Genomic DNA, 288358 nt, shown 5'->3' on the forward strand with positions numbered 1-288358 from the left:
TTAAGTAAAATCACAGGAAACTACAGTATGTTTTCTTAAGCATCCTTTTCTGATTACACATGCAAGGCATAAATATTTTTTCTGATGCATACCATTGTGAGAAGATTTCCACAGTAAACAATAAAGCTACCATGTAAGCTTAACAGTATGGGAGGTAAATGTGTCTTTAAGGTGGGCACTTGGTAGCATGAAGAGGCAGAGGCTTCTATGAGGAGGAGATGGAGGTATCCGTCATCAGCAGAGTTCCAGACCTCAGCAGGAAAAATGATCAGGCCTCCCGCTTCCCAGGTCATTCGTCTGGAGGATAATTGGTCTCCTCTTTGCCATCTTTCACCTTGCATCTGTACACGCTCTCCATAAGGGGTGATATTTGTGTGCTTATGTGCGGTGTGTGTTTTTTGGCGGATGGTCCAGGGAAACAGTCCATTCATCAACCTCTATTAAGCGCCATCCTTGTGTGGGTCTAGCTGTGTGGCTCTCTCAAAGTGATGCATCCAAATCAAGGCCATGCTTTGTTAGCCAAAACATAATTTGTCAATTACCTACCCCGATCATACATCATCAGTGTTCTGCTGTAAACACTATAAGGTGTGCAACTGTGAAAGATAACCCTTTCCCCCTATGTCATCCAAGGTAAAAAAAAAAAAAAAAAAACGAGCCCATGCCATAATTTCCCCTGTAAGTCTTAAGTGTAAAAATAGCTCAATTAAGATAGTGGGTAGAATTCCAATGTCACATCTGCAGGGAGTCCAAAGGTTTCCAAATTTTCTTTATCGGTGTGCAACAATGTGCCGTTTGATGGCATATGTTAAATGTTGTATTGACTATTACTTAGGGCTAGTTTCAATCAGTTCTGCCTTAACCTGCGATAACTGACAACTGCATCGCAGGTGTTGGACTGTGTTGGATCTGTCAAATCAGAAAATGACTCCCGGTGTCATAACTATTGCGGACATTGCCATTGGATGCGCCGAGTCGCATTAGTAATAATCTGAAGCGGTCTTATCATAAATTCGAACACTGGAATGTGTGTTGTAATCTACACCTCTATCTAATCTAATCTAATATAAATGCTTTTTATTTAGTTTGAATGATTTTCAATTTGAGTGTCATTATTTCTAAATTGCCTACACTTTCTCGTTCTGAACTTCTAACAGTAGGACGGTGTGGCTTTGTGAAAACTACACGAGCAACCAATCACCGATTTCATAACTCTAAAGCAGTTACACCTCCGACACAGCTAAAACACCAGTTATGTGGTCGTCGGCTATCGCCAGTTAACGCTTGATCTGATTGAATCTAGGCCGTAAGCTTAGTCCCCTCGAAAGTTCTCTCTTGAACAAGATGGAGCCGACAGACACGGACACCCTGTTTCTCGCTCCTAGTCAACTTTGCATTATTTCTTTTTTTTTTTGTTATGTTTTACATGATTTGCTCAGAACATTTCTAGTACTATTACCTACAGCCCCAAATAACTTTTGGAAAGTAGATTGGTGGTCACTCACCAGAAATTCGACTTCCCGGACCTGGATCCTTTGTTTGAACTGCCCAAGACAGCCCCGTTCATCCCGGGTGATACTCCAAAACTTCGCTGCCAGAGAAGAGGGAGGAGTGGTGTCATTGTCAGACTCAGGAAGCTTGCACACCACCCATCGCTTCCAAGTATATTACTCGCTAACGTTATATGAGCTCAGGGTAAGGATCTCTATTGTCTCCACTCGCTTCAAGATTTCCAAAACTTTTCCCGTACCCAGCATATAGACAGAACCTAAAACAGGAAATGCCCGTGCTCAGGTCTGTTCAACGCTGGTCTGACCAATTGGATTCCGCTTCAAGATTGCTTCGATCACGTGGACTGGGATATGTTCCGCATAGCGTCGGACAACAACATTGATGAATATGCTGATTCGGTGAGCAAGTTTATTAGCAAGTGCATCAGTGACGTTGTACCCATAGCGACTATTAAAACTGTCCCCAACCAGAAACCGTGGATTGATGGCAGCATTCGCACAAAACTGAAAGCGCGAACCACGGCTTTTAATCAGGGCAAGGCAACCGGAAACATGACCGAATACAAACAGTGTAGCTTTTCCCTCCGCAAGGCAATCAAACAAGCTAGGGGTCAGTATAGAGACAAAGTAGAGTCGCAATTCAACGGCTCAGACACGAGAGGTATGTGGCAGGGACTACAGTCAATCACGGACTACAAAAGAAAAACCAGCCCCGTCGCGGACCACGATGTCTTGCTCCGAGACAAACTAAACAACTTATTTGCTCGCTTTGAGGACAATACAGTGCCACCGACACAACCCGCTACCAAAACCTGCGGGCTCTCCTTCACTGCAGCCAACGTGAGTAAAACAATTAAACGTGTTAGCACTCGCAAGGCTGCCGGCCCAGACAGCATCCCTAGCCACATCCTCAGAGCATGTTTACGGACATATTCAATCAATCCTTATCCCAGTCTGCTGTTCCCACATGCTTCAAGAGGGCCACCATTGTTCCTGTTCCCAAGAAAGCTAAGGTAACTGAGCTAAATGACTAATGCCCCGTAGCACTCACTTCCGTCATTATGAAGTGCTTTGAGAGACTAGTCAAGGACCATATCACCTCCACCCTACCTGACACCCTAGACTCACTCCAATTTGCTTACCGCCCCAATAGGTCCACAGACGACGCAATCGAAATCACACTGCCTAACCCATCTGGACAAGAGGAATACCTATGTAAGAATGCTGTTCGACTACAGCTCAGCATTTAACTACATAGTACACTCCAAAATCGTCATCAGACCCTGGGTCTCGACCCCGCCCTGTGCAACTGGGTCCAGGACTTCCTGATGGGCCACCCCCAGGTGGTGAGGGTAGGAAACAACATCTCCACCCCGCTGATCCTCAACACTGGGGCTCCACAAGGGTGCGTTCTCAGCCCTCTCCTGTACTCCCTGTTCACCCATGACTGCGTGGCCACTCACGCCTCCAACTAAATCATCAAGTTTGCAGACGACACTACAGTGGAAGGCTTGATTACCAACAACGATGAGATTTCCTACAGGGAGGAGGTGAGAGCCCTTGGAGTGTGGTGTCAGGAAAATAACCTCTCACTCAACGTCAACAAAACAAAGAAGATGATCGTGGACTTCAGGAAACAGCAGAGGGAACAGCCCCCTATCCACATCGACGGGACAGTCGTGGAGAAGGTGGAAAGTTTTAAGTTCCTCAGCCTACACATCACGGACAAACTGAAATGGTCCACCCACACAGACAGCGTGGCGAAGAAGGCACAGCAGCGCCTCTTCAACCTCAGGAGGCTGAAGAAATTCGGCTTGTCACTGAAAATCCTCACTAACTTTTACAGATGCACAATCGAGAGCATCCTGTCAGGCTGTACCACCGCCTGAGCAAGGCTCTCCAGAGGGTAGTGAGGTCTGCACAACGCATCACAGGGGACAAACTACCTGCCCTCCAGAACACCTACACCACCTGATGTCACAGGAAGGCCAAAAGATCATCAAGGACAACAACCACCCGAGCCACTACCTGTTCACCCCGCTATCATCCAGAAGGAGAGGTCAGTACAAAGTGGGGACCGAGAGACAGCTTCTATCTCAAGGACATCAGACTGTTAAACAGCCATCACTAACATTGAGTGGCTGCTGCCAACATACTGACTCATCTCTAGCCACTTTAATAATTAAAAGTTGGATGTAATAAATGTATCACTAGTCACTTTATACAATGCCACTTTGTATTATGTTTACATACCCTACATTACTCATCTCATATGTATATACTGTATCTACTGCATTTTGTCTATGCTGTTCGGCCATCGCTCATCCATATAGTTCTATGCACATATTCTTATTCATTCCTTAACACTTGTGTGTATAAGGTAGTTGTTGTGAAATTCTTAGATTACTTGTTAGATATTACTGCATGGTCGGAACTTGAAGCACAAGTACTTCGCTACACTCACATTAACATCTGCTAACCATATGTATGTGACAAATATAATTTGATCTGATTTTAGAAAGTGAAGGTAACTGAACAAAATTACTATTGCCCCGTAGCACTCACTTCTCCAATCATGAAGTGCTTTGATAGGCTAGTTAAGGACAATATCACCTCCATCTTACCTGACACACTAGACCCACTACAATTTGGATATCACCCTAACAGTTCCACGGACGGCGCAATTGCATTGCACTGCACACTGCCTATCATACCTGAACAAGAGGAATACCAAGGTAAGAATGCTGTTCATCAACTAGAGCTCAGTCTTCAAAACCATAGTGTCCTCCAAGCTCATCACTAAGCTCAGGGCCCTGGGTCTGAACCTCTCCCTGTGCAACTGGGTCCTGGTCTTCCTGACTGGCCGACCACAGGTGGTGAAAGTTGGCAACAACAACTCCGCCACGCTGATCCTGAAATCTGAAGTCCAACAAGGGTGCTGCTTAGACCCCTCCAGTGGCCGCACACATCTCCAACTCGATCAGTTTGTTGAATACACAACCGTTTAAGGCCTGATTAACAACAACTATGAGACAGCCTGCAGGGAGGAGGTGAGTGCCTTGGCAAAGTGGTGCCAGAAAAATAACCTCTCCCTCAATGTCAAAAAAACGAAGGAGCTGACGGGACGTAGTGGAAAGGGTCAAAAGCTTCAAGTTCCTCTGTGTGCACATTGATCCCTTCACACCGACAGTGCAGTGAAGAACCTCAGGAGGCTGAAGAAATTAGATTTGGCCACTAAGACCCTCACAAACTTCTACAGATGCACAATTGAGAACATCCTGTCGGGCTGTATCACCTCCTGGTATGGCAATTGCACCATTCGCAACCGCAGGGCTTTCCAGAGTGTGGCACAGTCAGTCCAACGCATCATCGGCGTCACACTGGGGCCAAGAAGATCCTCAAGGACTTCAGCCACCCGAGCCACGGCTTGTTCACCCCACTGCCATCTAAAAGGCGGAGACAGGACAGGTGTACCAAAACTCGGACAGAGAGGCAGCTTCTATACCCAGGTAACAAATAATGTTATGAAAAAATATGAACTGTATCGATCAAGTCACACTTTTTCTGAGATAACTGATTACTGATGTGCCTCCTGGCATTTGTGTTGTACACAGGTATTGCTCATAATGTCTGATTGCTTTGACACACATTGCCTACTGTATATGTGTCCTCTGAAAATAATTTCAGGAAACTATGCGTATGTCACATGGCACTAATTCACAGGAGACACATTTGAACGTTAACTAATTTTGATAAAAAATAAATGTTTTCTGCAGAAATGCCTTCTGGAACATGTGAACTTTCATGTGCCTTAATAATAACAAACGTGTATGCCATCTGTAAATACTAATACAATTGTTAAATTACGAGTCTAGTTGGTTTAGCCTTCTCGCTATGGTATGCTTCTGTAGCATGCTCCTGAATTGGCGATCAACAGTGTTGTTGAAAAAGTTACAGAAAAGGTTGACAGTTGTGAAATCAGTGGAATGCCCGGTGGAAGCAGAGTATGATAGCTAAGGAGATGGAGAAAGTCTGGTTTGATTGCAAATATGCAGAGGGAGACAAAGAACACAGAAAGCTGTTGTATAAAACACCTGTTTCTGGATTACATCTCCAAACTAAGGGCAACCATGGTATCCGTGACATGTAGGGATAAGAGTCAGATATTATGTTTCTAATTTTGTCAGAAAGTTGTTTTCATTGCAAGTTAAAGCATACTGTTAGCTAGCTAGCTAATGTTAGCTGGCTGCCTCACTAGCTAATGTTACGTGTATGATTTGTGTAGTAATATTATGTGTATCTCAGAAAGTAATTTGCATTGCTAGCTTAAACATAATGTTAGCTAACATTACATCTCGTTCATTAGCTTTAGCTACCTGCAGATTCATGCATGGTGTCTAGCTATGACAATCAGTTTGTATTTCTAACTAGTAGTATGGGTTGGGATTATTGCCGCATTCAAAACAACTGGGAACTCGGAAATCTAGCTAGCTAGCCACATGTCTAAACAAAAGATTCCACTTCACCAGATGTGTCTGGGGGTGATTACGGTCATCTGTTGTATTTCATGAACATGTCTAGACAATAGTGATCCATCCACTTAGTTAGATGTGGCTGGGTGTGGTTATAGCATTTATTTCACATGACAAGTGTGGCTGGCTAAGAATCATCTAATAATTATTTTAAAAATGTAATTTGACAATTTCTGTTTTTTTGTATTGCTATTATGCAAATATGCAAGTAACTATTTCACTGTACCGTTTACACCTTCTGTGTCCTGTGCATGTCACAAATCATATTTTATTTTATTTGATATAGTGTGTGTTTACCTGAGATGGTAATGTCAAGAACAACATGAACTGCACCAAAGTCAGATTAGGATATAGGCCAAGGACTAGATAAAGTGTATTGTTGCTCCTACCTTCAACACTTTTAGTCTTAATATTTGGTTGTTACTACACTACCATACTCACTCTGTTTAGCACATGGCCTCACGTGAATCCTTAAAGAGATTAGTGGGGCTAAGGCTTAAGAGGCTGTGGACGATGCTGAATGGGTGTAGACAAAGAAGAGCTCTTCAGTAGGTGTACCAAAACGTTCAAGGTCATTTCCTCTAAAGTGGGGTTAAAAGTTTATCAACTTACAAAGCAGAATTACTTTCCCATTGTCCCTCAACGGCAGTGTATGATATACTATATTTTTTATCGCTCTAAGTCTCTACTTTTATCCATTGAAAACACAATAAAAAAATGTGTAACATAGGACCGACTCAAGCCGGTCGGTCACAAATAAAAAATTGTGCATTGATCCTGATTGTGCAGAGATTCCTTTTCAATTAATTTCTTCCCCACCATCTGAGTTGTTTTCATTCAGATGTTGTAGCAATGCTAACGTAGCATGTGCATCCATCCGGGGGATTACATAATTATGCATCGTTCGTGTTCCCTCGTTCATCATCTCACCCATTATCCCCCTTTCTCCCCCATCATACTTTACTTAATTTATTTAATCTGTTGTATTATGTGTGAAATTATTTTTCGGTATAGTTTAGGTTCAGTTTCGAGGCAATTATCTGCTTGATTATCAACTGAGCACTGCACCTTCAATGTCAGGAGAAGGAGTAGAGCAGGCCCTACTGTCGGGAGTAGGAGGGGCTGCGGGGGAAAATGACGCGCCCTCCTAAAACTGGTTATAACTCCAGTTCTGTTTGTGATATTGTGATTCTAACACTGACAGTGTGTTATATAGACTAATTGAGGAAATTACTTAAAAAATGGCAGAGGTATAAAACGATTCAATTCATGAGCAGTCCAAATGACTGCCTTGGCGGTTTTAGGTGTCTATTAAATAGACACCACTAGACAGCCTCTGGCCAGTACCCTGCCCTCTACCTAGTACCCTACTCTGCCCCTTAGTCACTGTCAATAGCCAGCTCCCACCGTGTACTCTACCCTGCACCTTATGGATTGATAGCATGTGCACATAGTCATTGAAATTAATACCGGTAACTGTAATAATGTTTACATACTATTTATATACATATTTTCCACCATTATTTGCAAATACAATCATTAAAAATCCTACAATGTGATTTTCTGGATTTTTTTTCTCATTTTGTCTGTCATAGTTGAAGTGTACCTATGATGAAAATTACAGGCCTCTCATCTTTTTAAGTGGGAGAACTTGCACAATTGGTGGCTGACTATGTACTTTTTTGCCCCATTGTATCTACTGCCGTAGTACATTTTTGATTATTGTGTGCTTGTTTGACATTCACTGCATTTATTGATAGGAAATAGGAACATAAGCATTTCGCTACACCTCCCATAACACATGCTAAACTGTGAACGCAACCAATAACATTTTATTTCTCTCTCTTACACAAAGGATCATAAAATGGCCTTTTCACCTTGTCCCGTACTATTGACATATCTTAATTAAGGAATTCTACATATTATCATCACACATCCTTACATCTGGAGAATCCGCTGTATGGCGCGATACTGATGCTCCGTGTGAAGACGGTTCCTTTACATAATCATGTTCAACAGACATGCAAGTAGGTTTTGGCCTGGAGACCCTATGTAGACACTCTGTAAGATCATGGTGAATCTATTGCCTTAGGGATTTCCACATTCCCCTCTGACTTACCTAGACTAACATGTAGAATAAGATCACTTTAGAAGCTTTCCTGTCCCATTTCCCCTTGCGGCTAGAGATGTGGAGTGACAATGACTGAGGCGTTCACAAACAATGGAGGTCTCTCTCCCAGGCCCTGATAATTCCACTTGACACCTGACACAGAGCATGAGCTCCTACTGGAAGGTAGGCATTCTGGTCCGAAGGCAGAGAGGCTGATGATCACTATTGACACGATCAAATCCCAGGTGGGTATGTTATTGCTTCTTCTCTGCCCTTGACCAAGATGCAACCTATACCTTGCTTCGGTAAACACTTCAGGTTCATATGTAAAGACCATGAAGGTAGAATATCCCTGATAATATGTTTGCTCAGCAAAGAAAAACAGGAAATCAATTCAGACACGATAAAATGAAAATGTCGGTAAACAAGAGATATTCGATGAGACTGAAGGAGAAGGCGTAATTTTCCTTTGCAAGGTGGAATTTGGGAATATAACAGGGAAACTATAGTATTTAACTGATAATAGGGGCCCAGGGGTGGGAACTCATAACCATTATGAGACTGTAATTTCAAAGTTAATTTCACTTAGACTGCACTAAGAACATCCCATAAACGTGTATTGTTGGCTTCAGGGCGTTCTGAACTTTTTACAGTATTATTAACCACCAAGGCTGAGGTAATTTGATCAAGGGTCATTTTGTTATTCACCTCATTGTGTCCTCTGCCTGACCCTGAGAAGATGACAGAGATGGATAGGAGTGCCTTCACACAGCTAAATGTGTGTTAATAAACAAATAGCATCCCAGCATGTTAGGTTTCCCTAACAGTAAAGTAGCTGAGTTCCTCTAAGAGCAGGGTCTCTTTGTTCGGGGATACACCATTTTTTGGGGATCTATAACCATTAGGGGATTACAAAAGATCAAATCCTGTACCAGTGCATAAGGGCAGATCCTACCTATTCCATCTATCTGGGCTCATGTTCTTTGAAAGAGAGGTGCAGATCAAGTCCCAGTTTATCAGGAACCAAAAGCCCAATATCTTAGTTAGTGATGTCATGAGGAACCAAACGTAGGATTTCAGGAATGTATTATTTTTGTTGGAAATTTGAGAATTTCTCTCTGAAATTGTTGAAACAAACAGGGCTCTTCTGAAATGACTGCAATCAGAGAAATTGATTAGCTCCAATCAGGCACAGCTGCCTTCCGCTTTGAACGAGTCAAACACTTCCTCCCTTGCAAGTACCTTTTCACTAATCAGCCATTTGAAACCGATCCCCTCAACTTTTCTACAAAGATCTTTGGTTGTCATGGGAACCTTTCATTCTTTAACCCATCCAAAAATATGTATCTCCTCTTTCCCATAGTTGTTGTACCAACTTCCACTATATCAGGTCTGATCTCTAAATGATCCCCACATCCCATTCCCTGTGTGCAGGAAACAGTGAGAGGGTGAGCCTCATGAGGACCTGGGCCTATCTTACACAAATCAAAGTGTAGGCTTGATTCTGCTGCAGAGCGGCTGCGACAGCCAGCTCGCCTCAAGGGTGTGTTAGGAGAGAAACATTCTCCTCCTAGTCTTATCCCGACTACTTCTGCCTCAGCCTCAGATAGGGCCACCACATGAAATGTGTGCGAAGTCTCGAATCATCAAGCGATACATTTCCATCGCAACATAACTTAATATGACGTGTATCCCTACAGCAAAACATATCTAATGTGGCATAATCTAGCCTTACTGACTGCAGGAATTCACAATCCTATTTAGAATTTAGTGCATTTACCCCCTGAAATAATATCTTCCTTTAACCAAACTGTGAAAGGTCAAATTGAATTCTAGGATCTCTTGTACCAATGACAGCTGCAGTGAGTGAAATATCAGCGTGAAAAGTGCTAGAGATGCATTTTGTTTTCTTTTCGTGTGAAATAACTATTCCCTTCCTGTTCGCCAACCAAAATGGGAATGGCGGTATTAAAAGCTCAAAGGAATTGATTGTCAATCTCCTGCGAGTCGTATGGCAAATAACAGTTTATGGGAATTCTGCCCTTGGCGTGTTTTTAGGAAGTCTGTTTACGTCTGTCACTTCTTTCTCTTTTACTCGAGAGCTGCTGACCAACGGCTCTAAGCAACCTGCTACAGTCAGGGCTATTGGCCATCACTCCCTTGAGAAATTGTATTTGTTACTATGGCACTGACAGCAGCATACAGTATCTTGTCAAGCTACTGTCCCTACCACTGTTCATAGTGTACAGTCACATAGATAGTCAGACCTGTTGACCATCGCCCCACCCTTTGTAGATTTTTACAATGGCTCAGCCAGCGACATATTGTTATACTGTCTCTACCAATGTTGTTACTGTACTATAGATATTGGCAACAGAGAGACATAGATGGTTGTGAAAACAGCAGATGACATCAGCTCTGTAAAAACATCCAGATTACAGTTTCCATCAGGGTGTGAGAGTCTGCTGAGCAACTAAAAAGTAACATCACCAGATAGTCACAAGCATGATAATCAACACAGTACAACCGGATCTCCTGAAAGTCATCCTGCTGGGGCCATGTCCCCCATTTCAGTCACCTCATTACTCTCTGATAGAGATTTCTTAAATTTGCTGAGACATGAAATTCTCTCTTGTTTGTTATCTCAAGAAGTGCAACATCAGCAGACGGGTCTTCCAAAGAAATGTACTGGGAGGTGAAAAGCAATGGGAAAACAACATCCGCTGTTTACATTTAGATTTACTGCACTTCATAATTACAATAACCAAGGGGCTTTGCTTTGATATGCAATGGTTCAAAACAGCAAGCTGACTAATTTGCTTACAACAATATACTAAAAGCAGGTGTGTGTGTGTGTGTTTGTGAGACAGAAAGAGCTGGAGACGATATTGAATTTCAAATTGAATGTCAGCAGATCTAAAATCAAGTTAAGCAGATGATCTTAAGTATTCAGGAAGCTCAGAATCGGACCCTCTGAACCCTAGCACTAATCTGAACAGTCCAAATGAGCAATTTACAACATGAGTAGCTGCTACGTTTTAATACATTTAGATTATCTGAAAATAAATAAAGCGAAGCCGGTTCAGACGAGAACCCTGAGTGTGGTGGCATCAGCTGATCACATCAGCGGACATTGCACCAATTGGATTCACACTACTTACATGCGGTCTATTTAAGTTGACCAGTTCTACACATGCTTCCTCGATGCCGGATGTCTTGTAGACCATGCGCTAGTGTCTCTTGCTGCTATTGCCGTTGCTGCTGTTTTCTGATACCTCACCCTCCACCTGTCTGGGTTCTGTGTTTGTTCTTTCAGGGGATTTGGTATAGCATATCGTGCTCCCTGCCAGTAGTTATTTCATCATCTTTATATTGTGCTTCGCTCTGGCAGTGAGCTACGCTGAAGGAGCAGAGCCAAACGCCAAGACTTTCCATTGTAATCTTTGCTGATAAATGGTTAGATGTACATGTGGTGTTTCCTTTCTGAACTACTGTGATAGTCCAAGGCAAATACAGGACTGTACATCAGGTAGTCATACTATAGTAGCCTACTGTGATTGTGTTTAATCCATGATGACAAAAACATACAGAATACATGCATGTACTTTGATGTTCTTTTTATTTTAGACACAAACGTCTACAAATAGGCTGCTGCTTCAGTAAACAAGATGGCCCTACTACTTTGCTACTTCTGTCACAGTTTAAGACGAAGCAAAGATGAAAATGCAACGATTTTCCTGAGCATTAGGATTGACATCAAACACGATTTTCCACAGAAAAATGAGGCTGTTGCTTTGTTCTCACCTGAGTGCCTTTTTCAAATGATAAAAACCGCATGCCTCCTTGACATCCTTATTAGATTTGCCAGCGTTGTGTTTTGGCAAAGAAAGGTGGTCTGTTTTTGAAAGATAACTCATATATATATATATATATATATATATATATATATATATATATATATATACTGAAACTCTACTTAGAATGCTGAAACAGAGGCTTAGGTAATACAAAACAAGATGAGAAAAACACTATACACTGTATTAGTTGGGCAATGAATTAATTAAAGTCAATATGTTACTTGATTACCTCACTCCAAAAAATTTAAATAATAATTTTAAAAAATAATAATAAAAAAAATGTTTAGTAATAACGTTGTTAAAACATAGGTATATGAGCAACTTCGTGTGAAGTTATCAGATAGGCAACACTGTTTTACAATCGATCTGGTAATGCCATTTCTATCTGTGATGTTCAGTAGGCTAGGTTGTTACTCGTTGTTCTTCAGCCAAAAGCAATTTACTGCCATTTTGTCTGGCAAGTTCCGCAAACATGGTGCAATTAATGGTGAAATGTGTGACTAAAAGTTGAAAGCCGTCATTATAAGATCATCAAAAGCAAAACCAGGCACACCTCATCAGACTAATCAAAGTCACTGAGGCCCTGTGTTGGTTTCCCTTAGCGAGAGAGCCAAGCATTTAAACGGTAGCGTGGTTTAGTTATGTATTTTGGGAAGGGAGTAACATTTGTGAGAACAGTTTAAGCTTTCATGTTCCTTTTTTTAATATTTTAATTGGGCATCGCATACATCTGCATGTGTACTGTAGTTACCACTAAATTGTGATGCAATACATACTGTGCTGTTGGTGTGCGGCTGGAATTCAATCATTGAGCAATACATTTTTTGTGTCACCTGTATTGTAGGTATAAAACATGGCTGTCAGGTGCACTTAAAGATTGACAGGTATGTGGTCTATACTTTTCCCACATTTTGAAGTGTACTGTATTAGGCCTCTGATTTGAAAGCCCGCATTTTTCATCATTGTACATCAATCTACACGCTAATATACTGGCAAAATATTATATGAATCCCAATGGTCAGAGTTCTACCCCAGATGCATGACAAGCATTTCGCTACACCCGCAATAATGTCTGCTAAACACGTGTATGTGACCAATAAAGTTGGATTTGATGTCTCAACCTACTTACAGTATGACAAACTAAATTGAGGAACATGATGTCCTATTAGAATTGTGTGATCTATGAAATGCAAATGAACAATAGTACATTCCGTTGTACATTCTTAAACTTTAATATACTAGGTGATATGAGATATGTATAATTTCATCTCCAGATGGCCCAGTAATTTATGGCGTTAAAACATATGCAAATCATGCCTCACAAATGACTTCCCCATCTGTTATGTTTATGCCCATGTTTCCCCTTTGTGTTGAGCTTGTGACCATTTTCCACATACATTATACATTAGGAGATATGGCAACCCTTTGTTGTAACAGATGAGAAAAACAGATCACTGCTTATGATTAGCCATTCTTTGATCTGTTAAATCATGTTTTAACAGAAACTCTACAGAAGATAATCATAATTACAGAAAGTGGGGATAATTCCTAGTCAGGCATATCTTTGGGAATATGCTTTTCAAGAAAGTGTACGCTGTGGAAAGTGTATTCAATCACCTTACAATACCGGAAATTTGGTAAGTGAATTTCAGCGTCAACGTTTTTGTCTTCTCCTCCGACGATATTAGCATTTGCAAGATGAACCAGTTGAAAGACTACAGTGTGACAGCTAGTGTAATGTTTACCAGCACATTTGTACACACAGTAGTTTGAACATATCTATCTGAGTTCTCGAGAATGGAGAACAACTCACATACTAGACAGGAGCTGACAGCCTCTCTGTATACCCTCACCCTCACAAAAGGATAACTGGGACATTAGAGCAAAATACATCTAATACATCTTCTATCAGTGTTTCACCTAAAGGGATTGTGTTAGCAGCACCAGTAATACAGTAAGTCTTACCTTCGCTACAGCGTGGTAAAAACCTGTGAGATTTACATATCAAATTACTGCTTGACTCTAATGATAGGGCTTAGAATGGTAACAGAGCTGGCCTGTGTTCAAATGTAATAATACTGACTAGTAGACTGAGGCAGAGCATTGTGCATTGTATCAAAGGCTATTCAAACCCAGTTACCTCTCACCCCCCATCCTCTTTTACTCTTTTATCAGCAAGCTGTCAATAAGGCATCTCCAGAGTTGTGGTTCTGTTTAAGAGTCTGGATTAAGCCGAGCTTGTTTAAGGAATTAGCAGGCGTTTGACGAATAAAGCGCTAACGATTGCGATCAGAAGGGGGCCGACTCCAAACGCAGCCTGCTTTGCCTGGCAGCGCTTGATAATCTGCTTCGCTGGTTTCAAATCAGCTCCCTTTAATCTGACTTCATATAATCCTTTTTTTTTCTCCTGATCAAGTAAACGCTTAATTATAGGTAATGAATTCCATGCAGAGCTCGGGTAAACACGCCTATCAAACAAGATCATGCTGATGTTTCACAGAAGAGAGACACAGAAGTGAAAAAATAGAGAAATTAGGAAACCTAAACATTTTTCGGGAAGGGACGTTAACTTCATCTGATAACACATCCAAACAGGCCTAAAATATGGGAAATATATGAACATAGCAGCCCTTAGGGTGTTAACTTACACCTAAAAAGAGCACCTCTGCTCCCCAAAGAATAAGGAAGTCTGTCTCAAAGTTATGGCTCCTCCTCTTTTTAAGCTCCTTCAGTTTATCTCTTTATAACGCTAACTCAAATAACTAATTCAAGAAACCGGATTTTCTGTATTAGTTTGTCACCCAAACACACCGACATAAGCTACACATTGCATATCACTGCCCTAGGGTTCAAATGTATCGTGAGGTTTCTTGACTAACAACATCACACAGAGCAACAAAGTAATACTACATGCTTCGCTAAGCATTTCCATTACGTCGAAAGCATAAGTATTTACTGGCCATAAGTAATGCATAAATATTAGATAAGCCGAGTACAAAATGTTGTGAAACGAAAGCTATATTAATTCAGCTCACCAGGAGTCCAGCTGTTGGTTAAGTGAAGCTCTACAAATATACTTTGAATGGGGTGTAATTGTGTAAACATAGCCTGCCTGGTAGATTATTACGGCAATACAACCACCCTCTTCGAGACTGGAATAATACTTTGTACCTGGGTATAAATACAGTTGACTCGCATTACTTGATGTAGAGTGTAATGTCTGCGTCCAACTCACACTCTCAAACACGCAGCTCACTCTCCAGATCCCAATCACCTGAATTCTGTTCACCTGTTCACACACCTGTATGTCATTTAAACACACTATTTAGTTCAGTTCTTTGCACCCCATCATTGTGATGTATTGTTTGATTTGTTGCATGTTCGATTCTGAGCTTTGTTTAGTTCCATATTAGTCCTCCTGTGTATCATAGTTTTTGGTCATCCTCACTAACAACATTTTTTTTTGCCTATTCCCTGCCTGTACTCTTTGCTCATCAGATTTCTTGTCATCAACCTGATCTCCCAGACTACGTTATTAGCCTTTTTTCCTGCCTGTGCTGTTACCTTCTGGATTCCCCGTGTATGACCTTCTGCCTGTCCCTGGACCCTGCTACCTGCCCCTTCCTGTGGTTCTTTACTGAATAAACACCTGCTGCACCCTGTGCTTGAAACTAGCACTCTGTCTCCCATCATACTCATTGCATAGAGGGGTCTTTGGAAATAAAGTGGAGGATAGTTGAAATGTATACTATTATGTTGGTCAGTATATGTTTACTACATTTTCGATGGCAGTAACGTTTGTTATAATGTATATCTCACTGATAATATCCAATGGCCATAATTCTCAGATTGTGATTTTGATATAACTTCATCTGAACATCTTGAACATTTCAGACAGTTGAACTGGACATACAGTGCCTTGCGAAAGTATTCGGCCCCCTTGAACTTTGCGACCTTTTGCCACATTTCAGGCTTCAAACATAAAGATATAAAACTGTATTTTTTGTGAAGAATCAACAACAAGTGGGACACAATCATGAAGTGGAACAACATTTATTGGATTTTTCAAACTTTTTTAACAAATCAAAAACTGAAAAACTGGGCGTGCAAAATTATTCAGCCCCCTTAAGTTAATACTTTGTAGCGCCACCTTTTTGCTGCGATTACAGCTGTAAGTCGCTTGGGGTATGTCTCTATCAGTTTTGCACATCGAGAGACTGAAATGTTTTCCCATTCCTCCTTGCAAAACAGCTCGAGCTCAGTGAGGTTGGATGGAGAGCATTTGTGAACAGCAGTTTTCAGTTCTTTCCACAGATTCTCGATTGGATTTAGGTCTGGACTTTGACTTGGCCATTCTAACACCTGGATATGTTTATTTTTGAACCATTCCATTGTAGATTTTGCTTTATGTTTTGGATCATTGTCTTGTTGGAAGACAAATCTCCGTCCCAGTCTCAGGTCTTTTGCAGACTCCATCAGGTTTTCTTCCAGAATGGTCCTGTATTTGGCTCCATCCATCTTCCCATCAATTGTAACCATCTTCCCTGTCCCTGCTGAAGAAAAGCAGGCCCAAACCATGATGCTGCCACCACCATGTTTGACAGTGGGGATGGTGTGTTCAGCTGTGTTGCTTTTACGCCAAACATAACGTTTTGCATTGTTGCCAAAAAGTTCAGTTTTGGTTTCATCTGACCAGAGCACCTTCTTCCACATGTTTGGTGTGTCTCCCAGGTGGCTTGTGGCAAACTTTAAACAACACTTTTTATGGATATCTTTAAGAAATGGCTTTCTTCTTGCCACTCTTCCATAAAGGCCATATTTGTGCAATATATGACTGATTGTTGTCCTATGGACAGAGTCTCCCACCTCAGCTGTAGATCTCTGCAGTTCATCCAGAGTGATCATGGGCCTCTTGGCTGCATCTCTGATCAGTCTTCTCCTTGTATGAGCTGAAAGTTTAGAGGGACGGCCAGGTCTTGGTAGATTTGCAGTGGTCTGATACTCCTTCCATTTCAATATTATCGCTTGCACAGTGCTCCTTGGGATGTTTAAAGCTTGGGAAATATTTTCGTATCCAAATCCGGCTTTAAACTTCTTCACAACAGTATCTCGGACCTGCCTGGTGTGTTCCTTGTTCTTCATGATGCTCTCTGCGCTTTTAACGGACCTCTGAGACTATCACAGTGCAGGTGCATTTATACGGAGACTTGATTACACACAGGTGGATTGTATTTATCATCATTAGTCATTTAGGTCAACATTGGATCATTCAGAGATCCTCACTGAACTTCTGGAGAGAGTTTGCTGCACTGAAAGTAAAGGGGCTGAATAATTTTGCACTCCCAATTTTTCAGTTTTTGAATTGTTAAAAAAGTTAGAAATATCCAATACATGTCGTTCCACTTCATGATTGTGTCCCACTTGTTGTTGATTCTTCACAAAAAAATACAGTTTTATATCTTTATGTTTGAAGCCTGAAATGTGGCAAAAGGTCGCAAAGTTCAAGGGGGCCGAATACTTTCGCAAGGCACTGTAACTTTCTCCTCACACTTAAGTGATAATGCCTGAGAATCCGGTATTTGGAGGTATATATTGGCATAAGTGTTTTTAGGCCCGAGAAGAAGTCTCGGGCCTAACAACATATTCAAATAATGATTTACATATGTTCCTTAAAAACAATAATTGCCTAGCTGGGCTAATGAGACTGTGGATTGCTCAGTCAGGTGGAACAGAGTAAATAGGCATTTTAATGTCATAGATTTAGCCGGTGGTAACTTGTGGAATAGACATCGGCTGGAATGCGGTTTTAACCAATCAGCATTCAGGATTCGACCCACCCGTTGTATAATACTGTAATATTCCATCCATACAGTCTTAAAGGTGCAGTCTGCAGCTCAACCAAAACATAGCAGACACCCCGCTACTTGTTTTGTTAAACAGTGGAGGGATGGTGCTGGAGAAATGTAACCACTCAATGTTATTTAGACAGAGCAAAGGATGAAGGATAATCCATGAGATCAAAATTAAAGTTTTAACCATGTTTTGAGGCTTGATCTTTGAATCCGGAAATGAAAGGAACCTAATTATATACCCACACATTTTTTTTTTGCGGAATATGTCTTCTGGGCAATATGCTAAGTGCGCACACAATGGAAACATTGGTTTTAATAGCTTTTGTTAAACAAACATGCAAAGCCAATGGGAAATGATAATTCTTCTTTTTAAAATGCAACAGAGATATGTGCTGGGACTGTCTCCTGGGCTAACTAAATACATTTTTATATTAACTTTTTATTACGCAAACAAATCTTATCGTTACTACTGTAAGTATAGAGAGTGATGAATTGCTAATAGGTAGCCAAAGGCATGATGCTTGTACTGTGTATTTAATGTTAAGAGCATAAGAACCGATTCATTCTCATGAATTAAGAGTGATATGATACCAGTGCCGTAGGTAAGTGACATTTTAAGATTAAACTCAAACTAACCATTACTCATTCAGACGGTTACTTGTACAATTTAGTGTATTAGTAGTGGCAATAGTTATGGTAGACAGTAAACACAATCAAAGTAAGTAAGAAGTCAAATAATAATGCATGTTTGAATGAAAAGCAACTCATTCCTTTTTTTTCTTGCCCAAAGAGAGAAGGTGGTTGGATTCCCCAAATAATCCTGTGCTTAAAGTCAGTGTATTCCCCCAAAATACATTTCAATCCACTGAACAGTCTGGTGCATCCTGGAGGAAGAATGTTCAGGATAACCTTAAGAAAGCAACAGTGTCAACTTTTATCCAGACAACATGTGCTTGTAAGAATATTTCATGGTTGGATTATCACACCACCTCTCAGTTTGGGCATTGTTACAATATGTTTGTAATGGTGTGTGTGTGTGTGTTCACATTATAACCTTGAGCCACATGACTCCATCAGTTCATGAACCACCCTACACTTCCTCCATCAATCTCCACTGCTCAGAATGTTGTTTATCTGCGGATTTGCTGAGCTGTTTACGAAGTACTATGCTGTTTACTTTTGGTAGTCCATTGTCCCTCTCTGCCCAAGCTTGTCAGTTGGGCCTGGGCAATTTGTGCTTGGCATCTGTGAATAGGGTCCCCTAATGAGGTTGATATAATGGCCATTCATCCACTGGGGGCTCTTGATGTGCCACAGTTCAAATGTTAATCATCCAAGCTACTTTGGCAAATTGACAGTGCTCCATTCACGGCTCGCTCTGTGAATACACGCTCCACAAAAGCCAGGCTTGTGTGTCTTCTCTCCTCTCCTTTATGTGGACTACTAGAGTGAGGGAGTCCCTCTCTACCGCCCTATTCTACAGTCTTTGGCTTACCTCTCTATTTTTTTTTGTTGCATTAACTGAAAGTGCGGAGCTCTCATCCGCTGTGGCTTTACTCCGGGGATGGCACTGTGGCCTGGAGACTTGGCCCCATCCGGACTCTCTCCATCATCATGTCAGCTTTCACAGGAGTTTGGGCCTGCAGAACAAGAGACATTTGTCTGTGCTTACAATGCAACTAACCTCTCTGGCTTGGGCCATTTGATACAGTTTCAATGAGAAAAGTATATGATTGCACAAGTGTTTTCCTCTAAACTGAGTGGAGTAACCGAAAGAAACTGAACGAATGCATACTGTAATATGTAGAGGTGCAGCACAGAGCAAGAGCCCATAGATGGCAGACTTTTGTAGACTGACTGTTTTCCTCAGACAAACACAACCACTCTTTTTGTCCATAATTACAGCTTCTCTTCAAGTTGAGGCTATGGATTTGGCCCTATTGAACACACAGCAATCTATATTTATATAGCTCTTTACCAGCTGGAGGTCTCAATGATTCCATAGTGGCCACCTCACGGTTCACTGAAGTCAAGGTACTCCATCACTTTGTACATAACAATCATACAAATCCCAAGGATTACTGCAGTTTATAAACGCTGCTCTTTGCCAGGGTAGTAAAACTCTCAGTGGTCCTAATGACCAGTGGCAGCGTTGCATCCCACCTCTGCAGACAGTTGATGAATTGTAGCAACCCAAACATTTCCGACTGGCAATTCCAATGGGGGTCTTGAGGCAAATTACCTCTTTCCACTCTGAGACTTTCCCCAAAGCACGGAATTGAGTCCGACATTAGGCAGAAGTCAGAAGGATAATGTTGCAACAGAAAATCAATACAGTGCCACATGAATGGTATAGATTAATAGTTCCACTAACAAATATTTTTCGGGGGGAGGCCTATAAATAAAAAACTGTAGATTACATTTTGACTGACTTTACTGACTTTTGCATGATCATGTTCTCCCTGCAGTGATAACGATTCTGTCTGCTCTTTGCAGCAGCTCCATGCTGGAGGCGGTGGGATGCGATGCAGACATCTGTCGCCGACAGTGATGAAACAGGCATTTAACGCAAGTCGACAACCGCCACATGTACAGTAGAATCATCTCTCTCTCTCAAGGTGGGGAAGTGACACTGTCATCTTCTTAATCATGATATTCATTTCTGTTCTGTAGCAAGTAAAACACTCCATTACCTCTGTGCTCATCATAATAAATGAGATCAGAACTGGCGCGAGCAATAGCCTTTCGTTACTCTTGTGTCTAGTCTGTTGTGATGGCCTTACAGGTCAAGAGAGGTCACAGGCACAAGACCCAGTTGATTTGACCTAATTGTTACTACATTTTCTAGACATTTTGTGAATTGTAGTTGTGTACTGTACATCCATAAGGAGAACAGAAACCAGCTAAAACTGGATATTTTCAAGGTCTTGCAAAGTATTCTTTGCTACAAATGGTTGGTCAGAAAGGTTTGCTGACCAAATGAACATAGTCCACAAACCAACAATAACCTACATCCATAAGTTGTACACAAACATGCTAAAATTGGCTATTTTCAAGGTCTTGCAAATTATTATAAGCTACAAATGGTGTCAGAAAGGTTTGACTACGTGAAAGCCAGTCACCATGGTGAAATTAATGAATGCCCGGGTATGGAGAGGTTTTAATTGACCTTTTGTACGATAGCATTTGTTTTCCTAACCAGCCTTTAAAATTATAGTGTCAAAAACCAACGCTGATAACACGCTCTAATCACTGTGTTGTTTGCACCTTCCCCTTCATTGTGAATGTTATACTGCTGACATAACAGGAGAGGTTATCAATTGAATTATAAGACTTCAATCCGCATTATGTGGATGGAATACCTGGGGATACATTAGGTCTAAGAGTTGGGAGGAGTGAGAGTAATACAGGCTGGTATTTGCTATTTCTTTTTTTTAGACCAATGGGAATGAGGTGGTGAGCACAAATGATGCAGATTTGCTTTGAGGCATACACTTCCATCAAATTTGAACACAGACAATGAGTGATATGCGAAACAGAACGCCACATATTAAGACATGACTTCTGTAAAGTGTCAATACTGCAGCTAGTTTGCTAGCTAAGTGAACAAGTATTTCTCCAAATGCATCCAGACTGTGATTCGTCATACTGACCAGTCATATCCCTGGATTAGTTGCCATGAAAGAGGCAGGTGACTGAAATGTTTCACAGATACAGTACATTCCAGAACACCCCACAGATTTTCACCTGCTATCATTCTGATGATGAAGGCCTCATTTGCTTAACAGATACGTTTTTCAGCATGCAATGGGCCAAAGCAAATACAATTTATGCCAAAATCAACTTGCAGTGAATCCAAAAATTAGGATAATGTCCGGCATTTGAAAACTGTGCTTTTATGTGTCCATAAGCCATAATGTTACTCTATTAACCCAAAATGCATTTTAATTTTCTGCCAACTACGCCACATTATATCCAACAACATTATGAAATGTTTGTTTTCTCTATGTCCCAAATACTTTGCTGCTGCCTGAGACAAAACAATTACTGATAAAATGTCACCACAAATAGACTTACTGTTTTGCCAATTTCAGCCAGGCGTATTAATTTACTTTCGTCATGAAATATGCTTCCCATCACAAGAACTGTAAAAGAGAAATTGCAATATGCTGCATCGTACATTGGCTGCCCCAAGGTTTCTGATTTATATGACTAATTAGTGAGAAAAAAAAGTATTAATTGTTGATAGGAACAAACCTGGATTAGTAGACTTGTCACTAAATCACATACACGGTGTCACGTTCTGACCTTAGTTCTTTTGTTATGTCTTTGTTTTAGTATGGTCAGGGCGTGAGTTGGGTGGGTTGTCTGTTAGTTTTTCTATGATTTGTTATTTCTGTGTTTGGCCTGGTATGGTTCTCAATCAGAGGCAGCTGTCAATCGTTGTCCCTGATTGAGAACCATATTTAGGGAGCCTGTTTTCTATTGTTTCGTGGGTGATTGTTTTCTGTTGTGTGTCTGCACCAGCCAGAACTGTTTTCAGTTGTTTCTCTTTGTTATTTTTGTTATTTCCGTGTTCATTTTAATGAATATGGACACATAACACGCTGCACCTTGGTCCTCCTCTTCTCCTTCATACGACGACCGTTACAAGAACATGAACTCTTGTGCTGTTTCAATCACATTCATATGTTTCTAATATTGTTTTTCGCATTATCTCAGTCAAGCAATACAAAACAGACAGAATAGATTTTCCTATCCTCTTTAGCAGCCATCAATTAAATGATATTTAAATGTTCAGCAGCGGTATGAAATGTACAATTTTTCATAGGATCAAAATAACATAACATCATTTTCATATACCGTGCATTCACTGACCGAATTGAAGGAATGACTCATTGCTCAACAATGAAAGTAAAAACTATTCAAGCCCTGCGTGTGTGTTTTCAGTATCCTGTAGGCCTATCAAGTATGAGGTTTGAGTTTTAGCCAATCATTCATGAGCATCATGATTAATGTCTTGAGGTTGTAAATTATATTAATTTATACCTAGGGGGAAACCACACCAGACGGTCTCCCATGAGCATCAATTAACTTAGTATAATGCTTAAGGATAGCTATCGCACTCGTATAAAAAAGATACATGAATGGTCTGCAAACATTGGTTCATTTCCTGAAGCCTGTAGCCTGTAGGCCTGTAATATTATATCCCAATACATACCATAATACTATACCAATCCTGTCGAAATTAGATGATTTCAAGATAATGTTTCCCCCTCTCCTGAAGACCATGTTCATAAGATACAACTAGCTATAGATGCCAGGGAAGTTGCAATGCCTGCTCTGTGCATTGTGTCTTTCCTCTGATTCCCGTGTCCTTGAGGTTTTGTGTTTCATCCAGATACTTTGCTAACTTAATTGTGACTATTAGAGAACTTAATTAGACAGCATGAGCTTTTGTGAAATATAAACAGTGCCAGCCTATTAGCCTGCCAGTGGCTTCAGACAGGCGTGATCGAACATAGCGGTCCAATGTCCTTGTACCACCATTTTGTTTTTACATCTACTCCAAATTAACTTCAATAGGTAAGTTGTATGTTGTGGTGTCTGTGCAGTCTATAATGTATGTATGGGAGTGAAGGTAATGTTCGAGATGTACTTTTATTGTCAATAAAATTTAAACACATCTACATTAATGTCGATGCTACCATGATTCCGTATAGTCCTGAATGGATTGTGAATAATGATGAGTTTACAATAACAGGGGAGGTTAGCATTTTGGGGGCGGGTATTACATTTGTGCGTCTAACTTTCTCACTCATCATCAATCGGCAGACTTTTGGTCCACCTTAAATGGGTGGACCAAGTCATTGTATCATTTGAAATCAAGTTCTGAACTATAGAGCCGAAACAACAACAAAAAGTGTCACTGTCCTAATACTTTTGGAGCTCACTATAATACTGTAAGTATTTGCAGGAAATAAGACATTGAGATCATCCAGGAAACACTTGACAGCTAAGTAGAAACCGATAAAGAAGTGGTTATTTTTCTCTGCACGAAAACCCATCTATAAGTCAATCAAAATGGAATAGTTGTTTGTCCTCTATAGGCTTTGACTATTAACTACAGTACTAGAACTCACAAGTTAAATGATACTAGTAATCCACACCCACTATACAGCACCGTATTTAAAGGCAAAGATGACAGCTATAACCTAGCTAAGTTTGTTTTCCCATCTCCCACTGAAGCCAGTATAAACAAACTAGCTCGACGGCAGTGAAGAGATGAGTGAAAAATCAAGGAGAGCTTTATCAAAGTTTTTATTTCCCCCTGGGCGGCAAAACTTTTAAGGGAAGGAAATCTGTCGGGGGAGGAGGAGAGGGAGGGTGTACTCTTCATGCAACACCTCACCTGGGAGACTGACAAGAACCTGCTTTATGGCTCCGTAAATCCCTTCATGTACGACACTTGAGTTAATAGAAGTCTTCATCCCTGACCAACCTCATCAGGAGCTTACTGCCAAGGAAATGATCGGGCTAAAAATGGCCACACGGCACCAGGAGGGTTGAGGAAGAGAAGGGAGGAGAGAGGAGGGAGGGCCACTCGGCTAGGACAGGGGAATATCATTACAAGGTGAGATGAGATGGTGATATTATGAAAAGATCACTATACAGTTCAGAGACATAAAGGAGGCTTGAGGGGTAGGACAATGTAGTTGTCTGTGTTCTGTGGTTGACCTGTACATTCCTATCTTCAAATGTTATGACAACCAGAAGTATCATGTATACTGCAGGGTGTCATGCCCTATGTGCCATAAAGATAAGGGTACTAGAACTTCAGATTAAATGGTGTTTGTTGAATCTCAAAATATGCACTTCAAACCTCATTCTGTTGCTGTACTTTCACATTATTCATGAATTGATGTCAACATTTTTGTGAATTTGCATTACAAATGGGTTACCAGAGATATTTGACAAGGTATCAAGACAAATATTCAACACTGTACACGTGGTAATGTTCAAAGGAAACCTATGACTTTTACAGTCATGATATTTCTCGCCTGCCAGTGACGGCGCCTCACCAGTCACTTTCAGTCCACAAAGTTTGGAAAGTAACTCTCTAAATGAGCTTCTGGAATGATGCATTATGGGAAGGACAAGAGTAGTGCCAAAGCCATGCCGTCAGTGCCACTTACGAGGAGAGAAAGCTTGGAATAAACATATGGTGTATTCAATCTTGCTAAGCCTTGGAGGGAACGGCGATGAGCGATACAGGGAGAGGTTCCATTAAGGACCGGCTGGTTTGATTTGCGCCTGATTATTGCAGATAGATGCCCTCCCCCTCCATTTCTATTGTTTTCTCCCATGAGAAAGCAACACAAGTGTTCGCGTCCCGAGCTGCTGTCCTGTTAGAAAGCTCTTTTTCTGTCCAGTTGTTTTTCTGACTGTGGTAGATTGTGTCAAAACCCCTTAGATCAATGTATCTATGGGGGGTTGAATTGATAATTGTTTACATTTCTTCCTCATGAGCGAATACATACAGTCCAGTCACATATAAAACTGGTATTACGCTGTACATAATTGTAGGCCTATAATAATACAGTATATTATGTATATGTGCAATATTTTTTCTCAAATGTGAATAGATAAAGGGGTTTTGTGGAAGTATGTGCTTTCATACCTGAACAATGTTTACAGTGTATAATATCAGTATTTTCAATAAAGAATGCATTGTCAAGAATACAGAAATGTATGCATTTTCCTTTTTTTTTTCACACTAAAGCCTAGTTTATGTTATACTATGGTTGTCCGAAGACCAACCTCTATTTGCCCTCAATATCTGAAGAAAGGGAACTATACAGGAGTCTTGCCAAGTCCTAAAATACATGTCAGAGCCATTCACCCGGATTATAGACTACACACCATGCCAAGTTAATGTTCCAGCACTCCCCAAAGGGTAGATAAAAAGAGAAAGTAAGCCTCATCACATTCACATTGACTTGTAAAGGAGAGATATTTGTCACAAACATGGTGGAAAATTGAGGTGATATCTTGACGCCTATTCTGTCTCGTCATTTGGAAAAATATTTGATCTACACAGAGGTTGTTTTCTTTCAGAGCCAGCTGCCTCGCAATGTGTCAAGGAATTAGAAACGACACCTGTCACGTTTCCTTGCAAATAGGAAATAATTACCTTTTCCAGTTCTAAGCAGCTGTTGTTGCTCTCTTGTGAATGGCGTCAGAGTAACATGCTTGGACAAAGTCAAATGTGCTTCATGGAAATGTTTTCAGGTGACCGTTTTAGTCTGAATGGAAGTCTATCACAATGATTCTCTCCATGATCAGCTAGCATACTATGACACTTAAACAGAGTTTGTTATTGGAAGAGTTCCGAACATTACACAGAACTTGTAAAACTACCATGGTCCAAATCAAATACCTAAATTGTTATCTATGCTACGATGCCACTGGAAATAATCATAATACAACAACTATGAGGCAGGAGTGAGAGAAAGTATCTCGAGGAGATAGCATTGTTTTTTTTTAAGACATTCTGGGAATCGGAATGGCGGGCCTGAAATGTTACCATTCCCCTAAAGTGTGTAGAGCGTGTTCCAGCAAAATGAAACAGAATGTTCCCTCGAAATCCAGATAAATTATATCAATGGCCTATATGCTGGCATGCCAACCGGGTGGGAAGAGGGTGAATGCAAAGACAATAGTAGGGATATGAGAGAGTCTCATAATTCCCATTGTGGAGCCACAACTTTCTGTACACTTTTGAGTAATCTGTTGCGTATACACATCCTGACACAGACACTGCAGCTACTGTGTCACAGAAAAAATAAACTGCTTAGTAAAGCTCAAAAATGCATATCCAATTTATAATTGGTAAGTAACAGTTTCTTTTCCATTGGTTAGGTCAAACTTAAAGTCAACAGTTGTAATGCATTGTGCTGAGGCTATGCTGCATTGCAAGACTTGTCATCTAGGTAGCTATTATTGAGAGCAACAGGCATGAATGTAAAAGCTACAACTGACTAAATCAATCTCTTGAATTTGGCAATCATTTCTCGAATTTATTTGAGAGAAGGATTGTCAGCAATCCAACTCCTAGGTGTTTTGGTTGCCGTTTAGAGGGTTTTCATAAAATCAGATCCTCCTTTACGCAAAGAAATAAAAGAGGCATGATCTGAGGGATTGGTAATGCAACATAATTTGGCTGAGCATCAGTTGTAATATTTTACTTGTTTAATCAAACGGCAAGAAAGGGTAATGCACGCTACTAATTGGTTTGCATCATTTAATTTAATAATGAACAAGGAGAAAATAAAGAAACAAATGAGCTTTCCTATTCATTTATGCAATTAATTCTCATTCATATTGTATCTATCCGTGTGCAAGGCTCGATGGTAATATATTAACAGCGTGCACTATAAGCCCCTGTAAGACATGCATTGCAATCAAACCACATTAAAAATACATCTATTCTGAGTGCTAATACTTTTGAATGCTCAAAAAAATTGCTAAACCTCAAAGAGGTGCATGATGAAACCCCTAGCAGATTTTTCCTGTGCTCTTATCTGTGTTGGTTCCCCCCAGCCTTTCAATCCCACATCACATGAAGACCCGTCCCCTAATCTAGTGCATTTCACTGCAAACATGCATTGATCTGTCTGATCTTACTTCAGATACACGTATAAGGTTAATGAGGTGATTTACCACCAAACTTTACTTATTGGACAAAATGACGAAAACCAGGATGTAGCATTCACTCACATATCCACAAAGAATATACGAATCTATGGATTTGAAGCACATATAATAAACATAAATATATTCTTAACATGAAGCTTGAGCTTCATACGGGTAACATTAACCACAAACTAAACTGACAATGATTCTCCATGAATGTCTTATTTGGGTCACGTAGTCAGACGTAGGTCTCACCACGATTGGATAATCCCACCACATGGTCTTTCATTTGATCAAAATCATGCGTATGGCTATGGCATGTTTCACAACTCATACCAAATCTATAATGTTATTCATATGCTTACTGGTACAGTACATGGTTCATGTAGAGCTCCTTCGACAGTGTTTTAAAATATATATTTTTAATATCTGATCGCTGCCATTGATCAGATATAAAAGCAGTGGCATGACTCGCTTGTAAAAGATATGAGCCAGCTGTCTATTCTATACCGCAATGACACACTGGCTCTATCTATACCTCAAAGCTTATTAGACAATAAGCACAGGCTTCCATTGCCAATGATCTGACAATGCCTGTGATGCCTGTATGCACTAACCACAGTGCTTCACCCCAAGCCATCTCAGTAGTACAATATATAGCTGTCAGGATTCTTCCTCTTAAATTCGATAGGAAGGAGAAGGGACCCAGGCTGCAGCCGGAAGCCATGTTCCCTGGGGAGAAGGAGGGACATATGGTGTTAAGATGGAGCGACTTGTTATTCCTCTGTAAGGAGTCCCATAGGACCAGTTAAGTGGTAATGGCAGTATGGAACACATTGACAGTGTTGACTGTGTCGCATCTCCACAGGTAGTGCACAAAGCCTCAACCACGGCTGTCTGTGGGGGCATTGGGAGATTTCAACTTTGGCTACACAAAGTTACTGTTTCATTTTAAGAGGCTAACTTCCTTTAGGGAGAAATCAGCTTACTGTTATTTCAATTACTGGTTGGTAACTGGAAGAAAATGAACAAACCCTCAAAACAACAGTATTCTCCAAGACTATGTGGACACCGTAAAATTGTGTTGTGGCTCTAGCTAAAAGCATGTTCTCACCTACTTGAGGCTAATACGTGCTTAATCACTCTTAGTGCATCCTCCACTGGCAGGTCAACAAGCGTGTAGAAATCTGTGTTCTCATTAGAGTACGAAACATTGATTAAGATGAAAATTAAGATGCGAAACGGCATATCGAAATCTAACGGCCATGACACAGGGAACATCAGCAGTGATTAATGCACTGAATCTTTGATTTAGCCACCTTACCTGCCTTGCCTTTGCCATTCCTTTGCAGCTTTGCTAGTGGTACCCCATCGAGGACCCCAGAACCAAATCTTGCATGCCTTCAGAAAGTATTCACACACCTTGACTTTTTCCACATTTTGTTGTGTTACAGCCTGAATTTAAAATTGATCAAATGGATATGTTTTGTCACTGGCCTACACACAATACCCCAATAAATACAAAGTGGAATCATGTTTTTATACATTTTTACAAATTAATAAAAAATTAAAAGCTGAAATGCCAATAATTATTCATGCCCTTTGTTATGGCAAGCCTAAATCAATTCAGGAGTAAAAATGAATTTAACGTGGCCTCCCGAGTGGCGCAGTAGTCTAAAGCACTCCATCACAGTGTGAGCGTGCCACTAGAGATTCTGGGTTCGAGTCCAGGCTCTGTTGCAGCCAGCCGTGATCAGGAGACCCATGGGGCGGCCCACAATTGGCCCAGCATTGTTCCCGGTTAGGGGAGGGTTTCACCGGCAGGGATGTCCCTGTCCCATCGTGCACTAGCTACTCATGTGGCGGGCTGGGTGCAGTTCATTCTGACACGGTCACCAGGTGTACGGTGTTTCCTTCGACACATTGGTGTGGCTGGCTTCTGGGTTAAGTGGGCATTGTGTCAAGAAGAGGTGCTGTTTGGCTTGGTTGTTTTTCGGAGGACGCACTGCTCTCGACCTTCGCCTCTCCCAAGTCTGTACAGGAGTTGCAGTGGTGAGACAAGACTGCAACTACCAATTGGATACCAGGAGAAGAAATGGGATAAAAAATTAAACAAAACAAAAATATTTGCTAAACATGTCCCTTAATTAATTGTTTGGACACCCGGTGTGCAATGATTTTTGAAAGACTACCTCATCTCCGTACCCCCACACACAATTATCTGTAAGGTCCCTCAGTCGAGCAGTGAATTTCAAACACAGATTCAACCACAAAGACCAGGGATGTTTTCCAATTCTTCGCAAAGAAGGGCACATATTGGTAGATATAAGAATAAACAGACATTGAATATCCCTTTGAGTATGGTGAAGTTATTAATTACACTTTAGATGTTGTATCCATACACCCAGTCACTACAAAGATACAGGTGTCCTTCCTAACTCATTTGCAGGAGAGGAAGGAAACTGTTCAAGAAGGCTAATGGTGACTTTAAAACAGTTCCAGAGTTGAATGGCTGTGATGGGAGAAAACTGAGTATAGATCAACAACATTGCAGTTACTACACAATACTAACCTAATTGACAGCATGAAAAGAAGGACGACTGTACAAAATTGCATCATGTTTGCAACAAGGCACTAAAGTTATACTGCAACAAATGTGGCAAAGCAATTCACTTTTTGTCATGAATACAAAGTGTTATGCTTGGGGCAAATCCAATACAATGCTGAGTACCACTCTCCATATTTTAAAGCATAGTGGTGACTGCATCATGTTATGGGTATGCTTGTAATCGTTAAGGACTGGAGAGTTTTTCAGGATAAAAAAATAAACAGAATGGAGCTATGCACAGGCAAAATCCTAGAGGTAAACCTGGTTCAGTCAGCTTTCCACCAGATACTGGGAGATTAATTCACCTTTCAGCAGGACAATAACCTAAAACACAAGGCCAAATATACACTGGAGTTGCATACCAATTAAGAAGATTCTATTCTATTCTATTCTCTAGACCCATTCTAGAGTGACAGTTTTGACTTACAGTAAATCTACTTGAAAATCTATAGCAAGATCTGAAAATGGTTGTCTGTGTTTGAAGAATTGTGAAGAATTATGAAAATATCGGAATAATCGGCAAACGTTGCACAATCCAGCTGTGGAAAGCTCTTAGAGACTTGCCCAGAAAGACTCACAGCTGTATCGCTGCCAAAGTTACAGCGATACAAAGTATTGACTCAAGGGTGTGAATACTTACGGAAATTAGATATTTCTGTATTTAATTTTCAATAAAAGTGCAAGCATTTCTAAAAATATGTTTTCACTTTGTCATTGAGCGGCATTGTGTCTAAATCAATTTAACCCATTTTGAATTCAGGCTGTAGCACAACATAATGAGGAATAAGTCAAAGTATATCAATACTTTCTGAAGGCACTGTGCATTAGCTAGCTAGCATGGTAATGTGTTAGACAGCTCACTAGTATTCATGTTAACAATCTCGAGAGATTACATAATTTTGTTGATGGTAGAGGACACTCTCAGAGAACTGCACAGTGGAGTGTTTACTAGCTCTCCAACTGTCTGTGTGGTTTAATATGCCTCAGGGAAATACTGCACACTATCTAAAGGCAATCTATTATCATCGTGGGGAAGAGATGGATCGGAACTAGCATCTAGACAGGCTACCCGAGAGCTTGCCCTGGCGCTAACTAAGCCAACATCACATTCTTTAATAGGAGGAGATGGGTAGAAAACAAAATGGTGTTTCTGAGGCGGAACCATGGGCGTAATGCAGCAAGGGCTGCAGAGAGGAGGCAAGTGGCTGCTTCACTATTCTCTAGCCGGGCACTGGCGATTAGGATCAGCCCAGCTACAGGCAGCTCCCCACAGATATCAGCACAATATTGCAGGTTTAGTACAGCCTCTTAATCACACCAGGTGCAAAAACACATTATTTTCTGTCAGTCTCCCCCCCCCCCCCCCCTAACTCAGGAAGCCAGATCCTTGTCTGCCATTTGAATGTTATGCTCTCTGTATCTCCCTCTCCTCTTCCCTCCTTCTCCTCCTATGTCTTATTTTAAAAAAAAATCCCCTCAAGATCTTTCCAAATGCTGCCACACCAATAGGTTTTGTGTGTTTACTATGCTCTGCTTATTTCCATTTGTGTGTCTGGACATGCAATCTCCTGCACGTCATATCAACATTCTATCTGCTCCATCCTTCAAGAAAGCATGTTGCCAACAACAAATATTGCAAGCACTCTAGGCTTTCCAGTTTGAGGGCTGACATTTTCTGTAACACCTTGTCTTGAGCCTGTGCAGCTGTGATATGATTCTGTGGCGTTATACATTTTTCTTGGTCAAAGCAAACGGGGAACGCTTTATATTAACTCAGTCAGGAGCCATCCTTTAAATACAATGACATTATGTGTTTGTTTTTGTCCCTTTTACACTCTTATGATTTATTAAGTCACCTTCTAATTTTGCTGTGAGTTAACACTTGAAATGGATATACCTATGTAGGATCTTAATTTGATCACCCTGTTGCAGGACAACTTGATTTGGAGGTTTTAAAAAAGCGTCGGAAGTTTGTAATTTCCACATAGAAATTTCAGGCTTGATTTTCACTTACAAAAAATGTATCACCCCCTACAAAATATTTACATGAATTATAATCCACATAATAATTAACATTTCCTGTTGCTGCAGGATTATTTTCCTGTTGTAGCAAACTGTCTCAAATTAACATCCTACATCTGTAGCAACAAGGAAATGAGGCCCTCCAAACGACTCATTATTCTGACACTACTCCTGAAACAAAATAACAAACCTGCCAAAAACCAGGTTGTCACCACTACTGTATGTTGTTGATGCTCCTACTCAGACTATTTTTGCTTATAGAAAAATCAATGGAGCTTGAGTTGTCAAATCCACCCACCGTGTGTTGGAGGGGGAGCCAGGGGAGAGAGCGGCAGCAAAATCGATCCTGAGATATTGCCTTATTTAACACGTGCCATAAATAGCAGCATCACAATGTTAAGTATTGCTGAAGTTATCAGGAGGACAGGGAGAGGTCAGACAACGTGTAACATTCACTTTTCCCCCGACCTGATTTGTCAAACCTCATCTCATCGTTTTTGCTGCATCATTTAAGTTCTGTGGCCTGCTAATAATATTCACAGTGAAATATGTCTTGTATTGCTGTTTCGTACTTGAACAAATAAAATGAAAAAGGTTCAGTAGCTTTATCCGTGATACATGGGGAACATTATTGATGAACATCAATACTAAAACAAATGACTCTTATCTCGTCATAACCAGAGCGGATTCACTATCAAACACGGATATTGTCTCTTAGCACATTATGTTCCAGAGAAAGTTCTTTGTGATAACATAAATTGTATAATTGTATCTTGTTTTGAAAGAAACATACCACAGATACAGTATAGCCAAAATATACTGAAACACTGTATATATTCTGTATAGTACACTTTAGAAGAGGGAGGCACTAATGACTGAAAACAAAACATTAATCAAGGGACACTATTAGTTGGAACACAGAGACAGTTTACGTAGATGAGTCTATCCATAAGAGTAATACACCATTTTAAAGATGGACGCTAGTACTAAGTACATTCCAGTAAGTAAATAAAGTTGCAATCAACACGATTGATTGCCCATGCTGAAGGCCAGATGAGCTACACTGATGTTAGAGATGGTATAATGAAACTCAAGGGGATAGTGTGTGTGTGCTTTTATTAACTAACCTTGTGGGTACCAGGAGTACTCACAAGGATAGTAAAACAATGAACATTTGGTGGGGACATGTTGCTGGTCCCCGCAAGGAAAAATGACATTTTAGACTTAGGGGTTAGGTTTAGGGTTATACTTCGAACACACTGACAGTGTCATTGTGCATTATAGTACGCAGCATCATCTGGCTATGTATGCAACAAAAGTTCAACATTCACTTTCTGCTACCATTTCTGTCAAGCCGTCTACCCTCTGCAGCGCAATGCTGCAAGGCATTCATTGGAAATGAATGTAATTCTGGTGCACCAAAATGCAATGACGCTGTCGATGTGATTGAAGCATTAGGGTTAGTGTTAAGGTTAGGAGTTATAGTTAGGGTTAGGTTTAGGGTTAGGGTTAGGTATAGTTTTAGGGTTAGGGCTTTGGGGTTAAGGTTAGGGTTAGGGTTGGGGTTAGATTTAGGGTTAGGAGTTAAGGAAAATAGAACTTTGGATGGGAATAAATGATTTGGTCCCCACAAAGATAGCAATACAAATCTGTGTGTGTGTTACAATGATTTCTGAGCAGAGCTGGATGACTCGCCAGTTGTTTGTTAGAAACACAGTGTATTTCTACGGTAATGAAGGGGTTCTTGATCTTGGCAACTTGCCATCCAGCAGCCTCCACAGATGGCCTTCTCACGGAGGCTCAGCCTCACTACAGCCGCAGCCACCACCACCTCCCCACATCCCCCTGCCACATGAACCGTAATGGCACAACTACAGACGAAATGGTTAAAGTGAAAGTTGGCTGGTACTCTCTTCTTTAATTGTAACAGAAATGTAAAATTGTGTCCTTCAATTGAGGGATCAATTCACAAATCAGGCATTGCTATTAGTCGTAGAATACTCCTCAAAGTTCAAAAGGTTTCAAAAAGGTAATCTGTTTGGGAGTACTAACTACAGACGAATCAATTAGACCGGGCATTCTCGCAAACATGGAGAGGGTGAGCAGATGGATTTTAACTGGGAAACAGCTGCACCTGCGTCTCAGAGTTGCTGTCTGTCTCCACATAGGAAGGGACGCCAGGCTAAATCTACAGCAGGCCTGTTTGGTCAGGGAGTTACAAGCAGAGCAAGACGGGAAGACATAGAGAGGGAGCGAGGGCTAGAAGGAGTGGGAGAGAGAGAAAGAGAGAGACAGAGAGAAAGCACACCTCTTGTTGTCAGTCTTCCTGTTTCTCCAGGGGCAGCAACAGAGGCAAACAAAGAAAGCCTCGTAGGTTACAGGTGCCATGCTGCAAATGTCACCAAAATAGATTAGTGTCTAGTCATATCCAATAGAGAAGGAGAGAGGGATGAGAGGAAATTCAACCTTACAACCATGGTCAAAAAAAAAAGAAACATAGAAAATATAGTGAGGCAGACAAGACTATAATGAACAACAAGATCACGGATCAAAAGTCATCCATTCCAAATATCTCTCAACAAATGAAAGCAAAAGGTCAGTGTACTCATTTACATAAACACACTTGCATTGGACACCATCCATATCTTTTGCAATGGAGTATTATCTTAATTTGTTTGGATAATTGGTGTTTTTTAGAGAAAGCATAATACATTCACAGTGAAAGTCATTAGACAATCAAATAGACACTTACTATGAGGATTTAAATGCTGCCACACTTACATTTATCAAATTATTTTGTAGATACTTTTCAGTTAGAGAAGACTGTAGCTGCAATAGATGAGTCTCTTTTTGAGCAGCTGTTGCAGGTTATTGATGACCTCATTAGAATGCTGCCTGCGGCACAACGGGTGACTTTGAAGGACTTCCCATATGCAACGGCACAAACCGCCACTGCTGCTCTGCCACTCCGCCCCGTGCCAAACCCACTTTCCTAACGGCCATCTCAATTTGAACAGTCAAAGGAGAGAAACCATAACAGGGGAGAGAGTGTGTTGTGGTTCAAGACTCTTCCCCCAAGGACAAGCTTTGGTGTTTTGTCTACTCTAGCCTTGATCAAAATGGCTTTGCAAGTCCCTGGTATGCCTCAGAGTAACACTGCTAATCTGGAATTTCAACACATTTTGTTTGTTAATGTCTTGCCTCAGGCCCTGAACTATTTGAGTTAGGTGCACCGATTTAAAGGGTGTATTTTTACTCTATTTCGGTTCTTCCTAGTCATACGGGAAGGTGAGATATACGGTCTCATTTATGGATAGCTAGGAGCACTGTCACTTTAACTTGAATAATGGAGACACCAGCATGCATTAATGAAGCCTCATTGAGCAATAACGTACCGTAATTAAATATGACTTCTAATTCAGGCCATCCCACTGACACAGAGAGAACAGAAGACTACAAAAGTAGTAACGCATATTGAAACTCGTAAATTCATGTTTCGGCCAAGCATTAACATTTTGTACAGTAGCAACGAGCAGCTATTAAAACCAGCCTAGCACAACCAGAGTAAGCAATCGGAGGTCGTAGGATGTCGTAAACAGCGGGCCAATTATACAGAGCCGTACATGTTTTAAAAATGTGTTTAAGCACTACATTAAGTGTTTGGCTTTGTTTACAAGTGAATATTTTACAATGGTGTAGTATAGCCCCTCTCACGGATGTACTGGCTGATCATGGCAGATGCCCTCCTGCCAAAGTCATTTTATTCAGCCATATACCACCTGGTCTCTAAGACAAATCTTTTTTTCAAGCTAATAGGGACAGTGATTAGCTTATGAGAGTGTGAGGTCAGTAGGTCTAAAAATTACGAACACCGAATCTGCAATCGTACTCACTGGCAGGATCCAAATTACTCCAATTATGCTAATGTTTTCACCTGAAGGTGCGGTTTCGAGTGATAAAAGTCTCTGACATATGTCAGGTAAAGATCAGTTTAAATGAAGATGATTGACAATTTTTCAATATTCACACACTCTTCGAAGTACACCATGGATCCTTCCTTACTAGATGAAGCTAGATGAAAATGATATTCCTCTAACATTCAGGTTTTAAATCAGACTGCCACCAAGAGATCTCTTAGAAGTCTGAAACAGCTGTTTGACTGAAACACCAACACACTGAGTCAAACAAAGCCCCTCCACATTACCAGGACTCTGTGCCAAGCCCCCTCCAACTGTCACTTCCTTATTCAATATTAATGAGCAGCTTAAGCTACAAACCTCCTGTCCACAACCCAAGGAATCAAAAGCACAGTGCCAAGTTTTCTCAGAGCGGGAGATTGTGTGTCATTAGGAATATTGTTACCTCCGAGGTCCTGACTGAGAGCGATGGAGGAACCATGGAAAGGGGGGGGGGGGGGGGGGGTGGTACAGCAGGCCGGGAGTCCATTCGCGAGCTGCTCAATTTGGCCTTCACAGCCCATAAACTTCCCCCTAGCTGACCTCCCTCCAGACTCTTCCCTGCGGACTGGCCATATAAAGTGCACTAGATAAATAAATAAAGAGTGAGCAACCTCCGAATTATATCGCTAATGATTCTTTCCGTGTGACAGTCGCTGGGAAAGGGCAACATCAACCCTGCGTTGCATATACAGTTTGAACATGGCTATTTTCTGTATTTCCATACTGTTCGGACAATTTATAAGTACCATTACTCACAGGTGTGAATAAAACCAGCCCAATGTTGTTGCATGCGTTGTATGTAGGCTCTGTACACTCCAGTGTTTGCCAAGAGACCGCATATGTTACCTGCAATAGAAAAAGCCTTACATGTAGTGGTGACTCATATCTGAACACATCCTTCACAGCAATAAAGAGAAGGCACCACTGCTCCATCTACCTATAAAAGCAGGGGGTTAAGCCAAACTATTACACAACGCCATTGTCTTTGTTCTTTCGTTGTATTTTAGGCCGACCACTCGTTCTTATGCAAAGCACACATTTTAGGATTTGTTATATGAAAGAAGACTAGAGGATGCGCACTGCATGCTCCCCAAGTAGAGATGGCGATATAGAAAATCTGGCATGGGGTTTGATACAGACTTGCTAAACACCTCCTCATGAACTTTTTACCGCCTATGGAACAGGAGAGAGGACAGTCCAGGGCAGACTTCAAACAGCCTAGCTGTAGGCAGCAAGAAACCTTGGGATAAAAAAAACTGACAGTTTTTCCTCAGGTAAAAATGAACGAAAAGATCAGAAGTTGCTGTCTTTGCACAAGGAATGATAAGGAAAACAGACTGCATCTAAACTTGCCAAGCTGTGTAAGCACAATTTAGTTTTCACAGTTATGCAATGCAGTATTATAACTTTAGTTAGCACTGAAGCTAACACCACTAGTAGAATAACAATAGACAGCACAAATGCCATGCATAGAATGTGTATTACAGGGCCTCCCGGGTGGCACAGTGGTTAAGGGTGCTGTATCAAACCTCTCTGATGGCACAGCTGGCACTGCAGTACAGCACCCTTAACCACTGTGCCATCAGAGACTCTGGGTTCACGCCCAGGCTCTGTCGTAACCGGCCGTGACTGGGAGGTCCATGGGGCGATGCATAATTGGCCTAGCGTTGTTCGGGTTAGGGAGGGCTTGGTGCGGCTGGCTTCTGGGTTGGATGCGCGCTAAGATGTGTGTTAAGAAGCAGTGCAGCTTGGACGCATGACTTTCAACCTCTCTCTCGAGCCCGTACAGGAGTTGTAGTGATGAGACAAGATAGTAGCTACTAAAACAATTGGATTCCATGAAAAAGGGGTAAAATTCTGTAGCTCATTTGAAAGGAAAGGAAACACTTTTGAAGTTTGAGAAAGGAATGTAGGAGAATAACACAATAGAGCTGGTGAAAGATAATGCAAAGAAAATGCCAACCGTTCTTTTTTTTACCATCTTTGAAATGCAAGGGAAAGGCCATAATGTTTTATTCCAGCTCAGGTGCAGTTTAGATTCTGGCCACTAGATGGCAGCAGTATATGTGTCAAGAGTGTGCCAAGCGTGTGCAAAGCTGTCATCAAGGCAAAGGGTGGCTACTTTGAAGAATCTAAAATCTAAAATATATTTTGTTATAACACTTTTTTGGTTACTACATGATTCCATATGTGTTATTTCATAGTTTTTGATGTCTTCCTTCCTTTCTAGAATTTAGAAAAATTAAGAACTTGAATGAGTAGGTGTGTCCAAACTTTTGACTGTTACTGTACATACTTGGAAAATGGCATCGCCCATCATGAAGAAGTATTGGAGATGTGCTGTTGATAATGACATACAAATACACATACTTTCTAAAGCATTGCCATTTGTACTGAAGTACTCCAATGGCCTTTCAAGAGGAATTTAGCCATCCTCTAAAGTTTGTCAGGATAAAAACACTTCATAAAAATATTTAATCTGTTATTCTATAACATATTTTTTTTATTTTTTTTTATTTCACCTTTATTTAACCAGGTAGGCTAGTTGAGAACAAGTTCTCATTTGCAACTGCAACCTGGCCAAGATAAAGCATAGCAGTATGAGCAGACAACACAGAGTTACACATGGAGTAAACAATTAACAAGTCAATAACACAGTAGAAAAACAAAGGGGGGAGTCTATATACAATGTGTGCAAAAGGCATGAGGTAGGCGAATAATTACAATTTTGCAGATTAACACTGGAGTGATAAATGATCAGATGGTCATGTACAGGTAGAGATATTGGTGTGCAAAAGAGCAGAAAAATAAATAAATAAAAACAGTATGGGGATGAGGTAGGTGAAAATGGGTGGGCTATTTACCAATAGACTATGTACAGCTGCAGCGATCGGTTAGCTGCTCAGATAGCTGATGTTTGAAGTTGGTGAGGGAGATAAAAGTCTCCCTCACGATTTTTGCAATTCGTTCCAGTCACAGGCAGCAGAGTACTGGAACGAAAGGCGGCCAAATGAGGTGTTGGCTTTAGGGATGATCAGTGAGATACACCTGCTGGAGCGCGTGCTACGGATGGGTGTTGCCATCGTGACCAGTGAGCTGAGATAAGGCGGAGCTTTACCTAGCATGGACTTGTAGATGACCTGGAGCCAGTGGGTCTGGCGACGAATATGTAGCGAGGGCCAGCCGACTAGAGCATACAAGTCGCAGTGGTGGGTGGTATAAGGTGCTTTAGTGACAAAACGGATGGCACTGTGATAGACTGCATCCAGTTTGCTGAGTAGAGTGTTGGAAGCCATTTTGTAGATGACATCGCCGAAGTCGAGGATCGGTAGGATAGTCAGTTTTACTAGGGTAAGCTTGGCGGCGTGAGTGAAGGAGGCTTTGTTGCGGAATAGAAAGCCGACTCTTGATTTGATTTTCGATTGGAGATGTTTGATATGAGTCTGGAAGGAGAGTTTGCAGTCTAGCCAGACACCTAGGTACTTATAGATGTCCACATATTCTAGGTCGGAACCATCCAGGGTGGTGATGCTAGGCGGGGATGCGGGTGCAGGCAGCGATCGGTTGAAAAGCATGCATTTGGTTTTACTAGCGTTTAAGAGCAGTCGGAGGCCACGGAAGGAGTGTTGTATGGCATTGAAGCTTGTTTGGAGGTTAGATAGCACAGTGTCCAATGACGGGCCGAAAGTATATAGAATGGTGTCGTCTGCGTAGAGGTGGATCAGGGAATCGCCCGCAGCAAGAGCAACATCATTGATGTATACAGAGAAAAGAGTCGGCCCGAGAATTGAACCCTGTGGCACCCCCATAGAGACTGCCAGAGGACCGGACAGCATGCCCTCCGATTTGACACACTGAACTCTGTCTGCAAAGTAATTGGTGAACCAGGCAAGGCAGTCATCCGAAAAACCGAGGCTACTGAGTCTGCCGATAAGAATATGGTGATTGACAGAGTCGAAAGCCTTGGCAAGGTCGATGAAGACGGCTGCACAGTACTGTCTTTTATCAATGGCGGTTATGATATCGTTTAGTACCTTGAGTGTGGCTGAGGTGCACCCGTGACCGGCTCGGAAACCAGATTGCACAGCGGAGAAGGTACAGTGGGATTCGAGATGGTCAGTGACCTGTTTGTTGACTTGGCTTTCGAAGACCTTAGATAGGCAGGGCAGGATGGATATAGGTCTGTAACAGTTTGGGTCCAGGGTGTCTCCCCCTTTGAAGAGGGGGATAACTGCGGCAGCTTTCCAATCCTTGGGGATCTCAGACGATATGAAAGAGAGGTTGAGACAATGGTGGCGGATAGTTTCAGAAATAGAGGGTCCAGATTGTCAAGCCCAGCTGATTTGTACGGGTCCAGGTTTTGCAGCTCTTTCAGAACATCTGCTATCTGGATTTGGGTAAAGGAGAACCTGGAGAGGCTTGGGCGAGGAGCAGCGGGGGGGGGCGGGGCTGTTGGCCGAGGTTGAAGTAGCCAGGCGGAAGGCATGGCCAGCCGTTGAGAAATGCTCATTGAAGTTTTCGATAATCATGGATTTATCGGTGGTGACCGTGTTACCTAGCCTCAGTGCAGTGGGCAGCTGGGAGGAGGTGCTCTTGTTCTCCATTGACTTCACAGTGTCCCAGAACTTTATATAAAATGAGTCCATAAATATACACTGCTAAAAAAAATAAAGGGAACACTTAAACAACACAATGTAACTCCAAGTCAATCACACTTCTGTGAAATCAAACTGTCCACTTAGGAAGCAACACTGATTGACAATACATTTCACATGCTGTTGTGCAAATGGAATAGACAACAGGTGGAAATTATAGGCAATTGGCAAGACACCCCCAATAAAGGAGTGGTTCTGCAGGTGATAACCACAGACCACTTCTCAGTTCATATGCTTCCTGGCTGATGTTTTGGTCACTTTTGAATGCTGGCGGTGCTTTCACTCTAGTGGTAGCATGAGACGGAGTCTACAACCCACACAAGTGGCTCAGGTAGTGCAGCTCATCCAGGATGACACATCAATGCAAGCTGTGGCAAGAAGGTTTGCTGTGTCTGTCAGCGTAGTGTCCAGAGCATGAAGGCGCTACCAGTGTATTGATCATGCTGTTTAATCAGCTTCTTGATATTCAACACCTGTCAGGTGGATGGATTATCTTGGTAAAAGGGAAATACTCACTAACAGGGATGTAAACAAATTTGTGCACAGAATTTGAGAGAAATACGTTTTTTGTGCATATGGAACATTTCTGGGATTTTTGTTTAATCTCATGAAACATGGGACCAACATTTCACATGTTGCATTTATATTTTTGTTCAGTGTACATGGTTTTAAAGCAACTATAAATATGTTTATTCCATAGTCTACGTATGCACTGTATGTATGATTAAATAGTCAGCTGATTTGCTCAGTAAATTTGGTCTGAATCTGTGACCATCCTATTTGGCTCCTTGTACAGTATGTTTTAATATCTCTGACCCAGAAAGTCAGATTCTTATGAGCAGTTTAAGTGTTTGTTTGATCAGGGACATGCCCCTCCCCCACACACATTCTGAAATTGTATTTTTGTTCCCCCAAATTGTATAAGCTGTTTGGAGTGTTTATCCGGCTGGGTTATTATTTTTATTTTTTTATGGTGAAGTCCCCACCACTTCTAAAACCAAAGTTGCACCCCTGTGTTTGATCATCTAGTAAAAGTTTCAGTATATTTACCCTAAATCTATTACTATTTCCATTCTGCCCATTTTCACCAGATTTGACCACTTGATAATGGCCTTAAAAAAAACAAAATTGTACGTGACATCCGGGCCTTTGTGTATTACACCATCATTGTTTGATCTAGCATGGATGACAGCCTTTAACAACCAAACAAAAAAGCAAGCATTTTTTCTAGGTTTGCTGGTCTACTATATAGAGTTGAGAAAATACGCTTTCAAACTAGTTTCCTAGTTACCACAAATGTCCAGCCATTGCCGGCATTCACTTTCAAAATGTCTTCCTGCATTTTCTCGCTATTTGCCTGTTTAACCAGGAAGTGACTATGGGTGTGTCTACACAGTTGGGGATGTGGTCCACAACCATTAGTTGATGCAATGCAACGTCTGCAATGTACACGTATGTAGTCGGTCTGAAACAATACCACATGCATACATACAGTACATTCTAAGAAGACTGCCATATCATTTTTTCCCTCTCTGTTCTGACAAATCTGAAGTCTCAATTGTACCTTTGTTCTACAATAGGGAATTTGATTGAATGTGCCTACAACAACCTGTTACAAAAGGTTGTCCATTTCTCAATACAAATCATGGCACTTTCAAAGTCCCAGTCTCTGAATGGTTTGTGTGTGCCACTGAGCTATTCATTTTCTTCCAGACATCTCTGCAATTGGCATCTCCACTTAATTAAGTCCAAGAGGGTTCTCAGTTCTCAATGAAGGTGAAACAGTCACCTGTCGACATTATTTTAGGACCAAGCTCTGATACCAGCCTGTGTTGGCTATCTACAGTACATTGAAAGACGAAGACTACATAATAGACAATAATTTATTCTCATTCCAATAATCAACCATATGGTTTCTCCCAGTACACGAGCAATGCATATTGTGCCAGGCTCATTAGCGGAGAAGAATATGCATGATTATTCCCTCCATGGGACTCCTCCATTGGAGGACCATGGTGTACTGTAATTACACACGTAAATTATTGACCGTTACTAATATTATTGGGCTGGGCGGCTTAAGCCACCTTCTATTACACTCTAGTATTTTACTGGTTCTACAGTGGGATAGTTACAGTATGTGCACCAGCCTAGAAACTTCAAAGAAAAACTGTACGAATATACCAGCTTACTACAATCTCCTGATGATTTTTCTCTGAAATTCGCTGTTCACCTGTGGGCTAAGGTTAGATTTTATGCTTGTATGAAAAAAATGCATCATGTTTGGCCCTTTCATGATATATATCCTTCCAAACTGCATTTGCCAGTACAGGACTAAGTCAAGAACCTTTCATCCTTCATGGCTTTTTAAGTTTAACTTCTCAAGTTTATTTTTGTAATTCACTCCTCCTTGAACTATGTGTTCAACAAGTAAAGCACTAGCTACCTACAGTACATTCTTCAGATGCTAGCGCTGGGCAATCTTGTCTTTTAGCATTGCCCTTCAAGGTTACATTCTGATATTCCTGTAGGGAGCTTGGTTCTCTGTGCAGTCATAGTCCATGCTAAGGTTCGGTGCACACTGGCCCCTATCAAAGCAAAAAAATGCTGCTTTTAGATGGGTCTCTCGCACTATGGGCCCAGGGAGATGGTCACAGCCAGGGCTGTGGCAGCTCCACTCACCCTCAAACAGGTCGATGGTGCATGGCCACGGGGCTCCGGCAGCTCACCCCAGAGAGCCGGGCAGAACATGGAACACCCGTGGAACGGCCCAGTCAAGGTCATCGGGAGGAATGCTGAAGATCTGCCATTACGGAACACCACCACAAATACGCGTGAGCAACAGAGCACATCAATCTAACAGGAAAGCCAATGTACTGTGTATAGACATAAACTGTGCATTAAGCTTCATGTTGCACAGAGTATGATATTGTGTTTATTATATGTCTGTATTTCTCAACTTTACAAAGTATATACATGGCCCTCACATTTTATGAAAAGGAAACATAATGAGAAACATGGATGAAGTGATACACTTTAGTATAAAACACATTGTGGAGGGGATTAATATTTACTGTAATTTACTTCTACATTCGTAACACAAGTTAAAGAACAGTAGGAAGGACGTAAAAACCACTTCGGGTAAATATACACTGAGTAAAAAAGATTATTAATATTGAGTTGCACCCCCTTTTTCCCTCAGAACAGACTCAATTTGTGTTAGCATGGACTCTACAAGGTGTCGAAATCGTTCCATAGGGATGCTGGCCCATGTCGAATCCAATGCTTCCCACAGTTGTGTCAAGTTGGCTGGATGTCCTTTGGGTGGTGGACCATTGTTGATACACATGAGAAACTGTTGAGCGTGAAAAACCCAGCAGCATTGCAGTTCTTGACACACTCAAACCGGTGAGCCTGGCACCTACTACCATACCCGTTCAAAGGCACTTACATATTTTCTTTCCCATTCAGCCTCTGAATGGCACACAAACAATTGTCTTAAGGCTTAACAATCCTTCTCTAACCTGTCTTCCCCCCTTAATCTACACCGATTGAAGTGGCTTGAACAAGTGACATTAATAAGGGATCATAGCGTTCACCTGGATTCACCTTGTCAGTCTGTCATGGAAAGAGCAGGTGTTCCTAATGTTTTGTACACTCAGTGTATTATGTCTGACAGCAGAGCTAGCACATTTTAGGGTAGCATTAAAGAGTGACTTTGCATCACCTAAAACATATTGCCTCCTTGCATAAAAGCTATCACTGGCAAATATATTGACATAATTGGTATCCCTTTGAGTGGGGGGACTTAATTCATTACATTAATTAAATAACTAAATTAATAATCATACAACTTGACTAATGTTCTGCCCTTTTGAGCGATTGTTATCTGAATTAATGTTACATCACTCCCACAAAACTTCTATATTTAGCTACATCTTTTTTTCATCATTGTTTTTATGTGTTTCTCTGTCTGTTCCTTTCACTGCCTTGTTCTCTCCAATTCTCTCTCCATCCTATTGGCTTCTTTTTCTCTCTCACCTCTGTTCCGTCTCTCACTTTAGCTGACACATTTACTCAACTCTCTCTCCCCTCTTCTCCCACTCGCTTCTATTTCATTCATTGGCTTCCTTTGTTCCTATCTTATTACTCATAATGTCCTACTCTACTTTCACATGACACACATTTAACCACTTCAACATAAACACTCTTAAACACTTACACATTCACAATCATTTTTTATCTCCCCTTTGCATCGTTCTCAATTGTGGGCTTTATCCCCCATAACATGTTCATACTCTCCTTCTCGTACGGTCTGTTTTTTGTCTTCTTAATTTCACTCCATCCATCTTTTCTCCATCCTCCACCTCACTTGTTTCTTTCAACATCTCTCTCTTCATCTGTCCAGTTCCCCCACTGCCTCCCTCTATCCCTCCATCCCTCTCTCTTTTACATACTCCCGATTTCACGCATGAATCGCTCATGTCTCTTTTCATATCTCTCTTTTCATATGGCCAGTTCCCGCCATCCCTTCCTCTCACCCTCTTTTACATACTTCTGATTTCACTACCTCTCAGTCCAATCCTCCCTCCACCACCTCTCACATTTTCTCACATATCTCTCTTCATTCCCCCACTCGCTCCCTCTATCCATCCCTGCCTCCCTCTGTCTCTCTCTTTTTTACATACTCCTGATGCTCTCCTCCTGGCCCCTGCCTGTCCGCAGGGATTAATTGATTGTGAGAGATAATAAATCTTCCCATTAGGAGCAGGCCCCTGCCCATCGCTCATTATGCACCAGCTGCTCCTGAGCGCTGAGTCCTGGGGTTCCCCTGCTTCCTTTAACACCGACGTCTGGCATCTCCGCGGCAGCAAGGTTAATCTCTCTCTGTCGCAGTTCTGTCTGTCTGCTGGCTCGCTCCGTGATCAGATGCGAGCACACACGCACACACAGACACACAAAAGTCAGATGTTTTCAGTCTGTGGACTATTGCTAATTGTTTTGAGATACACTATATAAAGTATGTGGACACCCCATCAAATTAGTGGATTCGGCTATTTCAGCCACACACACCCGTTGCTGTAAGGTGTATACAATTGAGCACACAGCCATGCAATCTCCATAGAAAAAACATTGTCAGTAGAATGGCCCATACTGAAGAGCTCAGTGACTTTCAACGTGGCACCATCATAAGATGCCACCTTTCCAACACGTCAGGTCATCAAATTTCTGCACTGCTAGAGCTGCCTCGGTCAACTGCAAGTGCTGTTGTTGTGACGTGGAAATGTCTAGGAGCAACAACGTCTCAGCCGCAAAGTGGTAGGCCACACAATCTCACAGAACGGGGCCGCCAAGTGCTGAAGCGTGTAAAAATCATCTCTCCTCGGTTGCAACACTCACTACCAAGTTCCAAACTGCCTCTGGAAGCAATGTCAGCACAGGAACTGTTCGTTGGGAGCTTCATGAAATGAGTTTCCATGGCCGAGCAGCCGCACAGAAGCCTAAGATCCCCATCTGCAATGCCAAGCTTTGGCTGGAGTGGTGCAATTGGACTCTGGAGCAGTGGAAATGTGTTCTCTGGAGTGATGAATCATAATTCCCCATCTGGCAGTCAGACGGACGAATCTCGGTTTGGCGGATGCCAGGAGAACGCTACCTGCCCCAATGCATAGTGCCAACTTTAAGGTTTGGTGGAGGGGGAATAATGGTCCGGGGCTAGGTCCCTTCATTCCAGTGAAGGGAATGACATTCTAGATGATTCTGTGCTTCCAACTTTGTGGCCACAGTTGGAAGAAGAACCTTTTGCTATTTCAGCATGACAATGCGTTCGTGCAAAAAGCGAGGTCCATACAGAAATGGTTTGTTGAGATCAGTGTGGAAGAACTTGACTGGCCTGCACAGTGACCTGACCTCAACCCCATCGAACACTTTCAGGAATAATTGGATGGCCAACTGCGAGCCAGGCCTAATCACCCAACATCAGTGCCTGACCACACTAATGGCTCTTGTTGCTGAATGGTAGCAAGTCCCAGCAGCAATGTTCCAATTTCTATAGGAAAGCCTTCCAAGAATAATGGAGGCTGTTACAGCAGCAAAGGGGGGACCAACTCCATATTAATGCCCATGATTTTGGAATGAGATGTTCAACGAGCAGGTGTCCACATACTTTTGGTGATGTACTGTAGTGTGACGGGCCATGATTCAATGGACGGACTATGTATTATGTGCTTCCTTTCTTGAAATATTGCATTCTGTCACTTATTCTGTCACTTGTTCTGTCGGTTATACAACTGTTCTGCAGCCAAATGATGATGATGATGATGATTACTGGGATAGTATAAGGGATGATGGTTGGCAATCTCTATCAAGGCCTAGACAAAGACTGTTATACAAGAATGTTTCTCTGCTTGCTGTTCCTCATTAAATGTCACAGTAACAGACAATAGCAGAAGATACCTTTTCCAAGAATGCTTCTATGTTCTCATGTGTGGATGTATGCCATTGAGTAATACTCATGAAATAGACAAATGGCCGCTCGGTGTGTATCAGTAATTACCCCTGGAGTCTCAGATGCAGTCACTGCAGATGAACTCTCTTCAGAAGGCCTCTATCCATCTTTTTCACATAGCAGAAGTGCCCCCCACATTAGACAGCTCAGTCACTTACCACTCCAACATGCACTACTCTCTCCACTCTCCCTGCTTGATATGCATGTCACAATGGTAATCTTGTAAATAGCAGGTTTAAAAATGCACAAGTTTCTCTGTGGTGCCCTCCTGCCTTTCATGCCACTGTGCACTTATACTTCAGTGGTTCGGTATCAGACACCTCAGGTAAAGCATGACTTCAAAGGGATATTCCACCCTGGGTGAATGGATCCATACGGCAAATGGCAACAAAGTTCTCCTTGAGCCAGTTCTGCAGAGTGAGTTTGGATACACTGCAGTGTGAAAAGTTTACCTTTCCATACCGGGAAGGATACAAATGTGAAACAACCTGAGAATATAATGTACCAATCCACTAGTAGTGCAAAACAACCTGTTAATACATAGAATTCCAGAGTAGATGTTCAGACCTGCATTCAATCTGTGCTGTACATTGTTGCAATACATTGTCGTCTACCAATCAGAGAGACAGCTGGAGATTTTAACCTGAGAATATGTTGGGTAGACTACAATGTATAGCATTGCCTAGCAACAACGGATTCTCGGGTTTAGTTGTATGAATCTCGTGTCTATGAATAATAGGACTCAAACAAGAGTAATGTAGTTTTACATTTTTTATTTAAAACTTTAAAATCATATAACCCATACAGCAAACTGTACAATTGAATTATTCACAGTGTGTTAAAAAGAAAATAACGCAATAGCTTCTCTATGATTTTATATTTCCCCATGTTTTACTTGGTTATTCTAACAATAGTCTTCTCTTAACACATACAGTTATTAGGTAAACAGAAAATGTTACAAAACGTTACAAAAAACTATATTCATAGAAATTCTGCATGTCCACAAAGAAAACCCTGGTCGGCACCAACATATTAACCCTATTATTTGAAAGGTTTCCTGTCAAACGATAGAAGCAGACAATTCAGCTCAGCTCAGCTCACCTCAACTCAAAACAAAACATAAATAAATGCCTAGCGCTGTGACTGTTTGATTGCTTAATAAAGTGTAACTCATTCTAACTCATACCACATACTGCTGCACATATTATGTGTCATTTTATTTTGTTCATTATTTTTATCTTCGATTTCATAAAATGTTGTAAAATAACTGGATTCACATTTTGGTATAAAAAAGACAGTATGCTTAATAACTGGGACTGATTGAATTAGCTGAACTAAAATCTTGGTAGTAAATTCAAATAATTTTATTAAAATGGATCACTGATGTCCATTTTCACCACAATTATTTCGGAGAGTATGTGGATTGACAAAAAAAAGCATTAAAGTACCTTGTGTTTGCAGTCAAAGGGGAATTCAACTGGAAGCCAGTCTAACCTGTAGTGTAACAACCAGTCTTTGCCCAACTGCATCATGGGTTTCAAAAGAGAAGAAAAGAGCCAGCTAGATCATACAAAATCTATTCTAAATGAGTTTCCTCTACAGTTTTGGGGAATTCAATATTACAACGTCACATACACCTCATATCAATATATTAGGTGCGATAAAATAAGATTTACATATAATATTCTGCTCTTGATGATCCTAATCCAATATAATATATTATAATCCATTCCAATCGAATAAATTAATATGGAGGATGGGGAAGTGGGAGAGGGGTACAGGTTAACGTGGCATGTGAAACCAAATTTAAATTAAGAAATTGTGTTTGGCTGAGAACAAAAATGTATGTATTTACCTGTAAAAATGTAGCAAAATACATTGTCTCCTGCTCACCTTATCTACATGTACTCTACTTTGCAGACGGGAGTTGATTAACATTTATACAAAGAGTTTCTACCAAATCGATAATAAGTCACACAGATTTAAGTTTCCTTGAATCTTTACATTGTTAATGTTGAAAAAAAGGAACCCAAGATAGTTTGTCTTTTTTTGTAAACCTCACAGAGGTATGCTGTCCCTTCAGCTCCCTATTCCGGCAGCTCACATAGACTGCTAGCATCCTACAGCTCAATACTCATTGCAGATATACAGTTCATAGGCGTTACAGACGACATAAACACAGAAAAACCAAACTTCAGATCTTCCGTCTGTTTGTTCATCTCATCATCTGAGCATGATATTGACTAATTGAATGATATCTATCTCTAGTGCACAGTATGAAAATCATATGCAAAACCAAAGGGTCTTGTCAGCCACTCAGAGCTTTCCGTAACGGTAGCATAGCGTTCGGTAACGCTGCTACAAAGCTTTTAGATCGGGCCTGCAATAAGAATAAGCTAAATAATTGTCCCAAGGACATTCACTGTTGCCGTGGCCACAAAGTAAACACACATAGAAGGAAGAGTATGACGACAGCATTTGTTTCTTACTCATACGGTCTCTTGTCCATTGTCCTCCGACCAACACACTACTAAACCAAGTCATTTACAGTCACCTGCGATTACAGAACTAAAACCAAACAGCTTAAAACAGTGACTATGAAGTCTGTACATCTGTACTGTGCTCTCTGCATTTCTTTCACATCACTGACATTTTTAGATTAGAGTGTCTGTTTAGCAGTCAGAAGGGTTAGAAGGTAATTCATTGCAAGCAGCAAAAGCAATTCAATGGACGCTGTGCGATTATAACATGGCTATTTCTAAGGGGCCTTATTGTAGAGACATTTTGGCAAAATGGAAACCGATGGCTAATTGCCCTCTGAAAATACTATATTGCCATGGATATTTTTAAGACAACTAAAAGCCAATGTAGACACATTTCTCTGAACTGTTTATTAAGTGGACATGGGCAGAGATAACCAACTAGAGATAACCAACTAGCCAAGCTAGCTGGCTAACTAGCTAGCGGACTATAACCCTAACCATAACCCTTCAAACATGAATGGTATGATTGGGTTTAACATAACCATAAATATGTTATGCTTTTATGAGTAAATCAATTCAGTTTATACCCCTAAATCGTACAGTTGTTCAATGTGTAAATGTCGAAAAAAGTAATGAGACCAGGTAGTTATTTTAGAGGACAATATAGACTAGTAGTGCAACAAATAAATATAAGGGGGTTCGTGTCCGTTTATCATTGGGAGCCAAATAAGAGTAAACACTTCAAGTTATGTACTTGCATTTTGGTACATGAATATGTTGAAGCAAATCACTCCTCGTTCATTATCCCATGGGTATTGTATATTTGTTTTTTGGGGCATCTTATCAAACAAAGTCATTACATCTGATAGAAACACATTACCCTGTGTTGTAAAGAGGGAAAAGGCCCTGGTTATTCTTCTTTAACATAGTTTAATTGACAAATTCATCCAATGTTTAGTTTTATTTTACGGGCATATCTTTGGCAATTGGCTAGTTCTTCATTTTTTTTTTTTCACATACTAAATTATCTGAACGTCCACAAAACATATGTCTGAAAATAACGTGGTGAAGCACATACAAATAGGGCCCTACATTTTGTTTAGTCACAATAACAAAATGGCACCATGTGGAAACGTTATTCATTTAACAATAAATCAACGTCTCCCCATTAAAATCTCGGGATAGCTTCAGTGATATCTCTCTCTCTTTGAACAGTAATGTTTCGTCAATTAAAGATAATCTGCGAACCTAGTTCACTGAGTGACCAATGCTCTCTCTCACTATGGGATTTGCTCACTGTTCGGATTCCATTGCTGTCATCTGCATGTACTAAGGACATGTTTATTGTAGTGGAATTATAGAAGGCCGATGGTCCAAGCCATGCATTTATAAACGCCTCCCACAAAATAGACAGTGACTCAGAGAGCAAATCAAGAACCCAATGTTATGTCTGTACAAGGTTTGAGGTAACATAATTTTCTGCTGCCAAAGGACCTCCAGACAAGATAAAAAAGAATCGTCAGAACTTTAACTTTGAATGGTCGTGATGTGCTATGTGTGAGATAACTGATCTCCCATCAAAACCCCATTTCCCTTGTCCGTCTGTAGTTCTTTTATTGCCATGCTCAACGAAGCCAACTCTGTCTTTATGCCATATGTCCAATAAAAAGGTTGAATCTTTGTTGTCAATCAAGGATTCCTTGGATATCTTGTGATTCCTTGGTGAGTGTATATTTTGTGTTACGTACGTAAACATCGGACTTGAATACAGATTATTTGGAGATGGTTCTTCTCCTCCACCTCACTCTCTCTCTTTTTCTGTCTCTTTTGGAATACATGGGTGAACGTTGTCATACCTGTGTCGCCGATGCTGCCATTTTGATAGTACCATGTTTAGATAGTGTTCCATGTTTCGTTAGTGTCCCTATGTCGCTGTGGTTGATGGTGAATCTGGTGATCCCCTCGATTCCATTGTCCCAGGTTTCGGGACCAATCATGCCCTCCACATTGCTCAGGAGGCTCTTTCTCTGGGAGGCGCAAACTGTCACGGGAACACGGGGGTCATCCCAGTGTTGCAGCTCAAGTTGTCCTTTCCCGGGAGTCGTCGGTCGTTGAACGTGTGCATGTTGATCACTGCATCCGTCTTGACCATGACCGGGACCTGGTGGTGGTGCTTGTGTTTCACACGCGTCCCGCAGGTGAACGACTGTCTGATCTCGTCCACCATGGCACTGCAGAAAGACCTCTGGGCAAAAAGGGCGAGGATGAGGGGAGAGAAGGGGGGGAAAGGGATGGGGGGTAAATGCCTTAGCTTTAAATGGTTCTGACAGCATAGAGTGTCAACAAAATCAAGAGTGCAAAACACATTTGCCACAGAACATTCATGCATGTTGTTCCTCTCCCATCGCTGACAGCCATGTCAAACTGCAACCCCCACCACATGCAACCCACGCAATGTGCACTGTTCCTGCTCTGTCAGATAAATTGAACACAGAGCCGTATTCTTACCCCATTACCTATACAAGCATGCTTGACACAACCCACTTAGTTGCATAACTCCAATCTGCGATTTACAACTGCTGAGATTCATGGTATTCTGACATCTGCAATGACTAATAACTGATTAATTCGGCATGCTCCAATTTGCAATTATGCCTGTTAAAATTAAATAAATGTTCTATTTTATGGCCAAATAGCACAGGGATTATTTGAGGGAAAGCAAATTCCTTTAATAAAGGGAACTAAAATGGACAGAGTACAGCTTGGATTTTAAGGTTGTGTTCATATTGTTAGAAATAAGCACAGTTAGGCAAGTGAAGGATCAAAAATTAACCAATATATACTCTACGTCATGCAAACAATGTCATTAATAAAATAATCACATCAAGTACCTAAATTACTGATCAACAATCTTGAATCAGATTCATGGGGATAATATCTACCTGCTCACGTTTCGCCGTCTTCCTTAGCTTGTATATGAATTCGGCTATAGCCACAAAGACGGAGAGAACCAGGCCACACGCCAGCACTATAAAGATCCCTCCCAGGTTCGGAATGCCCATGGGGCCGGCTTTCTCACGGCGCTCTTCATCCAGACAGCTGCTGCCGCTCCACCACTTCTCCTTGAGCATGTGCAGACGGCCATCTTCCAGGATGCTCAGGATGGCGATGGTCACTTTGTCCCGGTATGGAGAGCCTGTAAGGCAAGCAACAGGTCTGCTTTAGACTGGTTGAAAGATAATATAAACCACTAGCTGGATCTCGTTGATGAGGCCACAGGGGTGTTTTCACAACATATGGCTCAAATGTAGTCATTGCATATTAATATACAGTACCAGTCAAAAGTTTGGACACACCTACTCATTCAAGGGTTTTTGTAGAAACATACTGAAGACATTAAAACTATGAAATAGCACATATGGAATCATGTAGTTACCAAAATAAAAATGTATTTTAGATTCTTCAAAGTAGCCACCCTTTGCCATGATGACAGCTTTGCACACCCTTGGCATTCTCTCAACCAGTTTCACATGGAATGCTTTTTCAACCGTCTTGAAGGAGCTCCCACATCCTGTCTCAGCCTCCAGCATTTATGCTGCAGTAGTTTGTGTCGGGGGGCTAGGGTCAGTTTGTTATATCTGGAGTACTTATCCTGTCCTATCCGGTGTCCTGTGTGAATTTAAGTATGCTCTCTCTAATTCTCTCTTTCTTTCTCTCTCTCGGAGGACCTGAGCCCTAGGACCATGCCTCAGGGCTACCTGACATGATGACTCCTTGCTGTCCCCAGTCCACCTCCAGTTTCAACTGTTCTGCCTGTGATTATTATTATTTGACCATGCTGGTCATTTATGAACATTTGAACATCTTGGCCATGTTCTGTTATAATCTCCACCCGGCACAGCCAGAAGAGGACTGGCCACCCCACATAGCCTGGTTCCTCTCTAGGTTTTTTCCTAGGTTTTGGCCTTTCTAGGGAGTTTTTCCTAGTCACCGTGCTTCTACACCTGCATTGCTTGCTGTTTGGGGTTTTAGGCTGTGTTTCTGTACAGCACTTTGAGATATCAGCTGATGTACGAAGGGCTAAATAAATACATTTGATTTGATTTGATGTTGAACACTTGTTGACTGTTTTTCCTTCACTCCATGGTCCAACTCATCTCAAATGGGTTGAGGTCGGGTGATTGTGGAGGCCAGCCCTTACTCAGACTGGAGGTGTTTTGGGTCATTGTCCTGTTGAAAAATAAATGATAGACCTCTGAGCGTAAACCAGATGGGATGGCGTTTCGCTGCAGAATGCTGTGGTAGTCATGCTGGTTAAGTGTGCCTTGAATTCTAAATAAATCACAGACTGTGTCACCAGCAAAGAACCCCAAAACCATCCCACCTCCTCCTCCATGCTTCACAGTGGGAACCACACATGTGGAGATTGTCTGGTCACCTACTCTGCGTCTCACAAAGACACGGTGGTTGGAACCAAAAATCTCAAATTTGGACTAATCAGACCAAAAAACTGATTTCTAATGTCCATTGCGTGTTTTTCTTGGGCCTTAGCAAGTATTCTTCTTATTGGTGTCCTTTAGTAGTGGTTTCTTTGAAGCAATTTGACCATGAATGCCTGATTCACTCAGTCTCCTCTGAACAGTTGATGTTGAGATGTGTCTGTTACTCTGTATACATCTGGCCCTTCTTTGGACACTGTGCTAACAAACCTCCAAACGAGCTTCAACTCCATTCAACACTCCTTCTGTGGCCTCCAACTGCTTTTAAATGCTATTAAAACTAAGTAAAACATAGCCAATCTGTAAATAGCACACCCGACTACCTCACCCCATATTATCACTTACCCTCTTGCTCTTTGCACCCCAGTATCTACTTGCATAACATCATCTACACATCTATCACTCCAGTATTAATGCTAAATTGTAATTATTTTCGCCTCTATGGCCTACGTATTGCCTACCTCCCAACTCTTTTACATTTGCATACAGTGTACATAGATTTTTTTCTATTTTTTTTTTATTTTGTGTTATTGACTGTAAGTTTGTTTATGTGAATCTCTGTGTTGTTTTTGTCGCACTGCTTTGCTTTATCTTGGCCAGGTCGCAGTTGTAAATGAGAACTTGTTCTCAACTGGCCTACCTGGTCAAATAAAGGTTAAATAAAAAAATTACAAATATTAACTTGTTAATGTGAAGCATTTATTTGGGCTGGAATCTCTGAGGCTGGTAACTCTGGGTCTTCCATTCCTGTGGCGGTCCTCATGAGAGCTAGTTTCATCATAGCGCTTTATGGTTCTTGCAACTACACTTGAAGAAACTTTCAAAGTTCTTGAAATGTTCCGTATTGACTGACCGTCATTTATCTTAGCTTATTTGAGCTGTTCTTGCCATAATATACCAAATAGGGCTATCTTCTGTATACCAAGCGCATTAACAAGGAAAGAAATTCCACAAATTAACTTAAGGCACAACTATTACTTGAAATGCATTACAGATGACTACCTCATGAAGCTGGTTGAGATAATGGCACGAGTGTGCAAAGATTTCATCAAGGCAAAGGATGGTTACTTTGAAGAATCTCAAATATATTTTGGTTACTACATGATTCCATATGTGTTATCTTATAGTTTTGATGTCTTAACTATTATTCTACTATGTAGAAAATAGTCAAAATAAAGAAAAACTCTGGAATGAGTAGGTGTGTCCAAACTTTGACTGGTTTAGTAAATCAATTCAAAGTTTATTGGTCGTGCACACAGTTTTGCAGATGTCTTCGCAGGTGCATCGAAATGCTTATGTTTCTAGCTTCAACAGTGCAGCAATATATTTTATTTTATTTATTTAACTAAGCAAGTCAGTTAAGAACAAACTCTTATTTACAATGAAGGCCTACCGGTGAACAGTGGGTTAACTGCCTTGTTCAGGGGCAGAATGACAGATTTTTACCTTGTCAGCTCGGGGATTTAACTTTTCGGTTACTGGCCCAACGTTCTAACCACCAGAGGGCTATCGCACCTGTCGCCCCAAATATCTAGAAATATCTAGCAATAATTGAACAATACACACACAGTCCAAAAATTACAAAAATACAAAGAGTAAAATACAATAGTAGCACGGTAGTAGTTAGTCGAAATGCTCTGCATCGAAAGCACAAATATAGGATGAATGTGTTATTTGTTTCTGTCCAGCTTGAAGGACCACCTCCTACCAGTGTATCAGTGGGGGATGGTGCTTGTTGCAGGAGGTATGGAGAGCTGGAGAGTATTCATACCATCAGGAAGCTATTATATCTATTAAGGTACAGATGTTGTTACATCTTACCCATGGGAGTGCCTATTCCATAGCCTTTGCTGTCAATGACGCCTCCAACCTGGGTGAGGTTGCAGTTCCGCTGGGTAATGTAATCGATTGTGGTGGACTCCATGAGCAAGGCATAGTCAGACTTCAGAACCCTCTGGATGCCGTCCTCAATGGACTTGACCAGCGACGTACTCTGTTTACTACTCATGAAGGCCCACATCTTCTCAAAAGTAGACACCTTTGATTTCTGTAAGGGGAAGAATTGAAAGTACAATCAATGTTGAATCTCAGATTGTGCATTACAGCTGGTCAAAGGGGCATTGAGTCTACACAGTTTTTTTTTTTTAATTAACATGTTTTCTACACCGTGTTGATCCCATTACACGATAGCCCTCTGGTGTTGAAAATACTCTGGCAATCTTCGAGCTGTTATTATCCTTTTCCCATAATTCTCCATTTCGAGAAGTATATAATTGTACGAATAAAGGAACGTATTGGAGCCTTGAGCTCCAAGAAAAGGAATAAACTGTGCAATGCCACTTTAACATTCACTCCTTTCAAGTCCTATATCTACTTTGACACTTATATACTTTCATACATCTATTGTTTATTTTTTAATATAAAAAGTGACTTGTGCCACTGGATATAATCATTTAGGAAGGGGAGGTAATGTCATCTATTTTCATCCACAGGAAATAGTGAAAAATGCTGGATTCATTTAGTTCCTCTCTATAAGCCTTGCGTTTGTCTATGTGATATTTCATTCTACTTGACAAGGGGTCAAATGTTATTCCATACCTAATTTCAGATAATTACTGACTCATCACCATAGTCATTTGAAAATATGAAGGATGTTAAAGCTCTTTTAGTTACTTAATTCCTGCATTGACGGTTAAAATGTGATTTTTATTTATTTAGACGTGCAGGTGACACACAGAGAACATCTGATTGTCAAGATAGCATAGTTCTACTGTAAGTGTTCCAGAGATTACAGTGCAAAGATTTACTTTGCCCTACAGTGCCCTTCCATGCAGTGTGGTTTGACATATCTACAGCTACTCCCCGACCTCTTCAGTATTTATCAGTTCCCTCATCCGCTTCAGTCGAGCTCGTTAGCCCTCCCAGTGATAACGAGAAGGAACCGAGGGCACTTGAGCTCTGCAACTGATGAGGTAATTATAGACACCTGTGTCTCCTCTGACTAATAACACTGCAATCATACCTGTCACTAATCAAAGTAAACACGCTTAAGGAGTAAAATCCACTTTTTACTGTTCCGAGAACTTACAGCAAGTTCTTGACTAATTGTCAATAATCTTTCATTTAGATAAGGTTCAAATAGATGTGTATAGCTCAGGGTAGACAGGCAGCCATTAGATACTAAAGGCCCTAATGAGGAGATGATGAGTAGGATAAGGTGTGTTTCAGTAGGGGCTGGAGCAAAAGCCTGAACACTCAATAGCTCTCCAGGAAGAGAGTTGGCCACCCCTGGTTTATACCATAGCCAGTAGTTCCAATGGTTAGGCAACTGATGACTCTAATTTGGTATAATCACAAATTCTAGTTACTCCATGGACCATGCCTAATCTCTCATTGAACTCCATGTTAATCAAGCCTCCTGGAATAGAATGGTTACTAATGTTCTCTTTCTCCTCCAGTGGATTTGTTGGTGGTCACTGGGAATCTTTATGCGGGTGAAAATTCTATTGGTGGATATTCTGATCGGGACATAGAGCAACTGAGACATATTGCTAACAGAGAGTAGAAAGAGAGAAATTATGAATAATAATATTTGTAACACACTTTTCACAATCCCAAAGTGCCAATAAGTATAATATTAATTTAATGTAATATGAATAAACCAATATAAAGGAAATAGGGATGATGGAAATATCAAATGAGAGAAGTCAACTAAAAATACATCCTCAATTATATTGTCAAGGCAGGGGAAACTACAAAGATACTCTCTTTAGCAGAGGCACACATATTACAGAGAATATTTGAAAGTGTAAAACTGGGACAATCACCCTGGGTAAAATGATCTGTTCTCGTTGCTATTGTGTGCCATAAACGTATGGACCTTCCCTTGTCCATAAAACATTTTCCATAGCACTGTGTCCAATATTTTCCTTTTCTTACACAGAAAAAGAGCAAACCCTTACATGTTATTCAGCACCACTGTGACAGCATCTGAGGCGAAACTCAAAATAATAAAATAAAGCTGAGAACCCTGCAGGGCAAAAGCTGAAACTTTGGAATAAAAAATCATTATGGAGGATCACATCAAACAGCGTGGAGAAGTGGAGAACTTGCTTTTGCAGCGGGAATTAAGATCTAACTGGAAATAAAAAAATAAAATAAAAATATATATATATATTTTGTGGAATATGATTATTTTATTTTATTGAGAAACATACTGTATATAAAAAAGTACGGATCCAGCATCTTGTCTCAGTTCTTCATAAACACGTTTTATGAGAATATAACTGTGTGTACTCAGCGTGCTTCAATCAATGGGGCTGTATTTAAACTGCTTAAAATGACTGGAGAATTGAAATGAAGAGATTTAATTATGTTCTTTTCAGATAATATTCCTGGCAGATTGTTTATTTAACACGAGTAATGAAATCAACATGAAACAAAAGCACAACTCAAAACCAAAGCAGACAGTCTTCTAAGATACATACCTTGAAGAAAGACATGGTGGCACCGTCTTTGACCACACCATACTCAATCTTGGTCTGCTTGGCGATGTCGTCGGCAGAGTCCACGGGCGACTCCATGCGCTCCACAGTGAGGAAGGCGGCCAGGTTGGCCGTGTAGGAGGAGATGATGATGAGGGTGAAGAACCACCAGATGCCTCCGATGATCCTGGTGGACAGGGCTTTGGGCATCAGCTCAGAGCCTGGATGGCAGACAGGGTGAGGGAGAACAACGGTCACCTTACAGATACACTATAGGTGATTGTTTAGTTCACATTTTGGCTTGAATTTTGCCTGCATGGTTCATATACATATTCTATGAAATATGAGGTCATTTCCAGACAATATTTCTTTCCATTTAGGGGACCCATTTTGACTCGAGAGTACCCCCAGAGGCGAAAGTTTATTATAGCCTTTATAAGGAAGACGTTTGACATCACATATGCATCTTCTTTATATAAGACTGTTACAGAATATAACAAACACAATGGTTATATGGTTGCTTTTTCACAGAAAAGGGATTCATGGAACATACACACTCTTGGTCTTACTCAAATTCTCAGATGGAAAACAACTAAAGGGGCATATCTAAGTACCTGGCAGCCTTCCTAAGTTTGGAAGGCTGCCATTATATTTTAATTTGACTACAATTGGCTGATTATGAAGGAAGAGGCTCAGCACAACCTTTTGGGGGGCGATCCCAAACTCTAATGCCAGATACAGTAGGATTCCTGGATCAACACAAACCCCCAGTCTGGGTTGAGAGTTCATTTAAAAATAATGGTCATGTTCCAGGCTGACAATATTCCAGTTGTGTTTCATGCGCCATTCAATGGTTGTGTGCAAGTTATCGACTGCAGAGTCAGGTATCTGATTGCTATATCATATGATGAGGTTAGTTGCAATTTTAAACACCTATACATGTATGGTGAGATATCATAATCAGGTCACAATCAGGTTTATTGTCCTACAAGAGGAAAATCCTAGCACAGCTCACACATGAATGCGTACCTGCCCATAGAGGGTAGCTACATATAATTGTTCATTATAGTGATAACCCCCGGGATAAAACTCCCCCAGAGGGGCGCAATGCGACACTTAATTGACCAGTATCTCCGAAATGACTGGAGGAGATCAAAGCAGTAATGGAGTGGGTGGTCTGGGCTGTAGATCTGGCATGCATCTGCAATATAGTCAGCCTGGAACGCGGCCTCTGATACCACCAAGCTTAACAGACAGAAATCTATTCTGGCGTTTTTGAAATAATAAACTGACACGTGTTAGCTTTTTCGCTGTGGGGTTTCATAAAGAAACCAGACACTAGGCCTGCGTCCAATTAAAATAATGTCACCAAGACAAAGAAGTCACATCTAAATGTGATCCTGCTCTTTCTTTGCCTTTGAAATGTTCCACCTCCTGTGCCACGTATGTTCTATACGCTTTCTTTTATTTGGGCTGTTGCATGCATTTTGAGATTACAATGTGTCTGTTTTGTATTCTTCTTTGCATGATTTTTAATTGTGTAGAGCAGTGTCTCACAAAGAATGCATGCATAACATACATCCATTTGTGACAACTTACATTTGACAGGTTGAAAATGTGTTATCAGTCTCAGGACATAAATGTTCAATTACTTAGGTTGGCCAGACTGCCTCCCACAGCATTTAGTATGACATTGTGAGGTCCTCCGTCAGATAAATTCCCATATATCTTTTTTACAATTGCTTTTTGACTCACGGCTAAAGATACTTTATTTTCTGTCCCTGTCGACGCCTAAAACAACCTCTCCACCAGAGGTTGTGTTCAGTGCCCTCCACTACTTTACTGAGAAGATTTATGAGGGCAATTTTGAAGAGTAACCACCCCACTGAGAGGAGGTAAAGTGGTCAGCTTTTTAACCTTCCTTACCCAATTTGATTGGATTTGTCCTTTGCGATTTGACAGCCTTTACACGGTGGCTAAACAAGGCCAGTACAGTAACGCTCCAAGGTAAGAACTATCACTTAAGAATAGGAGAACACCCAGCTCAGCAGTCAAACTGGTAAGGAACTGGAACTGGTAGCCCAATTGGATTCCAGGCCGTAAAATGCTGTTGTCAGCTGGAGTGCACGGCACCTAGAACACTCTAATAAATACAACAATAGTGCCGCCGAGGAAATAAAACCTTGTCAATGCATTATACATCTCCTTGAAGAAGAACTTCATGTCTTCTAAGCCAAAGAAGTACACATGTCCTTTCAGAGCAGAAGACAATGACGCAGTTCCAGTCAACAAAGCAACACAATCTCAGTGACTGCAGGGCTGCTGCAGCTAGAATGGCTCGGTGCTGACATCATAGCTTCAAGTAGTAATGTAATTTGAAAGGCCTTGCAAAACACGATGGCAAAAAAATTCCAATCTAAAGTATGTTACAGGATGGGGGATGTGACTCTAAATACTACACACTACGGCAAAATGGCAATGTTATTGAGAAAGGTATTAGGCTCAGGGATGCTGAATGAATGAAGGACATTCTATTTTTGTGCCAAAGAACCAGTTGGCAACCCATCCCTTTTGGGATTCGTTGACACAAACAAACATTACAATCATTTGCTGTGATCATTCTGTGATAATTATTGATGCTTGCAATATTGCATACAGTGGTAACATTTGCCGTGATCCACCTGTGTGAAATTCATGCGTTCACAGTACCCCTTATCAACCATAGTACAACATTCGACTTGCAAAAAGCATTCATAACTACTCATGGCTCCTTATAACAGCATTGACAAAAGCACACATGCTTAAGATAGATTCACAATGCATTACACAGAAGTGTCTGATAAAAAAAGGAAACTGCTTGCTCCATCGTCAGTTTGAAAAAGGACAATCAGAGCCTTTCTGGGAGTTATATTGTCTGTGGATTTAGAAGCACTGAGTACTATTAAATGCAATGCCCTGGCTTTCTCTCCATATTATTTTCCCCACAACCAAAGCTTCAACTTAACACCAGGGAGGCACCTCTTCCCGTGAGAATCATTACCTGCACTTAACATTCTCTCCTTAGCGGCCTCGTCACATAAAAACACGTTCTCTACGCCAGAGGCTGTTAGAGCTTGTTAATCTCTTTTTAAATACTGAATGTCATATAAACTAAAAATGTTTTCCAAGTTGAGAAACTCTCTTCTCCTTATCGGGATAAGATTACACAGATAAGGTCAAAACAATGCAATATTTTGTACAGCTTATGTTGCTTACACATTTTGCGTATCAATATAGCAACTTATATTCATGTTTCACCCGTTTTGCAACACCCATCAGACACTATGTTTGCCATGAGAAAAGCCTCACACGGCCCAGAGCGCACCTCGTTTGAAGCATGCAAGGTGTGCTGTTACACCTCTCCATGTTGTGTGTTCTTGTTTTGTAGGACACCTCACTCCCACAGACAAGCTGGCAGGATTTTGTTTTATTAGGCTGTTCTTCCTCTTCCAAACATGTCAATAAAATGGCTTCCTCCTCAGCGGCTGTTAGGTGAGTTTAGCAGCAGAGCATAAGGTGTCTGGTGTGTATAACAAAATGCACCCTTTGGATACATACTTGGACCATTTGTATCAGGGCAGAACACATAGCTCTTTCCAGCAAGGAATTAAATTCAGTATATTTCTCGACCTCCTTGGTTTTTCTTTTTTACGGTTTGAGTGTGAGCACCTGCTGAACTCCATGGTCCTTTTTTCTCTCACGCACCGGCACAGACCCTCAAACTTCTTTGCTACAGACAGGTAATCTGGCATTTTCCTGAAATGCCAGATGGCCAGTCCGCACCTGGCTACAGAACACATAGGTGCCAAAATTACTCAATACTAGACCGTAGATAAATGTGCGCAGGCAGCACATGGTGCTCCAGGGTGAAGACTGTTATTTCTGCATTGATAAATGACACGACCAATCGATTAGATCATATAAAGGTTTGTTATAAGGAACTGGATTTTAAAAAACGCATTTTGTGTTGGTATGTCTTCCAGAGAATCAATGTTTGACCTACTTTTTTAGTTAACTGCAAATGACGCAGGTTTTTTCTTTTTTTTTCACTTTCACTAAGTTGGATTGGGAAAAGGTAACATGTTTAAAGAGTAATTGTAACCTGTTAACGTAATTGTTCTAAGCGATTCCAGACCACATTAGCACTATGATCTTAAAGGGATAGTTCACCCAAATTACAAAGGTAGATATCTTTCTGGTTTTGTTAACCTTGCTACTGTCACCAAATGCATTTTTTCTTCACTTATGTCCAAAGACCAAAGCAAGTCAATATCCCAGATGAAATCATTTTCCGTGTTTGATGTCCCAAATCATTTTACAGTAACTGTATAGACTCTTAGACCATTTTGCTGTATCAAGTAAAATATCCTGTTGTATGGTATGTAATCTGGGGGAACAACATTAACCTGCTTAGAGGAGGACAGTATTCAAAGGAACAATATTCTTTACCAACACAGGTGGTTTAAGTTTTAAGTTCCAAGATCCAAGTGGTTGACCTACCATTCCAATGACAAAGGACTATCAATCCTGTTCAAAGATGAATCACCAACTTCCTGTTTTGCTCGTTCCTCTCCTCCCTCGCATATTGTACTGTTAGACTCCTAGCCTCCACTCACAATGCAAATAGTCAGAGATACCATGCAGCTACGCGGGAGAGCTGCCGAGGAGTACAGCATTTGTGCTTAATGGATTGTCGCATTTTCTCTCCTTACCGGCAGAGATCCACCGTCGAGCCTCCCTAATTTGTCTTGTTACATTGAGGTTAAACATTTTATTAGTAGCTCTTTTTTTTAATCCTCGGCTGACTTCATTATGTCAAAGCATTTATGGGGCTCCATTTGCTTATGAATGTCTTTAAGGGTGGACGAGGCGACCGCATTAGCGTGGTGTCGCCGTAATATCCTTCCCCTAACCTTCCTCAGATTTGTGTAAGCTTACACAGAAGGTGGGATAATTCAAATAGGTACTTTGGGGGTTGGGGAAAGACTAAAGTTAACTGTCTTTCTCTGGCATAAGAAAGATGCTGAGAATTGACATATTTTAATATTATGAAATTATGCATAAAGTACAATTACATTGCACTACTCCAGCATCATAAAAGGCCCAAGTGGCATTTTACAAAATGTAATTTGTACCGAGAGCTGAGCTGTGTGTCGGACATAGATTTCGACAATGGGTCTTTGGTACGAGCACTCGGGGAAACACAACAATATAAACATCAACCTTGTGGCCATAGCCAACGCCAGCGAGGAGTGACAGCTGGCATTTGTCAGACACGTTCTCCAACTTACCCTTTCGTCCCAAAACACAAACAGCTGTGTTATGGGGGAAACAAATGCTACCGTGTTTTCTGTCTTTACCTGCCACATTCTGACAGGTGTCTGACACCTACTTTCTCTCACCACTCCTGTTTCTATGAGCAGGCAGGGAGGTGACAACAGCTTTCTTTTGTAATGTACGTCTGAGCTCCAGTTGTTCCTGACGGGCAAGTGTCTTCTAAAACAGTCTCGAACATGGAAATGAGGTAGCTTGTCAGTTAAAGAGGTGGAGAGAGGGAGGGAGAGGGAGGGTGGCTGCGCAGAGGAAGGGAGTGGAGGGGGGACTGTTGCTTTTGACATGTGAAAGAGGGAACAAGCTAGGCTATACCATACCTTGCTGCATGAGGGAGCCCACACCGAACCAGAAGCTGTTAAGGAGGGTGAAGTTGTTCTCCACCACATCGGATCCGGGATTGCAGGGATGGGCGTCGTACCATTCGTACGGACTGAACCTACAGGGAGACAGGTGGAGAAGGATATCAGGAACAAAGGCTCCAGTGTACCACAATTTCGGCATAATAGTGTATTGTTACTGTGGGGCTCAGTTAACCCTGACGAGGCATGGGGAAAGAGATAATGTGCATTAGAATTCAATCCCTTTCTCACCAATATCAATATAGAAATAATGGGTACTCATGTAGCCCGCTATACAGAGAAAAATGAGTTCAAAGGAAAACTATGGCTCAAAACAGTTTAATAATCAATGATATAACTGTGTCCATACTGTAATATGGGGATGGGGGGTAATATAGGGACTTACACAGATCTGATATATTGCTCCCAAGTTTACATGTATTATGCATGGGTATACCTATCTTTGTTTCATTTCATACTCTTGGCCAGTAATCCTGTGGCTTTTGGGGTGAACCATAGTAATGCATCTCAAATTGGTTCTAATAAGATGGAACAGAAGCTGTGCTTAATAATACATTCTAGTTCTCTGCATCGAAGGCCTCTCTGCTGGGTATAGCACTCCTGATGTGTCCTTGAGCCGAGCACTTAACCTGAATTTCGCCTGACAAAACCACCCATGAAGCGTTAGCCTACAGTGTCCCTAAAGATCTGTGCAACTGTGGGCACAAATTACGGGGTGCAAAAGGAGACATATTTTCTTATGGCTTTTTACCCACTATACAAACAAAAGTCAAGCTGTAAAGATGTCCACTTTTATTGTTTTCAGTAACTTGACTGTTAGCGGGTGCATTTGACATAGCATTTGTCAGTTGTGTTGACGTGCTCTTATGTGTCCTTGACGATAGCTGTCTGTCAACCCTGTTCAAATCAAAAAGTTTGCCGTACCCTTATATATCTCTGTAGATATCTCGCTGTGCTCAAAGGTAGCTAACTGTACACAAAAAATACCACTTTCAGGACGACAGATATTGAAATGTCAATTTGGGATAGAACGAGGCATGCAACGCTGAAAATGTAGTAGTATAAAACCTGCGAAGCCCATGGTTCCACGTACTCTGCCATTTAGTGTAACATCTTCTCAAAGTGCTCCACACCATCAATCCTTTAATGTACATGAAACAGTCACTTTTAAAGGCAGCTGGAGAGATAAAACATGCTAAATGTCAGTGCTTTCCCTTCCTGAAATTAATTTTGAAAATGTTTTCAAATACGATCTGATTTATTCAGGGTGTTTTGCTGTCAGAGGAGAGGAGAAGAAAAGAAGGCTTAGATCCTTCGAAGCCAGATAGAAGCAGCATATTTTAAGAAGAGATGTTATCTACTGGCTTTCATGAACGTTAGTCAATGAGTGGAGAAAATAAGGTAACTCTTTATTTGGAAAGTCTATAGAGCATCTACAAATGGACTATCAGTAACATTTCAAACTTCATATCCACTAACCCTAGCACTAACCGTAATCTTAACCCTTACCCTTATTCTGAACTTAACCCTAACCGTAACCGTATCAATCAGTTGCTATCAACAGATAGTTTGTTGATAGTATGATGCTCTACAGATAGACTATCCGGATTATCCAAATAAAGTATGACCGAAAATGGTCCCGAAAATAGTCTATTCAAAAAGAAGAGAATAAATCAAGACCTTTAAGTTAATGTCAAATGCTAATAACATTTCTAAGTGAGAATCATATATATTTGGTGTCAATAAAGTGTCTTCCAAAAACATTTGTTCATTTAATGGAATACATAGCTCAGGAGACTGGTTTGCATCTCCGCGTTCCTCCATTTAATGGGGAAGGTGTTTAAAGATGGCGGCGTCCATACACTAAATACAAATGAGTTGTTTACCAAATTCGCTATATTGTACATTGCTCTATGTTACAATTATTTTGTATCGTCATTAGCACAGTATGTACAGTATACATGAACACAATTTAAGCAGACAATTTGAAAAACCAAAAAAAGTAGATTGTGCTGATTTATTGGCGCATTGAACCATGTCGCGCACCGTAGTTTGAAAACTCAATGGATAGTGGTAAAACCATGACGTCATATCTGAATTCCGAAATCTTTATGCACCTTCGCCATTAGTGTGTTTTTCATTCAATCTGGTCCTCTAAATAGTATGAATGAGAATCAGAAAGCAAACCCTCGCCTCTCCCTCATTCTAGACAGACATTGCAGAAGCACCTGAAGCGGTAACTCAAAGAAATTGAAACTTGGCCAGTGTGTTGCTATTTGAAAAGATAAGGATGACCGGGGGAAAAACTGCATTATTACACTCTTTCTAGAGCGTAAGTTCTTATCAACATTGGCATGGTATAGAAGTCGTATTTTTGTCATCTGTATTCCACTGACAATTTTTATCTTATGGAATTTCAAAAATACATTTTCCAGGTCCTGGACAGTGTAATGCAGCATTGAAGCTTGTGATGATTTATACCCCCCTAGTTACATCCTTAAAGTGATCCCAGGTTATAAGAGCACTGATAAGGCAAGTGCCAAATACCGGGCACTGCTCAATGTTTTCTCTCTTTCGTACTTAGAAAATTGTTGCTTGTGATTTATTTTCTGTTTTCATACTTCTGTAAGCACTCAAGTAGATTTCCCATATTGTTGACCTATGGTCATGGACTCCAAGATGGCTGTGGAAAAACATAAGGTTTAGCTCTTTCATAGTTCTCTTCTCGTGGGTGCCTGCTCAGTGACAAGGATGATGATTGTCCAGAAAAGCTTTTGACTTCAAATTTGTCTGAATTGTTTTAAACTATAGACTATCAGTACAGTATGAGTCTACCTAATATTGAACACATACATTTGCCTCTTTCGTCAAAGCGTTCTGGTTCTTCCAACATCTCAAGCACCCATACATCAAACTGCTATTTGAGCCTTCTTTTGGCTCTAAGCACTTCTGCTCGCTTTCTAGGCAGGTCTCCAAAGAATGATGCAACAGTCAGAGATGATTTTCTACTTGTACTTACAAAAATAGGGTGCTAAAATGAGCTTGTAAGCTTGTCTCAAGACATAATGGGAAAGGGTTGAGGAGCGCAGCTGGCTCCTCTCAGAACCCCAAGCCCCTTCAAAAGAACTTCCTCAAGCACCACTCCGCATTTGGAGGCACCAGGAAGTGGTGAGAAGCAGTGACAATGACGACAGAAGGCGAGCAGGATGCCTGCAAGTGGCACATGGGTTCTTTTCTTTCTCTCTTATGTAAATAATTCCATAGAAGGTCTCAGGAACACATTTGGAACACATAGGGAAATACTGAAAAAATCAGAGATACCCTGATCTCAATCAATGCTAATTTCAACTTTCAATGATTTGTGGGGAATGTGGAAAAGATAACAAGCACAGGTAAATGTTGAGACATTTTTATTTTCATTATCAAATTTCTTTCTCCAGGTATTCGGCAGGTATTTATTTTTATACATTTGAAAGACGAAAGTTGTTCGAAGAAGCATTACAACTGCAGATAAATTATACAGGAAATGCTTTGAATTGGAGAGTATAACTTCGCTGGTGGTTTGCTACTCTCATCTTTTTCTTCCACTGCTGGGCTCCACAGAGAGCCCACGCTGACATAACTGCCTTGATCACTACCCACCAGCTCACACAAAATGTAGGACTTGTACAAATTGAACATGGGCCTACCGCTGAGCCGAGACCTTCTCTTACCCCCAACTGATGGAATCACTTGAGACCATCATTGACTGACTCAGTTCTGCAGAGATTCAGATTGGCCAGCCTCAATTTGTGCACTATATCCTTCCAGATAAAACATTTACACATCGCTGCAACAATACACAGTTGGGGGCATTAAAACGTTAGGTTGCGCCTTGGTTTTGGCATGTTCAACATGGTGCTCCCCTAGTGAGAGACAGTGTTGTCACAAATAATTGTTTAACTAACTTTTTTGTGCCTGCAACTTAGCCCAACAAGTAGAATATACAAAAACATACCACTCAATAAAATTCAATGAACACAAACACACAGACAGGCAGAACATGAAGTAGCCAAGAAAAGTCTGGGACTCACCTGGCGATGACGAAGAGAACACAGCTTACGCCTAGGTAGGCCAGCAGGATGTAGACCCAGATGTCAGGGGTCATGGGGTTGAGGAAGGAGAAGAAACCGTTGTTGGTGGTGTTGGGCTTGCGGTACAGGATGCTGATGCCCATGCTCATGAAGGGCTTTGAGAAGTCCACGACCTTCTCACGCAGGTAGGTAATGGTAAGAGGGGCCACAGCCAAGTCGGCTCTCTGTAGGAGAGACAAGAGAAGGGACGATCAGTCAAACGATGAGACCCTTTCACTTGCTTTATTACCGTTGTTACCGCAAAGCCAAAAGACTGCTGAACAGTTAATTAAACGGCTACTCGGATTGTCTGCTTTCACCCCCTACCTACAGTACATGTACATAGCGTTTCAATCAATCACCTAACCAAACCGACATGTACATATTACCTCAATCAATCACCCAACTACCTCGTACTCCAGTACACTGACTCGGTACTGGTAATTCTTGTACGTAGCCTGTATATAGACTCATTATTGTTATTTTAGTGCTATTTTATTTGTATCTATTTGTTAATTTTCTTACTTTTTAACTGCATTATTGGGAAAGGACTCATAAGTAAGCTTTTCACCGTAAAGTCTACACTTGTTGCATTGATTTGATTTGAGCTTCTTTTGCTGGTACTTTCATATGTTCTTCAGGTATCTTTGAAAATCATAGATCTGCATGAACCATTGTTGTTACACCAAAAAGGTACATGAAACTTGAAAACCAGTTTGAGGAAAAATTAAGTACATTACATTGGTAGTTTCATAACAAGTATGAAGTCCTGTAACATATGACATAATTTCATAAAATCAAAGTTCTATTGAACTTCACATCAAAGTAATTTTGCAGAGATCACAGGTTGCCCCCTCCCTCCAATTATTCGCCAATCAATTTTTTACATAAGAAATGACGAACACCTGCTCTAATGAATCACAAGAAACAAGGGCCATTCCCACAAGCCTTCCCACCAGCTTCTCCCCATGCCTCCACTATCTGGAGCCTGGTGCCTTCTGACTAGGCTAATATAGCGCTCTGAGATTCTGCCCTGGCAGGGTCTGAAGGTGAACGTTGCGGCCCATGATTTTGCGTCTGGCTGCATATTCAGAAGGTTACCATTTACATTGCCTCCCCCACACCTCAAACACGTCAGGGTTGGACAGGAGATTAATGAAACCAGATGCTTGGTTCACGCTTGGATAGCTCCCTTCCGCGGAAACTAAGGAAACTCACAAAGGGGTTTGGGCCAATCTCTTTTTCTTCCTTTTTGAGTGGTGGCATAGCAACAAAGCTCAGTGTGGAAGCACCAGAACATCCCTGATGGAGATCAGTTAAATTAGGTATTGGTGTGTACATTGGAAAGTGTGGAGGATGTCTAGTCCTGCAGATCATATGAAGGTCGGAATTACCAGAACCCTGCTCCCTGTAAGCTCAGAAGCATTCCAAGAAAGTGCTCAAAAGTATTCCAAGAAACAAATGTAGTTGATTTGTACTACCCAACCCAACACTTTTATTCGGACAATGAATTGCCCCCCCCCCTCCAAATGTGTAATTTGTAATGTATGGACAAGGCTGACAATGCATTTCATCAACCCCCTTAATTTCTTAGCTTAGCTAACATTACAATGTAGAGCAATAACCTCTAAAATTAGAAATAAAAAAGCTTTTTGGTGTTAAGAAAGTAACTCATGGACATTTTTTTTGCTGTCGCGCCAACATAGTTCAGTCACTTCCCCCTTCCAAAAAAATGACTAATTACTATTCTAACATTCAGAGCAGTCAATGGGGGTCAGTATAAGAAAATAGTCGAACTCCGTGAGTGACCGTTTGGATTATACCTGTGCCTGTAGCTAACACTGTGGTGGCTAAACACAAGAAAGCCTAACAAAGAGAGACGGTGTGGGCACAGTCAATCTGTCATGTGGTGCAATCCACGGTGCCCTCATTAAACATTTACGTTTACAACACACACCCGCTTCTTCTGTTCTCTGCCGTCGACCTCAGCTTTTCAAGCTAGCTGCCACTCAACCGGAAGACCGAGCAGCAGGTGATCCCAGCCAATCTCAGCCATCCCTATGGTGCGCTAATATACACGCTGCACGGCTATTTTCTGCTTAGACACGTATTGCGGAGCACACGTGTGATAACCTAATAGTACCCTGCTGAGTGCCACATGGCTCTGTGTTATCTGTGGGCGCGCAGATGGTATTGTAAGCTTAGAGCTGTGCTACCTCCATACTGCCACACCTGATAACATTCTGTAGGATTCATACAATTACACCAACACTACCGGTCAAAGATTTAGAACACCTACTCATTCAAGATTTATTTTTTATTTTTACTATTTTCTACATTGTAGAATAATAGTGAAGACATCACAACTATGAAATAACACATATGGAATCATATAGTAACCAAAAACGTGTTAAACAAATGTATATTTTATATTTGAGATGCTTCAAATATCCACACTTTGCCTTGATGACAGCTTTTCAAACTCTTGGCATTCTCTCAACCAGCTTCACCTGGAGTTCACACATATTCTGAGCACTTGTTGGCTTCTTTTCCTTCACTCTGTGGTCCGACTCATCCCAAACCATCTCAATTTGGTTGAGGTCGGGGGACTGTGGAGGCCAGGCCCCACTAATCCCAAACCAGATGGGATGGCGTATCGCTGTATAATTCTGTGGTAGCCATGCTGGTTAAGTGTACCTTGAATTCTAAATAAATCACAGACAGTGTCACCAGAAATGTACCCCCCACACCATAGCACCTCCTCCTCCATGCTTTACGGTGGGAAATACACATGCAGAGATCATCCGTTCACTTACACCACATCTCATAAAGACACGGCGGGCACTTGGAACCAAAAATCTGAAATTTGGACTCCAGACCAAAAGACAAATTTCCACCGTTCTAATGTCTATTGCTCGTGTTTCTTGGCCCAAGCAAGTCTCTTCTTAAGTATTGGTTTCTTCGCAGCAATTCGACCATGATTCACACAGTCTCCCCTGAACAGTTGATGTTGCTTGAATTGAACTCTGTGAAGCATTTATTTGGACTGCAATTTCTGAGGCTGGTAACTCAAATGAACTTATCCTCTGCAGCAGAGGCAACTCTGGCAGACTAATATAATGTGATCCCTAAGACACATTTTTACTTACAGTCATTAGTGTCCGTTAGAATCTATGTTCCTTCTTCCTTTTTTAGTCGTAATAAAACAGGATATAATGAGGACTACATGAAATATGTCAATTATGCAATTTATAATTGTAATGGCTTATCAGATCATAAAAAAAAAGAAGATCCATTTTTACATGGCTAAAAGAGAAAGAATATAATATCTATTGTTTACGGGAAACTCATTCTACAAATATAGATGAGGTTGGGTGGAAAAAGGACTGGGAGGGAGAAATATATTTGTGTCATGGTCAAAGAATCTCAAAAGGGGTGATTATACTAATTAATAACCTGTTGTGACTAGGCGGCAGTATTTTCATTTTTGGAAAAATAACGTTCCCGTAGTAAACAGGATATTTTGTCAGGAGAAGATGCTAGAATATGCATATAATTGACAGCTTAGGATAGAAAACACTCTAAAGTTTCCAAAACTGTAAAAATATTGTCTGTGAGTATAACAGAACTGACATTGCAGGCGAAAGCCTGAGAAAAATCCAATCCGGAAGTGCCTCATGTTTTGAAAGCGCTGTGTTCCAATGCGTCCCTATTGAGCAGTGAATGGGCTATCAACCAGATTACTCTTTCTCCGTATTCCCAAAGGTGTCTACAGCATTGTGACGTAGTTTTCCGCATTTATGTTGAAGAATACCCGTAAGCGGCTACATTGCGCAAGTGGTCACCTGATGGCTCCCAGAGAGATTATCGCGTAAAATACAGAGGTAGCCATTATTCCAATCGGTCCTACTGAAAAACTAATTGTCCCGGCATATATATTATCGAATATATATTTAAAAAATGCTATTGGACCATCTTGCTAATTAATCTATATGGGCCAAATAATAATGATCCACACTTTTTTTAAAATATATATAATAATGTATTGAGCTCACAAGCAACAAAATAATCTATTATCGTAAAGGAAATCGTTCTATTAACTATCACACTTAAGGAGATTATGAAGATCATGGATACATTAAAATTAGTGGATATATGGAGATTGAAGAATCCTGACCTAGTAAAATATACATGGAGGCTTAATCAAGCTAGCCATCTTGATTACTTCCTATTCTTGCTCTTGCTGGCATCAAACATTTTCAAAAGTATTAATAGGAGACTGAATGCGATCTGACCACCATCTAATTGGCCTCCATGTAACTCTTACAGAATATCCACATGGCCTGGGATATTGGAAATGTAATCAAAGCCTATTGGAAGACAATTTGTCTTACACCCTTCAAAAGTGTCTTACACCCTTCAAAAGATTAGAATCTTGGTAATCAAACTATGTTTTCCAATTTAAAATAGCTATTACAGAGAACAAATCCCATGCTTTTGTTTGAGAAGAGCAATCAACAACGGAAACATTTTCCGCCATGACATTCACATCTGAAGGTAAAATTATGACTTACATTCTGATATCTTTCTCTTATTTCTCTTCCTGAGGGTCCCAGTAATCAAATGAAGTGCCATTTTCTTTGATAAAATCCATTTTTATAGCCTAAATCGAAACATTTTGTAAACCGTTTGTGCCGTGAATTCCATCTCTATCAGCAACATATTGTGACGAGGACTTCCAAAGGGTGTACTGTTTTTTTAAAATATTTATTTAAAATATATTTTGTAACTTTTTTGTGTGTGTGTGTGTGTGTTAGAATTGCTTTTTTATATGTTGTATATAGTTATTTGCACTGCTGTATTTAGTTATAGGTCATTTCACCAATTCGGCCACTTGGGTACATTTGGGCAACTTGTGTGGGACACCTGGGTGACTTCATGCTAAATGTCATGTAGCTCACCCATTCCTGAAGTTATCAGTCTGACACTTTGCACACCTACAGTTGCCCTCTTGTGTTATCCATCAAAAATGATCTCCAGCATCCTATCTGACTGTGTGGCTATTCTAGTACATGTGAAAGATGATACTACAACAATAAAAAACAGAAAACGTATGCTCTTTCTTTCTCTTTTCTTCCACCTGATCTACTGTGTTATATTATCCTACATTCAATTAACATTTCCACAAACGTCAGAATGTTTCCATTCAAATGATACCAAGAATATGCTTATCCTTGCCTCTGGGGCTGAGCTACAGGCAGTTAGATTAGGGTATGTCTTCAGGCGGAAATTGAGAACAAAGGGATGCAGCCATAACAGGTTTAGCCATAACAGGTTTAGTCTGAAATCCTGATCCCTGCACAGTCTCATTTGAAGATCTTGATCACTTTTCTAGCCTCTGGATTAAAACCGTATTATGACAAGTGTACCTTATTACGTATTGGATCATTAAAAAATACAGTGTTTACACTACCTTGTAGTTTACCAATAAAATGGGCGGATGGTGAAGTAGACAATGCTTTGTATTCAAATCTCAAAAAATATAAATGAACTTCCCACATTTAATTTCGATAGAATATTAGCAAAAATAGATCATTCTTTTGCAACCATGGAGAGGTAAATACTTGTCTATTTATGGAAAAATTACATTGATTAACTCTTTGGTCCTATCCCAGTTTACTAATGGCATTGCCTACTCCAGATGATTTGTTTTTCAAATCATACGAGCAAAAAATAATTCATTTTATTTGGAATTCTAAGCCAGACAAAATTAAACATGCCTATTTATATAATGAATATGAGTTTGGGGGGCTAAAATTATTAAATATTAAAGCATTAAACCTCACTAAAAGCTTCACTCATACATTAGTTATACTTAAACCCCAAATGGTTCTCCAGTAGATTATTAAGAAGAGCTCATCCTTTGTTCAAAAATTGCTTTTTTGCCTTCATACAGATTACAACTTCTCATTTCCGACTATTTGAAAATGAAATTTTGTTGACAGTATCACCCTTTCTTAAACAAGCCATACAAACCTGGTTGCAATTTCAGTTTTATCCTCCAGAAAAGATAGAACAAATATTACAACAAATGTTATGGTTTAACTAAAATATATTGATAAACAAAAAACATTCTTCATGGAATTTGTTTTACATTTTTATATTAGATTTATGTCACCTATGCAGTTATCGAAAATGTGTGGGAATATCTACTCAATCCAAATTTACAACCAACTGACTGCAGCACTACCATAAAATTTGGAGGCAGAAACTGGAAAATGGAGAAGGTAGGGAACTTGTTTGCCTGCCATATATTAAAGATACAACTTCGCTAAAAGGAACTGGCATAAATAGAAAAATATACCCGTTTCAGGACAAACATGCAGACAGCGGCACCATACAGGTTGCAAAATAAACAGCACATGGTTTAAGAACTGGTACAAAAAACTACACTAGACTCAACACTTAGTTTTTCAATTTAAATTATTAGATACATTTCTTGCCACCAACAGAATGCTATATATATTGGGCATACAACTATCTCAGTTCTTTAGATTTTATTGCGAAGAGACAGAATCAATAGATCACTTATTCTGGTATTGCCCCTATATAGCTTGTTTCTGATCACAGGTTCAGGAATGGTTAAAAAAATGTATGTATGATTAGAAAGATTCATAAATTTAGTTAAACATCACAGCACAATTAAAAAAATATATGGCACATGGAAACCAAACAAGGGCGGTTTATGGTGATAGGTGGGATGGGCTGAGAGTGGCTGAGGGTTGGGATTAAAGAGTTTGTTTGGTAATGTATCATTGTAATATAAATGATTTTTTAATTTTTTTTTATTTAACCAGTTAGGCCAGTTGAGAACAAGTTCTCATTTATAACTGCGACATGGCCAAGATAAAGCAAATCAGTGCGACACAAGCAACAACAGAGTTACACATGGAATAAACAAACGTACAACACAATAGAAAAATAAAGTCTATATGCATTGTGTGCAAATGGAGTGAGGAGGTAAGGCAATAAATAGGCCATAGTAGCGAAGTCATTACAATTCAGCAAATTAACACTGGAGTGATAGATATGCAGATGATGATGTGCAAAAGAGCAAAAAAGTAAATAAAAAAAATATGGGGATGAGGTAGGTAGATTGGATGGGCTTATTACAGATTGGCTGTGTACAGCTGCAGCGATCGGTTAGCTGCTCAGATAGCTAATGTTTAAAGTTAGTGAGGGAGATATAAGTCTCCAACTTCAGCGATTTTTGCAATTCGTTCCAGTTATTGGCAGCAGAAAATTGAAAGGAAAGGCGGCCAAACGAGGTGTTGGCTTTGGGGATGATGAGTGAGATATACCTAATGGAGCGCGTGCTACGGGTGGGTGTTGTTATCGTGACCAGTGAGCTGAGATAAGGCAGAGCTTTACCTAGCAAAGACTTATAGATGACCTGGAGCCAGTGGGTCTGGCAACAAATATGTAATGAGGGCCAGCCGACGAGAGCATACAGGTCGCAGTGGTGGGAGGTACAGTGCCTTGCGAAAGTATTCGGCCCCCTTGAACTTTGCGACCTTTTGCCACATTTCAGACTTCAAACATAAAGATATAAAACTGTATTTTTTTGTGAAGAATTAACAACAAGTGGGACACAATCATGAAGTGGAACGACATTTATTGGATATTTCAAACTTTTGTAACAAATCAAAAACTGAAAAATTGGGCGTGCAAAATTATTCAGCCCCCTTAAGTTAATACTTTGTAGCGCCAACTTTTGCTGCGATTACAGCTGTAAGTCCCTTGGGGTATGTCTCTATCAGTTTTGCACATCGAGAGACTGAAATTTTTTCCCATTCCTCCTTGCAAAACAGCTCGAGCTCAGTGAGGTTGGATGGAGAGCATTTGTGAACAGCAGTTTTCAGTTCTTTCCACAGATTCTCGATTGGATTCAGGTCTGGACTTTGACTTGGCCATTCTAACACCTGGATATGTTTATTTTTGAACCATTCCATTGTAGATTTTGCTTTGTGTTTTGGATCATTGTCTTGTTGGAAGACAAATCTCCGTCCCAGTCTCAGGTCTTTTGCAGACTCCATCAGGTTTTCTTCCAGAATGGTCCTGTATTTGGCTCCATCCATCTTCCCATCAATTTTAACCATCTTCCCTGTCCCTGCTGAAGAAAAGCAGGCCCAAACCATGATGCTGCCACCACCATGTTGGACAGTGGGGATGGTGTGTTCAGCTGTGTTGCTTTTACGCGAAACATAACGTTTTGCATTGTTGCCAAAAAGTTCAATTTTGGTTTCATCTGACCAGAGCACCTTCTTCCACATGTTTGGTGTGTCTCCCAGGTGGCTTGTGGCAAACTTTAAACGACACTTTTTAAGTAAATATCTTTAAGAAATGGCTTTCTTCTTGCCACTCTTCCATAAAGGCCAGATTTGTGCAATATACGACTGATTGTTGTCCTATGGACAGAGTCTCCCACCTCAGCTGTAGATCTCTTCAGTTCATCCAGAGTGATCATGGGCCTCTTGGCTGCATCTCTGATCAGTCTTCTCCTTGTATGAGCTGAAAGTTTAGAGGGACGGCCAGGTCTTGGTAGATTTGCAGTGGTCTGATACTCCTTCCATTTCAATATTATCGCTTGCACAGTGCTCCTTGGGATGTTTAAAGCTTGGGAAATCTTTTTGTATCCAAATCCGGCTTTAAACTTCTTCACAACAGTATCTCGGACCTGCCTGGTGTGTTCCTTGTTCTTCATGATGCTCTCTGCGCTTTTAACGGACCTCTGAGACTATCACAGTGCAGGTGCATTTATACGGAGACTTGATTACACACAGGTGGATTGTATTTATCATCATTAGTCATTTAGGTCAACATTGGATCATTCAGAGATCCTCACTAAACTTCTGGAGAGAGTTTGCTGCACTGAAAGTAAAGGGGCTGAATAATTTTGCACGGCCAATTTTTCAGTTTTTGATTTGTTAAAAATGTTTGATATATCCAATAAATGTCGTTCCACTTCATGATTGTGTCCCACTTGTTGTTGATTCTTCACAAAAAAATACAGTTTTATATCTTTATGTTTGAAGCCTGAAATGTGGCAAAAGGTCGCAAAGTTCATGGGGGCCGAATACTTTCGCAAGGCACTGTATATGGGGCTTTGGTGACAAAACGGATGACACTGTGATAGACTGCATCCAGTGTGCTAAGTAGAGTGTTAGAGGCTATTTTGTAAACGACATCGCCGAAGTCAAGGATCGGTAGGATAGTCAGTTTGGCGGCGTGAGTGAAGGAGGCTTTGTTGCGATTCTAGATTCTAGCCGATTCTAGATTTAATTTTGTATTGGAGATATTAAATGAGTCTGGAAGGAGGGTTTACAGTCTAGCCAGACACCCAGGTATTTGTAGTTGTCCACATATTCTATGTCAAAACCGTCCAGAGTAGTGATGCTAGTCGGGCGGGCGGGTGCGGGCAGGGATCGGTTAACAAGCATCCATTTAGATTTACTAGCGTTTAAGAGCAGTTGGAGGCCACGGAAGGAGTGTTGTATGGCATTGAAGCTTGATTGGAGGTTTGTTAACACAGTGACCAAAGAAGGGCCAGATGTATACAGAATGGTGTTGTCTGCGTAGAGGTGGATTAGGGAATCACCCGCAGCAAGAGCGACATCGTTGATATATACAGATATATACAGAGAAAGGAGTCAGCCCCAAAATTTAACCCTGTGGTACCCCCATAGAGACTGCCAGAGGTCCGGACAACAGGCCCTCCGATTTGACATACAACTCTATCTGAGAAGTAGTTGGTGAACCAGGCAAGGCAGTCATTTGAGAAACCAAGGCTGTTGAGGCTGTCGCTAAGAATACGTGAATGACAGAGTCGAAAGCCTTGGCCATGTTGATGAAGACGGCTGCACAGTACTGTCTTTTATCGATAGCGGTTATGATATCGTTTAGTACCTTGAGCTTGGCTGAGGTGCACCCGTGACCAGCTCGAAAACCGGATTGCACAGCGGAGAAGGTACGGTGGGATTCGAAATGGTCAGCGATCTGTTTATTAACCTCTCTGGGATATTTGGGACGCTAGCGTCCAACCTGGCCAAAAACCAGGAAAAATGCAGAGCGCCTAATTCAAATAAATTACCATAAAAATCTAACTTTCATTAAATCACACATGCAAGATAGCAAATTAAAGCTACACTTGTGAATCCAGCCAACATGTCAGATTTCAAAAAGGCTTTTCGGCAAAAGCAAACAATGCTATTATCTGAGTATAGCACCTCCGTAAACAAAGAGATACACCATATTTCAACCCTGCAGGCGCGACACAATACGCAGAAATAACAATATAATTCATGCCTTACCTTTGACGAGCTTCTTTTGTTGGCACTACAATCACAAATGGTCCTTTTGTTCGATATGTATCCAAAATGTCAATTTATTTGGCGCGTTTGATCCAGAAAAACACCGGTTCCAACGTGACTACAAAATATCTTAAAAGTTACCTGTAAACTTTGCCAAAACATTTCAAAATTATTTTGTAATACAACTTTAGGTATTTTCTTACGTAAATAATAGATAAAATTGAAGACGGGATGATCTGTGTTCAATACAGGAGGAAAACAAACTGTAGCTAGCTTTCTGGTCGCACGCCTCTATCTAACAGTACACTTCAAGTGACCCTCGTTCAAGATGGCCGTACTTTTTCATTACACAAAGGAATAACCTCAACCAATTTCTAAAGACTGTTGATATCCAGTGGAAGTGATAGGAACTGCAAGAAGGTCCCTTAGAAATCTGGATTCCCAATGAAACTATTGAAAAGAGAGTGACCTCAAAAAAAGAAACATTTGAATGGTTTGTCCTTGGGGTTTCGCCTGCTAAATAAGTTCTGTTATACTCACAGACATGATTCAAACATGATTCAAACAGAAACTTCAGAGTGTTTTCTACCCAAATGTACTAATAATGTGCATATCTTATCTTCTGGGGATGAGTAGCAGGCAGTTGAATTTGGGCATGCATTTCATCCGGATGCGAAAATACTGCCCCGTCACCAAGAAGTTAACCTGGCTTTCGAAGACTTTAGAAAGGCAGGGCAGGATGGATAGGTGTGTAACAGTTTGGGTCTAGAGTGTCACCCCCTTTGAAGAGGGGGATGACCGCGGAAACTTCAAGGATCTCGGACGATACGAAAGAGAGGTTGAACAGACTGGTAGTAGGGGTTGCAAGAATGAATTTTAGAAAGAGAGGGTCCAGATTGTCTATCCCAGCTGATTTGTACGGGTTCAGATTTTGCAGCTCTTTCAGAACATCTGCTATCTGGATTTGTGTGAAGTAGAAGCTGGGGAGGCTTGGCAAGTAGCTGCGGGAGTTGCAGAGCTGTTGGCTGGGATTGGGGGTACCATGTATGTAAAATGTATATGTAAAAGGTAAAATGTCAAATGTATGTAGCAAAAAAAGCTGTAAAAAAATGTAAAATGAAAAACTATGGATCTTTCATTCCTCTTGTCACAACACAACTGATTGGCTCAATTCATGAACTTCTTGGAACTCTGGGGGCGGTATTTTATTATTGGATAAAAAAACGTTCCCGTTTTAAGCGTGATATTTTGTCACGAAAAGATACTCGACTATGTATATAATTGACAGCTTTGGAAAGAAAACACCCTGATGTTTCCAAAACTGCAAAGATATTGTCTGTGAGTGCCACAGAACTGATGCTACAGGCGAAACCAAGATGAAATTTCAAACAGGAAGTGCCCCAGATTTTGAAGGCGTTGTGTTCCAATGACTCCTTATATGGCTGTGAATGGGCCACGAATGAGCTTAGACTTTCTGTCGTTTCCCCATAGTGTCGACAGCATTGTGACGTATTTGTAGGCATATCATTGGAAGATTGACCATTTTACACTACATCTACCAGGTGCTCGCTTGGTGCCCTCCGTCGCAATTATTGCGTAATCTCCAGCTGCGTGTATTTTTCAGTTTGCTTCCGAGGAGAAACCCAACTGCCACGAATGATTTATCATCGAATAGATATGTGAAAAACACCTTGAGGATTGATTCTAAACAATGTTTGCCATGTTTCTGTCGATATTATGGAGTTAATTTGGTAAAAGGTTTGGCGTTGTAGAGACTGCATTTTCAGATTTTTTTCTTAGCCAAACAGAGCTGTTGGCTGGGATTGGGGGTACCAACAAAACGGAGCGATTTCTCCTACACAAATAATATTTTTGGAAAAAATGAACATTTGCTATCTAACTGAGAGTCTCGTCATTGAAAACATCCGAAGTTCTTCAAAGGTAAATTATTTTATTTGAATGCTTTTCTTGTTTTAGTGAAAATGTTGCCTGCTGAATGCTAGGCTTAATGCTATGCTAGGCTATCAATACTCTTACACAAATGCTTGTGTAGCTATGGTTGAAAAGCATATTTTGAAAATCTGAGATGACAGTGTTGTTAACAAAAGGCTAAGCTTGTGAGTGAATATATTTCTTTCATTTCATTTGCGATTTTCATGAATAGTTAACGTTGCGTTATGGTAATGAGCTTGAGGCTATGATTACGCTCCCGGATATGGGTTTGCTCGACGCTAGAGGTTAAGAAGGAAAAAAATTCCACAAATTCACTTTTAAGGAGGCACACCTGGTAATTGAAATGCATTCCAGGTGACTACTTCAAGAAGCTGCTTGAGAGAATGCCAAGAGTGTGCAAAGCTGTCATCAAGGCAAAGGGTGGCAGTTTGAAGAATCTCAAATATAAAATATATATTTTGATTTCTTTAACACTTTTTTGGTTAGTACATGATTCCATATGTTATTTCATAGTTTTGATGTCTTCACTATTATACTACAATGTAGAAAATAGTAAAATAAAGAAAACCCCTTGAATGAGTAGGTGTTCTAAAATCTTTGACCGGTAGTTTAGATCAACACTCCCAGCAGAGATTAACTGTAACAAGATATAACAATCTGTGTTACTTGCAGTCCATTTGACATTTACTGGTTTTAACATTTGTGGGGTTTGATTATTTAGTCTTATAGGTGTATTGAATGATAATCTTGGACAGCGCCGGAGAACATATCGCCATATTTCCTGTACCTCTTAACTCGATTGTTTTACAAAGATTTGCATATGGTGCTCCAACTGCCTCATTGTCCACCACTATTTCAATTTGCATTTATGACTAGAGAAATGTTGTCCCTGGTAATTCCATCGTCTGACTACAGTACGTCCCCCTTGAATAGCAAAGGATTGTAGAGTGATAATGGCATTTGCATTACTATAACATCACCCTATCCTTCAAGTAGACTTCTATAGCACAAAACACTATCATGTAGCAGAATAATGTAGCTGTGGTTGTTGATGCAATTGAAAGTCATGCTGTCCGTCCGTCAAAATGACAGCTCTGACCACTATCCCGCCCTCAGTAGTCAAAAACTCCTCCGCGTACCACTGTAAAACCAATCAGGTCTGCGACCCTCAGATAGAGACAACACGTGTACGTGCCTAGAACTGCAAATAAAGCCCCTTTTCAATCCAATATCTTGCCAAGGTCCCAAGTCCAGTCTGCTATCTCTACATGTAGACAATGAGATGTGTGGATTGCTGTGGTGTGCATCGGTCTCGCCGTAACCTTCCTGTGTGTCTGACGGAGCAAGAGATTAATTGAAAAGAAACAAATGATGTGTTAAGCTCGCTAATAATACTGGCATCAACATCATGATTAATTGGATAATCTATTGTGACTAAATCAAGTTTAACATGACCTGTTGCATAATTTAACGCCTTTTGAACAATGCTCTTTGGCATTGTAGTGAGCTTTGACGACTCAGAGGAAAATAAAGGCCGCTATGCTACATGGGCACGGAAGGCTGTTTTGTGTTTAATTAGCCACAACACACACACTCTTTCTCATTCAATATGTATCCTATTTGTATTTACACACAACAGCCTATTAATCATGTATACATGTGTATGCATAGACAGAAATACTGTATATTCACCTGATGCACACAAAGTTGGACTTGTAGGTGAGACACAATGCAATACTTCTGTCTTGGTTTATTCAATAGTACAATCTCAGGGAATGTATAGAAAAACACTAACCCAGCTACATGCATGCATGTTTTTAGAAATCAGAAATCCTTCCTACACGTTGACAAAAGGTGACATCAGACATACCAACAAAGACTCTATTTTTGTCAAACCACATTTTGCTTCTTTGTTGACAGAGCTCGGTGACCTACAAAGATGAATGAAGGCTTACAACTGCTTTTAATAAACACACACGACTACTGCACCGTTGAGTAATGAAACTATGATTTACGTGAGATTGTGGGCTGGCAGGACGAATCAGCTGATAACAAACGCAGACAGCTTTGTTTTGCTTGTCGTCTTCCTTAAACCAATAAATGTATCTAACAACTGTAGGTGACCTGTTGGGTCACTAGTAAACGGCAGCATTGTAATGTTATGTGGTCATCCCAACACAACATGGGTTAATAAATATTTGTTTGCTGTCAGTGTCATCTGAGCTCATACCTCTATTTGCATAAAAGCATCCCAGAAACATATCCATGACTTCCATTGGATTGTCAGGTATTCGTAAATGGCTATAAGGGATTCAGGTGCAGGAGAGCAGATATTGGGTACCCAACGGAGCCTTTTATTTAGGTGAACCAAAAGCACACGGCAAAGTGAACACGAAATAACAATACGGGTTAACATAACCCAGCGCAACAGACTAACGTGCGCATAACATGAAACAGAAGAAACAATACCACACAAAGACACGGGGGAAACAGAGGGTTAAATACACAACACATAATGAGGGAAATGAGAACCAGGTGTGTGGGAAAACAAGACAAGACAAATGGAAAATGAATCGGGGATGGCTAGAAGACCGGCGACGTCGACCGCAGAGGACCGCCCGAACAAGGAGAGGCATCGACTTCGGTAGAAGTCGTGACATGGATGTCAAACCTGTCAGCACATTAGCCAATGACACATGGTGATTCTGGTATGGGATGAACAGAATGCAGGACCACAGCCATGATACCAATCCTTGGGATAAGGTTGTCAAATGAAATGTTATTGGTCACATACACGTGTTTAGCAGATGTTATTGCAGGTGTAGCGAAATGCTTGTGTTTCTAGCTCCAACAGTGCAGTAATATCTAACAGGTAATATTTAGCAATTTCACAACAATATGCACAATACACACAAATCTAAAGTAAAGGAATGGAATTATGAATATATGAATGATATTGTTGTTGGTGTTGTTGGTTTACTTGTATGGAAACCAATATCCATCCAAGCTTCTCATGGCAATCCCAGGACAGTTCTCTTGAGCTGACTCCAAAGTTTACTTTCCAGGTCTGCTGTTTCAAGATCAGCTTATCAGTATAGACAGGAGGAAGAAAAGCTCTGAGCCACAAAATAGAACCAGCTAAATAAATCCATATAGCAGTGTTGATACAGTGTAGGCCACTCAAATAAAGAGCAGTAGCACAGGGAGACAATCTATAGCACACTTACCCTTTACATACTGTGTAAGGAACATACTAGATCAAAACCTAGTCCTATATTACTGTATTCTATAACCGTGATGCAGATAATAGGTACACCTACAGTACGTAATATCTGAATGGAACATTGGTGTTCTTGATTCCTCTACTATCAGCTGATATTACTATCTTGGAAGCAATAGACCCAAATACAGTAGAACTGTAGAAAACATCATGTAGCATGCTCAGTTCTACCCAAGCCAAGATAAGTGTTCAGGAATTACTGAGACCTCTTCAGCCAACTATTTAACTGTGAGAAACTGCTGAGAGTGAACTCAAACCATATATCAAAACAAGTAAGACCACAGGGCTTGAATTCATCTGCATTGTACTAAGTATATGTTGCCCATAATACACTATAGGGGGAAAATGTGTTGGAGTGCACTGAGTACAGTACAAAGTACATTTCACAGCATGGGATATATGAATGGAGATATAGATACAGGTGCTCTGAAACTTGCTTTGTTGTTTTCAAATGTTCTCTACTGTCTAGACAACTTTGAAACCTGACTGAATCACACTGTGTGATCACGCTTTCCACAGCCGATGTGAGTAAGACCTTCAAACAGGTCAACATTCACAAGGCCGCTGGGCCAGACGGATTACCAGGAAGTGTACTCCGAGCATGCGCTGACCAATGTGTCTTCACTGACATTTTCAACCTCTCCCTGTCTGAGTCTGTAATACCAACACGTTTCAAGCAGACCACCATAGTCCCTGTTCCCAAGAACACTAAGGTAACCTGCCTAAATGACTACTGACCCGCCAAGTCTAGGTCCAAGAGGCTTCTAAACAGCTTCTACCCCCAAGCCATAAGACTCCTAAACAGCTAATCAAATGGCTACCCTGACAATTTGCCCCCCCCCCCCCACCCTACGCTACTACTACTCTCTGTTATCATCTATGCATAGCCACTTTAATAACCCTACCTGCATGTACATAATTCCCTCAACTACCTCGACACCGGTGCCCCCGCACGTTGACACATTACCACCAGTACCACTGTATATAGCCCCGCTATTGTTATTAACTGCGGCTCTTTAATTATTTGTTTTTCTTATCTCTTACATTTTTGTTGTGTATTTTCTTAAAATTGTATTGTTGGTTTAAGGGCTTGTAAGTAAGCATTTCACTGTAAGGTTGTATTCGGTGCATGTGACAAATAACATTTGATTTGATTGTTATCCTCAAAACAAAAGTGAAAGACTGAAATCCGTGTGTATATCCAGGCTACTCTCTAGATAGTGGCTATTGGTAACATTCAACTGTCAAATCAAATGAAATCAACGTTCATTGTCACATGCTTCGTAAACAACATGTGTAGACTAACAGTGAAATGCATTCTTGCAAGCCCTTTCAACAATGCAGAATACAATAATGATAGAAAAAAAGAGTAAGATACAATAACATATGGACATCTGTAGCCTATGTTTACTGTTCATTATGAAGAAAGCTTGTATTTATATAAGCAACATTTTCCTGCCTCAATCTCTTAGTTCCCCCTCAAGGTTACTGATATCAACCTGGATCTGATAAAAGCTGGATCTGGCTAAGGCAGAGATTAAGTGCTACGGCGCTAGCCCACCTTTCCTAACCCTTTCTGCACCTAGCCATTGACTCGAACCGTCCGACTCCCACCCTCTCCCTTCTCTAAATGCCACTCTAGCTATTACAGCTTTTCCAGCCGAGCACATCGTTGACCAGGGGGTCTGAGGACAGGGAGAGGGCGATGGGGAGGGACACTCTCAAAATGCCAGCGGGGCACTGTCCGCGTTGTCAATGTCAGTTATATTTTAACAGCCTTCGATGCTTTCATTTGATGCTTTCAAAACCAACATCAATATATTGCTATACGTTTACTCATCCTAGTACGTCTTAAATCTTTATATTTTTTGTTAAAAAAAACACATTAAGTTTGACTGTGATAAGTTTCAAATCAGATCCTAACAGACAAAAACAGGGTCCTAACATCTAATAATTTACAATGTTGAGCACTAGTTATAAGCAATAGTAAGACAGTAATAGTAACAGTCAGAAGGTAACTGGTAGTCCAACTCACGTGTTCCATCAGCTCCTTGATCATGCCGTTCCACTGGCCCTTGTCGTCCTGCGATCCGTACTTCCCATCAGGCACCAGGCGGATCTCGTAGGTGAAGCCCAGGATGCTGGCCAGCTCCTTGAGCAGGTCGATACAGAATCCCTCGAAACGGTCATTGCCCACCAGCGCCTTGTCAGACTTCTTAAGCATGACATATGGTTCCTCCTGCACAGACACAAAAAATCTAATGGAAACCAGCGTTGAGGTCAGCTTTTTCCATTTGTTCTTCAGCACACGCACTTAATTGAGGCAAAGTGATCTGAGCTGATAAGTCGTTGTTCCGTCTAACAGGGAATGACAGGGAGACTCCGGTCCAATGTCTGGTCAGCTACACTGTATGTTTAAATATGGACGAGTGCAATGTTTTTTCCACTTATACTTTTTCCACATTTTGTTACGTTACAGGCTTATACTAAAATGGATTAAATAAATACTTTTACTCCTCAATCTACACACAAAACCCCATCGTGGCAAAGCAAAAACAGTATTTTTTATTATTGAAAATGAATACCCTATTTACAAAAGTATTCAGACCCTTTGCTATGAGACACGAAATTGAGTTCAGGTACATCCTGTTTCCATTAATCATCCTTGATGTTTCTACAACTTGAATTGGAGTCCACCTGTGGTAAATTCAATTGATTGGACATTATTTGGAAAGGCACACACTGTCTTTATAAGGTCTCACAGTTGACAGTACAAAAGCAAAAACTAAGCCATGAGGTCGAAGGAATTGTCTGTAGAGTTCCCGAGACAGGACTGTGTCGAGGCACAGATCTGGGGACGGACACCAAAAAATGTCTTCAGCATTGAAGATCCCTACGAACACAGTGGCCTCCATCATTCTTAAATGGAAGAAGTCTGGATGCAGCAAGATTCCTAGTGCTGAGCAATCGGGGGAGAAGCGCCTTGGTCAGGGAGGTAACCAACAACCCGATGGTCACTCGATGGAGATGGGAGAATATTCCAGAAGGACAACCATCTTTGCAGTACTCCACCAATCAGGCCTTTGTGGTAGAGTTGCCAGACGGAAGCCACTCCTCAGTAAAAGGCACTTGACAGCCCGCTTGAGTTTGCCAAAAGGCACCTAAATACTCTCAGACCATGAGAAACAAGATTCTCTGGCCAAGATTGAACTCTTTGGCATAAATGCCAAGACAACACAGGAGTGGCTTCGGGACAAGTCTCTGAATGTCCTTGAGTGGGCCAGCCAGAGCCCGGACTTGAACCCGATCAAACATTTCTGGAGAGACCTGAAAATAGCTGTGCAGCGCTGCTACCATCCAACCTGAAAGAGCTTGAGATAATCTGCAGAGAAGAATGGGAGAAACTCTCCAAATACAGGTGTGCCAAACTTGTAGCATCATATCCTAGAAGACTCGAGGCTGTAGTCGCTGCCAAAGGTGATTCAACAAAGTACTGAATAAAGGATCTGAATACTTATGCAAATGTCACATTTCAGCTTTTCATTGCTAAAAAAAAATAAATGTTGCTCTGTCATTATGGGGTATTGTGTTTAGATTGATGAGGGGAAAAAAAACATTAAATCAATTTTAGAATGAGGCTGTAATGTAACAAAATGTGGAAAAAGTCAAGGGTTCTGAATACTTCCTGAAAACACTTTGTGTCGACAGGAAAATCTAACTGATTTAAGTGACGGCTATGCTGTGCAATCGGAGAAATGTACAGCATGCAATAGGAAGTCTCGTTGATTTACAATAGATGGTGAATCTAGGCACTCTAAAATAGTCTCTGCAGCCAGCTAAACTTCCCTGGCCGTTCCCGCTCCCACATCCCTGTCCACTGCCCCTTGTAGACATTGTATAGTACAGTGCAATGCAGTTTATGGTCACAGAGCCAGCGGTCTTTACTGCCCTGTAAAATTCTCCCTGGCTCCTCATAATATCAGGTTGAATAAAAGCTTGATTAGGAACAGAATGCTTCAATGAAATGAAACATTCCTGAAATGTTGTCTCCATCGTCACTGGTCTCAGAGTAACCAAGGTGATGCTTATTGCCTGCATGAACAATGGCTAAACTCTCAATGAAACGATGGCGGATGGCTCGATATTTCCCTTGATTTAGTGTCTCCCACTATCTGTCTGCAAAATAGAGCCCATACATATCCCACTGTGCATTTTTTAAAAACATGGTGGTCCACTTCCTCACGGGCTATTTATTTATTGCTTCCGATAGCCAGACATACAATTCATGAAGTCTGTTCATAAGCAGAGTAATTGATTCCCCAGTGATGGTGACCTCTGCTTTTGTATTCTCATCGGCCACGTCTTTGTGTGACACAAAGCTGCTAGAAAAGCCGTTAAAGAGGAGGAAATAACCAGTCATAACACGGTTTACCACTTGGTCGGAAAAACGCGTGCTTCACAGGGTGGGGTTAGCTATGCTTATGGTGACAAAGGGTGTGATCTACACTCCCCTTTAAAAGTGTGGGGTCACTTAGAAATGTCTTTGTTTTTGAAAGAAATGCACATATTTTGTCCATTAAAATAACATCAAATTGATCAGAAATACAGTGTAGACATTGTTCATGACTATTGTAGCTGGAAACGGCAGATTTTTTTATGGAATATCTACATAGGCTTACAGAGGCCCACTATCAGCTACCATCACTCTGTGTTCCAATGGCAAACCCACAAATGCTGATACTCAACTTGTCTAAAGAAGGACAGTTTTATTGCTTCTTTAATCAGAACAACAGTTTTCAGCTGTGCTAACATAATTGCAAAAGGGTTTTCTAATGATCAATTAGCCTTTTAAAATGATAAACTTGGATTAGCTAACACAATGTGCCATTGGAACAGAGGAGTGATGGTCGCTGATAATGGGCCTCTGTACGCCTATGTAGATATTCCATAAAAAGTCTGCCGTTTCCAGCTACAATAGTCAATTACAACATTAACAACGTCTACACTGTATTTCTGATCAGTTTGATGTTATTTTAAATGGACAAAAAATGTGCTTTTCTTTCAACAACAAAGACATCTCTAAGTGACCCCAAACTTTTGAACATTAGTGTATATAAAATAATGCTGTGACAAAATATGGAAATCACTGTTGTTTCAAATCGTGTTGTCTTGATGGTAAATGCCTTGGTGGAAGAATCAAAACACGTCTAACAGGTTTAACCCATCCTAGTCTGACACTTAACAGATGTCCTTTTCTACACCCAAAATACCATCTCAGGGACTGACAAATAAATGTAAAGTAAATCATTGGTTTCAATCCTAATATGTAACTAGTTGGCCATTTGCAATTAGGGACATTACCTTTCAATAAATGATAACCAAGGAATACTTGATTATAATGCATTTAGATAGAAAGCAAGAGCTTAGTGGAGAACTTTGTTCAAGTTGTCCAATTATCTTGATCAAAAAGTTTGCGTGTTGAGGGGGAAAGAAAAAAGTCATTACCATCTGTTTCTAGCCTTCCCAACTCTTTTAAATTCCCCAAGGTTTGGACTCAAATCAAAGTGTTTAAACCAGTTTCACACTCTCTAGCGCAGCATGGGTGTCCATAAGAGAACGGATAGGAGATATGCAGACACAGTTACAGGCAATGGAGTGAAAACAATTAATGTGAGGGCTGGGAAATGCATTAAATATCTTAATCTCTTCGTAGAATGCGAGAAGATATCACCATAAAACTGTCAGACGTCTTATTCGCGGATCGCTGAGATCAGTTTGATGCAATGTCATTAAGCTCAGAATGGATAAAAAACACAGACACTGATATTAGTGCTGCTGATGCTCTATTCTCAACGTCCTTTAACAATCTAAAAGTGTTGATTCCTAAAATACTCCTAAACCATCACACACTATCAAAAGATGCAGGTGATCCATGCAAGTGGCTGGTTTGGACCTAAACCCTACTCCTGGATTGAAAACCATGTCCAATGGGGAATTTCCATTGGAAATGTTTTTTAGTCCATGAATAGGCTTAATCTGGCTCAAAGAAACTGACCCTAAATCTTATTATTTTGTGTATATATTTTTGGCTGCAGCTTTAAACACCACCTGTTTTATGGTTCTATTTCTTGTCTTTGTGATTGAAGTTGCTACTCCCCATGGTTGGCACCAGAAGGCACTGATTATATCTCTTCTAAACCTCACTCGGTCATAATTACAGCCTTGCGCTCCAATCCAGACTTAATGAGAGTGTTTATCATTGTTGATAACTTGTGTGTCCGTCCAGAATAAGCTCGTGGGGATGTTCATTGTCAGCACCTCGGTGATAGCTCCACAAAGACCCTCTAACCTCCCAGTTCACAGGCTTATATATAGACAATAGAGGATCTGAAAATGAATGTGGAAAGCTGGAGAGAACACCTGTTTATTTCCTAACATGTAATTAGTGGATATTTTATAGACTGGTCCATTGTGGCTCCCTGTCTTGTTCTCTATGGGCACCTTGCACTGCAAGTGCCTCACATCCCCATGGTGATCTTAATGTGACATAATGATGATCGACACTACATCCTTTGACAATCCAAGCTGGATTCTGATTGGCGAGGTAAACTCAAGGTGGTGTTCAATGAATTCACTGTGATTCATTTGACAGATATCTCCCATTTCCTGGTCTGAGTGGTGGTAGCGGAGAGGGCCTCAATGCCAAACATGTTTTTTCAACCTTCTAACATGGACTTTGTTTAAAGGAGATGTTATTTTTCCAAATGTAAATTATACGTACATACAGTGCCTTGCAAAGTGTTCATCCCCCTTGGTGTTTATCCTTTTTTGTTGCATTACAACCTGGAATTTAAATGGATTTCATGTAATGGACATACACAAAATCGTTCAAATTGGTGAAGTGAAATTAAATGCAAAATTAAAACTTACTAATTCTAAAAAATGTCAAACGGAAAAGTGGTGCGTGCATATGTATTCACCCCCTTTGCTATGAAGCCCCTAAATAAGATCTGGTGCATCCAATTACGTTCAGAAATCACATAATTAGTTAAATAAAATCCACCTGTGTCCCATAATCTGTCACATGATCTCAGTATATATACACCTGTTCTGAAAGGCCCCAGAGTCTGCAGCACCACCAAGCAAGCGGCACCACGAAGACCAAGGAGCTCTCTAACCAGGTCAGGGACAAAGTTGTGGAGAAGTACAGGTCAGGGTTGGGTTATAAAATAATTTCAGAATATTTGAAGATCCCACGAAGCAATCATTAAATCCATTATGAAATTTTTTTAAGAATATGGCAACACAACAAACCTGCCAAGAGAGGCCTGAAAGGGAGACCAAAGATAACCCTGAAGGAGCTGCAAAGCTCCACAGCGGAGATTGGAGTATCTGTCCGTAGGACCACTTTAAACTGTACACTCCACAGTGCTGGGCATCACGGAAGGGTGGCCAGAAAAAAAGCCATTGCTTAAAGAAAAAAATAAGCAAACAGGTTTGGTGTTCACCAAAAGGCATGTGGGAGACTCCCCAAACATATGGAATAAGGTACTCTGGTCAGATAAAACTAAAATTGAGCTTTTTTTGCCATCAAGGAAAACATGTCTTCCTGCAAACACAACAACTCTCATCAACCGAAAAAAACATCCCCAAAGTGAAGCATTGTGGTGGAAGCATCATGCTGTGGGGATATTTTTCATCTGCAGGGACTGGGAAACTGGTCAGAATTGAAGGAATGATGGATGGCTCTAATAAGAGGGAAATTATTGAGGGAAACCTGTTTCAGTCTTCCAGAGATTTGAGACTGGGGCAGAGGTTCACCTTCCAGCAGGACAATGGCCTAAGCATAGTGCTAAAGCAACACTCCAGTGGTTTAAGGAGAAACATTTACATGTCTTGGAATGGTCTAGTCAAAGACCAGACCTCAATCCAATTGAGAATCTGTTGTATGACTTAAAGATTGCTGTACACCAGAGAACCTCATTCATTTTGAAGGAGCTGGAGCGTTTTGCCTTGAATAATAGGCCAAAATCCCAGTGGCTAGATGTGCCAAGCGTATATAGACATACCCCAAGAGACTTTCAGCTGTAATTGCTGCAAAAGGTGGCTCTACAAAGTATTGACTTTGGGGGGATGAATAGTTATGCACGCTTAAATTTTCAGTTTTTTTTGTCTTACTTCTTGTTTGTTTCACCCCCCAAAATATGTTGCATCTTTAAAGTGGTAGGCATGTTTTGTAAATCAAATTATACAATCCCCCGATCAATTTTAATTCCAGGTGTAAGTCAACAAAATAGGAAAAATGCCAAGGGGGTGAATACTTTAGCAAGCCACTGTAACTCACAAAGGAAAATTGGTTTCTCAGCCAATCCCTGTAAAAGATTGAATGATAAGACACTGATATATACAGTACCATCCCCTAAGGTAATGTTTTGAGTAGCTTGTCAAGCAGAAAAGCTCAAATCTTAAGAACCAAGAGAGAGACAGACATGCAGATAGACAGAGAGACAGGGTAGAGCGAGAGAGAGAGAGAGGCAGACATGGTTGAGAGAGAGAGAGAGGGAGAGAGAGCGAGGCAAGCAGGCAGGGTAGACACAGACAGACAGAGTAGAGAGAGAGAGAGGGCATCTTTCAGGGCAAGGCGTCTTTCACGAAGGGCTGATCAAAGTCAGCTGACCTACCAGGATGGTGGTTATGACCAGGGAACGGTTGGCCAGCGAGTCTGTGATGTTCAACCCTTTCCGCTTGGGGACCTCGGTGATGTTGAGACCTCCGGAAGCACTCCACTTCCCCACCTGCGGGAAGATGAAAAGCGTGTAAGAGTTCGACTTTACCTCTCTACTGCGGCAACTCGTGACCCTGACTTCCCACAAGCTCACCTTGCTGCATTAGAGCCCACCGGGACACATTTCCATTAGCTGATTGGCTGTGTCACCTCTGGACACACTATACACCATGAGGTTATTGGGAGAGTTTGTGCAAAGAAGAAGGTGGTGGTGGGATGTGGAGGCAGGCTCTAAATGAATTGACATTTTAGGAGAGAAATCAAATCGTTCTGTTGGGAATGATGAAATTATGATGCTATGTTTCACTTCATCCTGGTGTTATGGTTTGGAACATAAATAACATGCAACAATTTGAATTGTCTCAAATGTAATCGAAATTAAACAATGTAATTCAGTAGTAGTCTCTAAGATTAACACGAAAACATTGTGCTGTCTTCTGCAACTTTTCAGTATCAAAAGATGTAAGATTCTCCAAACTGTCACCTGTCACCCCCTCGGTTGGCCTTGTTCTAAAAATACCAGTACCTTGTGAATATCATAGCTTATGAATTGTTGAAATGAAGAGAGAGCACAGCCTTGTCGAACTCCTACAACAAACATTCTTTCCACTTGCAACTCTTCTCTGATAACAGACACACAATAGGTAATTGGAGCACTTCTCTGAATGCAGGAAAAGAGGATAGGTTGTTTGTTTCTGTGTAGTATGTGTGTGAGCAACGTGGCGAGATTGTGGGAGAGCAATACAATTTAATTTCTTGATTAATGTCTTCCATTTAGGCATCATAATCTCCTCCTTTCCCTGGTTAAAACACATACAGAAACCAGAGCATAAAAAAATTGCAAACTAGATGAGCATCCTAGCATGATTATCATATGGTTATTTCAGGTCTGCTATCTTTGCAGTTTTGTGCCTTTTAGGAATGTAGCAAAACACAAATCCTACAATTCATTTTGAAAAGAAAGCCCAGCATGGGGTTGTCGGCAATGGAAATGTAAAAGCTTGATAATGTTGGCAGAGAAGTTCTGCTCTGAGTAATCTCACGAAGATAAATACAAAAAGATCAGAGCAAATACAAGGAGTTGCACTCGAGTAGCGCCTTCCGGGCAAAAAAATCTCCTTCCATACTGTTGCGACGACTCTGGAAGATATCATTACCATAAAGTAGTCAGTCCTGTAGGCTGCCGGTAACGACCTAATTTTGCATGTCGACTTGCGCAGTCACTCGCTTTCCCTACTCTCCTCCTCGCCATCCTCCGCTCGTTCTCCTTCTGCGTCACTACCAAAGTGCCATTTAATATTCACAGGGCTGGCTGGCACTCGAGGTGGATCCGTTTAAAGGTACACAAACACGGTGCATCGCAGCCAGTGTGAAAAACACCTGATCAAGTCCTTCTGTCTGGTCCACTGAGGAGCGTATGCTCAAATTTAAAAAGCATATTAGTTACAGCTTGTGTGAAACAGCCCCCTCAAAAAGGACTAGGCAACTGAAGAGAAGAGCTGCTTTAAAAAAATATCAATGTCTTCCACTCTGCATGCCAGCAAAATCTTACTAATTGTGTCCAATTAACTCAATTCATTAAATGTGCACAGCCAATGAAGCGATTCAAAAGTTATTTACCGGTGCAACTACAGGAAGAAGAGAGCTTTCTGACTTTTTTTCTTCCCTCTTTTATATTCATGTCAGTGAATTTTCCACTCTGACTGGAAACCTCTCCTAATTCCAGTATGAGCTCAAACTCGGGCTAATATTCAATTAGGGCAGATTAGGCCAAAAAGTCTCGAACAGTTAGCTAAAGCCGATTCCACAGATATATCCACTGAGTATTGGGGGATATGTAACATGCTTGAGACCAGGGATGGAGAAAGACACACAGTAGGCCTATACAGCTATCCACACATAATTTTTGTGTCTTTCATGCTGGTTTTAGCACACGAGTCAGTCTCAGAGATGTGCAAACACAGCAGTAGACCCAGCACAGCAGAAGAATGAGATATACGGAAATAGTTTGGCGCATTGTGGTCGTTCCAGCCTGGAGCTGCAGTGATATTCTGAGCTGTCCTAGCTATTATACAGGCTCATACAGGCTCTGCCATACGGGAGCGCTTGAGGAAGTCATAATGGCACTTATCTCGAGTTTATGCTTCCATAACGTATGACAAACCCATATCACCACAAAGCAGTTATAGTCCGCAGGGTGCTACTCTGCCTTTTAAAATAACACAGGAAGTTATTATTCTCCTTCTTCATTACCAACTTCTGACTTCTTTTGGTGGGTAAAACAGTGAGGTTTATACACCTCATTAGCAAACAGCATTTTGGGCAACAACTTGAATTACCATTAGAGTCTTGCAATTAACACTTTGTCTTCCCTCATCCAATTTGCTTTATGATCCATTAACTTCTGCTTATTTTTGAACAGCCCATTGGCGTCCTTGTTAGGAAGTAAATTGTACTGTCAAATGGAGACCGTTGTGCATTATTCGTTCCATATTAAAAAAGAAAACTGGAACGGATATCAGATTTTCACTCTAGACGATTTAACAGGGGATATGCAAAACAAATGTTATGTCCTACGAGAGAAAGAGAGTATAGTGTATCGTGGAGGGTATAAATACATCTGTGTATGTGTAAAATCACCAGGGTGATTTTACACAAAATACACGTGTATTTTACATGTCCATTCATGTGCAATGTCCTCAGACTGAGTGAAAACGTGAACTATTACGTAACACTATACTTCTTTAAGGTGTGGTTAGTTTGATAGTTGAAGTCATTGTGGTCAGAATGAGGTGTGCTACCTTCTCCAGGCCCTCTTCTTTCAGGCTGATGATGTCCAGGTCAAAGTCTGTGCGGAGGCCACTGGTCCTGTTGAACGACAGCCTCCCCGTCAGGCCTTCCCAGTGAGACTGCAGAGAAACACACACAACCTCACATTAACACTCATTCATGAAAGCATGTGAATACATGCAAACACCATGGCGGAAAGGCACACACACACACACATACACACACACACACACACTCGGCTAAATTTCCTTTTTAATTACATTTGACGTCCCAACGCCTCAGACACATTTTACCCCAGACCACAGTGTTAATTAAAGACCATCTCCTTCGCTTGATTCCACACAAGGGAGAAAAAAAACACATAACTGCTCATCATTATGATCGACTGATATGCCTCCCCTCCCCCGACCAGAGCCCTCAACCTTTTTCTCCACGTGGTGTCTGTTGGCAATGATGGAGCTACTGATAGAGCTATGGAGCTAACACATTCCCCTCATTTATACTCCGGGCTCTGGCCTTGTGTAGTTCGGTACACTTATTGTGCACAGAAAGGCGCACCAGTTTCCCTTTTCAGTGTAAACAGGACACAATGACTCACTGTGAGTTTGCCATCTGTGAATAGGTTATGAATACAGGGAATTTAGCTGGAGAGATTACATTAACACAGCTTTGAGTAGTTCATTACTTTGAGACACTATTCATTAATAAGAGATTCACCCAGATAACATTGCTTTTGTCTGTAAGATGTGTGTGCCATGATTACACAACGTTCCTTTCCTCTCCAAATGTAATTGCATTTGTCAAGTGGATTCAGAGACCAACAGTACGGCATCCACGATATCCTAATATGGTTGCCGCACACAAGATCAAACATCAACATCAAATGAAAACAAAACGCTCAGCATCACCTCTTTGATGAAGTTCATAAAGCGCCCGCCGAACCTCCAAGGCTTGTGGCGGTGGCACTGCAGCGAGTTGACCGTCATCTGTGGTGCGTGCTGGTAGGAGACGGACACGATGTGGACCGCGTCGTACGTCAGAGCAGCATCTGTCTGGAATAAAGGGGGACATTATTTCAGCTGACGGGCTGTGGACAAGGGGAGTCCACTCCCTTAGCACCAGTAGCAGCAAAAGTGTTTGAGAAAAAGCTAACAAAGGGAAATCAAAGCGCTCAGATTTTTCTTATTTCCCAGATAGCATGCCCGAGAAAGTGAGCTCAATTCCTTTTGTAAATATGGATATGAAGCTTTCCAGGCAAGTAAGACGAAATTAAAGGCAGCCTACCTTGATGTTTGTATCTCATACGGAGTTCCGGGAGCAATTAAAAGTGCATACTACACAGAGCGAGTACACTCCGTTCCATAAAACCCCTCCTTCTCCATACAGAAATAATGAGACCTGTGAGAGTGCCGTGTGGGTGTATCCGAATCCCAGTCAAATTTTAGGACTAGATAAACAAACAACGAGGGATTGCAACAATATAAAATTCAATGTTGAATGTACCACGCGCATGTATAACTCTTTATCTCCCATTAGCGACGCTCGCTTATTAAGTTAGAGCGTAAAAGGAGGCTTTATTGGAATATCAGGGATGGGATTTGTGATTATTGGATTTAGACCATTGTGATGGGATTTGAGAATGATTATGAACTCCCATGAATACATTGAATGAAGCACTTCAGAATTTAGTAGACTGTGACCCTCCTGCTTCCAAGCGCTTCTTATCTGACATTATGATGATAATAGGACCCAATAGTATCACCATTATCATTATTATTAGCATCATTGGTGGTACATAGTAGTAATAGTGGTAATACGACAGATTGGACTATAATGTTCTATGCATGTTCTTCCGAAATGTTGTTAATGACATAAAATGTTGAGAGCAGGGCTGGTGAAAGACACACAGTATATAGATATCGATATGATGTCTTTCATGCTGATTTTTAGCATACTATCAGCCTCAGAGTTCCACAACAGAAGACCAAAAGCATACCGTCATGATCCCTTCCAGGAGACCCGAGTCGGGCTTGGGAGGTATCTGCCTCTCTTGGGACCACTTCTCAACGATGGACGCCACCTGAGGGTTGTCCACGTTGAGGATGCGGAAGCCGGTCATGTTGACGCCACAGAAACGGTAGGGCTCCAGGTCGATAGCCATGAGGTCCTTCAGAAAGAGAGGGATGAAACAAAGAGTAGATGATCTTGTTCAGCTTTGGACGGCTGGGATTGGGGCCTCATTGTTACTGCTAGAGAAGAGAGGATAGTAAATGGGAGATGTATTGAAGTGAAATATAGGACTGAGCTTTGAGCCGTCTGGAGGATAAGGGTCTGGTGTTTTGAGTGTAGTGTGTGCCTCAGTCAATGAAACCAAACACAAGGCGTTGGTGTCAGTCTCTCTCAGTGTGGTTAAAACCATTCACTAAGTCTCATTCACAGAGGCATTTTGGTATGGTAGGTAGGTTCACTTAAACTACTAGATGGGAAACCATGTCAAAAGGTTGACCTTAACATGGCATTACAAATTGACTTCCTCCAATGTAATTCAACCTGAACCTTCATGACTATACACAACCCCAACTGCAAGTATGAACGAAACCCTTTAATGCGAATTACCATGATACAGAGGGACCAGGTAAAACTGTGCTTTGAGACTTTTATTATGTCTCTAAGGTTTGTGTTAGCTGGTTGTTGTGCAGAAGTAAAACCTGAAGGCATGACCTTTTACTTTGTGTTCTGCCGCTGTGGCTTATCCTAAATATTCCCTGAGTAAATGAGGCAGACGACATTCATCGCCTGAAAGGGGAACCACTTCATCTGCTGGATCCAATTAATAATGCAGCTGCTACAGTCCCTCCGCAACCCATAAGCAAACACAGATTTCTCTGAGCAACTGTAATTTCTAGGGCAGCCATCCCGGCTCAAGTGTGAAGTCACATGTCGACACATATCGTGCTGGAATGTGCCACGGGGCCTCGGAAAAGACATTTGGAGGAACATAATAGATATTTCATTAGCACCCTGTGGGGTTAGTGCTGGGGGAACGGGAGCGTGTAAGACACACGCTGAAGACCGCTTGCCTCCAGATACAGAAAAAAAAAAAAAAAAATCTCTCTCCACAAGCAGTAGAATTCATATGGCACTAAATGTATTACCATGGAGGATCAAAAAAAAGTCCCGGTTGTACTAAATACCATTTGTGGGAAACCATTTTCTTCAGGTTATGTGCACCAGGTTTATTGCGAAACATACAAGTTCCCTAAAAAGAATGTTCTGACAAGAAGTTGTGATGTAAATGATCTTATAACTCAGGCACACATTCAAACAGCCATTAGAAGATTGTGAGTTGTTGAGGGCAATGTCAACTGTTGCGAAGTATAAAATATCCTAGAAAATACCAGCAGGTGATGGATTCGAACTAAACGTGCAACATTTATGAGAGTTGCATTAATCTTTGAATTCAGTTACTTGACTGGGAAAATTCTGAAATTCTGAAAACTACAGTTGTCAATCAACATTAGTCATACAGTGCCTTCAGAATGCTCCATTGACAATACACTAAAACAGGAAGTAAAGGAAGGTTCTCAGCACAGATTATTGGAGATAAAGGGCTGAAGCTATGACAGCCTCAATTCAGAGGACAAGGCTGCTGCTATATTACCCTACTACCATTCTGGTATTACCTGGTCACGCTCTAATAATTTGGTGTCCCCAGGATGATAAACATGAACATTATCAAGGGGAACATTGTTGCCCTATATGTATTCATCATTTCAGGTAGAATCTTTGAAATGACCAGCAAGTCATTTAAGAACAAATTGTTATTTACAATGACGACAGTGCCTTGTTCAGGGGTAGAAAAACAGATTTTTACCTCGTCAGCTCGGGGATTTGATCCAGCAACCTTCTGGTTACTAGCCCAAAGCTCTAACCACTAGGCTACCTGCCACCCCGAAATCCTTTGTTTTGAGAAATATTATGTACAGTATCTGCAATGCAGCACTCAAGTCAGGCAGCTGTTATTTAAAATAGATACTAAGCTAAAATGCATGTCTGTATATTTTATATCATATTTGAAGTACTCGACCGTCAATAACTCAACCAGTTTCTCTCACACAGACGTACACAGTGTGACAGACACAGCCTTGGGTACTATTAAAACGCTTGTTGGGATAGGCCTACACAAATGACGATGCATGGCAGAACGATGCCGTTGCCATGCTGCCGAGCATGAAAGATGACACGCATCACACCCAGCCCTGTATGTCATATTGTCTTATCAAAACAGACTGGCCAAGTCCATCATGCTAGGGCCTGTCTAGCCCCCATCCTCCTGATCCCCAGTGTGAGTGCGCGTTTGCGGGCGTGTGAGTGTGTGCGAGAGAGATAGAGACAGATAGCGAAAGAGAGAGAGAGAGAGAGAGACTTCTGCCCAATAGGAACACATACAGCACCATCACCATGGGGACCACTGTATTAATCCTGCCCTGTCCTTTTGTCACCAGACAGAAAGATTCAATCTGTGCTGCCCAGCCTTGTACTCTGCTGGGAGCAGTGAACAGACTGGGCACAGGACCCAATAACACACCCGAGGGAGGTTGTCGTCTCCTGGTAATGTGTTTCGGTATTGTGAGTTAGTGTTTCTGACGTCCTCCAAATTCAATATGGCAGTAGGGGATATTCAAGGTGGAACTAGGAATAGTTTGTTGATGAAAGGACACAGGATGTGCATATACAGTGTAACCCTTGATGAAAATGTCCTGAGCCAACGTCTTACTCGAATTGTGGTGTGACTCAAATGTTTTAAAAAAAAAGAAGGTAAACACCTGTGCTTATTTTGAACAAAATGACATCTAGCTAAAAGGGGCCATTAGACTACAGCACTCAAAAGGGTGGAAAGGACAAGGCTGCACTAACTGAAAAATGCTTGTGCATGTTCTACAATCAAAACACTAATGTGTTAGTGTTCATTCAATAGGTTCAATTTTGGGGCAGCAGAGCAGCCTAGTGGTTAGAGCGTTGGACTAGTAACCGGAAGGTTGTAAATTAAAATCCCCGAGCTGACAAGGTACACATCTTTCGTTCTGCCCCTGAACAGGCAGTTAACCCACTGTTCCTAGGCCGTCATTGAAAATAAGAATTTGTTCTTAACTGACTTGCCTAGTTAAATAAATCCATCATCTACTTCCAATATGTTGCCTTTGTGCTACCTTTTGAAAGACTTTAACAGCGATAGAAGTGTTTACAGGTGGCGGATTATTGAAGACTCCATTACGCTGCCAGTTAGTCAAACAAAATTGGTATTGTGTACCGGATCCAAACCCCCATCGGCAATTAAGCGGCATTCATCAAAACAATCTAATGGTGGGGAGATGGGGGGGAAAATGTGACTCAATTTGCATTAGCAAGCATTGTAAATTACCAGAGTGGTGAAGATGTAGTGGTAGTATTCTGTCATCATTCCCATTGTCTGGGCCTGTAGGGGGAGAGAGAGGGAGAGATGAGGAGGAGAGGAATGGAGAGACAAGACAATGAAGAAGGTCACTGTGTCACGCTGGGGTAATTTGCAATCAATATCCACAGTCAAAACAAACATTGGCAAGCAAACGGCGAACACCATTGAAGCTGTTCAGGAGCAATGGGAGAAAAGCCACAGGTCTTAATGAGTGTATTGACCATCGCTGTGTGTCGTCGTTGCCAAGTTTGTGATGCTGTTTTTGTTGCAATTATGGCGCCATTGGATAATAAAGTAAAGGCAAGTGTGATTCTAGCTGCCTGAGGGCTTTTTCGACACCATGCATTTAAAGGGTTTGCAATTGTTCTGATCATGTGACTCCTTCCCTGGAGAAAGGAGGCCTTCAATCAAAGAAGTGAGCAGTAATCTGTTCCTCCTATTTCACCACCCCCCCATCATAACCACCACTTGTTTCACTCAATCTACATTCAAATATTCTACGTTCCCATGGCGGCAGTATTTCCTGTTTAATTGTACCATCTGTTGTGAGGAATACCCAAGGTTATGCAAATAAGTTGCTGTGTTTTTTGGAAGTGGAAGTCTCTTCTCCATTTACCACACCTACCGACTACAAAGAAACACCATAAGATGTCAGAAGGGAAAAATGATTTCCAACACATGACAACTTTTTGATATAGGATCTCCGCTATTGTTGGATGAATACCTGCCTATGGAAAGTATAGCGCCCAAATGTTATTTTCATTAAATGGCTGGGAGTAGAGCGTATGATTTTTTTATACAGTGGGGCAAAAAAAGTATTTAGTTAGCCACCAATTGTGCAAGTTCTCCCACTTAAAAAGATGAGAGAGGCCTGTAATTTTCATCATAGGTACACTTCAACTATGACAGACAAAATGAGAAAAAAAAATCAGAAAATCACATTGTAGGATTTTTAATGAATTTATTTGGTAGAAAATAAGTATTTGGTCAATAACAAAAGTTTATCTCAATACTTTGTTATATACTCTTTGTTGGCAATGACAGAGGTCAAACGTTTTCTGTAAGTCTTCACAAGGTTTTCACACACTGTTGCTGGTATTTTGGCCCATTCCTCCATGCAGATCTCCTCTAGAGCAGTGATGTTTTGGGGCTGTTGCTGGGCAACACGGACTTTCAACTTCCTCCAAAGATTTTCTATGGGGTTGAGATCTGGAGACTGGCTAGGCCACTCCAGGACCTTGAAATACTTCTTACGAATCCACTCCTTCGTTGCCCGGGCTGTGTGTTTGGGATCATTGTCATGCTGAAAGACCCAGCCACGTTTCATCTTCAATGCCCTTGCTGATGGAAGGAGGTTTTCACTCAACATCTCACGATACATGGCCCCATTCATTCTTTCCTTTACACGGATCAGTCGTCCTGATCCCTTTGCAGAAAAACAGCCCCAAAGCATGATGTTTCCACCCCCATGCTTCACAGTAGTATTGGTGTTCTTTGGATGCAACTCAGCATTCTTTGTCCTCCAAACACGATGAGTTGAGTTTTTATCAAAAAGTTATATTTTGGTTTCATCAGACCATATGATATTCTCCCAATCTTCTTCTGGATCATCCAAATGCTCTCTAGCAAACTTCAGACGGGCCTGGACATGTACTGGCTTAAGCAGGGGGACACGTCTGGCTCTGCAGGATTTGAGTCCCTGGCGGCGTAGTGTGTTATTGATGGTAGGCTTTGTTACTTTGGTCCCAGCTCTCTTCAGGTCATTCACTAGGTCCCCCTGTGTGGTTCTGGGATTTTTGCTCACCGTTCTTGTGATCATTTTGACCCCACGGGGTGAGATCTTGCGTGGAGCCCCAGATCGAGGGAGATTATCAGTGGTCTTGTATGTCTTCCATTTCCTAATAATTGCTGCCACAGTTGATTTCTTCAAACCAAGCTGCTTACCTATTGCAGATTCAGTCTTCCCAGCCTGGTGCAGGTCTACCATTTTGTTTCTGGTGTCCTTTGACAGCTCTTTGGTCTTGGCCATAGTGGAGTTTGGAGTGTGACTGTTTGAGGTTGTGGACAGGTGTCTTTTATACTGATAACAAGTTCAAACAGGTGCCATTAATACAGGTAACGAGTGGAGGACACAGGAGCCTCTTAAAGAAGAAGTTACAGGTCTGTGAGATCCAGAAATCTTGCTTGTTTGTAGGTGACCAAATACTTATTTTCCACCATAATTTGCAAATAAATTCATTAAAAATCCTACAATGTGATTTTCTGGATTTTTGTTTTGTCATTTTGTCTGTCATAGTTGAAGTGTACCTATGATGAAAATTACAAGCCTCTCTCATCTTTTTAAGTGGGAGAACTTGCAAAACTCGTGGCTGACTAAATACCTTTTTGCCCCACTGTACATAACCTGCAATTTCAAAGTCACATTAAAATCTGTGTGTTTTGGGTCCCTCACCTGATTCTACTACATCCTCATCAACCTCATTTCATTGGCCTCCATCTGTCTCTCTTTCCCCCGGTGGCCGAGCCACTTAAAGAAACGTGACAAAAAGTACTACCAGGATGGAACCGTCGCTAAAGGGGTCAGCGCTTTTTAAGAGACACCTGGGATATAGCTCTGGGACAGGTCCAGACAGAAGGTCTGGTCCTGCCATGTTTTTCATTTATTTTCTCTACACCTGGAGGGGGTGATATGAACTGACGAGGGGAGGTTGTTTTAGATGAGAACACCAGACAGGCAGCAGAGTGCAGACAGACAGGTAGAGAGCAGGGCATTGTGGGGAGGCCAGGGACTATCAGCAAACTCCATATCAAAGTTCAAACGTAGGGTACTGCAGAAGTATTGGATTAGTGGTATACATGTCTATTTTTAAAGAGGACTTTATAAATACAAGACACATGTTTGATGCAACCTCCATTATCCTACTAAGAGTTGCTGAATATCTCTTCGTCCTCAGAAGAGTCATATCTAACAGAAGGGGTATGACGCATAAGGCCAGCAATCTTTTGAATATATTATTTTGTTTCAACCATCAACACATTTTTACCAAATGAAACGTAAACTGAACTACTTATGTCAAAATGCATTTGTATTACGTTCTTGGAAAGCCATTCATTGCCTCAAGAAGACATGTCTCCTCACCACATGCTGTAAATCTGTGATGGTCTATATTTTGCAGTTTATTGGTCTGAAATGCATCTGTAACCACTGTATGCAGATAACAGTGGAAGAGACATGAGCCAAGTTCAGCAATTTTCATCAGAAACCACAGTATGGGCTTCAATATCAATATTAATATCAACAAAGTGTTCCTGGTGTGTGAGTTAGAACATAAAATGACAGCATTTCATCTGTGGTGTAAAAGGCAATACATATCATGGCAACCAAAAGAAGCACAGAAAAACACATAATATTTACTTTGAAAAACAGATTTACATAACTCAATTTTGACACTTACAATACCGTTTTCCAAGAAAGCAGAACCATTTTTTCCTAAAACAATATTACCGCTTTATAATAAGCCCAATTCCAGAATGTATGTCAACGCAGAATATGAATTTGATATTGTCTATAGCTTCGATCAGTTAAATTATGTCAGCTCTGAACAGTGCCAGGCAGTGCCAGTGAGGCTCTCACCTGCTTAAGGATCTGTGCAGCCATTTCATGGCTGCAATCGAAAATAATGCGAAACTCCCGTCCTCTCTTCATCTCCTTGAGGAGAGGCCTGGTGTCCTCACCGTCAAGAGGGAGCTGGCGAATTTTTAGCCTGATGTTATACCTGGAGGGGGCCATTATCAGTTCCTGTAGTCTAATAAGACCTTTAGGAAACAAACATCAGAAAGCTAACAGCCACGCACAACATCATTTAACTGTCAACACACACATATCAAGAACAATTAACAAAATTAATATGTTGCTTCTTGTAAAGTGTCATTTAGTTGTTTGGTGGTTGATCTTACACATATCACATTTATCAGACAAAAGTATCACAATTCAAAAGTATATACTGTAGAGTATTACAAATCATAAGTTTCCGGAAAGCTTTGTATCGCTACGATTGGACTTAAGCTGATCTCAGTACTACGAAGCTTTCGAGAAACTCACCCCCCATTAGTTAGAAAACGTCATACTCCCACCTGTACTGTCATCGTATACGACCGTGGCTGTTTTCCACTTCAGGAACTGCACCAAATCCAAGATGCCGTAGCTGAGAGAAGAGTAATCCGGGTACAGGTTGGCATAAAATGTGTCCCTGTTGTCCATAGGGTGATGTTTCCATCGCACCTGGATGTGTGGCACTTCCAACGCATTGCAGATGGACTGGACGGCGTTTGAAGACGAGCTATGTGACGGCCCAAATATTGCCACTACACCTAAAGAGAGTTGGTCACAGGCTAGAATGGCAAGAACAGAGAGAGAGAGTTAACTCTAGGAAAGACAGCATATCATGTCATGACGTTCAACAAGTGAGATGAAAAATGTATTTGGTGAATTATCAACAACAACAAAAAATCTATGTGGATAATTTTGTCACCACAAAAAAAAATTGTTGTAGACTTATATGTCTACTAGAATAAATCCTGGTTTCAGAGTGCAGTTAATGAACTAACATCAAACAAAATACCACTATTAAAAATCTAAAACAGCCAAGTATATAATAATGCACTATGAGTTAAACTAATGAAACCCCTTGCCATAAAGACTTGCAATAAACCTTTAGGTTGATTTGTTATGGTCTGCTGTCATCCAATGGCCTTGCTTCCATCCATTCCACAGCGTGGCCATTGGCCGTAATCCCTGGGCAAACAAAGTGCATGTCACTCACCTTTTCTCGACGCTTCAAAACTGTCGTAGATATTAATCCTCTGTATGTCGTACGTTAACGTTGTGTTGGGCAATAAAGTCCTGTTTCTGTTGATGTTGTTCACTGCAAATTTAAAGGCAAGCTCCTCTGGGCTGACGAGCGGCACTGGTCCCTCTGTTTGTTCGAAAATCCCCCCTGAGAAAAAGGAGACAGTCACATTAGCTCAAGGCCAACTGGTCTGGAACACAGTTGTCTGAAACTACTGCCAAAATTCTTAAGGGGTTTTGCACTAAACACTGGCAGTGGACTAGATTGTGTACATTAGAGCCGGCATTAGATTTGCTCTGTAAACAGACAGAAAGCCACACTCCATTTCAGGGAATGCTGTGAATACCAACAGCAGCTTTGATATCTGCTGCAGTAATGGAAGAGAGTGGGGAGAGTGGAAAATGGCTCCAAAAGAACAGGAGCTCAGCTTCTTCTCTACTCCATTGTCCTTTTAGTTCACTTTAAAACAAAGGTGGATCAGATAACTTGGAGTAGGTACTAGACTACTCAGGTATAATAGAAAATGTTGAATTAATTCACTATTACTATCACTAAATTTAGCATGTTGTATTTGGGGCCCTTGGTATTGCCGTATTGTATCAGTTAGATATGAAGAGCATAAGTTTATGTGTAAAAAAAAAATCTAACTAAATACGATAAACTTTTTCTTCTTTTTATTTAAGAACACCAATTAGAGTACATCTCAAAACTTAAACAACATGAGTGTACATGTACAGTTGAAGTCAGAAGTTTACATACACCTCAGCCAAATACATTTAAATTCAGTTTTTCACAATTTCTGACATTTAATCCTAGTAAAAATTCCCTGTCTTTGATCAGTTAGGATCACCACTTTATTTTAAGCATGTGAAATGTCAGAATAATAGTAGAGAGAATGATTTAATTCAGCTTTTAGTTCTTTCATCACATTCCCAGTTGGTCAGAAATTGACATACACTCAATTAGTATTTGGTAGTATTGCCTTTGAATGGTTTAACTTGTGTTAAATGTTTCGGGTAGCTTTCCACAAGTTTCCCCAATAAGTGAATTTTGGCCCAATCTTCCTGACAGAGCTGGTGTAACTGAGTCAGGTTTGTAGGCCTCTTTGCTTGCACACACTTTTTCAGTTCTGCCCACCCATTTTCTATAGGATTGAAGTCAGGGCTTTGTGATGGCCACTCCAATACCTTGACTTTGTTGTCCTTAAGCCATTTTGCTAAAACTTTGTAAGTAGTCTTGGGGTCATTGTCCATTTGGAAGACTCATTTGCGACCAAGCTTTAACACTGATGTCTTGAGATGTTGCTTCAATATATCCACATAATTTTCCAACCTCGTGATGCCATCTATTTTGTGAAGTGCACCAGTCCCTCCTGCAGCAAAGCACCCCCACAACATGATGCTGCCACCCCCAGTGCTTCAGGGTTGGGATGGTGTTCTTCGGCTTGCAAACGTCCCCCTTTTTCCTCCAAACATAACGATGGTCATTATGGCCAAACAGTTCTATTTTTGTTTCATCAGACCAGATAATTTCTCCAAAAAGTACGATCTATGTCCCCATGTGCAGTTGCAAACCATAGTTTGGCTTTTTTATGGCGGTTTTGGAGCAATGGCATCTTCCAAAGTACATTCATCTCTAGGAGACAGAACGCATCTCCTTCCTGAGCGGTATGATGGCTGCGTGGTCCCATGGTGTTTATACTTCCATACTATTGTTTGTACAAATGAACATGGTACCTTCAGCCATTTGGAAATTGCTCCCAAGGATAACCGGATTTGTGGAGGTCGACAATTTTTTGGCTCTGATCGATACACCTTCCCATCAATATCTCAGTGTTTTCCCTGGAGAATCAGCACCTGTGGTCTACTGATACCTTCCAACAAGCCACTGCCAGTGGTCAACGGAATCACAGACCTCTGCTGCTACAGTGCCTTCAGAAAGTATTCACACCCCTTGTTGTTTTTCACGTTGTTGCGTTACAAAGTGGGAAAACAAAATCACTACTATATCATGATTAGATAAGTATTCAACACCCTGGGTGAAAAACTGTTAGAATAACATCAAATCAAATGACATTGTATTTGTCACATACACATGATTAGCAGATGTTAATGAGAGGGTAGCAAAATGCTTTTGCTTCTAGTTCCGTCCATGCAGTAATATCTAACAAGTAATCTAATCTAACAATTTCACAACATTACCTTATACACACACAAGTGTAAAGGAATGAATATGTACATAAAAATATGGATGAGCGATGGCCGAACGCCATAGGCAAGATACAGTAGATGCTATGGAGTACATTATATACATATGAGATGAGTAATGTAGGATATGTAAACATTATTAAAGTGGCGTTATTTAAAGTGGCTAGTGATACATTTATTACATAAATTTTTCATTATTAATGTGGCTAGAGATGAGTCAGTATGTTGGCAGCAGCCACTCAATGTTAGTGATGGCTGTTTAACAGTCTGATGGCCTTGGGTTTTTCAGTCTCTCGGTCCCTGCTTTGATGCACCTGTACTGACCTCGCCTTCTGGATGATAGCGGGGTGAACAGGCAGTGGCTCGGGTGGTTGTTGCCCTTGATGATCTTTATGGCCTTCCTGTGACATCGGGTGGTGTAGGTGTCCTGGAGGGCAGGTAGTTTGACCCTGTGATGCTTTGTGCAGACCTCACTACCCTCTGGAGAGCCTTACGGTTGTGGGCGGAGCAGTTGCAGTATCAGGCGGTGATACAGCCCGACAGGATGCTCTTGATTGTGCATCTGTAAAAGTTTGAGTGTTTTTGGTGACAAGCCGAATTTCTTCAGCCTTCTGAGGTTGAAGAGGCGCTGCTGCGCCTTCTTCACCATGCTGTCTGTGTGGGTGGACCATTTCAGTTTGTCTGTGATGTGTACGCCGAGGAACTTAAAACTTTCCACCTTCTCCACTACTGTCCCGTCGATGTGGATAGGAGGTTGCTCCTTCTGCTGTTAACTGAAGTCCACAATCCTCTCCTTTGTTTTGTTGACATTGAGTGTGAGGTTATTTTCCTGACACCACACTCCGAGGGCCCTCACCTCCTCCCTGTAGGCCGTCTCGTCGTTGTTGGAAATCAAGCCTACCACTGTAGTGTCATCTGCAAACTTGATGATTTGAGTTGGAGGCGTGCATGACCACGCAGTCATGGGTGAACAGGGAGCACAGGGGAGGGCTGAGAACGCACCCTTGTTAGGCCCCAGTGTTGAGGGTCAGCGGGGTGGAGATGTTGCCTACCCTCACCACCTGGGGGTGGCCCGTCAGGAAGTCCAGGACCCTTTGGCAGTGATAACAGCTGTGAGTCTTTCTGGGTAAGTCTCTAAGAGCTTTGCACAGCTGTATTGAAAAATATTTGCCCATTAATATTTGAAAAACTATTCAAGCTCTGTTGAGTTAGTTGTTGATCATAGCTAGAAAGCCGTTTTCAAGTCTTGCAATACATTTTCAAAACTGTAACTAGGCCACTCAGGAACATTCTTGGTAAGCAACTCCAGTGTATATTTGGCCTTGTTTTTTATGCAATTGTCCTGCTGAAAAGTAGGAATTTGTCTCCCATTGTCTGTTGTAAAGCAGACTGAACCAAGTTTTGCTCTAGGATTTTGCCTGTGCTTAGCTCTAATCCGTTTATTTGTATTATTTTTTAAAATCCCTAGTCGTTGCTGATGACAAGGATACCCATAACATGATGCAGCCACCACCATGCTTGAAAATATGAAGGGTGGTACCTGATGTGTTGTGTTGGATTTGCCCCAAACATAACGGTTTAAATTGAGGAGAAAGTTAATTTCTATTGCAAACAGGATACATATTTTGGATTATTATTCTGTACAGGCTTCCTTCATTTCACTCTGTATTTATGTTAGTATTGTGGAGTATCTACAATGTCGTTTATCCATTCTCAGTAACCTCCTATCACAGCCATTGAACTCTGTAACTCTTTTAAAATCACCATTGGTGAAATCCTTGGGCGGTTTCCTTCCTCTCCGGTAACTGAGTCAGGAAGGGTGCCTGTATTTTTGTAGTGACAGTGTCTATTAATACACCATTCAAAGTGTAATTAATAACTTTGTCATGCTCAAATGAATATTCAATGTATTTTCCCCCCATCTGCCAATAGATGCCCTGGTCTTTGTGGTTGAATCTGTGCTTGAAATTCACTGTTTGACTGAGGGACTTGTTGTGTTAGGTACAGAGATGGGGTAGTAATTTTAAAATCATGCTAAACATTATTATTGCACACAGAGTCCATGCAACATATGAATAAGCAAACTTTTACTTTTGAACTTATTTAGGTTTGCCATAACAAAAGGATTGAATACATATTGACTCAAGACAATTCAGCTTTTGAATTTGTAATTAAGTTGTACAATTTTGAAAAACATAATTCCACTTTGACATTATGGGGTATTGCGTGTAAATCAGTGACACAGTATCTCAATTGAATCCATTTTAAATTCAGGCAGTAACATCAAAATGTGGAGAAAGTCAAGGGGTGTGAATACTTTCTGAAGGTACTGTATTTGCAGTGGAAACGGAAGAAACCAAGCCCATTACGCTACCACAGGACAGCCTCAGAGTCACGTAACTTTGAGGCTGTCCTCATATGGACACCATACACTATTTATGACTGTGAAAGCCCCTTTGATTCCAAGGGGATGTGATTACTACATTAAGTAATTGCTGGAGTATATACTAATTTGACTGTTAAGAGGATAAAATGTGCATTGCTCGAAAGCACTTTTACAAATGTAATAAATAGGGAGACCTGCTCCTTGGGAAGAAATCCAGGGATAATTTGCATCATCCTTTTTCACAATCCTGCCATATGCACAATGCCTGGGCTTTAATGTGTTAGGAATTTCCAGACGCATCAAATAATGAGGAATAAGCAGCTCAGTTTTGATACCACAATATCCACACTAATAAACAAAGGGGCATATTATTATTGAACACAGAAAATAAGCACTCCCGGTTAAGCAATGTAATGCATTTTATGAGGGTAAACACAAATTGAGATGCAACTTTATATTTGGAATTTGTTCTTGTGAACCTGAGTCAATGGGCTTCAGATTAACATGTTGAGTCTTCTTAGTCTGCCTCACAAAGGCCCTTAATTCATCTCTTGAGTTGTAGCCTGATGCTAAATAACAGGCATCTAATTGCAGCTCCCTATTTTCATAATTTGTCTCTCATGAACATTTTGGAAAATCAGCTGCATTTAAAAGCTACAATAGTTCACTCTAAATAAAACAAATGAACAGCTGTGTGTGCGAAAAAGCACGAGCCTAAACTATGACCTTATAAAGAAAAGTTTGACATTACATAACCTTGCATAATGTAAAGCCATAGTACGTGTCCTGAACTCCTTCGTGAGGCGTATGTGTGCAATACCAGGAAATTCAATAAAACAAAGCACTAGACACAAGGTCAGACCCTAAAATAACATTTCACACCACAACACTGCATCAATTATAGCAAACACAGGTCCATTCTAGTTGTGTCCACTTTTGCTTCCGAGGCAAAACACTGTAACACTGTTGACCTGGTTTATGTATAATTATGATACCTGTTGGGGTGAGGGTAAACATAATAACATTGTTGTTATATTCCACTTAAGACTATAATTGACTTGTTTTGTGTTGTACAATTGACATTTGTGTTTGCCTCTTGTCAGTGCTGCTAAGCATGAAGCAAACCAAAATTCACAAATTTTCCCAAAATCCTGGTTGGGGGATTCCCAGAATCAGGAGGGAATAAGTAGGAAATCTAGACCCGTCTAACCAGGATTTCACAGATTTTATTGACTTTTCCCAGAATTTTGCAACCCTAGTCCTGAGGATTCCATCTGAGTATGTCTGATTTTTACCAAATCACAATGAAAAATAGATGGGAACATTCAGAGAAATGCTCATCTTAATCCTCTGTATATCACATCAATTTTATTTTATTTTACCTTTATTTAACCAGGTAGGCAAGTTGAGAACAAGTTCTCATTTACAATTGCGACCTGACCAAGATAAAGCAAAGCAGTTCGACACATACAACAACACAGAGTTACACATGGAGTAAAACAAACAGAGTCAATAATACAGTAGAAAAATAAGTCTATATACAATGTGAGCAAATGAGGTGAGATAAGGGAGGTAAAGGCAAAAAAAAGGCCATGGTGGCGAAGTAAATACAATATAGCAAGTAAAAAACTGGAGTGGAAGAAATTGCAAAGTAGAGAGAAATAATGGGGTGCAAAGGAGCAAAATAAATAAATACAGTAGGGGGAGAGGTAGTTGTTTGGGCTAAATTATAGATGGGCTATGTACAGGTGCGGTAATCTGTGAGCTGCTCTGGCAGCTGGTGCTTAAAGCTAGTGAAGGATATAAGTGTTTGCAGTTTCAAATATTTGTGTAGTTCGTTCCAGTCATTTGCAGCAGAGAACTGGAAGGAGAGGCGGCCAAAGGAAGAATTGGTTTTGGGGGTGACCAGTGAAATATACCTGCTGGAGCGCGTGCTACAGGTGGGTGCTGCTATGGTGACCAGTGAGCTGAGAAAAGGGGGGGCTTTACCTAGCAGGGTCTTGTAGATGACCTGGAGCCAGTGGGTTTGGCGACTAGTATGAAGCGAGGGCCAGCCAACGAGAGGTCGCAGTGGTGGGTAGTACATGTGGCTTTGGTGACAAATCGGATGGCACTGTGATAGACCGATAGAAATAACAAAGCTATGGTCTTAAACCTGTTTGTTGGTTACTGTAGATCTAATTAGTAGCTTGGCTAGAGCAAAAAAAATCTGCTTGGAGTAAAATTGGTAGAGGAAATAGCAGGTCCACACTGTACTGGTTTCTCTATAAACCCTCCTTCCAATATAGCCTACCACACATTGTGCTGATTCGCATTCACCATACTGCCAGACAGAACCATGCCAAGGCTAAACAATAACACAATATAATTTTGCTCTTGGATAAAGGTATGCTAGCCCATTGAATTTCTGACTGTAGCTCCTTTGTACTTTTTTTCTCTGGTAGGATTCCCAATCTGCCTGTGAATAGCGTCCCTGCTCCCTCGATCTGTGAAAGCACTTTGCGATACAATGAGAGAAAAGATGCAAGCAAACAATGACCGTCACAAAGCACCTGCAAAAAAACTGTAGGTTTGGATAATAGAACAGATTTCAGCTGTAATATGTTCCTCTTTAATGACATGTAACACACACCAACTCTCTCAATAGCCAGGTATTGGCTATGACATTTGGTTGGCAGTAACGGGATCTGAGAAGAAAGTGCAACTCATGCTGTTTAGAGAGCTGAAGCATCAGAAAGCTTGCAATGATTTCCAATTCACGGAATACATTGTTTAAGCGTACCCACAATTGCACATTTGATCTTCTTATCCAAATGAGAGTTCATTTTTAAATTCTTCTCACTGTCTTCACTGTCTGTACCCTGATTCTGCAAGAGCACTCAAATTAATGCTTTGTAATGGGGGACAGTTTCATAATACATTTAATTTGGCGCCATATAATCTTTAAGTCCATAATGAGAAAAGGGGTTTTAAATAAGATAGACCACCTTTTTTTGACTCGGTCTATATTGAATATACACCTAACTCTATCAAAGCCGAGAGACATGCTTATTTATTTGATTTTAAAAAATTGATTTATTGTCACATACACTAGATAGGTGCAGTGAAACGTGTTGTTTTACAATGTCAGCCATAGTACTACGGCGCACCTGGATAAAATGAGGGTTAAGGGCACATCGACAGATTTTTCACAATTTTAGCTCAGGTATTTGAACCAGCAACCTTTAAGTTACTGGCCCAACACTAACTGATAGTAATACTCTTGTAACCTTATAATGTTGTGATATCTCCTCCGTCACAGGCCTGTCAGGAAACGAACACATTTGTAAAATCTAATTTTATGCTCAAGTGGTTCGGCTTCTGCAATTTATCGCAGCTATCGCTTACTCCCTCTTCTCCTTCTCTTCTCCTCCTCTCTCGCCACCCTCTCTCACTTTCTCCCTCCCTCTCTTTCCCAGCTTAGCGTGGCTGTGTTTTGATCTCATTATCGTTCTCAAACATCCACACCGGATAATCTGTCAAGGTCAGGAGCCTGCACTCGGCTTTGCATAGGGCACCTCGGTCCGAATTATGAGGATGAGGGTCGTTCTCTCAGTAGGAACTGGACTGAAGAAAATTTGAAAGAGAGCAGCCCAGAGCAGTCAAAAACCTGATTTTACTGTGTTTTATATATATTTCCACACTATGAGGTTGGAATAACACTGTGAAATTGTGATAACAACCTTTTAGTGCATGGATCATCAACTAGATTTAGCCATGGGACAATTTTTTTCTGGAGAGGATGGTTGGTGGGCCGGAACACGATTACAAATAATTCGTAGACTGCAAAGTGACCGCAAGAAGCCCAAACAGATAAGTTTGACTAAAACATAATCACTTCAAACCTTGCTTACATTTAAATACGATCACAAGTCTCTCTATTATGCATGGGAATACTTGAGAACAGATTTCTTAAATTAAAATCACTTGGAGCTGATATATTTTTTACAGTCTCTTATGCGCAACATGCTCAGAAAACAACCCGCCACTTGGGGAACCCTGTTTTAGTATCAGAGCAGTTTGAAAAGTTTGGGAGTTTTTGCCTGCCTGGGGAGAACACAATGTGGTAAATGATGTAATAGACCAATAGAAATAGGGATCCAAACTTTTCTGCCAATTTTCCCCTCCCCACTCAGACCACTCCCAGACAGTCCCTGAAAAATGATTGCTTGAGAAATTGCCTTTTGCAAAAAAGTTATTTCTGTTTATTTTTGACCATTTTAATTGAAAACTATCAAAGTACGGTACTTAATTGTTATACAGAAATGATTTGCTACTGAAATTGGAACTTTACGAGACAGTACCTCCCTGTTTCACTCGTACAACGAGAAACGTGCAAATGTTTACAGTAATGAATATCACCCTAGGTTTTTTCCAAAGGCAAGGAGACAGGTCCTTCAGAACATTGCTTAAGGAAGTGGTAGCTGAAAGCACACAGTAAATGTGACTTGTTTCAGGAAACTAGGTGTATATCGCGCGTCACTACTTCACAGGAGAGCCATTTGAACATAAACATTTATTTTTTATCAAATTGCGTTTTTTGTCAGAAATGCCTTCTGGAACATGTGCACTTTCATGTGCCTTAATTAATAACTAACGTGTATGTCATCTGTAAATATGAATAAAATTGTTAAATTACAAGCCTTGTAGAAAAAGACAGGGACCTTCCCGCTGGACATGCCGAGTGATGAGTTCGCATTGGTCTGCCATGTAGCACACTTCTGTCTATAACGTGAGCTGCTCAGTATGTGTAGGTAATCATTTTCTAACGTTTTTGAATGATATCACGAAGAACTGCAAAAGTGTTTTTAATGCTCTCCACTTTCTGGAGGGCCAAGTTTTGAAATCAGTGGAATCAGTGGAAGCAGAGTATGATAGCTAAGGAGATGGAGAAATTCTGGTGTTTGATTACAAATATGCAGAGGGAGTCGAAAAAAGAACAAACAAAAGTCTGTTGTATTAAACACCTGTCTCCGGATTACATATTTAAACTAAGGGCAACCATGGCATCCGTAATAGAGAGGGAGAAGCATTCATCCATGTATACCGGTAAGAGAGATTAGTTAGCTACATTTTCAGATATTATACATTTCTAATTTTGTCAGAAAGTATTTTTCATTGCAAGTTAAAGTGTACTGTTAGCTAGCTAACTAACATTATCTGACTGGCTTGCTAGCTAACGTTACATGTATGAGCTATGTAGTAATATTATTTATATCTCAGAGTCATTTGCATTGCTAGTTATAGCCTAATGTTAGCTAGCTAGCTAACACTGAACCTAGTTGGTTAACTTCAGCTACCTGCAAATTCATGCATGGTAGTAACGTTATGAGTTGGGATTATGGTTCATTGTTTAGCAAGCTAGCTAGCTAATGTCTAAAGAAAAGACTCCAATATGCAAGTAACCATTTTACTGTACTGTTTACACCTTCTGTATGCTTTGCATGTGGCAAATAAACTTAGATTTTCTTTGATATAGTGTGTGTTTACCAGAGACGGTAATGTGAAAAACAACATGAAACAACACCAAAGTCAAATTAGGATAAATCGTTAGACCAACAAGACAGTGTCCATGTTCTAAAATTCTCCAGTAGAATGTCCTGCTTTCATTTCGTCACGTACAAAACAGTATGCTATTTTCTATAATTAGCTCGCCATTAACTTGTAAATAATGATCTTGTGAGTTTCTTGTGAATGTATATTCCTGTAATAATGAATAAAGTTAAGACATTGTCAGCTATATGATATGGTCATTATTAGAACTGGTTAGCCAGCTAACAAGCTAAAAATGAACATTGTTTAGAAATGTGCTTTTCATTGCCTGGTTTGCTAGATTGACAAATACTAAATTTGCTTTTGAACGGATGGGTTTATAGGTGTTAAAATTCTCCAGTTATGCTATTTATGACCACCATGCTGCTGATGTCATGCAGCCTGTTGTTTTTGTGTTTATAATTTTTCATAACGACAACGACAAGTTTGATGTCGGACGACAATAGAATGTTCATGATGTCACTGCGACAACTGTCTACAGACATATCGATAGACATTGTATAAACCAGCTTTATTCTTGAAATCCTTGTTTAGTACACTACCGTACTCAATCTGTTTAGCACATGGCCTCAGATAGTGGGGCTAAGGCTTAAGAGGGTGTGAACAATGTTGAGTGGGTGTAGACAATGTAGAGCTCTCCAGAAGGTGCACCAAAACATTCAAAGGCCTTTTTCTCAAAAGTGAGGTGACAAGTTTAACAACTTTCAAAGCAGAATTACTTTCCCATTGATTCTCAACTGTAGTGTATGCTATACCATGTTCTAGTTCTAAGTCTCTACTTTTATCCAATGTAGCTACATACTGTATGTCTGAATCGAGCCGGTCGGTCACAAATGTCTGAGGCCAGAACTTTATATGTCAGAACGTTAGAAATGTACATAATTGTTACCCAGGTTCATGCTTTTTCAATTTCAGTCAAAGGGAGTGTTTAGTATTTTTTTTATTTAGTCCAGGGGAGGGTCATGTAATTTGCAATCAATTAAATGTCATATTGCTCAGGGTTTGAGAATTGGTTATTTATTATAGTATATTTATGTGTGCCCAATGATTCCCCTCATCCCTGATTCTTTGCTGATTCTCTGGGGGGGCCCATCAAAGTTGCCCATCCCTGATATAATCGATCTATAACGACGCTTTAGTCCGCAAGAAACAAGCTTTAAAATGCCGGGGAAAGACACGATTTTTGGATCGTCTTTAAGACATTCAGAGGCTTCTCTACAGCGTTCTATAGCTGAGGAGGCAAAAAAAAAGTATTTGCTTTTCAAGTCATGTGTGATTCTGTCACTGTCAATTGATGTTCCACATTACAACAGGCTATTAAACGACATATGACATGTAAATCAGTCAGGAGCGAGCCAGGTAGCCTAAGAAGGAAAGAAAATGAATTACTTTGACTACATTATTATCACTTCAAGGCCTGCCATTCAAGAAATCAATTGTGAAGCATTTGTGACACGCTACAGGCTAGCACGAGCACTCAGCATTTCAATAACATGACTATAAAATGACATAAAAAAAACAATTACTTAGAATTATATAATAATGAAACAAAAAATGCCTTAGGATACACAGTCATTCTACAGTGTTTGGCCAGTCTTTGATTTGAGTCTCACGTGGTGAGTTATGCATGCCTAGTTTGTTAATTTAGCCTAGCAGATGTTCTTATATTCCAATGCCCTAATCACAGTCAACAGAAATCTATTTTGTTACAACAATATCATAAATAAAATATAATACATTTAGAAAATCATAGTTTCCCACATGAAAAAGTATATAGGTCTACCTGACTATACAGTGTGGAGTATTTGATACACTACCGATTTTGCAGGTTTCCCTACTTACAAAGCATGTAGAGGTCTGCAATTTTTATCGTAGGTACACTTCAACTGTGAGAGACGGAATCTAAAACAAAAATCTAGAAAATCACATTGTATGATTTTTAAGTAATTAATTTGCATTTTATTTTTTGATAAGTATTTGATCACCTACCAACCAGTAAGAATTCCAGCTCTCACAGACCTGTTAGTTTTCCTTTAAGAAGCCCTCCTGTTCTCCACTCATTACTTGTATTACCTGCACCTGTTTGAACTCATTACCTGTATAAAAGACACCTGTCCACACACTCAATCAAACAGACTCCAACCTCTCCACAATGGCCAAGACCAGAGAGCTGTGTAAAGACATCAGGGATAAAATTGTAGACCTGCACAAGGCTGGGATGGGCTATAGGACATTAGGCAAGCAATTTGGTGAGAAGGCAACAACTGTTGGCGCAATTATTAGAAAATGGAAGAAGTTCAAGATGACGGTCAATCACCCTTGGTCTGGGGCTCCATGCAAGATCTCACCTCGTGGGGCATCAATGATCATGAGGAAGGTGAGGGATCATCCCAGAACTACACGGCAGGACCTGGTCAATGACCTGAAGAGAGCTGGGACCACAGTCTCAAAGAAAACCATTAGTAACACACTACGCCATCATGGATTAAAATCCTGCAGCGCACGCAAGGTCCCCCTGCTCAAGCCAGCGCATGTCCAGGCCTGTCTGAAGTTTGCCAATGACCATCTGGATGATCCAGAGGAGGAATGGGAAAAGGTCATGTGGTCTGATGAGACAAAAATAGAGCTTTTTGGTCTAACCTCCACTCGCCGTGTTTGGAGGAAGAAGAAGGATGAGTACAACCCCAAGAACACCATCCAAACCGTGAAGCATGGAGGTGGAAACATTCTTCTTTGGGTATGGTTTTCTGCAAAGGGGACAGGACAACTGCACCGGATTGAGGGGAGGATGGATGGGGCCATGTATCGCGAGATCTTGGCCAACAACTTCCTTCCCACAGTAAGAGCATTGAAGATGGGTCGTGGCTGGGTCTTCCAGCATGACAACGACCCGAAACACACAGCCAGGGCAACTAAGGAGTGCCTCCGTAAGAAGCATCTCAAGGTCCTGGAGTGGCCTAGCCAGTCTCCAGACCTGAACCCAATAGAAAATATTTGGAGGGAGCTGAAGGTCCGTATTGCCCAGCAACAGCCCCGAAACCTGAAGGATCTGGAGAAGGTCTGTATGGAGGAGTGGGCCAAAAACTACAGGAAACGTATGATCTCTGTAATTGCAAACAAAGGTTTCTGTACCAAATATTAAGTTCTGCTTTTCTGATGTATCAAATACTTATGTCATGCAAAAAAATGCAAATTAATTACTTAAAAAATCATACAATGTGATTTTCTGGATTTTTGATTTAGATTCCGTCTCTCACAGTTGAAGTGTACCTATGATAAAAATTACAGACCTCTACTTGCTTTGTAAGTAGGAAAACCTGCAACATCGGCAGTGTATCAAATACTTGTTCTCCCCACTGTATGTGGCTGCTGTGTTAGACAACAAATGCATTTTTCTCAAATTTATTGATGATGAAATACTTCTGTTGAAACTGGTTATGTGGCGCTACGTTTTTACAGTTGATAGACACCTTTAGCAACTCTATCCTCTTTTTTAACAATAGCCTGTATAGAAATCAAAATGTCTCCAGTGCGTCAGCATGCACTCATTCATTTTAAAGCTCTATTGTGATGTTAAAAAAAGATTCTGCTTATTTCAGTCATGTAAAATTCTCGTAGAATTGATTGAAATTGTTTATAAAAGCCAATGTTTTCTCGGACTGCAAATAAGATGATAGATTAATGCAGTGGTTTGATTCTAATCCTTTCACAACCTTGTGGCTACTTTGCCATTTAATGCTTACAAAACAAAGAGCAGTTTCTAAAACTGCATATCTAAGACTCTGGTCTGTCGTAGGAGGGAGAGTAAACGATAGGCATATTCTCTTTTTTCTACTTTGTTTTAATTATTATTTTGAGTATATACATTTTCATTTCAGAGAGCTCAGATTTTCTCGAGGTATCCCTCATTATAAATAGTATACAGCCCCTTGCAACCAGGGCTCTGGGACAACCCAGAGGAGTGAGAGAGTATTGATTAATATAATGGTGTGTGTATAGAGTAGACACAGCTGCCTTTTTTATGGACCATAAATCCCTCTCTGCACAGCAGCCCAATGTGAAGCACACCTCTAATGGACAGTCTACCACCACCATGCAAGATACAAACACCCCCGTCTCCCCCTCTCCATTAAGTTCCATTGTTATCACTGAGGTAAATGTGTTCCAACAACCCCCCCCCCCCCCCTCCTCCCTGTCCATCCGTCCAATCAAAGACTGTGCCAGAACAAGGGACAATGGTAACTAAAGCCAGGTGGATGGGGGCCCAGAGCAGTGCCAGCTTTCCACCGTTCCACCCGCTACCCCCTTCACTCCCAACACCATACCCACCACCACCCTCTTTTGTCCACATACGTTGGCAGAGAAGAACCAGTACCCACAGCCTTGGCATCTTTTCACTGCAGGACACAAAGGTGGCTCGCAGCAGGAGAGAGCCACTCTCTCTGCATCTGCAGAGAGACAAAAACGTTTTCTGTTTCTAAATGATGCCATTGTTTTTTATGTGGAGAGAGAGAAAGAGAGAGACAAGCGAGAGATATGAGAAAGAGAGAGAGAGAGAGAGACGAGAGTCAGGGAGAGGAGGATGGCATCAAAGATTGAAATCTTTGTGCCCTAGCGGGTTCCTTCATAAGTGACATGAGCCGGGCGAGCATGGAGAACGAGCTCTGTAAACATCCCAGCTGCCACCACTGCAGCAGGTTGACATGCAACACTTTGCCCCACACGAAACACTGCGACACACTGCCAAACCATCATGTCTTCTCTTCCCAGTGCACATCACCTGCAAGCAGGCTCTGCACATCAAAATTACCCCTAAACACTCCCTGCAATGTCAACCTAGAGAAAACGCACACATAAAAACTGTCAAATTAAATACATCTACATGTCATAGCCTACACTAGGTCAGCACTTACATGAAAATGGACAATTATCACAAATACAGAGTAAATATAATCCTTTTTCACAAAACAATTGCTATGCATTTTGTTTCTTTGTATCCTCGCAATGTAAAGTGCCTGACTAGTAACTAAACGAACAGGGTCGGGGAAATAGCAGCTTAAAAGCTGACTGAGTGTGACGGGGAGGAGGTGTTGCGAAGATTAATAGCTTTCAACAACGGAACTGTGCAGCAGTATATTTTTATGTGCATAATTCTATACGACAGGCCAATTGGTAGCTTAGGGGCTTTGTGTCTTCATTTTCATTATTGGTACTTGAAAGGGGCTTTTAATTCCATGCGTCTCTCCAACCACTGCAAAATGAACCTCTAAAACATAGATCAGAAGGTTAGATATCTACTGCGGGTCACAACGACTTAGGCTGCTGTAATTGACATTGATTTTACAACTAAGGATGCAATTAATATTGAGGCTGTGTTTAGACCTGTGGATAATGCCACCTCAAATTCCATATGAAGGGAGTCAAGGGAACGGGTTGCCATTGTTTATGGACTCCACATGATTAGCTTAGGCAGTTTGATGTTTTTACGGCGTAACAAAATTAGAAAAGAAGATTCTGTTTCGTAGCTGTGTATAAAACTCTCTTGACAGAGCTATTATCTTCCCACAAACACTGAAATGAGTTTCTGTTGCCAAAAGATGGTAATAAAAGACCGAAAGGAAGTTTTGTTTTATGATCACTTGTCTTACTTTGAAACATTGAGACATTCTATAAATGTTTAAGTGCAAAACTGAAAAATAAAACATGGAGTATATGAAGTCTTTATTACTGCTTTACAACAGGTTTTTGTCAAAGGTGTTCAAATGTAGCCATGTGCAGCTCTACGGGGAGGAGAGGAAAGTTTTGTGCCACATCGTCGACGGGGGTTCGAGGAGACTAGGTTACCCTGTTTTCAAGGTGCTTGCGGACAGGGCTAAATATAAAACTGGCCCAGATATTATGGGCGAGGACCACACACCATGAAAAGTTAATGTAGACAAATGAGGGAGAGGTGCGGGGGAACATCGTTTGGGGACACCTCTGGCTAGTTTCTGGGACAGCTAGACACTAAAATGGAAATTAAGTACGCTCTGTCGGATCACCTTCACTTCCCCTGGAACAGAACCAATCACAAAATCTCAATTCAGGTTCAAGACTCTTTTTTCCATTCCTTTTTACTTCCTCTCCTCCCTTTCTGGTGTTATTGGGGAGCAAGATTATTCCCTCCAGTCATAAAAGACTCCTCTTCTAGTTTTTCTAAAGCCGGGGAACCTGGCGATAAGCCAAGGGACACTTGGTAGCAATGGTCTATAGCAATGGTCTGCTATATATAACATTTCCCTTCAATCATCTCAATTTGACATGCTTAACAAATATCAGCTACAGTAACTAAAACACCTTTAGCCAATTATACCCTCAATCAACAGTAGTTATTAGTCAATATAGTTGTTACTCTAATTATAGGGGCGCAATTGCTGTATGCCTGTTGTATGAGGGGTCTGTCCATACTGGATGATGCTGCATGGCACATGAAATAAAATGACTAGACAAATAACTACACCATATCATTTCCTCAATACCACAATCTAATTGGCAAGGAAATACCAGTGTTTATATGAATATGAAAACGGAAATGTGTAACACGAGACACGCCCTTGCCTCTGGGAAAACCGTAACGGTATGGCAAAAAGAAGAAACACTTATTCCAGACGTGTAGAACAATATGCACAGAGCTTACATTTTAGTCCCTTTTCAAACACGGCTTGACTATTGTCGGTTTATAATAAAAGCCTGGTGTTTTATCACAGCACACAACCATTATTCCTGAGCACTTTGCACCATCTTCTGAAAGCCGATTAGAGGAGCCGAGAAGGGGGCCAGCTCCATCGTTGCAAAGGCAGGATATTTACATTTCAGGGCCATGTGCAGCGCATTTTAATTTGGCTGCTGCGTTTGAACGTCCCGGCTTTCTCAGTAATTCTCAGTGATTCGCACATGAGCGGCTAATGGGTTCGTTAGCATCATTAGCATCCTCAGGGAGTATATCCTCATTACCTGATCTGGTCAACTCTGACAGGTGCATCGAGACTCATCTCATCACTAATCTTTTTTCACAGAGCCAAGCTCTCTCGCTCTCTCTCTCGCATTCGTGCTGTCAGGCTCAGTGAAATCGCAATCAAAGAAATACAAGTTGGGGGGAAACAAAGCACTAGCTCCAAAGACAACCCAGTTCAGATGGCATATGAGAATAATACTAATGAGATCAGTGCCCTTGACAAAAATATACGGTTCAACATTAAATGTCTAAATTATTCCAGTATTGCCTCTTGGGACATCGTTGGACGACAACCAAGAACACCATTAGGCCACTTTAAACAAATCCATTAGGCATGAGTTTCATTACACAATCGCAGATAAAGATCAAAGGCAATGCCTTCTGAAAAATAATTCTGGTTTTTATTTGTTTTGCCACATTAAATGCATCCGAGCATGGCACATTGTCAACCATTACTGTGCCCTTGACGTTATTAAAAATACTGCATTCATGAACATCACAGAAATGTTCTCAACGTTTTCTGAATGCACTATTTCAAAGCATGCTTATTTCACATTCATTTATTGATGAATGAAATGTTACTGATTCTTTACCCAAGTATTAACTCAACACTATTCCTAGCACCAGTATATTGTCCATATCAAGACAGACACGTGTCCATGGAAGTTGTCAGAGCATGAGTCTGTCTTAACATGGACACCATACTAGTGCTGGGGTTAGGACCAATGTTCCCTCTAAGCTGCGCGTGTGCGTGGGTGCGCAGCTCCCCTCGGACTGGCACACAGAAGAAATATCAGTCCGCGCAGAGAAGGACGAGATTGTAGAGTTTTCCCCTTTATTTAACACTATCAATTCTTCGCTCAACTGTGGGAATTGTGCTACAATCAACTCAATATTAGCCCATTTCAGTTATGGATCATTTCTAGTCAACAAAGCACTAGCTCCAAAGACACCCAGTTCAGATGGCATATGAGAATAATACTAATGAGATCAGTGCCCTTGACAAAAATATACGGTTCAACATTAAATATCTAAATTATTCCAGTATTGCCTCTTGGAATATTGTTGTACTAGCACTAGTATGGTGTCCATATTAAGACGGACTCACCCCCCCCCCCCCCCCCGCACATTGTTGACTAGAAATTATCTATAACTGAGCTAATAACTCACTAACTAGCAAAGAATATGAACAAAAGTGCACAGGTGGCTACATGCAGCTATCACTTTGCTATAAAAACGCATCAACTAGCGACCACTCATGCTATAAACACAGTCAAGTTCAAATTGAATGGCACAGATCCATATATGTCAATAAAATGTTATGGGATGCATTTCTCTCCATAGTTTTGATGGTAGGCCTACATTATGATCAAATAGCCACAGCAGCCTACTTGGCCACTGTTAAAACTGTAACTTAACGCAGGTACAGCCTCAGCGTTCACAGTAAATGCGCGCCGGAAGTTGCACAGAATTTTTACAATATTGAAGTTTGCGCCCGGCAGACCTATTAGGACACAGGTTCCATGAACATGTGACTGTCCTAATATGGACACCGTACATTAGCCCTAACTTCATTGTCCTTCCGAAAACCTAAACCCAATCTTACATTCCCATATTACAATTACTGTATATTAAAAAACATGAAGGCCCATATCATTGTCACCTGATTTGAAACCGCAACTCAAGCCCCAAGCTTCTGTCCAACTCTGTGTATACAAAAATCCTTTTGGGGGTGCTTATATTTGTCCTGTTAAACACAAGTGTGTTTCTTGCATATCCCAACTCCCCTTGCGAGGGGTCACAGCCAGGGTCCCCATTGTCCAGCACTCCTGGAGCAATTGGGGTTAAGTGCCTTGCTCACATCCATAGGTTATTTTTCCACCTTGTCAGGTCTGGGATTTGAACCAGCAGTCTTCTGGTTACCGACCCAACGCTCTAACCTCGAGGATAACTGGCACCCATACAACAATCTGTCCTTGATTGGAATTGCTGCTGGTGATGAGGAAGCATATAAACATGTGCAATGGTGCTGTTTGCGTACAGATCCCCATGTTCCAAATCCCAGACATTTAATACCACTTTAATACTACTGTCAACAATGCAATCATGAGCAATACATAAACAGAGTGAGCCAACAAACATCTCACTTTCATTTCATTGCTGAGTTTCCAATAATGTCCTCTGCACATTGTACACTTTCGGACACCCTCAGCATCAATTGACTCGAGGAGTTGTGAGTCGAGTACACCATACTTAAATGTATAACTTTCGCGTCCTCTATATGAATTGCTCTTCGATTCAGTTTCTTCTCACTGAATTGAACTGCAATGCAGCACCCAGCTGTACATGCTCCTTGACTCCTCTCCCACTTATAAATGCCATGAATCTCCCCACCGTTGGCCTTCGTTGTCTGACACGGGAACCAAAAATATATTGCTATTTGATAAAAGAGGATAACAGAAGATTTCAAGGGGAGAGTTGATTAGAATGATGTATGGCTTCGCAGGTGTACGTGGGTGTAAACATTAACTGCTCTCTCGTTTTCAACGACTTCACGCCATACGATTTTATCTCTCTGACTATCTGGAAACACTGCTTGTTAAAAAAAAAAAAAAGTATGTCAATTCCTCTTCTCTCTGAGGGACGGTCACAATCGTTGCACAGCAAAATAACAACACGGGGAGAATGAGATGAGTTGCACCGTGTGGATCTCTTTCATGAGCTGTAGGTGTTGCTGTGCTACAGTGGGGAGAGAGAGAAAGAGAAAAAGAGAGAGAGACGGGGGAGGGAGACTGTAGTACAATGATTTAGCTGTCTGATATAATAATTCCATTACAGCAGGCACTAGCCTACCCTGTCAAGACAGACCACGGAAAAGCTTATGGGGGGAAAGACATACATATGTATAAGAGGAGGCGCATTGATATGAAATTATCTTTGTGAAAACGTTAGCCATTCATAATTCATTGCCTAGCTTTTATGAATAACTTGAATTTCCACCACCTCCATTATTTAACGACCATTCTGCGATAGTAATGGTGGACTGGCACAGTACCCTTTATGTACCTTTTGAGTTATGATTGATGAAACACAGTAGTAGTAATATAGTGCTGCTGCCCATAGCTGTGTTCATTTTATCCATCTGTTTTGTATTCCTTGAGCAATAAAGGGGGGGTTGGCATACCATTACTATCAAACACATCTGTCTAAAGTTCTTTCACACGGGTTTGAAACTGCATGTACCGTTTGTATGATTTGACGACAACAACAAAATCCTATCTCGTTCATGTACATATACTCTGCCTTCTTTAACAACACTATCAACAAGGCAGGTCCTACAGGCCCTAGTTTTGTCGCACCTTGACTACTGGTCAGGTGCAACAAAAAATTACTTAGGAAAATTGCAATTGGCTCAGAGCAGGGCAGCACGGCTGGACCTTGGATGTACACAGAAAGCTAATGTCGCATGTCAATTAAAGTGGAGGAGAGATTGACTTCATCACCACTTGTATTTATGAGAGTTGTTGAATGCACCGAGCTGTCTGTCTAAACTACTGCCGCACAGCTCAGACACCCATGCATACCCCACAAGACATGCCACAAGAGGTCTCTTCACAGTCCCCAAGTCCAGAACAGACTATAGGAGGCACACAGTACTACATAGAGCCATGACTACATGGCACTCTATTCCACATCAAGTAACTGATGCAAGCAGTCAAATGTGATTTAGATAGATAAAACACCATATGGAACAGCGGGGACTGTGAAGCAACACAAACCTAGGCACAGGCACACATACATGCAGTATACACACACACATACACATGGATTTAGTACTGTAGATATGTGGTAATGGTGGAGTAGGGGCCTGAGGGCACACAGTGTGTTGTAAAATCTGCGTGGTATTGTAAGGTTTTAAAAATTCATTAATTTCTGCCTCGGCAGCAGCTAATGGGGGATCCATAACAAATACAAACACTGTCATCAAACCCCCCCATGTTACAAATGCTCTAGCATATATGTTCCGTGCACTGCATGTTAGGCTAATCTATACCGTCTGCCTGGCTATGGCACTTTTCCTCCGACATCTGAGGGCCATGAAAACAGAGACTGAGCTCAAATCTAAACAGCACACTGAACCTCACCTTCTTGTGAAGTCAAGTCTCTAATGTATTTATCGGCTTTCGCTAATTCTATTGATAGAAAGCTGAAAAAGAGAAGAAAATCCCCTCCGCTTATGTGACTTTTGGCTGTTTAGCATTTGTGCGAATACATGGCATCAGTGGCATTATAAGAGCAGATTATTTATTTTTGAATGAGAGGCAATTCAATATAGCCCAGCTCCACGGGGAAAGTGGGAAATGTGTTCCTGGTAGCAAAACAAGAGGCCGAGTGTGGCATTTGAGAAATCAGAAGGGAAGAAGAGAACAATCTTAGTGCTGAATTGAATAATAACAGCAGAAACGACGAGGCCCAAAACTCCAAAGCTTCAGCGCTGGCTGACAAGTTCATTACAACAGGAACCTGCGTGGCTTGTGGGTCTTTTTTACAAAAGGTGTTTACTATTAAAGTGTTGAACAATAACTGCACAGTCTGCAACTCTCTGCCCACTACTCCCCTATTGTGAGTGTATGTCAAATTGACCCCATAAAATGTAATCACTTTCTCCCACTCTCACAAAGGCTTTGCAGAAGTTGTCATACATCAAGCAAACAATGTTTAATTTACATGATTTAGCTATAGAGCATACAGAGTGCCCGAAACATGCAAAATGCATTTTGATGACTGGCTACTACTGTATTGTTGTAGCCAGTACTAAGCCTAAATATTTGATAAGGATATCTCAGGAGACCAGTGCGACTTTCCTTCTTCTTGTTTCCGATAATGAAATATCTCAGGTCAACACACCAACTAACATTCTAAAGACTATTACTAGGGGTGTGCAGGGGTTTTCCTCCCTTCATTATCTCAGCTGTCCACACATAGACCTCCCGGGAGGCCCTCTGTTCGGTGTGAGCCCAGCATTACCGAGGCCTCTGGGAGAAAAAGGCGTCATTGTTTTCCCTGCCGGTCTAACCCAGTTAAATGAACGCCGTCTGCCAGGAGGGCGTCTTTCAAATACACGTGGCCAACCGCTGGGTTGCTTGGGGGATCAAGAGACAAAGGGCGAGAGCACATTGAGAAAGAGACAGCGAGCGAGGGCGAGGAGAGAGTACGTACCAGGACTCCTTAAGGACTTTAAACTGCACTGGTTTAGCTAGTTTCTTAAATTACACGTTGATAGTCCTTGAAATGCTTTAGTAAGTCTATTGTGGCAAGGGCTTGTCATGGCAATCATGAGAATAGGACTCAAGAATGTATTTGCATGAAACTATCCCTTATGTCTACTCCACTCCACCGTAACATGATCTACAATGTTACGACTATAACACATCCATTAGGACCATCAACGGTCCATTGGAAAGTCTGTCCAAGTCCGTACATACACAGACATGGAACATTTTGCAAGTTCAACAGCACATATTGTTGAGAAAGACAGCATGGGTCACAATATCAAGTGTGCCACATTCCAGTGAGTGGAGAGTCAGACCTTGCTTGTCAGTCAAGACATGTCGTTATCCAAAGGACACTGCACTAAATCCTATTAGGTGTCTGGTGGAATCACAGGGACTCATAGCTCACGACTCATTACGTGTGACGCGTGCTGTTTCAGGCGGTGTCATTGCCTGTTAACAGACTTAATTAACAAGCTCGGTGACTAAGCAATCATAACTCGGTCCACTGCATGAAGCGACATTGCTTATTTATTATTTACCTAACCCGTATTCGACTGGGACAGTCATTTCAGTTGACTGATATGTAGTAATCATTGGGTGGAAGTTGTCCGCGTGATGTCACCAATCGATTGTGTGATATTTTTTCCTGGGATCACAGGTTAAGACCATACTAATCAATCCCCAAGTCTAATTTGTCATGGGAGATGAGCTGCTCAATTATTCATCTTGTAATATTTCCCATGCAAATTAAACCTTATTCATTGTGATAAGGAAGATGAAGTGATTACTTACCAAGTCATTTGGACATATTATTTACGTGTGCAGCAAGCTCATACCATACAAAATGACATTTTACAGGGTTTATCCACTGTACTGCTCCCACGTTACTGCTACTAAGGTAAAGCAGGGGAGTGTGGGATTGTTTCCTAACAGATAGATATAGCTGATTTAAAAATAATTTTAAAAATCCTACTTTGCTTTACTTTGCTTCCTGGCAAAAATATACTGTGGTAGAGTAGAAGTAATACTTTGGTTGTAAGGTCTTCCCCTGAACATGATATGCAATGAGGTGCTACTAAATTCAGATCTATTTGTCTTGATTAATTATCTTAATTGTATCTTGCAAGTATTATTAGATTTCATCACGTCACAACTCTGCCGTTTCACATGGGTTACAAGCAATTAAGCTTGTTCAGCAAGATTAAAACCCTCCTTCCCGTGACCCAAATGTACCCCACCGAACACCTGGTGTGAACTTATGATACCAGGTATTTACAGCCAACTTTCTTTGCCTTTGAGAGGGATATGCTCAAGTCAGCATTTTGTCACCACCTAACAAATAGGCCTACATCTTTAATTAGCCGTGTTGATTATGAGTTGTATCAATTGGAGAACTCTGTTAAGAGGTAACCTTGGCAAATACAAGCTAACCATGCTAATTTCACTGAGCCATTGTATTTTACTATCCAATAAAACATTTTTTTTTATTGTAAATTGACAGAGAAAGGCTAAAGGTCAGCGTATCTATTAAAAATGATTGATGAGTAGGATTAATGAGGTTATGGGCCCCAACAAATTAGTTTATCAAATAGACAGAGTAGCCTATTCATTCAGGTAGTCACTTACACTGTTCCAAGTGAGCTTCTATCTAAAACAGTTAAAAAATAAGCTACTACGGTGACATTGCAATATGTTTGTGAAGCAATTTCCTTCAGAAGTAACCTTATTGACCAAATTCAAAGAATTGACTACTTAAAGGCCCAGTTCAGTCAAAATTCTGTTTATGTACGTGTGTCATATTGTACAACAGCTAATGAAACTAACACTGTCAAAGTGATAGTTGCTGGTTGAAAATACAATCTTCACCTGGCATTGTAATCAGCATGTTTTGCATGGGAGGAGTTTTGGCTCGCCAGGTGACACCACCAGCTGGTATACTCCGAGTTGATATTCACGTAATAATAAGGAATTCCCATTGACCACGCCCACAAATTGGGGAAAACCTACATTATTTCCCATTGAACCCCATTGTAAAAAATACAAATTTGCTGTGGATTTTTCCTCTTTTTATATATAAGGATAAGATCAAAACATTAATATGTGACATGAAACATGAGAGCATGTTAGCAAACCCTAATCTCTAAAAGACCAAACCATGATACTGAGAACCCAAAATGGCCTGGGATCTAATAGACAGAGAATTGACATGCAGTACTGGAGCTTGGCACATCATTTAAATTCAGTTGGTCTACATACATAACTGTAAAAATTATAAGACACTAATATAACTCTGAAGACTGCGGTGAGGACTGATAAAATATTTTGTGCGGGAGGAACATGCACAACCTGCACCTGCTGTCTACCTGTCAAAAGGCTTCTCTATATCCCCGCTTCCCTCCTACGTTCTCCCTCCTGTCTCCCACAGTCAAGCTGATTCACAATCGCAGGCCCCCTATTGCGGTTTGTCAGATGCCAGCCTCAGACATTGCGCACCACTGCGTTAGAGTCTCTGGAGCTAACTGTCACTTATTTTTCTTGTTCTGCTCATGTGAAAGAGAGATACAGATAGAGATGGGGGGTGAGAGAGAGAGAGAGAGAGAGAGAGAGAGAGAGAGAGAATAAAAGAAAAAGGGTGAGAAAAAACACCCAGGGTAGAAAAGACGGCCAAAGCTGTCAGTCTCCACTAGAAATCTTTAAGATATACACGTTTGGAGGCTTGTAACATTAATGTATTTGGCGATGTGGCCATACTAGGGGGCTATGGGAGGGGAAGGGTCAAAGGAATCGCCCCAAGAGCTAGAATATCTATACAGCCTCACCCCCACCTCTGCCCTTCCTAGCTCCCTTTCACTCCCTTCATTCCACATCCCACCACCCAAGGTGCAGCTGATGTTGGGGCCTAGCTTTGTGCAGCCCAGCTGAGTTAATCTAGTCTTATCCGCACAAGCAGGCAAGTAGTGCTGGGCAATGAGTGCTTTTTGAGGTCGGTTATTTTTTAAATGTCACGGTTTTCACTTTTGATAATTTGTTAAAACATTAAAGCTGCAATATGTAACTTTTGGGCGACCCAACAAAATTCACATAGAAATATGAATTATAGATCTGTCATTCTCATTGAAAGAAAGTCAAAGAAGTAGTAGTGTATGCTATTTCTATGCTTCTTGCATAGAAATAGTTTGAAACTGGTGTACAAAAACTGTTGAAAATACAATATTTTTGGTTATGGAAAATATATTTCACAGCGGTTTAATCTCCACACTATACTTGCTTGTTTTGTCATAAACGGAAATTTTGAGAACAATTCAAATTTTTGCAAGCAGGAAGTGGCGGAGTGATTTCTGCATAGTGCACCTTTAAATGCATTATGAAATTACAACGTTTTTAAAGCTTTTTAAGGGAAATTCCAAAGCCAAAAATAGTGAACAATTGCCAAAACATTGGAAATATTCCATTGTATTCCATTGTATCTGTCAGGTCCACATTGGTTAGACATCAATAGAAAAATAGGAAGTTACTCTGAGATAAAATAATATTTCAGTAGTGTCTACTACTTAGTTTTTAATTTATGACTTTATTTTTTCATTCTTTAAAGTCATAATCTCATCTCGGCTTAGGCAGTAGCATTCAGCCAGCCAGACCACCTAATGTTACATATGTGCTCCCCATACTGTACTGTCTTTAGGCATACTATTTAGCTACCCTACCTAAGTATGCTGCAGAACTGTCTGACAAAATCATTTAGCTGGTTCTACAGTGTAGATAAGGCATACTTTCCCGAACTGTCTCTGTCCCTCCTAGTTGTGTTGTGTACATTCCTCTCATGTGGTCTATCTCTGTATCTAACCTAACGTAGCAGGCGTAAAAGTGTATCCGTCCAGAAATCTGTATATAATGACGAGATGCTTATGTCTCCGCCCTAACGACGGGAGTCGTTGTCCCAATGGTAGGAAGGCAGACGACAAGCTTAGGTCCAAAATAATCCCATAGTAACGTATTGAGCTTATTTTGGACAGATTTTGGAAAGAGCGAAACCTCTCTCTTCGCCTCTTCCTCTCTGATCCGTCTCTGAGCCCCCAAAAAACGGGGCAATGGATTATGGTAATTGTAGTTAATTACCATGTTTCTGCCCTGAACTAGGTTGAATATTTGCTTAATGAAAACCACAACTCCCTTAAACCCAGTAGCCCACATAGATCTGGACTTGATTTCTCTCGTGAATGATTTAATTTCTCTCTAGAGAAACTGTGCATTGGGCTTGCAAGAAAACTGAACTAAATGGAATTCAAGGAATTGAACCGACGTTGGTCATTAGTTTTATTCAGAAAGGAAATACCACGTGTACGTTTAACCATTTATTAGAAAAGATTACAATGCATAGTCTTGGCGTTTGGCTCTTTTCCTTCAGGGTAGCTCACTGCCAGAGCAAAGCATCATATAATAAGATGATGAAATAACTACTGGCAGTGAGCACGATATGCTATACCAAATCCCCTGAACACAGAACCCAGACAGGTGGAGGCTGAGGTGGTGGTGGGATATCAGAAAACAGCAAACATAGCGAGTAACAGCTAGTTAAAGCAGCAACGCAATGGCAGCAAAGAGACACCAGCACATGCGTGTGAGTGACATCCGGCATTGAGGAAGCATGTATAGAACTGTTCAACTTAAAAAGACTGCATGTAAGTAGAGTGAATCCAATTGGTGCACTATCTGCTGATGTGATAATTTGTTGCCACCACACTCAGGTTTCGCTTCTGAACTGGCTAAGCTTAATTAATAACAAAAAAAGCACTCAGCACTACAGGCAAGGCACACTGTGTTCTGAAAACAGAGCATACTACCACACACATACGTGTAAGGAAGCACACAAACAAACACACACACACACACACACACAAATGTATTTCAACAAGTAACATATCCACCATATCTATATACTGTACAGTGCCCTCTGTAATTATTGGGACACTAAAAATGTTTTTTTCTTTTGTATCTATACTTCAGAAGTTTGGATTTTACATCAAATAATGACTGAGGTTAAAGTGCAGACTGTCCAGCTTTGATTTGAGGGTAATCTCATCCTTATCGGGTGAACAGTTAAGAAATGACAGCACTTTTTGTACATCGTCCCCCCATTTTAGGGGAGCAAAAGTACTGGGACAAATTAATTTATATATTTCCATTAAAGTACTAAAAAGTTAAGTATTTGGTCCCATATTCATAGCACGCAAGGACTGCATCAAACTTGTGACTCTACACAATTATTTTGTTCCCAATATAAATTAATGGTAAATAATGTATTGTGTCATTTGAGTCATTTTATTGTAAATAAGAATAGAAAATGTTTTTAAACATTTTACATTAATGTGGATGCTACCATGGTTACAGATAATCCTGAATGAATAGTGAACAATGATGAATAGAAAAGTTATACAAATATCATACCACCATTTAAAATGCAAACCTCCCTTATTATTGCAATGGTGAGAGGTTAGCATGTCTTGGGGGTATGATATTTGCGCATCTGTAACTTTCTCACTCATCATTATTCACGATAATCTGAAACACAACCAAAACAAACAGCCAATTTCAGCCAACAAATTTGATGTAGGTCATGGTGTGTTATGAATATGGCACCATTTTTTTCTTTTTACTACATCAACATACATATACTGTTAGTGAATTTGTCCCAATACTTTTGCTCTCCTAAAATGGGGGACTATGTACAAAAAGTGATGTGATTTCTAAACAGGGTTCACCCGATATGAATGAAAAAACCCTCAAATTAAAGCTGTCAATCTGCACTTTAACCTCAATGTCATTGTTTGATTTCAAATCCAAACTTTTGGAGAATGTATCCACAATCTCAACCTAAACACCTAGAACAACAAAACAGAGCACATCAGAAAACGTATACCCTTAGGCAGAAATGTGTTCAGAACCGCTCTGAGATCTGTTGGTGTTTGGGCTCTTCCTCATTTCTTGGGTGGGAAAGCTATTGTTTACAGTCTTACTTTTTTCAGAGAACCGGCGGAGAGGGGAAAAACAGGAGGGATCAGCAGTCCTCCACCATGCACGGCCACGAGATGCCACCATCTCCTCTCTCCATCTGTCTGGTACGCTCTTCCGGGGGCTAATTATCCTAATCCCCGGAATCCGGGATGCAGTCTGGTGGCATGCGCTGCCGTGTCCCAAGACTCTAGCCGTTTTGCCTCCCGGTTAAATGTGGAAAATTAATTACCGCCTAGCCTGCTGCCAGTGGGAGAAGGAAGAAGAGAAGGAGGCGCAGAGGAGAGGAGGTGGGGGGAGGTGCAGGCAGGCCAGGTGTGGGAGCGTGGGGGTGGGGGCAGGAGCAATCTCCCTGGAGTTTAGCAGGGGTGAGGGCTGGGGTGAGGCATGAGGAGGGAAGTGGAGTGTTGTGCTGCATGCTGCAACCCCTGTGTTAGTGACTCCAAAACCCCATGGAACTCTAGAAATACTGCACTGACTGCACTGTCAGCCACTTGAGGAGGTTAAAATATGGCTTAATTTTAAATTTATTTTTTACCCCTTTTTCTCCCCAATTTCGTGGTATCCAATTGTTGTAGTAGCTACTATCTTGTCTCATTGCTACAGCTCCTGTACGGGCTCGGGAGAGACGAAGGTTGAATGTCATGCGTCCTCCGATACACAACCCAACCAGCCGTACTGCTTCTTAACACAGCGCGCATCCAACCGCACCAATGTGTCGGAGGCTACACCGTGCACCTGGCAACCTTGGCTAGCGCGCACTGCGCCCGGCCCGCCACAGGAGTCGCTGGTGCGCGATGAGACAAGGAGATCCCTACCGACCAATCCCTCCCTAACCCGGACGACGCTAGGCCAATTGTGCGTCGCCCCACGGACCTCCCGGTCGCGGCCGGTTACGACAGAGCCTGGGCGCGAACCCAGGGACTCTGCAGTACAGCGCCCTTAACCACTGCGCCACCCGGGAGGCTAAAATATGGCTTAATTTAAACAGTTAGCTCACAAACTCACTGGATTATTGAACATACTACTCATACATTTCACTGTGGAAATACAGAACTCAGCCACCCATACGTCCATTGTAATACACACATTATACACTGCCAGTATATACAGTACTCACACCCTTTGACTTTATCCACATTTTGTTGTGTTACAGGCTGAATTTAAAATGGATTCAGTTGAGATTTTGTGACACCGGCCTACACACAATGCAACATCATGTCAAAGTGGAATTATGTTTGTAAATGTTTTTACGAATTAATTAAAAATGAAAAGCTGAAATGTATTGAGCCAATAAGTATTCAACCCCCTTGTTATGGCAAGCCTAAATAAGTTTAGGTGTAAAAATGTGCTTAACAAGTCCCATGGACTCATTCTGCGTGCAATAATAGTGTTTAATTTTTGCATGACTACTATCTCGGTACCCAACACATACAATTATTGGTAACACTTTACTGATATTTCTTGATATTGGCGGGAACTGGAACGCGCTGTCGTACATGGCGATTCAGAGCATCCCAAACATGCTCAATTGATGACATGTCTGGTGAGTATGCAGGCCATGGAACAACTGGGACATGCTGAAACATGATGTGATGGCTGCGGATGAATGGCACGACAATGGGCCTCAGGATCTCGTCACGGTATATCTGTGCATTCAAATTGCCATTGATAAAATGCAATTGTGTTCGTTGTCTGTAGCGTATGCCTGCCCATACAATAACCCCACCGCCACCATGGGATACTCTGTTCACAACATTGACACCACTCGTCCACACAATGCCATACACGCTGTCTGCCATCTGCCCGGTACAGTTGTAACCGGGATTCCTCTGTGAAAAGCAGACTTCTTCAGCATGCCAGTGGCCATAGAAGGTGAGCATTTTCCCACTGAAGTCAATTATAACGTCGAACTGCAGTCAGGTCAAGACCTTGTTGGGTACGAAAACCTTGGTGCAAAACTTCTTTGGTCGTGCAAACCCACAGTTTCATCAGCTGTCCGGGTGGCTGGTCTCGGATGATCCCGCAGTTGAAAAAGCCAGATGTGGAAGTCCTGGGCTGGCGTGGTTATACATGGTCTGTGGTTATGAGCCAGGTTGGATGTACTGCCAAATTCTCTAAAACAACCGGTTGGATGCGGCTTATGGTAGAGAAATGAGCATTCAATACTCTGGCAACATCGCTGGAAGACATTCCTGTTGTCAACATTGACGCTCCCTCAAAACTTGAGACATCTGTGTTGTGTGACAAAATATATTTTGATATGTCACACCTGTCAGGTGGATGGATTATCTTTGCAAAGGGGAAATGCTCACTAACAGGGATGTAAACAAATTTGTGCACAGAATTTGAGAGAAATAAACTTGTTGTGCATATGGAACATTTGTGGGATTTTTTCTTTCAGTTCATGAAACACGGAAACAACACTTTACATGTTGCATTTCTATTTTTGTTCAGTGTAAAATAAAAGCTGTATGATAACAATCTCATGAAAGCATAGTGTGAAGAAATCTGTGTTCATTTCAATATCTTATTGTCACGTTCTGACTATAGTTCTATTATTTTATTCTTTGTTTTAGTATGGTCAGGGCGTGAGTTGGGGTGGGCAGTCTGTTGGTTTTTGTGTTCGGCCTAGTATGGTTCTCAATCAGAGGCAGGTGTCGTTAGTTGTCTCTGATTGAGAATCATACTTAGGTAGCCTGGGTTTCACTTTTGGTTTGTGGGTGTTTGTTTTCCGTGTGAGTGTTTGGTCCACATGGTACTGTTTCGGTTTTCGTTCGTTCACTTTATTGTTTTGTATTTCAGTGTTCAGTTCGTTTCATTGAAGATTACATCATGAACCCTTACCACGCTGCGCTTTGGTCCGATCCTTACTCCTCCTCAGACGAAGAGGACGATATCCGTTTCATCTCAGGTCACTGAAGTATTTGTTAGCAGAGGTATCAGCCTCTTAAACAGCCGCATCAAGTCATTCCAGTGTGCTGTATAGATTTCAAAACAACCCTAACCATCAGTCCCTCTAATAGATTGCCATGCAAAAAGGGAAGTACTACTTAGTCTTGTCAAATAAGAAACGCTCACTTCTGTTTTCCATTGCAAAACGTTTTCTGTTCCCTAAATGAACACCGCCTAGCCCACTATAAAAGCTGAGCCCACATCCTCCTTCTGTGGTACAGGCCTACATGTTGAGGCCTGTCGAATGCAACCATATCAAATGAGAAAGTAATAGAGGAGAACATTTTCCCAGCTACAGACGCAATTAACCCCTAGGTGAGGCGAGGCACCCTGTCACAAACCCTGTCTCAGGTCTGTCCAAAAACAAGGCAGTATGTCACTGCTGAGGATCCCACATATTACACTATGGCCCACATCTCACTTTGTCTGACCCAACACACTGTTGCACAAACAGGAATACCTCAGGATGCTTGAGAGCATAGCAATTCTTAAAAGTACCACATAAAGTATCCCCATGGGATGAGATAGCAGGAATAGGAAGAAAAGAATAACAGATTAGGGCCAGCCTATCAGTTCTGGACTAGTCCCCTCAGAAGAAATAACAGACTCAAGAAGTAATCATTAATTTGATTATAAATAACAAAAAGATGCATACAATATCATACAATACCAGTGTTGTAATACTATATTTGTAAGCAATCCGAGTAATGGATTTAGTGATGCTGGTGAGATGCATTCATAAATAAACAATCATTGCATGTATTTTCCTCTGATTATGTCCTTAAATGTCAAGAAAACTTGATGTATTACATAAAACTTTGTATAACATTGAAATTAAAAGTTATTGCATATTGTTACGCTCTTACACCCTTTAATAATCATAAAATGTTGTGGTAGACTGAGACTAAATGAAACACCATCAAGCAGAGTGGAGTGGGCAGTAGAAGGGAAAAAGCATTTGCAATTCAGGAGGTCAGACGCTCCAGACGCCCTGAAGTACAAATAAATAACATTTTGAAAACATAATAACAATGGATACAGCCCTCTGTGGAAAATATACAGTTGAAATTACATGCACATAGGTTGGAGTCATTAAAACACGTTTTTCAACCACTCCACAAATGTCTTGTTAACAAACTACAGTTTTGGCAAGTCGTTTAGGACATCTACACAATGACACAAGTCATTTTTCCCACAATTGTTAAAAGACAGATTATTTAATTTATAATTCTCTGTATCACAATTCCAGTGGGTCAGAAGTTTACATACACTAAGTTGACTGTGCCTTTAAACAGCTTGGAAAATTCCAGAAAATGTGGTCATGGCTTTAGAAGCTTCTGATAGGTGTGGTGGTGTACCTGTGGATGTATTTCAAGGCCTACCTTCAAACTCAGTGCCTCTTTGCTTGACATCATGGGAAAATCAAAAGAAATCAGCCAAGACCTCAGAAAAAAATTGTCGACCTCCACAAGTCTGGTTCATCCTTGGGAGCACTTGGTACACTTGAAGGTACCACGTTAATCTGTACAAACAATAGTACGCAAGTATAAACACCATGGGACCACGAAGCCGTCATACTGCTCAGGAAGGAGACACGTTCTGTCTCCTAGAGATGAACGTACTTTGGTGTGAAAAGTGCAAATCAATCCCAGAAGACAGCAAAGGACCTTGTGAAGATGTACAGTATATCCACAGTAAAACAAGTCCTATATCGTCATAACCTGAAAGGCCGCTCAACAAGGAAGAAGCCACTGCTTCAAAACCGCCATAAAAAAGCCAGACTACGGTTTGCAACTGCACATGGGGACAAAGATCGTACTTTTTGAAGAAATGTCCTCTGGTCTGATGAAACAAAAATAGGACATTTTGGGCATAATGACCATCGTTATGTTTGGAGGAAAAAGGGGGAGGCTTGCAAGCCAAAGAACACCATCCCAACCGTGAAGCACGGGGGTGGCAGCATCATGTTGTGGGGGTGCTTTGCTGCAGGAGGGACTGGTGCACTTCACAAAATAGATGGCATCATGAGGTAGGAAAATTATGTGGATTTATTGAAGCAACATCTCAAGACATCAGTCAGGAAGTTAAAGCTTGGTCACAAATGGGTCTTCCAAATGGACAATGACCCCAAGTATACTTCCAAAGTTGTGGCAAAATGCCTTAAGGACAACAAAGTCAAGCCCTGATCTCAATCCTATGGAAAATTTGTGGCCAGAACTGAAAAAGCATGTGCGAGCAAGGTGGCCTAGAAACTTGACTCAGTTACACCAGCTCTGTCAGGAGGAATGGGCCAAAATTCACCCAATTTATTGTTCGAAGCTTGTGGAAGGCTACCCCATATACTAATTGAGTGTATGTAAACTTCTGACCAAGTCGGAAAGTAATGAAAAAAATAAAGGCTGAAATAAATCATTCTTTCTACTATTATTCTGACCTTTCACATTCTTAAAATAAAGTGGTGATCCTAACTGACCTAACACAGGGAATTGTGAAACACTGTGTTTAAATGTATTTGGCTGAGGTGTATGTAAACTTCCGACTTCAACTCTATGTCTACAGTATGTGAATTAATCAATCCATAAAACCATCGCTGTGTCATTGTTGAATCTAGAGAGCCCTACTGCTCCTTCTACTGTAGCGTTTCCCATGTTTCCTCTGGCCTTGTGGTGAGAGAGATTGTCAGGAAGTACGTCTTCTTTGACGTAATGTGGAGCTGACCTGTGCTGCCACCTGTGCTGCCACCAGACATAATCAAAAAATCATGGAGCGAGGGAAAGGTGCTGCAATGTCAGTGGTATCATGCTTTCTTCATAAAGCACCAATAGCACAAGAACCAATCGTCATAGGACAAAGGGATAGAAATATTTGGATAGGGCCAATTCAATATCTCCCATAGACTTTGTCCAATGTCTATTTATTTAAAAACATTTTAGTAATTTAGCAAACACTCTTATCCAAAGCGATTTACAGTTTGTGCATTGACCTTAAGAGCTAGGTGGGACAACCACATATCCCAGGCAGAGTAAGTACACTTTTCCTCAATAAAGCTATCAGAAAAGGCAGAGCTGGAAGGGTGTGAGTCAAGTGTTGGTTAATTTGATTTATTTAGTCATTATGTAATCTCACCAAATTAAGATGACCCTAACAACTAGTGAAAATGGAAAATTGCATTTTAATATTATAGATAGAGGATACTTGAGTCCCTATTCGAAAACACTTTTAAAAAAGGGATTATTTCACAATGTGTAAAATCTAAATACTGGAGAAACCTCATAATTTCTTGGTAACTTTTTGATAAAACAGCATGACATTAGCTAGCAATCGACTGTAACTGTGGTTGCTAGCTAACTATACACAACTTTAGTGAGCTAGCTCACCATCTTGGCTGTTGGGTGAAACCATTCATTTATTTACAGTCAGTTAGCTACTCATGGCTCTCTCCTAGAACATTTTTATGTAGACTACCAGGCCCCATACTGCACTGCAAAACGGACCAACACAGTCAGCAGCAAATCTTGTCATTGCAAGACAGCAGCAGCACAGCAGTTCCATCTCATGCTGTAAAAGATGAGAGACATATTCCAACCTTGGAATAGTGTTAATTGCATTGTGCCATCTGGCGACCTTGGCAGCAGGTCGTGAGGACATTTGTGTATTCATAGCTCTCAGCACTCTGTTGGAATCTTAACGTGCCACTCTTGACTCTGGGAAATGCGAAGCCACCTTCACATATCCTCATTAGGATCCTTTTTCTGATCATTAGCGCCCTAAGTGCCTATAATTGATGCTCATCTCTCACACATGACTTTCCCATTATCCACCAACTTACCCTCACTTGTTAGCCTGACAATCCCTCGCTTCTACACCTTCCACCCACATTTGCTTTCAGACTGAAAGATTGATCCTCCCGTTATCATTGTTTGACAATTGAAAGGCGTGACCATATCGAAAATTAGGTTCTCGATGAACAGGTGTTCTTTTAGGGCCAGCCTATCAAGTTTGCTTTTGATATCATTTGGCCATAGTAAACTCCATGATGACTAACGCCAGCCTGTATCATTTTGGAAGAGAGTGAAATCAGAGGCAATTGATATTTTAGGGCACATCCTTATCGTGAGAGAATAGCTGAGCGAGTGACAGATAGAGCCTGGCACGTAATTGCAGTAGCCCCCTCCTCCCTGTGCGCTCCTCTCGTTAGCTCTTTCTCCATCTCTCACTTTGTCTACCCCTCTATCCCTCTCAACAATCGTTGTGCTTATGATCCATCTTCCTCACTATCCATCTCTGTCTCTGTCTACCCATCCCTCCATCAACATCCCTCTAACTGACAATACCGTAATCATGCTCCTCTATCATTTAACCATCTTTTTTTATAGTGTGGTGGTGACTGTGTCCACTCCTGGAGCTGGGAACTAAAAGGCAACAAAAACTCTCCTGAAAAATGGAGCAACGAACGTCTGTTGCCTTGAATCATTCAAATCATTCATGTTGCCATTTAGTTTAATTTACTATATTTTATACTCAAGTGTTTGTCGTTCCAGGCCCTGAGTGACACAATGGAAATACTCAACAGCCTCCAGCGCACATTTGTTGCAGAATGTAGAGCTCTGAACTTAGATCGCCTGCTCTATTTTTCAAGCTTTAATTGGAGAGAGGAGGGACAATGAGTCATAGTTCTGAGGAGTGTGTCCAATAGGAGGCTGACAATGGTCCAGAGCTTCAAAGAACCTTCCCACAAAAAAGCCCATCCTTCACTACCTTCGCTCAAAGACCAACATAATGGCCACTGGAAAGCTTGGAATCGATCGTCGATTCAGCTAGATCAAATCAAATCTTATTAGTCACATGCGCCGAATACAACAGTGCTCAACCCCTTTAGAATGAAGATCTGTGAAGTTATTTGGATTTTTACGAATTATCTTTGAAAGACAGGGTCCTGACAAAGGGACGTCTCTTTTTTTTGCTTAGTTTATCTGCTGTAAACTGAATGAGTAATCCATGTTCAGCAGGAGGACTAGTCATATTATAATCTCTACTCCATAGGAATACAAAAGGTGTCATTTATGTGTTGGATTAACTCCTCCTACTAGCATACATGTTCATTAAAATTACTGATAGATGCTAACAACAGCCAAAAAGGGTAATTCAAATTAAATGTTATTCGTCACATGCGCCGAATACAACAGGTGTAGAGCTTACAGTGAAATACTTACTTTCGAGCCCCTAACCGACAGTGCAGTTTCAAAAAATATGGATAAGAATAAGAGATAAAAGTAACAAGCAATTAAAGAGGAGCATTAAAAAAATAACATTATATACAGGGGGGGGGGGTACAGAGTCAATGTGCAGTGGCATCAGTTAGTTGAGGTAGAGTTAATTAAAGTGACTATGGATAGAGTACAACGGAGTGGCAGTGGTGTGGAGAGGGGGGGGGGGGAGCAATGTGAATAGTCTGGGTAGGCATTTGACTAGATGTTCAGGAGTCTTATGGCTTGGAGGTAGAAGCTGTTTAGAATCCACTTGGACCTAGACTTGGCGCTCCGGAACCGCTTGCCATGTGGTAGCAGAGAGAACAGTCTATGACTAGGGTGGCTGGAGTCTTTGACAATTTTCAGGGCCTTCCTCTGATACGGCCTGGCATAGAGGTCCTGGATGGCAGGAAGCTTGTCCCCAGTGATGTACTGGGCCATTCGCACTACCCAGCAGTTGCCATACCAGGCAGTGATAGTGCAGCTGTAGAACCTTTTGAGGATCTGAGGACCCATGCCAAATCTTTTCAGTCTCCTGAGGGGGAGTAGGTTTTGTCGTGCCCGCTTCACAACTGCCATGTAGTGCTTGAACCATGTTAGTTTGTTGGTGAGGTGGACAACAAGGAACTTGAAGCTCTCAACCTGCTCCACTGCAGCCCCGTTGATGAGAATGGGGTCGTGCTCGGTTTTCTTTTTCCTGTAGTCCACAATCATCTCCTTTGTCTTGATCACGTTGTGTGAGAGGTTGTTGTCCTGGCACCACACGGTCAGGTCTCTGACCTCCTCCCTATAGGCTGTCTCGTTGTTGTCGGTGACCAGGTCTACCACTGTTCTGTCATCAGCAAATGTAATGATGGTGTTGGAGTCGTGCCTGGCCGTGCAGTCATGAGTGAACAGGGAGTAAAGATGCAGTATAGACTAAAGATCCAGAATCTTATTTAGAAGACAAACCGTTAGACGCACAGCCTACATTACAGGGAAAATCCCCCAAAACTATATTTTGTTGATACAGTCCCAAAATGTTTCGCATGTCAGCTTTTGGGACTGTGTCAACAGTGGACTAATGAAACAAGTACCAAAATATAGTTTTAGAGTGGATTTTCCCTTTAACTCAAGGTTAAAATTCTTTCAACAATGCCACAACATCATGTGTACTACACACCCATATGTGTCTGCAAGCGTTTCTAGCTACTAGTGTTCGTCTGTTCAGAAATGACTTAATTACCATATTACCATCTGGAGACACAGGAGTTCTTCGGCATGAACATCGAAACACTGGCTTGACCCCCAGGCAACGCTAGCAGGATAACGATACGCTAATGTGTCCCATTATGCGCAATTCTCCAGGAGGGGATTCTCTTTGTTGAGCATCCTGCTGCCGGTGGAATTCAGATGGGTGCTGTATAATGATGCGGGCCTTTTCCCCGCTTCATAAAAGATACAAGGGTAGTCCTGCTGAGAGTCATTAGCAGGGCATTTACAGTCTGCTTCTTTTCTTATCCACACACTTTCTGCTAGCATGGCGCCAAAGTGCTTTGAAGAAGCCACAAGGACGTGCTGCTACACAGGAGCCATGAAAAGGAGGCCCAACTAGCCCCTGTAGCCGATGGATGTGAAGCGGACTCGCAAACAACTCAACAACTCACGGAAGGGCCATTAAGCTCTGGACATTTATTCTCGAAACCCCTCGTAAAATTACTATCATCCACAGCTAATGCTTTTAAAGAGGGGGAGCACTTTGAAAAGATCCCTTTGAAAAAAAAGGAGGGAAAAAAAGAACTAATGGCAGGCATTGGTTGAAGGGAGAAAATAGCGGTTTGGCCTGCATTTGCCAAGCATGAAGCATGAATTAGCACGGTGTGACACTGGTGGGCGGAGAGAATCGCACCACTCTCTGCCTCCCCTCTCTGGCCTCCCGATTACCATTCCGTCGACAAATTGAATCCGAGGCTGATTTGAATTCCGCGCCTGTATAACCTGTTATTTATTCATTGCTTTTCTCTCCCTTACATACCATTAAATCTAATAATTCGTTTTCAATACAGCGGCTGCCGCAACTGCGATCAGTCTACCGATTTCACGTTCCCCATGCAGCCTCTGGTTTCCTATAGAAGGAAAGAAAAAGCCAAGGAGACGCTGTCCCGTGGTTACGGCGCTTAACAAAAAAATGAGGGCAATAGGGGTTAGGTGATAAAAAATTAAATTCCATATTTGGACATTCCTTTTGATCTTCAGAGAGGTCGACCCAAATGCAAACGCCGGAGTATTGGTTAGCGCCCTTGTGCAGTTCCCCACTGCCGGGTAATTACTCCATTACAGTGATACAGCTCAAATCTGCCCACTGTTTACACTGTGCTTGCCCTCTCATATTAGGCTGTCTGCTATGCTTGACAAGAAAATGATGAAAGGTGGAGGCCCCAGACAGGGAGGGGGGATTAAATGGGGTTGCTGATGTTTGCCGCCACAGAACAGATCAAGTTTATATAATGGACCATTTGTCTCATATTCTTCACCTCCCTCTTCCCTGTAGGGTTGAAGACATGCAGAATACCCTTCAGTGTGTAGTGTGTGTGTGTGTGTGTGTGTGTGTGTGTGTGTGTGTGTGTGTGTGTGTGTGTGTGTGTGTGGTGTGTCCATGTGTATGTGTGTCTCTGCAGGTGGGTGTATGTCTAAGTGCCTCTGTGCATGTTTGGGAAGGAGCACAGTGAATCAAGTGTTTTTTTTTTTAAATACCAGAACAGATAGATGTAACCATGGCTTCCTTATAAGGCCCACATCAATGATTTGGATAGACAAGGTATGTTCCTTCCCAGTTAGTTTACAAGTTTAATTTATTTTCAAAAACATTCAGGATGAATGTGGTAACAAAAGCAGAGACATCTGCTACTCCAGATACACACTGTCATTGGGGATAAAGGGAAATGGGAACTGCCCAAAAGACTGAATCAAATTGTTGAAGAGGGACAAAATGGGCCTTCTCATTGGATGAAATATGGCTAATCAGGATCTGTTTTTACTGTAAATCAGCAGGAGAGATGAAGCAGAGAGACATTTAGAGAGAACATTGTTTGCAAAAGCATAACCACAAGAGAAGCCATTATCCGCTCCCTACGCTCTCAATGTCACAACGGAGTTTCAAACATTTCTAGAGAGTAGTCATGTATTACATGAGTCATGGAATTCACTTAAATATTCCAATCAACAAGAACTCAGGCAAAAAAAGACAATGTTCATGATCATGATGTGCAATATAACAAATAATAATGTGCAGTACAACAAATAACTGCAGCAACAAAAAGGGGGAAAAAAACTACAGCTTGGCAATTGAATGCTAATGTAGGTTTGAAATATTATCCATTAATGGGCTTCTACTGTGGACAACTGTGGCACTGAGATGTCCCCTCCTCCACATTCAGAGAAGAAAACAAGTGGCTGCCATCTCCTTGACCTCGAATGGGCCTTAATTGCAGCTCATCCAGCCTCTGGACATGTCAATCACAATTCTGGCTCCCAAATGGCACCCTATTACCTACATAGTGCACTACATTTAAGGAATGGGCTGCCATTTTGGATGCAAACGAGGTACACGTGTCGACAGCCAACCATGCTGATTTCCACGTGGCTTAAGTGTGACTAAGGATGTTCCTCATATACAAATGCAGGCTATGATATAATCAGTGTTCTTAAAAACGCATTGCTCGCAGGCACACAGGCAGGCACACAGAACTGCTTGTGAACTGAATTATATGCCTTGCTTTGAATGGTTCTCTCTACTGTAACTGTGTCCTGCAGGGAGGCGCTATCAGGAATGTGCGGAGGGAAGTGTATGGAAGTATATTATGAACAGAGTAGAAATGAACATTTTAATTGCAGCAGAAAGCTGCTTGCTGTAGCCTCTGTCACATACTGTAGTTCATATGACACATGTAAGGGTCAGAACACAAGATGGTAGAAGGCTTATAAGAGGTATAAATAGAAGGTAATATGTCTTCACTATTATTCTACAATGTAGAAAATAGTCAAAATAAAGAAAAACTCTTGAATGAGTAAGGTGTTCTAAATCTTTTGACCGGTACTGTATGTGTGTCGGGGAGAGAAGGAGAGAGAGAGAGGGCATGTACAGGTATGTGTGTGTTGGGGGAGAGAACGAGGGCACGTGCGTGTGGGGGTGAGAGAGCGAGAGAGAGCGAAGAAGAGAGAGGGAGAGACATGCCACCACAAGCATCACCACCATATCTATGCCCAATGTGGGAACAAATGAATTACTGCTATTCAAAGTCCCTAGCTTATCTTCCGAAAAAGCATGCCACACACACACACACACACACACACACACATTCACATACACACCCGCGTGCTGCAGTAGCATTAGCTAGCATGTTATTTCCCTCTGATTACAACACTCTTCAGGGGCCCTTGACAAAGCCAATATTTTCTCTCAAGCTTCCCCGTCTTTGACGAACATTCTTTGCTGAACAAATGTGTAATGTTACTACAAGACAATCTTCTGCGACAGCCTTCCACTTCTTATGGAAATGAGGTTCAGAAAATGATTGTGGATTTATTTTCCAATACTATTCTACCGTAGCAGACCACATGTCTATTACCGGCACAGGGGAGACAGTGAAACCTATACCATTCAAGTGATGTGACACTATAATCTTTGTCAAAGGAGCACTGAGAAAAGAGTAGGGTTACTACGAAATGTCTGGTAAACATATAGTAGGAGCTCGGTGTTGGGAATGGCTTAAACTGACTGACATTTTAATGGCGGCGGAACAACATAGCTAGATATAGAAGATTATACAGTGGTGTAGCTGGATGGAGACTGGCATCCAACCAAATGACTTGGAAAACATGAATTTCCCCTTGAAAGAAGCAAAAGGAAATATAGGATGTGGATAGCTACAAACATGGGGTTCGGGGGAAGTGGTTTTATCCACAATATGACTGTGTGTTGTCTGAATAAAGAGACATATTTCCAACTGGACATGAATGAGCCTGTGGTCACAGTCCCCCACTTCTCTTCGAAAATGGGATAAAGGCTGGAAGCCAGCTAAATGCAATTGCACACATCAAGAGGGTCACAGTGAATTTGTCATCTTTTTGCAGTTGAAATACCATTACAGGTCTAGACAGAGGAACATCAGAACAGACATAAAAAATACAAAATGTCCGCTTCAATGGACAATAAAGCTTTTTTGGATTACCAAAAACCCTATAAGAGACACAGTAGCACGGTGTCATCTTGTGTGTTCCTGTCTTGGTTGAGTGAAAGCAGCTGCTGGATTGAGTGACTGGAGGTTGTCCCAGCTACCCGGTGAGTGGACAAGCCTGGACATGCTTGTGTGGCCAAGATGTGCCTGCTGGGCCCTTGACTAGAGGCAGAAGGATGGACAACAGGAGGGCAGAGACGGTTTGCCAGGTAGCAACTGTGCTTGTGTGTTCGTTCGACAGCATGTACAGCAGCAGTCTGTACATGTACAGTGTGTGGCCTACATGTGTTACTAGACTCAGTGTTGTGGAATAGATATGATTCAGGCTAGTCTAGAACATTCTTCGGGAGAGTTACACAGATGCTCAAATGTGTTGGGTTTGTCCTAGGTTGCCGTTGAAGTAGTGTGAAGTGGGTGGATTTCCAGTCGTTTTGTGTCTAACACCAACAGCCAGCCAAATTGCAACGGTCATAAAAGATTGTCTGAATTAATAGAGTCTGCGATTAAATAAATTGCAGTCCTTCAATAGTTGATATAAATGAGAGACATAAGACCCAATAACCTGAGCTGGAACTCTCATTTCAGAATCATTTTAATTTCAATCATGTCTCATGACAAAATTATTATGAATGCCATTACAGATATTCTATTAGAACTGCCTTGCTAGAAAAAGTCATTACATGAGTCCCATTTTCAGCTGGCGGCACCGGTGACAGTGAGAGAAGCCACCCTCTGACATCCATTGCTCAAGTTCAGACACCCGACGGAGAACAACTAATTCATCCCTGCTCTCTGTTCGCACAATAAAACGCTGTGTTACATAACAGCATATCTCTGAGAGATTTCACCCACAGACACCAAAACTCTCAGCCTTTAATGCTTCTCTGTAATGTGTCTTTCAAGCTTCAGAAAGAGGACTACAAACCACAGAGGAGGGATACATTTTGACATTCGTGGGGACAATATATGAGCTGGCGCACACCCAGAAATATTAGTTTGTGTGGTGCTGACAAATGGTGAATAAACTATCAAAACAAAGAAAGTCGCACACTCGATATATAAACTACCAGCAGGAAGAAGGCACAGTGATGCCGAAGCGTTGGTAAATACCCATTAAATTGCTTGGAGTTTATATATGGAGTGTGCGACTTTCTTTGTTCTGATAGTTTATAATATAGAATGTCTTGTCATAGTGCGTCACTCAAGGACACCCTGACAGTATCCTCCTATGCTGTTTGGACCCAACCATACAATGGTTAGATCGTCCAGACAGGCTGACTGGCCGTCCCTCCACCACCATCCCAAGTATTTAAGTGCGTGAAACATTTTCAAATGTGCAAATGAAAAAGTCATGCACTGTGCATTCTCCCACCTGATAGCATGTTAGCCCTGGACGATGAGGCAGAACGGCAGGCTGATTTCTGAAGCACCCTGCAATCAATGGTCCCTGACAGGGCTGAGTGAGGCTGAGCGGGGCTGTTCAGCCAGCGTGGCACACTGCTCCATAGCTAATCAACCCCCAAGGAGGGATTACGTCTGTGGGGAGATCTCTCAAACCCTCCTCTCAGACCATCCATCACCACCCAGGGAGGCAATCACCAGCCCATTTCCATGTGCAGTTTTTTCTTCCCTCTAACAATTCATACAAATCAAGGTGTACAGATGACTGGCAAGCCATGGGTAAGAAGGGAGGGAGGGAGGAATTCAAGATTATTTGACAAAAAAGTGTGTGCCGCTATTGGTGTCAAAGTTGTCTGGAATGGTCCCTATGATCACAATACGGTCAGATCAGATTCAGGCCCATGCACTGGACAACCCCCAAATGAGCATAAGACGATTGGAAACATGGGAAATGATTGAACGATCATCAATTCCCTCACAACCGGCAGCATGTAAGACCCTGTAATTGGTCATAAAAATGTAAATGTAAGGTCGATAATCCAGTGAGAAAAGGAAGATGGGTTATTCGTAAGAGGGCAGGAGAGGGAAAGGCCATTGTCCCCAATGTCGGGATAACAACAATGAGCACATGCTGAACAGTATTGCATCTCCAGTTTGACATGAATTGGAAAAGAGAGTGAATGAAACCCCAAACAAAAGCTTATTTTTTTCCTCCTAAAGGAACAAGAGTTTAAATGAGCGGTTGTTTCACCGCTCAAAGAATAAAATGAGGGAGGAAGGGAGGAGGAGGAGGAGGAGGGAGGCTGTTAAGAGGGGAAAAGGAGCCCTTTCCGATCATGTTCATGTCGAACATGAAACGAAGGATAAATGAATTAATAAATGAACAAAAGTCTGACATCCTGACAGTTTGATAGAGCCCAGTCTTTACAGTTGAACACTGTAGAGTTAGTCGGCAAAAGGCCATCATTGCAGGTAATTCTTCTCTGGTCTTTTCTTGTAACGTTTGACAGCGGCTAGAGCAGCTCCCCGCTCTAATAGGTTCCACTTGGAACACACACAAAGTCACACACACACACACAGACACATTCGCAAATACACACAGTCACTCACAGCCACACATACACTGTCCTGGTTCTGTTATCTCCAGAGTGCTTGCTCTGTCTATTGGCGGAGAACATGCATGCTCTGATCTCTCTGCTCAGCTCGTGCCGTCATTAACGGCTGCAGACAGAGGCTCACAAAGACCCGTTGATTGTACCCTTGCCTCCAAGAGTGTCCCGAATAGGAATAAAGCTTTTTTCAATCACCCTTACGATCCCATGTGGTTTAATCAGTGATTTTGGTGTGAGCAAAACCAACTATTCAAGTAACAATGAGCAACTGTGAATAGTCTTTTGAATCATGGTTATTTGATTCAGACTGGATCAAGCAATGAATTCTATACATAGAGTATAATGTACAGGCCTACCATGTATATTTCCAGTAACTTTATCATTACTGCCATGTTCAATTACCTAAAAAATGCATCCTTCCTTCCTACTTTCCTTGAAGTAATAACAAATTTGACATAATGTGGATTGGTGGAAGCTTTGTTTTGAAACCCTTACTTTTACCTGTCCAATCTGGTCAGATCAGTGATTACTTCAATGAGTACATTTACATGCACATGAATCATTTGATGGCAGTAGGCCGAGTATGGCATTAGTCATGTAAACACCTTACTCTGCTTATCTTAATTGGTCATAATCGAAGTAAGCATACGCTGATTTAAACAACTGGATTTCTGAGCAATCTTTTGAATTATTGGGACATGTAAACACCTTAATCGGAGTTCCAGTGGTGTGTTTGATCTGTGCATGTCCAACACCAGCAGTGCAAGCCTCCCTCTTTTGCGTGAGTGAAGAGAGTTCGGAAAAACAAAGTACGCATCATAGAAATACAGATAACTGCCAAATTAATGGAAACACTTGAGTAAATGAGGGATACAGTATAGAGGTCGAACGATTATGATTTTTCAATGCCAATACCGATACCGATTATTGGAGGACCAAAAAAAGCTGAAAACGAAACTAACTAAATAATGCAAAAACAGTGTTGGAGAAGAAAGTAAAAGTGCAATATGTGCCATGTAAAAAAGCTAACGTTTAAGTTCCTATAAATATACTTGTGTATTTGTTTTAACCTGTCTAGGACTGTAACCCCATTCCGCTAGCGGAACCCCTCGCCAACAGCCAATGAAATTGCAGGGCGCCAAATACAAATCAACAGAAATCTCATAAATCTAATTTTTCAAACATACAAGTATTAGGCACCATTTTAAAGATACAATTCTGATTAGTCCAGCCACAGTGTCTGATTTAAAAAATGCTTTACAGCGAAAGCTCCACAAACGATTATGTTAGGTCACCACCAACTCACAGAAAAACCCATCCATTTTTCCAGCCAAAGAGAGGAATCACTAACCTTTGATGATCTTCATCAGATGACACTCATAGGACTTCATGTTACACAATAGATGTATGTTTTGTTCGGTAAAGTTCATATTTATATCCAAAAATCTTATTCTACATTGGCGTGTTACGTTCAGTAGTTCCAAAACATGCAGTGATATTGCAGAGAGCCACATGAATTCAGAGAAATACTCATAATAAATGTTGATGAAAATACAACTATTATACATGGAGCTTTAGATACACTTCTCCTTAATGCAACCACTGTATCAGATTTCAAAAACACTTTACGGAAAAAGCATAATCTGAGAACGGCGCTTAGAGCCCAAACCAGCCAGAGAAATATCCCCCATGTTGGGTAGTCAACATTATTCATAAATAGCATTATAAATATTCACTTACCTTTGATGATTTTCATCAGAATGCACTCCCAGGAATCGCAGTTCCACAATAAATGCTTGTTTTGTTTGATAATGTCCATCATTTATGTCCAATAGCTTCTTTTGTTATGGCGTTTGGTAAACAAATCCAAAAGCGCGATCTGGTCCATTCGGACGAAACTTTCAAAAAGTTATATTACAGGTCGAAGAAACTTGCCAAACTAAGGATGTTTTTATCATAAAAGTTCAATAATGTTCTAACTGGAGAATTCCATTGTCTGTAGAAAAGCCATGGAACGAGAGCTACCTCCCAAGTGAAAGCGCGTGACGGTTGACATCTAGTGGAAGCCTTAAGAAGTGCAAAATAACCCATATCCCACTGTGTATTCGATAGAGGTGAGTTCAAAAACTACAAACCTCAGATTTCCCACTTCCTGTTTGGATTTCTCTCAGGTTTTTGCCTGCCATATGAGTTCTGTTATACTCACAGACATCATTCAAACAGTTTTAGAAACTTCAGAGTGTTTTCTATCCAATACTAATAATAATATGCATATATTAGCATCTGGGACTGAGTAGGAGGCAGTTCACTCTGGGCATGCTATTCATCCAAAAGTGAAAATGCTGCCTCCTATCCCAAACAAGTTAACAAAATACCAAATTATGGAATTTCTCGTGGAAGAATGGTGTCGTATCCCTCCAATAGAGTTCCAGACACTTGTAGAATCTATGCCAAGGCGCACTGAAGCTGGTCTGGCTCGTGGTGGTGCAACGCTCTATTAAAACACTTTATGTTGGTGTTTCCTTTATTTTGGCAGTTACCTGTAGTTTTCACGTATTAACTTTATATGTCCGAACACAGGAAAAAATAACATGGTCGGTATGGTAGAACGTTTATTTGGACTGCCAATTTTCTGAATTTATCAAAGTCCCATCAGATTTCAGATGTGTCCATGTAAAAAGGATTATTAAGGAAATTGTTCTTCTTGCAAAGCTTGTACACGTTTTAATAGAACTATCTCTGAGTATTCACAATAATCGTATTATTGTGTGCATGTAAACAAACCCAATGAAGGGAAGAAGTAAGGATTCATTTGAAATGTATTCAAACATGACTTACGTTGCAGGTTTCTCTCTACAGAATGCCTATGTCTACTTCAGGAATGGGCCTGTGCACATTTAAAGTAGTTTCTCCTTGAAACAGACAGGAGATCCATACGTGGACAGTGCAGAGAGAGCAAGTGCAGGGCATTAAACAAGCATTCCTTGTTGGACGCCACCTGCATGCCAATCATTTTAAGTGTGGCCTTTCTCTGTTGGTCATATATTACAGTACAACAAGCAGACTGGTAATGTTGAGGGCTTCTTGTTTTCATGGGAGATACTGTACTTTGCAAAATGCCATACAATGTATAGTAGGTACAAGTATAATTTGGTTGAGTGAGATAAGCAATGTGAAAGGAAGTTACATAACTAATATTTCATTTAAATATTTTGACATATATAATGACACCATGTTGGGATTATATGGAAATGTTTTCATGTATCCAGGATGTAAGGGTGTACAATACCAATCCCATGAAAAAACAGAGGGTTTTTTGTATTATCTCCAAAGGCAGCCTTACCCTCTCCTCAACCATAATGTTTGACATTTAGAATAGATCACTTTAGACATTCAGGGTATTGCTGTTTCTAAGCCACAATGGTCCCCTACATTTCCGTAATATATTTCACCGTCTAGACATTGCATTGTCGTAGAGGGCGGTTTCTAAGCTGCTATTTCCTGTGTTTATCTCCAATCGTAGAGGTCACTGATGCACCTCTCACCTCAATGTTCTTGGGCCTTAGCAGAATGACTCAGCAGTGCCTTTGACATTTCTCCATATTTCCCCTATTGCCAGTGTAATGTGCTCACTTGTGGACAGAGCTGCACATTTGCTATCCCTGGCTGACGTCATGTTTTAGATGGTAGCAGGATGGCCAAAGGGATGATAGTATGAAAGGATTCCATTTTGTATATGAAGACTATAATCTTGAAGATTATATGAAAAGTTGGTGAAGGGAATATATATATCACGAAGAACACAGAGGAAATACAAACAATGAGAACATTGCCATGGCAACATGACAACATCTCTGTCCTGTTATAGAATATTCTGCTAGGCTGAATCATATATATATATACTGTATAGAAAATACATAGAACAATGATTCATTTGATGTAAAATGATTAGCATAAACAAACCATGGACAAATATGATAAACATTGTTTACTTCCGACTTCAGAGTAATTAATACATTGCAGATGTCTCGTTACATTTGCATGTGATTGTTGTGACATCCTTCAGCTGATTCTTTTCACCTAAGCAAATAATAGTCGCTGATTAAAGACTTGTTGCTCATGCACATTTTATAATCTCAAGTTTACCCTTGATGTCGTGCACTTAGTTTACCTCATTAATTAACCAGTTTCAAAATTGCTCTTTGTTTAATGCAGAATATAGACCAGATTTATCACTCTCTGTATATTGTGTGTAATATCAGGTTGAAGTTAAACAGTTAAGGGTTTTTGTTCGTGAGATTGTCTTTTCTCTTCTTGACTGACTCCTGTTCTGCTGGACTTGTAGCCAGCGATTCAGTACTCATTTTCATCACATCTTCGAGCAATATGCAAACCACACTACTAGTGATCAAATGAACAGTGACAGATTTTAGTACCAATGTCTATAAGCATTACGAATGCATGTATAACCTTTGTACTGTATATAGACTGAGCCATGATATGAACACTAAAATGCATTATACACAGATGGTTCATAGACAGTGTTACTGCACAATAAGGTTCATGTAACTAATCAAAGACCGATTGTGGAGTCAAAACCCATGTCATGACAAAGAAGACTGTGGTTAACCAAAAAAGACTGGCAAGTTAGAACAGAATCATAACACAGCAGAACCAAACTGAGCGCTACTATGAGTAACTGGAAACGGTTTAATAAGTGAACGAATCAGTCGGTATAAAAATACTGAGGCGAAAGTTGAGAGTGAAAAAAATCATATTTGAGGAAAGCACAGCAGCAAAACTCCTCATTAAATCTCTCTTTGATAGAGAATTGATTGGAGAATAAGCATGCTGATTAGACCAATCAAACACTTCATTCTTGATTTTTTTTATATGGCCGCCGTCATCAAATCACGTCGCAAATTGGCAACATAAGCTGCGGTTACTATGACAGCCATCCCAGGCCTTCTAAGATTCTCGCTCACTTCACAAAGAACATCTGTAGTGGTAACCTGAGGGAAGGGTACTGTTCTGAACACTGGATTGAATGCCCTTCTGCTAATGCTATGATTCATGCAAGCATCGCTAACAGCTTAGCTGATCTGCACCGACAATCCCAAGTCGCCCACTAACTTCCACTCCCCAATTCAATTCCTCTCCCATCCCTCCGTGTTAATGATAATCTCCATCTCGAGTCCCATCTATCTTCGTCTGGGCACATGCAGAAGGGCAGCCCTTAAGTGATTCACAGCATACACTCTGTGGTTAACCATAGTGCACCCTGGGGACAGTCGGACGGTAGACGGTTAAACATTCCCTTATACGGAGGAGGATGCCCAGGTTGTCTTATATAGCACACAGAGAGACCAGAGAGAGATCTTCAGGTGCTTTCACGGTGTTAACTAAATTCACAGTAGCTTCCAACCTCCAATCTATCAGTCAATGGAGGAAGTGAGCGAGTGCAGTAAATGCGGAAGCTCGAGAGGTATCTCTCCTGATATAGTTGCCGACTGTCGCCGCCGGGGAAAAAGGTGTGAGGCGGAATTGTCTTAAAGGGATCTCTGTTTCCCCAGAGTGATAGCCATACACTTGCAATGGTTTGGCCCAGGGAGGTTTGTCTTATCTGCTCCCCCTCACCAAGGGGGGAATGGAGGATGAGTCCTTCCCAGCACACTCGCCACTGTTGATTGGTAGCATGCACACACAGACGCTAGCACATATGTAACCGACCAGCTCGATTCGGTCCTATGTATCAACATTTGAAATGATGTATCATACACTACAGTTGAGGAACAATGGGAAAGTAATTCTGCTTTGAAAGTTGATACATTTGTAACCTCAAAATGGAAAATGGCCCTGGAGAGCTCTTCGTTGTCTACACCCATTCAGCATCGTTCACACCCTCTTAAGCATTAGCCCCACCCATCTCTTTAAGTATTCACATATGAGGCCATGTACAAAACAACCAAACACTAAAGGTTGGTTTATACTATGGGTGTGTTCGTAAACTCAATCTGGAGTCCCAGAGTGCGCTCAGAATGCTTTCTGGGCGTTCGTAAACTCAGAGCATTGTTAGATTGTCTGTTCATAAATTCAGAGTGTTTTGCTCTCGAGTGTTCAGAGCGCACACTGGACACTCTGGCCGATGAGTAGAGTTGATCCAAGCGTTCTGACCTCACAACAGCAGTCAAGCACCCAAGCTAACTGTCTAATGTTGGCTAGCTTGCTAGCTACTTCCAGACACAAATGAGAGAACTGCTCACTCTGACCATTTTACTTGTTCTAGCAGAGCTGGTTAGGCTGTTTTTATCAATCAAATGTATGTATAAAGCCCTTTTTACATCAGCCGATGTCACAAACTGCTATAAGGAAACCCAGCCTAAAACCCCAAACAGCAAGCAATGCAAATGTAGAAGCACGGTGGCTAGGAAAAACTCCCTAGAAAGGCCAGAACCTAGGAAGAAACCTAGAGAGGAACCAGGCTCTGAGGTGTGGCCAGTCCTCTTCTGGCTGTGCCGGGTGGAGATTAAAACAGAACATGGCCAAGATGTTCAAACGTTCATAGATGACCAGCAGGGTCAGATAATAATAATCACAGTGGTTGTAGAGGGTGCAACAGGTCAACACCTCAGGAGTAAATGTCAGTTGGCTTTTCAAAGCCGATCATTCAGAGTTAGAGACAGCAGGTGTGGTAGAGAGAGAGTCCAGAGCATTGGTGACCAACTATGCTACTGACAACAATTGAATTAAGCTTTTTTGCCAACATTTACTGACACCGGCCATATTCAACGAATGTTTGTAAATTCGTCAGTTATTCTGCGCTCTTGCACACTCACATGGGATTTCTCTGAAATCGGAGTAGATAGCCAGAGCGAATTTATCAGCTACATCTAATCGACAGTTGTTGCAGTGACATCATGAACATTCTATTGAATTGGGTGCTTGCATAGAGAAGTATTTTGTTTTGACATGCTAAACAATGAATCCTAATCCCAACTCATAATGTTACTACCCTGGATGAATCTGTAGGTAGCTAACCAAACAGGTTCAATGTTAACTAGCTAGCTAACATTAGGCTATAACTAGCAACGCAAATGGCTCTGAGATGCGAATAATATTACTAAACAGATCATACACGTAACGTTAGCTAGCGAGCCAGCCAGCTAACATTAGCTAGATAGCTAAGAGTACGCTTGAACTTGAAATTAAAATGACTTTCTGACTTAATTAAAAACGTGTAAAATCGTGTAATATCTCATATCCGCATGGATGGACGCTTCTCCTCCCTCTCTGTCACGGAGGCCATGGTTGCCCTTAGTTTGAAGACGTAATCCGGAAACAGCTGTATTATACAACAGACTGTCACACTCTGACCTTAGAGATCCTGTTTATGTCTCTATTTTGGTTTGGTCAGGGTGTGAGTTGGGGTGGGTATTCTATACTCTATTTTTTGTATTTCTATGTTTTGGCTGGGTAGTGATCTCAATCAAGGACAGCCGTCTTTCGTTGTCTCTGGTTGAGAACCATACTTAGGTAGCCCTTTTTTCCACCTGTCTTTGTGGGAAGTTTACTTTGTTTAGGGCACATAGCCTTTAGCTTCATGGCTTGTTTTTGTAGTGTTTATTGTTTTGTTCGGCGTCATTTTCCAAATAAAGAGAAAATGTATGCAGTCCGGGGCCCGCAGCGAGCGAGGGTGCCCAGTCCGGGGCCCGCTATGAGGGTGCCCAGTCCGGGGCCCGCTACGAGGGTCCCCGCACCAGAGGTGCCACCAAAGTGGGATGCGCCAGTGGTGGAGCGGGGTCTGCGTCCCGCCCCTGAGCCGCCACCGCGGATAGATTCCCACCCAGACCCTCCCCTATAGGTTTAGGTTTTGCGGCCGGAGTCCGCACCTTTGCGGGTGGGTACTGCCACACCCTGACCTTAGAGATCCTGTTTATGTCTCTATTTTGGTTTGGTCAGGTTGTGAGTTGGGGTGGGTATTCTATACTCTATGTTTTGGCCGGGTAGGGTTCTCAATCAGGGACAGCTGTCTATCGTTGTCTCTGATTGAGAACCATACTTAGGTAGCCCTTTTTCCACCTGTCTTTGTGGGAAGTTGACTTTGTTTAGGGCACATAGCCTTTAGCTTCACGGTTTGTTTTTGTAGGGTTTATTGTTGTGTTCGGCGTCATTTTCCAAATAAAGAGAAAATGTATGCTCACCACGCTGCACCTTGGTCCTCTTCTTTTAACGGCCGTGACACAGACTTTTATGTGTTCTCTTTTCGACTCCCTCTGCATATTTGCAATCAAATGCCAGAATTTTATCCACCTCCTTAGCTATCATGCTCTATTTCCAGAAAGTGGAGAGCAACACTTTTGCAGATCTATTACATGATATCTTTAAAAAAAAGCTGCTTTAGAAGGGATTACCTACACATACTTTATTAACTAGATCATGTTATAGACAGAAGCGTGCTACAACTCATCTCTCGGCATGTCCAGACCATCCATAATCTCAGCCAATCATGGCTGGTGGGAAGGTTCCTGCCTTTTTCCTTGGCTAAACCAACTAGGCCTGTTATTTAACAATGTTATTTGTATTTACAGATGGCATACAAGTTTGTTATTTTGTAATTAAAGCACATGAATGCTCACGTGTTCCAGAAGGCATTTGATTAAAACAGTTTACGTTCAAATGACTTTGAAGTAGCGACACACGCCTAGTTTCCTGAAACAAGTCACATATACACACATTTACACTACTCTACACACACATTACACCCACCCCCCACCCCCCCCCCCCCCCCCCTCCAGCCATTAAACCTCACACACAATGCAGGGAAGGAATCACACGACTAGACCTGACATTTGCAGCACACCCATCACAATAAGGTGCCTGATTAAAAGGGCAGAATGAAATCATACTCTGTACATTGCACTAAGTCCAAGCTAAATAGGATTTAAACCCGTGCAGGCCACATATACTTTCGGTGTCAAATCCTGATTACTATAAAGAGGAGAAGAAAAGGTCTCGCTGTTGTAATGTCTGTGTAACAAGGGGTGTCTTAGAGCTGCATAGTTACACAAGTATACACAGTCCGTTGACAGATAAGGCAGTATTGCTATAGAGAAGGCAGGGGAAACTGCTCCGTTGAATGTCTATTTGAAATGAAGGCTCTGTTTTTATCTTGCTTGGATCAAAAGGTTCAAGCTAATTAACAAACTATATAAGAGTCTCCCAAGCTGCGTCACACACCTCTCTCTCTCTCTCTCTCTCTCTCACTCTCACTCTCACTCTCACTCACTCTCACTCACTCACTCACTCACTCACTCACTCACTCACTCACTCACTCACTCACTCACTCACTCACTGCAGCGTGGAGGGAGAAATAATGGGAGACCATAGCTGTGTGTGTTGTCTGTGTGTATCCGTGTGTAGGATGGGAATGGAAGGGGGACACCTAGTCAGTTGCACAACTGAATGCATTCACCCAAAATGTGGACTTTCGCATTTAACTCAACCCCCTGGATCAGAGAGGTGCGGGGGAATGCCTTAATCGATGTTGATGTGGCTTAAGTGTCTTGCTCAAGGGCAGAATGGCAGATCTTTCCACCTTGCCAGCTTGGGGATTCAGATCAGCGACCTTTCGGTTACTGGCCAAACACTCTACCTGTCACCCCTCTGTGAACACATCTTGGTGTGTGCATGTTGTGCTTGGGCGCATTCATGGGTGCACATTTACAAATCCAAAGAGAAATTGCTCCCCGCGCTGAAATGTAACAAATACCTGCCAAATGTTCCACCAACAAGATCAGTTCCAATTAACCATGCTATAGAGCTCCATGACCCACAAAATAAAATGGCTGGTGATCAAGGTTTCCTGTCTGTTTTAATTTGATTTGACTTTTCCAGCAGAACCCAGAGGAGGCTGAGAGAGGGAGTCAAACTGAAAGGACAAGGGCACGTAATAAAGACGAATGGCTAAAGCAGGAAATTTGATTCATTGCCTCGGTACAGCAACATTTACAACCCCCCCCCAAAAAACATTGACAAGCCATGAATTTTAAAACACTGTCAAATCCAGGAAGGCACACATCCGGCTGCTATAATGACATTTAGTCCCAGAAGGCTGCTGGGGAGAGACAGGGAGATGGTTAACTGACTTTATCAGGTGGCCATTTGCCTGACTTCCACATGCGTGCAAGCAGTTTTTGGTTATGTTCAATTCAATACATTACCTCAATTCTTCATACCGAATACAGAAGAATAATCTAGAAAAACATCAACAGTAAATACTGAAACTCGACTCAATAAAACTCCAGCCCAAACTCAAGTTTTTGGCAAATTTCTTCAGAACTAGACGGAAGCATTGATGTGAGGGTTATCAGAAGCATATGCTTGCCGCAGATCTTTCACTGTGGAGCGCACACTTTGTAGTATGATATGAAAACACCATCTGGTGTGGGAACACAGCTAGGCTAGCTGTGTAGCTAAAAGGCCCTACTGTGTCATAGGGTTACCTTACTGTTAGGGATATCCGTTACATTAATCCTCAATGGATTTTAGATTTAATAATCATTACCTAGCATGCATAATACAACAGCTCTACTAATGTACACGGCAGGTGTACACTTTCTTGACACAACGTTTGTTGCTAAGTATAGCATATAATCATCTTGGTGTTGACACGTTGTGTCTCTATGACCTCTTGTTGACCTCGTCAACCTTTTCATAATGCATTATATTAAACCTTTCCTATTATTGTCTTTCATTAGAATCTCATTAGATTATGTCAAAATAGTGAAATTTAACCATTGTAGTTATATGTCACTTACGGTGACATATGTCTGGATTCATAACACATTAATATGAAAATTCCTAACAATAGCCCTATATTTCAGTATATTGCCTGGAGTGTTTGCTTGTTTGTAGGGTAACATTTTGTCTCCTATGGAGCAGAAACAGTGTGTCCTGCTGACAGCGGAGAACTGGAAACAACACATTCTGAGACAGGGCCCTCTCCTGAACAAAATGAACATCTGCCGTTTCTCATCAGCTATATTGAAGCTAATGACGGCCCGCAAGTGTGCTGACAGCGAATGGAATTGGATTGTGTACAAGAGCCCCTGTGAGACCAGACATATGTTCTGGAGTGTGTTTGTGGATGGAGTTTTTGTGAGCGTGCGTTTATGTATGTTAGTTGAAGTGTCACTATGGATGTAGTAGTTGAGAGAGTGAGAAAGAGAGAGTGAGAGCGAAAGAGAGAGCGAGAGAGGGAGTAGCCTGCTGGCATGAGTTATTAAGTGAAGACGTTGTGTATATTGTGCCTGTGTGTACGAGTGGGCAAGTGAAGTGTGTTTGTACAGGTTGAATAACTGTTGTATCCTTCTTCCCTTTCAATCTCCTCCTCTGTCTCTGCGTCACTAACAGTGATCACTGCATTACACACATCAAAGGAGCCCACTCTCGCTGGATACAATTGTACTGTGACCTCTCCCAGTCTTTGTTCGTATGCACCACAACAACTCCCAGGCTGCTAGTCTAGCTCTCTGCCAAGAGGATTCTCCCTGCTTGCCTCCTATTCTGTCTAGAGACAGATTTACATGAAAATGAAATATTTGTTTTCCACTCTGGCAATTGACGGCCATCTTAACTTCACACAACTGTTGATGTGTTCACCACTCGCTGTTGCCTTTCTTTATCCAGCACAACTATTTCTCTCTCTCTCTCTTCTTTCTGTTGTCGGAACTTTGCAGGTGAATTCTTTTGCACACGGCCTTGAGTTCAACTTTTGTATAAATAGAAGCGAAGTATTATACCACGGCCCTTCTTGCAGCCTCTTGAAATATTTGCGAGTCATTTAAAATGAGAAGTTTGCGTGAACCCCGGTGAGGAGGATCTAGGTAAGTGTGTGTTTGTCTGTGTGTGTATGTGAGAGAGAGTGTGTGAACGGAGAGCGCTCTCCTTCTCGCCTGCATTCTGGAGAGGCTAATCACATGAAGAACATTTTCTGGTTGGGAGGGATAAAGACCAGCCTCTGAAGTGACTCATCGTGTTTGGAGAATTTCAACCGAGCAGCAGCTAGCGAACGCAGCTCTAATTCTCCTCACAGAAGTGTGGCTTTGGAACAGTCACAATGCATACAGCAGAAAATACATCTTGAGACTTCTCGACTGTTATTTCACACAGAAAATGTATTTTGGTAGTGTTTTCCCCAAAGCATAAATTGCATTTGGGGAGACAAAATGACAACGCAGACACCGGCTGTTTGAGGAGAGGCAAAAGGGAGCAAAATAAATGAAAGCGATGTCATATCATGAGGAAGATTGATTAACTGGCCATGATAAAGTATTAGGTAGATAAAGTAATTGAATATTCAATACATCCCTGTCTGGCAGTGAAAAGCAGCATTAAGAAATAAAAGAGACGAGAGACTACAAATTAGTTTAATCAATCTTCTGCCTCCAACAAAAATTAAACAAGCATAACTATAAGTATCTATTAAATGGCGTGTGGGCGGGCTGGTTTGTAATTTCATTGTTTCTCAGCATAAGCATTGGCTGCTCTATGACAGTGAGGCATGAGAGTGAGCCATCCATTATATATATAATCATTGTTCTAAGCTGTTGAAAAATCCATATTTTCCGTTACCGGCTGTTCAGGTATTTATATAGTTGCATTGCATCACATAGCTTTCAGTAACTTCCCTCTAACTGTCATAAATTTTGTCATTTTAAAATGGGTGCTATAGCCTACCCCATGTCAAATGAAGCATACTCAAAGCTCAGTGGTTGGCTGAATTTGTGACATAACCATTGGCATCCATTGAAGTTGACATCATTTAAAGACAAAGTGCAGGATCTTAAGCACAACAACATGTTCTACGAATTGGACTCATCACATATCATACAAATTGCTAGTATTTATATATATATACTGTATATTATTATTCATTAAAACATTTTCATGACGTAACATCAAACAAAATGGATGACGTAGTATACAATTGGACGCAATTAGTACGCAAGAAATGGGGACACGTTCTGGCTCATGAGCACCACATTCAAAGCTACTGGTTGAAATTACACGATTGTTCGAGAGAATCACTTTAACAGAAGACACACAAAATGAACAACTATAGCTTTGGATGTAAAGCTTTAGACCCTAAGTCAGACAGGATGCTATAGAGAAATCTGGAGGTGAAAGAAACACACACTTGCTTAGGCAACGTACTGGCTAGAGAAATGAAAGGAGAGCCGCAAACTCTAAGAGCTCAGATGCAATAATTGAATAACCTATTAACCAACGTTTCGACAGACAAGCTGTCTTCATCTGGGTATAATGACAAACACTGCGGGTCACTCGTTTATATAGAGTCAAAAGGACACACACGGGTGTCTGTAATCATGGCCGGGTGTGGCCTGATATCATTGGTTAATTCTCAGATATAAACAGAACATACCAAAAACACTAACGATTGGCATATTGCCAGCAGCATACCACCCTGCATACCCCTGCTGGCTTGCTTCTGAAGCTAAGCAGGGTTGGTCCTGGTCAATTCCTGGATGGGAGACCAGATGCTGCTGGGAGTGGTGTTGAAGGGCCAGTAGGAGGCACTCTTTCCTCTGGTCTAAAAAAATATCCCAATTCCCCAGGGAAGTGATTGGGGACACTGCCCTGTGTAGGGTGCTGTCTTTCGGATGGGACATTAAACAGGTGTCCTGACTCTCTGAGGTCATCAAAGATCCCATGGCACTTATTGTAAGAGTAGGGGTGTTAATAATCCCCAGTTTACAAATGGCTCATTAATCCTGTAACTATTCCCCAGGTCGTTGCTGCAAATGAGAACGTGTTCTCAGTCAATGTACCTGGTAAAATAAAGGATAAATAAATAAAATCATAGCTACATAAGCCTACAATAAAATCACAAGAACGGCTTCAGATCAAAGTCTACGTTGAGACCAAAAGAAGCAAGAGTCTTTAAATTAGAGATCCAGGCATCCTCTTATTTAATCAATTATCGAGATCACCCCCTCTCCTAGGGAGGGTGACATGTTCGATGCCGATATAATGTAGGGACGATATTGAATGGTTCGCTCCAAAAAGTGGGCCGCAACTGGGTAAGTCGAGTTTTTGCATCCAATGGTGCTACGATGCTCAGAGAGTCGTACTTTCAATTTGCGCTTTGTTTTACCCACATAATTTTTACCACAAGGAGAAGTAATTAAAATATAAATACCTGCCTTAGTGGAGCAAGTGATAACACCTTTGATTGGGATCTACGCTTGTAGTTTCCATCTGGTAGAGGCGCAAATAGACGTTGTGCAGGGATATTTTGGGGTGGTAAATCAGAGTTTACCAATTGATCTCTGAGAATCTCTCACGAGAATTCGACCAAAGGAGGGTCAGAATGTGCCAATGTTTGTGAACGATTCCCTTAATTTGTTCAGAGCACTTTGAGTAGCGGGTAGTAAGAATGCAAGAATGCTTCTTTTTGCGAGACTGTCCTTGAAAGAGATCATGTCTCGATTTGTTTAGAATTTTCTCAATGGCATGCTGTTGGTGTAGTCTCTGACAAAGCACAAGCAAATGCCTGAATTCGTGACTTTTATACAGTGTTGCACCGTTTAACATGGTCCTTGTTTCCACGTATGACTGAGAGAATACATTTATTCATGAGCACCGGTAGACACAATCAGCGTCTGAGCTTCATTGACTATAAGCTAAAACCAGACCTCATTGTCAACCAGGGTAGCCTCGCAAAAATATACTAAAATCAATCTATCCTATACATTATCTATATATCATAGTTATGATGGTATGAGTGTTTAGCAAAGACAAGAAAAAGAAGAGAAGAGGGAGAACACTGAAGGTTAGGAGGAATACAATAGGCCTAGATACAGTAGAAAGAGGCTTTTCTTCCCTCAGACGTTTACAGGCCTGCAGAAGGAGTGTGATTGACCATCTGGCCCTCAGTATGGAGCTATGCACTGTAAAAGCACTCAAATCAATGGAAACAACTCCACCTTGGATGCCCACCATTACACAGATGGTGTACTTGGAGAGAACTGCTTAGGCTACCTAACGAAGAGCAGACACTGCACAGACAGAACACCCCACGCAACTGGCCCGCCACCACCACCCACTTCCAGTGAATGTTGCTTGCTTGATTGGCATTGTAACGTATTGTTCAACGTTGGCCGGCAACCATGAACTACAACAGGGCCCTCTGGTGGTCTGTTGATAAATGGCTTTAACCCAGAGTGTGAGTGCGTGAATAGTATACTCATACACAAGCACAACACACACTCACACACATACTCACGGATACACTCTCTTTACGTCACACATAATGTACATGCACACAGCGGAGTCATTTCAGCTAAACTGAGGGTATGGCAAGCTAAATTGACTCCAGACATTATCACATTGTTGCTGTAGTTTCACTCACCTCAGTCAATAGGGGACCTCTACAGGATCGGTGGGTCCCCCACGGGAAGGTTGAGCTAACATAGGCTAATGTGATTAGCATGAGGTTGCAAGTAACAAGAACATTTCCCAGGACATAGACATAATAATACATTATGGCCTTTCTCTTGCAAAATCAAAGATGATTTTCTTTGTATTATCTTTTACCATATCTAATGTGTTCTATTCTCCTACATTATTTTCACATTTCCACAAACAAAAGTGTTTCATTTCAAATGGTATCAAGAATATGCATTTCCTTGCTTCAGGTCCTGAACTACAGGCAGTTAGATTTGGGTATGTCATTTTAGGTGAAAATTTAAAAAAATGGGGCGGATCCTTATTAATAACACTCTACAAACACGTTATGCAAGAATTCACTGGTACGCACCGGGATTAAAACTCTAGTTTAGTTTCTTGTCAAGTCAAACAGCATTTACCTAGCCAAAGCCATCTACTGCAGCTATCTTTACACACTGTTCTCCCTGCAGCTTCATTGATGCGCTCTCCATAACTCCAGCCAGCCAGGCTATCACATGGTCCTAAAGTCAACCCACTCATATCACTAAACTGCATTTGGCTTTTAATCAGGGTTGGAATAATTTTAGTAGCCTATTTTTAATTGTTGATGTGGAGCTAGGGTATGGCGACTGCCAATTGACACCCCGCATGCACGTGTAGTCTAGGCCTAGGATAACATATACCATACATGATGCATGCGATGATGCCCATAGACCAGGGCTGCCCAACCCTCTTCCTGGAGATCTACTGTCCTGTAGGTTTTCAGTCCAACCCTAATTTAACAGTTCTGAGTCAGCTAGTTAAGGCCTTGTTGAGCAGCTAATTAGTAGAATCAGGTGTGTTAAATTAGGGTTGGACTGGAAACCCACAGGACGGTACATCTCCAGGAAGAGGGTTGGGCAGTCCTGCCACAGACAAACATACCGTAGATTAAGTGCATACAGATATACAAACCCATTAAAAAGGCACTCAGAAATGAACATAGAAATTCAGATTTACACAGAGACACAGTGTTATTGACATAGATGTCACTATATTATTAACGTATAAAATATGCCTAAGAAGCAGGGTAGCCTAGTGGTTAGAGCGTTGGACTAGTAACCGGAAGGTTGTAAGTTCAAACCCCCGAGCTGACAATGTCGTTCTGCCCCTGAACAGGCAGTTAACCCACTGTTCCTAGGCCGTCATTGAAAATAAGAATTTGTTCTTAACTGACTTGCCTGGTTAAATAAAGGTAAAAAAAATAATAATAAAAATTTAAAAAAACACTCTCGCAGACACATTTCCATGCATTTCATTTTTCTGTTCTAAAGCATTTGTATGTTTTTGTTCATGTGGACATCAACTCAAATTCAGCCCCTTTTCCTGGCACATCCTTCTCATCTGCCTTTTGTCAAAAGACTAACTCACAGATACAGAAAGAACTGCACCTGGACTAGAATAAATAATATTTGTTTTTAAAGACAATAGTGCAGCTGTAGCACATTTCTAGGTAAATCTGTCTCAGCTCTGTGGCATTTCAACAACAAGACCTGTCACAGGCTATTTTCAGACTCCATTGTATGTGCTGCGCTACTAGAAAAAAAGGTTATTTTGACAAAAATTCTTCAATTTGCATCACTAAAACAAAGCAGACTCTACACAGCATCTAAGAAATCACAACTCTCCACAACAATGTCATAGCTGTTCACAATGGTGCAGTCAATCATCAAGACTTGACCAACAAGAATAAGTGATGACAAACCACATCTGTAATACTCAATACAACGCATAGTTTTCTAGTGAGGCATCATGGTTTTGTTTGCTCTCAATATTTTTCTAATAATTTGTATAGGAAAAAATACATATAGGTAACTCATTTCAACTACCAGAAGTCAACATGTATTTTTCAAAATATTTGATTATTTAGAATGGGGACTGTATGGCCTATATGGCTGTCTTAGTGGTTAAAAACTAGACTGATGTAGCCTAATAACTATGTAATAACATGTATTTTACTGTAAGACATATGCCTGCCCGTTCTTTAAAAACAAATGGATTGGATTTGGGATAAATAGATTATACCTCACAATTTGTAAAACTTAAAACTATATTTTATATTCTTATATGTTTGTTCACTATTTTACATAATGACTTGTTAGGTTACCTGTTAAGACAAAATACACACATTTGTCCTGGGCCCTATCATATTGCTCTCCATCGTTTACATTGAGCCTTGTAAAGCTACGTTAATTTCGGCTAATGCCATTTTGAGTAATTGTCCTGCGTGGCACCGAGCCACTTGTCAAAAACGATTTGCCTTGGGACAAAAACATATTGATCTTCATTCTGTCCCTCTCTCCTCGCCGCACAAAACGTTTCATCACATCTCCGCGCTCAGAATGAGAATTCTCACATTGTGTTTTACTTGGAGTGATTCCAAAAGACTGGGGCAGCATCACGCGCTCACTTGTGTCATCACATTAACCGTAAAGCAAAGGGGAAAGATAGTGAATAAAGGCTCTAGAGATCTACGCAGGAGTTGCTTACAAACTTCCTTCATTCCATAGGCCTACAGTACGCGTCATGCGGCTGCCCAAGGCAGGCGACACATGTGCCATCTCAGCACATGGGGCACCTTAATATATGTTGTTGTTCCCTATTTGCCCTCTTAAGTACAAATAATATGTTTTGGGTTGTGCATACTTATATTGTATTTCTATGCAAACATTTTCTACTTTTTCAAGCATTTTTAAGCATGTCAACCTTCTCCAAAATGAATAACTGACGTGAGATGAAGACTAGTCATATGTATTGATATAGGATGTATTTATAACGCATCAACAATATCAATTGCCACATGATAACCACATAGGTAACATATAATAGACTATAAGATAATAATGGCATTGAAAAACAAACAAGCATGGGTAGGGGTCATTTTTACTCCTATCGACTACAATGTGGTTGCATCGAAGCCTCCTGACATGAAGTCACAATAGTTGCACATAATTTAATCCAATGTATCACTGTCGTATAAAGTACTGTGGGCTATAGTCTCTGTAATATTGTTTTACATGCACACAGTCATCTGATAGCATACCCTTGAAAAGAGCGTAAACATGTATATTTTATAGATGACGGGCAAGACCGTTACTCCAAAAACCACAGATGCTGCACAAGCACAGATAGACACCCTCACTTTCCTAAATAGATATGATTTCCACTCTAAGAACGATACTGATTATTTACATATAGCCGGTCCATATTACACGTAAATAGACACTTAATAAAGCTTACCTATTCGAATGACATGAGGCATCCCACAAGAGTACTGAATCCAAAAGAGACATAGAATGGCCGATGTCCAGTATTCCAAAATCGAACTCCGGGCAGACAACCAAGTGTTTCGCATGATTGTAAAGTCGTGGGGTCCACTTTTTAAGATTCCAAAGACGCTTCAGTGTTGCTCATCAAATTTGAATTCGACGGAGTCATATGTGGGTTTCTGTGTCTGCGACAAATGGGCGCTCATTGTACTTGGTGCTACACTCTCCCAGTTTTTTCACTCTCAATACTTTGGACGGCTTTTCAAGATTATACCCCAGTTCCAGACACAGGCGGATCAGTGTTACACCTGCGAATGCTGGCTGCTACAATTAGCCTGAACGAGTCTGTATCTCTTCCCCTCCTACGGTTGATGCTATTTGTCTGCTGGCTGGAGAACAACCGGGCTGGATTCCCGTACAAATGTGGAAGGGAACTGCGCCTGCGGTACTTTTGGTCGCCTCCAACGATGCTCTGACCGGTGTTAGCCACAAGAAGCCTTGAAAACCTGTTTCTTTATAAGTTTCTTCAGAATTCATGCAAGCTCATTACATATTTCAAATATATAAAATATCAGTGCTGATTTGAAATATTAAATGCGTCAAAAATGTTGATATAGCCAAATAGCAGTATTTATCATGATGATAATTGTCTAAATGGTAATTACTGTTCATATAGAAAAAGTATTCGAAATGTTTAAGAAAAGCTTCTTCATGATCCAGTATTCGTTGCTGTCTGTTTTTCTCATAGCGCAATGAAGAAATGGCCTATATTGAGCTTCAAGTTTTAGAAAAATCAATAACAAAAAATCCGTGGACGACCAGAATGGCTTTTTAAAATTGAATGCTTGTTCAACTCACAACCTGCGAGTGGTTGGACAGATTCACTGGTGATTATGTTTTTTGGTACTGAGCGCCACCAGCCTTATTCAATAGTGCCACTAGAGGCACTTGAATCATTAAGCAAAGGTCACAGTTATGTCCATGAAACATTTGACAAGTGAGATTATACCACTAGATTATTACATTTTCAATTATAATTTATTCCTACTTATTTTACATCTATGTGTTGATGATGCACTTTTTTGGTTGGATTAATGCTCCCTGAAAATCAATTAAAATGTTCAGTATAAATAACTTCCCCGCCTGTGTCAAAAAGAATCAATTGCTTCACATACATATTCTGCCTATTCTACCTAAACAATTACAATGACACACACTACGAAAGTTTCCCCTTTTAATCTAACAGTGTGTAGTATACCCGTCCCAATGAGTCATTTGGAAAGCATAGCCTACTTTATAGTTGTCTCTAAGGTAAAAAGTGCAGCCATGTCCTCACTCCTTTCGGGCCTAATCAGCATGTTGAAAGACAAAGAAAACCTGTAAACAAATGTAGCAGGAAACGATTGAACGGGTTGAATTGTGTATGTACATGTTGGAAGATAATAGTCTGGCAGTGGGGTGTGGGCCATTGACAAAGAAGACTGCTCATCGCGGTTATTCGGAGCGCTCTGTCTGCGTCAATGAGTACATTAAACTCACGTAACTGCTTAGTGCCTTTCCGTCTGTCCATTTGTCATGCTTTATGTGGAGCCGTCCGTCGCAAGACGGTGGGTGAAACATGATTGCGATCGCATAGAGAGTGTGCCACCGCCTGCAGTGCACAGCCCCCTCTCTCCGCCACGTTCTTTCTGCTGTAGGTACAGTAGTGACTGTGTGGAAGTATCAAGCCACATCACACGTCTATTCATCTACTCGATGACACACAGTACTGTATTACTTACTGCCATGAAGCATTCCAGTGAAAATGTAAATTAATATATCAGTTTGTCCCCTTGTGAGAAATTGAATTTATATTTTAATGAAGGAAAGGCTGAGAGTGAAATGTTGGTATCTCTAGACAGAGTTAGAGACTCAATCTCTGCACTTGATTTTTATATTGAAATATAAAGGGATTTAAAATAGTCTGTTGAAGATGCTCAGTCTGAAGATGGCAAAATAGCGATCTAGTCTTAATGAGCTTATGAATGCACTGATGGGAGAATGGCTTGGCCCATTGGTTTTATATTCCTATTTTGGGGGGGAAACAAACTGATTGTATCAGAGGGCATGCGAGCTAAAATAACCATAACTGACTCTGCCACTGCATATTCATGTCTTGAGGAGCAGATCTATGGCCCCTTGGCACAATACAAGGACTATCAATGTGAGTTATGTGGCCCTGCTCTCACATTATCAAGATTAATTGACTGCTGCTCTTTCAAATACAAAATGTACACAGCTTCAGCAAACAAGACATTCTGGGGGTCTGGGGGTGCCCTCTATAGCGAGGCTTGTGGCAGTGCTCTCCATCAACCAGACTGATCTATGGATCTGATCGATGACAATGGTCAATGGTCAGACAGGTGTGTGCCATCACCAAGACATGGTGGGATACTATGGGAAGCTACGGGCTACTATGGGACACACGCAAGCTATCACATAGATAGACCTGGGTTCAAATACAATTTGAAATCATGTCAATTACTTGAGCTGTACTTGATTGAGCTTGCCTGTTGCAATGAAACCAATACAAAAGTCTCAAAAGTGAAAACCCCACCCATCTGGCACTCCAGGCACCCTAAAGCAAACCTTCAAAGTATTTGAAAGACTTCAAATATTTGAACCCAGGTCTGTTATCACAATCACCCAGCACTCCTCCCCTGACAAGATGTAAGTCCTTCTCTGTAACAAAAAGAGGTGAATATAATGCTAAATAAATATTGCCAGATGGTTTGTTGAATATAACAGGGGTAATGAGGGGAAATTTAAACGACAGCGGATGCTCATATTTTTCCATGCTGGGTTAATAACTACTTCTCTGATGGCACCCCTAGATTCATTCTCTCTCTCTTTCTATGAGGTGTTATCAATATTAAGGAAAGAGGCATGACTAAATCCTGTGATTAACATGAATGGCCTGCTGGAAAACATAATACAACACTGGAAAAGGTAAAAGGGTTGTAAAGGGTGGTAAAACATTAAAACAGTAGTAAATATTGCTTTACAAAGTCGTTTTGGGAATATTTTATTTGGCAGTATACGCTAGATAACAGGGGCGCTGTTTTGAAGCAACCATGGCTCCAGCTTCGCACTTTGTAAAAAATATTTTTGAAGCTATAGAAATGCATTTATTAATGTCTACATTTGTTTTTGTCAATCTTATTCTGTTAGACAGCTTAATGCATATCTTTAAATTATATTATGTAAGCTAAACATAAACATTTAAAAAGACAAAATATTAAAAAAAATATATGTTCCTTAAAGTAAAATTTTTTGAAAGTTCTAATGTTGTTGTCCCCACTACAACAAAAAAGTAATTAAATACATGGAATTTTGTCCGTGAAACATTTAATTGAAATACTGTAAAATTCCATTCATTCCTATGGAGTACACTGCTTCTTCTGTGGAGTGCCAATATGGCAGGCTTCAAACTCTCTCATTGGCCAATACATACAATTGAAGTCAGAGTTTTACATACACCTGAGCCCGAAACATTTAAACTCAGTTTTTCCCAATTCCTGACATTTAATCCAAGTAAAAATGTCCTGTTTTAGGTCAGTTAGGATCACCACTTTATTTTAAGAATGTGAAATGTCAGAATAATAGTAGAGATAATTATTTATTTCAGCTTTTATTTCCTTCATCACATTCTCAGTGGGTCAGAAGTTTACATACACTCAATTAGTATTTGGTAGCATTGCCTTTAAATTGTTTAACTTGGGTCAAACATTTTGGGTAGCCTTCCACAAGCTTCCCACAATAAGTTGGGTGAATTCTGGCCCATTCCTCCTGACAGCTGGTGTAACTGAGTCAGGTTTGTAGGCCTCCTTGCTCGCACATGCTTTTTCAGTTCTGCCCACATATTTTCTATAGGATTGGGGTCAGGGCTTTGTGATGGCGACTCCAATACATTGACTTTGTTGTCCTTAAGCTATTGTGCCACAACTTTGGAAGTTAACTTGGGGTCATTGTCCATTTGGAAGAACCATTTGCGACCAAGCTTTAACTTCCTGACTGATGTCTTGAGATCTTGCTTCAATATATCCACATTAGTTTCCATCCTCACGATTCCATCTATTTTGTGAAGTGCACCAGTCCCTCCTGCAGCAAGGCACACACACAACATGATGCTGCCACCCCTGTGCTTCACGGTTCTGATGGTGTTTTTCGGCTTGCAAGCCTTCCCTTTTTCCTCCAAACATAACGATGATCATTATGCCCAAAATGTCCCATTGTTGTTTCATCAGACCAGAGGACATTTCTCCAAAAAGTGTGATCTTTGTCCCCATGTGCTGATGCAAACCGTAGTCTGGCATTTTTATGGCGGTTTTGGAGCAGTGGCTTCTTCCTTGCTGAGCGGCCTTTCAAGTTATGTCGATATAGGAATCGTTTTACTGTGGATATAGACACTTTTGTACGTGTTTCCTCCAGCATCTTCACAAGGTCTTTTGCTGTTGTTCTGGGATTGACTTTCACTTTTCGCACCAAAGTACGTTCATCTCTAGGTGACAGAACGCGTCTCTTTCCTGAACGGTATTATGGCTGCGTGGTCCCATGGTGTTTATACTTTCATACTTTTGTTTGTACAGATGAATGTGGTACCTTTAGGTGTTTGGAAATTGCTCCCAAGGACGAACCAGACTTGTGGAGGTCTACAATTTGTCCTCTGAGGTCTTGGCTGATTTTCCCATGATGTCAAACAAAGAAGCACTGAGTTTGAAGGTAGGCCTTGAAATACATCCATACCTCCAATTGACTCAAATGATGTCAATTAGCCTATCAGAAGCTTCTAAAGACATGACATACTTTTCTGGAATTTTCCAAGCTGTTTAAAAGCACAGTCAACTTAGTGTATGTTAACTTCTGACCCACTGGAATTGTGATACAGTGAATTATAAGTGAAATAATCTGTCTGTAAACAATTGTTGGAAAAATGACTTGTGTCATGCACAAAGTAGATGTCCTAACCGACTTTCCAAAACTATATTCTGTTAACAAGACATTTGTGGAGTGGTTGAAAAACAAGTTTTAATGACTCCAACCTAAGTGTATGTAAACGTCTGACTTCAACCTGTAGCATCAACAATCCAGAGTTTATATACATCAAAGTTTATGTATGAGGGTTTGAGGTTTTGGTCAGAATCTGTATGAACACTACTGTTGTGGTGTTACTGGGCAGCCTATGTAGTCTACCTTATATGACCAAAAATCATTACACATCGGCCAAGCAGTAAATTAAAAGATAATTCAACCTGACACCTGTTAAGTCACACGCTCAGATATGACGACAGTTTGAGTGTGCTTCTGTCCTGTTTTTTTCCCCTGTGAAATGATTGCCTTCGCATTTACAAGCTAGCAGACTTTGCGATCAATTACTTGTCAGGACAGTCAGTCATAGCTAATGGTTCAGAAAACACCAAGTCCCCATTGTAAAACTAGAAACATCGACAAGTGTTGCACTTAGTTGACTGGATTGATCAGCACATTTTGTTTATTTTTGAGTGACGGTAACAGAATAGAAAGACACGATCAATGTTTCTCCCAAGGCGCCTTTCAGTGGCTACTTATAACCCAGGCCTGGGATTGGCTAGGACAAGATGTTCAATCCACAGTGTTAGATTGTTCATAATTATTTTGAGAAATTGCTGTGCTGCTATTGAGCTGCAAAAATGAATCATGTGAAACATTTGTTCTCATTGATTTTCATTCTCTCTTTAAGAAGATTGTAAAAGGCATCACCACCAGGCAGAAGATAATGTTGGAGATCGAACATCTCCCTACAACAAAAAGGTGAATAGGAACCCGGCTTTCAGAAATACTACAGTCTAATATGGTTATGAATTTGGTGTCAGGTTTTTCGAGCGTCTCCTTTGAAAGAAACCACTTCTTTGATGACAAACTTTGAATGGTGTTGTGAAGTGGTTTAAAACACAATCTTTTGATTGGTTTCATCAAATGCAACAAAATCTACTTTCCAGACTGTAAATGGAAATTGTTTGGGCCCAAAGAAAATTGAAATGAGATTCAAACTGAAATAAAAGGGTGGTAAAACACTAGTGAATATTGGTTTACAAAGTCATTTTGGGAATATTTTATTTGGTAGTCTTCACTTGGATGTATACCTGGTATAACCAATGATTTATATATACACTAGATGACTGACAGGGGGTGCTGTTTTGAAGCAACTGTGCCTCCATCCTGGCACTTTGTAAAAAAATATTTTGGCATTTATTAATGTGAGATTCAAACAAAAAAATGTAAAGAATATAAAAAAAGTTATGGGCTGCAAATTCAAAAGTATGTTTAGCCTGACTGATATGCTCATTTCTTTGCACACTGTTTGGCAATGTAGTGTAGCGAACTTAACTCAACACCTGGCAACTTTGTCAAGAGGTTCGAATTTCTTGCCGTAACGGCTAAGGTCTTGGGTTGATAGTCACTGGACCCTGGATTCTAAGGGATATATGCTGCATTATGGACGCACTTTCAGACAGTGTTACTTCTATATCTTTCTATACATCTTGATAAAGGCCTTGTCTCCTCTCTGAACTTATTTGCCAATGCATGTTGAGAAGGAGGTAAGGAGAGAGAATGTGAGGAATATAGAATAAAAATCATTGAGAAAGTGCCCATAGTGTCTCCCTCCAGACCTTTTCAATAATTCCCCACCCTATGCCTGTCATGGTCAAAAATAGCATTTTAAAGTCTACATTGTTTAGTATGGTCACGCTGAACCACGACTATTTGTACTTCACCTCCCTAACACACACTGTAAGCCTGTCAACGCTGTGGGTTTGTGTCGACTCTATCACCCTGCCATAACGTCCTTGCCGCTTTAGTGGGCAGACAGATATTTAAATGTCGATTTACTCTCTTCAACTTTACTAGAGCAATATTGCCCTACTGCTTTGCTCACTGTTGATAGATTGAAAGCTGGCCGTGGCCTCGTAGCGTATGATTCAAGGCAACGTGCCATCTGCAGATGAGGTTATGAGGAATTGGCCAAATTCTGGCTCTGATCACAACGTTTATATACTGTGGGCTCAGGCCCGTTCTGGCTCGGAGCTGGAGAATGAGCTGAAGATCTATGTGCTGCGCCTGACATGTGTTGTGCTGTGGTGGGAGGGCAGACAATCACTGGCCTGATCATTCATCCAGACAGTCTGGGAGATGGGAAATGAATGCTGCGAGGGTTTCAATCCGAAAGGTTATAGATGAGAATCCCGATTTCAGCATGATATCCAAACATACCAGCTGCATAGCTTCAAGACATGATGACGCCATGTTTGCTGTGCAAGAGCTGACACCAGTGACCTACAAAATCATTGATTAGTTTCTCAAATTATGTATTTCAACCACTGGTTTCCTCACAGTGATTACATTACATGAAATGTAATGTCAGGTCATTGGTAAAATAGCAGCATGTGTGCCACATAAGGACCTATGGTCGGATTGCATGAAAGGACACTTGAGAGGGACGATTGGCGACCTTGTTGAGATTAATCAAGGAGCGATTACTTATCTCAGAGAACTCCCCTGACTGAAATTTACTTGACCCTGGACTGCAGCGATGTGCTTCAGAGAGGGAGCAAATGTCCACAGAGGTCAGAGATCAAACGTTGTCCTGACCTACACTCGGCGTTGCAATTTGAAAAAATGTAATGCACTGTTTGACCTATGCTGATAAAAATTGCATTTGCATACTTAATTAGCATGTGGATCTCAAGACCTCCTTCATCATCAGCATTGTCTTCCAGCACACTCCGCAATCCCCACAGCAGTCGGTGAAGTGGCACTTTTTTGCCAACTCAATTCTTGTAATCCAACTCCCACCAAACACTTAGGATGAAGGACACATTTCAACCTCTGGGAATGGAGGTTTGCTGCATACGTGTAGCAACATCAGTTACAGAGATGCTGCTACATGTATGAAGCATTATGTATCCCTCTTTGCTGAAGTCAAATTCAACTCCACTACCTACACATATGTCTCTCGCCTGCATGTTATGGAGCTAATGAAAATAATTCATATCCATAAGTGTTGACAGGGCTCGACATTGAAGCAAATGGCTAATACATATAGCTAATGACTTTTCACTTTGATCATTACATATGGTACATGCCACCAGTAGAACACATATTCAGAACAATGTGTTGATTATCTCGATGGGTTTCATACTATGAGATGTTTGGACTGTATCATAAACATGCTTAGCTAGCTAATACACTTCCAGTCAAAAAACCTAATGCTTTGTTTGGGGAGGTTATCTGTAATCCGATAATTCACCACTCAGTGTCTGTCAGTGACAGAAAGGGAAACACAGCGATGAAAGCGACTGTCCGATTAACTGCTACATCGGCTAATATCGCTCCGGCAGTTTAACAGGCCAGGCTTTGTTGTTGTTTACACTGTGTTTGCCCATCATTAGGCTGGCAATGCTCGTTGCTGCCTACTCCTTTAATTTTAATTACATTTGATATACAGTAAAGGCTCCACGCGTGGCCCCCAGCCAGGATTTTGAAATAAGACTCAATTAACCTGAATGACCCTGTATAACACAAACAATGAGAAATTAATTGTATGCCATATCCATCGCTGACAGGTTTAGTGGGCTCAAAAAGTACCTTATAAATGGTTTAGAATGCAATTCCACTTTGTTTTCGTTTGTGGCTTCCAAATCAACGGGCCATTAAAATTCTCTCCACCAATGAAAAATAGGATTCAAAACTAAAACAGGTGTCAGGACTGGGGTAGGAAGGGAGGTTTTTGAGAGGGGAGCAGATATTGAGAAAGGATGTTTTATGAAAGCTGGATAGCATCAGCAAAATGGGATATTTTCGGACTGGACGAGTTGTATTGATAGACTCTCATGGCCTTATTGTCAGAATCTATATACACGTGAGGGAACTGCAATTTTCTTCAAGATAAATATAGAGATGGGGGAGGGTTGTTTGAAGATGGATATTGGATCAGTACGGTACAAGACAGAATATACATCATATTTTATTTCTACTTTCACGAAATGGATGAGGTATTTCTGAGTTCAGATGTGTGTGGTACATAAGTTTTTCCAGAGGTGGCTTCAGGCAAGATAGTGCCTTCAGAAAGTATTCACACCCCTTGACTTTTTCCATATTTTTGTGGTGTTACAGCCTGAATTTAAAATGGATTAAATAGAGATTTGTTTTGTCATTGGCCTACACATAATACACCACCATGTCAAAAAGGAATTGTGTTTCTGGAAATGTTTACAGATTAATTAAAAATGATAACAGTCTTGAGTCAATAAGTATTCAACCCCTTTGTTCTGGCAAGCTTATATAAGTTCAGGAGTAAAATAATAATAATAATAATGTTTAACATGATTTCTGAATGACTACTTCAACTCTGTACCACACACATACAATTATCTGTAAGGTCCCTCAGTCGAACAGTTAATTTCAAAGACAGATTCAACCACAAAGAACAGGGAGGTTTTCCAATTCCAAGATGGGTAAAAATAAAATAATATGCAGACATTGAATATCCCTTTAAGCAGTTATTAATTACACTTTGGATGATGTATCAATATGCTAAGTCACTACAAATACATAACTAATTTGCTGGAGAGGAAGGAAACCTCTCAAGGATTTCACCATGAAGCCAATGGTGACTTTAAAACAGTTGCAGAGTTTAATGGCTGTGATAGGAGAAAACTGAGGATGGATCAACAAATTGTAGTACTCCACAATAATAACTTAATTGACAGAGTGAAAATAAGGAAGACCATATGGAAAAAGGTTCCAAAACATGCATCCTGTTTGCAACAAGGCACTAAAGTATCACTGCAAAAAATGTGGCAAAGAAATTAACTTTTTGTCCTGAATACAAAGTGTTTTGTTTGTGGAAAATCCAATACAACACATTACTGAGTACCACTCTCCATATAGTGATGGCTGCATCATGTTATGGGGATGTTTGTAATCGTTAAGTAATGTCACGCATGCTCCCGCTCCCCCTCCCTGGTGCTCGAAGGCGCCAGGCTCCCCAGCATCACGCACTCCTGCCACCATCATTATGCACACCTGCCTTCCCCCCGTCACACGCATCAGCGATTATTGGACTCACCTGGACTCAATCACCTCTGTCATTAGCTCCCCTATATCTGTCTGGTTTCCCGCTCTGTTCCCTGCTTCTGCATTATTTGTCGTTTGTCGTTGTTTACCCGTGTGCTGACGCTGTTCCTGTTTTGTTACCTGTCTGTTCCGGAATAAATGTTGACTCCCCGTACCTGCTTCTCATCTCCAGTGTCGGTCCTAACAAGTAATGGGGATTTTGTTTAGGAAAAACAAGAAACGTAATGGAGCTAAGAACAGGCAAAATCGTGGTTCAGTCTGCTTTCCACCAGACACCGGGAGATTAATTCAACATTCAGCAGAACAATAACCTAAACACGAGTCCAAATCTACATGGGAGTTGCTTACCAAGAAGACAGTAAATGTTCCTGAGTCGCCAAGTTATAGTTTTGACTTAAATCTTCTTGAAGACCTATGGCAAGACCTGAAAATGGTTGACAGAGCTTGAAGAATTTTGAAAAGAATAATGGGAAAATGTTGCACAATCCAGGTGTGGAAAGCTCTTAGAGACTTACCCAGAAAGACGCACAGCTGTAATTGCTGCCAAAGGTGCTTCTACAAAGTATTGACTCAGGGGTGTGAATACTTAGGCCTGCATACTTATGTAAATGCGATATTCCTGTATACATTTACAAAACCTTCAAAAAACATGTTTTCACTTTGTTATTAAGTACTATAGTGTGTAGATTGGTGAGAAAAAAATATAAATCTAATCAATTTTGAATTCAGCCTGTAAGACAACAAAATGTGAAATAAGTCAAGGGGTATGAATACCTTCTGAAGGCACTATATGTTTACCTGACCCTAGAGACGTGGGTTAATACGACAAGACTTCAATCAGCGCACAGCTGAGAGAGCATTTGTAATGTAGTGGTTTAAGGTCACACAGGGTTTACACTTTAAAATCAACATACTACTGTTGTGCAATAGCTACAATGATGTGTGCTTATGCAAAATTTTCTCTGTGTGTTTATGGATGTATGTTTCATGTGTGAGTGTGCATTTATGTGTGTTTGCATGTACTGTGTGTGTGTTGGGGGGGGGGGGGTGAGAATGTGTGTACGCGAACATGACATATTCGTGTGTGTGTGTGTGATTGTGTCTGTGCATACGTGCGTGAAACAATACAACCCTTCTGAATAGGGCCGCGCTAATTTAAAATGTTTTTGAATTTAAACAATACAGTGATCCCCTGACTTTCATGTTATCACATTGGCAGTTATGAGTAATTGCACCCTGCAGCATTCCCTACCCCTGGACCACTTTTAATTATGTTACAAAGCGTACTGTTCTTCTGAATTAATGTCAGCACTAGAGTCTTGCATTATTGGACTCACTTGTGTATTTACAGGGCTTTTTCTTTTGAATGATGAAAATATGTCTGTAAATATGTCTGTTTTTGTTGGTTTGTTGTAACCTAGGGGCATGCACTGTGGTAGGGGTATTTGCAGATTTCAGGGTAGGATTAGTGAATTGTAATAAATAATGCAATATTTGGAAGAGTTATGAATTGTAGATTAAAGTGTGTATTTATTTTTGGTGGAGAGAGGCCACTTTTGTCAACAATGTTAGGCTACCCCACTCTACAGACCAGACTTGGGTTCAAATACTATTTGAAATAATTTAAAATACTTTATGTGCTTGATTGAGCTTGCCTGACTTAATGGACCAATAAATTAAATAAAGAATGATAGTAAAAAGCTTAAATAAAAATGTGATTTATCATTCATTGAATCAGGTGGCTCATTCTTTACAAAACCCACTGATATTGGCAATTACTTGAATAGTTTTTTCATTGGCAAGATTTGCAAATTTAGGCATGACATACCAGCAATAAATGCTGACACTACACATCCAAGTATAACTGATCAAATTATGAAAGATAAGCAATGTAATTTTGAATTCCGTAAAGTGAGTGTTGAAGAGGTGAAAAAAATGTGTTGTCTATTAACAATGACAAGCCACCGGGGTCTGACAACTTGGATGGAAAATTACTGAGGATATTAAAGGACGATATTGTCACTCCTATTTGCCATATCTTCAATCTAAGTATAGTAGAAAGTGTGCGCCCTCAGTCTTGGAGGGATGCAAAAGTCATTCCGCTACCCAAGAATAGTAAAGCCCCCTTTCCTGGCTCAATTAGCCGACCAATCAGCCTGTTTCAAACACATACTACACTTTTGAAGAAAACTGTGTTTGACCATATACAATGCTATTGTACTGTAAAAAAAATTGACAGACTATCAGCACGCTTATAGGGAAGGACATTCAACAAGCACGGCACTTACAGAAATTGATGATAAAAACATTGTGGGAGCTGTTTTGTTAGTCTGCAGATTTGTTATGGCTTTACACCCCTTGCTGTATTGTGGAAAAAGAGGGTGTTCTTTAACGGAAGCCTGTCCAACACAATCCCAGTAGAATCAAGAATTCCCCAGGGCAGCTGTCTAGGCCCCTTACTTTTTTCAATCTTTACTAGTGACATGACACTGGCCTTGAGTAAAGCCAGAGTCTCTATGTCTGCGGATGACAACACTATACATGTCAGTTACAACAGCGAGTCAAATCACTGCAATAATTAACAATGAGCTGCAGTTAGTTTCAGAATGGGTGGCAAGGAATAAGTTAGTCCTAAATATTTTAAAAACTAAAAGCATTGTATTTGGGACAAATCATTAACTAAACCCTAAATCTCCACTAAATCTTGTAATAAATAATATGGAAAGTTGAGGTGAGTAAACTGCTTGGAGTAACCCAGGATTGTAAACTGTCATGGTCAAAACATGTTGATACAACAGTATGTAAGATGGGAAGAAGTCAGACTTTTCACAACAATATCAACAAGGCAGGTCCTACAGGCTCTAGTTTTGTTGTACCAGGCCTACTGTTCAGTCGTGTTGTCAGGTGCCACAAAGAGGGACCTCAGATAACTACAAATCTGTCACACCCTGGCCATAGAGAGGATTTTATTCTCTATTTTGGGTAGGCCAGGGTGTGACTAGTAAGCTTCACGGTCGTTTCCTTGTTTTGTTGGCGACATTTACATAAATAACGGAAAATGTACGGTCACCACGCTGCACCTTGGTCCGGTCATTTCCATGACGACCGCCATGACAGAACTACCCACCACCAAAGGTCTAAGCAGCGTGGCCAGGAGAGGCAGCCCCCCCCCCCCCAAAAAAAAAAGTTGGCGGGTGCACACGGGACGGTCGGCGGAGCCGAGGTTGGAACCAGAGCAAGTCGGGGAGAAGAAGGTGAACTTGGAGGGGAGTGAAGACAGTTGAGGAGAGAGTTCGGAGAGAGCTGTTGTGTTGGTGCATGAGGCACGACATTCGCCCTACGGAGCATGTGCTCAGTTTAATGTCACCTGAGTCAGCTCTCCATACTCATCCTGAGGTGCGTGCTAGCCATCTGGTGAAGACTGTGCCAGCCCCACGCACCAGGCCTCCTGTGCGCCTCCCCAGCCCTGCACGTCTTGTGCCAGCTCTACGCTCCAGACCTCCAGTGCGCCTCCACAGCCCGGTGAGTCCTGTGCCGGGTCTGCGCACTGTGTCTCCGGTGTGTCCTATGCCTGCGCTCCGCACGTGCCGGGCAAGGTCTAAGCACCAGATCTCCAGTGCTCCCCCACAGCCCGGTTCGACCTGTGCCTGCACTCTGGAGGTGCCGGGCTAAAGTGGGCATTCAGCCTGGAAGAGTGATGCCAAGGATACGCTCAAGATCTCCAGTGCTCCCCCACAGCCCGGTTCATCCTGTGCCTCCTCCAAGGACCAGGCCTCCAGTGGTCTCCCCAGCCTGGTGAGTCCTGTGCCTGCTCCACGGGCCAGTCCGGGGCCTGCGGCGAGGGTCCCCAGTCCGGGGCCGTCAGCGAGGGTCCCCAGTCCGGGGCCGGCAGCGAGGGTCCCCAGTCCGGGACAGGCAGCGAGGGTCCCCAGTCCGGGGCCGGCAGCGAGGGTCTCCGCACCAGAGGCGCCACCAAAGTGGTCTACGTCCCGCAGGGGGTCTACGTCCCGCACCAGAGCCGCCGCCGTAAGGGATGCCCACCCGGACCCTCCCCTTTAAAGTCAGATTTTGCTTCCGGAGTCCGCACCTTTGGGGGGATAGGCCAGGGTGTGACTATGGTGGGCATTCTAGTTTCTTTATTTCTATGTTTTCGCCGGGTATGGTTCTCAATCAGGGACAGCTGTCTATCATTGTCTCTGATTGGGAATCATACTTAGGCAGCCTTTTTTCCTTTGTTTTGTTGGCGACATTTACATAAATAAAGTAAAATGTACGCTCACCACGTTGCACCTTGGTCCGGTCATTTCCACGACGACGGCCGTGACAAAATCTCTAATAGCTCAAAGTGGAGGAGAGATTGACTTCATCAATACTTGTTTTTCTAAGAAGTGTTGACATGCTGAATGCACCAAGGTGTCGGTTCAAACTACTAGCAGACAGCTTGGTCACCCATGCATACCCCACATATAATGAATTGTATATAACTGCCTTAACTTCACTAGGTTAGGCGGCAACATTAAGAATTTTGGATGAAAAGCGTGCCCAAATTAAACGACCTGCTACTCAGGCCCAGAAGCTAGGATATGCATATAATTGGTAGATTTGGATAGAAAACACTCTGAGGTTTCCAAAACTGTTACAATAATGTCTGTGTGTATAACAAAACAGATATGGCAGGCGAAAACCTGAGGAAAATCCATCCAGGAAGTACTATTATTTTGAAATGGCTGTTTTCCATTGAAAGCCTATCCACCATACAAAGACTTAGGACCTGTTCACGATCTCTATGGCTTCTTCTACATGTGGCCAGTCTTTAGGCATTGTTTCAGGCTTTTATTCTGAAAAATGAGGGCGATACAGCACTTTCAATGAGTGGACAGTGGAAATTTCCAGACATGAGTCCAGCGTGTGATCGGGAGTGCGCCTTTCTTGTTTCTCCTTTTCTATTGACAAAGCTTTTGTCTGGTTGGAATATTATTGGTTATTTATGACAAAAACAACCTAAGGATTGATTTTAAACATCGTTTGACATGTTTCTACGAACTTTTATTGTACTTTTTTGACTTTTCGCCTGGATGTTGTGAGTGCGCAATGTGCCTTTGGATTACTGAACTAAACGCACCAACAAAAGGTTTTTGGACATAAAGAGGGACATTATCGAACAAAACAAACATTTATTGTCTAACATGGAGACCTGGGAGTGCCACCAGATGAAGATCATCTAAGGTAAGTGATTCATTTTAATGCTATTTCTGACTTTTGTGACACCTCTCCTTGGTTGGAAAATGGCTGTATGGTTTTCTGTGACTAGGCTCTGACCTAACATAATCACATGGTGTGTTTAATAAGACGTTAATCTTTAATCCTATGTATAAAACGTGTATTTTTCATTAATGTTTATGATAAGTATTTCTGTAATTTGATGTGGCTCTCTGAAATTTCACCGGATGTTTGTTTGAGACAATGATTACTGTACATAACGCGTCAATTTCAACATAAAGATTAACTTTTTCGAACAAAACACACATTTATTGTGTAACATGAAGTCCTGTGAGTGCCATCTGATGAAGATCATCAAAGGTTAGTGGTTAATTGAATCGATATTTCTGACTTTTGTGAGCCCTCTCCTTGGCTGGAAAATTGCTGTTTGGTTTTCTGTGAATAGGCGCTGACCTAACATAATCGCATGGTGTGCTTTCACAGTAAAGCCTTTTTGAAATCGGGACACTGTGTTTGGATTTACAAGAAGTTTATCTTTAAAATGGTGTATAATACTTGTATGTTTGAGAAATTTTAACTATGGGATTTCTGTTGTTTTGAATTTGGCGCCCTGCAATTTCACTGGCTGTTGTCGAGGTGGGACGCTACCGTCCCACTGGTACCAGAGAGGTTAAATACACACTCACACACACAAAGCACACATACACATGCATATTAACGCCACACACACTCTCACAGACACTCTTTCACACTCTTCACATACACTGCTGCTACTCTATCCTGATTGCCTAAGTCACGTTTACCCCTACCTGCACGTACATTACCTCAAATACCTCGTACCCCTGCACATTGACAGGAGCTACACAAAACTTTAAGACATCACTGGCATCTTGGGACCTTACTGTATACTCCATCTCAGTAGCTTTGGGAAATACACAAGGCAAGAGTCAGTGAGTGGGTCAAGTAGGCTTGAGGAGACCTGCAGGTTGGCAATACTAACTCTATATGTTGTACCCTACAGTGGTGGCCAGGCTGTCCTGCAATGTCCTGGTTGTAACATCCGGCTTTACAAATACATCTCTTGATCACTTCCAACCAGCCACATTTTTACTACACTGAACAAAAATATAAACGCAACATGTGAAGTGTTGGTCCCATGTTTCATGAGCTGAAATAAAATATCCTAGGAATGTTCCATACACACAAAAAGCTAACTTATCTCAAATTTTGTGCACGAGTTTGTTTACATTCCTTTTAGTGAGCATTTTGTATTTGTAAATATTAGGGATCCCCATTAGCTGCTGCAAAGGCAGCAGCTACTCTCCCTGGGGCCCAAACACATTTAGGAATTTACATGACATAGAAAACAAAGTTTAAAACAGTGCATCATTTAACATTATTACACCACTATGTCATGACTGTCTTGATCAAGTCAGGTTACAGGAGACCACAACCCTACAGATTATCTCTCAACCCCAACAGAGGAGGAGAGATCTGTGGGTCTGAAGACGTGGGGGGTTTTATGGCCCCTCACGCCCCTGGTAAATCTCAGGCCACAGACAGTCTGCCCTTGACCAGCACAAAAACATTATGTGGTGTTCTGCATTAGCATCGAATAGTCCCCATGATATGCAACTTTTCAGGGAAGTTAGGAACAAATATACACAGGCAGTTAGAAAAGCTAAGGCAAGCTTTTTCAAACAGAAATTTGCATCCTGTAGTACTAACTCAAAAAAGTTCTGGGACACTGTAAAGTCCATGGAGAATAAGAGCACCTCCTCCCAGCTGCCCACTGCTCTGAGGCTAGGAAACATTGTCACCACCGATAAATCCGCTATAATTGAGAATTTCAATTCTCTACAGCTGGTCATGCTTTCCACACCTAGCCTCCATCTCCCATCAAATCGTGGTATCTAAAGGGTTTCATTCCTATGCTGTGAGCTCTGAGCTACAGAGCTGTCTGTGCTCAGAAGACCCCTTCCAGAGAAAGGGGTGAGGTAACAGACTCCTAAGCCACAAAGGACACTGACACCGGGAGGACGAGCAGGGAGGTGCACAGGAGAAGTGCATCATCGAACAGCGGAACGGTCCACGCAGAGAATCCCCGGAGATCACCCCCCATGTAATTACATCATTATAGTCGGACCCATAAGAGCGGCAGTTTGAGGCAAGGCTAGGGTTAGAATAGAATAGCTGACAAATTCACCCAAATGTATATTTCTCTTGTGTATTTCGTTTTCTCTCTCTTTTGAAATTCCCATTGTGGGTAACACGCGCCATAGTGTGTTGGCCCGTTATACTAAGTTCTAATCAATAGCCTATAATGTGTTTTGTCTATGTGTATCTTTTATCATCATTTTAGCTTTTTAGTAAATAAATATTCAATTAAGATTGGTGTCGTACGAATTCATTAGAGGGACCCGGGTCCGTGCAGATTCAAGGGCTATATGATGTTCAGATTATGAGACAGATAGAGGCAACTGGTTAATTAGCGACTGTTGTGAAATCGACACTCAAAAAAACTAGTTTTCCCATGGTGCCCCAGGTTAATGAGTTAATAATTGCTTGATTCAGTTAATCACGTAATTAGAAACTTGTAATCATTCGAAGAGCAACAGTCGTCACACTAACTAATACAACGTCACGGAAAGTATTCAGACCCCTTGACTTTTTCCACATTTTGTTACTTTACAGACTTATTTTACAATGGATGAAGAAAAATATCTCATCCATCTACACACAATACGAAATAATGACAAAGCAAAAACAGTTTTTTATATTTTTTATATCTATTTTTAAGTTTTACACAAAATGCACATCAATGTAAGTACAACGATTTGAACATATCCCGACCACCCTCCGCAAAAACTGTTTTTGAAATTTTTTGCAAATATTTAAGAAAGAAATATCACATTTACGTAAGACCCTTTACTCAGAACTTTGTTGAAGCACCTTTGACAGCGATTACAGCCTCAAGTCTTCTTGGGAATGATACTACACCTTGGCACACCTGTATTTGGGGAGTTTCTCCCATTCTTCTCTGCAGATCCTCTCAAGCTCTGTCAGGCTGTATGGGGAGCGTCGGCTGCACAGCTATTTTCAGGTCTCTCCAGAGATCTTCAATCGGGTTCATGTCCGGGCCAATCAAAAACATTCAGAGACTTGTCCCAAAGCCACTCCTGTGTTGTCTTGGCTGTGTGCTTAGGTTCATTGTCTTGTTGGAAGGTGAACCTTCACCCCAGTCTAACGTCCTGAGTGCCCTGGAGCAGATTTTCATATAGGACCTCTATGTACTTTGCTCCGTTCATCTTTCCCTCAACCTGAATAGTTTCCCAGTCCCCGCCTCTGAAAAACATCCCCACAGCATGATGCTGCCATCACCATGCTTCACCATAGGGATGGTGCCAGGTTTCCTCCAAACGTTTCCTCCAGTGTCCAGTCTTGGTTTCATCAGACCAGAGAATCTTGTTTCTCATTGTCTGAGCGTCCTTTAGATTTCTTTTGGCAAACTTCAAGCGGGCTGTCATTTGCCTTTTAGTGAGGAGTGGCTTCTGTCTGGCCAATCTACCATAAAGGCCGTATTGATAGAGTGCTGAAGAGATGGTTGTCCTTCTGGAAGGTTCTCCCATCTCCACAAAGGAACTCTGAAGCTCTGTCAGATTGACCATTGGGTTCTTCAAGATCCTTCTCCCCCGATTGCTCAGTTTGGCCAGGAGTGTCACGGGTGTTGTTGGAAGTAGACCAAAGTGCAGCGTGGTGAGCGTACATTTGATTTATTTTTAAATGTCGCCAACAAAACAACAAACAAAAGAAAGAAACAACAGCGAAGCTTACAGGGCTAAGTGCCACAAACAAAGTTAACTACCCACACTGAAAGGAGGGAAAAAAGGGCTACCCAAGTATGATTCCCAATCAGAGACAACGATAGACAGCTGTCCCTGATTGAGAACCATACCCGGCCAAAACATAGAAATAAAGAAACCTAGAAAACAAAAAATAGAATGCCCACCCCACATCACACCCTGACCTAACCAAATAGAGAAATAAAATGTCTCTCTAAGGTCAGGGCGTGACAAGGAGGCCAGCTCTAGGAAGAGTCTTGGTGGTTCCAAACTTCTTCCATTTAAGAATGATGAAGGCCACTGTGTTCTTGGGGACCTTCAATGCTGCAGACATTTTTTAGTAACCTTCCCTCGATCTGTGCCTCGACACAATCCTGTCTCGGAGCTCTACGGACAATTCCTTCAACCTCATGGCTTGGTTTTTGCTCTAACATGCACTGTCAACTGTGGGACCTTATATAGACAGGTGTGTGTCCAGTCAATTGAATTTTGCACAAGTGGACTCCAATCATGTTGTAGAAACATCTCAAGGATGATCAATGGAAACAGGATGCACCAGAGCTCAATCTCGAGTCTCATAGCAAAGGGTCTGAATACTTATGTAAATACATTTTAAAAAAGAAAAATGTAATACATTAGCAAAAAATGTTTTTTCACTTTGTCATTATGGGGTATTGTGTGTAGATTGATGATAAAACAATTAGAATAAAGCTGTAATGTAACAAAATGTGGAAAAGGTCAAGGGGTCTGAATACTTTTTTGAATAACAGAGTGGAAATTTAAACAACAGCGGATGCTCATATTATTCCATTCTGGGTTAATAACTACTTCTCTGATGGCACCCCCTGATTCTCTCTCTATGAGATGTTATCAATAATTAGGAAAGAGGAATTACTCAATTCTGTGCTAAACATGAATGGCCTGCTGGCAAACGTAATACAACATTGGAAAATGTAAAAGGGTGGTAAAACATTAACACTAGTGAATATTGGTTTACAAAGTCATTTTGGGAATCTTTTTTCACTTGGATGTATACCTGGTATAACCAATGATTTATATATACACTAGATGACTGAAAGGGGAGCTGTTTTGAAGCAACCGTGCCTCCATCTGGGCACTTTTTAGAAAATATTTAGGAAGTTCCTTAAAGTATAATTTTTTTGAAAGTTCCAATGTTACTGTCCCCACCACAACAAAAAGTACTTAAATACATGGAATTTTGTCCTTGAAACATTTAATTGAAATACTGTAGAATTCCATTCATTCCTATGGAGGGCCAATATGGCAGATCGGTGGCTTCAAACCATCTTGTTGGCCAATACATAGCATCAGCAATCCAAAGTTTATAGACATAAAATATATAGGGTCTGAATACTTTCCAAATGCACTGCATGTACAATACAAAATGTATAATACCACCATACAACAATATTACAATGTACGTGTCTGTAGAGTGTGTGCATATGTGTGCGTCTCTACACAGTCCCGCTATTCCATGAGGTGTATTTGTACCTTTTTTGTTGTTTATCTGATTCTACTGCTTTCATCAGTTACCTGATGCGGAATAGAGTTCCATGTAGTCATGGCACTATGTAGTACTGTGCGCCTTCCATAGCTTGTCACCACAAAACAAGATAATCCCTCCACCTGACTGGTGTGACATATCAATAAACTGATCATCTTCATGGGCAAAACTTGGCCTTGTCTCAGAGTAGTATGTTGTTGGTTGAAGATATCCCTCTAGTGGTGTGGGAGGCTGTGCTTTGGCAACGTGGGTGGGTTTATATCCTGCATGGTTGGCCGTGTCTGGGGGTATGGTCAGACGGGGCCACAGTGTCTCCCGACCCCTCCTGTCTCAGCCTCCAGTAATTATGCTGCAATATTTTATGTGTTGAGGGGCTAGGGTCAGTCTGTTATATCTGGAGTATTTCTCCTGTCTTATCCGGTGTCCTGTGTGAATGTAAGTATGCTCCCTCATTCTCACTCTCTCTCTCTCTCTCTTTCTCTCTTTCTTTCTTTCTCTTCTCTCGGAGGACCTGAGCCCTAGGACCATGCCTCAGGACTACCTGGACCGATGACTCCTTGCTGTCCCCAGTCCACCTGGTCGTGCTGCTGCTCCAGTTTCAATTGTTCTGCCTGTGGCTATGGAACCCTGACCTGTTCACCGGATGTGCTACCTTGTCCGGGACCTGCATTTTTTCACTCTCTTTCTCTACCGCACCTGCTGTCTGGAACTCTGAATGATCGGCTATGAAAAACCAACTGACATTTACTCCTGAGGTGCTGACCTATTGCACCCTCTACATCCACTGTGATTATTATTATTTGAACCTGCTGGTCATCTATGAACGTTTGAACATCTTGGCCATGTACTGCTATAATCTCCACCTGGCACAGCCAGAAAAGGACTGCCCACCCCTCAGAGCCTGGTTCCTCTCTAGGTTTCTTCCTAGGTTCTGGCCTTTCTAGGGAGTTTTTCCTAGCCGCCGTGCTGGGGACAATCAAATGCCACTCTAAAATGTGCAGTTTTGTCACAAAACACATGCCACAGATGGCTAAAGTCTTGAGGGAGCGTGCAATTGGCATGCTAACTGCAGGAATGTCCACCAGAGTTGCTGTTCATTTCTCAACTACACTGCTCAAAAAAATAAAGGGAACACTTAAACAACACATTGTAACTCCAAGTCAATCACACTTCTGTGAAATCAAACTGTCCACTTAGGAAGCAACACTGAATGACAATAAATTTCACATGCTGTTGTGCAAATGGAATAGACAACAGGTGGAAATTATAGGCAATTAGCAAGACACCCCCAATAAAGGAGTGGTTCTGCAGGTGGTGACCACAGACCACTTCTCAGTTCCTATGCTTCCTGGCTGATGTTTTGGTCACTTTTGAATGCTGGCGGTGCTTTCACTCTAGTGGTAGCATGAGACGCAGTCTACAACCCACACAAGTGGCTCAGGTAGTGCAGCTCATCCAGGATGGCACATCAATGCGAGCTGTGGCAAGAAGGTTTGCTGTGTCTGTCAGCGTAGTGTCCAGAGCATGGAGGCGCTACCAGGAGACAGGCCAGTACATCAGGAGACGTGGAGGAGGCCGTAGGAGGGCAACAACTCAGCAGCAGGACCGCTACCTCCACCTTTGTGCAAGGAGGAGCAGGAGGAGCACTGCCAGAGCCCTGCAAAATTACCTCCAGCAGGCCACACATGTGCATGTGTCTGCTCAAACGGTCAGAAACAGACTCCATGAGGGTGGTATGAGGGCCCGACGTCCACAGGTGGGGGTTGTGCTTACAGCCCAATACCGTGCAGGACGTTTGGCACTTGCCAGAGAACACCAAGATTGACAAATTCGCCACTGGCGCCCTGTGCTCTTCACAGATGAAAGCAGGTTCACACTGAGCACGTGACAGACGTGACAGTCTGGAGACGCCGTGGAGAACGTTCTGCTGCCTGCAACATCCTCCAGCATGACCGGTTTCGGCGGTGGGTCAGTCATGGTGTGGGGTGGCATTTCTTTGGGGGGCCGCACAGCCCTCCATGTGCTCGCCAGACGTAGCCTGACTGCCATTAGGTACCGAGATGAGATCCTCAGACCCCTTGTGAGACAAGCTGGTGCGGTTGGCCCTGGGTTCCTCCTAATGCAAGATAATGCTAGACCTCATGTGGCTGGAGTGTGTCAGCAGTTCCTGCCAGAGGAAGGCATTGATGCTATGGACTGGCCCGCCCGTTCCCCAGACCTGAATCCAATTGAGCACATCTGGACATCATGTCTCGCTCCATCCACCAACGCCACGTTGCACCACAGACTGTCCAGGAGTTGGCGGATGCTTTAGTCCAGATCTGGGAGGAGATCCCTCAGGAGACCATCCACCACCTCATCAGGCCCAGGCGTTGTAGGGAGGTCATACAGGCACGTGGAGGCCACACACACTACTGAGCCTCATTTTGACTTGTTTTAAGGACATTACATCAAAGTTGGATCTGCCTGTAGTGTGGTTTTCCACTTTAATTTTGAGTGTGACTCCAAATCCAGACCTCCATGGGTTGATAAATTTGATTTCCGTTGATAATTTTTGTGTGATTTTGTTGTCAGCACATTCAACTATGTAAAGAAAAAAGTATTTAATAAGAATATTTCATTAATTCAGATCTAGGATGTGTTATTTTAGTGTTTTTGAGCAGTGTATAAGCCGCTTCCAACGTTGTTTTAGAGAATTTGGCAGTACATACAATTGGCCTCACGTATGGTGTCATGTGGGAGAGCGGTTTGCTGATTTCAACGTTGTGAACAGAGTGCCCCATGGTATGGGCATGTATAAGCTACGGACAATGAACACAATTGCATTTTATTGATGGCAATTTGAATGCACAGAGATACCGTGACTAGAGCCTGAGGCCCATTGTCGTACCATTCATCTGCCGTCATCACCTCATGTTTCAGCATGATAATGCATGACCCCTGTCGCAAGGATCTGTACACAATTCCTGGAAGCTGAAAATGTCCCAGCTCTTCCATGCATTGCACACTCACTAGACATGACACCCATTGAGAATTTTTGCAATGCTCTGGATCGACGTGTACGTCAGCGCGTTCCAATTTCAGCCAATATCCAGCAACTTTGCACAGCCATTAAAGAGGAGTGGGACAACATTCCACAAGCCACAATCAACAGCCTAATCAAATCTATGCGAGGAAGACGTGTCGGGATGCAAGAGGCAAATGGTGGTCACACCAGATACTGACTGGTTTTCTGATCCACACACCTACTTTAAAAAAAAGTTATCTGTATTCATGTGAAATCCATAGATTAGGGCCTAATGAATTTATTTAAATGAATTGATTTCCTTATATGAATTGTAACTCGAAATTCTTTGACATTTTGCATGTTGAGTTTATATTTTTGTTTTAACTCCATATTGTAATATTTAACTCCACTTTTTAACTCCATATTGTTGGGAAAGGGCTTGTAAGTAAGCATTTCACAGTAAAGTCTACGGCCGTTGTATTCGGCACGGGACAAAATACTATTTGATTTGATTTGAATGAGCAAGAAAATATCAAAAGCGTACCGGTCATTGATACAGGACTTGAAACAACACTCAGAGAGCGTCTCCTGTGTCACTGATCAATATACTTTCCTTTGTACAAAGTACTGTACATTCAGTGAACAGTTTTAAACTCTATTGCAAACTATTCTCGCTGCATTGGTATCCTCATAATATCAGGTATAGCTCCTCAGAAACATTACATTGTGCAATTGTTATTCTTTGAACAGCAACATGCCAAGCTGATTATTCACTATCTGCCAATGAATGACATGCACCGTTCTCCTGACAGAGGCTACAGAGCTTGAATTAGTCTGTGATTTGATGAAAGAGCAGTAACCATTTAGTCATTTCTATTTCACACTACAGATCCAGCTCAGCCTGAACATCCATTTAATTCTGAATCTCATGTACTAAAATGCAATGGGCTGGGATGAAGTTTCAAATAAACCTTTAGAATGGAGACACATTATTTCCAAACATTAAAATTGGTGAAAGCATATGAGCATGAGAACTCCTCTGAAATGTGTTTGCAGTTGAGTTTCTCTGTGTCCGTCTGTATAATAACACAATGATTAAAAATAGATGCCTTCCTGTGCTTCAGTATTTATCACTGATTTAATGCTTGACTGAATCGTTCTAAGTCAAAAATACAGTGGGAAATCAGTAGCACCCTCATTGAAATTATCACAGTCTGCGAGATGATAAATAGGTAAGTCAGAAAACCTGCTCTTTCATTCAATGCATACAGCAGCAGCCACTGCACTGGTTTAATCAAAGATCTGGCACAGAGATAATCAGTAGAAGTGAACCTTGCCTGGGTGACATTAATTAACATATATTGAGTTACAGGAGTCAGTCTCACTGAGACGGTATCAGATGAATCGCCGTTTCTGATGTTATCTGGAGGAGGCTGAAACACATCAGAGGGGATATGTGCACCTTTATCAACCCATTTGTAACACTTCAACATGCCTAGATTTGGACGTTTGATTTTTTTTTTTGTCCAATTGAGAGCCAGCAAACAATTTCAAGCTGATTTTCAAGATAATTTTATTGAAATTGCACCGGATGCAAATGTCAATGTTGAATATGATGGTATCCAAGTTTAATCAAATTGATTCTAATTTTTTTGCTGACAGAGAGAGGGAAAACATTTGATGACATGTAAATATATACATGATTTGGAGAGAATTTTTTTTTTGATTGCTCCTAATTAAACAATTTGGCACTTTTAAATTTGACTTCTGTAAACTACCCATCAATGTGTTACAACTTAATTTCCATGTATCTAAACCATTTCCCCTCCATGTGTACTAGGTTGAGCATTAGGTATTAAATTTCATGACTCAAAAACCCCAGCTTTCTTTAAATTTGAATGTTAAAGCTTTGGGGGAATATCCTGACCATACCAACAGACCTGCAAGTACCTTCAGTTTTACCTCATTGATGTGTCTTGTACTGTAGTTGCAGGCTCATATGCACATGTGTAATGGCCTGGGTGTAGCTGGTGCAGAGGAGTCAGGCGCAGGACAGCAGAGATGAGTAACACAAGTAACTTTACTCAAATATTCCAATAACATGTCGTAACACCGAGCCCACGATAACGGACCGGACATACATAAAACAATCATGCACAAAAACCATGGGGAAAACAGAGGGTTAAATAATGAACATGTAATTGGGGAATTGAAACCAGGTCTGTAAAAGAAAGACAAAACAAATGGAAAATGAAAAGTGGATCGGCGATGGCTAGTAGGCCGGTGACTTCGACCGCCGAAAGCCGCCCGAACAAGGAGAGGGACCGACTTCGGTGGAAGTCGTGACAGTATGTTTCTAGCACCGGGGATCAATGGGATGTACTGACAATACTGATGAAAGGAAGCATTCAAATCAATCGGGAATCTTGCTATAAGGACTTCATAGAACAATTGGTATTGTAACGTCAGGAGAGTGATGGGTGTGGAGTCAGGCGCAGAGAGCAGAAGTTTCACGAGAAAAAATGCTTTAATGTCCACAGTAAACAGAAACAGGTACAAAAATGGGTGAAGCCAAAACACAGGTGCAACACAACCCAAAGACCACTGTTACATAAACCGGACAGCGAAAACCCCAAATGAACAATACACCTCCAACAAGCCCGTACAAACACAAGCGGGCTAAACGAACTTAAATAATACCCACCCCAAAACCCCAACAAGGAACAGGTGAAAACAATTAGACAAAAACAAAAGAAAAGGTAAAAGGGATCGTGGCAGCTAGTAGACCGGCGTCAACGACTGCCGAGCGCCACCCGAACAGGAAGGGGAGCCACCTTCGGTGATATTCGTGTTTTCCTGAAACATATTGTATGTCGCATTTGTGTTTTTCTCTTCATAAAAAACCTCAGAATGATTTTGATTTCATTCTTACTTATATTTCTGTTGAAAAGTTAATTGTGAACCATCAAATCAAATCAGATTTTATTTGCCACATGCATGAAATGCTTACTTTCAAGCGCTTACAACAATGCAGTTCAATTGTAACTCTTAGGCATTAATGAAACTATGTCGTTCATATGTTTTTCGGCATCCCGTAGTGCAACTGGCCCTAAAGAGGGGATCAATAGTAAAGACTTCCAGATGTTAAAATCCTACCATCTTTTACAGTGGTGAGTTTAGGATGTCAATCTTGGTAGGGCAAACAAATGTGTTTTGGGGCGATGCACGCCAGCAAAGCCCCGACACAACACAATACTAAACAATACATTAATTGCACTATAATGGCGACAAACGGTGCCCACAAACTGTTAGGACCTACATAAACCTGTCCCAACAGCAGTCCCAACATCTTACCATTACTACTTTGGCTATCAGCGGAGCCTTGTCTGGCAGCGAAACAGTTCATTCAGCCTCATTTACTGCCTTTAAAAAAAACATAGCTGATATGGCTGACATGCTTAAACAAATGGGGTTTCTACTGACATTTGAGATGTACAAACTACGGCATAAGGGGAAGACAAGCGAATATGAGGCAATTCATAATTTAGATTAAGACGGACGAAGTCAATATAACTACTTGTTCAGCACTTTTGAAATGTACAGCGACAGAATTCAGAACATGGGCCTTCTTACAGTGTTTTCCCTGTACACCAAGTAAGAACTGTAGGATAAATAAAGGGGGCATATATGCAGAAAATGAAAGCTCTTACAATATTCGATGATTACATTTCTCTTAAATAGGTTATAGGCTACATGTGCCTTGTCAGAACAGTAGGCAAAATTAAGAGGGGAAAATAGCCCAAATAATTAGGGTGAGGCACATGGGCTACTAACAGCTTACAACACAACATACACTTAGTATTACTTACTTAGCTACAGTATACATATCTTCCTGGCATATTACATAATTTATGCAGCAGCATATAATACATTTCTGGACTCACCTTGTTATGCTGTGCTCACTTGAACAGGAAGGTGGCGCGACGGTCCTTCGAGAGCAAATTATTTTCAAGTCAACTAGGAACTCTAAAAATATAAGGTTGACTCATGATGACGTCAGTGATCTTCAGGTCGTAGCTCTAGAAAGAGGCCGGAGTTCCCGACTTACAACTCCGAGTTGAATGACCGTTCAAAACGTATTTTTCCAGACGGAGCTTGTTTATTTCCAAAGTCAGATTTCGGAGGTAACAGTTGTTTTGAGCGTGACAGATATCATGCTGGATTGACAGCATGGCCAATGTTGAATGTTTATCATTTTAAACTTGGAAAACAGAACCTTAAACCGAGAATTGGGACCTCACAGCCACTCCACTGAATTGCTTTGCAATGCTTGCAGTTAGCCACTGATTCCTTCCAAACCACTCATTGTTGAATTTGCGATATCCAACTTGCTGTGTAATGTTTATGTCCAATGACCACCGATATAATGTATCTATAATTTATCTTTGTTTGACAAGGATTAAAAAGGATTTGCAAGTAGCTTGTTTTATTTGTGGCCAATGACTCTGAGCCTTCTTGGATGGGCACTTCTAATGTAGCTCTATGGCAGCACACAAGGGGCTTGAATTTTCAGTGGCTTAGTGTCCCCGTGAGTGACAGAACACTGAGCCAATCACGGCGCAACTCGAGAATGCCAAAGTCACAGCATGTGAGTATTCTACTACTGATGAATGAAGTCATGCATCAGAGCATCATGCATTGCCCCAACCCACCAGAGACTGGCCTTAAAAACTTAAAGCTTGAGCTGAGAAAGTAGCCCTTTAAGCGTTTCACCACCTTTGGTTGCAAAGGTCTAATTAGCCATTTTGTTTGTTCTGTCAGGGATGGCAGACCTCTACAAGACAAGGCCATTTCAGAGCTAACCCCACCATTACCGGTGTCAAGCCCAACTGTGCTGCTGGTTCTCTCTCTGACTGTTTGCTTGTTTTCCCCATGGGCCCCCTTCTAAGAGAAGAATACAGCAATTATCCGTCGACTGCATGGTGAAAGGTGAAGGGATTTGTATTTACCAGCCACTGAGCGGTTAATGACCAGACAATATGCTCGAATTGTAAGGATTAGAGAGTAGGGATTTGTATAGAGTCAATGGAATTTCAAACACCGTTTTCCAAGACAAACTACCATGGCAATTGTAGATAGACTATGCTATGAGAGCGGGAAATGCATGAGTACAATATATTAATATATTGGCAAACTTTTCTATGTGGTTGGAATATTCTTGCTGTATATAAGATTGAACTAATCTCTATTAATGTACCTCTTGGGATGCCCACAAAACAATATTATGTTAGGGTTTACCCCTATGATCTTTTATAACATATTATCTTTGCCAAATACAGTATACTGTACGTAGCAACCCCCACTCTAACTGTTCTAGTTTGTCAAAGCGTTCCGTACATATGACTCATCGATATGTATCTACAGTTAGAAAGTTTCACCCAAACCGAATGAACTCTCTTCAACCCAAGACTCTATCCGTGTGTTATCTCAACCAACTGTCATCATAGTGAATGGTGGGACATGTTGACTGAGACAGAGAGAGGAAAACACAACAATTACAGTCAGACCGTGGAAAACGGACTGTTGCTGAGGATTAAAAACAATAACAATTTGGGTTTGGTGAACAGAGGAGTGAAACAGGGGCGAGGAGAAAACATTTGAACAAACACTTGAGTGGTGAGAAGAGCGCTGATGTGTACAGAAGTCTGAACTTCAGAAAGGTTACATACTGTATCTGCATAGATTATGAAAACAGAGTCACCGAAAGTGACATATATAACTAACATGTCAGCTGAAGTGATACATAACTACAATGGTTAAATATTTAATATTTAATGACATTTTAATGAGGCCGTTGAAAAAATACTAATATATATATATATATTTGCTTTTTAGCTATCACTTTAGCAGCAGACATATCCGTTTTAATTTCACTGTCTTTGGGCGATTTGTTTGTCCTTGGTTGTGACAAATCAGAGGGATGTTGGCTCCAGTAGGAGGTCTGTTCTCACAGCATTAATGAGTATAACAACATCAAGTCTAATATCTTACGCTAGACTTCCATACAGCTCTTTTTTACGTTACATGATGTGTGCTTTGCATTCAAGGGGACGCATCCACCCGATACTAAGGAGAACCGTTTTTGATTGCCAGCCCTATTATATTAATTGTCAGAAATCTTTGTCTTCGACATGCTCCACTGACAGGCTGATGATCCCAGCAATCACCTATAGCTATAATCGAATACAGGTGCAGCACTGGTAATTACACTGAGCACAGTGTGTGTGTGTGTGTATATGTGTGTGTGTGTGTGTGTGTGTGTGTGTGTGTGTGTGTGTGTGTGTGTGTGTGTGTGTGCGCTTGCGTGCATGCGTGCGTGCGTGCATGCGTGCGTGCGTGCGAGCATGGTGAGGAAAGAGAAAGTATTCCCTAACATCTACAAAACGTTTCTATCATACTCAAATCAAATTAAATTTAACTTGTCACATGCGCCGAGTACAACAGATATATAGACCTTACACTGAAATGCTTACTTACAAGCCCTTAACCAACAATGCAGTTTTAAGAAAAATACCTTAAAAAAGCAACAAATAATTAGAGCAGCAGTAAAATAACAATAGTGAATAGTGTACCAATACAGAGTCTATGTGCGGGGGCACCAGTTAGTTGAGGTAATTGAGGTCATATGTACATGTAGGTAGAGTTATTAAAGTGACTATGCATAGATAATAACAGAGAGTAGCAGCAGTGTAAAAGAAGGGGGGGGGGGATTTGATTAGATGTTCAGGAGTCTTATAGCTTGGGGGTAGAAGCTGTTTATAAGCCTCTTGGACCTAGACTTGGCGCTCCGGTACCGCTTGCCGTGCAGTAGCAGAGAGAACAGTCTAAGACAAGGGTGGCTGGAGTCTTTGACCATTTTCAGGGTCGTCCTCTGACACCGGCTGGTATAGAGGTCCTGGAGGGCAGGAAGATTTGCCCCGGTGATGTATTGGGCCGTACGCACTACCCTCTGTAGTGCCTTGCGGTCGGAGGACAAGTAGTTGCCGTACCAGGCAGTGATGCAACCCTTCAGGATGCTCTTTGATGGTGCAGCTGTAGAACATTTTGAGGATCTGAGGACCCATGCCAAATCTTTTCAGTCTCCTGAGGGGGAATAGGTTTTGTGGTGCCGTCTTCACGACTGTCTTTGTGTGCTTGGACCATATTAGTTTGTTGGTGATGTTTGTTGGTGACGCCAAGGAACTTGAAGCTCTCAACCTGTTCCACTACAGCCCTGTCTATGAGAATGGGGGCATGCTCGGTCCTCCTTTTCCTGTAGTCCACAATCATCTCCTTTGTCTTGATCATGTTAAGGGAACGTTTGTTGTCCTGGCACCACACAGTCATGTCTCTGACCTCTTCCCTATAGGCTGTCTTGTCGCTGTCGGGGATCAGGCCTACCACTGTTGTGTCATCTGCAAACTTAATGATGGAGTCGTACCTGGCCATGCAGTCATGAGTGAACAGAGGGTACAGGAGGGACTGAGCACACACCACTGAGGATCCCCCGTGTTGAGGATCAGCGTGGCAGATATGTTGTTACCTATCCTCACCACCTGGGGGCGGCCTGTCAGGAAATCCAGGATCCAGTTGCAGAGGGAGGTGTTTAGTCCCAGGGTTCTTAGCTTAGTGATGAGCTTTGAGGGCACTATGGTGTTGAACGCTGAGCTGTAGTCAATGAATAGCATTCTCACATAAGCTCTTTTCTTACTCCATACTCATTCATATTAGGCTTTTGTGTGGGGTTCAATGTTACTGATTATGTTATTTATTTCATGTTCAACACTAGACTGATAGACTGGCCAAAGACTTCAGAACCATGGAGAGCAACAACACCAAGCATCTGCCTCCAATAACCACATTTCCCCATATAATTTCAGTACCATTACCTGAAAGCTGATTCACCTCAATGGGATCGACAGCACTAGCGAGAGCAATCATTTAAGAATTACGCATCTTTTTTTAGATGGAGTAGTTGAGGTAGAGTATCCATGTGAAGCCCACAAAAGCCTAATGAGTGTGGAGTGAAAAAGGAGCTTACTTTTATTTGCAGCAAAAAGACATGAAATCATAAAAGGTGACAATGCCATGGTCCACTGCTCATGTAATTGAAACAATCAATTGCAATTTCATAAACACAAATGTGTAGAAACCGAAGAAAGGCGCAGCTTACTTTGGTTGAGCGATCAAAGCGGCACGCCTATCAATCTCACAGCCTCTCCCTCGGGCCACTCATTGTTCTCTTATTGAACGCTATAGGAAAACATTGCACCGAGTAAGGTTTTATGTGGCCTAAGGGTGGAAGGGTTTGGTTTCTAAGCTCTTGATGTAGGATCAGTTCATCTTTATCCTATCCCAAACCCCTTTTGAAAGGGAAAGCTCAAAACTGCTCCCGATCATAGTGGTGACAAGGCGATTTCTCTTGCTTGGTGTGACACTTTGTCTGAGACTATGGTCTTTTAAAATTGAGCTGGGACAGAGGGACCTAGTACATTTTTAGCAAGAATACGGTAATGGGAAGCCATTTCATTGACAATTTCCATGTTCTAAATCTGAAAGGCACATTACTTTTGAATATTAAAGGGAAAGGGAAAATCGTTTGGAAACGTATGTCTAAATTGTATTCAAAGTAAACCTGGCCCTTTTGACAGTTATATAACCACCAACAGGTTGCCATGAATATAAAAAAAGGGGAGTATTGGAGAGAAATTCAGGATAAACTTACATGTTGCGTATGAACCCAGAAATGTTTCAATGAACCCTTTAGGAAAATGCTTACAGTCTGACTGTTGTTTATCTTCGGAGGTAAGGGTTTGACTCTGTTGTTTGAAATGGTGGAGACCTTAGAAATTCAATAACATCCACAGTGGTGATCGTAGCATGTAAATATTGGTGGAGCAAAAAAAAGTGGGATGCATGCCAGCAAAGCCCAGCACTAAACAATACATTCATTGACAAACGGTGACAAACGGTGCCCACATAAAGCTGTCCCAACAGCAGTCCCAACATCTTACCACTGCTACTGCACCTGGCTATCATTGGAACAGTTCATTCAGCCTCATTTACTGCCTTTAAAAAAACCATATTTGACTTGCTTAAACAAATGTGGTCTCTAATGACAATTGAGATTTACAAACTATGGCATAAGGGGACAACAAGCGAATAAGAGGCAATCTGTAATTTCGAATCAGACATTAATGAGCGAGCTAGGACGGACGTTGTCAAAATGTATTTTACCTTTATTTAACTAGGCAAGTCAGTTAAGAACAAATTCTTATTTTCAATGACGGCCTAGGAACAGTGGGTTAACTGCCTGTTCAGGGGCAGAACAACCTGATTTGTACCTTGACAGCTCAGGGGTTTGAGCTTGCAACCTTCTAGTTACTAGTCCAACGCTCTAACCACTAGGTTACCCTGCCACCCCAATATAACTACACTGCTCAAAAAAATAAAGGGAACACTAAAATAACACATCCTAGATCTGAATGAAATATTCTTATTAAACACTTTTTTCTTTACATAGTTGAATGTGCTGACTACAAAATCACCCAAAAATTATCAATGGAAATCAAATTTATCAACCCATGGAGGTCTGGATTTGGAGTCAAAATTAGTGGAAAACCACACTACAGGCTTATCCGACTTTGATGTAATATCCTTAAAACAAGTCAAAATGAAGCTCAGTAGTGTGTGTGGCCTCCATGTGCCTGTATGACCTCCCTACAACGCCTGGGCATGCTCCTGATGAGGTGGCGGATGGTCTCCTGAGGGATCTCCTCCCCGACCTGGACTAAAGCATCCGCCAACTCCTGGACAGTCTGTGGTGCAACATGGCGTTGGTGGATGGAGCGAGACATGATGAGCACAGGGCGCCAGTGGCGAATTTGCCAATCTTGGTGTTCTCTGGCAAATGCCAAACGTCCTTCATGGTGTTGGGTTGTAAGCACAACACCCACCTGTGGACGTCGGGCCCTCATACCACCCCCATGGAGTCTGTTTCTGACCGTTTGAGCAGACACATGCACATTTGTGGCCTGCTCGAGGTCATTTTGCAGGGCTCTGGCAGTGCTCCTCCTGCTCCTCCTTGCACAAAGGTGGAGGTAGCGGTACTGCTGCTGGGTTGTTGCCCTCCTACGGCCTCCTCTACATCTCCCGATGTACTGGCCTGTTTCCTGGTAGCGCCTCCATGCTCTGGACACTACGCTGACAGACACAGCAAACCTTCTTGCCACAGCTCGCATTGATGTCCCATCCTGGATGAGCTGCACTACCTGAGCCACTTGTGTGGGTTGTAGACTCCGTCTCATGCTACCACTAGAGTGAAAGCACCGCCAGCATTCAAAAGTGACCAAAACATCAGCCAGGAAGCATAGGAACTGAGAAGTGGTCTGTGGTTATCACCTGCAGAACCACTCCTTTATTGGGGGTGTCTTGCTAATTGCCTATAATTTCCACCTGTTGTCTATTCCATTTTCACAACAGCATGTGACATTTATTGTCAATCAGTGTTGCTTCCTAAGTGGACAGTTTAATGTCACAGAAGTGTGATTGACTTGGACTTACATTGTGTTGTTTAAGTGTTCCCTTTATTTTTTTGAGCAGTTTATTTTTTTAGCACTCTTGAAATGTACAGCGACAGAATTCTGAACATGGGCCGTTCTTACAATGTTCTCCCTGTACACCAAGTCAGAACCGTAGGATAAATAAGGGGGCATATAAGCAGACTATGAAAGCTCTTACAATATTCAATGTTTACGTTTCTCTAAAATAGGTTATAGGCTACATGAGCACCAACAAGTCAGAACAGTAGACAAATTAAGAGGGGAAAATAGTCCAAATTATTAGGGTGAGGCACATGGGCTACTAACAGCTTACTACACAACATACACTTAGTATTACTTTCATAGCTACAGTATACAGTGCCTTGCGAAAGTATTCGGCCCCCTTGAACTTTGCGACCTTTTGCCACATTTCAGGCTTCAAACATAAAGATATAAAACTGTATTTTTTTGTGAAAAATCAACAACAAGTGGGACACAATCATGAATTGGAACGACATTTATTGGATATTTCAAACTTTTTTAACAAATCAAAAACTGAAAAATTGGGCGTGCAAAATTATTCAGCCCCCTTAAGTTAATACTTTGTAGCGCCACCTTTTGCTGCGATTACAGCTGTAAGTCGCTTGGGGTATGTCTATCAGTTTTGCACATCGAGAGACTGAATTTTTTTCCCATTCCTCCTTGCAAAACAGTTTGAGCTCAGTGAGGTTGGATGGAGAGCATTTGTGAACAGCAGTTTTCAGTTCTTTCCACAGATTCTCGATTGGATTCAGGTCTGGACTTTGACTTGGCCATTCTAACACCTGGATATGTTTATTTTTGAACCATTCCATTGTAGATTTTGCTTTATGTTTTGGATCATTGTCTTGTTGGAAGACAAATCTCCGTCCCAGTCTCAGGTCTTTTGCAGACTCCATCAGGTTTTCTTCCAGAATGGTCCTGTATTTGGCTCCATCCATCTTCCCATCAATTTTAACCATCTTCCCTGTCCCTGCTGAAGAAAAGCAGGTCCAAACCATGATGCTGCCACCACCATGTTTGACAGTGTGGATGGTGTGTTCAGGGTGATGAGCTGTGTTGCTTTTACGCCAAACATAACATTTTGCATTGTTGCCAAAAAGTTCAATTTTGGTTTCATCTGACCAGAGCACCTTCTTCCACATGTTTGGTGTGTCTCCCAGGTGGCTTGTGGCAAACTTTAAAAAACACTTTTTATGGATATCTTTAAGAAATGGCTTTCTTCTTGCCACTCTTCCATAAAGGCCAGATTTGTGCAATATACGACTGCTTGTTGTCCTATGGACAGTCTCCCACCTCAGCTGTAGATCTCTGCAGTTCATCCAGAGTGATCATGGGCCTCTTGGCTGCATCTCTGATCAGTCTTCTCCTTGTATGAGCTAAAGGTTTAGAGGGATGGCCAGGTCTTGGTAGATTTGCAGTGGTCTGATACTCCTTCCATTTCAATATTATTGCTTGCACAGTGCTCCTTGGGATGTTTAAAGCTTGGGAAATCTTTTTGTATCCAAATCCGGCTTTAAACTTCTTCACAACAGTATCTCGGACCTGCCTGGTGTGTTCCTTGTTCTTCATGATGCTCTCTGCGCTTTCAACGGACCTCTGAGACTATCAGAGTGCAGGTGCATTTATACGGAGACTTGATTACACACAGGTGGATTGTATTTATCATCATTAGTCATTTAGGTCAACATTGGATCATTCAGAGATCCTCACTGAACTTCTGGAGAGAGTTTGCTGCACTGAAAGTAAAGGGGCTGAATAATTTTGCACGCCCAATTTTTCAGTTTTTGATTTGTTAAAAAAGTTTGAAATATCCAATAAATGTCGTTCCACTTCATGATTGTGTCCCACTTGTTGTTGATTCTTCACAAAAAAATACAGTTTTATATCTTTATGTTTGAAGCCTGAAATGTGGCAAAAGGTCGCAAAGTTCAAGGGGGCCGAATACTTTCGCAAGGCACTGTACATATCTCCCTGGCATATTACATCATTTAAGACGCAGCATACAAGACATTTTTGGACTCACCTTGTTGTGCTGTGCTCACTTGAACAGGAGGTGGCGCGGCGGTCCTTCGTGAGCAAATTTCATCATCAAAGTCTGGCATTCTCAGGATTTAGGGTGCATTAAAAACAATTGGGAACTCTATAAAAACAAGGTTGAATCATGATGACCTCATTGATCTTCAGGTCATAGCTCTAGAAAGAGGCCGGATTTACAATTCTAAGTTGGAAGACCGTTCAAAACGTATTTTCCTAGTCGGTGCTAATTTATTCCTGACTTCCCAGTTGTCTTGAACTCACTGAAGTCAGATTTCTGAGTTAACAGTTGTTTTGAGCGTGGCACAAATCATGCTTCATTGACATCATGGCCAGATTTGGGACCACACAGCCACTCCACTGAAAAGCAGGCTAGTGATGGCTTTGCGATGCTTGCAGTTGCAGCCACTGTCACTGATTCCTTACAAACCCCTCATTGTTGAATTTGCGATTTCCAACTTGTTGTGTAATGTTTATGTCCAATGGCCGATGAGCTACAGTACATTTTTTTTTCATTATTTTTCTTCGTTTGACAGGATTTATAAAGGATTTGACAGTAGATTGTCGACTTGATGATGACTGCTAGCTAAGATTTTGAAAGTATGATGTTGACATGATCAGTCCAATCAAAGCGACTGTACATATAACGTGATTTGACATAATTTTATCTGTGGTCAATGACCTTGAGCCTTCTTGGATGGGCACTTCTAATTTAACTCTATGGCCGCACCCAAAGGGATAGAATGTTGTAGCTCTACTCTTAGACTTGGCAGTGACGTAGTAGTCCCCATGAGTGACAGAACACTGAGCCAATCACAGTGCAACGCTACGTATTTTCTGCTGGCTTGCCACACCACTACAGAAAGCACTGAGCTAGGCTGAAACACCTGTATTTTAGTGCTGCCTTACTCAATAAAACAAAAAAGAGACCGTGTTTGTATGCGGCTTTATTAACTCAATTATATATTTTATTTGTACATTGTTTGCAAACTGATATGTGACACATATTAATACCATATTTCTTTGCTAAAAATGTGCTTCTGCCCCACCTGCCCTCAATGACGGGTCGCCACTGAACATCCATAATATGCGGTCACTTACTGACCGAAATGGCTCTCGTCTGTATGTGGACAACCCTCTAGTTTCACATTTCTACAGATGATTCCAGGAATTCTGAATAAATTGACTCTCTCTTAGCTTTCCCCCCCCCCCACCCCACCTTCTCTCAATTTCTCTCTCCCCCTCTCTGTTTTGTTCTCTGCGTCACTGTTGGTAAATTAGATGGGAACAGGTAATGAGCAAATTTCATGCCAGGAGCATGTGTAACGATGATAATTAATGTCCATTGTCTTTTGGATCAGCCAAATATTAGACGTCAGGCGGAATTATCTGCCTGTATCAAATCACCTTAATCAACATTTTGGGCCACCTGCTAATCACGATAATGCATTCTCTCTCCCTAAATTGGTTGGATCACATGCATGAATTTGGAACTCATGGAATGAGTAAATGGAAGGTGAAGTGGAACGTTTCAACAAGGGGGAAAGACAACATTTCCTTTCACAAAAAGTATTTCATACTTTACTTTTGTGTAACCTTGAAAAATATACTTTTATTGTTAAATAACTTGCAATGTCTACTGTTTTCTGTGGAGGTTTAAGCCGTCTGAGCTGTAACTTGACGTTGGGGTTGATCACGAAAAAGGTGATGAGGATTTTCGCGCACAGCCTTTGAACTCTTGCCACTTTTCCTTGCCAGCAAAATCCTCCCAGCATCCGGTTGTGTGACAGCATTGTCAGACAGCATATGCCTCATGTCTGTTTGAAGGGGACCCCGCCCTGCCAGTCCAATCCTCCAAACCTGCGTGACTCAACCGGCTTATGACGAAACCAGGCAATTGCAACTGCTTTAGGCCCCTGATAAAAGAAGCAATAAGTCAGCCAGAGAATCCGCCACAGTGCTATACAACGGCCAAGAAGATTTACACTGTATTTGTGTAACATCATGGTTATCATGGAGGTGGTATGAGAAATTGATGTATGGTGCAGTGAAGATAACAGCGCTGCATGTGCCGCCACCATCTTATTTGTCTATTCTTTTTACCATCAGAAACTGTGTCTGGAGTCTAGAGGGAGTACATTCAGAGCCAGGTCATTCTGAAATGTGTGTCAGACACATCGGATAAAGAAGGGCTTTACAATGGTTATTGGTAAGATGGGAGTAATCATGGAGGATTGTGAGATACAGCAGCCTTATTTTTGAGCTATTGATTTCTGTTCTGCCGATGGCAATGCTAAAACAGCGAAGGAGGCATTTTTAGGCACCTAATCTTTTTTTGTTAAAAATAAATAAAAGTCTACTCCAGTCGTAACCACTTGCGTGGTTTAAATGGATTCTTTGGATTACTGTAAACAAGATGTACAGTGCCTTGCAAAAGTATTCATCCACCTTGGCGTTTTTCCTATTTTGTTACAACATTACAACCTGGAATTTAAATGGATTTATATTTGGATTTCATGTAATGGACATACACAAAATAGTCCAAAATGGTGAAGTGAAATGAAAAAAGCAACTTTGTTTAAAAATAAATAAATGGGTAGGTGGTGCGTGTGTATGTTATGAAGCCCCTAAATAAGGTCTGGTGCAACCAATTACCTTCAGAAGTCACATAATTAGTTAAATAAAGTCCACCTGTGTACAATCTAAGTGTCCAATGATCTCGGTATATATACACACCTGTTCTGAAAGGCCCCAGACTCCGCAACACCACTAAGCAAGGGGCACCACCAAGCATGCGACACCATGAAGACCAAGGAGCTCTCCAACCAGATCAGGGACAAAGTTGTGGAGAAGTACAGATCAGGGTTGGGTTAGAAAAGAATATCGGAAACTTTGAAAATCCCAAAGAGCACCATTAAATCCATTATTAGAAAATGGAAAGAATATAGCACCACAACAAACCTGCCAAGAGAAGGCTGCCTACCAAAACTCACGGACCAGGCAAGGAGGGAATTAATCAGAGAGGCAACAAGAAGTCCAAAGATAACCATGAAGGAGCTGCAAAGCTCCACAGCAGAGATTGGAGCATCTGTCCATAGGACCACTTTAATCTGCACACTCCACAGAGCTGGGCTTTACAGAAGAGTGGCCAGAAAAAAGCCATTGCTTAAAGAAAATTAAACAAACACATTTGGTGTTCACCAAAAGGCATATGGGAGACTCCACAAACATATGGAAGAAGGTACTCTGGTCAGGTAAGACTAAAATTGAGCTTTTTGACCATCAAGGAAAACGCTATATCTGGCGCAACCCCAACACCTCTCATCATCCCCACAGTGAAGCATGGTGGTGGCAGCATTATGCTGTGGGGATGTTTTTCATCGGCAGGGACTGGGAAACTAGTCAGAATTGAAGGAATGATGAATGGCACTAAATACAGGGAAATTCTTGAGGGAAACCTGTTTCAGTCTTCCAGAGATTTGAGACTGGGGCGGAGTTTTTTTGGGGTGGGGGAATAGTTATGCATGCTCAAGTTCTGTTTTTTTGTCTTCTTGTTTGAAAATATATTTTACATCTTCAAAGTGGTATGCATGTTGTGTATATCAAATGGTACAATCCCCCCAAAAAATCTATTTTAATTCCAGGTTGTAAGGCGACAAAATAGGAAAAATGCCAAGGGAGGTGAATACTTTCGCAAACTACTGTACATGAACATACTGTACATTACTTTGCATTAGCTATCTTTAAATCATGGTGTTCATCACTACCCAACGGCTGTTTTCTTTGTCAGGTCCGGTTTACATGTTGTACATACTCATTCTGACAAGCATAAATTACCCAGCCTTGTCAAATCTTAGGCTTCCGGCATGGAGAGCTGGGAAACACACTGAGAAGCTTCCCAGCTTTCCCTTCTCCCTCCCTGATCCCCCACATCTTCTGGATCGGTGAGCACATATAACCCCACACCCTCCTCGCCTCTGCCGAATCCCTATCCTCTTCCCCATCCCAGCCCATGTGATTGCTGGAGGAAACCATGCATGTGCCTCCCTGAGCCTCTCTACTATGGTGCCAAACCTACCCTCCGCCACTCATTGGAAATGCAAATCCTCGGGAAATCTACAGCAGTCTTGGGAGAGCTCAGCAAAGGGAAAAATGAGTTGGCAAACTAAGGGTTTCTGCCAACCGCAAAGAGATCTGGATATATTTTGATGACTTGTGCATCTTTGTCAAAATGGTGGTTTCATATACATTGAAGGGTCTGTCAAAACATTAACCGCAGTGTGATAGTAGCAGCCAGTGCTGTATTCCGTCAGTAATCTGATGTCGATTTATTTGTACATTTGGACCAGCACCAAAGCCATCATATTTTTAACAATTTAATGGGAGGTCCTCCAATTTAGTGATATCCAGGCTACCCCAAGAACCAGTCAGCAAAAGGTTGCATTTAATAGTCCACAACAAAATAACTCTGCAACGATATTCTAATTAAATCAAAAGTCTTAATACCACAGCTGTAACAATGAAAAGGAAATCAGTCTACTATGACACCACCATGTGACTATATTAATCAGTCCCCTGTGAGATCTACTGTAAGTCAGAGGTTAGATCTCATCCACGGTTCTAAATATGCCCTGCCCAGACTGATTTTCCTCAGAGGCCATAAATGAGGGCTATGGGAAGGTTATGAACTGAAGGAGCGGCCATTACTTCTAAACCATGAAGCATCTGTTGACATACAATGCTAATCACAGGGAGTTCATCCTTAAGCCCAGTGAAGAGGTCTGTGAGCCGCATGCAGCGAGCCAGCCACTACTCCCATCAATGTCACGACACAACTGAAAAGAGTCACGACCAGTTAGAGCACCTCGTTTTTAGGTCTGCGGTCTGTGCACTGTGCAGGGCTGTGGGAAACAGTGAATCACTGAGAGAGCTTTGCCTTTTGTCTAACTCTCTTTCTGACCATTGAGTTCCACTGAGAGGAAGAACACTCTTGATATTAACTATTTCAGAGAGGCTATGGTGAATTGCAAGTTAGTCCAATTTCAAACCGTTCAGGGCGATGACTTCATGTATAAGCCAATTAAAAGGTGCAGTAGAGACACTTGTCTAAATCCCGATGTCCTTGCTCTTACTTCAGCCTCAATGTTCCATCAAAATGGATCATATGATTGTTCAAATTTGTCTTTGGACAATTTTTTGATACACACACAGCAAAGTGGCACCTTGTGTATCATTCTCCATGACCATGTAGTCTCCTTGGTTCCCCATTGATGTCAAACAAGGCTCATGTGCTGAAGTAGTACGCAGTACTGAATACACCTCAAGAGTTCTGCAAACCAAGTCTGACAGTTGCTTTCTATACGGTACAGCAAGGACCAATTCTCATGACTGTTTCACTAATGTCAGTGAACGTGAAACCAGAATAGTAATGGAAGAAGAGGCAGCAAAGTGCCATTGACGTTGTTGGGAGGAGTTTGTGATGTAACAGACAGACAAAAGAGCAGAGTCGACTAGTAGTTCTGGGAGTTTGACGAACAGACAGACTGATAAGAACGCAGCATGACTCATTTGTCATGCTGCTGGGGAAAAAAACATTAAGGGACTGCACACAGCTCAACAGGTCGCGTCTTTTAATTGCAGTGTTTGGTCATGTTTCATCCACTTCAAATCGGTTATGTCTTCATGGTCAGAAGTGAATTTTGTGCATTTAACATTATCATGAGTGAGTGGAACAATAAGCTGGAGTCAAATGTGTTTACTTCTCATTTGGAGGTGATGAAAAATACAATGCAGTCCCTAAAACAGGTGTTCTCTCGCCTTCCATGTTTTAATAGCTTGTGTTCATTAAATATGCAATGCTGTAATGAAAAACAAGCTTGGTATTTCATTTTCGGTTGAAATAAGCCAATTTGAATTATTGGATCGATTTTGAACAGTGCAACGCTACACTGCCTTTTCATGCAGCTGTGCCATTGTTAATTAAAATCCCTCGACAAATGATTCAAACTTTAGAAAAATACTTTTGGTAATAGAATTAGATTTTTCTGTCCCACTCATAGATATCGCTTTATGTACACAGAAAATGCTTACAGTGGACCAATGGACCAAGCAAACCCTAGTTAATTAGGCCTACTAAATTGTACTTTGTCATGGCCGCTCTGGGACTGAAAAAAGTAAAAGGTGGAACTGCAAACATGGGAGGGAATTGTAAAGCAACGTGGCACATTTTTGTGACAACTTTAGCCTGTAGTGCTGGCTGCTCCAATGCTCTTTTTTCAAAGGACTCCTCTTTACCTCTCTTCATGCACTCTCCCTTTACATCCGAAGCCAATCTTTCCACCATTAAGCTGACAGATTTACTGTTGTGATTTAATCCAATCCATCGGAAAGGGCACAAGATATACACCAGTGTTGGGACTAAGGTCTGCATCATTCTCCGAAAGCTCGGTCAACAAAAACAATTATACAAATGACCTTTGAACGCATTTCCTTAGTTCCTTCATTAGGTTAAGTGGTTCCCGTTTGAGTTAGTACAGTAAGAGAATGCCCACTTGCCTTTCTGTGACTTGACGTCTTAAAAAAATTGACTTTAGGGGGGACAATGACAATGACGTAGAGCGTAAACACGTGAAATCACGCTAAAGCACGTGCCTGACTTGTCCTTCTCCTTTTACCACAGCCATTCTCTCAATATTTCGCCATTGCAGCAATGTCAGGGGACATTTACTTCTTTTCTCTTGTTGTAAGACACCAGAGGGGAATGATAGAATAAGGAGGAGAGTGTGGTGGAGTGAGAGTGGGGTTACGGGGGAAAGTGGTTAGTGAATAGACTGTCACTGCTGGGAAAGAGAGAGGGAACAAAATGAGAGAATACAGGTACATCTCCCCAAGGCCTATAATCCTGAGATTACTGTTTGCTCTGGGGCCATGTCTGACTTCACTCCGGCCCGCCTGCGCTTCACTTCTAATCTCCCCGGCCCCAGCTGTCCACCAATTGATTTTAAGATTCTCTAAATCAATTACTCCTCCTGTCCAAGATCTCATTGCCTGTGAGATATACTCACAAATGCATAGGGCCTGTGCACGAATACACACACACACAAAATAAGTCCACACACACACACAGACATAGGCTTCAGTGCACGCACACGGGAACACACACGCACACACACACATCAGTGCACTAACACATACACACAAAGAGTATACACCTCATACTCTGAATTATTGTCTGCCTGAATGTCAGTGTAACAGTGTACTGCAAAGCCCCACAGAGTAACTGCAGGTCTCTGTCTGACCCCGCAATTGGATGGATGTCCTCTGACACCCTTTAGGACCACCATCATCTACATACCTCTGTCTTACTCAACATTCAAACATTACATCACACTCACCTGTTCCATTGCTGTAATCCCTAAAGATGGCACAATAAAACGGTCATAACATTATTGTCATGTGAGACATTCCATGAGTCTCTTCATTGAAAAATCTAATAAATTACCATACTTCTGGCCTCAGCCTCATAAGATTTACCCTCTCTCCTGTATATTCTGTATTCTGTATGTTTTTTATTTTATCTTACAAAATGTTCAATATTCTCCAGTTATTTCTAGTTGAGATGCCCTTCCTCTGTGAGATGTCGAACCCAACACTTGCATTCCACAAACCTATTGAATTATGGATATGGTCAGGGAATAGCGAGCTACAGTATGTGTGTGAGAGGGAAAGAGCGAGCAAGTCCCTTAAATTGACCGTATTATTTATTCATACATTTTTTATTGAGTCATGGGTATTAATAAACAAGCCCACAAATGTATAACTATTAAACTGAGGAAAGAGAAATTGACACGTTGTGGTGCCAAGTAACTTTTCAAGATGAACCTGCCTGCCTCACAGTAAGTAATTATATCGCTCCTAAAAGCTATGGAGGATGGAGAGAGAAAACTCACTGAAAGCTGGTGCTCCATTTTTTCTTTCATTCCTTTTTTCCCAACAATGTTTGTTAGTACCGTCAAGCTGATTCCAGCTGCAGAAATAATTGCAGTTTATTGCCAATTAAACTAATGAGTTCCAAAATACCCCCAAGTGTTCTGTTTGACAAAACTGGAGATGTGCATATAAAAGTAGAGGGAGAATTCTTAGCAATTCTTCCCCAAAATCAGGAACTGTGATAGGAATGTCACTTTAAACGTTGTTCCAAATTGGATCTCTTTGGAGCTGAGGTACTCCTGGGCCGTCAAGGGTTTTTATAAGAAAGAGGTACAGGGAAATAGTGGAAGAATTCCGGAATATTCCCGGAATGTCAAATTAGAGGCCCTTTAAACAGGGATCTCTTTGGACTTGGGATGCTCCTGGGCTGTCTAGTTGTTTTTTCTTAAGGCCCTGTACGAATTTCCAACCAAAAGAGAGAAGTAGTTCTGTTTGACAGATGTCGTCTCTAGGCCTGGCCCACGGCCTGTCTCTTAGGGGAGCATCATTAATAATGTACCGGGCGTTTGCTAAACCTGTCTGGCAAATGTGCATAAATTGAGCCCGAGGTGCACCGTTGCTGAACAGTCTGCTGTTAGTTTTATTTAGGGAGTAAATCACAACAGCTGTACATTTATTATGATAAAGAAGTGATTGAGATACAACCATGTGAAAATAAAAACATTTGATGTACAGGAGCTTTCAGTACTAAGCACATAGTCCATTCGATGTTTATGCCTTATGTCCATGACTGGATGTCGACATGATAGCTGAATAAAAGCATCTACTCTGAATCTTCTCAGATTTGTATGACTCAATTTTCCAATGTATGTGCTTTAAAGAACGGGGTTAATCTTCCAGTTTTTTCACCCACTGCTATATTCCAGAAAAAAAGAGTGACAGTGCATGCGGCTGAAAACAAATACAGGATAGATCCTTTGTGCATGTATATCATCACATTCTCAGCGATGTTCCCATTAAACATTGAGCGCTACATCTAGTCTGCGATTCTCCTCGCATTGTACTCTGGCGCCATGCATTATTTATCAATAGCATGTCAATAGAATTTTTTTTACTCTAAGATATACGGGATTTCTGAGCCCTGATGGGAACACCGTGGCTCAGCATGTGTGATTCACTGTTTCTCCAACAAGTATTCCATTATTTGGACTTCCTTCCCTTTTACATTATACCACAGAACCAGAAGAACAAGCCTTGGTCTCAGAAGCAGAGCAGGGCCCGAAATGGAGAGGGATGGCAGCTGAAGTAGCCTCCATGTATAAGGGTCTGCCATACACTTGTCAACATAACGTCTTTCAACCTCAGTTGAAGGGAAGGGATCCGTGAAGGGTTGAACCAGATTGGTGGATGAGATGTGGGTGAGGAAAGAGCAAGTGGATGTCAGAAATCTTTCACTTTATCTGCAAGCTGTAAGAGCTCTGTAGCAATGATGGCTAGCGCATGGTGTACTGTAAACACTCATTGGTAGCTCATGGTAATACTGAGAAACATTGACAAGGTCTTCATGCGGTTGTTACCGGAAAAAAATAAGTTTTTAGCACTTTAGTCTGAGTGTTAAGAATGTAGTTCTTCATCGAAACATTTATTAGCAACATCCTTCAGCCTTTTAGATTGTTGTTAGATACTTGGACCTCGATCACTAGCTTTGGAACAGAAACTGCTATTTCAACATTGGTAAGGAAGGTTAAAGTAATATAACCTTGAATCTCACAACTGAGTTACAGTATTTAGAGACATCTCACTGAATCGACTGAGCTTTCATCAAAAACATTTGCTCCCAGAGTGTGAAGAAAAGGGAGCTAAATGTCACAGCCCACGAGATACCAAGATACCTTCCACTATCACTGTTGACTTTTTCCTCATGTGGAACCGGTGGTCACGCAAAGACATTATCACCTGTTTCAGGCCTGCAGTCTGTTGTATTTGCTGTCCTGCGTGTGTAAGGGCCAAGGACCGGTGTCCTGGCATGGAGGCACGTGGCAGTATCCTTGTTGGTGCCCCGATTTCTGGCGTCATCCAGAGGCCTCTGTGGCACTGAGGTTATTAAAAACATAGCCCCCTTCGTCTGTCAGGTCTGCATGAGTGGCTGGCCTTGTGTTGCTTTGAAGATGCCTGCCTGGAATTCCATCCTATAAATGTGATTTGAGATTTTTTTTTAAACTAATCCCGCTATCAGCATGTCTGTCAACTACGACAATCCCTTCTGCCTTTGCTGATAAGACCATTTCGCACCACGGTCTCTGAATTCACAAGGCATAGCTGATTTCAGATAATGCTCTAAAAAGTGAAATACGATACAATTAGAAACAATGTCATGAAAGATTACATTTGGTTCGATGTTTGGCCTGAATAGAATTTCCAGTCACATAGCAATCTGAAGATAGGATACAAGGACTGCCACTATGTTTAGAACTGGAGCTATTTTTTCTTCTAATTTTCTTGTGCTTGCTACTTACAGTGGGGAGAACAAGTGTCACGTTCTGACCATCGTTCGTGTGTGTTTTCCTTGTTTTAGTGTTGGTCAGGACGTGAGCTGGGTGGGCATTCTATGTTGGATGTCTTGTTTGTCTATTTCTATGTCTGGCCTGATATGGTTCTCAATGAGAGGCAGGTGTTAGTCATTGTCTCTGATTGGGAACCATATTTAGGTAGCCTGGGTTTCACTGTGTGTTTGTGGGTGATTGTCCTTGTTCCTGTCTGTCCTTGCGCTCGGTGTCTCCGGTTCGCCTGCATAGCCCAGTGCGGGCTATTCCACCTCGCCGCACTGGCAGGGCGACCGGGAGCATTCAACCAGGTAAGGTTGGGCAGGCTCAGTGCTCAAGAGCTCCAGTGCGCCTGCACGGTCCGGTCAATCCAGTACCACCTCCACGCATCAGCCCTCCGGTGGCAGCTCCCCGCACCAGGCTTCCTGTGCGTGTTCTCGACCCAGTACCACCAGTGCCAGCACCACGCATCAGGCCTACAGTGCGCCTCGCCTGTCAGCGCTGCCAGAGCCTTCCTCCTCTCCAGCGCTGCCGGAGTCTCCAGTCTGCATAGAGCTGCCAGTCTGCAAGGACCTGCCAGTCTGCAAGGAGCTGCCAGTCTGCAAGGAGCCGCCAGAGCTGCCAGTCTGCAAGGAGCCGCCAGAGCTGCCAGTCTGTATGGAGCAGCCAGAGCTGCCAGTCTGTATGGAGCAGCCAGAGCTGCCAGTCTGTATGGAGCAGCCAGGGCCGCCAGTCAGCATGGAGCAGCCAGAGCCGCCAGTCAGCATGGAGCCGCCAGAGCCGCCAGTCAGCATGGAGCAGCCAGAGCCGCCAGTCAGCATGGAGCAGCCAGAGCCGCCAGTCAGCATGAGCAGCCAGAGCCGCCAGTCAGCATGGAGCAGCCAGAGCCGCCAGTCAGCATGGAGCAGCCAGAGCTGCCAGTCAGCATGGAGCAGCCAGGGCTGCCAGTCAGCATGGAGCAGCCAGAGCTGCCAGTCAGCATGGAGCAGCCAGAGCTGCCAGTCAGCCAGGATCTTCCAGATCCGCCAGTCAGCCAGGATCTGCTATTCAGCCAGGATCCGCCATTCAGCCAGGATCCGCCATTCAGCCAGGGTCTTCCAGAACTGCCAGTCAGCCAGGATCTGCCAGTCAGCCGGGATCTGTCAGAACTGCCAGTCAGCCAGGATCTGCCAGAACTGCCAGCCAGCCGGCATCTGCCAGAGCCAACTACCTGCCTGGGCTTCCTCTCAGTGCTGAGCTTCCTCTCAGTGCTGAGCTACCCCTCAGTCCCGAGCTACCCCTCAGTCCCGAGCTACCCCTCTGTCCCGAGCTACCCCTCTGTCCCGAGCTACCCCTCTGTCCCGAGCTACCCCTCTGTCCCGAGCTACCCCTCTGTCCCGAGCTACCTCTGTCCCGAGCTGTCCCTCTGTCCCGAGCTGCCCCTCTGTCCCGATCTGCAATTAAGGAGGGTCGCCTATCTAGGGACGCTAAGGAGGTGGACTAAGACTATTATGGAGTGGGGTCCACGTCCAGCGCCAGAGCCGCCACCGCGGACAGATGCCCACCCACACCCTCCCCTATAGGTTTAGGTTGTGCATCCGGAGTCCGCACCTTGGAGGGGGGGTACAGTCACGTTCTGACCATCGTTTGTGTGTGTTTTCCTTGTTTTAGTGTTGGTCAGGACGTGAGCTGGGTGGGTATTCTATGTTGGATGTCTTGTTTGTCTATTTCTATGTCTGGCCTGATATGGTTCTCAATGAGAGGCAGGTGTTAGTCATTGTCTCTGATTGGGAACCATATTTAGGTAGCCTGGGTTTCACTGTGTGTTTGTGGGTGATTGTCCTTGTTCCTGTCTGTGTTACTTTGCACCAGTATTAGGCTGTTTCGGTTTTCGTGTTACGTTTATTGTTTTGTGTTTACTTTGTTTCATTAAACATGGATCGCAATAGCCACGCCACATTTTGGTCTGACTCTCCTTCACCTAAAGAAAACCGTTACAAGAAGTATTTGATACACTGCCGATTTTGCAGGTTTTCCTACTTACAAAGCAAGTAGAGGTCTGTAATTTTTATCATAGGTACACTTCAACTGTGAGAGACGGAATCTAAAACCAGAAAATCCAGAAAATCACATTGTATGATTTGTAATAATTAATTTGCATTTTATTGCATGACATAAGTATTTGATACATCAGAAAAGCAGAACTTAATATTTGGTATATGCTTGCAATTACAGAGATCATGTTTGCTGTAGTTCTTGACCAGGTTTGCACACACTGCAGCAGGGATTTTGGCCCACTCCTCCATACAAACATTCTCCAGATCCTTCAGGTTTCGGGGCTGTCGCTGGGCAATACGGACTTTCAGCTCCAAAGATTTTCTATTGGGTTCGGGTCTGGAGACTGGCTAGGCCACTCCAGGACCTTGAGATGCTTCTTACGGAGCCAATCATTAGTTGCCCTGGCTGTGTGTTTCGGGTTGTTGTCAAGCTGGAAGACCCAGCCACGACCCATCTTCAATGCTCTTTCTGAGGGAAGGAGGTTGTTGGTCAAGATCTCACGATACATGGCCCCATCCATCCTCCCATCAATACGGTGCAGTCGTCCTGTCCCCTTTGCAGAAAAGCATCCCCAAAGAATGACGTTTCCACCTCCATGCTTCACGGTTGGGATGGTGTTCTTGGGATTGTACTCATCCTTCTTCTGCCTCCAAACACGGCGAGTGGAGATTAGACCAAAAAGCTCTATTTTTTTCTCATCAGACCACATGACCTTCTCCCATTCCTCCTCTGGATCATCCAGATGGTCATTGGCAAATTTCAAACTGGCCAGGACATGCGCTGGCCTGAGCAGGGGGACCTTGCGTGCACTGCAGGATTTTAATCCATGATGGCGTAGTGTGTTACTAATGGTTTTCTTTGAGACTGTGGTCCCAGCTCTCTTCAGGTCATTGACCAGGTCCTGCCGTGTAGTTCTGGGATGATCCCTCACTTTCCTCATGATCATTGATGCCCCACGAGGTGAGATCTTGCATGGAGCCCCAGACCGAGGGTGATTGACCGTCATCTTGAACTTCTTCCATTTTCTAATAATTGCGCCAACAGTTATTGCCTTCTCACCAAGCTGCTTGCATATTGTCCTGTAGCCCATCCCTGCCTTGTGCAGGTCTACAATTTTATCCCTGATGTCCTTACACAGATTTCTGGTATTGACCATTGTGGAGAGGTTGGAGTCTGTTTGATTGAGTGTGTGGACAGGTGTCTTTTATACAGGTAACGAGTTCAAACAGGTGTACTTAATACAGGTAATGAGTGGAGAACAGGAGGGCTTCTTAAAGAAAAACTAACAGGTCTGTGAGAGCCGGAATTGTTACTGGTTGGTAGGTGATCAAATACTTATGTCATGCAATAAAATGCAAAAATATGCAAATTAATTACTTAAATCATACAATGTGATTTTCAGGATTTTTGTTTTAGATTCCGTTTCTTACAGTTGAATTGTACCTATGATAAAAATGAGACCTCTACATGCTTTGTAAGTAGGATAACCTGAAAAATCGGCAGTGTATCAAATACTTGTTCTCCCCACTGTATACAGTGCCTTGCGAAGGTATTCTGCCCCCTTGAACTTTGCGACCTTTTGCCACATTTCAGGCTTCAAACATAAAGATATAAAACTGTATTTTTTTGTGAAGAATCAACAACAAGTGGGACACAATCATGAAGTGGAACGACATTTATCGGGTATTTCAAACTTTTTTAACAAATCAAAAACTGAAAAATTGGGCGTGCAAAATTATTCAGCCCCCTTAAGTTAATACTTTGTAGCGCCACCTTTTGCTGCGATTACAGCTGTAAGTCACTTGGGGTATGTCTCTATCAGTTTTGCACATCGAGAGACTGACGTTTTTTCCCATTCCTCCTTGCAAAACTTTGTGAACAGCAGTTTTCAGTTCTTTCCACAGATTCTCGATTGGATTCAGGTCTGGACTTTGACTTGGCCATTCTAACACGTGGATATGTTTATTTTTGAACCATTCCATTGTAGATTTTGCTTTATGTTTTGGATCATTGTCTTGTTGGAAGACAAATCTCCGTCCCAGTCTCAGGTCTTTTGCAGACTCCATCAGGTTTTCTTCCAGAATGGTCCTGTATTTGGCTCCATCCATCTTCCCATCAATTTTAACCATCTTCCCTGTCCCTGCTGAAGAAAAGCAGGCCCAAACCATGATTCTGCCACCACCATGTTTGACAGTGGGGATGGTGTGTTGCTTTTACGCCAAACATAACGTTTTGCATTGTTGCCAAAAAGTTCCATTTTGGTTTCATCTGACCAGAGCACCTTCTTCCACATGTTTGGTGTGTCTCCCAGGTGGCTTGTTGCAAACTTTAATCAACACTTTTTATGGCTATCTTTAAGAAATGGCTTTCTTCTTGCCACTCTTCCATAAAGGCCAGATTTGTGCAATATACGACTGATTGTTGTCCTATGGACAGAGTCTCCCACCTCAGCTGTAGATCTCTGCAGTTCATCCAGAGTGATCATGGGCCTCTTGGCTGCATCTCTGATCAGTCTTCTCCTTGTATGAGCTGAAAGTTTAGAGGGACGGACAGGTCTTGGTAGATTTGCAGTGGTCTGATACTCCTTCCATTTCAATATTATCGCTTGCACAGTGCTCCTTGGGATGTTTAAAGCTTGGGAAATATTTTTGTATCCAAATCCGGCTTTAAACTTCTTCACAACAGTATCTCGGACCTGCCTGGTGTGTTCCTTGTTCTTCATGATGCTCTCTGCGCTTTTAACGGACCTCTGGGACTATCACAGTGCAGGTGCATTTATACGGAGACTTGATTACACACAGGTGGATTGTATTTATCATCATTAGTCATTTAGGTCAACATTGGATCATTCAGAGATCCTCACTGAACTTCTGGAGAGAGTTTGCTGCACTGAAAGTAAAGGGGCTGAATAATTTTGCACGCCCAATTTTTCAGTTTTTGATTTGTTAAAAAAGTTTGAAATATCCAATAAATGTCGTTCCACTTCATGATTGTGTCCCACTTGTTGTTGATTCTTCACCAAAAAATACAGTTTTATGTCTTTATGTTTGAAGCCTGAAATATGGCAAAAGGTCGCAAAGTTCAAGGGGGACAGAATACTTTCGCAAGGCACTGTACCTTGGAGTTGAGCTTCAGTAGAACTGAGATGCTGAAAATAAGAGCTTGTATCAGTGCAAACCGCCAAAAGGCAAAGCAAGGCTTTGATTGTTGTTCAACATTCTTTATGTCCAATTCATTTTCCAGTCAATGTGATATTTGAGGTATTGTATTTACTTGGGTGTGGTCAACTACATAACATTTGGTGGAAGCGGTGAGAATACCGAATGTATCTATATATATATATATATATATATATATATATATATATATATATATATATATATATATATATATATATATATATATATATATATATATATATACACACACACACACTGTATATACATGGAATATTGTTTAAGCATCTAATTTAAAAGCATATATTTTATAACTTAACACTTTCAAACCTCAAAATATTTGATATCACATATAGAGTGAAGGTGATGCAGTAATACACATACCGTGTTAGCTCAATCTTTTATATTCTGTTAGAGCTCAGATGTGAAACAAACCATTGTCATTACAAAACAGCATGGATATCAAAATATCTGTGTCTGTGAGCCAGCATAGTTTCTGAATTATTAATATTCAACAGCATCGAGCGCAGACATTTAAAAAAAGCAGATAATCAAATGAGAAATGAGATTAATAATGAATGAATTTGTCCTAGATTTGTGTGCTCTCAAACCAGTCTGTGGCCAAACAACGTGTTGGAAACACTGAAAGTTTTTGATTTCATCACCATCGTGTGTTGTTGAGTACTAGGGGATGCTGAACAATCATTCACATGCAAACGCACATTAATCATTTAAAGTGTCAAATTTGAGTGCACTGACTGACTGGGGACCATATGCTTATTCCCTAGGTATCTGATACAGCTCTAAACATTTATATCCTACCCACTCTGAATAACACATTATACACAACTCATACATCATTCATGAATTGAGATATTACGTTTTGAGATGTATTTATAATAAGTAAAATAAGGACAGGTTTTGGGAGTTACCTGTCATTCCTAGCCATGGTGGAGCTGCAGCAGAGTTTAAACGCCTGCTCTGGATTATCCAGAGTTCAATGCCTACAGTAATTGGTGTTTGACTTAAACATACACTCCTCTACACCCCCACATCCCATGAGGCAACCCACAGTTCTATCATTGCGGTGGTGGACTTCGACATTCTACCAGGAACAGAAGCAGTAATGGCCCATTATTTTACAGATCTGTGCACACTGCACTGTTTACCTGAGGCTGCTAATGTTAGAGAGCAGAGGAGACAATGGTGGAGGAGGTTCCCTGCTTGTCTCTGGGAATTCAGTGTAGGATATTCAGTGTCAAAGAGCTAACCTTTAATTCAGTGTAGAATATTCAGCGTTAAAGAGCTAGGTTTGAATTAAGTGTAGGATATTCAGTGTACAAAAAGCAAACACTGACTTCAGTGTAGGGTGTTCAGTGTTACATTTCACATATTTAGCACACACTCTGAGAGCGACATAAAGTATACATTTTGTTACTGGTCCCCTGTGGGAATCGTACCCACAACCCCAGCGTTACACGCGTCATGCTCTACCCCAGTGTTCAAATAGAGCTCGTTAGAGCAAACACTGAATTCAGTGATACTGTGTTACCAGTGGTTCTGCTCAGTTAGAGAGACCCTGCTGACTTACGTGGGATGTTAATATGGAGGTTCCTCCTCATTATGATAAACATGAACCACACAGGCACTGAGCACTGAAGTCAATGTAATTAATTGCCAGCAAAAAAAGTTTTAACAACTGGTAAAATTAGCCACTTGCAATGCGTTTCAGATATTGTGCAAAAGCCACTTGGCTTTATAGGTGGGGTAATAACTATGGGGCTCTGGGAAAGTGACAGCAAAAGTTGCATCATTCGCATACTACGCAAAGAACATCAAGTCATAATTTCAAAAATAACTAATTTGATGATTGTAATACACTTGCATCTCCTCCTTGGAGACCTGAAAAGAGCAGCTATGAGAGAGAGAGAGAACAGTCAGCAACTGGCTGAAAGTGGGCTTTTATCATTTAGTCAATTGAAATGCAAAAAGGGAAAGCTGATGGATGCACACCAAACTCTCCTCTAATTTGCATTGAAAAGGCCTGTAGGGTGAGAGTGAAGGCGGAGGGTTGCTTGTTTCATGGCACAGAACTGTCCCCCTTGGGCCAGCTCCCACCCCCACATGTTAGAGTACATGTTCAATGGATTTCAAGGCAAATGTGAGTCCAACAGTTGCCTGTTCTACAGTGATGAGGAGAGAAGCAGGGTACCTAATACATGAGACCTATTGGGACTTGGTATGGATTCAAGAGATGTGTAATGTAATTAACCTATACTGTTTGAATATAGTATTAGCCCCACAGACGATATCCAAGAGTCTGGTTTTCACATGGCTACCCAAGCTATTTCAGCTATAACAAAAAGGTACTTGATAATTGATGTATTTTAATTTGAACATAGTACATTTATTCAATTCATACAGCTTACAGGGACAGGAACTGTACCAGGGCTTTGAAAACAGATTACGGAAGTAATAATTAACCGGACCAGAAACATATTTTGATGTTTCTTTGATGAAACAAAACATAAAAAAACGGTATGGTATCCATTTTCAGAGGGATCAAAAACCATTGTTTCAGTAGTTGACTGGAGAGAAGGATTGAGCAGATGATGATGTAGTGTTTGTGTTGTATGCACAATAACCATATTCCCCCGCCAGAGAGCTGTCACGACTCCTGCCGAAGTTGGTGCCTCTCCTTGTTCGGGTGGCGTTCGCAGGCGAAGTCACTGGCTTTCTAGCTGCCACCGATCTACGTTTCTTTTTCCATTCGTTTTGTCTTGACTGTACACACCTGGTTTCCATTACGTTATAATTTATTCCCTATTTAAAAATCTGGTTCCTACATGGTTTTGTGCATGTTTGTTATTTGTTAAGTGGTCGCTCTTTTGTGTCGAGCTGGAATATTTTCCCTGTATGGAATTAGTTTGTGATTTATTCGAGTAACGCTAAGGCAGCACTGTCCCGGATGTATGACACAGAGGAGTGGTCCACAGATCCCACTCCCATTCTTCTGGCTTCTTGCCTGGTGGCACCGGTGGTATGGGAGGTGGATGCGGACATCGAGCGAGCTTTACGTACAGAACCCACTCCCACCCAGTGTCCAGTTGGGCGTCTGTATGTTCCGTCTGATGTCCGCAATCGTTTGATCTGTTGGGCCCACACGTCACCCTCCTCTGGTCATCCTGGCATCGGTCGGACAGTGCGCTGTCTTAGTGGGAAGTACTGGTGCCCCACTTTGGCTAAGTACGTGAGGATTTATGTTTCCTCCTGCGTGGTGTGCGCCCAGAGCAAGGCCCCTAGACAACTGCCCAGAAGGAAATTACAACCCCTACCCATTCCACAACGGCCGTGGTCACACCTATCGGTGGATTTCCTGACGGATCTTCCTCCGTCACAGGGAAACACCACAATCCTGGTCGTCTCCTTCCTTTGCCCAGTCTCCCTACTGCTCTACAGACTGTGGAGGCCGTGTTCACCCATGTCTTCCGGCACTACAGGGTGCCTGAAAATATAGTTTGGGGTCCCCAGTTCACGTCTAGGGTCTGGAGGGCGTTTATGGAACGCCTGCGGGTCCCGGTCAGCCTCACCTCAGATTTTCACCCCGAGAGTAACAGGCAGGTGGAGAGAGTTAACCAGGATGTGGGTATGTTTCTGCGAGCGCCGACCTCCACCGAAGTGAGGCCCCGGTGTATGCACCGGAGGACCGGGTCTGGCATTCGACCCGAAACCTCCCCCTTCGCCTGCCCTGCCGGAAGCTGGGTCCGCGGTTTGTGGGGCCATTTAAATTCCTGAGGAGACTGAACGAGGTTTGTTATAGGTTACAGCTCCCCCTGATTACTGTATTAACCCCTCGTTCCATGTGTCTCTCCTCAGGCCGGTGGTGGCTGGTCCACTCCAGCAGTCTGAGGTGCGGGAGATTCCTCCGCCCCCTCTGGACATTGAGGGGGCCCCGGCATATACTGTGCGAGCCATCATGGACTCAAGGCGTCGGGCGAGAGGCCTTCAGTACCTCATGGAGTGGGAGGGGTACTGTCCGGAGGAGAGATGCTGGGTGCCGGTGGAGGACTTCCTGGACCCTTCCTTACTGCAGGAATTTCACCATCTCCACCCAGATCGTCCTGCACCTTGTCCTCCGGGTTGTCCCCAAGGCCGGTGTCGGGGCGCTGCTGGAGCCGCGGGTCAAGGGGGGAGAGTGGGCGGGGAGAGCACTTGAGTGGGCCAACGCCATATGGGGGAGAGAAGGCACAGCGTTGGTCCACTATCAGGATTTCACCCGTTTTGTTTACACCCTATCCTACAGACCAGGTTCCCAGAATGCTAAGGCAGACGCACTGTCCCGGATGTATGACAGAGGAGCAGTCCATGGATCCCACTCCCATACTTCCGGCTTCTTGCCTGGGGGCACCAGTGGTATGGAAGGTCCTGCGCCTGACTCCGTCCTACCCGCTGCACACTGACACTTGACAAGAGCATACTTACATTGGCTTCTTAACTTCACAGTCGTGAGATCTTTTCACAATGTCACATCCTTCTCCACTATCGCCTTCGAAGAAATCAGAATGCACAATTAATCCTTCCATCAATCAGCTAATATGTAGACTTTGTTGTTAAATTAGTAGTACCAAAATGAAAGTTTGCATGATGAGCCTTTGTTTAAAACCTGTTGAGACTCTAAGGGCAGTATTTTCATTTTTGGAAAAAAAACATTCCCGTTTTAAACGGGATATTTTGTCAGGACAAGATGCTAGAATATGCATATAATTGAAAGCTTTGGATAGAAAACACTCTAACGTTTCCAAAACTGTAAAGATATTGTCTGTGAGTATAACAGAACTGATGTTGCAGGCGAGAGCCTGAGAAAAAAACAATCCGGAAGTGCCCAAGTTTTTGAAAGCGCTGCGTGCCAATGAGTCCCCATTCAGCTGTGAATGTGCTATGAACCAGCTTACGCTTTCTACGTATTCCCCAAGGTGTTTACATGATTATGACGTATTTTTACGCATTTATATTGAAGAATACCCGTAGGGGGCTACATTGCGCAAGTTGTCACATGATGCTCCCGGCGTAAAGTACAGAGGTAGCCATTATTCCAATCGCTTCTACTGAGAAATCAATTGTCCCGGTGGATACTACGAATAGATATTTGAAAAACATCTTGAGGACTGATTCTAAACAACATTTGCCATGTTTCTGTCGATATTATGGAGCTAATTTGGAATATTTTTCGGGGTTGTCGTGACCAATTTCGTGACCAATTTCCAGTCAATTTCTCAGCCAAATGTGAAGAACAAACGGAGCTATTTCGCCTACAAAAATAATATTTTGGGAAAAAACGAACTTTGGCTATCTACCTGGGAGTCTCGTGAGTGAAAACATCCGAAGTTCATCAAAGGTAAACGATTTAATTTGATTGCTTTTCTGATTTTCGTGACAAGGTTGCCTGCTGCTAGCAAGGCATAATGCTATGCTAGGCTATCGATAAACTTACACAAATGCTTGTCTAGCTTTGGCTGTAAAGCATATTTTGAAAATCTGAGATGACAGGGTGATTAACAAAAGGCTAAACTGTGTTCCAATAAATTTCACTTCTGATTTTCATGAATAGGAATATTTTCTAGGAAGATTTATGTCCGTTGCGTTATGCTAATTAGTGTCAGATGATAACAACGGTCCCGTTCACGGGATGGGGTGTCACTAGAGGTTAAGGAGGAGCAAACTTTCCTCCCTGTCACAAATAATCTACAGTGGCTTGCGAAAGTTTTCACCCCACTTAACATTTTTCCTATTTTGTTGCCTTACAACCTGGAATTAAAATATATTTTGGGGGGGTTTGTATCATTTGATTTACATAACATGCCTACCACTTCGAAGATGCAAAATATTTTTGGGGGTGAAACAAACAAGAAATAGGACCAAAAAAAATGAAAACTTGAGCGTGCATAACTAGTCACCCCCCCAAAGTCAATAATTTGTAGAGCCACCTTTTGCAGCAATTACAGCTGCACGTCTCTTGGGGTGTCTCTATAGCAGTGGCACATCTAGCCACTGGGAGTTTTGCCCATTCTTCAAGGCAAAACTGCTCCAGCTCCTTCAAGTTGGATGAGTTCTGCTGGTGTACAGCAATCTTTGAGTCATACCACCAATTCTCAATTGGATTGAGGTCTGGGCCTTGACTAGGCCATTCCAAGACATTTAAATGTTTCCCCTTAAACCACTTGAGTGTTGCTTTAGAGGTATGCTTAGGTCATTGTCCTTCTGGAAGGTGAACCTCCGTCCCAGTCTCAAATCTCTGGAAGACTGAAACAGGTTTCCCTTAAGAATTTCCCTGTATTTAGTGCCAGCCACCATTCCTTCAATTCTGACCAGTTTCCCAGCCCCTGCCCATGAAAAACATCCCCACAGCATGATGCTGCCACCACCATGCTTCACTGTGGGTATGCTATTGTCCGGGTGATGAGAGATGTTGGGTTTGTGCCAGATATAGCGTTTTCCTTGATGGCCAAAAAGCTCAATTTTAGTATTGTCTGACCAGAGTACCTTCTTCCATATGATTGGGGAGTCTCCCACATGCCTTTTGGCAAACACAAAACATGTTTAATTATTATTTTCTTTAAGCAATGGCTTTTTTCTGGCCACTCTTCTGTAAAGCCCAGCTCTGTGGAGTGTGCAGCTTAAAGTGGTCCTGTGGACAGATACTCCAATCTCTGCTGTGGAGCTTTGCAGCTCCTTCAGGGTTGTCTTTGGTCTCTTTGTTGCCTCTCTGATTAATGCCCTCCTTGCCTTTTGGTGGGCAGCCCTGTCTTGGCAGGTTTGTTGTGGTGCCATATTCTTCCATTTTTTTATAATAGATTTAATGATGCTCCATGGGATGTTAAAAGTTTTTGATATTTTTTTATAACCCATCCCTGATCTGTACTTCTCCACAACTTTGTCCCTGACCTGTTTAGAGTGCTCCTTGGTCTTCGTGGTGCCACTTACTTGGTGGTGCCCCTTGCTTATTGGTGTTGCAGACTCTGGGGCCTTTCAGAACAGGTTTATATATATTGAGATCATGTGACAGATCATGTGACACTTAGATTGTACACAGGTGGACTTTATTTAACTAATTATATGAATTCGGAAGGTAATTGGTTGTACCAGATTGTACCAGAATGCATATGCACGCACCACTTTTTCATTTTAAATTTTCTTGAATTTCACTTCCCCAATTTGGACAATTTTGTGTACGTCCATTACATGAAATCCAAATAAAAATCCATTTAAATTACAGGTTGTAATGCAACAAAATGGGAAAAATGCCAAGGGGGATGAATACTTTTGCAAAACACTGTATTCTGCAGAGTTAGCTGCAGAGCTTTTGTTAAAGCCACCATAACAAATGCAACAATGTGCAATACATGTCAGATCTGCAAACATAATTCAAATTTTATAGCCACAAAATGACCTGTAATAACGACTGCCCCATTGTCCAATGGGATCACCGACACTAACACTTTTCTACAGAACACCAAACGCACACCTGATGGTCCTTTGACCCTCAACAACCTTACTAACTATGAAGAAGTTTGTGTCTTGGGGTGGGCGGGAGGTGTGTGTGTGGGAGGAGGGGTGTATTGGATCGGTGAGGGTGGAGGGAGTCAGGTGGGGGGTCAACATGCTGACCGGCACTTTCCCCGACTGTCAAAGTCAATCAGCGTCTGGGAAGTTAATGGAGAACACAAAACCTATTTAAAAGCTACATTTAACACTTGGCTGATTCCATTACATTGTGTAATTTCCAGGTGTCACATTTCCCCTCCACACGTCGGTCTTAATGCTCTCCCAAGCAGCCGCTGATTAGTCAGCCTCTGCTGGCTCCCCAAATCCTCTATCCTCCTAGGCCTCCTATCTTCTCACATCCTCCTGGAAGGCAGTCAGAGAGACCGAGCAACACTTTCTTAGTTCCTACACTTTAGTCGGTTTTGACCTCCTGGGCTGGGTGAAATACTGGATACCGGACATTTGCCCTTTGTACAAAATCCATAAAGGTTACTGGTGAGCAATATTGTAGTCAATTCCTTATGTTCGGTTCTAATTATCAGAATAAGAACTCGACGGACACTATGAAAGCTTAAACCAAGTTTATTCATCCCAGAGGATCGAACAACTGTACTGACCAGAAACATGGTTCCACCAGTGGTGGTTTACATAACCCACTTTGGGTGGAGTCTCCTCCTTCTCGCTAAACAATGTATCTTTATTACTAGGCAGGAAACAAAGTGATACGGGCAATAAACTGTTCCTGCTCCCTTAACGTGACCTGACCTCGACCCCCTTCATCACTAATCCACGGCTCTCTCCGCTTATCAGTACTGCCACATGTGATCGTTTTCCCTCCACTCAGCACATTCCAAGCTTAATTGCATCCACCATAACCCTTCATCCTACAGATAACCAATCCTGGTGTAAACCCTTGACTATGGCACCCCTCATATTTCTATTATAACTAATGATTATTGATGTTTCAAGTTCAGCAATCCAAACCCATCACTTATCAATTCAGGAAGGATGAATTGAAATTCTTAAATTCCAATTTTAACTTTCCTCAATTCTCACTAACCCCCTTGAGTACATGTCTAAGCCCCCCACAGAAATCTAAATAGCATGATAAAAAAATCCCCATAAAAATCTGTCTGTTTAAGCTTTTTGCATGGGCTGTGTCTCAAACAGCATCTATCTCAAAGCCATCAGACTGTTAAATAGCCATCACTAGCACATTAGAGGCTGCTGCATATGTACATAGACTTGAAATCACTGGCCAGTTAAACACTAGTCACTTTAATAATGTTTACATTTTTTTTATTACTCATCTCTATATACTGTACTGTGTTCTATTATATTCTACTGTATCATAGCCTATGCCACTCTGACATTGCTTGTCCATATATTTATATATTCTTAATTCCATTCCTTTATATAGATTTGTGTGTATTGGGTATATGTTGTGAAATTGTTGTTAGATATTACTTGTTAGATAATACTACACTGTCGGAGCTAGAAACACAAGCATTTTGATACACCTGCAATAACATCAGCTAAATACGTGTATGTGACCCAAAAAAATCTATTTGAATACACCGCATCCGCCAATGACAGCATTTCCCATCTGCAGTGAAAGGTGGCCGAGCTACAGCGGTGTTTGTCAGACCATGAGACACCCTGAAAACCTGTCTTCTCATGAAAACGTTGATCTTGAATAACATCAACCCTAAACGTCTGAAAACGTCTCTTGCAAACACGATGGTGTTCTCCGCCTCACAAGACTCTTCTGAAGGTAGCCTGATGCCAGTTTAAAAAATGTATGGAAATATACTGTCAAGGCTTCTAGGAGTAGCAGGTGGAGGAGTCAGGCGCAGAGAGCAGAGTTAGTTCAACCGTGGGTCTTTATTCCAGGAACTGATTAACGGTCACGCCAACCACAAGGGCTCATAAATAACCAAGTCCAACAAACAGGACCGTCCGGAAAAAGGAGTCCACATAAATCCACACACATGAACAGGAAAAAAAAGCCCGCACAAAAGCAGGCGGGCATATCGGGTTTAAATAGCCCAAAACAAAACCCAAACAAGAAACAGGTGAAACTAATCAGACAAAACTAACTGAAACAGAAAAGGGGATCAGTGGCAGCTAGTAGGCCGGTGACGACGACCACCGAGCTCCGCCTGCACAGGATGAGGAACCCTCTTCTGCGAGATTCGTGACATTTACAGTTGAAGTCAGAAGTTTACATACACCTTAGCCAAATACATTTAAACTCAGTTTTTCACAATTCCTGACATTTAATCCTAGTAAAAATTCCCTGTCTTAGGTCAGTTAGGATCACCACTTTATTTTAAGAATGTGAAATGTCAGAATAATAGTAGAGAGAATTATTTATTTAATATTTTATTTCTTTCATCACATTCCCAGTGGGTCAGAAGTTTGCATACACTCAATTAGTATTTGGTAGCATTGCTTTTAAATTGTTTAACTTTTGTCAAACATGTTGGGCAGGCTTCCACAAGATCCCACAATAATTTGGGTGAATTTTGGCCCATTCCTCCTGACAGAGCTGGTGTAACTGAGTCAGGTTTGTAGGCCTCCTTGCTCGCACAAGCTTTTTTAATTCTGCCCGCACATTTTCTCTAGGATTGAGGTCAGGACTTTGTGATGGCCACTCCAATACCTTTACTTTGTTGTCCTTAAGCCATTTTGCCACAACTTTGGAAGTATGCTTGGGGTCATTGTCCATTTGGAAGACCCATTTGCAACCAAGCTTTAACTTCCTGACTGATGTCTTGAGATGTTGCTTCAATATATCCACATAATTTTATTTCCTCATGATGCCTTCTTGTGGAGGATAAATCAGAATTAGTTGGGTAACATAGATAAATAAGATGTTTTATTTACATAATATGCTTATGTGAGATACTTGTCATTAGAATGTCTCCCTTTGGACTATACTGTTGGCAGTTGCACTTTTCCCTTCTCAGCTAAGGAAAAGTCACTTGGGGCCCAGAGAGGGGAGAGGTCAAGCTTGTCTTTTACATGTCTGGTAATATGTAGAATATATGTTTGTTTCATCAGACCATAGGACATTTTTCCAAAAAGTACGACCTTTGTCCCCATTGTGACTGCACTGAATTTGTCTGAACCATCTCAGTTCTTCTCATTCCAATAGGGTGCTTCCCCTTTAATTCCCAATTAAATAGCCAGCATCAGCTACGCAAACGTGGGGTTGTGATGGAGACGTGAATGAGGATGATCAACTGGAACTGGTCAACCCACAGTTCCTACGCTTCTTTACTCCGTTTGTTTTGTTGTATTTAAAAGTGTGCTTTGTAGCCTAATCGCAAGTTTAGCCAGGATTGGAGGCACTCATTGCTTCCTTTGGACTACACATCTCAGTTGTTCTTTGTGGCCTTTCTCCGCTGGAGATCTATTGGCTGATTGGATTGTCTGACTGACCGACTGACTACAACCTTTTTTGTATAAGGTATTTCATTTGTTTTGGTGTGATGAATACCGTGATGATTTATGTGGTCAGTTGTAGATGAAGACTTATTGAGATTTGATACTCTTTATGGTTGTGTGGTAAAAGAGTTGATATTTTGATTGTATGATTGATACTGGGTTTACGCTACACTTTTATGAATGGACAAACATTGCGTGACTAAGGTCACTTGAGTTCCCTGAACTCCTTTACAGGGCTGGACTCTTTTAGGACCGAAGTACAGGACTTTTATGCAGGAACCAGAGCTCATTATTTGTTATATTATATTGTGTGTGTGATCATTTATGTTGGTAATACAACCCAAAGAATAGTTGTTTTGAAGTTATTTCCAATGTTTTAATGGTTTATGAAAAGTGTATGTCCACCCTGACTTTTACATGAGTCCTTTTATATTGGTGTATACTTGACAGACCAGACGGGACTCCTTCCCTCCCAAACCAAAAGGAGAAATCAATATTTTCTCTGGTAGGCACAACCTACCTGGCACCCCTATAAACAATAACCTCAAGTCAAAACCGTTATATTAAAAATGGCACCCCAGATGGGACGTCTCAACATTGAAAAATAACCAAAGTAAATTAAAACAATGGATGTGTGGAATTAAAACAATGGATTTTCCCCAAGAAAATGTGCTCATCCATATCATACCTGTCAATGGGAATACACAGGGTCATTCTGACCATTGAGCTGACAATTCAAATCATAATGTGAATGGAGATATTGGAGTTTATTTGGGCCAGAGCCCTGGGAAATCTGAATGCTCGGTCTGGACCACTGGCCACAGGAGGTCTAACCAGTTACTCACTTATTAACATGGAGCTGTGTGGAAGTACTGAGCTAGCCCTCCCTCTGACACCCAACCTTCCTCCATTGTCTGGTTTATTTCCAGGAGGTTGTAGCCTTACAATTTCAAGGTGACATCCTTGATATTCGTCGGACTCAACAACATCTCCAAACTCTAATCCAACTTAAATTAAAATGTCTGAGTGAAGAGCAACAACAGAGTGCAAGGGAATTCAGAGTCTCACTGAGCACTCTAACTCACACGCTGACAGAGCTCAGTGAGAGTAGAAGACTGGAAATTACTGGTGCCATGGACAGGCAGTTTGACTACCAACGAAACAAACTCACTGTCACTCTTCAGTGGCGCCTGCAACATCACCACACTGAGGTCCTCAAGGACGTTAATTCAGTTTTTTCTCCTCTGGTTAACACTGTAGACCACTTGCAGACAGAGCTCTCTAATTGTGTTAAAATGTTGGATGACGTGTATGTTGACATGGCCTCCATTAGGCACAACTCCTTGCACAGAGCGTCTCTGGTGTCCACTTCTGTTCAGACCACTGAGGGCCAAGCTGCAACCCCTTGCAGGATGGAACAGCCAAGAGAAAGCCATGCTGCAGCCACCCCTTGCATGTTGCAATGCACGATGCATCCTGGTGTTCATTTTCATGGTCTGAAAACTCCCTCACCCTCTACTTCCTCAATCACTCCTAGCTCTTTTGTTCATGGTGATTTGAGTAGATGTCAAGTGGGGGCGATGCCCATTAAATTGCTTTCTTGCCCTCAATCCCCTGGCTGACGAAGAACTCCTTGCCACATTAAGGAATGTGTTGCATGGGACAGCTCGAGACTGGTGGGATGTAGCACGTCTCACCACTACCTCCTGGGCTGACTTTGAGGCCAAGTTTTCCTCTGCATTTCTGTCTGAGGACTACACCGATGAACTGGTAGACAGAGTCAGGAATCGAGTGCAAAGAGAGAAAGAGAGTATCTGTGACTTTTTATACGGTTACCACTCCCTATGCAGAAGGTGGAAACCTGGCATTGAGGAGGAAGAGGTCATTAAGTTGATCTTGAAGAACATCAACCCTATACTAGCCAGTCAACTCCAAAAAAGAGTCACCAGTGTCGATAGACTGGTTTGACTGGGACAGCAGTTTAGAGAAGGACAGAGAATACCAACAGCAATATGAACAGAGGAAGAAACAGACACCCAAACAGTTACCCAAGCCAGACCATCAACAACAGCCAGAGTCTACAACCAAGACCCCTCCCATGTTCTGTTGGAGATTTAGCCAAAAGGGACATTCTTCAGACACATGTCCAAGTCAGTATCAAGTAAACCCTTCCAAAAACCACAAATCACAACAGGACAACACACCTAACAGCCTTCACAGGAATGACCATACTACTCCGGGTGCTTTGACCAGAGCTGAAACCCCAGAGTCACTGCCTTCAACCCCCCCGTCGACACCCCCTTCCTTTTCTAGTTAATACCGCACCAGCTGGTGTTACCCCTGTTCATAGGCTCATGAAAATCCATCCTGGACACCGAGTCATCCTACACACTGCTCAATGAGAAACTGTGGAAGGAGGTTAAAGGTCCACTATACAACTTGAAGCCATGGACAGAAGGTCCACTCTCTCTGGCTGATGGTGAGGCTAAACAACCACTTGGATGGAATAAGGTGGAGTTCCGCATGTGTAACTGCTCCTATATGATTCCTTCAGTTTTTCTACATACCAAGAACCTTGCTTTTCCTGTCGTTTTGGGAATTAATTTAATTCCCCTCATTGGTGGCGATTGATATCGCACACAATTGCTACTGGTTTCCACACAATCAGGAGCGAAAAGCATTTCTTCCAATCAGAAGCTATGATGTTACATGATTGGGGTCCAAATGTGACATTCTTCTCTGCCGTTGCTCCGGCACCACTAACCCTTGATAATGCTTCTGATGATCTCCTTTTACAGGCTGTGAGAAGAGCTCAGCTGGAACAGCAAGAAGGGTTAAGGCTGTTGGAACAGCTGCAGAATATTTCTGATGTATGTAGTTCAAAGCTGGGACACACAGGGCTCCTCAAGCACAAGATATTCCTTACACAGGAAATGCCGATCAAGCAGAAGCCATATCGTTTGTCCCCAGCGAAGCTAATCATCCAAAAGGGACTCATTAATGATATGTTGACACAAGATGTCCTCGTCCAAAGAAAAGGCTGGTGGTCTTAGATTTTGTGTTGACTATAGGAAGACCAACAATGTTTCCCAGACTGATGCCTATCCTCTTCCCACCATCCAAGAGATCCTGGAGTCACTGGCTGGTGCTGTTGTGTTCACTACCCTTAACCTCAATAGTGGCTGTTGAGATGGACCAGGAAAGCAAGGACAAGACTGCTTTTGTCTGCGCTGAGGGCTTGTTTTCCTTTAAGGTGATGCCTTTTGTATTAAAAAATGCACCTGAGAGTTTCAAAAGACTCCTGGAGTTTGCATTAGGTGAGCTCAAAGGGAAGATCTGTTTCGTCTACCTGGACGATATAATTATCTACTCCCAGACCAGAGAACAACACTTTCTAGAACTTCAAGCAGTTTTGGACCAGCTTAGAGAAGCTAGTCTGACATTGAACATTAAGAAGAGCAACTTCTGCCAAGCTTCCTTGAAGTTCCTTGGCTATAATGTGTCTTTTGACAGATCCTGAAAAGACCAAGGCTGTACAAGACTTCCCTGTGCCAACAACACTCAAGGCCCTTCAACAGTTCCTTGGGATGGCTGGATGGTACCATCGGTTTGTGTCGAACTTCTCCCAGGTGGCAGAACCTCAACACGTTGAAGCAAAAATGAGCTAAATCCCGATGGACGGCAGAGTACCAGACCTCCTTTGAATCCCTGAAATGACACTATGTCACACCTCCCATTTTGAGTCATTCCAATTTTGACTGCCCTTTTGTTGGTTACACTGATGCAAGTGATATTGGACTTGGTGCTGTCCTAGTCCAACAGACTGGACTTGGCACTGAAGAAGTGCTAGCATTCGACAGTCAGACATTGAATGGAGCAGAATGGAACTACTCCACAACCGAACCAGAGTGACCTTGCATTTGTCTGGGCTTTGGAAAAGTGGAGGTACTACCTGGAGGGAAGACACTTCACTGGGGTCACTCACCATTCCTCCCTTGTGTGGGTGTTCAAGACCAACAAACCAAGTACCAGACTCATCAGATGGGCTCTACAGTTGCAAGAGTTCCCCTTTTTTTAGTAGAATACAGGAAAGGAAAATAATATCCTGTTCCAGACGCCTTATCCAGAGCTCCTGCTGGTGGTAATGGTGGCCCTCATTTTGCATGTGCTAATGTCCTGTGTAGCAGTTGAGACGGACCCAAAACTGACTTTCCATCTCTGATGAGGATATGGAAGGCCCAACAAGATGATCAAGAAATACAAGCTTTGTACCAGACTATCCTGGAAGATGGAGAAAAGATTGTCAATCCTACCACCAAGCTGACCATCATTGAAGACAAAGTCTACCGAGTTGTATAACAACTCACAGAAACTAACCAAATGTACATATCTGAACCTTAACGCCTTCAACTGCTGCAACATTTCCATGAAGACACTGTAGCTGGTCATTTGGACAGATTCAAGACCTACAAGCGGTTGCAAGCATTACTGTACTGACCACATCTGAGCATGGATGTGAAGTCACACATTCGAAACTGTCAGGTTTGTCAAATGTACAAACCAGAATGTAGAAAGCCTGCTGGCAGTTGCAGCAAATGGTGGTTACCAGACCTTGGGAAATGTTAGGAGTGAATTTGATGGGCCCATTTCCTAGAAGCTCCATTCAGAATGTGTACATGCTTGTTTTTGTTGATTACTATTCCAAGTGGGTGGAGCTCTTTGCCCAGCGTCAAGCCACAGCGAGGACTGTCTGTAATATCCTCACGAAAGAGATCCTGACTCGCTAGGGAATACCTGATTACATCCTGTCTGACCCAGGTTCCCAATTCATCTCTGATCTCTTTGAGGAGACCTGCCAAAGATGGAACCTTAGACAGAAGTTGACCACGGCCTATCACCCACAGACCAACCTCACTGAGAGAGTTAATCGAACCTTGAAGACAATGGTTGCTTCCTATGTAGGGACCCAGCACAAACACTGGGACAAGCACCTTCACAAGTTTTGTGCTGAATTCTGCTGTGCAAGAGTCCAGTGGAGTCATACCTGCAGAGCTGAACCTGAGTTGTCCCCTCCGAGGACCCTTGGAAATGGTGCAACAGCCCCAGCAGGTTACTCCAGACTCTGCATGCTATGACCAGGTAGTCCATCTCCATGACTTGAGAACTCTTGTCTCATAGAACATGATCCAGGCTCGACTCAAGCAGAAGAGAAATTATGATAAGAAGAGACGAGACATGCAGTTCCAGGTCAGTGATCGGGTGTGGCTTCGCTCTCATCCTTGCTCAAAAGCTCAAAAACAATTATTCTCGGCCAAGCTCGCTCCAAAATGGCAAGGCCCAAGTAGGATTGTGGAGCAGATGTGCCCTCTGAACTACTGAGTGGTGAAAGAGATATGCCCATGTCTTACACCTTAAGGATTGTTACTCTTCGGCTGAGCAATTGGAGGAGATTGAGTGCCGCAAGGTCCTGGATATCTTTGAAGAGGAAAGTGATGAGACTTTTCTCTGAATTTCAGACCCAGAAGTCTCACACATTAAGGCCTGTTACCCCTCAGCTGAGGAGCGTGAGTGCCACAAAGTCATGAATATTTTTGCAGAGGAAAGTGATTAGTAGACTTTTCTGGGTTTCCAAGACCAAAATGTGCCACCCAGGGCAATGGCCGGCTTTTTCCAGGGGAGGGGGTGTGTGACAGCACTGAATTTGTATGAACCGTCTCAGTGTTTCTACTTCCAATAGGGCGCCTCCCCTTTAATTCCCAATTAAATAGCCAGCATCAGCTACGCAAAAGAGGGGTTGTGATGGAGATGTGAATGTGTTCAACCCTCAGTCCCGACGCTTCTTTACTCTGTTTGTTTTGTAGCCTAATTGCAAGTATACCCCGGATCGGATCCACTCATTGCTTCCTTTGGACTACACATATACGTTGTTCTTCGTGGCCTTTCTCCGCTGGAGATCTGTTGGTGGATTGGATTGTCTGCCTGACCGACTGACGACAACCTTTTTGTACGGTATACGGTATTTAATTTGTTTTGGTGTGATGTATACCATGACGATTTATTTGGTCAGTGGTAGTTGAAGACTTATTGAGATTTGATACTCTTTATGGTTGTGTGGTAAAATAGTTGATATTTTGATTATATGATTGAGTCTGTTTACGCTACACTGAATGGACAATCATGCGTGACTAAGGTCACTTGAGTTCCCTGAACTCCTTCACCGGGCTGGACTCTTTTTTTGAGAGTCCGGTAAAGGAACAGGACTTTTCTGGAGGAACCAGAGCTCATTATTTGTTATATTGTGTGTGTGATCATTTATGTTGGTAATATAACCCATGCAAAATAGTAGTTGTTTTGAAGATATTTCCAATGTTTTAAGGGTTTATGAAAAGTGTATGTCCATCCTAACTTTTACATGAGTCCTTTGTATTTGTGTAGACTTGACGGACCAGACGGGACTCATTCCCTCCAACCTAAGAGTATGTAAACATTCCCGACTTCAACGGAAGTAGTTTAGTGCCTAAAAAAAGGGGTTAAATATGGGTCTTTTAAAAAATCTATATAGTTTCTTGATATTTTTTGTATTACTTATATATATATATATATGAGAGACACTTTAACATTATGTTTTCGAATGACATCCCCAAGATGTAAAATATATAGTGAAAACAATAGTGGTCCTAAAACGGAGCCTTGAGGAACACCGACATTTACAGTTGATTTGTCAGAGAACAAACCATTCACAGAGACAAACTGATATCTTTCCGACAGATAAGATCTATACCAGGCCAGAACTTGGTCCGTGTAGACCAATTTGGGTTTCCAATCTCTCCAAAAGAATGTGGTGATCGATGGTATCAAAAGCAGCACTAAGGTCTAGGAGCACGAGGACAGATGCAGAGCCCCGGTCTGACGCCATTCAAAGGTAATTTACCACCTTCACACGTGCAGTTTCAGTGCTATGACAGGGTCTAAAACCAGAGTGAAGCATTTTGTATACATTGTTTGTCTTCAGGAAGGCAGTGAGTTGCTGCGCAACAGCTTTTTCAATTATTTTTGAGAGGAATGGAAGATTCGATATTGGCAGATAGTTTTTAATATTTTCTGGGTCAAGGTTTGGCTTTTTCAAGAGAGGCTTTATTACTGCCACTTTTAGTGAGTTTGGTACACATCCGGTGGATAGAGAGCCGTTCATTATGTTCAACATAGGAGGGTCAAGCACAGGAAGCAGCTCTTTCAGTAGTTTAGTTGGAATAGGGTCCAGTATGCAGCTTGAAGGTTTAGAGGCCATGATTATTTTCATCATTGTGTCAAGAGATATAGTACTAAAACACTTGAGTGTCTTTCTTGATCCTTGGTCTTGGCAGAGTTGTGCAGACTCAGGACAACTGAGCTTTGGAGGAATACGCAGATTTAAAGAGGAGTCCGTAATTTGCTTTCTAATGAGCATGATCTTTTCCTCAAAGAAGTTCAAGAATGTATTACTGCTGAAGTGAAAGCCATCCTCTCTTGGGGAATGCTGGTTTTTAGCTAGCTTTGCGACAGTATCAAAAATAAATATTGGATTGTTCATTTTTCCCTCAATTAAATTGGAAAAATAGGATGATCGAGCAGCAGTGAGGGTTCTTCGATACTGCATGGTACTGTCTTTCTAAGCTAGTCGGAAGACTTCCAGTTTGGTGTGGTGCCATATCCGTTCCAATTTTCTGGAAGTTTGCTTCTGAGCTCGGGTATTTTCAGAATACCAGGGAGCTAGTTTCTTATGACAAATGTTTTTAGGGGTGCAACTGCATCTAGGGTATTGCGCAAGGTTAAATTGAGTTCCTCGGTTAGGTGGTTAACTGATTTTTGTCCTCTGACGTCCTTGGGTAGGCAGAGGGAGTCTAGAAGAGCATCAAGGAATCTTTGGGTTGTCTGAAAATTTATAGCACAACTTTTGATGATCCTTGGTTGGGGTCTGAGCAGATTATTTGTTGCGATTGCAAACGCAATAAAATGGTGGTCCGATAGTCCAGGATTATGAGGAAAAACATTAAGATCCACAACATTTATTCCATGGGACAAAACTAGGTCCAGAGTATGACTGTGACAGTGAGTAGGTCCAGAGACATGTTGGACAAAATCCACTGAGTCGATGATGGCTCCGAAAGCCTTTTGGAGTGGGTCTGTGGACTTTTCCATGTGAATATTATCTGCTATGACTACAAGATCCGATAGGAATTCAGGGAACTCAGTGAGGAATGATGTATATGGCCCAGGAGGCCTGTAAACAGTAGCTATAAAAAGTGATTGAGTAGGCTGCATAGATTTCATGACTAGAAGCTCAAAAGATGAAAACGCCATATTTTTTTTGTAAATTGAAATTTACTATCGTAAATGTTAGCAACACCTCAGCCTTTGCGGGATGCACGGGGGATATGGCCACTAGTGTAACCCGGAGGTGAGGCCTCATTTAACACAGTAAATTCATCAGGCTTAAGCCATGTTTCAGTCAGGCCAATCACATCAAGATTATGATCAGTGATTCATTCATTGACTATAACTGCCTTTGAAGTGAGGGATCTAACATTAAGTAGCCCTATTTTGAGATGTGAGGTATCATGATCTCTTTCAATAATGGCAGGAATGGAGGAGGTCTTTATCCTAGTGAGATTGCTAAGGCGAACACCGCCATGTTTAATTTTGCCCAACCTAGGTCGAGGCACAGACACGGTCTCAATGGGGATAGCTGAGCGGACTACACTGACTGTGCTAGTGGCAGACTCCACTAAGCTGGCAGGCTGGCTAACAGCCTGCTGCCTGGCCTGCACCCTATTTCATTGTGGAGCTAGAGGAGTTAGAGCCCTGTCTATGTTGGTAGATAAGATGAGAGCACCCCTCCAGCTAGACAGGTTACAACAAAACTTTTGATTGATTTTTTAAAATTGTTTTTCCATGTATGAATCTGTTATTCAATGTGTTTGTGTGTTTGTGTAAAGCCAAATTCCTTAAGGACTAACCAGGTTTCCATTCAACCTTTTAATGGGAGTATAGTACATGTTGGATAAAAAATGTCACGACAGGCCTGATGGAAACAGCACAATTGTCTGTAAACTTTCCAAGTGTCGACATTGCAAAATGGACTAGATAAGGTGGGATCTTTTTGTGTCTGTAAAGTCACCTGATGATTAGTTGTGTGGTCCTCCCACTATAACTTGGGAAAACATTCAGTTTATTAGGCTACAGATTGAATAAATCATGATGAACTTCACAGGCTGGTGAAAGTGCAAGGTGATGATGTCACGTTCATTATAAGGATCGGACCAAGGAGCAGCGTGGTATGCGTACATTCTTATTTATTTAAAGAATGAACACTGAACAAACTAATAAAATAACAAACGAACCGTGAAGCTATACAAACGAGTGCTGACAGGCAACTACACAGACAATTTCCCACAACAGAAAGTGGGAAACAGGGCTGCCTAAATATGATCCCCAATCAGAGACAACGATAAACAGCTGTCTCTGATTGGGAACCATATCAGGCCAACAAAGAAATGCAAAACCCCTAGACCTACAACAACCCTAGACATACAAAACTCTAGACATACACCACTAGAGTACCCACCCTAGTCACACCTTGACCTAACCAAAATATATAGAAAACAGAGATATCTAAGGTCAGGGCGTGACTGACGAGCTTGATACAGCAGTACTTTCCAATAGAGTCTTATTCTGGTAAAATTATGATTTGTTTCTTGGCTCCTGTTTGACAAATAAAAATAATCTTGCATAATAATCTCATCATGAAGGTAGCCTACCCACACTGTATCTGCAAACTGTTGGCTCGAGCGCACGTGACAAGACCAGAGTGGGCACATTTTCTATATAACGCAACATTTGTAGTAACAAAACTATCAGTAGATTTGGAAACCTACTTAACTTGTATTCTTTATTTGGTATATTTAACAGCTAAAGTTATTTTTATGTGCACTATTTGTAATTAAGGATCCCCCTCTTCCTGGGTTCAAGCAACATTAAGGCAGTTATATACAGTTTAAAATATTACATTACATAAAATTTCATAGCACAAGCACTATGTCGTCATGCACAGCCTTTTATATGCAAAAAGTCAAATTGATGTAATCACATCTCTGGTGGGAAAATGCGCAATGTTTTTACACAGATTTTAGAAAAATGTTCATGAAAATGTCGGTAATTGGATGGAAACCTAACTTATGAGGCAAAAAATTGGAAGTGGAATTTGAATTTGAATATATTCATGGGGAAACACACATCCATGCATTTTTCCTGAACTTCGGAAGCAAATGAATTCAAATACATGTCCTAAAGTAATTAGTGAAATGTGTGTTCTTGATTCTGAGGCTGTCCAATACGGACACCATATATACAAGAATATATGATACACGGCTTACAATGCGTAGCCGGTCTTTTCAGCACCACCAAAGAATCTAAAACTGTCAGGGCCATGGACAGCACCCAGCAAAGCTATCTGTGGTATGTCTGATGTAGCATGCAGGTCTTAATATGCATACCGTACTGAAAGGTAACGCTAAGGCAATTCGTCTGAAAGCCAGTACATCCATTGAACATACTCAATGTTGGAGGCGAATCCACAATATTGGAATGGTGTCAACACCCCTCACAGTGCAACATTGACCCACTGCTTCAGGGGGAATTTGCACAGTGATTTCTTAAGTTCTCAATACAGCATGTGTACGTGATTCAGTAAATTGTTTTTCTTTTGCAAGCTTGCATTCCACAGTGAAGGTTGGGCTAACTTTTCACTCGCTTGTTTCACACTAGTTTTGAAGAAATAGCAACCTCCAAAGCAAATGGACATTGAATGCAAACTACTGTGATCTACCTTGGCAAATAATTATCCACCATACGAAAGGTTACAACTACTTATGAGTTGTTATGACAGTTCATAGCAAGTTTTAAAGTGCACCATAATGTAAGTGTATCATAAGGCCTTATACAGTTGAAGTCGGAAGTTTATTAAAACTTGTCGGAGTCATTAAAACGTGTTTTTCAACCACTTCACAGATTTCTTGTTAACAAGTCGGCAAGTCGGTAAGTCGGTTAGGGTATCTACTTTGTGCATGACACAAGTAATTTTTCCAACAATTGTTTCCAGACTTATAATTCACTGTATCACAATTCCAGTGGGTCAGAAGTTTACATACACTAAGTTGACTGTGCCTTTAAACAGCTTGGAAAATTCCAGAAAATTATCTTATGTCTTTAGAAGCTTCTGATAGGCTAATTGACATCATTTGAATCAATTGGAGGTGTACCTGTGGATGTATTTCAAGGCCTACCTTGAAACTCAGTGCATCTTTGTTTGACATCATGGGAAAATCGAAAGAAATCAGCCAATACCTCAGGAAAAAAATTATAGACCTCCACAAGTCTGGTTCATCCTTGGGAGCAATTTCCAAACACCTGAAGGTACCATATTCATCTGTACAAACAAAAGTACACAAGTATAAACACCATGGGACCACGCAGCCGTAATACTGCTCAAGAAAGATAGGTGTTCTGTCTCCTAGAGATGAACGTACTTTGGTGCGAAAAGTGCAAATCAATCTCAGAACAAGAGCAAAGGACCTTATGAAGATGCTGGAGGAAACAGGTATAAAATGATCTATATCCACAGTAAAATTAGTCCTATATGGACATAACTTGAAAGGCCGCTCAGCAAGGAAGAAGCCACTGCTCCATAACCGCCATAAAAAAAGGAAGACTAAAGTTTGCAACTGCACATAGGGACAAAGATCGTGCTTTTTGGAGAAATGTCCTCTGGTCTGATGAAACAAAAATAGAGCTATTCGGCCATAATGACCATCATTATGTTTGTGGGGAAAAGCGGGAAGCTTGCAAGCCAAAGAACACCATCCCAACCGTGAAGCACAGGGGTGGGGGTGCTTTGCTGCAGGAGGGACTAGTGCACTTCACAAAATAGATGGCATCATGAGGTAGGAAAATTATGTGGATATATTGAAGCAACATCTCAAGACATCAGTCAGGAAGTTAAAGGTTGGTCGCAAATGGGTCTTCCAAATGGACAATGACCCCAAGCATACTTCCAAAGTTGTGGTAAAAAGGCTTAAGGACAACAAAGTCTAGGTATTAGAGTGGCCATCACAAAAGCCCTGACCTCAATCCCATAGAAAATTTGTGGGCAGAACTGAAAAAGCTTGTGCGAGCAGGGAGGCCTACAAACCTGACTCAGTTACACCAGCTCTGTCAGGAGGAATGGGCCAAAATTCACCCAACCTATTGTGGGAAGCTTGTGGAAGGCTACCCAAAACGTTTGACCCAGGTTAAAACATTTAAAGGCAATACTACCAAATACTAATTGAGTGTAAAAACTTCTGACCCACTGTGAATGTATTGAAATAAATAAAAGTTGAAATAAATCATTCTCTGTACTATTATTCTGACATTTCACAAAAAAATAAAGTGGTGATCCCAGCTGACCTAAAACAGGGAATTTTTACTCTGAATAAATGTCAGCAATTATGAAAAACTGAGTTTAAATGTAGTTGGCTAAGGTGTATGTAAACTTCCGACTTCAACTGTACATGTACTCAGAAGGTATTACATGTGTTTGCCTATAGCACACAGCTAAGTGTTACCATCATTTCCATAGTGTTGGAGGGGCCTTGTTTAAGGCTTCCTCTGACCAGCTGTATGGAACCAATCAAATAATTCAACCACTTAACAATCAGCCATGGATTCCCAGTGAGGGAGATAGTGGTCAAGATAACCTCCAACAGTTTGTCAAAGGAGACGTTGATGTTTAATCAGGGGGGAGGACATTGACTTGTGGTCATCCTCTGACCCAGGAAATCAATGTCGGTTGAAGATGCAATCAAGCGCTTCATTTGATTTGTGACCCGAGGTGCCTCTGTTCACCAGGTCTTGTGGCACATGAGGGAAAAGCCAACCCCAAAAGTTTGTCCCTGTAGACTACCAACCCCTTTGAGAATAGGAAGGGTTGTCATTTTATGCAATCATGCCGAGTTCATCGTCGATGGAGTGTAAGCACTCCCTCGTCATATAAAGGTCACTGGCCTTTTACGGTGCGTTATGTATCGGAGACAGTCGGCTTAATGTAACATCTTACTAGCCAGTCTTTTTATGTACTCAATGTTAGATCAATGCGATCAAACAGTCTCTCTTTATGAAGAAATGTAGGCATATGGATGGATGAAGCGAGGGTTTTTAAAATGCAATGGACTCGGCCACCAAAGTCCTAACAGTCCTCACAATTACATGTGATCGCCTGAAGTTAAGAGATCTATCAATTTTCCAATACGTAGAAGTTAAAAATAAGGGTATAATAGATTCCAGGGCAGTTGATCATTTCTTATTGAGCAAACATGGCCCACAATGCAATATCTAATGTTATCAGAATAAATACACATTGATCCTGGAACAGCTGGTACAGAGATGGAAAGATACAGAAATTACAATAAATAAATGGCTGTGATGCAGGGTTGGTTACACAAAATTAAAATCACTCTATATTACTACAACTATTACCAATGACTTCTTAATAACAACACTGCTTCATGATATGTGGCTCTGTCTCTTCCTGACAATAAAGGCTGGAAAGGAGGAGATGAATAGGTACAGAAATGACAGTAAGTAAACGACTGGGATACTTTGCATAAAACCTAGAATCCCTCTACCTCAACTTATGCTACCATTGTCAATGACTTCCTATAACAACACAGCCTATTGTGTGGAGCGTTCTCTTCTCTTGCTGACAATAAAAGGCTGGATAATAGAAAAGCAATAGTAGGGAAACACCGGGGGGCGTCGCCTGCTTTTACTGCTACTGATCTCCCCCAGTGCAAATTGCAGGTCAAGCAGGTTGATTTGCGGGTTTAACCCTCCCCCCACCCCGAAGTGACTGCTGAATCGGCCACTGTCGGGAGAGTATATTAAAAGCACCCAAAGGGCCACTAATGATTCTCTCTCCATCAATGTGCGGCTTGCCCAGGAAAAGTCCTGTGCCTTAATGAACGATTACGAAGCTAATGATCAATTCATGTGTATGTTAATAAAGAAATTAAACCCGGTCACTTTAAATGTAACCGTAGGGCTCGAGACCATAATTGTTAAGCACTATTGACAGATCAAGTGTTTTATCAAAAAAATGACAGAACAGAATAACAAAGACGCAGGACGTCGTCTATCTTGTCTGACTGGGGGTCAGATGCAGTACGGTGTGCGCCAGACAACATCCCTCATGTCTATTATAGCGCAGTGCTATTTTCTGTCCTGCTGACCAACTTGGGGCAATCCGTCAGGAATTCATCATTTATCAATCTCTGATATATACCCTCTGGCAGAAGAGAGCCGGATTAAGGTTGACGCCTCGGGCTTTGCCCAGAGAGAAGAGGCCTGTGGGGACTCCACAGGCTGCCTGCGCAGATCTGGCAGCACTGGACCCCTTCCACAAAACTTGAGTCACGGAGTATAATAAATGATTACTACAATATTTCCTGATCCTCATCTGCTTCTGTAAACACACTCTCTCTAACGGAAGCGCATCAACCTGCTAACCACGCCGAAAGCATCTGGGAATGTCACAAATGTAGAGAGGAGTAGGCAGGAGGCAGTCAAAGGTTTAGAACGACTGATTTTATTAAAGCACTACATATAAACTCCGCAAAAAATAGAAACGTCCCTTTTTCAGGACCCTGTCTTTCAAAGATAATTCGTAAAAATCCAAATAGCTTCACATATCTACATTGTAAAGGGTTTAAACACCCTTTCCCATGCTTGTTCAATGAACCATAAACAATTAATGAACATGCACCTGTGGAACGGTCGTTAAGACACTAACAGCTTACAGACGGTAGGCAATGGTTTTGGTTAGGGCAGGGTGTGGGTTAGGTCAGGGTGTGACTAGGGTGGGTACTCTAGGGGTTTTGTATGTCTATGTGTAGTTGCCTGTCAGCACTATATTGTATAGCTTCACATTTCGTTTGTTATTTTGTTAGTTTGTTCTGTGTTCATTCTTTTATAAAGAGAATGTACGCATACTATGCTGCGCCTTGGTCTCCTTCATACGACGAACGTGACAGATGTTGGCCCACAGTTGTGTAAGTTGGCTGGATGTACTCTGGGTTGTTCTTGATACACACAGGAAACTATTGAGCATGAAAAACCCAGAATAATTGTAGTTCTTGACACATACCGGTGCGCCTGGCACCTACTACCATACCCCGTTCAAAGGCACTGAAATATTATGCCTTGTTCATTCACCCTCTGAATGGCACACGTTAACAATCCATGTCTCAATTGTCTCAAGCCTTAAAAATAATGATTTAACCTGTCTTCTCCTCGTCATCTACACTGATTGAAGCGGATTTAAAAAGTGACATCAATAAGGGATCCTAGCTTTCACCTGGTCAGTCTATGTCATGGAAAGAGCAGGTGTTCTTAATGGTTTTGTACACATCTCCCATTTATTTATTTACATGTACGTGGTCTTGTTTGAGACCAGGCAAGGAGCTATACAGTGTATACTGAACACTGAATGTATGAATAAATTAAACTACAAATTGGCAGATTGCCTGGCCAATAACATAATGGAAAGGCCCCCTGATTGTACATGATTATTTCCTTCATTTACAAGTTACAGATTTACAGTAACGTCAGTCCATTCTAAACCTTTTTAACAAGGAGTAAATAGTTCTTATATAACCGCTGCATAAATACCAGACCTGGGTAATATGCAGTGTGTTGTGTCATTGTTTTTGTTATCTTTTCCGTACACATTCAGTTTTTCATAATTTGCACAATCAACTAATTGAATTAGAAAAAATGTAAGTGTTAAAGAACAAATGCAGCTGTTTTATATCAATATCAAATAATTTCTGGGTAACAATTAAGTACCTTAAGGTAATAGTTTTCCATTCAATTTGGCAAAAATAGCTTTTAAACAAAAAAACTATTTCTCTAACAAGAATTTTGCCAGGACTGTCTGGGAGTGGTCTGAGTGGGGAGGGGAAAATTGAAGACTGAGGGGGGTTATTGGTCTATTAACCAATTTACCAGCTGCTGATGTCACCGGGCAAGACCATGTAAACCTGCTGATTAAAAATACTGTGTTAGATTTTATTTTCTACCATCAGGAAATAACACAATAACACAAATGTTTTCACACTTGTACAGTGTTAGTTAGATGTTGTAGAATATGATACAAAACAAATGAAAAACTGAATTTCTACTGCACTGGGCCTTTAAGGTAATAAAGCAGGCTTATAGAAAAGGAACGAGGAGAATAAAACAAGCGCTACAGGCACAAATGTCAAGGAGGGAATTTCAGATATTTTTCTTGACCCAGAAAATTTGGTTTGCCATGCGAGGCATGAATAACAGAAAAATTGTGGAACATGGAAAAATCTGACTTATCATAATTACAGCATAAGTAAATCATGGCAAAGGTGACATGCTGTGCACACAGGTTAGAGAAATGAGATTTGCAAAAGCCTATGTTCTCTGTATTGCAAAAAATAACCATCTCCACATCGACAGAACATTTTTTTGCATGGAATAAGCCCCGGCACACCCTTCACCCCACCTCTGAACTGCATATTAAACACTGAATTCTGCTTTTTAATGAGCCAAAATGACAAAGGCAGGCTATTTCAATTTTCCATTATGTGTTTTTGAGGTTTGAACACCTTTCACAAACACCCTTCACCTCCAATGTCAACCCCACATCCCTTTTCCTGTCTTCTTCTCTCTAACATGCTTCCTGTCTTTCTCACAAGCCTGCTGCCAGTGGCTTTGAGTGCCTACTATACAGACACCATGGCCACAAGACCACTCACACTTACAGAACCTGCATGAGAAGATAACGCAAGAGTCTTTCCCTGGCAAGGCTGGCTGCAGAATAGCGTTTTTTTTTTTGCTCTTTAAATGTACCTCTTATATGGCTTCAGCCACAGGATGAAGCAAGGAGCCGGACAAAGATTTTATTTGCTACAATTAATTTGTCAGCAGCGAGGGTTGAGACCTAAAAAATAAGATGCTGTGTTTGGGAAGCCATTTATCTTTATGAGCCACGTCGTAGAGGGTGGGACATGGTGGGAGGATGCCTGTGCTGCTCCACTGCCTTGCTAGATTAATCTAGCCTGGGCTAAAGCAAGGAAATCATGTTCTGATGCCGATTGGCTTATTTTTAGGCAGTTACGAAACAAGTGTTATTTTCTTCTCAGGAAGGCCAAGTCTGATTATTTTATTTCTGTTACCACTGATAACCTGAATGACCCTAGAAAGTTTTGGAAGGCCATTAAGTCTATGTCTGGTAACAGTAATGTTAACGAATTACCGTCATGTGTTTGAAGACTCTGTTGCTATATATGACAAAACTGAAATGCTGAAATGTTTCAATGAGCACTTTGTATCACCTGGTAGACTGTTTGATTCAGTGCCCTCTGTCTCTGTACAACCCAGTGTGGATGAACCAGTGAGAGCTGGTCAAACTTTTAGCTTTTTGCCATTCTCAGTGCAGGTGGTACATAAATCCCTGAAATCCTTAGATCAGAGAAAGCCTGCATGTCCTGATCTTTTGTATCCCTGCTTTTTAAATCTAGCAGCTGAGGTCATAGCTGAACCATTTACATCTCTGTTCAATCTAACCCTGGAACGTAACAAAATTCTAAAGATCTGGAAATCAGCATTTGTCCTACCACTTTTAAAAGGGGGAGATCCAACTCTTTTAAATAATTATAGGCCAATTTCAAAGCTGTCACCCCTGGTGAAAATACTTGAAACCCTTGTAAGTGAACAGCTAAAAGAGTTTTTATTTTACTAACTCTATTTTATCAATGTACCAATCGGGCTTCAGGAAGAAGCATAGCACAATTATAGCAGCCATGAAGGTTTTAAATGATATCACTGAAGACATTGACAAAAAACAGCACTGTGTCTCACCTTTTATTGTTCTCTCTAAGGCTTTTGATACAGTTGATCATGCTATACTAAGTCAGAGATTGTCGAGTGTAGATCTTTCGGAGCAAGCAGTTTTCTAACTATCTGTCTGATAGAACTCAGTGCACTCAATTTGATTGGCTTATGTCTGTTAAATTGTCTGTCTTGAATGGTGTGCCCCAAGGCTCTGTACTTGGTCTTCTCTTATTCACAATTTATATAAATGATTTAGACAAAAAATTCTAAAATGCACAACTTCATTTTTATGCTGATGATACTATTATTTACTGTTGTGCCTCGTCTCTTACAAAAGCTATCCAGAACATGCAAACTGCTTTTTATACTGTTCAACATACCTTGTGTCAATTGAAGCTTATCCTCAATACTGAGTAAACGAATGCTGTTTTCAAATGCAAGAAATAGACCTCTGAACCTTTCACCTATTACTACCTGTCAGGGCAAGGAGATTGAGGTTGTAACCTCATATAAATATCTTGGAATTTTAATTGATGACGGCCTCTCTTTTAAATTGCATATTCAACAACTTACAAAAAAATTGAAGCTGAAATTGGGATTTTATTTTAGGAATAAGGCCTGTTTTTCTTTTGAGAAGGAAGGAGGCTAGTATCAGCTACGTTTATGCCTTTACTAGACTATGGGGATATTTTATATATGAATGCTTCCGCTCAGTGTTTGAGATCAATTGACACTCTTTACCATGGCACTTTGAGATTTATTTTAAACCCTTACGCACCACTGCACTTTGTATACCGGGGTTGGCTGGCCTTCTCTAGTCACTCGTAGGCTCAGTCACTGGTATACTTTTATTCATAAAGCCATGTTGGGTTTACTACCTTTTTATTTGTGCATTTTTATTGTTCAGAAATGTGGTGGGTACTCTCTTCGTTCGCTGGACTTTTTCCTGCTAACTGTTCCAAATGTCTGAACTGAATTTGGTAAAAGTGCTTTTATGTACTCTGCGCCATCGTCTTGGAACACCTTACAAAATACTTTTAAACTGGAAGAACTTGTCCCAATTGGTGTTTTTAAATCACTGATGAAGGTTTTTGAGGCTGATTCCCTGACCTGTCAATGTTTTTAATTTGCTGTTTTATACTCTTGTGAATTCAATGGTTTTTACTAGATTACTTGTAGTTTTTCATGTTGTCTGTCTGTAAAAAAAAATTGCAATGACTTGGTGCTGCCTATCTTGGCCAGGGCGCTCTTGAAAAAGTGATTTTAATCTCAATGGGCCCTTCCTGGTTAAATAAAGGTTAAAAAAGAAAAAAAGAAAAAAAAGAAAAAAAAAGCTTAGTATTGGCTGTGGATGGGAACCGATAATGGGGAGGACTATTGTAGAGGACTATTAGGGGCATAATTTTAGATGAAGCACTTTCCCCATAGGTGATTCACGGATCATCTTTAAGAGCACACTGTGAAATGTTATTTTCATAACACAGATGCGTCACGACGTCCTGTACCAAGAGGAAAATGTATTATGTTTTTTAGACTAATGTGTTTACACGTTGTCTCCAATTGATTTTGTTTGCAATCGTGGCAATTCATATGGTAATCAGATTTTCTCTAATTGGATGGAGGCAGGTATGCTACAGCCATTAAAAGGTTTCAGACCATATCAGACTGAGACCTACACTACTCTCATGAGATTTCAGATATACTGTTGCGAAAAAAAGATTACAGTCCAGTATAAATAACTGCAGGATGCTGCAATGCTGCATCCAAAATACCACAGTTGACTGCAGTTACTGCATTTTAATTGCATGTTTTTTTTGTAAGGCTAACTTTGAAAACCTGAGAAGGGATTTGCTTGGTCAATCAGCAAGTCACGTTCAGATTTCAGGCCGTTTGGAAATCACGGCTCCACCCCTGCTCCATCCAAACGGTTCAGTGTTTTTTTTCTGTCCCTAAATGACAGAACGCTCAATGCTCGCTGGCTGGGATTGTACAGTGAAGCTCTGTCCTCTCATCAACCAGCACTTCAGTTCAAGCAATCATCCATGCCCTTACCTACGTTTCCCTCCTATCCGTCTCCACGGCAACCACCTCTGCTTGATCAGGCTTCTATTCACAGAGTGACACTCCAATGACCACTTCATGGATCAATGAAACGCACCCATCTGGATAAGAAAATATAGGAGACGTTGAAATAATGATGACACAGTTGATGTTCGGGTCTGTTTCAAGTCCAGAAAGGTTTCAATTGAAGCCTGAAGTGAAGTTGATGCAAAAAGCCCCGTAGAAATGGGTCAATATGAATGATGAAGATTTGACTGTTTACCAGAGTGGGAAAATCCAGGTCCTTGATTCCAGTGGAAGGGTAAAGGTCAAAGCAGTTTGGCCCTTCCCCAATATGCTTATCGGGAAACACACTGCAAATGGAATTGGCTTTTTTTGTAATGGTTTTTGATTGTATGGGGTGTTTTATGGTTTGTGCGAGTATTGGTGGAGCGATAGGCCAAGGACTCATATCCATTCACACATCTGCAACAACAAAAATCGAAATGATCATATTCGGGCCACTGACAGTCTTCGCGCAGCATATTCAGTACTAGAGCAGTCCCTATGGAGTTATGTGTTGAGTCTTGGGGCCAAGAAGGGAGTGTCAATACACGGTGTCCAAATTAGGACAGCCACAAAGGCCCTCAGGCTTTTGCTGTCCAATGCAATCGTCCCTTCATTGTCAAAGAGAGAATGCAACATCCAACCAACCCTTAGGCGTACAGCTGGGTGGCTGGCCTACCAACAGTGACCCTGTGTAGCTAGTAGCTATCATTGAGAGTTCCCTGACCTCCACAAATTAAACCAGGGCTAAATCCATAATGTTATGACTGATCCATAATTGTTTGGCTTTCCGTTATGTAGCTGCCAATGTGCAGCTAAAATATTTGGACAAATGAACATGGTTACATTTAAGCCCTTTTAACTGCAGTGCCATTCAGCTGTCCATTTGATCACATTTGGCATGCAAGCTGTTACTGTTTTTCTTAAGCATTGTTGGTTAAGGGCTTGTAAGTAAGCATTTCCCTGTAAGCTCTACACCTGTTGTATACGGCGCACGTGACGAATAACATTTGATTTGAATAACCCTTTTTGGCTGCTGTTACCATTAATCAGTCATTTTAATGAACTTGTATACTAGTAGGATGAGTAAAACCGACACATAAATGACACCTTTTGGATTCCTATGGAGGAGAGATTAGAATATGACTAGTACTGCTGCTGAACATGGATAAACTCATCAAAAAAAGAAACATCCCTTTTTCAGGACCCTGTCTTTCAAAGATAATTCGTGAAAATCCAAATAACTTCACATATCTACATTGTAAAGCGGTTAAACACTGTTTCCCATGCTTGTTCAATGAACCATAAACAATAAATGAACATGCGCCTGTGGAACGGTCGTTAAGATACTAACAGCTTACAGACGGTAGGCAATTAAGGTCACAGTTATGAAAACTTAGGACACTAAAGAGGCCTTTCTACTGCATCTGAAAAACACCAAAAGAAAGATGCCCAAGGTCCCTGCTCATCTGCGTAAACGTGTCTTAGGCTTGCTGCAAGGAGGCATGTGTGCAGATGTGCAGATGTGCAGATGTGGCCAGGGCAATAAATTGCAATGTCTGTACTGTGAGATGCCTAAGTCAGCGCTACAGGGAGACAGGACGGACATTTGATCTCCTCGCAGTGGCAGACCACGTGTAACAACACCTGCACAGGATCGGTACATCCAAACATCACATCTGCGGGACAGGTACAGGATGGCAACAACTGCCCGAGTTACACCAGGAATGCACAATCCCTACGTCAGTGCTCAGACTGTCCGCAATAGGCTGAGAGAGGCTGGACTGAGGGCTTGTAGGCCTGTTGAAAGGCAGGTCCTCACCAGACATCACCGGCAACAACGTCAAGAGCCCGGATCTCAATCCTATTGAGCACGTCTGGGACCTGTTGGATCAGAGGGTGAGGGTGAGGGCTAGGGCCATTCCCCCCAGAAATGTCCGGGAACTTGCAGGTGCCTTGGTGGAAGAGTGGGGTAACATCTAACAGCAAGAACTGGAAAATCTGGTGCAGTCCATGAGGAGATGCACTGCCGTACTTAATGCAACTGGTGGCCACACCAGATACTGACTGTTACTTTTGATTTTCCCTCCTTCAAAATGCATACAAAAGGAATCCCAAATGTTACCAATAAACTTATCCAAAGAAGTCAATCAACATTTATAATCAACCCTTAGGTACACAAATACGCAAATATACTATAAAATGTAAGACGGGGAATCGTTATTGTCTTTACCGGAGAAAAATATCAAAGAACGCGATCTCAGTCACATGCTTGGAAAAACTACAGCCAAATGGGAGCCTCCTAGAAAAACTACAATTTCTGGCTCATTTTTCCAAAAACCATCCTGAAACTCATTCTAAAGACTGTTGACATCTAGTGGAAGTCATAGGAACTGCAATCGGGCATGATTTTGCCCTATTATAAAAGTGCCCCCTATACCAAAGAAGTTAAGTTTGCTGAAAATGAACGCAGTTGACAGTGAGAGGACATTTCTTTTTTTGTTGAGTTTATATGCTTTGCTGTTGTCACTGGCATTGTAAGGAGCCCTCATTTGTTGAGTGTTACCTTGTTGATGCTAGCTCAAGGCAGTGGGGTTTCTGGAGATACTGTATGATGGAAGAGATTGTTGTAGACTGATGTGCTAATGAAAACCTGAGACTGACATAAACACTAACGTGTAATAGCGGTGTAGTCTGCTTTACTGTCGTTGTATAAATAAATACAAATTAAACAGGGCTACCCTAGCTCACTTTCAACAGAAGCGTCCCACCACTGCATTATCAGTCTTGACTAGATGACAGACAGATTGTATTTTGTTTTAAAGGAGCAATGACATGTACATTTTTGACTGACTTTACTTGGAAATAAGCCAAAAATAAGTATACACAAACAAATAATAGTTGTGAAATATTGAAAATGCAAGAGCCTAAATTCTCATTCTATATACTCAAGGGTAATAGGCCAATGCGAAATGCAGAATGGATTAAGAAAGTAACTCGTTTTCATCTCGTTGCAGGTCATTATCTCAAAGAGAATAAGGCATTAAGACATTCTCTCTACGACAAACAAAGTCTGACGAATTTCCATGGTAAACAAAAGTCCAATGGCTGTCTTGCGTGAGAGACTGATGTAAACGCTAACTTGTAACATCGACGAAGTGTGCTTTACTGTCGTTGTTTGTTGATTCCATGTTATTTCCCTTAGTGTTGCATATATTAAAACTGCATGCTACGTGCATCAACCGCTCAGGGAAATGACTACTGTGAGGAGTACTAAAAATAACAGAGCTACCCTAATGACCATACATAAAAGATGACCGTCCAATCAAAAATATTGAAATATTGTACAGTATGTTTTAAGTCTGGTTCCACTACCCTACATGCTACTGTGAACATGGCCCCCTTAGACCTAAATACACAGGACAAAAACACACAACAGGATAGGTCTGTGCTGGAGCAGAAACATTGTTCTTACAACAGAGGTAGCTACTGTAGAGTAATAGCGCATGACAGGACCCTTTCCTGATCTGCCTGCGGGCATTGAGTCATGTGTGGTTTTAGTCAAGCTGGCCCTCGCAGGATCTCTCCATTCGAAAGCATATTCTGTCAGCAACCTTCCTCCCACTACATCCTTCTCATGTCACCTTTCAATCCTCTACCTCATCTGATCCGCTCGCCCCTAAGCCAAGACCAGAACTGACAGTGGCCGCTCAGGCTAAGGCCTCGGGCCTTCGTAACGCATCCTCTGCACGCTGGCAGAATGGGCCATCCAACTCCATCCACCCGATCACATGTGACAGTATGAGGACCGCAGACTTTCGGAAAGGCCGTTTGTGCATAAACAGGCAGTGACAGCAACACTGACAAACAATACATACCGCTGCAGAAAGCCAAGCTATTTTTATCAGCCCATACCTAACCAGGTGATAGACGGAGGACAAATCAAATCAAATCAAATTTTATTTGTCACATACACATGGTTAGCAGATGTTAATGCGAGTGTAGCGAAATGCTTGTGCTTCTAGTTCCGACAATGCAGTACTAACAAGTAATCTAACTAACAATTCCAAAACTACTGTCTTGTACACAGTGTAGGGGGATAAAGAATATGTACATAAGGATATATGAATGAGTGATGGTACAGAGCAGCATAGGCAAGATACAGTAGATGGTATCGGGTACAGTATGTACAAATGAGATGAGTATGTAAACAAAGTGGCATAGTATAGTATAAAGTGGCTAGTGATACATGTATTACATAAGGATACCGTCGATGATATAGAGTACAGTATATACGTATGCATATGAGATGAATAATGTAGGGTAAGTAACATTTATATAAGGTAGCATTGTTTAAAGTGGCTAGTGATATATTTACATCATTTCCCATCAATTCCCATTATTAAAGTGGCTGGAGTTGAGTCAGTGTCAGCAGACTCCGACCAAAGGAAGTAGCAGCATCAAAAAATAAAGAAATTAAGGAACATATGGGAAAAAAATATTCTGACATCACAACAAGTGAATAACACCTTTCTGTTTTAATTTAAAGCCAACATCTTATCTAGTTCCACTGCTCTCTGCAGCACCACTGTCATAAACCAGTGATAAAAAGTTAATGAAAGTCGGACTTCCAGGCATAAAGCCGGAGACACAATTTAGCGGATAATGCCAAGGAGCCTTTTATGAAGGGACATTGTCCCATTCAGGGGAGAACAATGACTGCAATCTTTCACATGGCTGTCCAGTATTATAGGCCCGCTCAGGAGGCTAGAGAGAGGCCAGCCAAAGTTCTGCCAGGAATGCGAAGCCGAAATGAACCAAATATGAACATGAGCACTGAAACAAGGTAGCTATAGGAGACAGGATTACACTGTCACAGTAACTGACTTTCAACAGAAGCTTCCCAACGCTGCAGTATCAGTCTTGATTAGATAACAGACAAATTGTAATTTGTTTTAAAGGAGCAATGACATGTCAACATCACTGCCTTTTTGACTGACACAAGTACTTGGAAATAAGCCAAAAATGCACATATACTGTATAAACAATTCATAGTTTCTAAATATTGATAAATCAAGAGCCGAAATTCTCATTCTATATACTCGAGGGTAATAGGCCAACGCAAAACTCGGAATGGATTAAGAAATGTTGCAGGTCATTATCTCAAAGAGAATAAGGCATTAAGACATTCTCTCTACGACAAACAAAGTCTGACGAATTTCCATGGTAAACAAAAGTCCAATGGCTGTCTTGCGCGAGAGAGATTATTTTCGCATTTCTGTTCAATGCATAAAAGGCTCAAGTAGCTTAATATTTCCAACTCAAAACAAATGAATTATTTAGCAACAAATGATGTGCTACTTTGAGGAAATAAACAAGACATTAAGACAACAAAAATATAAAGTACTTAATAGTTTTGCTGAAGTACATGGTCTCACTTTATTAAATACTCTTTCATTAACTTTTCATGTTAAATGGAGCAATACTACTGAGAGAGAAAATTCATAAAGAAAATGATGCATTTTGGTCACATTAATCCTTTAGATTAGAGTATGTTCTCCAAATGCTATGTGGTCATAGAGCATTTAATTTGAATTGGCATCAAATGTGTAATTACTAGATAAGTTAAAGGGATCTGTACTTTATAGAAGGCATCAGCATAGCATCCATACCACTGCTGGCTTGCTTCTGAAGCCACGCAGGGTTGGTCCTGGTCAGTCCCTGGATGGGAGACTAGTTGCTGCTAGAAGTGGTGTTGGAGGGCCAGTAGGAGGCACCCTTTTCTCTGGTAAAAAAAAAAATGCCCCAGGGCAGTGATTGGCGACATTGCCCTGTGCTGTCTTTTGGATGGGACGTTAAACGGGTGTCCTGACACTCTGTGGTCACTAAAGAGCCCATGGCACTTATCGTAAGAGTAGGGGTGTTAACCCTAGTGTCCTGGCTAAATTCCCAATCTGGCCTTCATACCATCATGGCCACCTAATCATCCCCAGTTTACAATTGGCTCATACTATTCCCCTGTAAATGAGAATGTGTTCTCAGTCAACTTACCTTGTAAAGTAAAAAAAATAGTACAATGCAGATTTGCTTCAGAATCAACCAAATCATATGAATGCTAATTAAGTTAATTGAATCCTGCTCAGTGGACATTGTTTTGAGAGCTCTGCAATTTCCTGTAGTTCACTCAGATGTAATATAATCTGCCTAGTTACTGTCCGTTTCTATTTTCAGCATATCTGCTCAGCCAATCACCATTATACTTAATGAAAAAATGGGAATTCATGGCAACCTATGATTTGAGACTTAATGAATTGACCTTTGACCCCTGGCTTGCTGCAGTCTCTTATCATGATTGGTCGATCCTCAGGTTGGGTTGGAAATTAATTTCTCAGAAATAATTCAGTTGTATTTTGAGCTGCACAGGAAACATTGTGTAATATCAATATGATTATTGATTTCCATGCCTAATTATTTAGCAAATCTATTGACTCAAAAAAGTACCACATACAGTAATGTAAGACAAATCCATTGCTTTATCACCAACCTTGCATGGTAAAAAGGCCATAAACAAATATAAGTAGATCATGATTTTCATGCATGGAAGAAGAGCAGACTGTCCTAACTCATCTAGACAACTAGGCTCAAATTAGAAATTGCCAGTATTCCAGCTCTGCATATCAAGTTCTGTGTATTTGTGGGTTGCACACACGCACACGCACAGTTGCCAGGCATCCAACCATATGAAGAATGATGATCAGGGCTAATGACATGAGAGACGGTGTAACCACAGTGATAAACACAGCAGCTTGTGTCTTGTAGGGAAAATGAGAGGATGCAATGATGCATGATAGCAGTAGCAGGGAAGACTACATCACAATATCATCTAACTTTTGCACAAAAGTGTGTGTCCTCTGCTGAAGACACACACCCACACACATGCACCCGCACAGGTTATCCATCCATGAATTAATGCAAGTTGTTTCTGCCATGCAACCAACCTTACATTACTACAACTTATTGACTCCTTGTGAAATGGACAGTAGAAAGCTGCTCCTCTACAGCAGGCTGACAAATTGTGATTTATGGTGAGTAAAACTGCTCACGTGGGCATCCTAGCCCATCCATTTATCACGGTGTAACTGTAATCAACGTTTATCTGGTTCAGATTACGTCTGCGCAGCATCCCATTTCGGCTGTACTAAGTGCCCATGTTGAATTCAAAATACCATCGAATATTGCCTCTATCAGTCCCTCATGGTTCTGTATGCAGGCTTACAGTAAGTTAGTGGAAATGTTTCTTAATTCTATAATCATAATTATTACTATAAAATTATATCTAGCCATACAGTATCTATCCATATATATATATATATATATATATATATATATATATATATATATATATATATATATATATACAGTAGCCACGTGTACTGCTGGATACTACTCCTACTTAAGTTTTAGCCTTGAAATCTGGACTGAACGTTCCACTCAAGAAAGAAATGTCACTGCTGTCTATATTGCTTTCCATTATGAGCCAAACACGAAGTGAAAAAGGAAACCTGGGGGAGGTAATGATAAAAAAAAAGAAACCTGAGGACTTTGTTTGATGTGATTAGATCTTATCTCATGGCCAATGAGTCATTTATCGTGCTGCAGCTGCGCTCGAATGAGTACTGGCCATGGATGAGGGCTGGCCTCCCTGTCTGTCCAGCCTCTGTGTTTATCAGTCACACACACATGCCTATGCTTGTACATACTCTCACACGCACATACACACACATACAAACACATTCACACATCACTCGCACACACACGTACGGACACACACACACACACACAGTGCAGTGGACACACACATGCTTACATACGCTTACAGTTCACAACCTGGATGCATACCCTGCCTGTGTGAGCACAATAGAAAAACAAATAGTATATTCCCCTTACTTTAGACCGAGTGTATGGATTGAAACGGCAGAAACTTCTTTAAACAAGCCAAGAGCTTCATATACCATACCCATTGTTATGCTAAGATGCATGGATTGGGGTGGCGGGAGGAGTTCCAGATGTGTGAGTGATCATGAATGACAAAGGGATCTGTGTCAAAAAACGGGTGAGAGTGCAGCGGTGACGGTTGGCGGTGGTGCCGTCGAGCGTCGGCGGGTTCCTCTGTAACCGCGTCGCTCCTCCGAGAAGCCTGTCATCCGATACAGAGCCCTGCGTAAGCACCCTTGGCCCCGTCAGAAGACCCCTAATAAGGAGAAGGTCTTATGAATTATAGATCCCTGTATAGTACCCCTCCACGAGCAACACAGCGCTCCTTTATGATACATATTCCCTTTAAATCCAAAGGCTTTGCTCTCTCTCTCTCTCAGTCTCGACTTTCTGAGCACAGCTCTAGCTCTCCGAGGCACGGAGCAATGGATGCCCCAGAATGAGAAACCAATTAGGGGCTGCAAGGTTCCCTCAACCCATTTTCCTTCCCTCCTTCCTTTTACCTTCCTACCCCACATACTAGGCTATTCCATGATCCTTTAACTTCTCTCTGCTGGTTGGTGCTAAATCCCTCCTCAAGCTTGTGCTCCATTCTAGATTGAGGCTATACCAGGGCTATCCACTGTGTGTCTTGGGTTCTAGGTGAGGCTACCTCCTGCTCTTCCTGCTCCCATACCCAATAATCAGACCCCATGGATGGGCTCTTCTGACAGACAGATTGGCAACCCACTGCCTGCTATTACTCTGTGTTCAATCATGCCTCTAGATTGCTAACTGTGTGAATTCCATTTAAATGCATTAGCATGAGCTAGCTGACATGTGGCAGTCAGTGAGGTTTTGATGGGATTACCCTGATGCCTGATGGTCAGTCTATTCCATTGCCTCATTGTGCATTCAGGAAGCATCACCATCCACAAATCAAGGACAGACCAGGGTCTGTACTGAATAATCTGTGTCCTAAATGGCATCATATTTCCTATATGTAGTGCACTACTTTTGACCAGGGTCCATAGGGAAGTATTGCACTACGTAGTGAATAAGGTGACTTTCGGGACACAGCCAAGAAAGCAGGCTACATATAAGAGTATCACCTGTCTAATGGTAATAGATATTGACAGGGATACCCCCTGGCATACATGTTTGATAACATTCACAGTCCAATGCTGTTTCAACTGTATTCAGCCCGTGTGTCAATAGCATCAACAGATTGTCTGTAGACTGTATGAATACACTTTAACAAGAGAGTGATGTAGATACAGTATATGGTCATTGGGACAGTTTGGGTTGCTTCACTGATGTCCTATCCCAAGGAATTCAGGCTGGGCAGGGGGAAATCTTTGCCAAAATACATTTTCTGTAGTTTGTCAGGGAGCTAAATGATTCCGGACCAGCCACCCATGGAATTCACTACGCTAATCTGTACTTTTAAAGCAGACACTCACTCAACACCTACGGAATAACTTTTAAAAATTAAGAATTGGACATTGAAGAGGCCCACTTGACTCAAAAAGAGCAGACCAGAGAAGATCTTTCCAAAAAATGAAAGACTTAATATAGCAGTTGCTTTTGTTACATTCCCCTGGCTATTTGAATAGGGATTTGATTTAAAAAAAAGACTGGAATTCAGTATCAGTTGTGGGCCCACAAATGAGAGTGCAGTGAGATCTGGTATTCATAGACAAACCTACTGTACCTTCAGGCTGTACCTCACTTATATATCAGCACACAGAGAGTATCCATTCCATATTTCTCGTGCTGCACTCTCTCTCTCTCTCTCTCTCTCTTGCTCTCTCTCCCTCACCCTCTCTCTCACCGGCAGGTCACAGGGCTGAGAGATAAGCAGGGCTACATTGAAATATTCAAAGGCAGTCGATGCCTAGCCCAGCGTATTAATGCCGGGTCAGTCTCCAGGTCTTCAGGGGTATGGATGAAGATGGATGAGGATGCTGATGATGGTGGATGAGGTGATGGTATAGGCTCAGTGCTATCAGTAGCTTGTCTGTTCCCTGACAGGCAGAGCCCTCTCCTGGCCATTCTGGCTCCCTGTCGCTCAGTTTCTCTGGTAATGACAGAAGGGCTGGACAATTTTTTGTTGGGTGTGCAGGTTGAAATTGGCATACAAAAAAAGTCATGTTTTGTATGTACACTGCTGTTCAGAAGTTTGGGGTCACTTCGAAATGTCCTTGTTTTTGAAAGAAAAGCAAATTTTTTGTCCATTAAAATAACATCAAATTGATCAGAAATACAGTGTAGACATTGTTAATGTTGTAAATAACTATTGTAACTAGAAACGGCTGATTAAAAGAAAAATGGAATATCTACATAGTGTGGCAGCTCTGTGGCAGCTTCATTAAATAGCACCCGCAAAACACCAGTCTCAACGTCAACAGTGAAGAGGCGACTCTGGGATGCTGGCCTTCTAGGCAGAGTTCCTCTATCCAGTGTCTGTGTTCTTTTGCCCATCTTAATCTTTTGTTTTTATTGGCTAGTCTGAGATATGGATTTTTCTTTGCAATTTTGCGCTGCTCTTTGCGCTGCTCTGTGAAGGGAGCGTTGTATGAGATCTTCAGTTTCTTGGCAATTTCTCACATGGAATAGCCTTCATTTCTCAGAACAATAGACTGACGAGTTTCAGAAGAAAGGTATTTGTTTCTGGCCATTTTGATCCTGTAATCGAGCCCACAAATGCTGATGCTCCAGTCTAAAGAAGGACAACAGCTGTGCTAACATAATTGCAAAATGGTTTTCTAATGATCAATTAGCCTTTCAAAATGATAAACTTGGATTAGCTAACACAACGTGCCATTGGAACACAGGAGTGATGGTTGCTGACAATGGGCCTATGTATGCCTACGTAGATATTTCCAGCTACAATGGTCATTTACAACATTAACAATGTCTATACCGTATTTCTGATCAATTCGATGTTATTTTAATGGACAAAACATTGTGCTTTTCTTTCAAAAACAAGGACAAGTGACCCCAAACTTTTGAACGGTGTATATACAGAGCCTTCGGAAAGTGTTCAGACCACTTTTGCCACATTTTTTTATGTTACAGCCTTGTTCTAACATGGATACATTTTCCCTCATCAATCGGCACACAATACCCCATAATGACAAAGCAAAAACTGTTTTTTAGACATTTTTGCAAATGTATTAAAAATATAAGCAGGAAATATTAAATTTACGTAAGTATTCAGACCCTTAACTCAGTACTTTGTTGAAGCACCTTTGGCAGTGATTACAGCCTTGAGACTTTTTGGGTCCTGTTGTCAGGAGAACATTCGCCCCAGGTCCTGAGCACTCCGGAGCAGGTTTTCAGCAAGGATCTCTCTGTACTTGCTCCGTTCATCTTTCCCTCGATCCTGACTAGTCTCCTAGTCCCTGCCACTGAAAAACATCCCCCCCAGCATGACGCTGCCACCACCAGGTTTCTCCCAGAGGTGACACTTGGCATTCAGGCCAACGAGTACAATCTTGGTTTCATCAGACCAGAGAATCTTGTTTCTTGTGATCTGAGATTCTTTGTGTGCCTTTTGGAAAACTCCAAGTGGGCTGTCATGTGCCTTTTACTGAGGAGTGGCTTCCATCTGGCCACTCTACCATAAAGGCATCATTGGTGGAGTGCTGCAGAGATAGTTGTCCTTCTGGAAGGTTCTCCCATCTCCACAGAGGAACTCTGAAGCTCTGTCAGAGTGATCATCGGGTTGACCTCGCTGACCAAGGCCCTTCTTCCCCAATTGCTCAGTTTGGACGGGCGGCAAGCTCAATTATATCTCGGAGCTCTACGAACAATTCCTTCGACCTCATGGCTTGGTTTTTGCTCTGACATGCACTGTCAACTGTGGGACCTTATATAGACAGGTGTGTGCCTTTCCAAATCATGTCCACTCAATTGATTTTACCACAGGTGGACTCCAGTCAAGTTTAAGAAACATCTCAAGGATGATCAATGGAAGTATATGAAAGTATTCAGACCCTTTGCCATGAGACTTGAAATTGAGCTCAGGTGCATCCTGTTTCCATTGATGATCCTTGATATGTTTCTACAACTTGACTGGAGTCCACCTGTGGTAAAATCAATTGAGTGGACATGATTTGCATTTACATGATTTGCATTTACACAATGCATTTACTGTTGGATGATTACATGGTTACTAGCAGTGGGCATTATAATAAGAGATAGCAATCTAGTGTTTTGAGTTTCCATTTCCTCAGGTGTTAAACCCCAAATGAATTAAAACCCCAAATGCTTAATATAAGCACTCCATCACTCTCCTTCTTGGTCAAACAGCCCTTACACAGCCTGGAGGTGTATTGGGTCATTGTCCTGTTGAAAAACAAATGATAGTCCCACTAAGCGCAAATCAAATGGGATGGTGTATCCCTGCAGAATGTTGTGGTAACTCTAATGAACTTATCGTCTGCAGCAGAGGTAACTCTGGGTCTTCCTTTCCTGTGGCGGTGCTCATGAGAGCCAGCTTCATCATAGCGCTTGATGGTTTTTTGAATCAACTGGGCTTCTACCAAATACGGCTATCTTCGGTATACCACCACTACCTTGTCACCACACAACTGATTGGCTCCAATACATTACGAAGGAAAGAAATTCCGAAATTACAAGGCACACCTGTTAATTGAAATACATTCCAGGTGACTACCTCATAAAACTGTTTGAGAGAATGCCACGAGTGTTCATAGCTGCATAACAAGGCAAAGGGTGGCTACTTTGAAGAATCTCATCTTAACACTTTTTTGGTTACTACATGATTCCATATGTGTTATTTCACAGTTTTGATGTCGTCACTATTATTCTACAATGTAGAAAATAGTAAAAACTGTGACTCCTTTCAGGAAACGAGGCGTATGTCAAGGGTCACTACTTCACAGGACAGCCGTTTAAATGTAAAACTTTGTTTTTTAAACAAAATGCATTTTTTGGCAGAAATGCTTTCTAGAACATGTCAACTTTCATGTGCTTTAATGACAAACTTGTATACCATCTGTAAATACAAATAAAATTGTTAAATTACGAGCCTAGTCGGTTTAGCCACATAAAAAGACAGCAACCTTCCCGCTAGCCATGATTGGCTGAGATAATGAGTGCGCTGGACATGCTGAGATGAGTTCAGATTGGTCTGCCATATAGCACACTTCTGTCCATTTGAGCTGGTTAGTATGTGTAGGTAATCCTGTCTAACGCAACTTTTTTTTACGTATCAGGTAGTAAAACTGCATGAGTGTTGTTCTCCACTTTCTGGAGGACCGAGTTTTGAAATCAGTTTCCACAGATTTTTTGGCTTACAGTATGATAGCTAAGGAGATGGAGAAAACACCTGTCTCTGGATTACATCTTCAAACTAAGGGCAACCATGGCATCCCTGACAGGGAGACGCATCCATCCATTATGTATACGGGTAAGATAGTCTAGCTAGCTACATTTTCAGATATTACAAGTTTCTAATTTTGACAGAAAGAGGTTTCATTTCAAGTTAAAGTGTACTGTTAGCTAGCTAATGTTAGCTGGCTGGCTCGCTTGCTAACATTACGTGTATGATCTTATTATTCGTATCTCAGAGCCCTTTGCATTGCTAGTTGAACATGGTTGGTTAGCTACCTGCAGATTCATGCAGGGTAGTAACGTCTTGAGTTGGGATTACTTTTCATGGTTTAGCTAGCTACATGTCTTAACAAAAGGAAGGGCCAGAAGTATACAGAATGGTGTCGTCTGCGTAGAGGTGGATCAGGGAATCGCCCGCAGCAAGAGCAACATCATTGATATACACAGAGAAAAGAGTCGGCCCGTGAATCGAACCCTGTGGCACCCCCAAAGAGACTGCCAGAGGTCCGGACAACATGCCCTGCGATTTGACACACTGAACTCTGTCTGCAAAGTAGTTGGTGAACCAGGCGAGGCAGTCATTAGAAAAACCAAGGCTATTGAGTCTGTTGATAAGAATACTGTGATTGACAGAGTCGAAAGCCTTGGCCAGGTTGATGAAGACGGCTGCACAGTACTGTCTTTTATCAATGGCGGTTATGATATCGTTTAGTACCTTGAGCGTGGCTGAGGTGCACCCGTGACTGGCTTGGAAGCCGGATTGCACAGCAGAGAAGGTACGGTGGGATTCTAAATGGTCAGTGATCTGTTTATTAACTTGGCTTTCGAAGACTTTAGATATGCAGGGAAGAATGGATATAGGTCTGTACAGTTTGGGTCTCGGGTTTCACACCCTTTGAAGAGGGGGATGACTGCGGCAGCTTTCCAATCTTTAGCAATCTCGGACGATACGAAAGAGAGGTTGAACAGGCTGGTAATAGGGGTTGCAACAATGGCGGCGGATAGTTTTAGAAAGAGAGGATCCAGATTGTCTAGCCCAGCTGATTTGTACTGGTCCAGGTTTTGCAGCTCTTTTAGAACATCTGCGATCTGGATTTGGGTGAAGGAGAAGCTGGGGAGGCTTGGGCGAGTAGCTGCGGGGGAGGCGGAGCTGTTGGCCGAGGTTGGAGTAGCCAGGAGGAAGGCATGGCCAGCCATTGAGAAAGTCTTATTGAAATGTTCGATTATCATGGATTTATCAGTGGTGACCGTGTTACCTAGCCTCAGTGCAGTGGGCAGCTGGGAGGAGGTGCTCTTGTTCTCCATGGACTTTACAGTGTCCGAAAACTTTTTGGAGTTAGAGCTACAGGATGCGAATTTCTGCTTGAAAAAGCTAGCCTTTGCTTTTCTGACTGACTGCGTGTATTAGTTCCTGACTTCCCTGAACTGTTGCATATCTTGGGGACTTTTCGATGCTATTGCAGTCTGCCACTGGATGTTTTTGTGCTGGTCAAGGGCAGTCAGGTCTGGAGTGAACCAAGGGCTATATCTGTTTTTGGTTCTTCATTTTTTAAATTGGGCATGCTTATCTAAGATGGTGAGGAAATTACTTTTAAAGAATGACCAGGCATCCTCGACTGACGGGATGAGGTCAATATCCTTCCAGGATACCTGGGCCAGGTCGATTAGAAAGGCCTGCTTGCAGAAGTGTTTTAGGGAGCGTTTAACAGTGATGAGGGGTGGTCAACCCATAGCGGATACAGGCAATGAGGCAGTGATCGCTGAGATCCTGATTGAAAACAGCTGAGGTGTATTTGGAGGGCAAGTTGGGCAGGATAATGTCTATGAGGGTGCCCATGTTTACGGTTTTAGGGTTGTACCTGGTGGGTTCCTTGATGATTTGTGTGAGATTGAGGGCATCTAGCTTAGATTGTAGGACTGCCGGGGTGTTAAGCATATCCCAGTTTAGGTCACCTAACAGAAGGAACACTGAAGCTAGATGGGGGGCGATCAATTCACAAATGGTGTCCAGGGCACAGCTGGGAGCGGAGGTGGGTCGATAGCAGGCGACAACAGTGAGAGACTTATTTCTGGAGAGGTTAATTTTTAAAACCTGGAAAGTATGACAGAAGTTTGTATATCAATCAAATATTTAACATTTCTTAAATGTTCATGTTTGTTCAGAACATAACTGTAGCCATCAGGGCAATTATTCTGTTCTCTAGGTTACGAATGGCAACGTTTATTGGCTTCCACTGCAATTACATCATATGTGTCCTCGATTGCAACGGCAGCATAGTGAGCATATATCCTTTTTCCTAGAAGAGCGTGGAACATTCCCTGTTTGTCATTTTCTTTGAAAGACAAGCTTTTACAATAGGCAGCTACTGTAACTTTTGAGAGCGTTGCAGCAACAGTGTGCATAACACATTAAAATATAAGTACTGTATATCTAAAAAGAGGCCTCTGAGCATTAGAAGGAACTGTGCCACTTTTAACTTTGCTCTGGCAAATGGGGAACTGGTGATTCCAGAAGTCCTTTGTTTTCTTGATGGCTGAAACCCTCCGCTGCTTCAGCTCTGAGGAGAGTGAGACTTCACAGGGTCCTCTTGAAGCCATAACATCAACCATACTGAGACTCAGAGAGAAAAGTATGATGAAGTTGCCCTGGGAATTCGCTTGTTTTTTGGGAATAATAAGTAGAAAGCGCGAAAAAAATCCAGGGTTGTTTTAGAAAAACTCTCCTCTGAGAACCTTTAGCATGCTGCTCCGCCTGCCATTTTGGGAGACACTCCTTGGGGGAGGGCTATTCATGTGAAGAACATACTCTGTGAAAACTTTGCCGCCATTGGGATGGAAAACAAGAACAGGGTGATCTTCCTCTTAAGCCTTCTGGCATTTCCGATAACTCTGACTGGCGATGAATTTAGAAACAGAACCCCCCAAAAAAGCTGTAGTTACGCAATCAGTGCTGGTCATAATTTTTGTCTTCAGTGAGACACCTGAATTGAACAACAGAAACAATGCCGAAAACCGAGTAGACAAAAATATACAGCCATTTCCTAAGGGAACAGAAAACTGTATGTTGATGCGGTATATAAAAAGCAATGAATAAGTTTTAAAAAAAATGTTAGCAGGCCCAAGACATCCTGTAACCCACAACCTATACTCACAATAGATCCATCTGGACAGTTAAATATTTATGGCAGGTTTTTCAGGGCTCTACTTATAGAGGTCCACTGAGTGCACAACTCAAGGTCACCGCAGTCACTCTGGTGAGTCACAGACAACCTGGGAGAGGGATATGACGAGGTAATGGGGTCAGGAGCTGAGTGGAACCGTTTTGAATGTCAAACTGAAGGGGAAGGCATCAGAGGCTTGCCTAGGCAACAGAACAGCTCTGCAGAATCAACCTATGAGGCCTGGATAGTTAGCTATTTCTCTCTCTCTCTAGCTCGCTTTTTCTCTCCCTCTCTTGCTCTCTTTCTCTGCAGAACCTAGGAGGCCTAGAGAGTTTGCTACCTCTCTCTCAGGTTCAATCTCTCTGACTCGTTTTCTCTGTCTCCCTCTCTCTGCAGCAGAACCAAGGGAGAGTTTGCTATCTCTCTCTCTCTCGCTCACTTTGCCCTCTCTCGCTTTCTCCCTCTACTCTCTCTCCCTCTCTCAGCAGAACCTATTGGCCTGGAGTTTGCAACCTCTATCTCTCTCTCTCTCTCCTCTGCATTCCTTGCACAGACACACACAACCCAAAGAAAGTCTGATGTATCTCTACGCACCCTTAAACCTTTAGTCAATTCTGCAAACTTCCTGGAGAATTGGTGTGCAAATAGCTTTAGTGGATAGCATCACTTATCTATTATCTACTATCCAACACAAAGACCATCTCTAATTAATAAGCTAACGAAAGATGCCTGCAGTGTGAGGCATTTGTTAATGATCAGGTTAATATTGCAACTGGGAAGGATGTGAACTTAAAGTGGATCTCATTAGCATCGCTCAAAGTGCTTTTCTTGGCAAACCATTTGGGACATATTGTACTTTTGCCTGTACATGTTGCCTTGGGTTTTCTTAAATACTGCATGTAAATGCGTTTCAGACTTTGGTAGGCTAGTGTGTGTTCCTGAGTGTGTGTGTGTGTCCACATGCATGTGTATGCACATACATGCATCCATTTCTCCACAAGCTGAAATCCGTAGCTACGCAGCACTCCACCACAAGAAATGACAACTGCAAGACCATTGGCATACAACACAGAACAATAAGTGTATGAGGCTTTTCCCAACAGTACAACAAAGCCATCTAGACCTCTAAAATCCATAGAAATGCTTGTTTCAGATGGTGAAGGACATTACTGATGCACTCACCCTGAAATATACTGGAGGATGACCTGAGAAATATGTGAACAAGTAGGAGCGAGATAAAAATCTGAGCTACGTAGATAGAGAGAGAGAGAGAGAGGACAATCAGCAACTGACTAAATGTGGGCTTTTATAATTAATTCATTTGAAATGCAAAAAGGGTCCTAGACCTGTATCTACCATGCTCTGTCTGTTCGATCACCTTGAGCACCACAGCCCCCCCTTCCTACCAGTTCCCAAAGGAGATGATAATGATCATGATTGCTGCTACCCCCTTCACGCCTCCCAAAAAATAATCCCCCCTCCTTCCCTGCCACTGCTCTTGTCTCTCCGGTCCTGATCACTCAGTCATACCACTGATTGCTAATATTTAATGACTTCTGCACTGTACTGAAGTAGGACGTTTTTTTGGAGACGTGAGAAATTGCTACAGTGACTTCAATTTAGCAAGAATTGATGGGCTGATTAGCCGGTTCTGAAGTCATTGTATGCTTGCCTACGTCCCAAATGGCAACCTATTCCCTATGGACCCTGGTCAAAAGTAGTGCACTACATAGGGTACAGGGTGCCATTTAGGATACAGTCATTGTGTTGTGTAACAATCACCAGCTATTTTATCGTGAGCCCTCGACATCCTGATCACACGCCAGGAAGTAAAGAATGGTTAGGGGGTGGGGGAGGGGGGCTTAATCAGCTTAATTCAACTCCATCAGACATTCTCCTAGGTATTCGGTGAAATCCACAGTGTATGGAAGTCTAGGGACGAGTGGCAGAGCGTGTTGAGAGAGAGAATGACAAAAGAGAAGAGCGTTTGGTGGATAGAGATGAAGAGAACGAGTGTCAGAAAGGAGGACTGAGAGCTGATGTTGTCAAAGATACACAGAACATGTTAGAGCAGCCATTTCTGAAATTATGATAGCAAGATCATCACCAAGGGAAGGTTTGTCCCTTTTTAAGTGACTGAGTGAATGAATGACGTAGACTCATCATCACCTATAGCTGGTGTCCTAGTTGCTACATCCAGTTTTGGAATGATCAATTAACGACACATACCCATTGATTCTTGAAGAATATAACTTACTGTATAAATGCCATGAGCTTAACTGTCATACACCCATCATAACCCAAAATATAAGCTTGTTTTACAATGGAATAGTAAACAAACACTGTAAAGCCTAAAAACATGGTTAAAACTATCATTTTGATAACATGGATGGTCAGTGATTGCATCCATGGCTTTGTTTATGAATGTGAGAGTGGTTCAATTTCACCCAGCTTTTTACATAAACAGAGCCTGGTTGACAACTTTGTTATTGTTCAATTGAAGAGTTAGAAGCTTAAGAGATCCCTACAATGTTCTCTGCTGCTTAGCAAATTACCTACTTTACATTAGTCACATAATAGAGTCACCCAAAGCATGACAGCTATCATGTCGGTGTAGAGGTTATATTATGTGAAGGTTCAACGGACCCATCATTTTAAGAACCCCGCTAACCATTTCACACCGGTTACACTCTTTTGACCTCCTCCTTTTCCGCAGCAACTAGTATCCAGGTCAACAGCATCAATGTAACAGTGTTGCTTCCATCCCTCTCCTCACCCCAACCTGTCCTTCTGCCCCTGAACAAGGCAGTTAACCCACTGTTCCTAGGCCATCATTGAAAATGAGAATTTGTTCTTAACTGACTTGCCAAGTAAAATCAAGATAATACAAAAAAAACCTGGGCATGAACCAGGAACCCTCTGCAGACAAAGACAACAGTCAGCCTCGAAGCACCATTACCCATCGCTCCACAAAAGCCATGGGAAACAATTACTTCAAGCTCTTAGAGCGAGTGATGTCACCAATTGAAATGCTATTAGCGCACACCCCGCTAACTAGCTAGCCATTTCACACCGGTTACATGAGGCAGGAAATACAGGGAAACGCCAACGCTAACCATTATTATTTAAGCCAAAGACTTACTTACTATGTCTTTCAAAAGACTACACAGCTGTCAAGGGTAGAGTAGAGAAATAGTGATTCATATTTAATATCGACAAAGTGACAATTCAAAAGCAAAATAGTTACAGAAGAGCACCACTTCCATGCTGATAGCGGTGGTAAATTACCTTCACACCTGTCATTCGTACTACTCATAAAACAGGTATCAAAAGACTGGAGGATCCCCCGTGATGACATTTGGAAAGTTGATTTACGCCCCCTTTGATATTTCAAACGAGACCAGGTTTAAGCATGTCATCTTTGAACATTCACCGAGTTCATGCAGGATGTCAGAAATCAGACAGTCACTTTAAAGGGGTTGGAATACACTTAGCTTTCATCTAGGGCATTTTTTTGTTGTACGTAAATCCGACACAGCCCAGGCTTGCAAGCTGCCAGAAACTCAAACGTTTGAGGACATTTCTACAATATCTCTTTTATGCTGTGTGTGTAACCATCAGTCTCTCGATCCATAAAACACCACAGGTGTCATTTAAAATACCAATTACCAGTGCACATATCCCCTTATAAAACTGATAGGCCTATGGCAAATCTGATGGCAAATTGAATACATGGTCTCAAACTCTCTCTCATCTTTCTTCTAGAAAGAGTATAATACAGATAATACGTCACTCTAAAGAGTATTGCTCATTCACTATGGATGAATATGGATATGAATGAATATCTCTTCGTCCTCAGCACCTCACACTATTGGCCTGTCCATCACTATGCAGAGAAAAGACGAATCGGCGAGAAATGGAGAATAACACATCACCAGATATGCCTGGAAGGCCCTTGCCAAAGCCACAGTACTCATAATGAAATATTAATCTGCGGTTCTCCACTAATGATAATGCACTACCAAGCATGAGCTGGTTAGAGTGAGCCAGGCAATTCCCCCATCGCAAAGCTGTTAGAGAGGATAACCCCACTAATACGACTCCACAAATGAGATTTGTATCTGCAAATCACAAAGTGGATAAAGTCTGCTGGTCCACTCGTGCTTATTAATTCTTTACATCCCCAAATCCCTCAGATTGTTGCACTCTGGACCCTTCGTCTCTGTATTACATATCATTTGAGCAAATTAATGAGAAAGGTATAAGGCACGAGTCTGTACAAGGAACTAGACTTGTCTGTCTGTTTGTGCTACGGTCTCTCCCTCTTCCCACCAACCTTTTTTCCAACCCCTCTCACACACATGCGCACGCACGCACACACACACACACACACACACACACACACACACACACTTCGCCTCTCTGTAAGTCCTAAGACAAAATGGTAACTGATTAGAAGTGAGTGCCCATACAAAAGAGCTGTCCTTATGCAAAGCTCTTGAATGAATTCTAGCTGCATTGCGGTTACACTGCCATGAAGTCAATATGTCTCTTCAGATTCCATCCTCCCAAGCATGCACACAAAGGTATCCACTCCTATGACACTTGCCTTTTGAAATACAAGAAATCAAATCTACGGAGGCAGTCCTATTGATTGACAGAAAGTTCAAAAGGAACGTTTTTTTTCTTCATTTGGCATCAAAAGGAACGTGGCAGTGTCTGTACACACAATCCAAGTCTCTTTCATTTTAAATTCATTTCAGTCTGGGGAAACATTTTATGTTTAAAATATTAAGAAAAGCCTCAACTCAGTGGGAGATGGTATCGGAGCAAATGCAATAGAATCACAGATCCTATCCTTGGAGAAAGCCTTAATGTTGACAGTGATTTAAAACACAGAGGCACCTAGCAGAGTGGAATCCTCTTATCCACTAAGAGAAAGCTAAAAAATCAACTCAGATGTTGCTTCCATCCATAAGCGATAGCGAACAGGATAGAAAACATCATTTTTGGGTGTGTTTAATTAATGGTATTTAAAATGACCTCAACACCAGTTTGTATAATCCAAAGTGCCATTTGAAACGTGTTCAAATTACGTACATACAGTTTAGTGGGATGCTCAGTGGGGCATTTGTGTGAGGACAAAACAAGGTCTGGAATCAAATGCTGCTAGGTGTGTTGAAAACCCAGGCTAGTTTGGCAACACTCAAACACTGGACGAATCCTCTGCAACATTGTACCACTGATGCCAAGTTCATGAATAAGGGGAAGAGGGTCAAAGAGAAGGAGTATCTCATACTCTCCCCCTCCCTACAGAACCTCCAGGTAGTAAACTTTGTCTATTACACTATGTAATCATGTTTTACTCTATAGACTCTATGGTTTGCTTTTGCTTTCCTATCCCTACAGTTAATTCTCATTGTTTTCCAGAATGGACTCCAGTGTGTGGGCTCCAGAGGAGAATAAGGATGGGGCAGCCCAGCCAGCAGGCTCCTGGCATGGGCGTCCTGCTCATCAGACTTGACAGAGGGAACAGATGGAGCTCCCCGAATGGGGAGGTCTCACATCCGCTCCAAGCCATTGGAGCCCCGCTCTGGCCCACGCCACGCCAGCCACCCTGATTTCAATACAGCCAGCTGTGCATGGCCCTTGCAATTCCATAAAAGCAATTGGCCCATTCTTTTATTGTCCAAGCCTTAATCCATAATCCCTAGGACAACCTGTGCTTCGTGGAATGTGTATGTGTGCGTGCGTGTGTGTTACCCACCTAGGGTAATACAATAGCCACAATAAAAAGAGAGCAGATTTGAGTAATAGACAAAGTCGGTGGCTCGTTCCCTATGGATACTGCTGTTGTAATTGTACAAAATGAAATGGATGTTATTAAATGATAAGGCTTGTGCTATACCCTCTGAAGTGGCCATTTTACTGTGGACCCTCTCCCTCTGGTATTGATAACTATATTTTATACACTGTGATTTATTCAGCAAAAGCTCAAATTGTATAGCTTTGTAACTAGTGCTAAGCGATTAACCTACATTTCCATTTTTTATTCGGTTATTAAACAATTAATTGACCGACGTCGGTTCAATTACTTGAATTGAATTTAGTTTTTAGTTTTTTTGTGAGCCCAACACGCCATTTCTCTAGAGAGAAATCAAGTCAAGAACTATGTGGGACGCTCGGTTGAAGGAAGTTGTAGTTTTCATTAAACAAATATTCAATGTAGTTCAGCTCAAAAACGTGGTAATTAACTACAATGACCATAATCCATTGTGCCTGTTTTTTCCATCCATCTCGGACAGAGACGGATCAGAGAAGAAAAGACGAAGTGAGAGGTTTCACTCTGTCCACAATAAGCCCAATGCGTTTCTTTGGGTTTATTTTGAACCTGAGCTTGTCGCCTGCCTCCCCACTTTGGGCCAACAACTCCCATTGTTGGGGTGGAGACATGAGCATCTCGTCATTAAAGTATATACAGATCTCTATACATATACACTTTTACTCCTGCTCCGTTAGGTTAGATACGTACACAGACCTCATGAGAGAGGGATGTAAACAACACAACGACAAGAGGGACAGATGTGAAAGTATGCCTTATCTACTTTTAAGAACTAGTAAAATGATTCCATCAGACAGGTCTGCAGCATAGATAGGCAGGCTAGCTAAATAGGATAACTAAAGACAGTATGGGGAGCACATAGGTTAGATGGTTTGGATGGCTGACTGATACTGCCTGAGCAGAGATGAGATGATTATGACGTTTCAGGTAAGATGCAGACAACATCGAAGTAAGTAATCGAACAGGGGCAGGCAAACGACAGGTCCAGGGCAGGCATAGTTCAGTAACCCAGATAGGTGGGGCAAAGGTACAGGACAGCAGGCAGGGTCAGGGTCAGGGTCAGGGCAGGCAGAATGATCAACACGGGGGAAACTAGGAAACAGGGACAATCGAGAGACAGGAGCAGAGGGAAAAACGCTGGTAGGCTTGACGAAACAAAACGAACTGGCAACAGACAGAGAACACAGGTATAAATACACAGGGGACAAGGAGGAAGATGGGTGACACCTGGAGGGGGGTGAAGACAATCACAAAGACAGGTGAAACAGATCAGGGTGTGACAATGATGACTTTAATGAATGAAAAATGTTAAGTAATAAACACAACTGAAATCTTTTAGTATTTCATAGTAATTTCCTATTTTTCTTCTGATGTCTACCCAATGTGTCCCGAACAGAGACAATGGAATAATGTTTTGGCAATTGAATGTTCACTATTTTTGTCTTTGGAATTTCCATTAAAAAGCTCTAAAATCATTGTAATGCCATCTTAATGCATTTCATTTCATTTCATCAAAATCGAAAACAGTATATATATATATAAAAATATATATATATATTTTATCAAACCAAATCTAAACCGATCTCAAAAAGCAATAATCGCTCAGCAGTATTTGTGACAGCTAAGGTAGTGATTTTGACACACTTACATTCAATTTTGTAAAAACGGACGACATTTCTGTATGTGAGAACTAGAACCCCTGTATTGAAATGAATAGATTCCACTTTAGTATCCCACTTTTGTCACTGTGTCAAAAGAGCCATTGTAGCTGTAGTAGGCTACTGTAGTACAACTCTAGTAGTACTTCACCTACTATATCAAAAGGTAATATACAGTATTGAGACTAGAGTTTGCTCTCCAACAGAATCACCATTCCCAGTTGACTGAACTCACTGAGTTACTGTGTTGGGCATATGCTTAACGAGTACCAGATGGTAATAATTTTGGCCACTCATTTCTGAGACATGACGCATCTCATTCTGAAGAAATGCAACTGTGACTCTTTACATAGAGGAGGAGTACGTCAGTCATTCTTGGTAAGTATGCCTAAACACTTTAAATCATTTCCATATGTCGCTGCAATCCGCCAATTTTAGTGAGGGTGCATTTGTCTTGACTTGGTAATGCACCTACTGTACTGTAATGACACATTTGGAGGGAGGCAAAGACTGATGGACTTTTGTAGTTAAAGTGATACAATTGTATTTGTAAGCATTTCATTGTTCAACTCACAGCATTGTTGACAATTACCATTCCCCCCACATTGACAAAAAAATTGATGAGTCCATCCAGCCCTTCTATATAAAAAAAAAGAAATGTCTGTCTAATGCAGATTAGGCAAAGTCTTTCCAATATCTCTATTTTCACCTGTCTGTTAAACAACTCCAACTGGTTTGTTTTTGTCCAAGCAGGAGGCTCTATTCATACTCCCTATTACATGTTTATTTGTGTAGTTTTTTCCACAGGCATATTCTAATCAATATACATTTTAATGAATCTTCTGGATGAGGCAGACGGCTCATGTATGTTTCCTTATAGATAATGAAACAAATGAAGTTCGGGTTTTAATTTGTTTGTTTACGATTGCATTTTTTTTTCTGTATCCAGCATTTTTCAACTAAAGTTGCCACCCTCTAGCTCAGTGCAGGTTTTACATGGAATTCCTGCTTTCCTTGAAGAAAAGTCAGAAAAGACTGCTAAGGATATGTACTCCTTCAACAGCCTTACTGGACACACACAGTATTTTCAACAGTTTTTTCCTTCAGCTCCACCCCGGTCCTCTTAGCCTAGCTCACCCTATAGTAACCCTCTATTCTTTTTCTCTTTGCCGAAATGCCTTAATAGCCTCCATAATCTGCTCAGTTGTTTCTCATTTCTTATTCCTCATCGATTTTCATCATCGTTCACAAATCCCTCCATGAATCACCCTCAGCTGCCCGCTCACACACTTTGGGTGATGTTACAGCACCCAATCGATTGCATGCCCTGAGTACACCAAGAACAGTGCACTCTTACTATTCAATATAGTACAGTATACCCCATGCATGCTAAACTGTTTCATTGAATTCCATAATTGGACTCACACACTGCATAGTTTCAGATGTGGTGCTTTAGAAATGTGTTTGGTGTGTGTGTATAGGATTTAGGTACCGTCACATTTGATGTTCTACATGTTGTGGTAATTGGTAACCCAAAAACTTATTTCAGGAGTTTTTTTTAATCCAATATGGGAATATCCATGAGACCCAAAAGAAAGAGCTCCATCATCCTCTCCCATCCAGTACATTAAACATTACAGAGCACTGGGTGATAGTCACTTGCTATCCGCAATCACAGCAATTTCCTCTGGATGGACCTCAGTGTCAGTGATGTTTCACAATGATCACAATCTGATGAAACAATGCCTCGGGGGAGTGATAGCCTAGAGGGATTAACAACTTGGAAGATGGAAGCAATGAGAAATGTGGCCTTGATGGAGCCCTGTTTGAATCCAACTATACTGTAAATGACCTCAGGTTCATTCCTCTTGCTATTCTTGCAATTGATCCCAGTTGGATTGTGAATAACTGTCTTTGCTAATCCATTATGTTAAGGTTTCATCAAAGCTATTTGGGAGTTAATGAAATGTAGCCTACGCCTTGCTCTAAATATTTGACAAGAAAATAGCTAGAGGACATTTGCAAGGAATCTCTCTAGGGGTAGCCTAGTGGTTAGAGCATTGGACTAGTAACTGGAAGGCAAGTTCAAACCCCCGAGCTGACAAGGTACAAATCTGTCGTTCTGCCCCTGAACAGGCAGTTAACCCATTGTTCCTAGGCCATCATTGAAAATAAGAATTTGTTCTTAACTGACTTGCCTAGGTAAATAAAATAAATAAATAAACATCCGTCCAAAAAGGCTGAGCGAGAATGATTCTTGGGGGTTTAGAAGGCCTTTCACAACATCTCACAGATCACCCGATGATATCTACTCTGTGGCCAGGCTGCAGATTAGGCTAGCTAAGTGCATAGGAATGAGCGGAGCAGGAGTTCACACCATGTTTTCGGCTGTAAAACAGTACTAAGAGTACCTGAGAGTGTACCAGTTTAGTAGATTAAGGAGTGCCTTAGAGCCAACGGAGTCTCCTGAGACACTGGGCTTAATCAATGCACCCACGCTCTCAGGGATGCTTTACAGGTTATGCAAATGAACGAGGCTCCAATGTGACATTTTGAAAGCCCACGATGGATAACCCCTATTAGCCGAGGCTTTGTCAGATCTTAAAAGGTACTTTCGCCTCCCATGATGGAGGTTTATTTTACACTACCACCTCTTTTAAAATGATTTGTGGTGAGAGTGGGGATGACGGTTAGTTGGAATAAGGAATAAAACAAATACCCACCCTCTCGGTTGAAGTGCGGAGATCATCTATGAATTGGAATTGGTGCATGCAGCGCAGCTGTCAAGAAGCATAGCTCTCATAGTCAGCTCTCAACATATACAGTATGTAGGTTTCCCACGGCCTCTGACCAAACAAGCAACCTCTGAAGGATGAAACCCAGACAATGTTCATCACTTCATCAGCTTTTATAGTGTAGGTATTGTAGTTTGTATTTATGAGATCACACATGTGATTACTGCGACTGCTAAATTACATATAATTACTGTTCACTTCTGAGGTCCAGGGCCTATTGCTATGATACATAGGTAGCCTATTCCTTCAGTTTAGGACAATGGTGGAAAATAACAGCGAGCAGGCTACTGTAACAGCGAGCAAGCTATTTTCTCACCATATAGTGTCAATTTAGGATAGCTGAGACATCAAATATTTACTTTTTCAAAACAGGTTTCATTAGGTGTGTATTATTTTTTAACTACACGTTGACCTCTCCTCCAAAAACAAAAACTGCACTTCTACATTTAACCAATAAAATGACAGCAACAACATAAAACACCTCAGTATTAGAGGTTAAAAGCTCCTGCCAGATGTAGTCAGGAAAAAGCAGACTGTTGATGGACTTTCTGACAGACACCAGCCCTCAATTAAAGGTTGTATGTAAAATCACTAATGCCACAATAAAAGTTAAAAAGCTCCAAATGCAACATGAAAGTTGAGAGGAGCTAAGCTATGATAATTCCTGGATATTGTTCAGTATATTCCATGCTGTTTACCAGTGATCTAGTTCCTATTTTCCAGCAGCATGCAACTTTTTGAAACAAGAAATCTGCTTATTAACAGTGCATGAATGTAATTCAACTTTTGCATATTACGTGGATAGTCAAGTTATATGCACTTTATTGAAAGAAATGCTACTCATCCTTGTGTATCTCTCCAGATTTTCTAGCCCTATATCCAGCCCTAGTAAGTAAGAATGCCCCGGTTTATGAACTGATATACAAAACTGCACTGGTTTCAAAACGTAAGTTTTTCCAATTTAAATTATTATACAAAATTCTTGTAACCAATAGAATGTTATACATACAGTGGTTCGTCCTTTAAAAGTTGCAGCGTACTGCAGCACAGCTTGCGTGGTGCCGCAGAATTCTATGGCACGTTATTTAAGTGCCAACCACTGGTACCATTAATGCTAGTTAGTGCTAGTATGACCACCAGAGGGCATCTTTGAGAAGCATTTGATACCCTTCAATAGTGGCTGTACTAGAATTTAAAACCTTTTTTTGTAAGAACTCAGTATATGGAACTGATTTTAAGATTTTTTTCTTAATGAATTTTATTAATATTATGGTGTTTCTATTTGAAGAAAAACAAAAACCCTCTGGGTTTCCATTAGGATGGTACGGCGGTATGGCGCTGTACAACGTGACGGTCGGGAGTAGGCTACAGTACCTGGCAATTTAGCTAAAGAATTCCCGTGTTGTGCCGACGGGGAGGAAGGTCCTTGTAAATAAGAATTTGTTCTTGTCCGACTTAGTTAAATAAAGGTTACACTAAGAGCAAAACATTTCTACACCCTAATTCTATAATTGTAGTCTAACCAATACCCACACGGACATTCAGTTCAAATAAAAATCTCATTGGTTTATCAAGACCAGTCCCCATGCTTGTCTCAGAGCAGTATGAAACGGTGCTAAAATAGGCTATTGTTTCAAATCCTATTGCTTCTAAATTGAATATGCTCTTTAAATGTATAAGACTTACACCACTTTTAACAGAACATTACTCAACACTAGTGAGACTCATGTCGCCTACGGTAGGCCTACAGTATATCAAAAAATATGACGTGACTCTCCACAAATAATTACATATAGAGGATTGGAAGATTGGAGGATTCTAAATTAAAATCAAAAGCCGCCTTATGGGTCTCCCGGTGGCAGCCGGCACAGGTATCTATAGCAACTCATTTTGCATTGTGATGCAGTGACTTAGACAGCTGCAACACTGGGGAGGACCCATCCACAAAGTATAAAAATACAGAGGTGTTGGTAAAGGTATATTGTCCTGCTAATAGTCCATAATGGGCTATTATAATACTGTACATAGTGTCCAGGTCAGGATAACCAAAATATGTATTTATTAAAGACTATCAGAAAGAATGTTTGTACTTGTTTATTTTGATCCAAAGCCATGAATGAATGAGTCACTCAGCTTTATGTAGGTGCCACTATATGACTGTGCCATCAACTTGATAATATATAACGATATTTTGGAGGTTCTTTTGTTGTTTTTTTAAACAAAAGTGAGTAATTGTAATCTGAATAAAGACCAAAATAAAATTTGTAAAGGCCAAAACATGTATTTCTGTTTTTAGAGGGAGAGAAACGCTGGGCCAATTGTGCACCGCCCTATGGGACTCCCAATCACGGTCGGATGTGATACATAATAGCGAATACTGTTGGGGAGCCAGGGAGCCATGACCAATATGACCAATATATATTGCCCTGCTAATAACAGGGTTAAAAATGTATGTGAAAATATCTAAGGGGCTTTTATAGAATTCTAAATTAATAATAATAATCGTTTAAAAAATAACAATTTTGTTTTCAAATAACGTAAAATGAGTGAGAAAAAGGGCTTTCTTGAAGATGGGGTGAGACAATGTTACTAATTTGTAAATAAAGCCAGTTTGTTATTTAGAATTATTTATTTCTGTTTTTAGAGGTAGAGAAACCAAAAACCTACAGTCATCCCACAGGTCTCCCAGTTGAGGCCAGCACATGTATTGAAACAGCATCTGTAACAACACAGCTTGCTCAGCTATGTAGTGTCATAGACCATTGCGCCACTCAGGTACTGTACAACATGACCGGTCGAGAGTGGGCTACACTACTACAGTAAGAGCAAAATAATCATAACAAAATAAAAACCTTAGTGTTACAGCCTTTTAATACTGAAGCCGTGCACAATTATCAGTTTCTATTTAGGTTTATGTCGCCCACTCATTGTCAGTTAGAGACACAGTAGACCCAAAAGCATAATCAGTGCTCTAACTCCCACCTTGAGCTAGTCTGGAGCCATGAAGTGGTGACATAGGGTAATGTTCTAAACCACAAATTACCTCTAAGTACCGCAGCATAATTGCAAACTTTTAGTAGATTAACCACCGTATGGGGGATACAACCATCCCAGCTCTGCAGACTTTGCTGCAAAGAGACAGAATCATTACATCATTTGTTTAGGTACTGTCCATATGTAGCTCGTTTGTGGTTGCAGGCTCAGGAATGGCTGAAAATTGCAACATTTACCTGGACCCAACGCTGCAAATAGCAATGCTGGGTGATTTAAAACGTCAAAGTCAATCGATCAACAGTATAAAAACACTCAGAGTATAACACTCACAGTATAAAATGTTTATCTTTAATTTACAATATGTAGAATCTATGAGAATAGAAAGGTTCAGAACTTTTGTGAAACATCACAGCACAGTTGAAAAATATATGGAAAATATAAATAAATACTGGATTGTATTCAGAGAAAGATGGGAGGGGTTGAGTGGAGCTGAAGGATCGGACTAAAAACAAACAAAAGAGAACTATTGTAAAATATAATGTGTCTGTACTATGGCCAAGACCAAAGACCTGTCAAAGGACACCAGAAACAAAATTGTAGACCTGCACCAGGCTGGGAAGACTGAATCTGCAATAGGTAAGCATCTTGGTTTGAAGAAATCAACTGTGGGAGCAATTATTAGGAAATGGAAGACATACAAGACCACTGATAATCTCCCTCGATCTGGGGCTCCACGCAAGATCTCACCCCGTGGGGTCAAAATGATCACAAGAACGGTGAGAAAAAATCCCAGAACCACACGGGGGGGACCTAGTGAATGGCCTGCAGAGAGCTGGGACCAAAGTAACAAAGCCTACCATCAGTAACACACTACGCCGCCAGGGACTCAAATCCTGCTGTGCCAGACGTGTCCCCCTGCTTAAGCCAGTACATGTCCAGGCCCGTCTGAAGTTTACTAGAGAACATTTGGATGATCCAGAAGAAGATTGGGAGAATGTCATATGGTCAGATGAAACCAAAATATAACTTTTTGGTAAAAACTCAACTCATTTTGTTTGGAGGACAAAGAATGCTGAGTTGCATCCAAAGAACACCATACCTACTATGAAGCATGGGGGTGGAAACATCATGCTTTGGGGCTGTTTTTCTGCAAAGGGGCCAGGACGACTGATCCGTGTAAAGTAAAGAATGAATGGGGCCATTTATCGTGAGATTTTGAGTGAAAACCTCCTTCCATCAGCAAGGGCATTGAAGATGAAACGTGGCTCGGTCTTTCAGCATGACAATGATCCCAAACACACCGCCCGGGCAACAAAGGAGTGGCTTCGTAAGAAGCATTTCAAGGTCCTGGAGTGGCCTAGCCAGTCTCCAGATCTCAACCCCATAGAAAATCTTTGGAGGGAGTTGAAAGTCCGTGTTGCCCAGCAACAGCCCCAAAACATCACTGCTCTAGAGGAGATCTGCATGGAGGAATGGGCCAAAATACCAGCAACAGTGTGTGAAAACCTTACAGAAAACGTTTGACCTCTCTCATGCCAACAAAGGGTATATAACAAAGTATTGAGATAAACTTTTGTTATTGACCAAATACTTATTTTCCACCATAATTTGCAAATAAATTCATTAAAAATCCTACAATGTGATTTTCTGGATTTTTTTCCTGATTTTGTCTGTCATAGTTGAAGTGTACCTATGATGAAAATTACAGGCCTCTCTCATCTTTTTAAGTGGGAGAACTTGCACAATTGGTGGCTGACTAAATACTTTTTTGCCCCACTGTATACAGTACCAGTCAAAAGTTTGGACACACCTACTCATTCCAGAGTTTCTTTATTTTTACTATTTTCTACATTGTAGAATAATAGTGAAGACATCAAAACTATGAAATGGCACATTCTGAATAATGTAGTAACCAAAAAAGTGTTAAACAGATTAAAATATATGTTATATTCTTCAAAGTAGCCACCCTTTGCTTTGATGACAGCTGTGCACACTCTTGGCATTCTCTCAACCAGTTTCATGAGGTAGTCACCTAGAATGCATTTCAATTAACAGGTGTGCCTTTTTAAAAGTTCATTTGTGGAATTTCTTTCCTTCTTAATGCATTTTAGCCAATCAGTTATGTTGTGACAAGGTAGGGATGGTATAGAGAAGATAGCCCTATTTGGTAAAATACCAAGTTCTTATTATGGCAAGAACAACTCAAATAAACAGAAAGAAATTACAATCAATCATTACTTTAAGACATGAAGGTCAGTCAGTGCAGAATTTTTTTTTGAACTTTGAACGTTTCTTCAAGTGCAGTCGCAAAAACCATGAAGCGTTCTGATGAAACTGACTCTCATGAGGACCACAACAGGAAAGGAAGACCCAGAGTTACCTCTGCTGCAGACGATAAGTTCATTAGAGCAGAATGCAGCCCAAATAAATGCTTCTCAGAGTTCAAGTAACAGACACATCTCAACATCAACTGTTCAGAGACTGAGTGAATCAGGCCTTCATGGTCAAATTGCTGCAAAGGAACCACTACTAAAGGACACCAATAATAAGAGTCTTGCTTGGGTCAAGAAACACAAGCAATGACTGACATTAGACTGGTGGAAATCTATCCTTTGGTCTGATTTTTCATTCCAACCACCATGTATTTGTGAGACGCATAGTAGGCGAACGGATTATCTCTGCATGTGTGGCTCCCACTGTGAAGCATGGAGGAGGTGGTGTGATGGTGTGGGGGTGCTTTGTTGGTGACACTGTCCGTTATTCATTTAGAATTCAAGGCACACTTAGCCAGCATGGCTACCACAGCATTCTGCAGCGATACGCAATTGATGGAAGCCACAACATGAACTCATCTGATTGTCTCCATCGTACCATAACATATTTCACTGTGGGACAACAATAAAGTCACGTTGCATCATGTAATAAACATCTGTATCGAAAATGACTGACTCTTTATCCTATACTCATCACGGTTTGCTGCTCACTGGTTTATCTTGCCATTATTGTTTTATTAGCATGTCTTAAAAGCGACCACCAAGGCTTCCAGAGGCTCCTACTCCATGTACCTTACTGTATCTTATTTCTCTAAAGGGGGGTTCCATAGTCTGTTTATGGGTATATACTGTAGGGATGCAGCCATGGAGACGGTTCATAAACTTTAAATCGGCCCATTTCCTCTCTAAGTATTCCACTTTAGATTCACTATCGTATAAGCATCCTCTTTAAGGACTCTTTAATCGCACACTGAGTCACCCGGTGTGATAGTTGAAGCAATCATTTTGTTAAAGGGAAACTTCACCACTAGACACTATTTTGGGTGTTTTTCTCCCTACATAATTATGAGTGATGGGGGGGGTTTCAACCATAATTATGCACCATAGCGGTATTTTGGAGATTTTCACACCGGGAGATTTCAGCCAAAGACGTCATTGGTTGATTGCGCCTGTTGTCTAATCTAAAGATTGCTTTATCTTGGCCAGGTCGCAGTCGTAAATGAGAATTAGTGCTCAACTGGCCTACCTGGTTAAATAAAAATATATATATAAAAAAAATTATGGCGTTTTGTAGCAATTATTGGACCTTTGTGTTTCGCCGATTGCACAATCATGCAGCAAGTATATATGGTAGTCATTGTTCAATAAAGCAATTGGACTTGTCTCAACAATATTCCTGTCTGCCACAACATTGCAGGACATGTAGGTTGACTCATTTCACCTGGCTTTTTAAAGACTACAGCCTGACGAGAGCCCTACTTCCTTATTCCGACACTCGAAGGCAGCCTTTTTAAAATGGGGGTGGTGTTAGTTTCCAAAGGTTCACAGGGAGTCTATCTGAGATGGCTAGCAAAATAATTACAATAGCTGCTTCTGATGATTCCTCTTTCCAAGAAGGACAACAAAACAGGATTTTATGTTCTTTTACATCCAGCAAAACTGGATAAATGTTTTGATGATGATGAAGAATAAGGAATGACGTGTCTAACCTGTCTCTGTGAAATGTGTAATTTTTTAAAAACTGGGTAAGTCAGTTTGTAAACAAATTCTTATATACAATGACGGCCTACCCCTGCCAAACCCGGACGATGCTGGGCCAATTGTGCGCCGCTCTATGGGATTCCCAATCACGGCCGGATGTGAAATAACCTGGATTTGAAACAGGGACTGTAGTGACGCCTCTTTCACTGAGATGCAGTGCCTTAGACCACTGCACCACTCGGGAGACAATTCTGCATTGTGCTGCTACAGTAGGAATAGACAGTCCACAACAATTTCCAATGAAAGTCTAATAGCATTTTTGTCATTCTCTTTCACACAATAACACTTGGTGACCTACAGATCTTTCGGGGAGTTTGTTCTACATGGAGAGAAGCTAGTCACATGAAACTGAATCCCCTTGCCTACATGTGTTGTTGGGGCCATTTGAGCAATTCAACAGGAGATGCGAAATGTCCATAACAACAATCTCCCCTTGTATAAAAGTGACTTTGAAAACCTCACTGCACCACCCAAACAGTTTCCCTTTTTAGAACTGTAGTATTTAGTAGTAGTAGTATATTTTTCTTCTAATGTATACATAGCCTCAACTGTTCCTGTGTACAGTAAACTCACCTCGGTCTCCAGAGCAAATAAACTTTGCATTGAATACAAGCCCTGTCTACATATTTGTTACATTGATGGAGAAAAGGTAAATGATACACCAACTCCCTGCATCATTTGTTTTAGCAGTAAGACTGTAGCTAAGTACTTACAAATGAATTTCATGAAAATCACAATGAATGCATCCAGAAGATGAAGTTGACACTATTACTTTCTGATGCAGATGGAATCATTTAGTCCCTTGTCAGTACACTTGTACACAGTTTGGTGCCAGGATAACAACCTCTCGTGATCAACAACGCGATCAAGACAAAGGAAATGATTGTGGACTAGAGGAAAAGGAAGGCCGAGCACACCCCGATTCTCATCGACGGAGCTGTGGTGGAGTTTCAAGGTCCTTGGTGTCCACATCACCAACAAACTATCCTGGTCCAAACACAGGGGTTTATTTTTTACCTTTATTTTACTACGCAAGTCAGTTAAGAACAAATTCTTATTTTCAATGACAGCCTAAGAACAATGGGTTAACTGCCTGTTCAAGGGCAGAACAACAGATGTGTATCATGTCAGCTTTCGGTTACAAGTCCAACATTCTAACCACTAGGCTACCCTGCCGCCCCAGGGTGAAGAGGGCACGACAATGCATTTTCCCCCCCAGGAGACTGAAAATATTTGGCATGGGTCCTCAGATCTTCAAAAAGTGTGACAGCTGCACCATCAAGAGCATCCTGACTGATTGCATCACCACCTGGTATGGCAACATCAAGACACTATGGAGGGTAGTGCGTACGGCCCAGTACATCACTGGGGCCAAGTTTCCTGCTGTCTAGGTCCTCTATACCAGGCGGTGTCAAAGGAAGGCCCTAAAAAATGCAAAAGACTCCAGTAGGGTTGCACATTTTGGGGAATATTCAATGTGGAAACAATGAACAACAAAGGAAAGGGAATATTAAATGATCCGCAATAATCCATTGCATCTCCCAACAATAGTCTAGACACTAAAGCTTTGGTTGTCTTCCTCTCAGGATTCCATGTCTTCTCCCTGTACCTCCTCAATGTCCACCTCTTAAACATCAGACTCTGAGGCCTCATCATCACTGTCACTTTCCAACCTTGTTGAGGATAGCTCGTTGTCATGCTCAAAAAGCCTCAAATTTGCACGGGTGGCCACCAATTTTTCCACCCTTGTATTGGTCAGCCTGTTGAGTGTGTGTTCCCAAACAAGGACCAGTTTTGCTCTGAGGCAGCTAATGTTGGTGGGATTTGGTGAAGGATGGAGGCAACAGGGGAAAGAGCCTCAGATCCACAAAGTCCCTTCCACCAGGTGGCTGATGAGATATGTTGGCACAATTGCCATATTGCATCCCCATCCTTAAGCTCTTGCTTGAAAGTGTACTTAGCCAGACTGCCAAGCACCTTGCCTTCATCCAGGCCAAGGTGTCAAGACATGGTAGTGATGACACTGTAGGCCTTGAGGATCTCTGCACCAGACAGGATGCTCTTGCCAGCATACTTGGGGTCCAACATGTACACTGCGGCGTGTATGGGCTTCAGGCAGAGGTCTTCACGCT

General features: G+C 41.6%; 1 protein-coding gene across 2 annotated transcripts; it reads right to left on the bottom strand.

Moving 5' to 3' along the window:
- Positions 1-48063: 48063 nt before the first annotated feature.
- Positions 48064-170213, bottom strand: LOC110517528 (glutamate receptor ionotropic, kainate 3). Of its 2 annotated transcripts, none has more exons than XM_021595539.3 (16): positions 169248-170213; positions 106074-106247; positions 105385-105642; positions 104885-105066; positions 101218-101271; positions 97792-97962; positions 96704-96847; positions 95807-95914; positions 92902-93015; positions 86256-86459; positions 68579-68802; positions 64464-64582; positions 58777-58994; positions 56111-56336; positions 52733-52986; positions 48064-52035 (listed from the first exon to the last, which is right to left on the bottom strand). In XM_021595539.3, exons 1-16 carry the CDS (start codon positions 169360-169362, stop codon positions 51835-51837), a joined length of 2766 nt encoding a protein of 921 aa, XP_021451214.1. In that variant the 5' UTR covers positions 169363-170213; the 3' UTR covers positions 48064-51834. The 2 variants fall into 2 exon arrangements, with proteins under 2 accessions (XP_021451214.1, XP_090085401.1); XM_090229275.1 differs by lacking the exon at positions 169248-170213 and adding an exon at positions 137412-137733.
- Between the last annotated feature and the right edge of the window lie 118145 nt (positions 170214-288358).

The sequence above is a fragment of the Oncorhynchus mykiss genome, chromosome 3, assembly GCF_057628025.1.
Source record: "Oncorhynchus mykiss isolate SJ-2025 chromosome 3, ASM5762802v1, whole genome shotgun sequence".
In the NCBI taxonomy this organism is placed as follows: domain Eukaryota; kingdom Metazoa; phylum Chordata; class Actinopteri; order Salmoniformes; family Salmonidae; genus Oncorhynchus; species Oncorhynchus mykiss.

Coding starts and splice junctions, on each gene's coding strand:
- LOC110517528 (XM_021595539.3), bottom strand. CDS start 169,362: ATGCGAAACACTTGGTTGTCTGCCCGGAGTTCGATTTTGGAATACTGG. Junction 86,460..92,901: donor TGGTCATAACCACCATCCTG/GTAGGTCAGCTG, acceptor GTGTCTGTGCAG/GAGGAACCATATGTCATGCT. Junction 56,337..58,776: donor CCACCATGTCTTTCTTCAAG/GTATGTATCTTA, acceptor TTCCCCTTACAG/AAATCAAAGGTGTCTACTTT.